The sequence below is a fragment of the Corvus hawaiiensis genome, chromosome 26 (genome assembly GCF_020740725.1).
Source record: "Corvus hawaiiensis isolate bCorHaw1 chromosome 26, bCorHaw1.pri.cur, whole genome shotgun sequence".
Lineage (NCBI taxonomy): Eukaryota > Metazoa > Chordata > Aves > Passeriformes > Corvidae > Corvus > Corvus hawaiiensis.
This window is the reverse complement of record NC_063238.1, coordinates 17,877,566-18,165,923: the sequence shown is the minus strand read 5'-3', so window position 1 is coordinate 18,165,923 and position 288,358 is coordinate 17,877,566. Positions and strand designations below refer to the sequence as shown.

General features: G+C 37.7%; 5 protein-coding genes across 14 annotated transcripts; 2 read left to right on the top strand and 3 right to left on the bottom strand.

The window, feature by feature from the left end:
- The first annotated feature begins 57,893 nt into the window (after positions 1 to 57,893).
- Positions 57,894 to 120,488, top strand: CNGB3 (cyclic nucleotide gated channel subunit beta 3). The gene is made up of 18 exons (XM_048287102.1): positions 57,894 to 58,055; positions 61,635 to 61,710; positions 72,372 to 72,483; positions 88,131 to 88,285; positions 89,727 to 89,918; positions 90,476 to 90,684; positions 92,470 to 92,520; positions 94,489 to 94,575; positions 96,256 to 96,320; positions 98,852 to 98,974; positions 106,113 to 106,254; positions 107,016 to 107,175; positions 107,536 to 107,633; positions 108,687 to 108,770; positions 110,314 to 110,432; positions 114,832 to 114,978; positions 117,506 to 117,686; positions 119,368 to 120,488. Exons 1-18 carry the CDS (start codon positions 57,948 to 57,950, stop codon positions 119,599 to 119,601), a joined length of 2,343 nt encoding a protein of 780 aa, XP_048143059.1. The 5' UTR covers positions 57,894 to 57,947; the 3' UTR covers positions 119,602 to 120,488.
- Positions 120,489 to 122,634: 2,146 nt separating this feature from the next.
- CPNE3 (copine 3) lies at positions 122,635 to 154,333 on the bottom strand. Of its 6 annotated transcripts, XM_048287103.1 has the most exons (18): positions 154,235 to 154,325; positions 153,961 to 154,053; positions 151,442 to 151,500; positions 143,490 to 143,629; positions 142,719 to 142,898; positions 141,520 to 141,594; positions 141,038 to 141,109; positions 140,159 to 140,242; positions 138,443 to 138,532; positions 135,046 to 135,144; positions 133,847 to 133,933; positions 133,206 to 133,265; positions 132,065 to 132,198; positions 131,572 to 131,626; positions 131,419 to 131,470; positions 130,639 to 130,772; positions 128,299 to 128,535; positions 122,635 to 126,358 (listed from the first exon to the last, which is right to left on the bottom strand). In XM_048287103.1, the coding sequence occupies exons 4-18, from the start codon at positions 143,619 to 143,621 to the stop codon at positions 126,248 to 126,250; spliced, it is 1,602 nt and encodes a 533-aa protein (XP_048143060.1). In that variant the 5' UTR covers positions 143,622 to 143,629; positions 151,442 to 151,500; positions 153,961 to 154,053; positions 154,235 to 154,325; the 3' UTR covers positions 122,635 to 126,247. The 6 variants fall into 6 exon arrangements, with proteins under 6 accessions (XP_048143060.1, XP_048143063.1, XP_048143064.1 ...); XM_048287106.1 differs by lacking the exon at positions 153,961 to 154,053 and having other exon boundaries at positions 154,235 to 154,333; XM_048287107.1 differs by lacking the exon at positions 151,442 to 151,500.
- Positions 154,334 to 154,503: 170 nt separating this feature from the next.
- RMDN1 (regulator of microtubule dynamics 1) lies at positions 154,504 to 168,208 on the top strand. 2 transcript variants are annotated; one of them, XM_048287112.1, is made up of 10 exons: positions 154,504 to 154,665; positions 155,304 to 155,415; positions 158,102 to 158,189; positions 159,139 to 159,298; positions 159,948 to 160,037; positions 160,687 to 160,742; positions 162,628 to 162,715; positions 164,067 to 164,097; positions 165,413 to 165,546; positions 168,040 to 168,208. In XM_048287112.1, exons 1-10 carry the CDS (start codon positions 154,546 to 154,548, stop codon positions 168,073 to 168,075), a joined length of 915 nt encoding a protein of 304 aa, XP_048143069.1. In that variant the 5' UTR covers positions 154,504 to 154,545; the 3' UTR covers positions 168,076 to 168,208. The 2 variants fall into 2 exon arrangements, with proteins under 2 accessions (XP_048143069.1, XP_048143067.1); XM_048287110.1 differs by lacking the exon at positions 168,040 to 168,208 and adding an exon at positions 167,605 to 167,792 and having other exon boundaries at positions 154,509 to 154,665.
- A 3,537-nt stretch (positions 168,209 to 171,745) lies between these two features.
- On the bottom strand, positions 171,746 to 231,113 carry WWP1 (WW domain containing E3 ubiquitin protein ligase 1). Of its 4 annotated transcripts, none has more exons than XM_048286152.1 (24): positions 230,964 to 231,113; positions 209,117 to 209,207; positions 205,319 to 205,457; positions 202,955 to 203,079; positions 200,057 to 200,194; positions 199,894 to 199,960; positions 197,666 to 197,847; positions 194,790 to 195,141; positions 192,618 to 192,713; positions 191,823 to 191,997; positions 188,477 to 188,531; positions 188,298 to 188,382; positions 188,070 to 188,198; positions 187,064 to 187,136; positions 186,900 to 186,971; positions 185,816 to 185,904; positions 183,011 to 183,170; positions 180,194 to 180,327; positions 179,960 to 180,100; positions 178,892 to 179,012; positions 177,093 to 177,197; positions 175,500 to 175,596; positions 175,121 to 175,193; positions 171,746 to 173,903 (listed from the first exon to the last, which is right to left on the bottom strand). In XM_048286152.1, exons 2-24 carry the CDS (start codon positions 209,184 to 209,186, stop codon positions 173,804 to 173,806), a joined length of 2,778 nt encoding a protein of 925 aa, XP_048142109.1. In that variant the 5' UTR covers positions 209,187 to 209,207; positions 230,964 to 231,113; the 3' UTR covers positions 171,746 to 173,803. The 4 variants fall into 4 exon arrangements, with proteins under 4 accessions (XP_048142109.1, XP_048142105.1, XP_048142107.1 ...); XM_048286148.1 differs by lacking the exon at positions 171,746 to 173,903 and adding an exon at positions 173,921 to 174,441; XM_048286150.1 differs by lacking the exon at positions 171,746 to 173,903 and adding an exon at positions 173,921 to 174,441 and having other exon boundaries at positions 199,894 to 199,957.
- A 21,020-nt stretch (positions 231,114 to 252,133) lies between these two features.
- On the bottom strand, positions 252,134 to 271,904 carry ATP6V0D2 (ATPase H+ transporting V0 subunit d2). Its single transcript, XM_048287151.1, has 8 exons — positions 271,582 to 271,904; positions 264,636 to 264,807; positions 262,668 to 262,846; positions 259,900 to 259,979; positions 257,970 to 258,047; positions 254,555 to 254,731; positions 253,097 to 253,174; positions 252,134 to 252,574 (listed from the first exon to the last, which is right to left on the bottom strand). The coding sequence occupies exons 1-8, from the start codon at positions 271,709 to 271,711 to the stop codon at positions 252,413 to 252,415; spliced, it is 1,056 nt and encodes a 351-aa protein (XP_048143108.1). The 5' UTR covers positions 271,712 to 271,904; the 3' UTR covers positions 252,134 to 252,412.
- Positions 271,905 to 288,358: the final 16,454 nt, after the last annotated feature.

Below are 288,358 nucleotides of genomic sequence, written 5' to 3'. Positions count from 1 at the left end.
TCTGCATATGCCAACACCTATTCTGAGACTGAAAGACAGAAGAATGTGTTCTGATGAGACAGGCAGAAGGGTGGGGAGAGATGCAAAATATTTAAAACAGAAGTTCTGAAAGCATAAAAGTCTAAATTGGCCCAGATGCTTAACTGCTTTGAGCATCCCTGGGCATACAGCTTGTGCCTAATGAAGCAGCATTAGTTTGGCCTTTGGATGTAAGCAACACATTCAGTCGCCCCTAACGCATCACTGAAAATAATTGGACCACGCTAAAGGATACCAGATGAATGCCAGAGATATATGTCATTCAACATATAAATGTCATAATTACTTCAGCTAGGAGAAGAAATGCCCAAAATAAAACCCTTATAAAGGATGGCAGCATAAAGCGCATTCTCATTTTGAATATAAATGAATTTAAAAATAAAACTGTTTATTTGCTTCTTAGATTTGCAGTGTTCCCTCTTTTTATCCATAATTTACTGTCATTCATTACTTAATTTACTTTAATTCTGGTAAATTGGTTTTATTTTCTAAGCCTTCTTAGCAAGTCAGTTAGACAGATGGAAAACTATCAGTATTAGAACTCATATTCTTCACTGTTCAGGGATTTTCATGTGTTTTCCAAACAAGAATGGATGGAATAATTGTCCTTCTTGTACAAGATGATGCTTGACCCAGAAGGGAGCAGTAGCCATTTGACAGCATTAAAAATAAAGTTTTGAGGGTAAATCTCCTCTCTTCTGTTGCTGGTGAACTGGATGCAAGTTTTGTCACAGACACAAAGTCTTAATGTGTTTATTTCACAGTAACCATGGAGCTTCAGCTCATAAAAATTCTGCTACCTCAGCACTCTTCATTGCAGTCAGGTCTCCTCCTCCTGCTTCTCCATCTAAGGACAGCAAGGAGCCTACTACAGTCTTGAAACAAGCAGGGGCAACAGCTTAGCAGGTGCAACAGCTTAGCAGAAGCACTAGCTGTTGATTATTCTAGGTGAAAACTTTTCACATATGATCCTCCCAGTCAGTGAGAGACCTGTGCAAGCATTTTACTTCACCATGGTTCATGGAAGGAGGATGAGAGACAATGTGCATAACTTGAAACAAGGAGGTTCAAATTGAAGGTAAGAAGCATCTTTTTCCCCCTGACATTGCTTGGAGTAGGAGGTTGGATAGACTAGAAAATTCTTGAGGTTCCTTCCAACCTGAATTATGGTTCTGCATATGCAGAAGAAATAGGAATATGGTTATTACTAGGACCTGCTTTGTTCATTTGAATGAATCGATACTACTGCTTCTCCATCTGAAACCAGTGAACACATCCCTTTTTGCTAAAGCTGATATTCTAGCACACTTGGATTTTTTTAAATTTTATATAAATCTTTAGTCTTTATGAAAATAAACATGCATGACCCAGACTAAAACATACATACCCCTTTCACAAACCTGAATTGCTACCATTTCTTCAATAGCCAGAAACGGATTTCAGGTTATTTGAAGGAATACTACATCAGGGAAATCAGACCATGATATATCCTTGATTTTAAAGAAAACTAATTAAATTAGAGTCAAGCATCATTTTAGGTATATATATTGTTTGATTCTCAAGCCAAGACATCTTTAAGGTGGAGTTTTTTTGGTTTGGTATGGTTTGGTTTGTTTTTCTCCCTAATGTAAAAGTTCTCTCTTTCCCACTTCTTTTTCAATGATTTGAACAAATATTGAGAAAAACTGGCTATGGAGAACCTGTCAATGTGCCATAATTATATAATGAATTCGGAAGAGGTAAAAGATAATTATTTTCTTGATTTCTTGATTGTTATAAAAAAATCCATGCTGTTATTTGTAAAAAAACAAGGAACAACATAAGAACGAATACAATTTTAAAACTGAAAAATCACCTAAATGGTTTGGTAGCATCATTACTTGTGTGTTACAAATAATTTGATAAGAAAGAGATCATTTTCTCAAAAGGAACTGTTGACTCAGATTCCTAGAAGTATTTCTTTTGGCACAAGTGTGTATCTTCAATCCTCTCTAACATCTAGAAGTCAGTTTGGCTAGGATACTAAATGCTTACTTTGAGCACATAGATTTTCAGCTTGTGTTAGAAAAGAATCTATCTAGTGTTTTATGCTGCAGTCCCTAGCACTGGACTGGGGTGTAAGAGGCCACAATGCCAGTATTGGGACCAGAGCCCTTTACCTCACACACATTGCTCAATGTGACAGCAATGGATGCATAGTGAGGGGAACAAGCAGGAAGAAGATCCAGGCTCTGACCACAGCCTGAGATGTCAGAACCTGCAGAAAAAAGCATCAACAGGTAGTAGGACTTCAGTCTGGGGGAAGTGCAGGGTAATGAGGTTTGAAATGTAAATTCATGTCTTTTCTTAGCCTAGAAGGCACTGGCTGTTTTGTTGCATAGTGACACACTTCCAAAGTGTGTCAGGGCATTCTTCAAGTAAGGCCAAATACGAGTGGAAATATCATGTGCAGAAGCAAGCTTCAGACTGGATCTGTCACACATAAATCAAATTTTAATATCCTGCTAAATCACCAGAACCGAACCCTAGACAGTGTCATCAGAAGGTTGCAAGGTAGGGTAGAACACTGCCTCCAAAGTAGTCGAAAGACTAGGCATGAAGAGACTAAGGAATAACAGTTGTTTTGGGACAAAATAATTTTAAAAGGATCCATTATTAAGCTGTTAAAAAAAAATCCAAGCAGACATTTTGCTGCTGTACAAATTTTAAAATCTTCACATGATGATTAGCTCATGAGTAAAAAAAACAAGTTGTGACAGCCATTGCCTGTTTAAATCTTCAAAAGGATCAAAGACCTCTTTGTCTTTTGCTTCATGCTCCTGGAATTGGTTTCAGACATTGTCAACACAAATGAAGTTGATGAATTTTTTGTTTCCAATCCAATCTAGTGATCAAAACATTTCTATTCTTGACAAAGACTTCTCAAGAAACAAGGCTAAACCACTTATATATTCTAGCAGAGGAAGACAGTCAGAGAGAAGTCCAAGCTCTCAGCAGAGTACTCTGAGGAGAGAGATGAATGAAAGCACATGCTTCCAATTACAAATGCAGAAACAAGTAAATGAAATCCTAGAAGTTTTATTAACTGGTGTTATTCTAATTCATTTTCTTTTGACAGATTGAACATATCATAGTTACAAACTGGTAGCTAATGGGAATCAGTGTCTTGACATGCAGTTTCTGTTATGGAACTGCAATAGGCAGGCCCCCGAGGTTCCCCCTTAAACTACAGGAGTGTAGGATGGGGGATTGTTATTCAGAGCAACCTATTCCCAGTTTTACCATCTGCTATCTCATGTTTAATATTTACATAAAGCTTAGAGAAAAAAAAGTAATTATGCATCCAGTAAGAAAACCATGCATAAACATTTCTCATAACATTATTTTACCAGTTTCTTCTCAGAAGTCAGTAACAGAAGAAAGAAGCCTGAATCCAGGAATATGCTAATTGAGGTGCACAGATATTAATCAAGAAACTTAAGAAGAGAGAAAGGAAAGGATTTGGTTTCCTGCAGTAGAAGATGATATCCTGGTACTAATACACAGGAAATTACAGGAAATAAACAAGAAAGAGAAATGCAGATAATATCATCTGGGACTGAAGAAGAAAAGACTTGCCCCAAACCTTAACATAAATGACTTGAGTAAATGTCTTCCAAAACAGAAGTCAGGCAACTGCAGTTCCAAGCGGTCCCAAAGATATACCAATCCCTAAATTATTTTTTTGGCCTGTTAGTCAGGTTTGAAGGCTGGCTTAGATACAGAAACTGCTAGGGAGGATCTTTATTGTTAAACACAGTTTAATAATTTATTTTATGGACTTTTTAAATAAATTTGAATAATTTTCCTACATCTAAATCTATTTCATTTTAAATCCTGTTACATGCAACATGACTGAATAAACAAGGCATTCCCTTCATATTGAGTAGATAATTTTGGAAAACATCCTGCATCACCTCCTTTGTTTCCCCTGAGTACCAAGCTGTAACAAGCTTTCTTATCTCCCCTGCACAATCAGGCTCTGTACAGATCCAACCATTTCAAGGGGTGAAGGATCAGCATGGAAAGCTATTTCTTGTAACAAAGCATGACAGGGAAGATGGAGATTTCCTAGATCTCCTTTTGCAGAAGTTCAACGTAGAAAGTGGTACCTCTGGGAAAAACTGAGGGAAGAAGTGGCTATTCACTTCCCATAAAAGCACCTAACATATAAATACTCAAAGAATAAGTGTTTAATCAATAAAATGCTGCAGATCTGCTGGCCTTTGCTACAGACAGCTGTGGGAGTGGGGCAGGAACCACACTACTGACACTGAGGAGCATTGAGATTTCCAGTTTTGTCAGCAAAACTACCTCAACTTCCTAAACTTCCAGGTGCAACCCAGACAATAAAATGCTTGTCTGGTCTTGTAATCTTTACACATCATTAATCCCTACTCACACAAGAGTCTTAACTCTGCTCTCTCTTGTTTCTGGACAAAGAATAGTTCTGGAAAATTAAATTATAGCAGAGAAGCTGAGATCATTGTTGGACCAATTAATGTGAGGTTTTCATAATTTCCATCAAAATGCCAATCATGTGTTGCTAATGACTGGAGCTTCATTCTCCTATTTCTATATTTTTCTTCCCCCTCTCCCACCCTAGTCTTTACTGTGTGCAATCTACAACCCCCCCAGCCCCCCAAAATTTCTTAATCATAATGCATCTCTTAATTGGACTTCAGCCTAAAAAATTATATTCTTCTGTGATATCTAGGAATACAGTTCTAAAATGTTTGTGATTAAGCCAAATACTTTACTCACAGTGTTGCAGGATGGATTCAGGGTCTGAACATTTCACTTGAAAGGGCTTACAGAGTCTCACTGTTACCATGGAACACCTCCCAGTCCACAACACAGAATCCTTCACTGGACATCTCCTAGGATATCAGGAGCAGAAGAGGTTTTACTTCTAAAGACTAAAGAAAATAGTTCCCCTTTTTGGGCACAGGCATAATAACAGTGTTTTTACATATAGACTTAGAAAAGTGTACCTTTTTTCATAGCATTTTCCAGGTAAAGGATGTAAATAACTAAACAAACTTTGACGAATATACTTGAATTTGTGCTTACACAACTAAAAAGAAAAAAAATTTTTTTCAGCAGGAAGATGACACTTTCATTTAGTCTTTTTATCTCAGCAATTCTTTATTGTCTTTGTTTTATTATGGAATAGGAAACACATATTTCTCATCTGATGACCTAAACTCACAAGAGATTTGAGTTTGAAACTCCTGATCAGGAGGAACTGAAGTTCAATCTTCTTCATCCTGACTGCATGCTTTATTCTTTGATCTCCTGTGTATGAGGGGTGGTCTCTCTAGTGACATACCTCAAAATCTTGTCCAATCGATGCATTTGGCAAACACTGAAAATACATAATAGACCTGGGTCACAAAAGACAGATATTTAAGCCTTAGGTATCTAAACTCTGGACCTTAACCAGAGATTAAATGAAACTGAAGTTTATTGAAAAATAAAGTATTTGTGTGCATTTTCAGTCTTTATTAAATCTTGGTGCACATTGCAATTTTAAGTATCATAATCTTAGTAAAAGAAATCCACCAGAATTTTTCAGTCTTAACATTTTGAATTCAGATTTAAGCTGCAGGAATCTCAGTTTATGGGAAGGATGGGATGTTGGTTGAGGAATGGCATAATTAAAATCTAATTAGTTCCACAAAGGAGGCTGCTATGGATGAACAAAAGAGACTCCTTGATGTCAGGGACAATAAAATACAGATTATTTCAGAAAGTTTAAGGTTTTTCTTTAGCTACTTTGAATTATAAGATATCCTGCATATGAAAGATAAACATTAATTTGTAGAAAACAGTTTCAGCAGAGGGTGAATAACAGTGCAATTATGGGGCCGCAGAAATCTAAATACTCTTTATCTATTGCTCTGGAAGGTATGCACTATAAAATTGTACAAGTTATGTTTAATAGAAGCCCAAAGCTATTTGTATCAGAAGGCAACTTAGTCTTTTCCAAAGCACACTATTATAAGTGAAATTAGTAGAAGAGTGGGAAAAAAATGATGGGCTTTTTTTGTGGGGGAGGCCGTTGTGGTCTAGGTGTGTGGTTTGGGGTTTTTGGACAGGAGTGTTGCGTGAAAGTCAGGATAATTAAATTGATCATATAAAAGGTGAAGTTTGTTGGACAGACTGTGATTCATTAGGAATGTTTTCCTTCTGTGTTTGTTTGTAAGTCTGACATTCACTGTCATCAGAATAGCCTCTAGCCAAAAATGTTCACTTTTTCATTTTCTGTAGTATCTCATGATGGAAGGCAGAGCTCCTGTGTGGGTAAAGATGGTAATGCTGGAGATATTACCCTATGAAGTAGAAATATATAGGAGGTATACACTGCCTAAAAAGAAGCTATAAATCTCATAAATGGATGCAAGAGGAGTAGAGGGGAAATCTGCAGAAAATAGAATTAGGTACTGTCTTTTCAGCTCATTCAGTTTCAGGCTTCCAATACCTTTTTCACTGTGTCAGCCACAAAAAAAAAGTATTATCCTGGGCATTTACTAACATTTCAGAAGATTAAACTGAAGAATGATCACAAATACCTTATCACTGAATACCAAAACACTTTGGTATGATCTAAAAGGATGTTCTAAAATATATTTGGATGTATTTCAAATATATTTTTTGAATATATTTGAAAAATTTACCAATAGCTCTGTGGCTCATGTAGCATTTGACAGAATAAGTATTCGATAGATACTTTTAATAATAGTTATTAAAGTTTTGAAAACAAGTGGACTTAAGCAAGTATGTTACTATGCTAATTATCTTAGTAAAAGAACTACCTCAGTAAAAGATAGGCTACTGTTTCAAGGTAAGATCACAAGGAAGACTATATTCGTAAGTTCATGAATAAATTTAGCAGATAATCAAGTTAAATTTTGTGTCTCATGCTGCAAGACAAGGGATCTTGCATGATCTTTTGCTTTTGCAGCGTTCAGTTTTCCATCTACTCTGCCTCAGGGACCACCTTTGTACCTTTGGATTAATCAAGCAAATGTAAATGCTTGCAAAAAAAAACAACCAAAGAAACAAAAAACCTCACAAAGCAAACAAAAAAACCCACTGCAAATCCAAATCCTCTTATGGTGTAAAGTTTGTTCCATTGATTCCACTGACTAATTATTAGAAGTTTCATCACTTGAAAAAAAAATCAATTAAGCCACTATAGATTGTGGAAGATTTAGAAAATATAAAATTTGAAACATAGCTAGGATATATTCTTAGAAAACCCACCTTCACCTTCTAGTTGACTTTAGTATCTACAGGCAGTAGCAGTAGTTTGTTAAAAATAATAATACTTCAATGAATGCATTTTCTCTGCAAGTTTTGGGCATGTCTATTAATGTGTTTTCAGAATTTCCCCACATGATCTGGACTTCTGACTGATAAATTAAGGGAAATAATAGCAACAAATTCATGACTTCTCAGGGTGGCAGCTGTTCTGAAAATATAAGCCACTTTTTTATTTTTTCAAAGCAAAGTCTGTACATAAACAAAGTTCTCCCAGGGTTAGATCATATTGGACTCAAATCTCACCAGGGCATACATTAGCACTAGAATGACATATGGAATACTATCAGCAACTTGAAATTTTCAGGGGGAGAAAAACTGTGGAAAAATATCCCTTGGATAATAGAAAAGAGAGATGACATTGTATTATAAGCAGAAACAAGCTGAACAGCTGTCCACCCCAGAGAACTAACTTTGAGGGACAGAGAAACCAGGACATGGTTTAAAGAAAATGTATTTCATGAGTCCAAAAATGGTGTATGTCAGCTACAGATAGATAGGAAATTCATCAGAAGCAAAATCACAGCAAAAGAAAACTCCTCAATACTGCAAAAAACCATCTAAGTTATGACTATATTTATTTATCATTAATTATTGTATTTCTTTCAAGTGTTTCAGGTTGTTTACAAGCATTTTATTACCTCCTGAGAAGAATATCTTTAAAATAGGAATACTGGGGGAGCTTAAAAAATATTTGTTTATCTGGCAAGACAAAAATTAAACCTTCTATGCAATTCTTTGTATGCCAGACAAAGACCTGTCCCATAATACAAAAGTTATTACAGATTTGATTGCTTTCTATGCTTTCAGGTCAGAGAATAAGCATGAACAAAATTACTCTTGCTGTGAGTAATAAAAGTTTTGTAAGAATTATAATTTTTATATCTATATATTTATTTTAAATTTATATTTATGTTTATATATATATGTGAGATTTTTATATAAAACTTTGGACAGATTACATGAATTTGGTATAATTCTTTCATGAGAAGACACTGGCAGCCAAGCAAGCAGTCCAGTTCCACATTGGGGTTTAAGATTATCAGCATGTGAAGTAAATGGTCTAAACAGCATTAACTTGTTCCTCTTTTACTGGACAGAGTTTTTGTGACAAACAGGTTCCAGAATGACTTTTTTTAAGGAGCTTCCAAGAGAAGCTGTTGCTTTTACAACAATGAACAACGCTGAAAGTGTGCAAGCAAGAAGCTGAGTTAGGGAAGATGTGATCCTATCCCTGTATATCCTACAGGGATGGCTGGAAGAGCCTGGTGGATAAGAAGATTCAGACTATTTTTTTTTAATGGCTTACAAAACACATTATGCTAAACAAGATGACATTTTCTGAGACACCTAAAAATGCTGGAAAGCTGTCCCACTTTTCCTGCACTTGGAACATGTTCTTTTTTCATATAGAACCTGTCAGAGCCTAGAGCTGGAACTAACTGAGAGATGGTTGATACATTTGAAATTAAATTCATGTTCCCTAACTTTGGAATATATAGCATTTTTGTACAGGCTAATTATATTCAACTTTTACAACTAGTTGAGAGAAACAGGTACTTACAAGCATGATTCACTGGACTCATCTAAGACATTTGTATTAACGATGCTTGATCTATTCATTAGAGGCCAATCTAGCCAATTAGTTCCACTAGGAATATCTCAGGTTGGTTGAGATGAATCCTGCATCACCATCAAAACCACTGTGTGCATCCCATATTGTCTATATCCAAGTAAAGATATTCAAGGAAGTAGCAAAAAATAGGTGATGAGCAATATCAACAACTTTCTGATGAGTAGATACTTCTGAGATTACTCTTCTTGTCAATTAATTGTTGTAGTAATTAGACTGCTGGCAGATTAAAGAAAGGCAGTAATCATATAGTTTGAAAAGTCCCAGGAGGAACAAGTGAACCAAGGAGAATAGCCAGCTTTTTTTTTTAGCCAGTCTGTCTTAACAAACCAAAGCAGATTAATTTTCCATGTCTACTCTACCCAGTAGGTTATGAGATGAGGAATATGTGTTTTCTATTTCTCATCTTTACTCAGCAACAAGAAATTGGGCAAGAAAGGCAAGAGATTTGCATGTCTGAGTCAAACATTCTGGTCAAAGTAAAGGGAAAGAAGTAATTGCACAGGAAGTGGAAACTAGGACAAGGTGAAACAGAAACTGAGCCAGGCAAGAGATGCAACGAATAGTAGAAAGGGCTTCTGCAGGTATGTTAACCAGAAAAGGAAGGTGAAAGAAGGTGTACCTCCACCTGATAAACAATGCTGGAAAACTGGTAACGATGGATGAGGAATGGGCTGAGCCACTCAAAAATTTTTGATTCAGTCTTCAACAGTAGCCTCTCCTCCCACAGCCCTCAAGTGAATGGACAGCAGGATGGGGGCTGGGGGAGCAGAGTGCTTCCTACCGTAAGTAAAGATCAGATTCATGACCGCCTGAGGAACCTGGATGTACCCAAGTCTATGGGACTTGATGAAATGCATCACGTAATCCTGAGGGAATTGGCTTGCATAGTTGCCAAGCCACTCTCCATGATACTTGAAAAGTCATGGCATTCCCAGTGAAGTCCCAGGTGACTGAAAAAGGGGAAACATTGTATCCATCTTTAAAAAGGGCAGAAAATAATATCTCAGGAACTATCAGCCTGTCTGCCTTATCTCTGTGCCTGGGAAGATGATGGAACAAATCCTCCTAGAAGCTATGCTAAGGCACATGGAGGACAGGGAGGTGATTTCAGACAGCCAGCACAGCTTCCCTAAGAGTGAGTCCTTCTATGACGGAGTGACTACATCAGTGGACAAGGGAAGGGTTACAGATGTCATTTATCTGGACTTCTGTAAGGACTTTGACATGGTCCCCACAACATCCGTCTCTGTAAACTGGAGACAGATGGATTTGATGAGGGGACTGTTAGGTGGATAAGGAAATGGTTGGACAGTTGCATCCAGAGGGTAGTGGTCAACAGCTCAAAGTCTAATGGACATCCATGGTGTCCCTCAGGTGTTCATACTGGGACCAGGGCTATTTATTATCTTCAAGTGCACCCTCATCAAATTTGCTGATGACACCAAGCTGAGTGATGCAGTTGAGACACCTGAAAGATGGGATGCCATCCAGAGGGACCTGGACAAGCTCAAGAAGTGGGCTCATGGGAATCTCATGAGTTTAACAAAACCAAGTACAAGGTGTGGCATCTGGGTCAGGGTAACTCTCATGTCATGATTTAGTATAGTTTGGGTTTTTTGTTAGAGGTCTCCATTAGCCACGGAAGTGATTCTCTTGCAAAGAGATGCTTGCAGCTTCCTCTATGACCTGACAGAACCTATCAACTGGCTTGTTTGAATACTGGCAACTTTTTAAGCCACTTAAGAAGCTTGACACGCCTCTGTGATCCACATTTAAGAATGAACAGAGCCCAGGAAAGCTCTCTTGCCTCCGGCTTTCGGACAGGTAGCGGGGGGTGGCCTTCAGGTGGCCCAGCGGGGCCAGACCGGGCCTTGTTCGGCCCGGCTGGGTCGGCCGTGGCGTGGCCCTGTTCCATCCGCGGCCCCCCCAGCCCTGCTCCGTGCAGGCAGCCCCCTGTGAGGCTGAAGATTCATCTGAAGCTGCCCCGCTGCCCAGCAAAGATCATGTGACCAACAGCGATAAGCAATCTCCAGCTGCAAGGCCCACGTGAGATTAACCCTTTTAGTGCTGTAAGTTTCTTCCAGAACAGATGAAGCCTGGAGACATCAATTCTCTTCCAAGTCAACGCCATAAAGACACCAAAGTCAGTGAAGAAGGAAGAGCTGAAACCCTGAGGGAGGAGAAAGAGGAGATGCTTTGAGCTTAGAAGTTGAAATTCTGTTGTAAAGCTATGGTGATGGACTATGATATATCAGAGTACCCGTTGTAATTTCATGACAGTATGGGGGGGTGGAGTGTTCGAACTGTAACTGTGAGCAGAAGTATCTGTGCTGAAATAAACAAATGACAGTAGCTGTAATTTGATGAGGACTCTTGCTCTCGGGGGAGGAGGAGGGCCTCTATTCCTAGAGATGAAGATGCTCCCAGAGATAGGTGAAGAGAAGCTTTGCTTCTGAACAGTTCAACCTTAAAATGGTACCCCATTGGCTAAAGATTGAACCTTCAAAAGCAGTTGTGGGGAAAGCTGTAAGTCGAGGGAAGGGACTTTCACATGCAAGCAGAGAACCAACCTGGTTGGCTGTCTCGCCGTGATACTGAAGCCATGAGAGAACTTCTTGCGGAGATGTCTCCATAGCATGAGCAAGAGAGACTCCTCTCCCTAAGTGAACTGAAAAAGATTATTATAGAAGTGGTAAACTGATTGAAAATCTCAAGGGTTGTCTTTTTACGTTGTCAGTGGGAGAAGGGAGAAAGGTGGGGAGAGGAAAGTGTTCTGAAGGTTTAGTCTGATATTTTTCCTTTCTTGTAAGTCTGTTAACAAACTTCTTTATATTCTTTTAAGTTTTGTGCCGGCTTTGCTTTCTCCTAATTCTTATCTCACGGAAGCAAAATAAGGGCTAATAGATATTTTGACCCAAACCACTACGCCTCAGTATGTTGATATGTTGGGGATGAACAGATCGAGAGCAGCCCTGTCAAGAAGGATTGGGGGTGTTGGTGGAGGAAAGGCTGGACATGACCCAGCCATGTGCACCCACAGCCCAGAAAGCCAAATGTATCCAGGGCTGCATCCAAAGCAGTGCGGGCAGCAGGGTGAGGGAGGGGATTCTGCCCCTCTTCTCTGCTTTGTTGGGACCCAACCTGCAGTGCTGCATCCAGCTCTGGGGTACCCAACACAGAAAGGACATCAACACGTTAGCAAATCCAGAGGGAGCCACCAAGTTGAACAGAGGGATGGAGCACCTCTCCTATGAGGAAAGACTGAGGCTGTTGGGCCTGGAGAAAAGAAGGCTTCAGGATGACCTCACTGAGGCCTTCCAGTACCTGAAGGAAAGCTACAGGAAAGATGTGGCAAGACTATTTCTACAAGAGTATGTAGTGACAGGACAAGGGAAACAGTTTTAAACTAAAAAAGAGTAGGTTTAGATTAGACATCAGGAAGCAATTCTTTACTGTGAAAGTGGCGAGGCACTGCGAGAGGTTGACCAGAGAAGTTGTGGATGCCCTATCCTTGGAGGTGTTCAAAGACAGTCTGGATGAGTGATTTGAGCAAGCTGGTTTAGTGGAATGTGTCCCTGCCTGCAGCAGGAGGTTGGAACTAGATGATCTCTAAGGTCACTTCTAACCCAAACCATTCTATGGTTGTATGATTTTTTTTCCCCGGCCTATTGACACACACCCCACCAAATTCGACAGAGCCTGGCAGTTATCTAAAAGAGCTAAAACTCTTAGTTACACAGCTAAAGTTCTAGATTCTGATCTGGGCATGATAGAAAACATAAGTTTCATCAAGTCTGCAAGTGGAAGTTTCTCACCCAACAACCCCTTTCTAGACTTGACACCACCAAGGCAGTGATCCCCCGGGTCAGACCTTTGTTTCTCATGGGTGCACTTGCTTAGTACCTTATAGCTTAAAGCTACTTCTCACCAGTGTCTTTCAGAATACAAAAATGAGATCTTAGAGGCAACATTGGGATAGAAGCTGTTTTATACCCCCTTGCTGAAGATAGGGGACTAACCTAAAAGAGAAATTTGAGATTTATATGGTCAGATAGAAGTAGGTCAGATAGCAGGAGCCTGATAGACTCTATACCTCTATAAAACTATCTTGGACTCCAGTTCATATTTGCTTTCTGCTCGTTAACTGAAAAATATAAACTCATCACATAATGTCTTGTAATCTGTATATTTCAATCAAATTCTTCAAAGTATAATCTTATTTCTTTATGAGAAGAAAAAGTATTATGAAACTACAGATTTTTTTATGAAGGTCTTTTAGATTATCTGCAGAAATTAACAGAGAAGTTCACTGCAAAACATAAATATGCACATTTTGAACATCCTGATGATATAAAACTCTCAAACTCCTATGTAGTTATAAGGAAATCAACCAATTACTTATCCTCTCTCCTATCTATAAACACTGAATTTTCTTCATTAAAAGCAAGCAAACATAATTGGAATGAAGATGTGTCAGGAGTTTTAAGCTAGAAATTAAGAAAAAGTTCTTCACGCAGAGGGTTTTTGGGCACTGGAGCAGGCTCCCCAGAGAAGTGGTCACAGCACCAAGCGTGACAAGAGTTCAAGAAGCATTTGGACAATGCTCTCAGGCACGTGGTGTGATTCTTGGGGATGGTGCTGTTCAGGGCCGGGAGTCGGACTTCCATGATCCCATGGATCCCTTCCAGCTCCAGATGTTCTATGATTCTATGATGTTTAATCTGTATCAACCTTCACTTTAATTGACTATGGACATAAAATGATTACTGCTTAAATACGTTACAATTTTGCTCATACAATTTTTTTAAAAGGGGTAATTTCTTAGGATTTCAAGTTCCAAGTTTTTATTGGAATAATTAGATCCAATTTGAAAGAGTTCCCTTCTCATAATGATACTCTGAGACAGCGACAAAAAATGAAAAGCAAAATTAGATCTTGACAAGATAGAAAACTTGACAAACAACTTTTCCTACAAAATGGAATTCACTTTTTAAAATTGGTTGCCACTCTGCTGTGCATGACAGTAGAGACCAAGAGGGCATTTATAAATTACGGAAAGCAGAGTGCCAGTAGACAGTGAATTTTTATAGAAGTGCTCAATTTGAAAGACAGATGAATTCATAATTAAGGATTCTTTTCCTGGGTTTATTCTTCAAAGATAGCTGTGGGATATAACACACAGGACTAGTTTTCAGTGGAGGGGTGAAGGTGTCTAAGCATCATTTTAAGAGCAAAATTGAAGTGTTTAATGGCAAAAGACTTTAAATGTTTTATGCTCCCTTAGAAGCTTTTCCAACATTATGCATTCAAACAAATGCATGGACATTTTTCTATCAGAAAAAGTACTGAAGCGTAAAGTCTCATTCAAGAGATTTCCGAAGGTGCTTTATTTAAAGTTTAATAGTTTAGCCCAAATAGAGAAGTTATTTAAAACACTGGGAAAAAAAAAAAGCTGAGTTACATTTCAGTCTTACTACTTTGTAACAGAATGAACAGTCAAATGCCTTCATGTAGAAGAAAGATATGTTAAAAAATACATTTCTTCGTGAAAAAGTTCTTTAATGAATATCATGTTTTTATGCATATGGTAGTCCTGTAGTTTAAGCATAATGACAAATACTTGGGGCACAAAATTTTATTTCACATCTCACAATTTTAGTTATTTCAACTTATAAATTATTCATTGTGAATATTTTACTGTTTTGCTAAGATGCTGGAATTTGCGAAGAATTTTTTTTCTTTATGAAACTTCCTATCACATACTCAATACCACCTTAAATAACTATATGTTTGTTTCCATTATTTTTCAAGGTATGCACAGACCTTGCCTCAGAATCTCCAAACTGATAATGAAACTACTCTCCATCACTGTTATGTTATTGTGGTTTTTAAGTCAGGGTACACAGTGATAATGTGGAAAAAAGAATTGAAACATATAGGGGTAAAAAGCTAGAGAATTTAAATTTTCTAGATATGTAGTGAATGGAAATAAGAAATAATATATTATTGCTTGCACTGCATTCTGTGAAATGTTATTATCCTCTCAGAAAATCCTAGAAATTTCCACTGGAGCTGAGACTATGTGAGTTACTCACATAAACCAGGGTCAGACTTCCATTAAAGGGTGACTTTATTCAGTATTACTGACCTGGTGAAGAGCTGTGGAGGTGACAATTTTAAACACACGCGCACGCGCGCGCACACACACATACGCTCTCTCTCTTTTTGTTTTTCTCAGCTTTATAATATCTCACTTATGAAATGCAATGAGTCTTGACAACAAAAAATAGATGTGTAAGAGGCTCACATCAAGCAAGGAAGCAGCACTAGTTTTGCAATTTAAGGTTAAAGGACAAGGCTAGATTCTCTACAATTCAGATCCTATATCTAATGGGATTTCATTTCAATATTTCCAGGACAGAAGTTGAAAAATAGTTTTGAAGCATCTCATTTCCTACAGAAGCACAACAAAAATGAAACAAAAATACCCTGAGTACCAAAGATCATTATTTGGCTGTCTCTAACCTTGTGCCTAGACAAATTTCCTTGAAAATTGGACTGGCACAAAGAGAATTCAAACACCCAACAGAGGGTATTTGGGATAAATTTTCTGCTTTTACCAACTAATATACTCCACTACTTTATATGAGATTCTCCTATTAAATTTCAGCTGTGACCAGCCAAAAAAAGAAATATAATGTGGGGCTTGTGCAATTACCTTGATTCAACACGTTTCTATGCTTGGACATTTTTGTGGTCTCAAAGAATTCCTGTTCACTTATTGGTTTCCATCAGCAAGAATGAAATAACAATGAGGGCATTGTTGTGGGGTTTTTTTTCTTTCAGGTATCAAAAATACATTACCACAAATAAATATCTTAAAAGCACCATTCACAATTGGCTTTCAGCATGAAAGAGTACAACACACAAAACATGTTGGAACATTAGTCTGGTTTCATACAGTGCTTTTCAAATGCTGTGATAAGAGGTCTTTTCAAAACCGAAGACTGAATGATCGAAGCATATTGACTTGAAGGCAAGATCTGCCTTTTTTGTTATTCCATGTGTCATTACAAGCTTTAAACATTAGAACAAGATTTATATAAATGATGCACTCTGCAAGAACTGCCTTTATTCTAAGAAAAATATCAGAAGCCAGACAATATATCTAGGCAAGAAGCAGTCTAATTTAAAACCTGTCAGAAATAAAGAGCCCTCCTGGTGAGATACTCTGTGACAAGGTCTTAGATATGAGATCACATCCAAATCACAACTTCTGTATAGAAGTAACAGCTTCAACTCAATTGCTTTTATAGCCCCTTATTTATACCAGAATTGAATTATATCTACTAAAGAGCAAACTTTATCACTGTCAGTGGCTGAAGAAGCAAGTGCTGCTGGGTTGTACAGAGACTTAACCAAGACAGTAACCAGGGCAATTCACTTATAAAGTATTCACCTGGCAAATGCAGCAGAATACTGTAATCAAATTCAATAGGATTACACCAACAATTAGGACTAGAGAGTTAGATTCTCTGCTATGCTATACGCTGCAGATTTGTACATCTATAGAATGTCTGCGTGGGGAATTTTAAACAAGATCTGAATGGTGGCATTTTATTTTGTGGTGTAAGGCATAAGAAGTGTATCACTTGTAGAAACTGTATTCTCTTTTTTACAGCCTTCTTGGATGATGAATCTGGTCTCCTGGTTGAATGTTTTGCATCACTGAGTCCAGTTCCCTGTTAACACAGGCACCTATCACTCTCTCACTGGTGTATGTAACACCATCTGCAAAGCATCTCGTCTCTTTGCTCCAGTGCTGTGATCAGAGACAGTTTTGGAACCTCTCTGCCATTGCAAATCCAAACTTGTTCATGGCCAGTCTACATCTTACATGAAGTAAGATAATATAAAAAAGCAAAGACCTTAATGATTACTATTATATTTAACAAATATTTATTATAAATGAAATTATTTTTTGAAATGAGTACACAAATTTCCAGGTTTCGTTCATTACATAACCCCCAAAGCATTTGAGATTCATTAATGGCTTTTATGAGTCCTTCTACTCTTTCATGTTGGTATCTTATCAAGTGGGTACCAGAGCCCAGAAGCTTCCTCTCCTATTCTGTTGCAGAACAGAAATATTTTTCCTTTGTCATGGAGAAAGGCAATCATTTCAATGATACACTAGAGAACACACGCTGAATCAGCAGCAAAGATAAAGTGAGCTCTCCAGTATTCCCAGCCACTCCTATTTGACTGTAAACTCTGGAAATCACCACCAGAGTACAAATTCCTCATAAACACTAACCTATGGGGATTACTAGGGTGCTGGAAAAGGACATCTTGTTCTTTCAAGATCTCCAGAAGTCTCTCACAAAATGAATTGTACATTTAATCATAAAACCTGTCCTTCCTCAGATTTCTCATCCATCCTCAGATTTCTCATCTCATTTTCTGCTGAACTCAGAAATGTTATGCAAATTATTTGTATAGGTGGCCAGTTTGGAACAGTTGCCTGAGACCTCAGAGGGGTCCTTACACAAACAATCCCTCAAAGTATAACTTCCTGTCCTTTAAAATAGAACAAAATCCAAAACCTCTTCACTTGTAAAGACAAAACAGAAGCCTTAATGACTTTATGTGCTTATTTCTTTTTGAGGAAGATAAAAGTTCTATATATTAAATGAAAGTGATTGAGATTCATGTCAACTTAATTCATACGCTTGGGCTGGTATGCATTCAAAGCCACTGACCTGTTTTAGGAGTTGAATTGGCCTGTAAATACACTTTTTTCTTTATTTTTATTTCCATCAGAAGGAGCTGATATGGTAATCTAAGACTTAGCCATTTAGCTTTTAAATGCCTCAGCTCTAAGATGTGGCTCATGGTTAAGATGCTGTCACTCAGTGGAAGCGCCTACAATGAAAGAATTCACTTATCCATTTACCTTCTTACCAGGTGCCCCTCTAAGGCTAAAAGTAACATTGCCTCAGTTGTTGCACATTTGAAGCCAGACTATCAAAAGGCTTGAATATCAGAGAATTGAAGGCTTGTGAAAACAAACACTAAATCCAGTATTAAACTAGATTGATTTCTTTCTTCAGTTGATGCTGTGCATACTCAGGTGGGTCTGCAGACTTCTCAGTTCTACTGCCCCAGGCAAGGTCTGAGGATTTTAGTTCAGATGTTTCTCCCAAGTTTCATCAATATTCAAGTGACAAAAATCCATCTTAATCTTGGGCCCGAAATTCAAGTATCTGGAGACCACAGAATTCTGTGCTAAATTTTGCAGCAATCCCACATTGTCATCACTGTCAATGTCAGACAATGCGGAAAACAAGACCCTACTGTCTTCAATATTGTGATTCCATCCTCAAACTTGATAGCATTGGTACTGTCATTTAGTAATTTTAAGACATAGAATAAGCCATAAACCAGGATCATGGCACTGAAAAGTGGAGTCAAGGGAGACCACAGATCTTAACTAAGATCTCCGTCTTTCCTGTTCTAGACAAGAATGTCCCTGTATTTTCCCCACATCAATTACTGAATTTATTCCAGCAGAGCAAAGGAAAACAGACTAGTTTAACCCCACTGTAATCAGAGACCTTCTTTTTACTTTCTTTTTACCAAATTTCTAAGTCAATCCAGATCTCAGCATCCAAATCCAAGAAATTCCATAGATGTTGAGAAGGATCAAGCAACATGCCTAGCCATGTAATAGTCCCAGTGCACTTTGAATTAATTATAAACCCAGCAGGAACTCGTAAAGGATTGCACAGAACAGCAACAACAATTATTCTTAACTGTAGGCCCAGCTGGCTCCCAATCTTAAACCAGCATGAGTTTTGCTAATAACCATGGCAATATCAGAAAAATAAACACCTTTGCTTAACACAATCATTATTTACTTGCATCCACCCCACTGATGTAATTTAACTTGGACTCTTCATTCTATCTGCTTCCCCTCATGTCTCCCAACCAGGGTATCCAGGACATATGACAATAAAGTATATGCTGAATAACTGCATTGTTCCCACACTGCAGAAGATCCACCAGCTAGAGCTGGGAGCACTGAATTGAAAAGAAACACAGGAAAGTCTGTACAGGTCTCTCTTATTTAATTAGTTTACCTCACAGACTTGTGTACAATGTGAGGAATATCATCAGTGATAGTCCCATCAGCACCGGGGACTATGATTTGTGTCAGGAAAGATGATCTCATACAAGGTATCTAGAATTTAATTTTTATTAAATTAATAAAAAACACAGTTTGCCACTCATAACAGTAAAGTTTTCAAGGAATGGGAGAAAAAAAGAATACCAAAATCTGAGTGCAACTGAGTCAGATATGAAATTTTCATTTCTCCAGACTGTTAATTCAAGAGAGGGTGTAGACTGGCAATTGCAAGAAATTAAATGGAAAGTAAGTTGTGACATTCTGTCAAATTTCACCTGCAAGTGCAGCACACTGATAAAAATAAACTCAGTTCAACCCTTCTGTTTCCACAAAGCAGAAAAATAGAAGATTGAGGTTATTTTCTCAGTGTAATAAAAATGAATCTGTTTAATAGATTCAAACTGAAAAACGTTTTGCAATTCTAACTAGTGTATTAATCTCACTTCCTATATTCAGGAATGTAGAGTAACATTTTCAAAAGTGTCCAAGACTTTTTATTGGCCAGGCTTTAAATCCTCTTTAAAAGTTTGGTTTTCGATCAAATGAAATGTGCAGAACAGCCGTTCCCAACCATCACTGGTCCTTAAGTAACAATTCTGTGAATGCAGCATTTTTGTAGCAGCCCTGCACTGTGTCCATCCAACTGTGTTCAATTTTAAGCTCTCAGTTGCCTCTAAATGCAAGCAATATCCGAGGATCATACACAGCATTTCCCCTCAATGTACAAACTGGATCTGAAACAACTTCAAGAGAAATAAATGAAGTTAGATATGTCAGTTTTACTAAAGGTATCTTAGACTATTAGAGCTTTGCTTTGTAGTATGTGTATTCATTGTTCAAACCCAGTCTTCCAAGGTGATACATGAAGATGGATTCTAATTCTTCCATGAAACTGCACCAATTTCTGTGAAGCTTTTTTTTTTTTGTTATATGAGTAACACAGACTTACAGCTCTTTGCACCTCGTTCTTTCTGAAGCAAAAACAGATAGGAAAGTACAATTTGTCTCTATATTTGTCTTTTATTGGTTCTAATATAACAACATTACTCTTAAGATTCATTGTACTACCTTTGTTTACATGCAAAAAAATATGTAATATAATGGAATTCTTTAAGATAAACACCAACATGCTTCTCTTCATACACTTCTTTAACTCACTCTTGATACTCCTTTGTGTTTTTTTCTTTAAAGTTTTGCAATGACATATTTCAATTTTTTTGTATAATTATTTGGCAGAATGCCATTGTAGTGACTTCTGCAATCTGTTCAAGATCTTTGGAAAGTATTATTAGTTCTGAAAAACAGGACTTTTTGTGACCCAGAGGAATGATATCTCTTGCTTGCTTAAAAGTAAAAAGATTTTTTTTGAGGAAAAAATTCTTTTATGTTGTTTCCCACTCAAAGGGGAAGCAGGACAAAGAGAAATGAAGTTTTTGAAGTTTCTGGCAGAAGGTATACAATTTGCAGCCATTCCTGGTGAGATGCTAGTACACAAATCAATTCTTCTCAGATAATTTTTTACTCTCCTTTCTCTGCCTGAGATTTCCTGGTGCAATCTTTCTGCTTTAAGTATAATGCTTTACTGGACAGAATATGGGTAGATGTCATTGCATGTATCTCACATGTATGCTCATATGCTTAGTAGAGGAAGAGGAATTGAGATGAGGGAGTGGATTAGTGCCTACTGCACCAGCTTTAAATTTCCAGTGTAGGCAACACCTTACCTGGCTTCAGCAATCACACCGTAGTGTGTAGGAGCTTTTGCACAGCAGTAAGATCCAGGCTGCTCTAAACTCTTGCAAGCTCTGAGAAGGTTTTGGGAAAACTAGGACTGAGACTGAGAAAACAAAACAATGAGCAACACCTGAGCTTTATGAGCAAGCAGCAAACCCCTGAATGCAGAAGACAAGTTATTAGAAGTAGACTATCCAGCTAAAATGCCTAGAAGGACTTTGGTTTTGTGTGTAAGAATAAAATCTATTTTCATGTACTTTTAAAAAAAAAAAAAAAATAAAATAAATAAATAAAAAACCCAAACAATGGATTAAAGTGGCTTATATCCAAAACCAGAGAGATCTGTCTTTCCTTTACAACACAATATCAGTGGTGCAGCTGACCCATATTCTTAAAGGATTATTAGATCAAATTTCAGATTTAAGTGACCTAAATCTCCATGGATGATGCAGACAGTCAGAACTGCACCACTGAACAAGGAACATATCCTGATGATGCTAAATTGATGTGAAATTAGTCTGGCAAATATTCACTGCTATTCCATTTCTTTCAGATAGTCCATTAAATGGCTTGTAAATAGCAACCCACCTATCTTCAGGAGGAAAATTGAGAATTCAAAAGTACATTAAAATACTCTAAAACAGAATTAAGATTGCCCATAAAATCTTGACAGTCTTCCCTGTGTATGGTGATAAGACCTCTTGATCCTCAGGACATCTGTCTCATTCATTCCTAAAAGGAGACTACTAATTGAGAGAGCAGATATACCATGTCTTGTTTTGCCATAACTGCAATTTTTTTCTAATAATTTTTAATTCGATAACTGTAAGGACTTAAAAAATCACAGTTGCCTGTCTCAAACACTGTTAAAACCACAGAAGAACTTTTCAGAATTGAGCAGCCGGGTGGCACTGGCTCCAGACAAGGGTTCTCTCTGAGGCAAATTGGGTGGAACAGCAACTGTTCATACTCATATCACTGGTATCACCCCAAGATATGGAACTGATGGCATCTGTGACCACCAAAGCCCCCCTCCCCACTGTCTCGGTTTTGAAAGACAGGTGTCTGCTAAGGAAGGCAGAGGCCCCCCTTGAAGTGGCAGATATAACCCCTTTTCCCTCCAAGTTATTATATTTTGAAATCAAGAGCCTTTAGGCGAAGATGTGGGAAATAGGAATAACAGTTCTTTACTATATATATATATGTATATAACCAGTCAAACAAAACAACAACAACTATGGCAGTAACAGCAAACACAAACCCAGTGCCAGCCTTCTCGGCTGTCAGGCCCTTTCCCCTCGGGTGCAGTTCCGCTCGCAGCCGGCAGGGGCGCTGGCGGCTCCCGGTGAGCAGGGCAGGTGCGATGGTTCCCCCGCGGCTGCAGGGGGCGCTCCGGAGCGAGCTCGGGGAGCACGCGGCACCGGTGCCCTGGGATCCCGGGAAGGGATGGAACAAAGGAGCTTCACAAACCCCTGGGCAGCTGATCCCGGGCTCTCAGGAACAGCAGGCTGAAACGGCAGGCTGGAACGGCAGGGACGGACGCAAATCCCGGGTGGCAGACGAGATGTATCCAGATGGGAGAACCCCACGGAGGCCCAGGCAGGCAGGGCGAGCAGGGCTACAGCGTAGCGAAAGCTCGAAGCAGCAGCGGGGCAGGGCAGCCACAGCTCGGTCTCCAGCAGGGCAGGGAAAGCGGCTTTTGGGGTCCCGGCGTTGTTTCCAGCAGGAAGAAAGAACGGCCAAAAAGAAAGAAGCAGCAGCTCCTTTCTCTGCAGCTTCTCTCTCCGGACGCTCAGAGCGAACTGACCCCACACCCAGGTGTAGACAAAAGAGTAGCCAGGCCCGCCCCACTCCCCTTTTTGTCTTTCTTAAGTACAGCTATTTGTCCCCTAGCAACATGCATATGGGAGAAAATTCCTTTAACAGGAAAAAAAACTAAGACTAAACTAAAACCCTAACACCCACACAAACTCACTCCTGCCCCAAATATGCCTCCATGGATTGCTGGAACCTGGACTATAAATTAAGCCACCAGATGGGAACAGGAGATAAAATAAAGGTGGTACTATTGTCCAAACATGTTGTGGTTTAACCCCAGCCAGCAGCCAAGCACCATGCAGCAGTTTGTGGGGAACTGCTTCCTGTGGGATGGACTCACACTGGAGAAGTTCATGGAGAACTATCTCCCGTGGAAGGGACCCCCCACTATAGCAGGGCAAGGACTCTTCCCCCTGAGTGTGATGAACTGACCATAAGCCCCATTCTCTGTGTCCCTGCGCTGCTGCTGGGGAGCAGGTAAAGTTGAGAAGGAAGGAGGGGTGAGGGAAAGGAGGGGTTTTTAAGATCTTAGTTTACGTATCATCCTGCTCTGATTTTGCAAGTAATAAACTGAATAAATGTCTGTAATTCCAGCCTGTTTTACCTGTGCTGGTATTTGGTGAGTAATCTCTCCCAGTCCTTATCTCAACTCATGAACTCTGTTACATTTTCTCTCCCCTTTCAGCTGCGGAGGGCAGTGAGAGAGTGGCTTTGCTGGATGCCAGGCACTCAGCCAGGGCCAACCCACTGCATGACTTTGGCATATGGTCTTGTTTGCACCTAAATTCAGGTAGAGCCATCTCTCAATAATCAGATCATAACACTAACCTTAAAACTCTTCTCTGAAGGGGATGATTAAATTCTTCTAGTCATCCCATGGTACTCTTCCCTCTAACTGGTGTCTGACAACTGATACTTTATTTCCTTAAACTTTCCCTGTCTGACAATGACCGAGCTAAATCTGCATTTTACAAATAGAGAAGCCAATGAGATATCCCAACCAAATCTCACCAATTCTGTACACTTGGTTTGAGGTCCTAAATACTTGACTCCTCTCCTAGGGGTTTCACTGACCACTTCCCCACACAGTGTGCAGGTCTCAGAGGGTGACAAGCGTCTGCTAACTACAATTCAAGGCCTTCAGTCAGGCCCCAGGAAAAAAAGTGTGAGAAATTTGGAGATCAAAATAAGACTTGCCTACTGTCAAAAGGAGCTCCGTGAACCAGGCAGAATCAGCAGTCACTTCTTCAAGGTGAATACATATCATTTGGAAGAAGGCTTGGCTTGCAATGCCATCCTATTCCATACTTTGCTTATAACTGAGCTGGGGAAGCCACAAACTGCAGTGTCCTTCACAGACACTACAAACCTGAATCACGATAAAATTGGTCACAACCCAACACTGCACACCGAGCAATCTTAATCCTAACCTATTCTGATTCATAACTGTCTAGAACTATAGTTTCCAAATTTAAGAGTTCAAGCGTGAATGAACAAAAAAAAAAAGAAAATGAACAGACAAATCTCACTGTGTGATACCACAATGCAGCCTTTTGGCACTGTTTTGGAGAGGCATAGGGCTTTCACAAAGTCCTGCATTAAAACACTGCTTGTTTCCAATCAGCCTAGTATATCATTCAGTATCTCTCAATGTACAGCAACCGCTTTTCTAAAATATATGTAGAGATGCTGTATATAAGTTTTTAATTTATATAGAATTGCCCAGTTGAGGAAATGTGAGCATTTTTAGTTGCTCTGAGCAGGCTTGGATTTAAGACTTTAAGGATTCATAGTCTAAAGAAACATGTCTCCCAAACTTTTATGGTCATTTCCGAGATCTATTTTGAGACAAGTCACAGAGAGAATCACTTGAAACTGTCTCACCACAGCCTCAAGTTACTCTCCTGGAATATCCCTCAAGTATTTTCTCCAAAGCTGGCCTCTAAGCCTCTGACCATTAGAATGCCTTTGAAGCGCCATTGCAGGAACTGTGGAGTCTCTTGCTGGTGTTACGCAGAAATCCATTAATTTGAAGAGCAGACCTTGAAAGCAACTCTGTAAAACTCCAGACAGCTGCTTTATTTTCTCCCAGTGCAGCTTTATCAGCCTTGTTTGTTGCTTATAGATTTTGCATGTTCTGTCCTGGTTTTAGGACTAGATGAAAGACCTTGGGACGATTAATGATTTCAGATGGTCCACAGAGATGCAGGCGTACTTTCTTTCACACAGTAGAGCAGTTGTCATTATAAACACTTCCCAGATCCCCTGCACAACACTGGATGACAGCTAAGTTGCACCCACACAGCCTTCTGCCTAAAGATGACAACACACAGTAGAGATGGTTAAATTTCTTTTCAGAATGTTCTTCATCAAGCTTTTAAGGTAAGATCTCCTGAAAGCAGTGGTAGAAAGCTACTATATAGGCATGCAAAAGAGCAGATATTTTGTCCAGAAGTCAAATTAATATGAGTCACTGAGCCAAGAGTAACTCTGTACCAATAAATGGAATTCATTTTCTTTATGTATTGGTACATGGTGCTGGTTCGGTACCATGCAGGATCATATATATCATATAGTTTATGGATGGCTACTGCAAAACAGTATTTCTGTCCTGTTCATCATGGCATCCATTGATAAAAAACATGTCCCACACCAGACTGACAATTATCTGAAGAAGTGGCAATAAAAAATGAATTGGTAAAATGTTATTTCTAATTCTTTTTGGGGAATCAAATCTGTCTCAAATCATGTTAATGTAAATTACTGTGGCAAATGTGACATCTCTGTCTGAGAGCATGTTAATGTAATTTACTATATTAAATATCACATCTCCGTCTGCTAAAGCAATCTGTTAAAATTCACTAAGATTATTATCTTCAAGAGGAAGAGGTTTTTAATTTTTCAGGTTGCTGTTTTTAAGTTCTTTCTGATGGAAATATCATCTACCATGTGATGCTGACTGACAGCATTTGATTAAATTAAAAATGGAGTATGTAAATTCCTTGCTCTTACCAGCTCAGTGTAAAACAGCATCTGGTGGAAAACTAAGGCCAGAATTTCAATAGCCCAAAACATTTAATTTCAGACAAGATTTCTTCAGAAGTGGTAGATAGACAACAGTACTACGAGAGTAACATGATAAATTTTATATTTGCCTAATTGCATCAACTTTTGACAAGTCTTTGCTTGCTATCAGAGACCAGAGAAACTCCAAAGCAAAATATTCTACCTCAATAAGCTATGCAAAAATAAAGTAAATTAATGAAACAATGTAATGGATATGACTATTTCATTATTAGGGTTATGCAGTGTTTAAAACATAAGAATAAATCTTGCAGGCACTACTGCTGTGGAAATCAGTAAAAAAAAGTCTGAAATATGTCGAGGAATCACATATCTTTCCTAAGAGCTACCCAGTCTGTGCTGATTATGCCTAATCTATAATAATATGGAAAGAATGATGTTTTTACTACTAACTGAAAAGATTTCAAAGCCGAATCTAGGAGGACATCATGTAACTACACAAAATATTATGAGAGTCTATTAGAGAATTGAATACTCTATTAGAGTATTCTAGAGACAAGAGAATACTTACTTAAACACTGAAATTTTTGTTGAAAACAAATTTCACTTCAGGTTTCTTTATTTTAGCAACTAACAGGTATCGCAGAAAACATCCAACGGTATGAATTAGAATAGCCCTTTTTGGAGAAAAATAGATAGGATGCAATAGCATTTCAATAGCTTTGATTAAAGTCCATTGCACTGATCAAAATAGCCAAGTATCCCACTTTTAGATGCTTTTCCACTGTTTGGCTCTGGATTTGGCCAGAATGGATAGGGAGCACAGAGGGGCTTGAAGACTGAAGTCAGAGACCACAGAGCTTTGCAGCTCTGGGGGTGAACAATAAAAATTCCAGGATCAGCAGGAAAAGAAACTAAGAGGTACCTACTAGAGGAATGGAAGGGTTGCTCAGATTCCCACTCCTCTTTCCCCTCAGAAGATGGCTTCCTTCCTGGTGGTGACAAAGCACTTCACAAAGTCAGCTTTCGAAGTGAGGCATCCAAAATACTTATACTCTAACTGTATCCGGCTGCTGGGCAGCTTCTTCACTTTGGGGTATTGACACCTGCTGGCCGACATAAAAATAGCAAACTGTTTTCTCAGGAACACAGTCCTAGTGCTGGGTGCATATGGTTTCATGTTCTCTCTCTGCCATATGTTAGAAACTTTCTGATTCAAACTGGGTGCAAGTAAAAATCATAATTTTAAAACTATCTTTAAAAAATATCTGGCTTGGATTTTGTTTTACTACAAATGCCAAGACACCCTGAACAATGGAAACATTACCAAGTCTCTCCAAATTCTCCAGTATGATATAAATAACAAAATTATTCCTTAGTTTCCAATTTTCACAGATTCCAATAAATACAGAGAACCATGTACTCCAGATTTTGCTGGAAGATAATCTAAAATGAAAGAAAAGAAAAAGGTCCATATATTGAGTTTTTAATTTCTGCTTTTCCTATGCTTATGAAAACCTTCACCTCTTCAATTGTTTTATATTTATTTAGCTTTAGAATCTAAATGAAAGACAGCATCCTTTTAAACATTTACACAAGTTAAATATTTCCAGTGAAAGACTGGAGAGATTCATGAGGAAAAAACTACCAAGGGTCAGTAATTGCACAGGAATTACATTTGGCTAGATCTAAAAAAGTTTAGCATCTGAAGTATCATCAGGGGAAATATTGATGTTATTTCTGCTTTCACTCTTCATACAAGTTTTCCTGGGAATCCTCTTCTGGTTAATCTCAGTGGTAGGATATTGCCATTTTGGCAATAAATTGCCTTTTGGCATGGTCCCATATGAACATTCTTAACTACTGAAAAATGTCTATTAAAGAATACATGATAAATGCTATGACCAGTGTTCTACATCTTGCAAGTTTGGGTTTAAGGACAGATTGATTTGTATTCCACTATAATCCCACTGAAATCTGAAGCTCATGAGAATTTTCTCCTTAACTCTACATCAAATAATCTACCAGTAAGTGTTATTCCTAATTTAAAAATAAAGCTTTACACTAGATATCCTACTATTGGTTAGTCACTCACTTCTGTTTTACAGACTGAATGTTAAATACTCAGAACAGTAACGCAAACACATCAAGGAACATTCTGTTCTCATCTTTAATGTACGTTAAATCCCTGTACAAACATCTTCATTTAAGAGATAGAAGAGTAAAATGGTTTTAATTAACTGTACAATAATCCTTAGAGCATTGACACTGACTTCATGATTTTCCTCAATTTTCTTCAACATTTCTAAATGTTTCTTTTTAACAAAAATAAAAAAAAAAAGGAAATCTAAGAAGTTTTACCTTTGTTTCTCGTGATTTTTATTTTGGATAAACTATTGCATTTAGAAAGTATAAAAATTAATTAGCCATGTTCCTGAGGAAGACTGTAAGATGGTTGTCATCATATTTTCACTGCAGGCAAGATGGAACTAGTCATTTTCACCATTTCAGCTCACTTTATCTCATCCAAACATTCTGAGCTACTGCAAACTGAAATGTCACGATGCATGACTGAAGGGACATTGCAGTGCAGTACATTTTTAATGCCAGCTTTTTTACATTTCAATTTATACAGAATTTTCTCCACCTTCTCTAGCATTAGCAGACCAGTTTCATACTCCCTTTCATGTAAAGAAAGAGGAGGGATTATAGCCATTGCTAGACAATGAGAGGCAGGAATTGAAACATTAATCAGAATGAGGTAAAAGAGGAGATGAAAGACAAAGAAAATTCCTTTGTAACCTTCATAAGTGATAATAAAATGTTTAAATAATCAAACAATGTAAATCCCAACTGTGAACAAATAGAAGTGTCATGTTTCTCATGGTTAAAAACTCATAGTCTGAAACAGGACAGGAAAAGTAAAAATCAATAGTACCTATGGAATATTAATAAGGTGAGGGAGAGAAGAATCCTAAGAAGGAAAGAGCAGAGTGGTCAGGAGTGGTGCACTGGCTATCAGTAACCTGAACAATCAAAAACACTGTATTTTGGCAGACTTTTGTAGATGGAAGAAACATCCTTTCAGTATTCCACAGGGATTGAATAAGTTTCTTCATCATCATCTAGAAGATCTGCCCATGAAATGCTCCTAAAAATAAAGGAATAATGAAATGCTCCTAAAAATAAAGGAATAAATAAAGCCCAGAAATGAACCGATTCCTTGCAATACAAAACACTGTTTAGTAGCTTAGCAAAAATACAAACATGAAGGTGTGGTTGACTTTGTAAAATAAGCACAAAAATGGTATGTGATAAAAATGACTGCAAACCACTCTGACTGGAAAGATAAGTTGTAACATATGAATGATTCTGATGTTCATGATGCTCTTCTCACTTGTCTTACTTTAATTTGCAAATCTTTTATTTACATGGTTCAGAATATAGCTCTGTTTCACCCTCATCAATGGTGTCAGCTTCCAGGTCTTGCTGAAACCAACCAGAATTGTCAGAATGGAGCTAAGGGGAAGTAAATGCATAATCATGACATCTGGGGAGTTAGCTGAATTTTCAGTCTGGTGTTAGAAACTCTCTGAACAGCCAAATGCTCTTGGTTATCTTTCCCTGCTTCTTAGCTGTACTGTTCTTGCAAAAAAATGGAAAGGAATGTCATTTGGTTGTATGTCATAGCTGGAACAATCCCAGATGACACTTGAATATTCATTGTTTAGAAGAAGAGAGTTCTGGTAACACTGTTGCTTTGCTAATATTTTTATCATCCCTGTTACCCCTACTGAGACAAAGAAACAAGGAGTGAGCAGAAATGAGTTTAATACACTTACCTAATTCAAACTCAACATACCACTTGAAACATGGTAGTTTTCCACCTCAGTTTGCAGCATGTATTTCCACAACACTCTTTCACAGTTGGAAAATAGTATTCCTTACATTATTCTTCATATTCCTAAGGATGAAAGAAAGCAGTCACATTGTTTGTAACTAAAAAATCCTCAACAAATTAAGTACTGAGTGAAAGTTTGCTGGTATGGAAGCAACTACGTGAAAAATGAAAACTACTAACATCATACCTTAGGAAAATTCTGAATACTTCAAGTTTTGCTAATATTTATGGTCCACACCTTTGATTTCCTATCTGCTGACAGATGTGCTCCCTCTTTCTGATGCAGGCTTGTTTGGGGTTGTCTTGGTTTGAAAGACAGGTGTCAGCCAAGGAAGGCAGGAGTCTCCCTTGGAATGGAAGAAAAAAAAAATTGCAACCCCCTTTCCTCCGAATTATTATAATTTTGAAATTAAGGGGTTTTCAGGCAAAGACATCAGGAATAACAGTTCTTTACTATTATATATGTGTATAACCAGTCAAACAAACAAAAACTACGGCAGTAACAGCAAACAATCACAAACCCAGTGCCAGCCTTCTCGGCTGTCGGGCCCTTTCCCCTCGGGTGCAGTTCCGCTCGCAGCCGGCAGGGGCGCTGGCGGCTCCCGGTGAGCAGGGCAGGTGCGATGGTTCCCCCGCGGCTGCAGGGGGCGCTCCGGAGCGAGCTCGGGGAGCACGCGGCACCGGTGCCCTGGGATCCCGGGAAGGGATGGGACAAAGGCTTCACAAACCCCTGGGCAGCTGATCCCGGTGTCCGGCCGGACCCTGGGGAACAGCAGGCTGGACTGGCAGGCTGGAATGGCAGGGACAAGCACAAATCCTGGGTGGCAGACGAGATGTATCAAAATTCTGGATCTGCGGTGGAAAGCCCTGGGAGGTCTCCGTGGGCAGGGTGTGCAGGGCTACAGAGTAGCGAAGGCTCAAAGCAACGGTGGGGTCTCTCTGATAGAAGGAAGGCAGCTGAAGAAGCAGTCTCTCTCTCTGTCCGAACACTGGGAACTGACTGCCCACAAACCCAAGTGAAAAAGAGTAGTCAGATGCACCCAACCCCTGTGATCTTTTGTTTTTCTTAAGCACCCAGTAATTTGTCCCCCTGGCAACATGTATGGGGAAAATTTCTTCAAGAGAAAAAGAAAGCAGGAAGATAACTAAAACCCCAACAGGGGTTCACAAACTAGGTATCCCAACCCTATAGAAATGTTAAGTTTCAACTGTTCCCATTAATTACATGGATGTAAGAGAAAAACGTGCTGCCAACATGATATCCTAGCCCAGAACTTTCTTCTAGAGAGCAGAACACCTGAGTTTTCCAGGTATCAGAGGCTTGTCACCAGACAAGTAAGGCTAGGGTACTCCCACTGCCCCCAAAAGAATGATGCAGTTACCAAACTCTGTTATCACAAGTATGTGGGGACTTTGATCAGTAGCTGCTTGGTTTAAAATGCAAAAAATGTCCTTAGGAGCAAAGACTGTGGAACGGCTGCAGCCCTTTCCCCATTATGCACCCTAACATTAATGCAAAGTCATGCTCCCTCATGCATGTCTTCTTATACTGCCCCTTGCATCTTGTGTTCCCAACTGCATAATGGTTCAGACTTACCAAAAGATGGGGACACCACCGCTCTGCCTACCCTGTCTGTACTGGTGCTCTTCTGTAACACAGTAGATGTGCCTAGAACACACAGTACCAAGGAGTGCACAGATGTTAAACTGACTGCTTTGCTGGGTTCCAGCCAATCTCTTACATGCCAAGAGTAATATCACTTTGGTTTGCACTAAGGAGCCAGGGGTGATCCAGACAGTCCTGCCCAAATACATTTCCTCAAACTCAGGTAAGGCAGAATTTCAGCAAGCTCCAACTGCGTGACACAAGCTGTTGGCCTATTTAGGCACCTGGCCTTGGCATGTGCTTGTGAGTCTCAGCATGTGCATCACAGTACTTAAATCTCTTTTTGTATCCAGAAATTCTGAAACATTAACCAATATCTACTTAGCTGTATCAGCAAGCTGATTTAAAAATATTAACTGTTTTGTCCCATAATAGACTCTGAAATATCTTGTTTCAGTGGTTCAGAATTTTACAACTTGGTTTTCCTTACCCTTGGATTATAATTTTCATATCTTCTCTAATGTTAATAATTTGAAGAGGTATAAGACTGCCAGAAAGGAGAAAAGAAATAATGTATTTACAAATGCAATCATAGGACAGGTTATAAAACAAGAAGGATCCTTTGTTTAATTTGTATTTTGTGTTTGATTGCTTATCTCTCTGCATGTGGGCTTTGCGTTTTACCTTCCTGAATTTCCAGGAGAATTTTGTTAATATACACACTGACCTTTTGCAAGCAATGTAGGGAGAAAGAGAGAAACATTTAATCAGTTCAATATAAATTTCAATCACTTCAAAGGTTTCATACGAGCCACAAAATATATATTAAAATGAAGGTTGCTAGTCTGTATTGGTGATGTGAGGTGCGATACAACAGCTATGTATAAGCCCAATTTCTAGAATGTGGGGTTATAAGCACTATTTCTCTTTTCCCTGATAAAGAGTACCACTTTAATGAAAAAGAAGCTTTTTCTACTAATTTGGAGTTTTTGCTTTTTGAAACATTTTGCATGTAGTAAGGGAGTGAAGAGGAAGCTGAAGTTTACTTCTGAGGTTTCGGAGGGTTAAGACAACTAATCTATTTTTCAAAACTGTATTAAGAGATTCCTGATGGCCTTTGCCTTGTGGCTCTTGGCTTTGAGAGGTTCATAGGAGGCAAAGTTCAGTATTCACAACGTGGCTGCATGTACCCCCAGCTATGAGCCACCTAAAAATTGCACAAAATATGTGTGTGAAGATTTGGGATCATTTCTTCTATTACAAGGAAGTTTTACTTAGAATGGAACTTTACCTTTTTTGTGTTCTGACCTCACACAAAACCTTATACTTCTGGTTATGACATTTTAGTGTTTTTGAACTCTGGTTAAATTAAGTAGTTTAACCAGTAAACTTGATCTTTCTTTGCAAATAAAATAGGGAAGAATTATGATTATGTAAGTGTCTTGGATAAGTATTTCATACTTTTACACAGCTGGATCTAAATTTATTCCTCCCTCTGAACTCCCTGGATAAACAACATTTGGCTTCCTAGCAACCACATTTGTCCTCAGTCAGCCAGAAAAATTATTGCAACTCAGTTTTAAAATAGTTTGATTTGAAATTATGAAAAATACCTGTGTTGCAGATGTACAATTTCTTATGCTGCAAAATTCTTGCACTATGCAGTAGAAACAGGCAGGAAGAGATGCTTTAGGTACCCTACTCTGTTAATTTCTCTCCTGGTCCTTACCTTCAGTGAGGGGAAGTTGCAAGCATACCCAGAAAAAAAAAGAAAGTAACATCCCTTGCCCTTTTTGCATAACAGAAACTTTAGGAGGGATACAGAGATGTGACAGCGAAATGAGCTCAGCAGAGGCCAGCCAGATGGACAGTGGGCTGAAGTTCATGGCATGCAGAGTGAAGCTGAGAGCCAGGTTTATTCAGTTTTCCAGAGAAGGCGAATGGTGACCTAGCTGGAGATGCTACCTAACAAGGCAGTGGGGGGATGGAGTCAGAAATTGGTGGCACACAACAATAAGGTGATGGGTGATATTAGGAAAGAGATCACAATGTAGGTGATCAGCCACAAGAACAGCTTACCCAGCTGATTAATATTCCTCCCTGAAGGTACTAAAAACTTGACTGGACAAGGTCATGAGCAAATGCCTTAGGCCATCCCTGATTTGAGCAGGGATTGGATGAAATAACCTAAAGAAGCCCCTTCATTATCCTATAATTCCAGCTTTTGAACGTGCTACTCCTTCTGAAGCAGCTATGTTTCAACTACATGGATGTGCTAGATGATGCCTACTGTACAGAGCAGGTCCTTCACCCTGAACATTAGAGTCAGTTTGGGGTTCTGCAAGTGACTTCAGCAGAAGCAGACTCTAGATTCTGTTCCAAATATTTGCATTTATTCATTGATGCAAGTTTACAACTTCTGATGCTCATAAAGAAATTCTTGAAGTTGTTTACTAATGGTTCTACTTGATTTAAGACATATGCAAGAGCAAAGTAATCCAAATTCAAGTGACTTCAAACTGCCATTAATCTCTCTCCATGATGAAATAGTTTGTTTCACCCCAAAACTCATTTAATAGCTTTGCTTTTCTGTCCTGCATTTGCCTCCATCCCTACACTTCATTTTTTCCATGGTTTTTCTCTGACACTTCAAAGAAGGAAAATAGAGCAGGCAGTATAAATCAGATTAAGTTTTGCCTTGGTGCGTGCATTTTTTTTAAAAAAGGACTAGTACAGAATTTCATAGTTTCCATGGCTGCTACTATCCTACTGAGTTCAATACCCCAAGTGAACTCTTACAGAAACTCCGAGAAATAGTCAAACACAGGAGCCTGTGTACTTCTAAGTCTGGGTTTATAACATTTGATACTGCAATACTTGGGTTATGTGTTGCCATAGTCTTAGGCAGATATGCCGCAAACCTCAATCAGATTTAAATTACTATTGGCAAGATGCACAGAATTTAGAATCTCAAGTTTTTATATCATTCTTTTACATCTTTTTGAAGTCCTTCACTCCACTGAGCTATAAAAAAGAGCAGATAATAATTTAGATTGTAATGACCCAAAAAGAGCTGAATTTCTCCCTACAAATATACACCATGGCAGAGAAGGAGAAGAAAAATATATGCATCATGACCAGCACAGAAGCATTCCCCAGGCACATTGTCTGACGATCAGAAACAGTATCAGTTTAGAGGGAGTCAGCTGTTGTTGCAGCACCTGTAAGTCAATGAAAATATGACCAATTGCTTTAGGAAGAGGAAAAAGTACTGTAGTTACACTGGTGGCATTGCACTCCTGTGTAAGGAGCATCCAATTTGTTTCAATAAATTTCCAAAGCAGTGGGTACATAGAGGTCATCCCTCTCCAGGGCAGGCTGCCACTCTGAGAGACTGAAGAAAATCTGTATTCTCCCTGTTTCTCAGTGTAAAATATGAACATATTAAGTCTGCTAGAATTTATAAAATCAAGCAATATTTCCTGCACATATTTGGACAGTGTAATTCAAAGTTGGCTTTTGTTTAAGCCTAGTATTATTTTCTATCTGAAGATGTTAGTAAATAAGGCATTTCTGCATGTGTTAATGACATTTTTAAGTGGCAGCTAATTTGTCTCTGGTTCATTGAATCATATTTGCTTGAAATTTACATTTCATAATTTCACATTAGTTCCCTAAAAATGATACTTTAAGAATATCTTTGTAAACATCTTCTCACTACTGCTAAACATCATAATTTCTAGGCATTTATATGCAAACATCACAGGTGTAACCATGAGTAGAGTTGTGACTAGGCAATTAGTGTACTGCGGTCAAGGACAAAGATGTAGTGGAAACAAGATGGGATGGAACTTTTTGACACCAGGTGAACCAGTGTGCCTTATGGGTGCACATCCAGAGGAACATCTAAGGTAGAAGACTGTGGTTGTCTATGCATCCATGTTTCCTGCAGCAAAACCTGCTAAATCTACTGCTTGCAGTAACTTACCTAGCCTAATTCCACCACAGACATTCTGGATATTTCTACACTGCTGTGGACAGATCCCAGCTTACTAGGTTTTCTGCAGCTGGACCACATGCTTCTGGGGTAGTGTCATGGTTTAGGATAGTTTGGGTTTTTAGTTAAAGAGGGCTCCATCAGCCACAGAAGTGATTCTTTGCAAAGAGGTGCTTACAGCTTCCTCTAGACACAATAGAACCAATCAACTGGCTAGTTTGAATTTGGCCACTTTTTTAAGCCACTTAAGAAGCTTGACACACTTCTGTGATCCACATTTAAGAACGAACAAACCCTGGGAATGCTCTCTTGCTTCCAGCTTTTGGACAGGTAACTGGGGGGGCCTGCAGGCGGCCCAGTGGGGCTGGGCTGGGCCCTGCTCGGCGCGGCCCGGCTGGGTCGGCCCCAGCGCAGCGTGGCTTGGCTGAGATCTCAGCTGGTTCTGCTCGCTGGACACCCAGCACAGCCCCCTCAGTGCAGGCCAGGCCAGCCAGGAGACAGCCACCCTGGAGCCGAGTGGCCCTGTTCCATCCGCAGCCCTGCTCTGTGCGGGCCGGCCCCTCGCAGCCCTGCTCCATGCAGGAGGCCCCGCGGCGCGGATCGGCCAGGCTGGCCCTCGCCCAGTGTGGCCGAAATTCATCTGAGGCTGCTGCCCGGCAAAGATGGTGTGACCAACAGCAATAAGCAAATTCCAGCTGCAAGGCCCGGGGGCGATTAACCCTTTTAGTGTTGTAAGTTTCCTCCAGAACAGATGAAGCCTGTTCGGAGACATCAATCCTCTCCCAAGTTGGAGGAAAAAGAAAGGTGAAGGCACGTGAAGAAAACACCATAAAGACACCAAAGTCAGTGAAGAAGGAAGAGCTGAAACCCTGAGGGAGGAGAAAGAGGAGATGCTTCAAACCTAGAAGCTGAAATTCTATTGTAAAGCTATGGTGATGGACTATGATACATCAGAGTACCCATTGTAATTTCATGAAAGCACGGGGGGTGGAGCGTTCAAACTGCAATTGTGAGCAAAAGCACCTGTGCTGAAACAAGCAAATGTTGAAGTAGCAGTGATTTGATGAGAAGCTTGAACAGAGAGAGATGAAAGTGATGAAGACCCTTGCTCCCAGGGAAGAAGAAGACCTCTGTTCCTAGAGATGAAGATGCTCCCAGAGATAGGTGAAGAGAACCTTTGCTTCTGAACAGTTCAACCTTAAAATAGTACCCCATTAGCTCAAGATTGAACCTTCAAAAGCAGTTGTGGGGAAAGCTGTAAGATGAGGGAAGGGACTTTCACATGCGAGCAGAGAACGAACCCGGGAGGCTGTCTCGCCGTGATACTGAAGCCATGAGAGAACTGTTTCTTGTGGAGATGTCTCCATAACATGAGCAAGAGAGACTCCTCTCCCTAAGTGAACTGAAAAAGATTATTATAGAGGCGGTGCACTGAAAATTTCAAGGGTTGTCTTTTTATGTTGTCAGTGGGAGAAGGGAGAAAGGTGGGGGGAAGAGAAGTGTTCTGAAGGTTTAGTCTGACTTTTTTTCCTTCTTTTAGGTCTGTTAAAAAACTTCTTTATATTCTTTTAAGTTTTGTGCCTGCTTTGCTTTCCCCTAATTCTTATCTCACAGAAGGAAATTAAGTAAGTAATGGACATTTTGAACCAAACAACTACAGGTAGGAACTAGATAATCATTTTAAGGATGAAAGTATTACATGTGTTTCTACTCACCCAAATCTATTCCTGCACTGTGAAGGGCTTAGGTAGAAGAGAGAACCTGACAGAAAATAGAATATAAAATACTTTTCTAGTGATAACTGAATTTTTAATGGTGACAAATTGGAAATACACAGAATTTTTCAGATGAGGAAGCAGAGCAATTACGTTATTCATACAACTCAAGGAATATTGAGAAATCCATCTGAAACCCTTAATGCTGAGGTACATGATTTAAATACAAGACTACTACTCTTCCCACATTAAAAAATGGTAATAACCATCTTTCAAACAGAGTTACTGGAGAGACCAAGGGAAAGCTGTCTCCAATCTTAGCAGGACTGAGTTTTTCCTGATCTTGCATTCTCTTTCACTAAAATAAGTGAGTTAACTTTTTATGTCTATCTGCCATCCTTTGGATCTCAGTATGCAGGGCTGCGCATCTCACCTTTAAATTCTCTGAACACTAGAAACTAGAAACTAATAACTGCCTTTTATAAGTGTAATTTTCAGAATGTGACCAAGGTATTTATTCTATTGACTGCACTCTTTGAAGTGCATATAGAGATATCCTGCAGAGACTAAAGCAACTCTATATACTTCCCATGGGTAAAACTGCTGTCATCTTTCTCATATCCACTCACTGGCCTGATTACCCTTAAAATGGAGCCAATTTTGCACTGGAACTATTCCACTATCTTCAAAGAAGGTTGCTTTAATTTAAATTTAATCTGAGAAGGAGTGTCAGGCTCCAAATATGATTTAATCCACAGAAAGTCATAAGAAAGTTAAAATGATTCTGTTTAAATCTTAAGCTATTTGATTCCATCTCTTTTAAAAGAAAAAAATCTTCTAGCACTGAAGAATCAAAGTCAAGAGATTTACCCATCATAATCATTTGAGTTACATAGGCAGTTTTCTCCACCCTATACTCCAATGTTTCTAAGTTCTTCCAGTTTTCTGCTTTTTTATTCTGCTTCAAGGGAAATGCAATTAGCACCGAACAAAATTTGTATTTTTCAGGCTTGAGGTCTCAAGCACAAAGCATTTTGAACACTCAGCAGAAATTCTCTAGAATTATAACAGTATTACAGAAGTTCATCAAGGCAGAACTAAAAAACAACTGGTGAGGATCATTCAAAATAAATTAATGAAACATGAACTATAGTACTGGGATGTACCTTATATTAGATGTATTCATTAGTCTTTCAGGGCTTCCTTCTCTCTTTCCAAAATGATGTGAATTTGTAAGTGGAATCAGTATGAATCTGACCATTGACGACACAGCACTTGCTCCAAAGCCCAAATTATTACAAAAAGATATTAGACACATGATGAAAGTCCTAAAAATATTTCTAAATAGAAAAATATCTATATTTTGGAGTGGGGGAAGAAAGGTGTGGCCATCGCTTGCCTCCCAAGCTATTTTCTAAGGAGAAATGGCAAACCTCAGTTATCACTGAGTGTGTGTAACACAGCACCTCTCCCAAGGAACAAAAAGATATATTTTCCTTTCATCCTCTAGATCCCAGATTTGTCCTGCCTCCTGCCCCACCACTTTGATGAAGCACAATCCACCATGTAGTGGGTCGATTCAGAGCTATGGACGTAACAACAACTATTCATAGATTTCTTGGCTGGCTGATTTCCCTTTGATCAGCTCACAGCCAACATCTTCCTGCAGCATCAGCAGTAACACAAATTCAGACCTCTCTCTAATATCCTGAGAGGGTTATACCTTTCAGTTTTTGCCAGATTTGTCTAAACAGGCCAACATAAAAAAATGACTGTGGTGAAGTAAAAACAGGCAACATGTCCATATAAGCCTGATATTATTAAAAAGTTAGGCTAAAAGCATTATCACTTTGTTATTGCAATCAATGCTGTTCTGTTACACTTTGTCTGGTTTGTATTGGGTAGCTGAAAAACTGCAAAATTACAGAAATTCTGAATGAGTATACCCTGTTAATCCCAACAAGACTGTTTATCATCCCCTTGAAGTACTTTTGTCTTCTGATTCTGGGAAAACTTTTCGTGGTGTTCTAACAGCTTAATGCAATGGTCCATGTAACTTAAAATTTAAATTAAAGCAGAACAATGGAAATGCTGTTTGCAGTATTATTTGTTTGACCTGAGATTGCCTTGGGGTTTATTGTAAGTTTGGTGGCTGCAGAGTTCTGAAAGAAGCTTTTAGCAATTAGCTAATTTACTGTCTTTGGACATATCCTGAAAGGTAGAGATACTCAATTCATTTTTATTTCTTAGCTCAGACTTGGACTCTTTTATGCTTACACTGGCAAATACAAAATCGTTTATAAGCAGAATAAATAACAACTTTCCAAGAAAGTAGTGAGGCTCAAAAATGAAGGGACTAGAGCAGTTAGAAATAAGAGATTGCATGTAGGACTATTATTAATTTCACAGTGAGCAATAACTTCAGAAAAACAACCATTACTGTTCAGTGTTACAAAATAGAACAGTACACATGAAGAATTTTTACACCTGTGGAGATAGGAGCACTGAAGAACAGCTACTCTTACATAAAGTATTATCCAGCTTATCCATGATCATGTCTGATGGTCAGCTGGCACATATTTCCCACAGAAATAGCTTCCATCATCTCTTAATCAATTCGGTTCTATGGTTGAAGCTAATTTTCTTAAAATTCCATATCATAACTCAAGGAGATTAACCCATCTGAAAGAAAATAATAAATTGATCCTGACACAGTCTCTTTGCCATTCAAGTCTCTCTCCTATTCTTTTTGTGATTAAAAAAATCTACCCTCGATTAAATAGTATTTCCTGTCAGATTCTGCATGTGCTTTTTCAGGAAAAGTTCTGTTTTGTTGAAGCAACACATTCTTGTGTAAAAAGCCTTTCCTGTGGAAAATTCCCCACTAACTCTAATCCAGTTCTTTTCCTCGAGGTCCCAACAAAATCTCTTCCTGCTGTGCTTTCACCATAATTTCAAACTGGCCATGCTGCTGTCCTAGAAGTCCTTAAATGGCTGCCCCAGAGGTATTTTGCCCATCTAAAAGCCAGACAAAGCTGAAGCTTTCACCCTCCCTGTATTAAAATGCCTGTTCCTGAAGGTGATGAGAGCAGCAGCTGCATGGCAGAAGTTTTAAAGCACTCAGAATTCTCAGATGTCTTTCGTGCCACCTTCTGCCCCACAGCACATGTACAACTGTGCAGAGCAGCACAGGGTCTCCCAGCAGCCGTCCCCTGCTCTCCCCAGCCCTGAGACTACAGAGCGGCACCAGTGGGGCTGATCAGACAAGGCACAGCTTGTTGCCATCTGTTCTCAGCTGCACTGCCTCTTCCAATCTAACTCAGCCATTCTATGGCACTGGGAGAAGTCACAGAGATGAAGAATTCCTCCTCACCCCTGCTAGCTAAGCAGGCATTCTTAGAGCAGAAGCTGCTGCAAGGCAATGCTCTTAAAAGACTTTTTTTTTTTTCAGAGCCTTTTTTCCCTCCTACAGTGTTTCATTGCTGCTTAATTCTGATTTTGTGCTATCGCAAGCTCCAACAAGTTTGTGCTGCCCATATAAACTAGGAAGTCTACAAGCCCCTAGAGGTGCGCCAAAGATGGAAGATGACTAGGCTTGTCTCTTCAAATTTGTGGCATAGTTATAAGGAAGAGTTCTACAAAATATTTGTTCAATTTAATATCTTTTCATTGTTTCTTATTGAAAAAAATAGCCAAAAAAGTCTACTGTGAAACTGAATTGAGACATACCACCGTCCAAGTTCAACCAAAAAGCAAAGAAATTCAGCATAACAATTTGCTTAGCTGGGAGATGTAAACCACTGTTAAATATACTATTCAATATATATGGTATATGCAATATAATGCCATGTGCAAGCTTATTTATCTGACAGTGGCCTTAATGATAAATAAATGGACTTGACAAGGACAGACTTAAAGATGTGGCGCTTCATTCAAGCCACTCTTCTGTCTCAGGACAATGGATAAGAATTCATCCATTCCTAAATGGGTTCTTCTAGCAAGAACTCCTATTAACCTCTTGTGAACTTTTTTTAAACTAAAGAGTATTGAAAAAGTTCTAAACCAGTAAATGGTGAAAATGTGAAATAAATGTTGCAGAAACACAAATCCACTGGGAGTTGTTCTTTGAAATTTTTCACTTTGCAAGGATTTGAAGGCAAGGACTTTGTTTCCTTCACGACAGGTATAATTTGAGTGATCGGTTGCATGGTTGAAAATCAAATTTAGTATTTTTGAAATATGCTTTAAGACCCTCATATATTTGAGCCGACTTCTGTTTATAGCTCAGTAACTGCTCCACTATCTTGCATTCAAAAATGCAGCAATTTTTTCCTTCTGCTTATTGTCATTTTCTCTAGAAAACTATGTATCTTGTTTAATGATTTTCTTCTCAAAATATCTTTCAAGTAATTTAAAACTTTTTCTTTTGAATAAACAAACCTATATGAAGAAATACTATGAAAATTCTTATCCCAAGGGACCGCAAGACTTATGTTCCTATCCAAATACAAATTCTCATCACGGACACAGAACAGTCCTTGATTCATAAATCCTGTGGGATTATTGCAAAGCATTAAAAATATATACACACAGTCATACTTCTAGTCAGTAAAAACACTGAGAGAAGAAATTATACAGAACAGAGAAAGGACATGACTCCTGAGTTTATGGCTTCACAGAATGAAACAGAATCCACAGAGAAATGAAGTGTTTTATTTGCTTAATTTGTTTTTATTCCCAGGAAGACATTTACTGAACAATTAAACAAACTCCAAAACAGCATGAGAGCCCATTCACCATGACTCTAAACCACAGCAGAAATGGAGGGATGGTCTTTAAATTTAAGATATATTCCAGGATTAAGATGCCACTGTAAGCAAGTGAGAAGATGAAGAAATTTATACCTCTTTTTCTCACCAGCAGATTTTGTGGCATCTGGATCCAGGATGACTCTGAGATCAAGTCTTGTTTACCTGTTTGTCCTAAAGTGCAGCCATGTATAATCATCATATTGTCTATAGAACTTCCTTTATAGAAAATTCTCCCTTCCCAATGTATAAATATCTTAGTATTTTTATCTTCAAAATTCTGTGGAAATTGCTCTCTCATCTTGGATTTTTTATACTGAACATCCAAATAGCCTCTTGGCTCTTCCAGTCTTTGCAGTCTCATTTTCAATAGCTTATTTAATTGCTACTTCTGTTCACCTTTTAATCATTCATACCATGTTCAACTCATGCATGGAACATAACATATTCTCTTCAACTAAGTTTCTGTTAAATTCAAGTGAGAACACTTCATTAATGTTTCCACATATACACGTATTTCTTGAATTTATAAAAATGCCCTGCCTCTTTGACTACCTTTTATTCTATTAACTCTTTTTAGCAGAGACCATGTTTAATTTGTCTATTCAGAAGCTGAATAAATATTTGTCCATCCTGTAAAATCACAATGTCCTTTATATATGTTGGATCATAAACTGAGCTCTGCATTTTCTGATCACAAAGATTTCAAGTATTTTTGCATTTTCTGGTATATATTCGGCACATTTTTGTTAGGAGGTGTGGGTCTGTTAAGAGATATGGTGACTTTTGAATAGCTGGTCAAATGAGAAGATAAGTGACTTAGCAAGCTTGAATATTATGGGGATGTTTTAACTCATGTCACAGACAATCATATTTTATGAACCTAAGGCAGGCAGCCAATTGAGAGCCACATAAGCAAAAGAGGCAGTCAGCTAAGATGGCATGGCACTGTCAGTTACCCTTCCTCCACTAAGCTGTCCTGACTTCTGCACCTGAAGAGGTAATAAGGATGTATGTCAGTTCCTAACAGGAGTAAGGAGAGAGAATCTCCCAGCAATAACCTCAATCCTTCCATGTGTCCACAATGCAAGACCAGCAAACTCAATCATCTAATGTGCTCTCACCCTAACTCACAGCCTTGCTGTGACAACATGGAATAGATCCACCTCCTTGAAGCACTAAAATCCAATTTTAACAACTTTTCTGATAGATCATAATCCAACATTTCCCCCTGCCATTTTTATTGCATATATCCGGTAACCATGCCTGGTATTCAGGGTGTAATAATTCTTTAGATTAATCTAACATCCAAAGTTAGAAGCCATTTTAGGATTTTTTTCTGTCTACGTTAGGAAAGGAAGACCCAGGGGACTACAGGCTGGTCAGTCTCACCTCCATGCCCAGCAAGTTTTTGGAGCAGACTGTGCTTGAAACTATGCTAAGGCACATGGGAAATAAGGATGTGACTGGAAACAGCCATCATGACTCCTCTACTGACAAATTTAGTGGCCTTCTATGATGGGGCTGTAAATTTTGGTGAATAAGGGAAAAGCAATAGATGTCATCCACCTGGACTTATGTAAAGAATTTGACACTCTCTCACATGATATCCTTTTCTCTAAACTGGAGAAATGTGAATTTACATTTGATGGATTGACCAGTTGGTGGATAAGGAACTGACTGGACAGTCACTTCCAAAGAGTTGTGGTCAACAGCTCAATGTCCAAGTAGAGATCAGTGATGAGTGGCTGTGTGAGTTGACAGAGGCGGGAAGCCAGAACAACCACAAAACCACAGATGAAATGTAAAGAGTACATTTATTTCCTTACCTCAGTAACCAGAGGATCCCTGAGCAACACCCAGGCAGAGACACACAAGAGGGAATGCAGGCACCACCCGGGTCAGTCCTTCCTAGCAAAAGGCAGGCCTGCTCTTTGCACCAGTTTATCTAGGGCCCGTGCACGTGTAATTTGCCAGCATGCTGTGACCTTCCCTGTGTTTTTTTATGATCTCTGAGCTTTGATCTTCTTTCTCCCAGAATAGGGAGCTCATGCATGTCCATGAGGGTGCCTCCAAGTGTCTCAAAATGCCAACATTATCTCTACACAGAAATTCTACTTCTCAAAAACCAGACAGAGGATAAACAGCAGTAGGCATAAAATATGGGATTTCCCACACCCTTATTCTCCATGCCTTGGCATTCCCAGCTGCAAGGCCATTTAAACAAATCTACCATCCTCCTCACCATTATTGCACTTTTAACCCTTTCCCAAGACTGGCATTCCTCAGGGGCTGGTGTTGGGACCTACAACATCTTTGTTGGGGACATAGTCAGTGGGATTGAATACACTGACACGATGCACAAGTGGGGGGCGAGTTTGAAAGAGCCTCGCGTCCATCCTGATCGTGTCCCTGTCAGAGCAGCTCCAGGGGGTGCCACGCAAACGCACTCGGACACACTCTGACACACTGTAGTTGGTGGATTCTCACAGCCACTCACACACACAGAGAGCCAGACAGCTTCTGCAGCGTCGCTGGGGACAAAGAGGCGGGAGGGAACTTTTGTATGGAGTTCTGAGGGGTTTATTAGGGTCCCCACTCGAAAGGATCCAGGGAGAAAGAACCCAGAATACTGAGGGATCCGGGGTTTTATCCAGATTGGCACTGGTGGTGGGCATAACATCGGGAACCTATCATTTGGGGGCCAGGGGGTGGAGAGGACGTGGGGTGACAGGGCAGTGACCAGTGGGGAAGGCGAGGGGCAGAACAAGGGAACTGAGAGCCAGTGGGGTATCAAGGAAAGGAGAACTATCTAGAACATGGACTTAAAAAGAGTAAAAGGGGGTGGTCTTAGACCTCTGAGCCTGCCCACCAGTGGACCTCAATGGTTTTGGGGTCCTGAGGCTCCCGGGCCAATCCTGTAGTGGACTCAACCACTGCAACAGTACACCCTCAGCAAGTTTGTCAAAAACACCAAGTTGAGTGGTGAGGTTAAGCCCCCGAAGGAAGGGATGCATCCAGAGGACCTTGACAGGCTTGAGATGTGGGTGTGTGAGAATCCAATGAAATTCAACAAGGCCAAATGCAAGGTCTTACACCTGGGTTGGGGCAATCCCAATCACAAACACAGACTGGCTGAGGAATGGATTGAGATCACACTTGGACAAAAGGACTGGGAGATGTTGGTTGAATACAAGCTTGACATGCCTTGGCATCACACGCTTGAGCCCAGAAAGCCAGCTCTACCCTGCACCAAAAGAAATGTTACCAGCAGGATGTGGACTTGCTGCAGGAAGTCCAGATGAGGCCACGAAGATGGTCAGAGGGATGGAATACTGGAACAAGTTGACCAGAGATGCTGTGGACACTGCATCCTTGGAAGTGCTTAAGACCAGGTTGGAGGGGACTTCAAGCAAGCTGCCCTAGTGGAAGATGTTCCTGTCCATGGCATGGGATTGGAACTATATGATCATTAAGTTTCCTTCCAACCCAGGCCATTCTGTGGTTCTATGATTAACAGTCTGTCTTTTCCCAAACGAAGGTACAGGAAAAACACAGACACCTCACCCCAACCACCCCCAAGTTATACTTTGAATTACCTTTGCAAAGATAGCAAAATATTGAAGAGCAACTGTGGTCTTCCATTTTACAGAAAGGAAAAAAGCATAAATAGATGGTGCAGGAGAACTCTACACTGCAGATTATGCTAAGAGTAGGACTTGGTGACTCAGTCCAGAAGACAGAAAAGATGTGCATCTTCCAAGGTGAGAAGGAAATAGAGAAGGACACTTTCATCCCTGAGTGCTACTGCAGTATTATGCCTTCTGTGCTATGACTTATTATGATTTATATGCATCACTGAACAAAATTTGTCCGTTAGAGAAGAAATCTCTGTATTTACATTCTTATGGCTTTGCTACAAGACCTCTAAGACATCATGTTAGACACTCATCTGCATTGTGCAACTCAAGAATTTATTTGTCTTGGTTCCCTTCATGATGCTGTGAGAAGAAAGGCATAAATGATCATCATCTCCCTTCAGGAGGCCTACTGCTCCCCCTTCAGATAGTTGGGATGAATCTCAGTCTCTGCACTGCTTTAAGACAAAGCAAAGACAAGAGAATAATAAACATGTTACATTTAGATGACCATATAAAGTTTTTTAATAGAGTGGTTATTGTCAAATAAAATTATTTTCCACTTTTTCTTTTTTAAATTCATTGGACAGATGTGTGACAGAGAGTAAATCAGCATAAATAGAGCAAATAAAATATAAAACAGGATTAAGAAATAATTAATAAAACAAAAACAGTTGGCAAGAAAGTGGCAGATTATTTGGAGCCTGATATTTATCAAAGGCTAAAGCATAGTAGGTGGCTGAAGTTATTGTATTTTTCTATTAAGGAAGAACAGTTTCTTGGCAGATTCTGTAGGCAGTAAGCACCTCAAAGCCATTTTTAGCTTTGCATGCAATTAGGCTGCTGAATCTAATGGGAATGCATAAACTCCCCTGTGTAGCTCATCCTCTAGGATGTATTTATCTCATGTTTTTGTGTTACATAGCAGTACAGAAAAACCTGCTTGCTCCTATTAAAAAAACTTAAGAAGCATCTATATTAAAAAGTTTGCATATTCTGTATGAGCTACTTATTTCACTTAGGAACAGCAAAAGGTAGTTTTCAGTCTATAAAGACATTACATTATCTTAAGAAACAGGCTGCTTCTCCCTTGAGTCCAGGATCATACTTCCACACAGAAAATATCTGGGGTTTTTTTTACCTTTTTGTCTATCAAAACACATACAGCTGAGAGTATATGAAAAAAAGTACATTCTTGTCCAGCTGACAGTGGTGCAATTATCTGACAATTTTCCCATCATTTGTGCTTGAGGGCACCACTAAAGCAGGAGCAGTGCTGAAAGTAGAGAGTGGTTATTTGTCAAAAATAGCAGGACAAATCAGCAATTTCACTACAGGCTACACAGCTTTTCAGAACAACCTTGAGATGAGAGAGTGGAAACCTAAAATTTTGCTAATGCCTAAGGTGAAGTTTGATTAATTTTCAGAAGACTACAATACATACCTATAAAATTTAATAAGGAAGTGATACCTTGATGACACAAGAGGTACCTTCTCATATATTATCTACTAGAATAAATTAATACATGAAGAGTTTTGAGTAGTATCCAGTAGGAGAGTAGAGACTGCAGCAGGAAGCTCTAAATCTATAGCATTTGGTTGTAAATTCACCAAACTTGGCCCTTAAGCATTACAACTACAAAAGGTATTTCTGTGTGCCTTATACTGTAATAACCATTCAGTAATTATTGACCTAAAAGAGGGGTAAGCAATGAAACCTCTTTTCAGATCTAATGCTTAGCTCTTGTCAGAGAGTAGAGCACTCTAAATTACTGACATGAAAAGAATGCACTCAATCTTTTGCCAGGGCTGTAGCATTACCTTCAAATCTGCTCAATGTGTGTATTGTTCAATAGCAGAACTTTTCAACTCGTGATCTACAAACAAATTCTGCTCAATTATCAGAAAAAACATATGTGTCCATAAGACCATTGTCATCCCTTGCTTGGTCTAAATAATGTTCCTGTCCAAAAACCTAGCTGAAGAGCTCTGACTGTGGTTTGCTTTGTGCATTAGTGGTGCAAGAAGCTCCACTTACTATTAGAATTTGCCACTGCTCATGCTAATAGAGCACAAACTGAGATCCCAAAAAAACACAACCATCAGCTTGTACAGGCTGCTTTCTCTCTGACAGATTTGACAGACCAAAAGTAAAAAGATTATAGAATATTAATAAAAAATAAATTAGAGTGAGGAAGCAGATGAAGGAGACCTGCTGTAACAGCTGTTGTGATCTCTAGGTAGAGCACAGCATTGGAGCTCTGACAGGAGGAGCAGGTCTAGTGGTCTCAGAACAAAGTGATCCTGGATCTCAGGGTTCTCTGGTAATGGCATAGTACGAACCAAGATGAAGTACCCAAGGAAGAGCATAATGTTTAATAAGAGCAAGCTGAAGAGGGAAATCAGAAGATTTAAGAGACATTTTGCAAAATGCAAGTGAGAAAGGAAGGAATTCCAGATCATTATGCAAGTAAAAATCAATAACTCTATGGTTGATAGCAAGACTCGTAGATTTTCTGGGTTGAAATTAGGTTGGGGGTGAAAAGGGGGTAAATTTTGCTAACCTAGTGAAGAAACATGTTTCTCACAATATGAAGGGGTTGAGGATGCAAAAGACATGGGTAACTGGAGGTATGAGTAGATGCCATCCTCCGTGCTCTTCTTACACATGCTCATAGAAGGAAGTAGAAGAATGGGATTATCCTGGAGTTCATAGTTTCCAGTCCCCCTCTGTCAGTCAGGTGACCTTAAAAATACGTGGTCTTTGCTAAAGACCAAACAGAGATGCATAAATAAACAGCAAAGATAGAACTTTTCCAGGATTTCATCTGAAGGAAAAGTGACTACTGCTCTGCTGCTTTATAAATCTGGAAAAACTATAATTTTTAAGAGAAATATAAATCTTCTCTCGCCCTGATAAAATTTACTGCTCTTCATAAACTGCTTAATCATGAACTTACAAGTGCTTTTGATTAATGGCTGGGGAGAGAAAAAAGGTCATATTTTATCTGAATAAGAAATGGCAGTTTTGTAGCAGCGAGAGCCATAACCAAGCTAGATCTATAACAGAAAGGAAATGGCTTCTTTCCAGCTTGTACAGCACTGATTGAGCTTTTAAATACTAAATAAATCTATTTTCCCAAACTGCAAGAACTTTCATTTTTCCAAGAACAAGCTTAAACCCGATATCAAATACATTATCCAAGTCTAATGCAGGAGGGGGAAAAGAAGTGCTCTATTTTAACCATTCCTTTAAGTTCTTCAGGTGTTCTTTAAGGGAGTTTTTCCCTCCTTAAATAGAAGTACTAGTGACTTAGGAAAGTGAAATTTTTAGTGCATTTTACCACCAAACATGCTATATCACCTTTAGAACCTCTTCATCTAGGTTTCTGGCCAGCACGCACTACTGCAGTCTAAGAATATTCAAGTATAACTCCTAACACTTAAGACATAGTTTTTCAAAGACTTATGGACACGGTGAGCTAAAATTACAACATTTTGGTTTTTTAATTTATAATTTCTGTGAAGGAATTCACCTTTTTAAAGTTATCCAAATTTGCATATCTCAGGAAACCAGAATCAAAAGCATGACAGATGATAGCAAGTAGAAAAGTCACTAGCTCAAATAACTGTCTTTCACAACTGTGGTATGCCTACAAGAACCATCCCAGTGGTATGTGGGGACATGGAAGACAGACTGATCTTTCAAATGGCTGAAAACTTGCTTCAGCACATTGAGTTAAAAAAAGTTAAACTACCCTTCTCCTTAAAGTATGTGACAGCTCCATAGAGGTAACCTTAAAAGTAATGAAAGGGTCTTTTGTGGAGAGGTTGGAATATTGAGGTTAAAGAGATAATCAACTAAAATGAAAAGAAATCAGGTAAGTTTAAAAATATTATTGTGGCTAGCAGGTTCCAATGGATGTTGTAGGATTTTCTTGTCTGTAGGACAGAAACGTCACAGTTTGATGAATTATTTTTCATGAGGAGAGAATGTCTGAGTAACTACTTATCAATTTAAAATTTGTAAATAAAGAACACATTTTCATTCACATTGCCCCCCAAAAATATTAGTAAAATGGGAATATGAATTCTTCATAGCATTACCTAAATGTAAGTGAACCCCTTCCTGAAAATATAAAGTGGAGAGTTCAACCAAGACAATAAAGGACTTTTTTTTGCCATGAAATACCCTTCTTTTTAAATCTATCTCACTGTTTAACAGGAGTGACTCTAGCAACCCTAGCCTCTACTGCTTCTCTTGGAGCTGATTACATTTTACCAGAAGTATAATCAATGCTCTACTTGAGAAAGAGAGGTCCAGGAGAAACTAGAAGTGGAGCCTGTCTTGCTTATAGAGTCATTACTCTTCTGCATTTTATTACTGAATCAAATGAGTTACTAAATCAAGTCCATCATTAACACCAGACCTTCATGAATTGCAGGCCAGTCAGGTCATGACTGCTGTACAGTCAAGGTCTATTCAAAGAATTTTCCATTTGATTTCCACTCCTAGAAGTTTTATATATTTTATCCAGTAAGTGGAATGAAATTATTTGTATAAAATTTCCCATCTTTACAAGAGAAGCTATCACTATGCTCTGCCCTTTCCAAATGATGGAGGTGCAGGGCTTAGCACTTGCTCTGGGTCTCCTTGTAATTTTGTGTTAATCTTTGAGTTATAATAGGTACAGCTATACTGATTCAACAGGAAATGTTGAGGATAGATCTTTTCATGTTTACTAAAGGTCAGCCTAGTACTGCAGAAGAGTGGGAACTGTGAATATGAATCCTTTTTTGTCAGAGGTCAGAACCAAAGACAGGTCCTGGATTTAAGCTTATGATAGAATTCACTAGATTATTGCATTAAAATATTCTCACTGCTCCCTTTCAAAAGAAGATGAAAAGAGAAAGCAGAAGCCAGTACAGCACTTGGAAGAGTTTAATTATGTTAGATACTATTTTTCTGAGCCAAGCTACTTACACAAAGAGTTAACGTTTGCCTAATGTGAATGTTTTCATAACGCATTATCTCATCAGAGGGAACTGCAGTGTTAAGTACCATTAATAATGAATTAAAAATAGTAAGAATTCCTACTCCTTCCACCAGAGGTTTCTCCATCCAAACAACTTATTTGTCAATCACGACAATTCTGAAAGTTGCAAAAAAGAGCTAGAATTGAAAAAAATAGATTGGTTTCAATCTGTGCATGGCAGGCAAAAGTCTCCTCAGACACTAATTACTTTTACAGAGAGAAAAGTACATGAAGTAAAAATGTAAAGGTTTGATGGACTGGCTGAAACTGGGGCAAGTCCCAGTTCAGTGCTTTATCAATTATATCAAGCTATCTCTATGTTTAAAGTGCTGGGTTTTTTCTCTGCTAAGGCACTGTTTCTGCAGTACTCAGTTCTCAATTTGTTGCCGTGTTGTTGACTAGATGAGGTAGTTTGTGTTGGTGGCATGCTTTAAATATTTATGTTAGCAGAAACATAAGGCTTAGCACCACTGCGGTGGGAATAGGATGCTCTGAGGGTACATAGAAAATATGATGGGTTCAGAGGAATACATTACACACTTCTCAGAGCTTTTCTTCTTTTGATAGCACAATGGATTTCAGCTTTCCAGAAGAGATGCAATTTATAACCAAATTTCTATTTCAATTTCCCTCACACAGAAGTGTTAACATATACAAGCATTAACATTGCTGGTATGAAAGATCCTAAATGTATAATCCTCTCTTCCTCCCCTCCCCACAGTGATCATTTTCTTGCAGGAGAGTACAGTGGCCACAGATGCTTTTCCTCCACACTTATTTCTGTTCTTCCCCACAGGTACCTGTCTTGCACCTCTGGGTCCTTTTTCATCTAAATTAAGCCATGTCATCATCTCCACAGTCCCTCTTCAAGAGAGTATGTCAAGCTCTTATAACTAAAGTAATTGAGAAGTAAAGTAGTCTTAAGAAAAAAATAGGGGGACTGAGTCACTTAAGTTATCACATCTGCTTCTGTTTCTTAAACTTCTCATTTTTATTAGAAAGGGAATCTTCAAAAGCCCACAAATATCGAACATGAAAATGCAATTCTATCCTGATCACCTTCAGATATTTTTTGGAGTAAGAAACTATTTCCTTCTCTCTTCATCCCCACCCCCACTTTACTCCTATAAGAGAATAGAATTGAGGAATGTTGAGATGACATTGGTCAGAAACCAGACACCAAGAATGAGATTATATATTGCAAATATTCTGAACAAAAGACACTTATTTCATCTGTTTGATTTGTTTGGTTGGTTGGTTGGCTGTGGGTTTTTTGCTTTTGAGTTGCAATTTTTTTTAAGAAAAAAGTCCTTTTTTTTATGGGGGCTCCTTTTCAACTCACATTAGATGGTTTTGAATTCCAAAATGAAGCATGTAGACTTAAAACTTATCAAAATTTGATATTCAGTTGTGGTTCAAGAATATCTGTTCTTCTCAATTACAATGAAATTTCCTTTTCCTGGTGCACTCATGTGTGAAAGACAAACTCACCTGATGTTTTCTTGCAATTTTATTTAAGGGACTGAAATTATTTTCTACCACTTTACCATCCTTGTTATCCATGGTATTCTGCATAAGAGAAGCAATGATTAGTGGCTAAATAAGTAAATGATAACCAGCTAGTCTGGTGTGAAATCACATAAATATAGTCGCTAGAAAATAACCCTTGCATTTTTCTTTTGAGTATAAAAATACATGTAAAGCAGCAATTCTGAAACCAACATCACAATATCAAATTTTTTAACAAGAGAAAGAAATCGAGATTAAAGTTCTTTTATAAGGCTAGAAAACAAAGCAGCAGAACTACATATATTTTGGGAGTCTTGACATTTTACTGAAATTTTTGACAGCTTACTATTTTAGTGTGTGCTTGCATGGTTCAGAGATCTTACTGCTCCTACTAGCATTTGAGGGAAAATAATTTTACCAAAGTGACTTAATTTTCAAACTCTTGATGTAAATACCCTTCAGGCAGAAAAAACTACTTGTCCAGTAGTTTTCAGTAAAAGTTTTTAAATTTGGTTCAAAGGCAGACCACGCAGCTTCACACTGAAATGCAGGCCCCAGTCCAGGAGTCAGGCCTTTCAAAGGAAAGGTATTTTCCTCCTGGGGCTTCCTACTGAAGAAATTCAGAAAAGGAGACATTGTCAACTTTCCTACTGTAAACAGGTGGAGTATGTGTTCACCAAAAACATTCAACAGTACAGAAGGATGTTTGAGCTCATCTCACATTGTCATTGTTAAATACACAAGGGCTTGTTAATTCTAAACCAATAACATCATGGCAGGGGCATGGTTTCAGCAGGAGTCAGTCTTCATTTCTGCCTTTGTTTGGGAAAACCACACCAGGCACTGTCTTCAGGAAGTATTTCTGTTTGTTTGGTGGTAAATACCCTTTTGTGAGTAAAACACTGTCTCTTTTGTACACTCTTTCATTAATATCGCTGTGGTTATTGCAATTTTTAAGCAAATTGTGATTCCATCTTCTAATCTCTCATAGTGTTTCCTCCACTAGTAGAAGGGGGGGGAAGGGGGGCAGTTTGAGTGGGTCTAATGTTCCCAATGGGTTTTAAACCAGCACAAGCATATTTTGAGAAGCTCTAGCACTTGAACTTCGTATTTTGAACTAGTTCAGTCTCCCTTGAAGTGCCTTACATTCAGAGGGTTTCTCCTGGGAAACATGAAGCAGACCACATACAGGCAATTTCCCATCTAAATGTTATGGCAGAGAATTTATTCCCTTTCACAGCAATCTATTCTTCTTCATGGAGACAAAAAATGGGCAAAGAAAGGGGACTATGATGTCAGCAGTATAAGGTTACTAAATGGCTGAATGTGGCATGAAAGCACTGGTTTTTATACTGTTTGTTTCTGACACAACAGTGACCCCTTACACATTCCAAACCAGTACTTCTTGCCCATGAAGGTACTTGAAAAAATCATAGCTTGCTGGTTTGAGACTATATGTTGCTCCTGGAGGGGCTGCAGGACACCTAATTCTTTCAGTGATATAGCTGAGAATCCTCCAAGTAGTTCTTGCAGTTACCATTCTGGAGAGTGTGTTCCTTTTTGGTCCTAGGTCCAGAGATTAATTTTGGATACTCATTTAAGTAAAAGAGGTACTTTTGAGCAGTACCTTAGCAGATAAAGCTTTCTCATGTGATGAGTCACATTTTAGGCAGTGGCAATGATGTTACTAAAGAAATTCTGCCCATAAGGATATGTAAGAAATAAATACCTATTAGTGGTGCCTTTTTTCTGCTCTGAGGGGAAAAAAAGATGCCAAAAAGACAGGAAAAAAAAAAATGAAAAAAAGCCAGACATGCTAAGGGAAATGTACTTTCTACTAATAGACAAGAACCTTTCTTCAGCTTTTATTATGCCTGCAGATGAATGTCATAACTAAACATAAGGAGGTTTGCATTTTTCTTCTGTCTTAAATCCCACTCCTTTGATTCATATGTCACTTTCAGCAAAAGAGGTCACTAGCAAAAAGCGGTATCAGCCATTATAATTTTGGCAGGCTGACAGTCAATTTGTCACCTCCTACAGCCCACACGTCATATTATAGCATGATTCTATGATCATATTCAAAGCTAGCCAGGATCTGGTGCAGACTCTAGAAAATGAGTCTTAAGGATATGGCTCCCAACTAAACTAAGCAATTTTATATAGAGGAATGTGAAAAGGAATAGGAAATAACAACATTCTGTCTTTTTCCAGCTTATTGCCAAAGAAGTGTTCCGGTCTCTTTTTTGTGGTAAGCTGAATAATTCCTATGATTGGATTTTACAAATAAAACTGAATTTGAAAGGTAAGTCTGCATTCCTTGAAGGCCAAAACAATCAGATTATTGTGTATTTTCAGATTCCTTCAGACTATAAGACCTATTACTGCCTCAAACTTAGGATGCAGAGGATTTGTGCCAGCATATAAACTGCAACGTATGAAAAGTCTTATGAATCAGTGCAAAATTAGATATAGTAAAATGGTGGAGGAATCATTCTTTAAGTAATCTTTGCAATTTCTAGAGATACCTCACTGAATGCTAAAGTTATAATGCGTACATCTGGCCATGACTGTAATAATAAGCCTAAGGAGATATATTTCCATTGAAAGCATGAATTAATTTTCTTCATTAAGGTAGAGTTAATTAGAAGATAGTATCACCTTCATTTAAAAAAGAAGACAATAAATAGATATGAAAAATCTGAGCTCCAAAACCATTTTTTTTCCAAGGAAAAAATAAAAAAAAGTCTTTTAACAAAAAACCTCAGCATTAAGGATGACAGATAAATTACTGTTATAATTTTCATTAATCCACAAAAATATTGAAAATTGTCAAATCTTACACTGTGAAGAGGCAAAAATTATGAAAAGTGCTAGATTCAGCTTTTGTCTGACTGCTATTACAGAGCTCTAAAGAAAGATGTACTACTCTTAGCTGTCAAGATCCTTGAATCTCAAATATAAACTGAAGAAAGATACCTATGAAAAACATCTGCATGCTATATTTTGCATCATGGGAATATCTGAACGGAAGTGAAACCCAGGCATTGATATTTTTAAAGCGTTACACATGACTTAATACAAAATAAAAATTCCAAGTGACGTCTATTGATCTGTGCATTCAAACAAATGGAGCAACTGACACTGCCTTTGGAGGAATGAAAAACAGTCCTTGGAATTCACTCTATGCCTATTAACTACAACGGGAGTTAAATCTGCACTCATGGTGCTTTCAAACATTTTATTACAAGTTCCAGTCAAAAAAAGACTAACAAAAACCAAACCACCTCCAAGAACAGTCCTGAAAAAGGGAATCTCTTCCTATTAACAACTCTCCTAATTATTCAGAAAAAGAAGTCATGCTTCCTTTTCTATATTCTTAAGTACTGCACTCTTTAAGATTAAAAATATCATCTTTTGAAGAAAAATCTTATCTAAAGATTGAAAAGCCAAAGCATATGTCACATTTTTTACTGGAAGACAAATATTTCCTTGAAGAAAAAAAAAGGATAGGAGGTAAATCAGTAATAAATATAGGATATACTCCACCTGTACCTAAAGAATGTATGAGGCAGGCTTGAAATCCCTGTACCCTCTGGGGTTTACCATAAATACAGCGCCTAGTAAGCCTTGGCCAAAGCCATTGTAGCTAAGAAGCTAACTGGACACAGGCTATCTTCTTTTCTGCTGCTCTCTTAATCTTACTTAACAGTGCATCATGGTATTCAATTCCCTGAAGTGCTTTTAGTGTGGTAAAAATACATAAATAGCCATTGCACATAGAAGAGAAATGAAATATTGAAGCAGATTAATCACTTTACCAGGGTCAGGATGTGAACTTGTACCTCTGTTGGTATCAAAATACAAGTTTTGTTGTGATCTGCTTATTGTTTACAAAATCAGGTCATATGAAGTGGTTTCAAACATTTTTTTTAATTAGTCACAGACTAAATAAATATCACATTCATTAACTGTGGATGTCCATAGTTATTAACATATTCCCAATGGTACTTCCTTTTAATGTCTGGTACATTCCTTTTGCATGCCTATTAATCATAAATTATATACCAACATAAACATTATATTTAAAAAACCATTAAAACAGGTTGCTTCACATTTTTGAAAAGATGAATGGGCATAATTTTGCAGAAATTCTTAAGAGAGATACATATTTTCCTTTAATAAATGTTATATATTTTCATTGCAAATGGGTTTTATGCAGAACTTTACAATTTTTAATAAACCAGGAATAAAACTACCTGTTCTAAAAAATTTTAGTAATTAAGAATTTCTTTTTAGGAGAAAACAGTTGCTCTCAAAAAGGTTCAGTCTTCAAGTATGGTTTGTAGTGGCTATTGTTTAAAGTTTCCTGAACTGGTCAATTTAATCCAATAAAATTTCACATAGTAAAAGCTAAGTTGTTTTCTAAGATTCTTCTGTTATGAGAAGATGTAAAAATTCACATCCAGAAGAAAAAAGCTACCTATTGTCCAGACTTGCATAAATATGTAAAAATACTTTAGATATTAATTCATAATTTACCCATTCAAACTCTAATTTTAAAAACAGTGAGAAAGATTAGCAAGAATTGTATTGCTTTTAAAGTAAATCAGGTCATAGAAGCTAATAAAAGGGGAGGTTCTAAGCTCTTGCTGTATCTACCAACTATGAAATAATCATGCATATGGGGAGGTTCCCAGTTACAAAACTGAAGGCTGGCCAACTATTACAAGGTTTGCTTCATAAGTGTCACTGGAGGAAAAAAACTTGCAAACGAATAAAAATTTTTGTTTCATTCTTACAGTTACTTCTATGGTAGAATATGGATTAGAAACCATCCTTCCCAGAAAATAAACCCCAAGGAGGGACATTTTTAAAACATCGATGTAATTGCTAAATATGTAATTTAAGGAATAGCTCAGAGGAGTAGGTTTCTGTATTTCTTGATGCCTTAATGATCAGCATAAATCAATTGTAAGCTGTTAGATCAAATTCAAAGCTCAAACTGAAGGCATAGACTGGTAGTACATAAAGTGAAATTAAGGATAAAAAGAGACAATTAAGTTGTAAAGATCCTTGCTAACAGAGGCTTACTTAACATGGCCTTAGAGATACTTGAAACTGAACTGACCTATAAACTAAACCATGCGTGATTTTACAGAGATTTATATAGGATGACCCAAAGCCTATAGAATCTCAATATCATGTCCCAGTTATAAACGATAAAAGCTTATATTTTACTAATTTATAGGATATTCGTTCACCTAACACTTATTCTCATCGAGACTGTAGCTAAGACAGCATAAAGTTGCCTGCAAATGCATTAGAAAATGAAAGATTAACTTTTTTCCATATTTTAAAATAAGAAGAATGAAATAAAACAAGGTATAATGTTGCAAAAACAAACCCCAAGAGAAGACTTTTATTGTCATTCACTCAAAAAATAAGTTCAGGACTACAAAAAATTAAATGTTTTGAGATCTCTTGTCTGTATTGTTGATTATTTATTATTTAAACATTTTCATTTCCTGGTTAAACTGCAAATATGCTAACAACTTAAAACCTTATCTCTAAATATAAATTAAATGTTTAATATCCAATACATAGAAGATTACACACTAGTTTATTCTAAACAGAAAAGAGTCACTCTCCTCTGACTTTTTGCATGGAAAGTGGAACTGTATATGGTGTAACAGTCATGACTAAAAAAATCTTAAAAATAATTTAGTCTACAACATAAAAAATAAAGGTACTAATGATGACAAAAAAATGCCACTGAAACAGACTCTGCAAGGAATTTTTTTCAGGCACTAATTAGACCTAAACCTGATTAAGGATCTAATTGGCTTGATTACTGATGGCAAGAAAACGTGTGCTATAAGCCTGTTCATGGTAAGAGTTACAGAGGCTTCAGGGGAGTTGAAGAGGCAAGATGTTTAGAAAACTAAAATCAGTATTTTCTAGACCAAAATTAGCACCTGAGATAGCAAATTGCAAGAATGAAGGTGCCCCTCCACCACCAAAGACATCAACAAGCCAGGTACAGCTTTTCTTGTCTATTATAGACTCGTTAATACTCTTTTTTTAGAAGGTATTCATGTAAGTAAATGCCAAAGGTTAGAATTTCAAATATACTTACTGAACATGGTATCAATCTTTATTTAGAAAAATGAAATAAATGTCTTTATTCTCCTCCACCCTACCATCTTTTCTTTATGAAGAAAATATAATTTTCTCCTTTTGAAAGCTGCTTTCCAAATAGGGCTCACCTGAAATAGTATAGGCTTATGAGAGGTCATGATCAACATTGCAAATGGAGAATTAGAGATACAGATATCGCTGTTTTTCATATGACGATATATTTTTCTGCATCTTGCTTCCTTCTGGCAGGAAATTTCAGTGTGTCCTTTCTGAATATTAGAATGTCATGCAGTTATATATCAGCCTGCTTCCTGATAACCATTGGAAAGATGAAGTAATTAAGTAGCTTTTGAAAGAAATATTTTTTTCAGCTTGGTTTTAATAATGTAAATCCTCTTTGAAAAAAAAAAAAAAGTTATATTAGTCTATATTTTTATTTAGTATTTCTTTGCTGTAAAGGTTAATTCATTCTTTTCAATTTAATTAATAATAATAGAAAATAATGGAGCAAAAAGATAAGTACTCCTTCTCTTCTTGCCTTTGAATTTTTATCTTTTCCCAATAATTTCCCCAGAAAACGTTTTTGTTTTTTCCAGCTTCACATAATCAAAACTTTACAAGGCAAAATGGCAAAAATTTATGGTTTCACTAAATAATTAGGGAAATGAAAAAGTTTCTTTAGTATCAGCATGAGCTATTAATCATTCATGCTTATTGAAACAATCAAAACTCCTCCATTATAAAGTTAGTTTTAAGAAAAGGATTTCTTTTAACACATTCACAACAGTTGAGCATATACAAAAATTCTGACATAACTTCTGGGAGCTTTGATTTACATGTACAAGAGTTCTATTAATTTTACAGCTTTAAGTAAAATTGATAGAAGCAAAATGTTTGTAAGACAGAATCACTTCCTAGAACTGATGTTTTCTAAAGCTCATAGGTTTGTACAGCCTCAGGAGGTGTGGTTTAATCCAGCCCAACTACAATTCAGATTTGATTTATCACTGTTATAAATAAGATGAACAGGTATATTCATACTCTCTTTTCGTCATCCACAAAAAATGGCAAAAATGGCTATGTTTAATAACCTTTATATACTGCAGATCTACAAGCATTGTTCACGCTTCTTTTACGGTTCAGTTTTCTTGTGTCAATAACTGCTTTAAAAGAAGAAAACTGCTGCATATCAGCAGTTCTCTGCAGGCTGACATCTCACTTGGCAAATATTAATTTTCTCCATTTCGTTTCTTTTCTTCTTTGCCTCTGTTTCATGAGTTCTTTTACTCAGAGTTCGAATTAAAATACAGGAGACAGGGATTTTATCTTCGGACTTAGATGTTTACTGTATCTTATCTATAATACAGCTGCACAGAGTGTGCCTCTAAGTTAACAATGTGGAAAACGGCCCTGAGTTCTAGCTTCCAAGGCCTTTTAAGGTCCAAATTACCCAATTATGGAATGCCAACTAATTTGTTTTTACTTATAATCCAATAACTAACTATTCATGATCCACACTGCGGGTTTTTTAAACCAATACCAAACCACCCAGATTTGTAAAGAGGAAGGAGAAAAGAAGAAGAACAAATCCACACCCAAAATCCCCCATATTGTTACTAAATCCCATACACCTAATTTTTCTACATCTCTACATACTCCACCCAGTGATATAACTTTTAATTACACAGCAACAACATCAGTGTTATTACACAATTTAGGAAGCCTTTCCCAAGGCCTCAGGTCAAATGCGGTGTGCTTCTGAGGATCACTGCCTGTCAGCACTGAAAGGCTGAAATTCTCAGAGCTCAGGGTTCCAACAAGCAAAGGGCTCTAGCTAAACAGATGTATTTAGATTTCACTGAAGACATGGATTACTCTTTTGGCGAGAATAATTTCATACATCAGTGCAACGCTCAGATCGTATCAACATCAGCCTCGACTCTTCAAAACACTGCTAAGATGGAGGCTGAATAGATCAGGGATTAAGACATTTCCTGCCTGCAAGGAGCTACCATCTAAAGAGTAAAGAAGAAAGTACATAATATCTGGTAACTGATTAATATACTAATTCATGCACTAATTTATGTATTTATGCTATTAGGAGGGAGCCTGAAACAAAGAAAACAATCTTTACAAGAAAACACCATGCAAGAACCTTGAGTATGCACAGACATTGATTGGAATTTTAATATACACATATATATATATAAAAATTATAATTTAGTTCTCTCTACCTATGTATATTAGAGCTTCAGTGCCTGGTTCTCTGAATAAAAACAGACAGGAAAACACAAATATTTTCATAGAAAAAAACAAACCCCAACTTATTCTCAGAAACACAAACAAGAGGGAAGTCACTGACTTAGGAAAGGAAAAAAAGTGCAGGAAGACCTAAAAGCTCCTAATATCAAATAATTTTTCCTTATGCTGATACAACCTAACACCTTTTCCTAATAATAAGCATGCTACACACCAGGAAAATTCATTCTGAGACAGCAAATACTCATGGGCTTGATTAACATGATGCTGGTACACAGTACTGCGAACACCTAGGACTCCCCATGCACACCTCACTCCTTCCTCCAAAGGCCACTCTGTTAAAGCTGACATGAACCAAGGTACAGGTACACAGGGACCTAAGTCAGTAAGTGTGGGAGGAAGTTAATTTTTTGCAGTGAAAGTTGATACTATCTCAGTGTTTTGTAGAGATAGAGATCTGTCATTGTGGTAAGGTAGCTCAAAATATACTGTAGATACGAAAATGCTGCTAGCAAGGATTTTCTTGCTATTTTCCAAGTCCGTGAGAGACTTTTCTCTCTCACAGAAGAGGTAGAAGAGTTATGTAAACAACTAAACCACCTGCAACCTTGAAAAGTCTTGTTTATGGTACAGTAGAAAAATATTTTGACAATGGATGTTTTAGGATTTTAGCCAATCACCCCAAGAGGTGGCTGATCCTTGTCCAATTAGACTATGAAGAAAAAAGTCTATAAAAGAGTTTGTAAAATAATTAAATAAATCAATCTTGCTGCACAATTCCTGCCTGCTGGATCTTCTCTCCTCCTCCTCCCTATGGCTGTGGGACACAGTGATATACCCTAGGACCTAGGCCTGCAGTAATAATATATCAGGTGTGTTAGCCCAACAGAAGGCTCAGGCAGAAGCATGACTAGCTCAGAGATGCACATTAGCTTGTGAGAGGCTGCACTGAACAAGTCAGCTCTGCAAACAGGCAGCAGCAGAACTCTAAGCTAAGCAACTGTGTTTGCACAGAGGATGTGAAGATATCAATTTTTGATTTCAGCATCCATCACAAGTCCTTTTGCAAATCCATCTGGAAACACACAGAACACCCAGGAACAATGGTCACTGTGTGGCAACTTAATCAAATTCCTACAAAAATGTGCAGACATCAAACCACCCTTATGTTTCGCAACAATTACCATCTACAGTTTCTAATCTTTTTTATTTTTTTAAGGATGAAAACAAAACAACAAATGAACCACAGAAAGAAGAGGCCAATAATAAAGCAGAGCCTGTACCAAAGCAGCAAGGTCAGTAATAAGCTATTTATGAGTTTTCAAAGATTATCTGGACACAATATATGTATACTGTATAGGATTTTAAATAAAACTGTTGTTCTTCCTGGTGCTCTGGCAGGAGCTCTTATTTTTCATTTGTGGAAGAAATAAGGATCTCTGAATTGTCATTGACCAATGTCATTGTCATCCAGACCAATGATTTGTTACAAGTGTAGGAGGAGTATCCAACAATAACAAAAGGAAAAAGCTTTCAAGCACACAGTCCCTTCATGAGCGTGCCCACTCTAATCAGCTAGTCTAGGAAACTCTATTTCCTTTTTCTGCAATTTGACTCCTTAGAAATCTTAAAATAAAGGTATTAAGTAGCTTAAGAAAAGAAATGCAAATTTTTAATGTTTCTTTTAGCGATATTTCTCACATGTACCAGAAAAGACAGACTTAAAACTATCTGACATTCAAATATTTCAGTGAACAGTCATTCGAAACTTTAAAAGAAACCCCAAACAAGCAAAAAATTGAAGAAAAAAAAAAAACCAAAAAACCAAACCAAATTCCATTAAAAATATTTGCCATCACCATTCAGACGTTACTGAGGACTGGTACATGGGAACATGGAACTCAGGACAGTAAAACAAGGTAATTATTTGCCTAAGCAGCTGGTTTCTGGAAACAGAGGCAGCTACGCATGGCTATCCTGCCCCCCTCTTCCCCCACCTCCAGTAGCCAAGCCTGTTTTGCCTATACCAGAGCCTAAATGACTGCTTACACCAGCTACCAAAATAAAGGCTCAGGATGGGTGAAGCAACAACTGCTGCTGGGCCATATCCCCTCCTCCCTCCCTCACAGTACGAGTGGTGCAGCCTTTTCCTTTTCCATCCTCCAGTATTGGAGAAAATCAGAGTCCAGTTTTCCTGCCACCTCATGCTTTTTTCTTTAGGAGAGCAGTTCTGTTGGGGTCCCTCCCCTGCCGTGTAGCCCTGGGAGAGGGGCCCTGAGGGCACAGACACGGGGTTCCCTGCCCCTGCTCAGCCTCGTTCCCATTGGTTGGTTTGTGTCCCCTGCGCGGGCAGAAGGACCCTTGGTCCCGTGACTGGAACAGTTCCTGGGCAGAGCTCCGGCCATGCGGCTGGAGAAATAAACATCTCTGAAACAGCTATCAAGAATCTGTCCATTATATATATTTCCTTTCCACGGGACTCCTGGTTTGATATATGCGTGTTGCAGGATCCCCACTGCAACAAATGGTGGGGAATGCGGGCAGAACGATCCCCGATCCCTAAGCGACTGATTTGTGTGAGTAAACCCTGGAAACTTTGGATTCCTCTTCTTAGTTTTGCTTTGCTATTCCATATCTGAACTATGGAGGAACCGTGGGAAGACTCTTGGCTCTCAGAGCCGCATATGGACATTTATCTTAAACTTAAAATGATTCTTGAACAACGATTTGTAAATTTTAGCTTGATTCAAGCTCAAAAAGAACTGAAACACTTCCTGGCATGGTTGTTTAAGAACTTTTTCTATGTTTCTTGGGATTTAATTCTTACCAAGGGCTTTTGGAAAACCGTTTGGACACAGTTAATACTGGAGTCAAAATATATGCCGATGGAAGAATATTTTCGTGAATATTATTTAGTTACCGAGACTGTTGAGCAATGTCAGCTGTGTCCTGGCGAAGGGAAGCGTGGCGCAGGGACCGTGCGGCCCAGGCCACGTGCACCGAGCGCTCTGAGAGCAGCAGCGAGGCAGTTCCCGCGCGCGGGCGGAGCCACGCGAGCCGCAGTGTCGGTGGCGGAGCGAGGCGCGGCGGGAGCAGCGGGACCCGGCGGTGCCTGCCCGGTCCTGTGCAGCGCGTGGTGGCGCGAGCCCCGGGAACGCCCGACCGAGAGGGGCGGCGCGCGGGCGGCGGCTGGCGGCGGTGGCGATGGAACGGAGCCGTGCCCAGCCGAGACGTGCGCTGGAGCAGGGCGCGGGGGAGTCATCGCTCGGGGGCCCGGCCGAGACGTGGGTGCAGCGCCCGGCAGCGGCAGCGAAGCTGCGACCAGAGGAGGCGACGCACGGAGAACTGAGCGGCGGGGCCCGGCCCGGCCCGCACAGCCCCGAACGCGACCCCGGGAAGAGCGCGCAGGCACCAGCAGCCCCGACAATTCCAACGCGGGAGCGACCGAAAGAGACAGCAAAGACGCAGCGAGACAGAAAACAGCAGCCACTCGGAAAAAGGAAAAGATCATAGCAACTAAGACCTTAGGGATAGTAAAATGGTATAATGTTAAGCAAAATTATGGTTTTATAACAAGGTATGACAACCAGCAAGACATATTTGTGCATAGAACTGCTATTAAAAAGAATAACCCTGAAAAATGGATCCCAAGCTTGGGAGATGGAGAAGTGGTGGAATTTAATATTGTACTAGGGAGAAAAGGGTTACAAGCATCGCAGGTCACTGGGCCTGATGGTGTTCCTGTAAAAGGCAGTATATATGCAAAAAATCGTAGTCATGTTAGACAGTATCTCCATTGTAAGCCCCCCCTACAGTTTCCCTTTCCTAATCCCACCTTTCCCTTTTACCCTATGTCCTATTACCCCCAGTGTATTCCCAATCCGTTTTTTCACCCATGGTTTCCCTCACAAAACCATGCTTTTGCCAATTGTTTCCCCAAAAATCCCTTTCCAATGCCGAGTGGGGGATGAAAAGGGGGAGGGAAGAAGTTAAACCCTCTCCTGCCTCAGTTTCCCCACAAAGCATGCTCAGAGAATTCTGTCTCCCTTCTGTCAGCCCTAAGATGTTCCAGAGAATCTGTTTGGACATTTAAAGACTCAGGAGGGTGGCTTGTTTTGTTTTGAAACTGTTCTTGTTATGTTTATCCAGTTGTTTTCATTCTCCTTTTATTAAAATAAAACGGGTGAGGTGTTGGGGTCCCTCCCCTGCCGTGTAGCCCTGGGAGAGGGGCCCTGAGGGCACAGACACGGGCTTCCCTGCCCCTGCTCAGCCTCGTTCCCATTGGTTGGTTTGTGTCCCCTGCGCGGGCAGAAGGACCCTTGGTCCCGTGACTGGAACAGTTCCTGGGCAGAGCTCCGGCCATGCGGCTGGAGAAATAAACATCTCTGAAACAGCTATCAAGAATCTGTCCATTATATATATTTCCTTTCCACGGGACTCCTGGTTTGATATATGCGTGTTGCAGGATCCCCACTGCAACACAGTTCATGTTCATTACACTGAAGCAGCAAAGACAGGAATCTCCAGCTTTCTGTGATAAAGAATAACTAAGAAGAGCAGAGTGACTGGAAAAAGATTAAAAGAAAACTTTCATAATCCTTAATTGTGTTTGCGTAATCATAGCAAGTGTCACAATTACTTTCCTCATATAATGAAACTTTAAACAAAGTCCATTTAATGCAATTATCTTGTTACATAGTGGCTGTAGCATGAAATCAAGGGAAAACAAAGTCTGACATGAATCAACTGTAGCAACAATGTAAAAAACCAAATTTGATGCTTGGCTTTTTAGAAACACTAAGTCACAGATGCTATCCCATCACAGAATGGAGTATCATTACAGAAATTCTTTTTGTTTCCATTAAAAGCTTAATCTAATTTTACAGATTAATATAACTCATTAAGATATATTTTGTGATATTAAACTACTTTTTTTTTCCTTCTAAAATATAAGATAAGTGGTGGTATAGCAGCAGCTACACCATTAATTACTTCAGGAAATTATAATAACACAGCTAGGCTCCATGTTTTTTGGTGGCATTTTAAATCCAGAGTTGTTTGGAAGGTACTTCAAGTCTCATTTTCGAACAGCTGCAAGACACTGAGGGTATTAATGAATTAGATAGACAATGGCTATACAAGCCAGAGAATTTACACAGGGATCACACGTCAGGAGAAGCTTATGAATTTCACCCACCCTGACTGTAAGTCCCTGTCACCTGAGCCAAACAAGAAACTTCTTTATCTCAGGACAGAAAAGGGAGGCTGGTCTAAAGCAGTTCACAAGAAGGTCTAGATAAAACTCCTGAAAAATTTTGTGCACTTTGTGTCAGACCTAAAATCATGCGGTTATCTTCTGGAAGAAGAAAATGAGAATTTGTGTGGGTAAGCAGAGGACGAGAGACTAGACAAAGCATTTTATGCTGTATGTACAAATTTGGAGAGAACTATTAAAAGCACAGCCAGCACTCAAACAACATTAGTTAAGGCAGATCAGCTAAACGGAGAATTTAAAATGTGTTAAAGTCTTCCCTAGGTGTCTCGTTACCTTCTCTGGTATAATCAAAATGAAATAGACCAGGAAAACCCTTAATCATAATATCAGTTTTCAGCTCCATAGTGCTGAATACAAATCAACAGACTGAGTAGAGCTTATCTTCACTCCCCTTCTTTTCATATGGCCAAAACCAGCCATTACCTTCTCCCTTCCTCCATGTACTTCACAAAGCAGCACAATGTTTCCAGCACACATGACAATCCAGCAGGAGGTACCATTGGAGCCTGTTTAATTAAAACTAGGCCACTTAGGTCAGTCAGCAACTCCTGGTACTTTTGACTTCTTTGTTGGCTACTCATTGCCCTATCTCCACTTCCACAGTTGCCCCCTCTCTCACTAGCTTGCTTTGTGATTAATTCTCCATATAATTAATTCACTCCGTAATTAATTCTCTGTGCAGTCAGTTTGTTCCATAATGGATTAATTTTTTTAATCTATTCCCTGCATTTTTTTGTGTATTTAACAAAGTGTGATTCACCTAATTACAGGTTCTCCATGATATTGAATCCAATTGCTATAATTTCTTTGCATATTTATCACCTCCCGTAACTGACTGGCTATACAACTACTTCCCTTGTTTTACCCACTGCTGTTCAATAGCTCTGTTGGTGGTTACACTCTTTAGGACACATCCAGCCTCCACTTGCTAGCTGGTGACTGCATTATCATTCTCTGTTTTACAATTTCTTTCATCCTCCTGACAGATAATTCCAGTCTGACTCTTTCCAACTACATTTTAGTACTTCTCCAAAGTCTGTCCTCATCTTTACATTTTTCCCTTACTAGAAACTAGTCTGTTTCCAATATTCTGGGTTTTGATCTTCCTACTTCTATTAAATTAACAAGTGTCTCAAAGATGTTTTCCAGAATCACAGTCACATTTATTCAGATTTTACTAAAGTGCATATTGACACTGCTTTGTTCTTGGCAGGACTTGAGTGAGAAAGCTGAAGTAAAACTACCATAGGTATTTCTACGCATGCTACAACTGCACCTCTAGGTCATAAGGTAGACAGAACCTCACTTCTGGGAGATTACCAAGTTAATGTTCAATGGTATTTAGTATCTTCAGAGCCTAGATGCTTTGGAAAGAATCTCAAGTAAGCAGTGCAGCACCGCAGAGGAAGGGCTGCTCAAAAGGAACTTCAATCCACTCCAGACTCCCTCTTCTGCTAAGTTACTTGAGGAACAGCCACTTTTCCACTAAGAAAAAAAGTAAAAGCAGAAGCTGTTGATAGCTCCCCCTAGGCAGTAGGCTTTCATATATTAGCCTACCTGTCACACCTTCCCTCTTTCACAGTAAGAGAGTTGGAACCCACACCTCTCACTTTCCTGTAGAGTTCCCCAGCTACCTGTGTAAAACCTAGACTAGAGTGGTGTGGGAGGAAGTTCTGCGGCCTTCCTAGCCTCTGGGCCATCATGCAGAAAAGAATGCAAAACCCTGTGGAATCCGAGAAGTTAGAATGCAACATGGAGCATGTAACTAACCTAAACATGGAGCATGGAATGAACCTAGAAGTTAATCAAAACATTAATCATGTAGGAAGAATGAAGGACTTTGATTTCAGTATGTATTTGTATTACAACATTGTTGAATCTTTTAAAAAGGGGAAAAAAAATCCTCCCAACAGGTATCTGGCCCTATTACAAATAAATAAGGCCCAGAGCCAAGATCCTCTCTTCTCAGAGGAGAGTCTCGATCACTAGCTGTTTTACAGAATATGGACGCTCTCTCTTCCTGGAAATAGAAATAAAGCAGATGTATTTATTGAGGGTAACAAAATCCTATGCTGTAAAATCTTGGCTTATTCTGGTTAATTAGGTACCAGCTAACTCTGCATGGACTACAACTGAGTTAAACCTTTGAGAAGGGTGATTTGAATTGAATGTGAAATTTTACAGTCCAAACCTCCCTTTGGCCTCTTATGAATTTGACTCTTAAGTTGCACTTAAGCAGCTTTACAAAACCTGTCCCTTAGCAACAGAAAATCTAGAGTTAAATAAGTGGTTTTTATTTCAAAAAATACAAATGCAGAATGTGATTTTATAAGCTGCAGCCCAATGAACTAAACCTGCCAATCCAAAGATACTTTGAAATAATCTTATTCCTTGTTGCCTTATCCTTTATGCTAGTCACTGGCACTCAGAAACAGGCAGCTGTTATTCCCATAAAATGTTTTCTTTAAAGATTACCAAGGACTTGAATACGTTTAATCAGCTTGCTTCCACTCCTGCTGATGTGAAATCTTTTAGTTCCTCTCAGATCTTCATTTTCCACATGAGTGACAGGTCTAAATGCTAGGAAAACAAACTCAACTTTTTCATACAACCTTTCTTTCCTTATGGAAAATAAATAATGCTTTTGTTAGCCACTGAAGTTGACAGTTGAATTAAGATGGACCTACTTACTGATTGGTTTATTTCACCCCTGCTGATTTCTGAACGTTTTTCCCCTGCACATAGCATTTGTTAAAAAAATGTTGCTTGTAAAGTCATAAAGATGTGCGTTCTGTAATGTCAGAGCTGATGTCTTTTCTCTCCTTCATCCATAGGTTTCCTGTGGTTTTTTTTTCCTCTTGAGATCTTCATGACCCTATAGCCATTTTTAGATATTTTGGATGGCTCAAGAACATCTCTGGGGGGCAAGGACAATCAGGCAAATGACTAACTCTGTCAGAAGTATCACAGAGAGTTTGTGGACTGGTTCTCTTATTCCCATTTCATTGCTCCAAATGCAAAGTCACTCTTTACTCCAGCTATTCAAGAGAACCTGCTCTCTATGTTACTTTGCAGGCAATACCACTTAAAAGCCAGTTTGAGATTTCTAACATATTTCAAAATGTTTAATACTTTGCAAAAAGAGGAAATGGCCCCAAAAAATCACTGATTTTAAGTGCTTAAAAGTATGTTTCTAAGGTATATATGTCCCTGCTAAAAAGAACAGATTACTCAAATATTAGTCACTGCCTCCTACTAGCAGACTCTACCCATGTCTTTATACAATGTTTCCTGTTTCAAACAATGCTATCTGCCTCAAGTGATTCCATGCACCATTAAAATTGCCACTGTTGTTTGTATATTACCTAAAATAGTTTTACCATGTGAGCATGTTGTAGTTTAACTCCAGCCAGCAACCAAGCCCCACACAGCCTCTCACTAACTCCCCAACCAGCAGAATCAGGGAGAGAATCAGAAGGGTAAAAGCTAGAAAACTTGTGGGTTGAGATATTTAATCAGTTTTTTAGGGAACGCAAAAGCCATGTACACAAGCAAAGCAGAACAAGGAATTAATTCACTTCCCACTGACAGCTGGTATTCAGCCATCTCCAGGAAAGCAGGGCTCCAATCATGTGCAACAGTTACTTGGGAAGATAAACACCATCACTCCAAACTTCCTTCCTAGTTCTTTCCCCCACTTTATACACTGAGCATGGTCAGTATAGAAAGTGTCATATGGCCTGGAATATCCCTTTGGTCAGTTAGGGTCAGCTGTTCCAGCTATCTTTCCCAGCTTTCCACGCATCCCGAGTCTTCCCACCAGTGTGGCAGTATGAACAGCAGAAAAGACCTTGGCTCTGTGCAAGCCCTGCTCAGCAATAACAAAAACATCTCTATATTAACAGCCCTGTGTTCAGCACAAATCCAAACACAGCCCTAACACCAGGCACTGTGAAGAAAATTAACTCTACCCCAGTTGAAACCATCACAGAGCACAAACATCAAGCTACACTAAGTTTTCAAACAACAATCAAATATATATATTCGATAGAAGAAAAATAAATTATTCCTTTATCTTTGTCTTTTTGTTTACCATGACTAATTCTCTTCTGTGTTCCTGCCAAGTAACAGGAAAACAGATAAAGATAGTTCAGGCCAATCAGATTTGCAGGATTTTTTTTCATTACTGGAGGAAAAAAAAAAAAAGAACATTAAATTTTCTTTAAATAAACATTGCCTACATTAATCCTGATAATAAACATCGGAACTGAGTTAACATTTACAACTGTATTACATACATAGCAACTCAATTAACTATATTTAGTACGACACTATCATTGTGAAATCATATAGTAGTTTTAAGCATCAATGTATTTTAAAATGACTACATTTTTATAAAAGTCACTTAAAAGTTACCAGTAGAAGAAAGAATTTGACCATATATTTAATTAATATGAAATAGACATTATGCTTGGGTGTTCTGATGGAAATACTGCTTCAACCAAAGAAAAAGAAGATAAAAGTGAGCCAATGTTTTGTGAATCATCCTATAAAACAATACATTGTGGATTCAAAATTAAACAAGATCATGTCAGTTGATGATAAAGTTGAACTAAAACATGCTTTTGAACAGACAGAAGAAGCAGCCCAGGAAACTTTGCTTTTATATAGGTAAATGCTAGCCATGACAAGTTCTACTTTCACATATACCCAACCAGTACAGACAGGAGAGGAAGCATAGATGTGATACTGGTCATACTGCTAGTACAAAGCAATGGAGCTGGCTGGGAATTCTGGGAAAGAGATTCTTTCCTTCCTGAAATATAACAAAGAAAAAGCACTTTTTCTCTTCTATACTCAGACTGCTGACATTTATTCATATCTTGATATCTAAAAACTGATATTTTATTGGCATTTTGCTTTGCTTTTTAGGGGTGTTGTCATTTTTTGGTGTGGGTTTTTTTATTTTTTGCAATAAGGCAAATATATTTGTGATGATAATAAAATTTTAAAACCAGTGACTAGTGACTGAAAGGTCTATGTTTTATTAGTCCCTAGCAAAAAGTCCCTTCAGATTGTCTGACTGCTGCACAGGCACACCTCCTGATGCTGAAAAACCAGTAGGGCTGGTGGTCTTCACAGTACAAAGTGCTTTTCTTCTGTCCCTGACCTGCTGCAGCTGCTTTCTCAGGCAGTCTCTTCCCTTGCTCTGAACAGCAGGTTGGCATCTTAGCACTTCGGTCTCTGTACTGACCTTTGGACGGAATAAGAAGAAGGAGCTGTCCTAGCCAGGCTGGAGAGGTGATAATTACCTTTTGCAAGTCCAGGGCTTTTGAGTTAAATCAATAACAGCAGAAATAGGACTGGGAAGTAGAAAAAATGATGAATTAGTGTAAAATTACCAACTTAATCTGCCCTTCTTTATGCTAATTTCTTACTATTAGTAGTTACATTAGTAATTATAGTAGAAAATAACATCTTAACACCCTTCTGCTGGAAGAATCATGTTAGTGGCCAAGGAATACGATTTATCTGAGTATATCCATGAGGTTTTAGAGTCTTTTGCTGACATGGTCTTTTGCCAGAAGAGAAGTTTGCAACACCTCTTTAGGCTAGCTCTATGACAGAGATTTTTGGATCCACCAACACTTTCATACCCTGGACTGAGAGCTTTAGTAGAATCAAAATGACTATTGCAAGAATGACAACTCTTGTGTTGTGTTTTTTGTGTTTTGTTGTCTCCCAGCAATGACAAATCTGCCTGTAACAACAGCTTCATCTCTGGGAAAAGGTCTTCTAGGACTAATGCCTTCAGTTTTATGATAGTGGAATTGGTCCTACATGAGCAGGCTGAAACTAAAAAGAAATTTGCCAGCTCTTCCAATGTTATCCTTAGCCCCACAACATTCTGCTTTTTGAAAACCCATTATGCAAAGTGTCAGACTGATGAGGGTTATCAAATTATTTTTCAACATGAAAGTTTAAAACAAAGACATGCTACTAATTATAAGAAATCATCACTTAAGGCCACTTAAATGGCAAGAGACTATACCATTTGTTTCAAACTCTACAGATTTCCTGCTTAGATTCCTTTGAAAAAGTTACTAGTAACAGAAATGAAGAAATAGACTAGACAAAGTACAACATACCCACATCATTAATGATATATTTCAATCATCATTTACTCAGCAATGAACAGGACTGTCATGGCAGCTGAAGCAACAACATCTTCAATGCAGTACAAACACTGAAGTATAAATAATTTTATTAGCGTTTCTATTCATAAGCAAATAAGCTACTCCTCATTTTTCTTCCTGTATTTCGCAAGGCACTTCTGGACAGATCTATCTATCTTCTACCACGCTGCATGACTTCTTGTCCCTTATAAATTCAGAAAAGCTCTGAATTGACCATTGTTGAGCTAGCTACTGATGAATCTAGTTAAAAACCACAAGTAAATTACATATTCTAAAAGGTGTAGTTATCATAAACATGTTGTGTACAGTTGGCACTGAAATAGATTTATGCAGGAAATTGTTCAAAGGTCAGGTCCCAGAAGCAGTGTCTTTTAGTGCATGTCCACTGAAGAAATAATGTCAGACAGAAGTATTATAGTAATTCTAAAAGTATTATAATAATTCTTTAAAAATTCATTTTCAAAAACTAAAACCTTTTTTCTAGGTACAGGATCAGCAAAAGCACCTGAGCCTTCAAAACCTGAAAATTCAGCTGAACTAGCTAAGACACCTCAACCGGAAGAGCATCAACTCAAAGATGGGAAAGAAGATGCTAAGTGAGTAAATTCAATTAAAAAATTTGAAATTTCTACCTGACATCCTGAATTAGCATTTCTGTGGGCCATATATCAGTTCTTTAAAAGTCCCTCCTGTAAGGATCTGAAGAGCTTTATTTCAATTTCAAGGTAGCATATATATGAGGCATTCATTTATTACATGCTTTTGTTGGTTTGTTGTGTACAGCATCCTAAATCGCAGGAACGAGGAAAAGGATTTGCTCAACTGCAGTTATATGCTAATTTTAACAGTGCTGCTGCTCAATTATTACTATTTCTTAGAGAAGAAGAAAGTCCCAGAATGCTGCCCTAGAATGTTTGTCACATCATTCTGGCTTGAAACTTTTTACCCTGCACTTTTTTTTTTAAGTTATAGCATTAAATCAGCATTAGTCTCTATTACCGCAGGCCTGGTTCCTACGGTATATCACCGTGTCCCGCAGCCATAGGGAGGAGGAGGAGGAGAAGATCCAGCAGGCAGGAATTGTGCAGCAAGATTGATTTATTTAATTATTTTACAAACTCTTTTATAGATTTTTTTTCTTCATAGTCTAATTGGACAAAGGACCAGCCACCCCTTGGGGGTGATTGGCCAAAATCCTAAAACATCCATTATCAAAATATTTTCTACTACACCATAAACAAGACTTTCCAAGGTTGCAGGTGGCTTGGTTGTTTACATTCCCTGCTACCTCTTCTGTGAGAGAGAAAAGTCTCTCACGGACTTAGAAAATAACAAGAAGATCCTCACTAACAGCATTTTTGTACCTACAAGTCTCCACAATCAGAAGATTAGTACTATCTCTTTCTCAAAAGAGACAAATAAATGAAACAGTAATATTCCTTCAGGGGAAAATCTAGGGTCATTCAACCTTTGTAAAAAGCTGAGGTGACTGCTTTGCTAAAATAGAAATATACATGAAGTCTAGAAAACAATAAACTTGGAATAGTCCACAGTCATTTGAGAAGCAGAGATTCATAGATTCATGGAATCACAGAATTCTTTGGGTTGAAAGGGACCTTTAAAGGTCATTGAGTCCAACCCCTCTGCAGTGAGCAGGGACAGCTATAAGTGGATCAGGGTGCTCAAAGCCCCATCCCAGCTGACCTTGAATGTTTCCGGGGGTGGGGCATCCACCACCTCTCTGCATAACAGGTGCCAGTGTTCCACCACTCGCATTGTAAAAAATTTCTTCCTTATATCTATCTACATCTGCCCTCTCTAAGTTTAAAACAGTTAAACTTTGTCATGTCACAACCCCTGCTAAAATGTTTGCCCCATCTTTCTTATAGGCCCCCCTTAAATACTAAAAGGCCACCAATAAGGTCTCCCTGGAGCCATCTCTTCTCCAGGCTGAAAAACCTCAACTGTCTCAGCCTTTCCTCATAGGAAAGGTGCCCCAGCCTTCTGATCATATTTTTGGCTCTCCTTTAGGCCTGCGACAACAGGTCTATGACAGGCTGAGGACTTCAGAGCTGAATACAGCGCTCCATGTAGAGCAGAGAGGGATAGAATCACCTCCCTCTCCCTGCTGGCGTTTCTTTTGATGCAGTCCAGGATACAGTTGGATTTCTTGGCTGCAAGTGCACATTGCTGAGTCATACCCAGCTTTCCATCCACCAGCACATCCAAGTCCTTCTCCCTAAGTCTGTTCTCTATCTCTTCATGTCCAGCCTGTATTAATACTGGGGGTTGCCCAGACCCAGGTGCAGGACCTCGTAGTTGACTTTGTTGAACTTCATGAGATTCCTGTATACCCAATTCTCAAATTTGTCCAGGTCCTCCCTTTGGATGGCAGCCTATCCTTCAGGCGTGTCAATCACACCACTCAACTTGGTGTCATCTGCAAACTTGTGGAGTGTGCACTTGTCACTGTCTCTGTCACTGTAGAAAATAAAGTTCTTCATAGAACAGCTCAGGTTGTTCCTCAGAAGGAATGAGGTCCAAATTCCTGCTGAAAATATTTAGAGGTTAGACCCAACTCCCAGGTTAGATCAAGGCACCCCAAACTTTTTTCAATATAATTGAGTCTATATAATCAAGAATGGAGTTTTCATGGTTTTTCTGGGCAATCTGGTCCACCCTTTGACCACCCTTACTACAAAAATTAAATAGAATTAAATTTTCCTTTGCTCTGAGTTGCTTCTTTTGCCTCTCATTCTCTTGCTGTGTGCCTCTGGTGCTCTTTCTAAATCAGAATGTGTAGTTAGCTTTCATTGCTCCAAGAACACACTGTGGATTCATGTTCAATTTGTTGTCCACCAGGACCCCCAGATCCTTTTATAAAAAGCTGTTATCTAGTCAGTCAGCTCCAAGTCTTTGCTCTCACATGGCCTATTGCCATGCATAATGAAGTTTCTGCCTTTTGAGATCACTTTGAGTAGAGAAAAACAGATACACTCAATACAGAACAGCGTAGAAACTCCTCCTGCTTGTCTTTGCCTTCTATTATTTTGATTATCCTAATAACACAAAGAAAAAGTCTTTCCCTGACATGGAGTTAATTTATAGAGATGATTATGTATTTCGTCCCCTTTACTAAGACAGACTTTGTGTCTGGAAATAATCAAGCAAAATGCTACTGCACATGCCTCTATAAAATAATAGATGCAATTAAAAATAACTCTGACTAGAAAAAATGGAAAAGTTATAAATAACTTAGTCACTTCAATGTGAAACAGTAGGTCAAAAATGAAAACCTAGATAAGAATCTCCCTTTTTTGTCATCATACAATATGTTACTCAATGCTTACAGTTCCACTGGTAAATCTTGTAACCATGGTTAACATAATTACTGTTGGCTTATGAAACAAAAGGGTATGTTGCTTATTAGTAGAAACAAAATCTGTCTGTTAAAAGGAAATTTAAAATATTTATGTTAAACATTGCTTCCTCAGAGGTGTTCTGACTCAGTGTCATGTGTGTATCCAGATATACCTAGTCAGTCTAATTTGAGCAACTGCTTCTAAAAATACAGTAAATATTTGGTAAATTTACAGTCAAAACAATTACCCACTAAATTATGCAGTAGAGGCTGGAAGGTACAGGGCTGGTGTACCTTTCATGCACTGGCATGAAACTAAACTAACCAGATCTGTTGTATGACTCTCAGAGCTGGAGGGAGAATGATTTTTAAAATGTGCCTTTGAGAGAATTTAATTCGTTGCTTCTTAAGGTGCATGGAAGTCTATTTAGACACCATTCCTGATCAAGGTTACTGCCTTATTGAGTCTATGTGCTCAAATTTGCTCACTAGAATATTTTTAGGGAAATCAACAGCCTTCATCATGCGAGAAAAGCTGAGAATTGGAGTCAAATAGATACATGTGATCTACAAAAGAAGCAGCAAATAAAACATGCTCAAATCACTGTCTAGCACTGAGGCCAACTAGAACAATACAAAAATGCCTCCTGAAGAGTTTGCTTGTTGCTAATTTCTAGGTATTTCCATACCTGGGAGTGATTTGGGAAAATGTTAGTTTTACTAGTCAAAGCCATATCAAGGACTGTTAGGACAGTCAGGATAGTCAACTAAGAGTCCCATTTTCCAGGAGTTTTCTCTGCCATTGTTTAATCCATATTTGTATACTGCTCAAACAGAGATTAGTAATGGGTAATGTTGTCTCTTGGGCAACACCAAACTGTGTGGTGCAGTTGACACACTGGAGGGAATGGATGCCATCCAGAGGGACCTTGACAGGCTTCAGAGGTGGGCCTGCACAAACCTCATTAAGTTCAAAAACACCAAGTGCAATGTTCTGCACATGGGTCACAGTAATCACCAGTATCCATAGAGCCTGCGTGATGAACAGACTGAGAGCAGACCTGCAGGAAAGGTCTTGGAGGAATATTGGTGAATGAAAAATTAGCTGTGGGATGGCAATGTGTGCTCAGAACTCAGAGACCCAACTGTTTCCTGGGCTGCATCAAAAACAGTGTGGCCAGCAGGTTGAGGGAGGTGATTTATCCTCCTCTACTCCACTCTGCTGAGACTCCACCAGAAGTGCTTCATCCAGCTCTGGAGTCCTCAGTACAAAAAAGACACTGACTTGGTCTAGAGAGAGCCATAAAAATAATCAGAAAGGTGGAGCACCTCTCCTATGAGGAAAGGCTAAGAGAATTGTGATTGTTCTTGCAATACTACAAGGGGTAATGATTTTAAAGGGGGCAGATTTAGACTAGATATGAGGATGAAATTTTTTGTGATGAGAGTGGTGAGACACTGGTTTGTCAGAGAAGTTGTGGATGTCCCATTTGTGGAAGTGTTCAAGGCCAGGTTGGACATGGCTCTGAGCAACTTGATCTAGTGGACAATGTCCCTGCCCAAAGCAGATGGGATGGACTAAAGGTCTTTAAAGGTCTCTTGGAAATTGAACAATTCTGTGATTCTATGATATTGTTATGGAAATCAAGATTGGCAAAATAAAGGTAGAATTTCCTTAACTGGAATTTTTGACTCTGCCCAAAAATATTTCAGGTTGCAGCAAGGGCCCACTGAGAGAAGAGGGGATGGGAGCCCAGGATAACCTTAGCACAAGCAGTGCCCTTAACCAGCAAGGTTCAGCCTCACAGGGTCTGAACATAGCAAGCAGAGCAAGATCCTAGCAAAAGGCAAAGTGATGGACCAAGTTTAGAGTCCATCCAGGGAGTCCAGTCAGGAGCAAAAAAGACAGGGTCAGAGACAAGGCGGGAGACAAGGCTACAAAACAGGTCCAAAGTCTATGTAGGAGGCAGGACCAGAGAGAACTGGAGGTAGACACACCTAGACATAACTCAGGCAGTGACCAAGGCCTGACCTGAAGTGGACAACAAAGACCCATGGGCAATAGAGTGTGGGTGGAAGTCCTGCTGGAAGTCCCAGGGCAATTAATTTATATAGACTATTTTCTTATACTAATTGTCTGTCAAGAGTCAAACTTTAACCAAAATTTATTTGATGTGCAAAAAGTCATCAGTATGCCTATTGACTCTGAATAATATACATAATGAAATAAAGTTTGTGGGTATATATTTTTTCACAAATCATATACATCCAGAGCACATAAACTTTCATGGAAATGTTAATAGAAAAGTTTTCACCTTATCTGCTGTTACTAGGACATTTAATTTTTTAAAATGCACCTGTGCAGGCTCAGACACATAGAATAAGGAAGAGGGGAAAAGGCAGTTTTCCTGTTTGGAACAGCACATTTTTTTAATTTTCTCTAAAAGAGCAAATATTTTTTTTGCTTGCTAAGTGAATGACAACACTGAAAAAGACTGCATTTGCTCCTAAAAATTCCCATAGACATTGTTTGTCTGCAAAAAAATTTAAAAACAAAAATAAATAAATAAATATAGAAATGGGGGGGAGGGGGGAAAAAAAGGTCTTTCCCTCCCTCATTTTCTAAAATACTGCAGTACACAGTGATGGATGTTAATAAAGAGTAGAGACACACAGCACTGGTCTCAGCCATCTGAACACTACGTCTGAAAGAAGAAACTCAGAAGAATGGATGATGTGCCAAGTGCTGAATTACAGCCTAGTGACTGAAAAATTTAATGTCTGCTTCCTAACGGCTTGGATAGAATTGCACACAAACTGGCTCTGTCTTCCAATATTTTTTTTTCTCTCCTCTATGTTTATTGATAATGTAACAGAAAAACAGGTAATTTTCATTAATAGCTATTTGCTGAGCAATAATAATCTCTGGAAGGGTGGGCTGAGACTACACTGTCTCCTCACAGCAAGAAATGAGGGAGCAGAAGAATGCTCAGCACCTCATTTGCACTCTAATAGAAGACAGGGGAGTCTTCTTAACAAGAAACTAGCACAAAGCTTCAAGGTACAAAACAAAAAAGTTGCAGCAAGTCCTGGAAAAAGTAGAGTATGGAAGAAGGTAAACAAAGCATCTGAGAGCAAAGATCACAGAAAATGGAGGGACGCAAAGAGCTTCTATGACCTCTCCTCTGTGTCTTAAAAGCCTTTAAGCCCTGTCGAATTTGTAAAAGCACTTCATCTTCCCAGATTACCAAAGAGATTACAATGTACTATTTATACTAAGGCAGTACACTGAAACCCCAGACAAAGATCATGAACCCCACTGCGCAAAATACTGCATAAAATAATAATCCATATTTGGAGGCTAAATATTCAAGACCACGTAAAGGAAGAAGAAATGCAGTAGGTAACTGGGACTTCCTATGCTTTTAGATTTTATCTCAAAATCTTACATATGCTCAGTTATGTTTAGAGAGGAACAAAAAATTGCATCTGATATGCCACCTTCAGAATCTAGCTATTACAAACAAAATATGTTAATATAAAATGCACTAAAGAAATTTGAATAAAATATTAAATTTATACAAAAAACCCCAGCATTCCCACCCAGAAAGTGTACTCATCTGATTCTGCTTTTTCAAACGCAGAAACACAACTTTCAACATTTTCCAAAAAAAGGGAGCTCCAGTACTGCAAACTTCCATATGAGCATGGGTGGTTCAGGCAAACTGAACTTCATGCTTGTGGTTTGCCTTTCTCATATCCACATCCTATTACTTAATAGACTCTACCAGTCCTTCTATAAAGAAGATTTTTTTTCCTCTTTAATTTGGCTAATAGCAAGAAAAGAAAACAAAACAAAGATTAAGAGGCAATTTGCTATGTGGTGCATAGCTAGGTTAATGAAGAGAACTCCTGCTGGTAGCATCTTCTTAGTGAGTAATGCACTTCATTTACCTCAGTAACCTCGACCAAGAAAATTACTGTGCTTATTACTGCTTGCCATCCACTAGTTACAACACATCAATTCACCAAGTAGATGCACCTTAGAGGAACCATGTCCTATCACAATAACAAAATCTCAGCACATTAGTGAGACAGACCCAGTATCAACCCTCTGCAGAGTGTCTAGAAATCCTTGATTACTGTAGGAACACTGGGGATGTAAGAAAATGACACTCATGGCAATAAACTCCAATCAAATTTAGATGAAGTAAAACAAGGCCAGTGCTGGGCCTTATGAAAAATCCCAGATTAAACACAATTACATTTTATGGAGAGGCTAATACATTTCCTTAGTTGTTTCCAGCTATCACTAGAGTACTTGAAATTGTAAACAGATAGAATGCACCCAGTATGTTTTTTAAGCCTGACTGAAAAGACATTAATGTGTTAAAAAATAAAAATACTTTTCTTAGCACTTATATTCCCTCTACTTAGCCTTTTTTTTCAGAACTTGTCACTTCTAGTTCTCAGACTTCAGTTTCTGAAATCACTACATTGAGAACCCGCAAATTAAATAGAAAGGTGGTGGTGTGCTGCCTGTACCAAAATGGATTAAACTTGCTGTAATCTTTGCTGAGATGTATTTTCCTAGAGCCTTTAAATTCTATCCGATCTGCAGGATGCAGTTACCCTTGCTATTTAATGTCACTCACTCTGCATGGCAATCAAGTCGGTAGCCTGAAATTAAAAAGTAGTGGATTCAGAAGTTTTTCATTGAAGATTAAATGAAGCAAGGAAAGGATAGGAATGTCATTATACAAACTGAAATGCTGCTTTTTTTCCCCTTGTGTTATTTCAAATCATGTGCTCATAATATTCACATATATTCATTGCTAACTGTATCAATGGAAGAAATTGGGTTTTTTGAATATGTAACAAAGTAAGAGTATAGTTTGTCATACTTTGCCACTGATTGATTTCTTTAATTAGAAGCAATTTCTGTGCATTTTGTGTAAAACCTCCATTTACCTAATATTTTCCAGACTAAGAAGAAATTTTTGTTAAGGAAGAAATTATAATTTATTCAAAATGTTTTCTCTGCTATTATATGTTGAGTAATTTTTGGGGGAAAAAAGCAAAGCAATGAGCATTGTGACAGGTACACTACTATATGTAATATAAAACATTTCTATTTAAATTGCATTTGTATTTAAATCACATTTGTACCAAACACTTGCAAATATATCAAGGCCTTTCTTGATAAATCTAAAAGACATATAAATCTAAGACATAATGCTTATTATCATTTAGTAAAAGTAAACTTATTATTACTCCATGACAAGTGTAAATATTCATGCCTATGTTTAACCTTGTCCAACATATTTTATTAAAACACCCTGTCTCCAGTTATTTACTCATTTTCCAAATCTTAGCAATTTAGGATGAAAACATCCCATGTTGTACAGCCCCAGAGAGGAACAGAGGAAACAGTGACAGGTGGAGATATGAGGATAAGAAGTCAAACACATCTGGCAGCCCAGTTTTGTTCAGTGCCCTGGGTAAATGATATTCAGGAGAAGAAATGTGATGGCCAGTGTCTGCAGGGAGCATGCCTACTTTGTTGCATTTGGAAAGGAATGTGTCAGGGTCTTGCAGAAGGGGAAATGATGGTCTTAAATAGCTGTAAATGGAAGTCATCTCCGAGGAATATGTTCTTTGTCTCCATGTTTCTTTGTGATCCTGGGAAAGGTACGTGTAGTGAGTTCCTACACAGGTTGCTGTATAACAGTTTACCCTAATGAAGGTAGATTTGTAACACCAAGACAATTTTATATAATTAGCCTAGGCAACAATGGCCATGGCATGAAGCTCAGTGTACAGTATAAGTCTGTCAGGGTTCCCTGTACTGGAGCAACTTTAGTTGCCACACAAGCTGAAACTATGCCATTACTTTTTCTCTTTCATTTCTAATTTTGCTAGTTTAAATATAGCTTCCTGAAGCTAATATCAGCAAAACAATTCTTATTTGGGAACACACACTGAAAATTATAGAATTAACTATAATTATTGGTAATTATTTGGTACAATTATTACCCTTGTACCAAATCTTTTTTTGTTTGAAAAAAAACCTGAAAAAAAAAAGTGAGAAAATTAAAATGTTCAAATGGCCAACAACTGAGATGAAAGAGAAGGGACAATACATTTTACCCCATGTTCAAAGTGCATAGGACAAATTGTACCAAAATAGATTTACATTGAGAAAAAAAAATTGTAAAATGAAGCACATAAATAAATTCTTTGGGAAGATTATGGAATAGCCATGGCTAGACATATTTAAGAAAAGGCTAGATAAGAATCTGTCAGGTGTACCTCATCCTGCTTTGAACTGTGGGGACAGGATGTCTCAAACTTCTCTACAGCCTTATGGTTGTATGATTATTTTAGGGAGTCTATGAAAACAGATGAGAAATGAAAGCATCTATTGGAAATTAATTTCTTAAAATTTGAAACTTTTTTCCAACCTTTTAAAGCATTCATAATGGGAAATTTTATGGCATTTTCATTTTAACTTATAATTCCCTGCATATTAAGAAAAACTGAAAGATAGAAAATAGGAAGAAGGGTTTGTGCTGTGCTCATGAATTCTGTACAGCACCAGATCCTACTCGGATTAAATTATTTTTTACATGGCCATAAATTATAGGCTCATAAGTTATGAGTTTGCGTTTAAATGTGTTTGAATGTAACAGACATTATGTGTACATTATAAGAAATATTTTTTAAATTCCTGGTAAGCGGCAGATGCCCCAGACAGATTTAATTACTAACAGATAAGAAAGCCCCAATGACACAACAGCACCAGATAAGGAAATAAATGAGGATTACTTGCTTAGACTATACCTTTATTCTAAAGCAATTAGTATTAGAAATTATGCTGTCCTTATTTTACACATTATAGTAAATAGCTAGTGCAATTAAAAAATTTTATATCACCAGTTACCTTAAGGAAAGGTGATTTTTTCATAGCTAATTGATACTTTCAACATTCATACTTCTTTCTTTCTATTACTTTTATAGTTCCTACTGCAGAATTTTTAATTAAAATAAGATCTTATTCACATTTTAATCTGGTACCTCAGTGAGAGTTCCATGTGTTCAGCATTGAGACAGACTTCCCCTTAGAGAGTACTGTAAAGAAGATTAGAGGATTCACAGATTGTTGTGATTGAATAACTAGGAGGATTGTCAAAGTAGTTGCTGTGAAAAAAAATTGAGCTAAAAAGCAGGAATCTCTGCAGCCTAGATTATTAGATTTCAGTCTGCATTGCATCAAGAAGTTTGTTCTGAGTTCAATATGAGTAGATAAGTCTGAGAGATAGTGCCTTCCTTGAAAACTGTTACTTCCATCTCTGTTTTGCTTTATGAATACAACGTGAGATCTGGGAAATGGATGATCTCTGCATTTTATTTCAAGAACACTTGCATAGGGCCCAAACAAGCCAGATTTCTGCACAAAGATTCTGAACTAAGGGAAAGTCATGAATTCCAATGGAAAGATTTATTTATATGTTGTCTGCATAAAGCTCATAAATGCTTATGGCCCATTCTTGCTTATATATACCTAAAACCAAAACCAACCCAAATATTATGATATCACTATGTTTAAATTAATGAAAAAGGTAATAAAATATATAGTAAGGGAAAGGAAAATCAGTTTAAAATAAAATTGTGTTATCAAGAACAATCCTAAAATAAAATGAAAATAAAAATGTGTTTTGTTCTGTTTTATTGCAAAGAAAAGTTAATATAATGCCAGTATTTCAAAAATGCAGCAAATAGACAATCTTCTGTATCAGTAAAGATGGGTTTTTATTAGACACTTTCCCTTGCCAAGGGTGGTTCAGACTAGATATCAGAAAAAAAATATCACTTAAAGAGTGGTCAGGCATTGGAATAAATTGCTCAGGCACGCATCTGAATGTGGCACTTGGTTTAGGAATAATTATGATGGTGCTGGGTTGACTGTTGGACTAGATGATCTTGAAGTTCTCTTCCAAATTTGATGATTCTGTGATTACAGGAAAAGATGATGGGTCAGAGGAAGACACTAGTTTGAAGACCGTTAAGGAAAATTAAAATTTAATTAAGAGCTTTTTGAAATTTCATGGAATCTAATGTGTGAACAGCTTGTTCCAAGACCTTAAGATAATGTATTTAACTTAGAAATTTACTTTCTTAACATTTGAGCTCTTAAGATTTTTGGAAGAAGTAGACTAAGTAGGTGGTAAATATACAGGTTAAGTCACTTACCCACTTCCCAAACCTTTAAATATTTCAAGTTTGTTTGCTGAAAAGGACTTCCTGTCATGATATATACATTCTTTTGCTTTGTTGGGAATCACAGCCTACAACAGTCTTCACAATCTTAGCTAATATAATCTTGAAGTCTGTCACACTTGTTTCAACCTCTCCTCCCTCATAGTAAAAGGCTGCCTAGAATTCTGGTCATTAAAGGCTTGAAAACTTTCTTCAGACATTTAACTCATGCGAATTCACTGCGCTTCTACTCACATCTATTCTTCTCACAATAATTTTTCTCAGATCAAATGCCTCTTTTCCCATCGTTCTCCATCAAAATTTGAACTGATAGACAATGATCTTATTATGTCTCAATCTGCTTTGTAGTGCTTTTCAAAGTCATGTTCCCAGTAGCCTTGGCCATTCTAAGAGACTTTCTAGAATCTCCTATGGGAATTCACCTTTTGAGTATAGCTGGTCAGAATAACTCTCTCATGGGCTTATATCCCAATACTGATCCTTACTTCCCTGGCAGTATGTCATATGCACCTACAGTTACATTCGCACCGGTGTTTTTCATAGCCAGATTATGTATGGCTCATAGGCATCTTCCCCTTGATTAAACACTTGGATATTTATCCTTTTGTCACCTGCAACTGATGATCCCAGCATTTACAGCATAAATTCTTACAAATTGATTTTAAGTATATATCTGCAGTATGGGGCATTAGATTTGCCCTCATTTCTATTACTAAATAATTCAATACTAAATAATTCAATACTAAAAAAAAGACTAAATAATTCAAATTTTCCTGCATAGGAATCATTCCTACTTTTTAATCTTCCAAATCCAATGTCTTATTAAACATCATTAGTACACTGCTACATTTTGTACCAAAATCATGAAAGAGAATATTAAAGCTCACTCCTAAAACACCATCAGCATCCTGTGCAGGTAAAGGAGAATAGTCTCTCTTCACAGGCAATTCAGAGCAGAAACCTACTTCAGTCATTCTGAACCTCTCCTCAGGGAAGACTTCTTTGGACAATAAAGACAGCATAATAAAAATAGTGAAAGTTAGCTTTTTGGAATACCTCTGTTGCTGTACCAAGCAAGTGACTAACATGTTGGGTTTCTTCTATTACTAGTTTTCCTAGTAATTTAGGATGAGTGATCTTAGGCTTGGATCTCAGGGCTTCTATGGCATTACTCACACTGGGAGTGTCAGCAAAAACTGAGGATGTGTTTTTGAATCAGTACATTTCATGATGCCTGGAATGACATTCTTCTGTCTCATCGAAATCTTTCTCATCTATACCATCATGTTTTGCGTATTATCATATCCTTCTGAAATTTGTTTATCTGAATTAGAGATTCCTCATAATTTATTCAGAAAAGACAAATTATTTTTTTCAGGACACAGATTGTAAATGCAATCCTAAATCACAGTGTCAGAGCTCAATAAAAGCATTCAAAGCTCTATTGCAAGATCAAGAACTCTATTTCCATGTAATTAGCAGAAAGTTATCTTAAGTGCTGCAAAAAAAGAGGGTTATAACTGAAATCAGCAAAAAGTGTTATGGATATTTTCCAGGCAGCATACATTTATGAAATACATTTTCTCAGGGGTCACCTGGTAGATAAAAGATGGAATCAAACTCAGGTATTTGGTGTTTATGGCCAGAAACAGGAAGGAATTAAACCCTAAATTGCAACTTAGAAAAGGGCAAACCTTCTGAAACAACTATTGTATTTTTTATCACTGTTTGTTTGTACTCTTAACACAGAAAACTTTCAAGCCACAGTACTTGACAGCTGTTGCATACATTAGTACACTCAACACAGTATTTCCATAGCCTATTTCAAGGTGACATTCTTTAAATATTCTATAGGTGTCTAAATCTTCTCTTGTGGCTTGGGGAGAATAAAGGCATTGCAATTTTATCACTAAACAAACAAGTTTAAATCTACAAGTTACAAAAATAAAATCTACAAATCAAAAATATCAGAAAACTGTATTACTATTACACTTCTCATGTTACATATATTGTTATCGTTAAACAAAATATGTTTGAGGTAGTAACGAGACTGTGTGCATAGCACATGAGTTGCAGTCCAGATTTTCATTTCCTAGGCCACATGAAATTACTACTTGTGCAGGGAATCAACATTTCCACTCTGTACAGGACTACATGGAGAGTAAGAAATATAGACCTAGGCCTGTTGTAACATACCACACAAAGATCAAAAAATAAATGGTTTAAAGAAAAAAAATCTTGAAGAATAACAGCTTAGAACCAAATCGTAGCATAGCACCACATCATGCAAGAGGAGTCAAGTTTAATTAAAAGTGATTTTGTGAAGTTTAAATGGGCTTCATTAGCCCAGGCAATTTAAAGTGCACCTCCACACAAAGTACATATAAAATAAACATCCTCAAATTAGCAGTGTTCAACATGCAGCCTCTTCCATCCGTATTAACCAAACAAAATTTAAAGTAAGCATTTCGTTACAAGAAAATAATGGAGTAGGAGGTAATGCAAGCCAAATGAGCAGTAGGCCAAGGAAAATCAATTTCTCATCAACTGTGGGGCAAATAACTTTAAACTAAGTCACACAGATTCTAATCAGTGCCAAGTGGAAACATGGCTCCTGTGTGCTACATTGCACCAAATTCATGGTAGAGGAGACTTTAACTTTTGTTGGAAAGTCTGTGAAATAAGAGGAAAATCTCAAGCAATTTGTAGCTTATTCCTAGAAAGAAGATAGAAGGGGCCTTTGGCATGACACTTATGGTAAGTGGTATCTAACTATAAGATAGCTAACCACCTGACCAAATACAGCAACAGCAAAGACTAAGAGTTACTTTAAATTCTTTGCAGAAACTAATTGTGAGATGTTAGCTCAAAACAAGAAAGTATGTCATTACATAGCAGATAGCCTGGGCAAAGGGGCAATGTGACACAAAAGGAACTGTGACGAGATTACAAAATGTATCAGAACTGTTTTGATTAATCTCCTGTCTGGGGAGTTTTAAGAATTAGACAGTATACAAGACTTAAATTAGAGGAATGACAAGTATGTAATTCCAAGCTTTTGCTTCTTCTACTGCTTCTAACAGCATATCTCCACTTTATCCAATGGTTTTATTGCTGAAGGATTTTCGCATGCTTAAGTTATACTTCCTTGGGCATTGTGATTTGTGTTGGGTCTCCAGAAAACTGCTTCTCAAAAAGCTACACACATCCCACACTGACACACTCTTTTTTTAGTTACAGCTCCTTCTGTTAGAAATTTCAAAATAGGTTTAGGTCTTGAGGAGACATGGTGTTTATTCAAAGATCATTTTGCAGTGGTTTTCATTTCTTCCCTACTGTCATACCACTTTCCCCTCTACTCACATTTGGGAAGATTTTCTCAAGAATCCAGACATTTCAAGCATATGTCACTCTTGGTCTGCTGCTGCTCTTGCTGTAGCCACATCCTCGTGGTACTTGGGACAGAGCTGAAAAACCGATAAGGAAGAAAGAACAATTCCCTGCTGTAGCCCCTATATCAGGCATAACTTTCAGGATTTCAGTACAGGGGTGGCAATTTTGACCAGTCCAGGAGGAGCCCTTGAGCTACCCTGAGGCTGTCACAGCTATTTCCAGCCATCTCTGACATCGGTGTGTCACATCGGCTGAGAAGTGTTGAGTCAAAGATATAGAAAATAATCCCATGTCCTGGTCTCTACATAGAGGAAGTCCAAATGTGTGCCCCAGCTGACAGCTGAGTGGCACTCAAAAACAACCCCAGTCTGCATAATCAGACAGTAGCAAGTAATCGAGGATGAAATTTCAGGTAAGAATAAGCACAGAAGAGCTGATCAAGAATCTCTTTCACCAAGATTTTCTATTTGACTGTCCAGCATGCATAAAACCTAATGAAAGCATTAGTTTCAGTGCAGAGTATGAGTTTTCAGGTGTTTGAAAATCAATAGTCCTCAGATTTGAAGAGAGGCTGTGCGTGCTGGAATATCAGCTTAGTGTTACTATGACCCTGAGCAAACTCTTAGCAGAAAAAAAGGAAACCTCAGCAAGAAGACCAGTGGTTTTTTTCCACTGAAAACAGATGCATTTTTTTTTACCTCATGTTAGCCATAACAAACCATAAAAAACATAGATGAAATCAATTTTCCCAACATTAGAAATTATAAAGTAAGCATAAGTCTCTCCTCCCTATCTGCATTTCCTGTCATCATTAGGACACTACCGTATAACAACGAGCACATTTTTATACACAGATGTGAAGAGAATGCCTTGTTACTTAGTGAATACATCAGGCAAGCTCTAGGCCTTACACAGCCACAGTAGAACTTGGTGGAAAGCAGTGGTGGGAAGCCATTAGTGCAGTAGGCTAAACAGGGTACCCTGACCTTCTCTGCTCGAAATAACACACAGACTGCTGCTGGCATGAGCAGAAGGTAAGAGGAGGTAACTTAGGTTTCCAATTAGCATGAATTAAGTGATATGAATATGCACTGTGCTCAGTAAAGATCCAATCTTAATGTGTGACTTCAGCTCAGAAATAGAATTACCACTGTTTCCTTCCATTCATTTCCAGTACGTTAACCTTTTCTTCTCTTTTGTTTTAATTAGCGTACAGAACCCAAAACATCCAGGTTTACAAACAAATGAGTTGGCTGATGCCCAACTTCAAGTGATTGTCAAAAGATTGCGTGAAAGGGCAGATGTCTATAAGGAAAAGCTGAATGACCCAGTGATATCTTCACCGGAAGGAAGTCCTACATCTTGTAAGTGACTCTATAAATAGTTGTGCATTTGTTCAGCCTAAAACTGAAAATAATTTTGTGGCAACAGAAAATACTGTGATAATTATTTTGTAAGTATAGAATGTTTATCCACGGGAAAGGATCACTTTGTGCCCACAGAAGTCAATTTATCCCTATTTCTCTACAGTAAGCCGGAGTCCTTAGGTACAATGTCCCTTTGAATGACATCACTGAAGAATTTGGGGAAAAACCAGAGGCAGTATCTAGAATCATCCGTGTCAAGAAGTTTTCTGTATTTTGAAATAACCTCCAGATATGTTTATTCATGGAGATGAATTGGAAACATATGAAGAAACATATATATCTTATGAGTGGATGTTAGTCACTTTGCTATGAGACCTGCTGCGTAAATAAAGTAAATAAAATTTTAGCTTTGACAGAAATCTGGACACACTGAGGACTTTAAGTCCATGCTTTAAATAGAGCAGACTCATCTGACATTAATTAATCATTGACTTTTGACAAAATATGAAACATAAAAGAAAAATCAGTGCTTTTCCTCTTCAGGGGAAAGTTTGACTTTCCCTTTCCACAAAGAATTGAATGTGGTGATTTTATGTTCTGGCACTTTCTAAAAGCCGTTCATCACTTATGTGTTTTTTTAAAAAGCTGTAAAAAATGGTGCCTCAAGAATAATAAACTATTCCAACTGATAAGCAAATTTCTTTTAAAAAATTATTTCTTTGCTCATCTACCACTTTTGTTCTCTTTGTAGAACTTATGACCTTTATTTCTTAACTTATTATAGATTCAGTTTGCCAGTTTACTGCTAAGACTGTGTATCCTAATCAGAGGTAAAGCCACCAGAATTAATAGGACACATGTGCAAACAACAGTATCCAGCTCAAAGGCAGAAGAACGGGGTTTGAAGGAGTGCTACAAGACTTTTATAAGTCTAGAAATGTACAAAACCATAGGCTTCCCACTAGTTTCACCTGCTGCATCTCACATATCAGGTATCAGGGGAGGGGAGAGGTCAGCCCATGGCACAGGTGTCTTTTCTTATCTCCATCCTCACTGCATTCATTCTTTGCAACAGTCATGTAAGGAGAAATGCTCAGTTGCATTAATGAATGCTGAATTATAAATTAGCAGTTTTCTTGTCAATCTTATAAAAGGCATAACTTACAGGCACTGTCCAGGGAAATTCAGCAATATAGAGATTGTACTGTGTAACATAAGTGCCCTGTTCATGATAGCAGATGCACATATTTATACCAGTGGTGATTTTATTCTTCAAGTGTTTTTCTGTGTATTTAATATAATGAATTATAACTTTAGTCACTGCCCAGGGTTTGTAGAAGATATTTCAACATAATGAAGCTTTTGCTCATATTAAAACAGGGTGTATTAATTGAGCCATTATTAAAATGTCAGTGTTTTTGGTAATCTATGTGTCTAGCACCAAAGAAGCCTCCAGCCCCACCAAAAGAAGAAAAAAAAGATGAAAAAAAAGAAGAAAAGAAAGAGGAGGCAGAAACAAAGCCAGAGGAGGATCATTACTGTGATATGCTGTGCTGTAAATTCAAGAAACCTCCACTGAAAAAATACATGGAGTATATGAAGCTACCAGATACAATTGACTCATACACAGGTAAATTAAAAGCTGTTTAATAGGCTGGGGTTAAGTCATATTGAAGTGGCCTGGTTTTGCACGGCACCTGTGAGCCACCATAAGATACACATTCCAGTTTGCAGCTCCCAGGGACACAGAGGTCCTGTCCTAAACAATATTTATTACAAACAGGGAGAAGTGACACCAGTTGTAAAGATGGTATGCACAAAGATGTTATGCAAACTGACCAGAATCACAACCCAAGTGTTCTGTTTCTTGACCTGGAATTTGTACCATTCATTAGAGACAAATAATTCTTTTGTCAAATATAATATACACGAGCAGCATGCAAAATGATCGTATAAGTTTCTTCAGATGCACTGAATTCTATTTGCTCTCATTTTTGCACAGTCCTTGTGTGACTCCTGTTTCCAAGCTGTATCACCTTAGCAGCATGTCCAGTTGCAAAAGGGAGAATGGTAGGTTGCTCTGGGTAGAAGCATTCCTAGAGACTGCAGCAGAATGAATGTGTCTAGAAGAATGACAATCAGCTCCAAGTTCATGCCTCCCTCTACATCCAGTGTTTTTCCTTTCAGATCGCCGTTATGTGGCATGGCTCATGCTTGTGACAATCGCCTATAACTGGAATTGCTGGTTTATTCCCCTGCGCTACGTGTTCCCATATCAAACTCCCAGTAACACAATATACTGGTTTGTCATTGATGTAATGTGTGACATTTGCTACCTGTGCGACTTAATAATTTTCCAGCCCCGAGTGCGGTTTATCAGAGGGGGAGATATAATAGTAAGTATTGGAAGTCGGACTTCCACGGGCAGCAGTTGTGTGTTAGAGTATAGAAATTCATCCAATCTGACACTTCTTTTTTATCACTACGTCAAATCGATGTAACTTTTTTGTTTATCAAAGGATACATATATTCTTCTTCACTGACCTTCCATTCTACGCTGATGTTCCATTATCCTGTGCAGAAGAAACATATCCATTACCTAAATCCTTAAAAATTGAAAAAAACAGATTTGAAAGTAACAGATGAGAGCAGCTGAAACAGGCATATAGCTCTAAACAGACTCCTCCCTGGAATCAGTGATTATATCATATGTATTCATGCATATATGCATCTGTTGGTATGCTTGTATGAAATTTCACCTTTCTATTTGCCTTGTGCCAGAATCATAGTTGAAGACAGGGCATTGTGAGATGGTGGTTTTATTTTTTTCCAAAATCAGAGAAAATCCCTGTAATTTTAGGATATTTTGAAAATAATTCATTTGAGATCATTTGTTTTGGGAAAATATGTATGTTCAATTTTGATTCTTGCTACTATTTTTGTGTTATCTTTTTATAGAAAAAATGCAAAATAAAATTTTAATCAGCTACCTGAAAGCTTGCCCTTACCCTACCAAAGGGTATCTAGAGCATTAACATTTCTTCAAAGTCTTCTCTGCTTTTGATTCTTTGACTTCTTACAGAAAAAAGGAACTTAATTCAGAAAAAAAAAAAGTTTTGATAACTTCAGCATGACATTACTGTGCCTAACAGACAGAAAATTCACAATTATATATCCTCAAATCTAATTTGGAACTAGCTTTAGTTCAGTGCTTTTACAAAAAATTTTATACATTGTACATACACAATATTACTGACACCTTTACAGACAAAACTGTGAAAATATCATTTCAATAGGTATTAAATGCAGAGCAGTGGAATGAGTTTTTCCACACCAAGACATTCAGTAACTGGATCTTGCCTAAATCCCACAAAACTCAGTTTTTATGAACAAAGTTAAAACTCTAACATACGAAGCTCAGCTTGTATTTCCCTTGAAACTGTCTCTACAATTCACAGATTTTAGTGCACAGAAATCATCTGCTGCCTGATCTCCTGCATTTAGTTCAGTGTTTAAACTGATAATAGTGAAAGTTGGCATGGAAATATGATTAAGATCTTAAATCTATTTTTGAAGTTTCCCTGATATAAATACAGAAAGTATAATAGATAAATTTCTTTATATACTTGTGATTACCCTTTCTTATTATATTAGCATCAGTTCCCGTGAAGAACAATTTAAAAATAAAAAGCTAATCATTGGTGTTGATTATTATAATGCTAGTAATGCTAGCATGTTAATGCTAGCATTCAAAGAGCTAATTTTGTACAGCATCATTAAAAACATTTTTTTCATTTTTCTTGGAATCACTGCAGATAAAAGCATTTTTTTGCTGTGAAATTGAAGGGGGTTGGCTTGAGCACGAAGTGGTACAGATGTCTCAGGAGGGAAGTTTTGAGGAAAAAATGTAATGTGCTTTTCTAGACCAACATCCAGATGGGAAAAAATCAGACAAACCCCAGCCCTCATTTTTTCAAGCAGTTATAATAAAATCTGATCTAATGTAAGCTAGACTAATAAAAGTACTACTTCTCAGAAATATCTACAGATGTTTCTCCATTCATACTTTTAGACCATCATTAACTTAACTGTCATCATCCCTACTATTGTTGAGTAGCAGAGGGTCATCCTTGACATTCTGTTCCTGACTATGACTTTTTCTCCTTTCATTGTCACTGTAGTCAGACAAAGTGGAAACGAAGAAATTCTACCACAGCACTGTGAAGTTTTGGGTAAGTAGACCCTGTGTTACTGATATCAATGTGAAGTTCTGGCTGTAGGATTTCACAGGATTTTTTTTCATTCACTGAAAATCACTGTTGGTTTAAGAATATCACCAGAAAGCATGGGCTCGTTGGCATATCAGTGCTCACCAGCTGAAGACTGCCATCTTCATAAACAGTGTTTAACTGGAAGACAGAATGTTTATAAATGCAATTCTAAATATTATTTTGGAATTATAATAAATTAATAAAATAGAATTTGATTAGTTTTTGTGAGGTCATCCCAGCGCACACTAAAGACAATAGCACCATTTGCCAGAGATTCATTAAACAAAATTAAAACTCTTGAAGAGACATGATAACTCTATTCTGTAGATTCTTATGAAGTACCTCATTGTACTTGTGCCTACATTGTACCTCACTGAACAGCTTATCACTCACAGGAGCAGTCAAAAATTCAAACTAAGAATTTTGATGCTCATGGCACTTTGTAAAAACAAAGATGCATTTGATCTAGGAAAATTTTTCATGCTGCTCCTAAATGTTGGGGGTTTTTTTGCCAACAGAAGGTAGGTAGTTTATTGAATTCCTGATGCACATACAGCTCTGTGACACTAAACACACATCTCAGTTATCGCCCCCTCCTCTTCTCTACTTTTGCACCTGCCTTGTTCACAGTTAAATTTTTCTCAGTGACTGTGGTATCATTACTTAACTACTTGAGATTAAGCTATCCAAAAGTGCAGGATATACAGTCAAATGAGTTTGACAGAGTCAAACTTAAAGCAAGACACCTAAGTGGATTTGTATGGTTTTATTTCAAGCTCACACTTGCTGTATGTTTAGGGCTCTTGATTTCTGGAGAAACTAATGAGATTTGAGTGTTCTCACCACACGCAAGGTATGGATATAATGTCGGAATTTGTCATAAGATTAAGTACTAATTAACAGTTACTGATATTAATGCACTTTCGACTAAATTTTGCCTCCTCTTAGACGTGTCTGAGAGAGGGAGAGAGAGAGACCATAAGAGGCTGTTTCTCCTCAATCAATTTTTTGGTTTGCTTTGCACACTCTTCAGGTATTAACTGTTTCTTACTTGCATGGAATAAAAGGTCAGTGCTGCAGGCTGGTTGCTGCCAACATGATTTACACCCCTCAGAGCAAAGGCATTTCTGATTACAGTGAGATGAAGCCCAGAGTTTGACATCCCTCTCTTCCTCCCAAGCAATAACAGCAACAAAGCAAGGTATCCCAGGATCTTTAGAAAGAAAAAGATAAATTTGCCACAGCTTTCCTTCTCTGTCTTTGGAAAGAACAAAGCATGAAGATAAGAAGAGTAATCACATAGCTGATGGACTGCAGGGAGATATTGAAAACCTTAGAGGTATGGGAAGAAGCAGCATCCAAATATGATGGAAGACAAAATCTATTTAGAAAACTCTCAAACCAGCCAACCAACCAAATAAAATGCCCAGCCTAATTTATCATCCTATGATGAATCTGTTGTTTGGAACACATGCCTTCTGCAGGTTGCAAGCAAGAAATCTAATTCATTATGCTCTCTCAAATTGCTTTAGGCAGCCTTCTTTTAAAAGCTGAAGACTTTTAAGAAGTGCTTATGTAGTGGCCTCCCCACCTGCACTCACCAGCCACATGCCAAACATTTTAGTCTGGTCAGAACTACAACTGAAAAAATGGGATGTATTAATAATCAAGTATATGAGATACTGTCAATAATCCACATGAAACAGATTAAAATCTCAGGCACAGGGGACTCAAAAGCAGGGCAGAGCCAAGCTGTTGGTGTTTTCAAAGAGATAATCTTGCCTGCCAATACTTAGGAAGCTACATGCTTAGCATGCTGACTCTTCAAATATTATTGCAGTCATGATTCAGTCTAAGCAGATTTTTGACAGCAAATAAATACATTATGAATACTATGAAGTTTAAATTGACCTCTCTACTCTTCAACAGCTTGATGTGCTATCAGTGTTTCCATTTGACATTTTATACTTCTTCTTTGGATTTAACCCAGCACTTCGAGTAAACAGGATGCTAAAGGTAAGATCTGTGTCAGTGATGGATGGCTAACCATGCATTGACGTTTTTGCAACACAACAGAAAGTTTTTTATAGTATTGTGGAATATGAAACTTAGAAATTGTAAAATATCTTCAGGCTAAGGCACAACATAACTAAAAAAAAAAATGCAACTCATAGTCTAGCCAAATTAAGCCCTTATTCTCTCATTTTTCTTCTGACTTTATTATTTCACAATTTCAAAAAGTATTTTTTGATTAAAGCTGTTTTTTTCACATTATTTAAATTAGATTAATCTCAAATTACCTGCTTAGTTTTCAAAGATTTTTTAAAAAATCACCGGTTAATGCCAATGTATTTTCCCCTTCTGCTGCTTATGTCAGGTGTTTAAAAGCAAAGGAGGTAATTTTAAGGACAACATAAACTATAGACAGAATATCTATCAAGCACAAACCTACTTTTGTTATCGAGTCCAAGGACACTTGGAGTTGTGTAATGAAAGGTCTGAGAAGGGATTAGAGCAGTACCTAGCAGGCCATGCTAAATGCATTTCTCTGCACACACAAACAACATGTTGAGAAATAAATGGTTTTCATTTAAAGTTGGGGGGAGACACAAGAACTCTGACAATAAAATGAGGGTGCTCCTCACTTTGGTATTCAATAAAACTTCAAAATTCCTTAAATCAGAACGAAAATTATATAAAAGAATGAAAAGTTAAATAGCACCTTGTATTAGGCAATCAGCTGTGTATTGAATAAAAACAAAGAAAAAAAATTCATGCAATCACTAAAGATCAACTGCAAATACTGAACAGGAAGAATTGGATACAGCTGCAGTTGATACCACAGAATATCCTCTAGTAGGTGGTTGTTGATACACATGATTGCTTGCTGGAGAATTACTGGAATTTCAGGAAGAGAAAAAATGCATGTAATTCTCTGTGATCGTGTTGCCCAAGCAATTATATCTGTTTGAATTATATATGTTTGAATTATATATGTTTGAGGAAGTAGGAGTTGTTCATCTGCAGTACTCTGAATAAAACAGCAAGGTTATTTCTGTAATCAGATTAAGGGGACATTCGACACCCAAAAAGACATTTAACTCAAATTTATCTTTGCTTTTCAGTTCACATTTTTGTTAAATGTTTGTCATGGTTTAGGAATAGTATTCTCCAGTTGAATTCTCCCACTAAAACCGTAGGCTATGCACCCTCCTCCCTCCAATTGGAGGCACAAAAGGCATAGAGCACCAGTTGAGATAAGAACAATTTACTGGAAACAGCAATGAGACAAGAAAATGAACACTAACAAGAACATTGCTAATGACAGAGGATATAAGAAAAGAAATTATTCACATGGAAAAACTCCCCAATAATAAACAATATCAGACAGCTCCCTCTGCCAGGTTTTCTCAACAGGAAGGAACACCTTTCTTCCCTGGAAGAGAGAGTCCCTTTATCCCACCCGCAGCAATGATCTGAGGTGATATAGAACAACATCGACTCCTAGCCACGTCCCTCCCAGCTACTGAAAAAATTAACCCTGTCCTGGCCAGAACTAGGACAATGTTTATAGAAAGTTTGATTACTGAAAAATCCATTTTCAAAATGTGTATGTGAATTAATGCCAGTAGTACTATAAAAGAGATGTTTACTGAAAAATATTGATTGGATTACTTTTGTTTGTTTTCCATGCAGCATAACACATTCTTTGAGTTTAATGATCGTTTGGAAGCTATTATGGAAAAAGCATACATCTACAGGTATGTGCTGATAAAACTCAAGTGGCACGCAAAGCTTGGCATAGAATGCATTTCATATGATTTCATGAGTTGTCAGTTAAGCACTGGGTGGAATATGATACATCTTTAACTGTTCAATTTAAAGGGTTTTTTAAAACATCTGTTTTATGGTAATCATTAATATAATATATATAAGGCTTCACTTACATATGAAATCTACCTCAGTTCAGCTGGCCTGGTTCAGGCAAAATATTCACCAAACTGAGGCTGCTGCCAAAATTTAACTGATCAGAAGTATCAGAAAGTAGTTTCTTTAGAGAAAGAGCTTAAGAATACTTTCTTCAGGTTGCTAATAGCAGTTCCAAATCCTCAGTAGCTGTTTATTTGTACTTAATAGGAGTTATGAACCTGAGCCTGTGTCAACATTTTTCTTCAAACATGTTCTCCCCATAAACCTGGCATATACAGAAACTTGATCCTTCACTGCACTGACTACAGTTGGAATGAGGATCAATTCAGCACAGTTCTCAAGTAGTGATTATAACCATAGTCTGCCGAACTGTCACCTTCTGCATTAACAGAAGGAATTTTGGATCCAACTCAAGGAGTCCATGGACACAGCTATGGCAAGTTTCATAGGCCCCTCAGCTGTCAGTGATGCTGATAAAACCCAATGAACCCATCTACTTTGTCATCATTATTGTCAACGTCATCAGGCCTAGTTTACCTTGTGTAATACCAACACCAACAGATTCTTTTCCCTGTCCCAGTTTTGGAGTATGTACTGTTCCTGTCTGTTGGTGCTGCAGAAATAAGTCAGCTACCCTGCAAAGCACTTCTGCCTTGTCAGAGAGCTTTTTAGTGTGATATGTGTTGAGAGCCACAGCTGTGTGTTGCTGCTTGTGTCTTTGCTTCCTGGTCAAAGACCCACTCAGATTTATAATATTAAATCACTTTCAGAATGTAAACTGCAGAATCTAAATATTACAAAGCGAATCTATTTTCTAATTCATAGTTCAGAAAACACTGACTCCCAGTTTTGCTCATTGACAAATGGAGAACAGAGGTAGTGAAGAAGAGCACAATCAGGAGCCAAAAGATCTAAAAAACCCCAGTCTTTTTTCGCAAATTACTGCATTATATTTTAATGTGTCAATCTTTCTTTGGTCTGAGATTGGTATAGTCACACTTTGAGCAATAAGGCACCAATTAACTAGATAATATCAAACTAAGCTTCTACACAGCAACTTGATATACCTGGGGGGATTCTCTTCTCAAACTAAGTAGTTTGAGTTTGTAGGACTAGAGCTAGCAAGAGTTACTTACATCTTATCTTCTCATTGTGATAGATTCAACATATGTCTGGAGAAATATAACATAGCAAAGGTTTCTGGAATCTTCACTCAGACCTCAGGAGTCTTTCATGGATTCAAACTTGAACAGAAGACCTAGCATGGGCAATAGTGCAACATTACTAGATCACAACAGCTATCTGCTGTTCTCTACAGCTTGCAATCCTAAACAGAACTGTCCTGGAAGCATGCCAACTTTTAAACAGAGAAATAATATTCATTTGTGAGCATAAAATAGAAGAAGTGTACACTTAAGTAGTGTACGGCATGGAGAGGCCAAGGACAGCATGCAAAGGCTGAAGAAGCAGCAAAGGAGTGCTTAATGAAGCAACCACAGAGATATTATCTCCCATTAACTTTGTTTATAGGCCTGACTTAGTTAGATCTTATTAAATTTTCATAAAACCACTTATTCAGTTATTCTGCACTGCATACTGCCTTGAGTTCTAGCTGTAGCAGATAAACGCATTACCTACCAGCCTGTGTTTAGACAAGTCCTGTACTTTTCCTACTTATTTATTCCCTGCTTGTATGAGTATCTCAATAGAGATCTAAATCCAGGAGATATTTCTTTTGATCCCCAGGCACTGAACAGAGGATATACAATGAGATCATTATTGTATTAAACAGAAAGCTGTTTGGTGCTTAAGTAGTTCATCATTGATATTGTTCAAAGAACTGGCCATAAGCAAAAGAGCTGGGATTAGGAATGATATAACTCCTGCTGTAGAGACTAAATCATACTATGTAGAGGATCTACTGCAGGCTTTCTACTACAGGTCTTGTAAAGCAGTTCATTTCTGACCTCAGACATTTCTTGGCTTTGGTTCACAAGTTTACAGCCTATCTTGGACAGAGTTTGGGAAACACATTATTTTTTACCATGTACCCTCATTAATATAGTTTCAAATTTCTGGAAATATTCATAGCCATTAAAAGAAGTGGACTATAAACTCCTCAGGGAACCATAATTTAAAAATTTCCCCATGTCAAATATTCTAGGAAAGATATTTATTTGACCTTGGACAGATGTGAGAGATGGGTAACTGCCAACCATTTTTTTCATTGAATCAATACAGGTGGGGAACTACTTAAGTGGATGCTTAACATTAACATTATTAATCCAAAGAAGTAATGGGGTCTATATTAAAAAAAAGGAAAAATATAAGTTGTTTTACAGGAATCTGTTGACTTTTATAGGGTCATTCGAACAACTGGATACTTGCTGTTTATCTTGCACATTAATGCATGCGTGTATTATTGGGCTTCAGACTATGAAGGAATTGGCAGCACTAGATGGGTATATGATGGCGAAGGAAACATGTAAGTCCTTTTCTCTTGCAAGAGATTTTTGTTGATTTTGCCCCTTCCTGCTTCCCCATCCTTCTCCCATGCCACTGCTTGCAGGGTATGCCCTTACTTTATAAGTGCTTGGATAGCAAACTTTTAGCACCATGACTGCTGATTAGGAGTTTTCAATACTAACACATATTTGGAGGGCAGGTGCAGTGAATAATCAGTTCACCACTTTCAGCTTTTATAGGTTTATGAGTCAGTGCTAAGTACTAACTTAATTAAACATTTAGAAAGCAACAAGGGTCATAAATTAAACTTACTGATTGCATATGCACCTGGGAACTGTTAGAAGGATTGTATAGCAATCCCTCAAAGGAAACACAGGGATAATTTGGGAGTTCTTTTGCTGCCACACAGCACTGTGTCGTTAAAGTGCAACATTTTAGTCCCTCTACACCACAGTGATTGGTCTGACAAAATTCCACCAGCTCTCTCTGATCTTTTGAGGAGATCATGCTTAAACATGTGGCAGAGTGTCTTCAGGGGAAACACTGGATATTGGCACAATTTTCCACAAGCTCCTTATGACAGCACTAGTTGGGTGCCAAGGAACATTTATGAAGGTGATAGAGGAAGTAAGAGAAAACAGCGCAGTCATAATATATTCTGTGCATAGTCTTATAAAGATATATCTAGCAGGTTCAGTTGTATGAACATTCATTTCTTTCAAAGGCTATAATATAGTTAAAGCCACAGAAGCTCAATTTGTTCTTTGATTACATTCCTTGCAAAACCACATATGGTATCCTACTGCTGTCATAAATCACCTAAACAACTTTTCACCTTTCTCTTGGAGATGTGCTCCTCTTGTTTGTAGTTTTGTCAGACTTACAAGTTTAGTGTCAAGTCACTGTCTTGAAAGACTAGAAAATAGCCTTTGAGAGCAAAACACACTTTGTGTAAAGCAGCACTGATTTTTAATAAGTAGGGTTGGCTCTTGAAAAAAATGACGTCTGAAGTTTTCAAACACCACTAAAATACTCAGCTTGAGTACTGCAGTCAGACCTGCAGGCAGGGTCATTGAGCTTAGTGGGACCACTTATGTAAGTGAAGTTATAGATGGGTATTTATCTGCAGGATCGAGGTTTGCAGAAATCTGACAAAATTCAGAAGCAATTTCCATTATATTTTTTGCCAATGTGATTCTTGGGAATACTTGCCTCATAATTAAAAAATAAGGTACATGAGAGTAAGAAACCTGAAAACTCTGAAAATAGAGAGTTTACTCAGTCTTCAAGCTTCTTCAGAACAGTCTAGAGAACAGGCAAGAAAGAATTACCTGTTTTTCACAGAGAAAAATATTTCACATTTTGCTCAGAGAAACAATCAGTAGAAATTATTTACTGGCTTTGCCACAGACAATGCAGTTGTGCCCTCACAATGGCCAGGTTTTCTAATATTTTGTGATACCTTTTCCATTAGGAGACAAAAAAAAATTCTCAAATGAAGTCACACTGCAATCACATGGAATTAGAGCAGATTTGTTCTAGAAACAATGATAATAAAATGAGAATTCAAGTTCTGCATTAAACTGAGATTCTGAAATAAAATGCATATTTGGGTATATAAATATCCAAATACAAGAAAAGCATTGACCTGTTGGAGCAAGTCCAGAGGAGGCCACTAAGTTAATCACAGGTCTGGAGCACCTCTCCTTTGAAGACAGGTTGGGAAAGTTGGGACTGTTCAGCCTAGAGAAGAGAAGGCACTGGGGAGACCTTGTAGCACCATCCAGTACCTAAAGGGGAGCCTACATGAAGGCTGCACAGGGAATTTTTACAAGGGCATGCAGAGATAGAACAAGGGGGAATGGCTTGAAACTGAAAGAGGACACATTTGAATTAGATATTAGGAAGAAGTTCCTACTATAAGGGTGGTAAGGCACTGAAATGTTGCCCAGAGAGGTTGTGGTCTCCCAATCCATGAAGGTGTTCAAGGCCAGGCTGGATGGGGCTCTGAGAAACCTGGTCTAGTGGAAGGTATCCCTCCCCATGGTAGGGAGGTTGGAACTGAATAATCTTTAAGGCCCTTTCCAACCCAAACCATTCAATGATTCAATGATATATCCATGTAAACCTCATTAAGCCATTAATCTACTTCATCTTGACAACTGGTTGGTGAATGTCTGACTTTATTCTTTTGCCTGTATCTAACTCATGCGGGAATATATAGTACCATGAACATGGAACCCCAAAGAATATTCCACAATGAGCTGCATTTCGTAAAGTATAGCTTTGTATCCCACTAACATCAAATGCTGACTGTATGGGATAGTCATTGCCTTAGAGAATTAGGCATGACATAAAATGTAATCATCAAATGTTTGAGGATTTTTTCACACAGAGAGGCATTGTGTGAGCATTAGTTATAACTGGAGATGCAATGTGAATTTAAACTTATCAGACAAGATACTTCTAGGTATATTCATTTATGTGGAAAGCAGATATAAGAACAATATGTCAGGAAAAGTGACTAGTACTGCAGCATACATTATGGCACAGCAGTGAACATATAATTTGCTTTCACAGAGCGTTCAGGGTTGACAGTATTTGAAGCAAAATATGCCAGTAGTCTCACAAAGAATGGGAACATATTCAGAAAGGTTAGGCAAACATAGCTACTTAGCTAACTTTAACAAAATGACAGCAAGCAGTTTGACAAGTAAATCAAAATTCTAGCCATCTCAGATTACACTGACCCACAGCAAATGATCTGGCACTGATTTAGTGGCATTAATGCTTTATGTAGAATCCCTGCTGTGTCCATAAAATATTGATAGTTATGGCCAAAACCAGTTCTTAAAAATGTCAACACTCCTAGGACTTTTTTTCCTTTTCCAGGCTAAAAATAATTAACAGACAACAGTTTCCATTATCAGTTGGATTACATACATGTTCCTGAGCAGGCACACTAGCTGATGAGCTAAATCTGTAAGTAACAGCTATATGCAACACTCAAACCACAAGCAAAATTATCAAAGTAGTGCTTCTGCAAATTTCTGCAAGCTCTATTCTTTTCCAGTTCCTGTCCAGGAAGTGTTAGTGTCAGTGCAAGATTTGAGTTCTTTTGCACAGCAGCCTTCAGTCAAATCCCTTGACTTGAGGCGTAAAAGGCAGTCAATTTTGCCTCCCTGCAACACACCCAAATTAGCCACACACAATGTTTCCAGCATTAAAAGTGCACTCGTGAGCTCGAGTGGGCAAGACCTCAGTCTCTCCTAATGCAGAAGCACAGCACCACTAAGGCAAAACCAGAGTGTAGAGTCTGTGCAAGGACAGTAGCAGCATATTGAAAAGGTCTCTTTAAATGGACAATTTCAACTATATGTGTTTATTTACAATCTAATTTAACTACCTAAGTAAAAGATCAGTCTCCCCAGTTCCTGAGGAAAATGGACAAATCCTTTTCAAGGGATTCAATGTAATGTCATTGTTCTGAATTGTCCCAAGGAAGTATATCTCTTTCATCCCCGTTCACAGAGAAACTGAAACTAGGGAGCTGAAATTCTCATGCAAACCCTCCAGGTCAGCAGTAAATTTAGGCAAAACAAATTGTTTCACTTTGCTCATGGTATACTTCTGCTGTTTGCAAGTCATCCACAAGCAGTCTGCAAAATTCTTTGGCAAATTTAAGACACCTATTTGCATCCCAATTATGTTTTTCTGTAGCTTGCTGCCTTCCTGTTCTGAGGACAGACTTAGTGGATGTCTGGAAGTCCCAGAAAATGGTCACTGTACGTGTCTAGAGCAATTCCTCTCCTTTTCTATGCATTGCCCAATGCACAGTGAGACTGACAAATCTTGAAATGTGTCTCCTGGGTATCAGCTGTGCATTGCTCTTGCAATAGGTCTGATGTGCCAGTGTTTGCTATGCAAAGACAGTTTTGTGCCTCCAGACAAGCTGTGAATGCACAGCCCAACTCACGTGTCGGACTTTCAGACCTGCTACCCACAGCAATACTTTTTTAGGTAAAAATGTTATAGTTTCCTCAGTGTGTCTGAGATCATCAGACCCGAAGGCACCTGATGAACACATCACTCTAGAAGAGGTATCAAGAAGGAATTCATTAGTTTATAAAGGCTGCTTCTTTACTCTGCTTAAACCCATCCTGGCTGTAGTCTGAGAGAAGTAAAAAATGAGAGCCCTGAAACAATGCCTACCTGGGCTGAAATGATTGTGTGAGTACCACCTTAAAAGCTGAGAGACACATGCACAAAGACTTGATACCTGCACTAAACAAAACCATGAAAGAAGTTTAGTGTATTCTGAAATGGACTTTTCTGAAAAAGATATTTCTATTGGCATAATATTACAAGGTATCTTATTTGTAGTGTTTCTGAATGTTTTCATACCTAGGTTTTCTTTTTAAGGGAAAATCTAGTAGTTTGACTGCATGAAGGATAAACATACTCTCTATGATGCACAGAGGGAAAATCCCTTTCTTGTCTCATGACTGTTGTTTACTTCAACAGTAATTTTATAGCAGGCTGGTAAGCTGTATAGTGAACAGTGATGGTTTCCAGACACATGCTGATAGGAAGCAGAGCTGCTAATACTGTTAAAATAGGAGTTTGTTTTTTCTGGCTTTCCTTAAACAAAATTTACAATCTCATTTCTCCCGTTCTTAGGGAAGAAAAAAGCTGCTCTGTACTTCAGCTGTGCAACTTCCATTTCAGATCAAAATAAAAATGCATAAATGGAGAAAGCCTGTGCCTAAGAGATAGAGAATATCATGTGCCTCTGCCAATAGAAAGTTTCTTTTGAAGTAAAATTACAGAAGAACACAGTGTATTAACTACATCTTAAGAAAGGGGTAGGCAGATATAAAAAAAAATCTCACATTTTGGACATACAAAACTGCAAAGAAGAGCGTGACCCCTAAATTCCTCTGAGGAGCTGCTTTCATTCTTTGTAGACATTCCCAGAATAAAGATTATATTGTCTATCATGGTGGGGTTCGCAAACTTGGCATGCAGAGCCATTGTGGGTGAGGGAATTGCTTAATTACTTTTGTTTCCTAAAGTAACTAGCACAGAACTAATGTTAATTTCTTTACTCTTATATTACCCAATTATACATGTTTCAAGCACCACAGCATTCTCAGTTATGGCAAATCAATATAATATTAATATGCTTTACATGATAATTCCCCTCAGTCAAGCTAGAAGCATGATTTTATGCCTAAATATGTAATTCTTCCAAAACGGACCTGAGTCTTTTTCTTATTATTTGTTTATACTACAGAAGTCTAAGAAAAAGCTGCTACTTATGCATACTTTGCTGGAAACATGCACACGTGATTTTTTTTAATCCCAAAATATTGAAAATATTGAAAATATTGTTGTGGCATAATCCAGCAGTTCATTTTGCATCCCTAACAAGGAAAATGATAAGATGAAAAATATGCAATGCATTTTTTATTTGAGGACTCTGAATGAAAATGGCCAGTTCTGACTGTGAACATCTAAAACTAGAAAACTATGGTAAAAGTGGTCATTGTTAATGCATTTTATTAATCTGCAACCAAGAAAAAAGTGACTTTGTAATGAAAAGCAGAATCAATTGCTAAGTAAAGCCTTACATTTTAGGTGAAAAACTTGAAAATGCTTTCAAGTGATTTAAGAAAAAACAAGCCTCATTGGAATTGGTTGTTATTGTGATTTTATTTTCTCGCACTTGCACAAAACCAACCCTGTATTATTACATGAATGTCCCAATATAGGAGTTCAAATCTTAAAAAGAGAGAAGTCTGAAAGTGGAGGCCATTAAATAAAATATACACCTAAGGTCTGCAAGCAGACCAGGTGGCCTCAGGTTCAGAGCAGGCATGTGAGACTTTCTATTTCAAAACAAACTTATCTCCAAAAGTATTTCTTCTCTGTCTTAGTGTTTGGGGAGGGTTGTTTGGTTTTTTTTAAATTATTATTTAAAACTCAATAAAATTCAACAAACATAAGGTATCATCATTGCTTCAGAAGCAGTAGTCACAGCTGATATAATAGAAAATCCCACTTTACAATTAAGGAAAATTAAGTTCCACTCCTAATCATCAGCAAAGCTGAAGTTTGATTGTACAGAAACTTAGGAAGTCACATTCTAATTAATAGCAGGCTTTAAAAAATATATCTAAAACAATTACTTGTTTGCTCAGAAAATAAGGAAATTATAGCATTCTCACAACAATAATTTGAACTAGTTATTCCCCACTGCAACGCTGCATTGTTGTGGTTCAATGTTCTAGAATGAAATTTAAACCAGGGGTTTAGAGATGCCAAGGCACTTTTTTAAAGCATTCTCTCCAGGTCATTTGTTGCTTTCATAAATTTGTGTTATCATACTAGTAGAAATACACGACTCGAAGGCAAAAGACTCTGTAGTAAAGAAGGCAAGAAAGAGTTTGTTAAGGTGACAGAAGGAGTTGTGGAGACTAGCAGCTAGGAGATGTTAATAGAGGAGTCAACCTTTCAGTGCTGAATTAGTGAGGTGGTTTAGAGAAGCTGGATTAACACACAGCTCATGGAAATACATAACTTGTTGGACATAACCCAGGAAGTAGAGCCATTGAAGGGTGCTCAGAAGCAGACTGGGAAGAAGACCAACATGGTTAAAGGACATGGAAGAAATGGACACAAGAAGAACAATATTGCATTTTTCATTCCCACCATAAGGCTTCGCACTGGTGTCATCAAGTGAAAGCCATGAAAGGGGCCTTCAGGTGTTTGAGCATCCAGTATGCTGCTACAGAGAGACTCTGGGCAGTCTCTAACACTTTTACACTGCTTCTGACCATCTTCAGCAGGAGCATTCTAGCACTGTAATGTCCATCTTGGCAATTTTGTACACAAGTCTTCTGTAATGCTACGTAGAGTTACTAGAGAACAGTAAATTAGAGCTGCATTTCCCATACATTCTTATTTTGCTCTGAGAACATTCAGCTCAACCTGACCTATGTAACTATCATTTATAAATTCATAACTCTTCATAAAACGGTGAAAGTCTTTTGGACTGAAAAGCATCACTGAAAGGCCCAACTCAGGTAGGCATATGCTTAACTTCAAACACATAAGTAGCTACAGTCTAAGAAAAATGCTGTTTGTATCCACAGGTACCTGAGGTGTTACTACTGGGCAGTTCGTAGTTTAATCACCATCGGTGGCCTTCCAGAACCACAAACACTGTTTGAAATAGTTTTTCAACTGCTGAATTATTTCATGGGCGTCTTTGTCTTCTCCAGTTTAATTGGTCAGGTACATAAAATAATCAATAATGTTATATTCAAATTACTGTAATGTAGTGATAATATATTCAATTTAATGGAGTTTATTTCTGGGATAAAGTTTAGTTTCCATCCTCTATTTTAATGTCAAACATACTCAGTCTTCTGATAAATACACATGTTTAATCAGTTCCCTGTTTTTAGCTCTTTTGTACATAATTTGATTTAAAGCCAATGAACATTAACTCACTCACTTTCTAAAAACTGAATTACATTTGAGTTGAAATGTTAAATGAAGTTCCTGCACTAAAAACTTAAGGGTCACCTTTTAGCTCTCAGAGCTTAGGACTGATCTCTTAACTATTTAAACAGTGGCACAATTTTAGTCCTAGTGGTGTCAGATGATGTTATTACAGAAATTCAGCCCAGTTTGCTTCAATTCTGACTTGCATTGCATGCCAAATGCAGAATAGCTTTACTATGGATTTTTAAGAAAAGTATTATCTATAATTTTCATCCATGTCTAGAAATATAAGACATAAGAATAAGCTAAAACCCAGAAATTACTCCTCTAAAATCATAACATTACACTTTCCAAGACAATCAGATTAAATCTGTAATGTTTCTGAAAAACCAGATGAAGTACAAAACATTCAAAACATGCAGCCAAATGCATAATTAATCAATGATTTTGCAAAAAGTATTATATTATTTTTATATGTTGCTGACAAGATTTTAAAATCAAGACTATTTTTTACGGAAATGTGTAGTGACAACAGTTGATGCTTGCAGATGAGAGACGTCATTGGAGCAGCAACAGCAGGGCAGAACTACTTTCGTTCCTGTGTGGACAACACTGTCTCCTATATGAACACTTATTCTATTCCCAAAATGGTGCAAAATCGTGTTCGAACTTGGTATGAATACACATGGGACTCTCAAGGAATGCTGGGTGAGGATTTCCAATTCCAGTTGCTTAGCATGTCTGAGTGAGGGAGATTGTATAGATACAGATATTGGGTGAAATTCACATTTCTCCTTTTCTGAGTTGCATGTGGGAAGTGAGAGGAGGGTGCTCAACTTACTTTGGAAAAGAACGGAACTACAAAGCAATACGATTCTTATTACTTCACAAATTCTATTCATTAATACAATGTTTTGGTAATAATTTTAGACAAGATATATTAAGCATCTTAGTAAAAGCATATTAGCTGCTTCCTCACTTGAACTCATAAATGTTAGAATAACTCCATTAAGTTATTTTTGCTCATTTTTGTGGACATTCCTTTGTCTTTTTTTTTCTTTTTTTCAGATGAATCAGAATTACTGGAGCAGATGCCAGTCAAAATGCACTTGGCCATCGCAATTGATGTGAACTTTGCCATTGTCAATAAAGTGGACCTATTCAAGGCAAGTAGTTTTAGAGGAGAATGCAGAAATATGTGGTATTCCGTACAGAAATCTTGTCTTGTGCATCTTGCAACACTTAAGTACGTTTGTTAGCATACAAGGCAAAATAAGTCTAAGAAATGTCTCAGTGAATGGAGACATCAGAACAAACCCAAGCGCCTGCATTTGGATTTCTTTTGAGTTAAGACAGTGATCTTTAAAGAAAGCAAATGAGACTAAGGCAAAATCCTGTTACAACAACATACTGTAGTTGATGGTATGGTCAGACTGTGAGTGAGTTCAGAGTATAACTAATCTCAAGAGTCAGACAGAGAATAAGCTAATTTTTTATGCAGTCCACCTTGCTGTAGCCATCCAGGTGTGCCTGAGAGATCACCCATGCTGTGTTCTGGCAGTGTAACATTGCTGTAGAGAAAGCTGCTTCAAAGTCAATTTTTGTGCAAAGGAGCTTTTTCTCTACTTATCATGGTAGTTTGGCAGAGCTACAATTTAAATGTGTACTTAAAATTGTATTTCTGGCACAAAAGCAAGGAGACCCTGAGTTTTTAGAAGTACACACAGCAAATTTTCTTGTTTCACATTTGCAAGAAATCACATGTTGTATCTGTATAAACATTACATGGCTGTACAGTTTTTCCATACTTGCTGAAGGAATGGAGTTCATAGATTCATATCAACATTTGACATGATCTGCTTTTTTCCCCCGGATCAGTTAAAAAAAAAAAAAAAAAAAAAAAAAATCCCATAAAATTCCCATAAAAGACACATAAAGCTCTGAACATAACACTAACTGAGCTTCCTCTGAAAATCTGGACATACAGAAACTCACTTTGTAAAAAAATGAAAATATGTTCAACCCATAGAGAACCTTATAAGTACTTGAAATAACAACTCTTTCAGTCTTTTCTCAGCTCTAATAGCTGATCTTTATGATCTTTTGAGTTTGCATTCCACTTATGGAATCCCTGGGTCATTCCTATATTGTTGGCTTTTGAGGCACTAATAGTCACTTTTAATACTGAATTAGCAGAGTGATCAACTCTATTTTAACAGGGCTGTGATACGCAGATGATACATGACATGCTGATAAGGTTGAAATCCATTGTGTATTTACCTGGTGACTTTGTCTGCAAAAAGGTGAGCATTCTTGTCTTGTTCAAATAAGAATTATACTATGTATTTTAGAAAAAGAGTTCAAATACCGGTCAACAATGTCCTTTAAATAAAATTAATCCTGACTGAATTAGAAAGCGTAAAATTAATTAAGCTACTCTGTGTAGTAACAACAAATGTGCTCTCAAATTTCAACCTAGAGCAAGACAATATGGATTTTATTACTTACATTACTAAACATGAAATTATAGTAATATGAGAAAGCATTTAATGTAAATAGGGCTTATCTAATGATACCTCATGAAATTTTAATATTTAAAATGGATCAAACTTACTGTTTCTATACTTCTATGCATACAAACCCAGCCTACAGATCTCAGTCTATGAGGCTTTGCCAGTGCTTCATTTGTGTACTCAGACACTCTTAAGTAGAATTATCTAAGAATGTAGAAAATATACTGCATCCCATAAAGCTCCTTCCAGCAGGATCTGCTCTACTTTCACTCATAGCTCAGAGCCATCTCCAGGTTTCCAGCTGAATGATGTCACACTGTCTCTTAGCAAAGACGCCTACCTTGTCTCAGCATTTTGGCTTAAACCTGGCCAGACAGGTAGTTCACAGGCAAATAGCTCAGCTTCTGACCAGTTGGCCCAAGTGCCTTTTCAGAAAGCATGTAAACATAAGGCAAAGTAAGATGCAATTAAGACTTGGGGGGATGAATAGTAATCCGTACTATCACTGTTCTGGCAAGTGACCCACAGGTCCCGCTACATCCAGAAGTGACCATCAGAACTCCTGAAGTTGTCTTTAGCAGTTCTGGTCCAACATGTTGACTAAGGTCCTGTTCCCTCCAAGAGTTAAGCATACAATCCTCCTCCAGAATGCTGGGTTAGTTCCACTGACTCCGCTGTGTAGAAGTCAAACATTTGTGAATACACTGAAGGATGAAGTGTGTCCCTTCAAAGACCAATCCCAGGATTACTGTTGGCTAAGAAGGGTGGAAGAGTAGTTTGGTGTGTTTGCTTATACAATGCACAGCATAAAAGGATCTTAGACTAGATGGGGCTCTGACACAGCAGAGAGAATAAAGGACAGCAACAGATTCAATGTCTTGGTACTGCAGTCTGATGCAAACGGTTCTTACCAAAGATGGATTATGAGAAATTGAAGTATCAACTTATTACAGCTTGATTCAGAGCTAAAAGGCCTCTCACTTGTATAAATCTACTGTGTGAACAACAACCATAGCAATCTTATTAATGCTGCAACATGTAGTAGGGAATGTTGGAGCCACATTCCGCTTGGATGCATTTTGGTCTCACCCTACTTCACCAAGGAGATGCTGCATGCAAGCTTGGAGGACCAAGTGAAGAGATAGGAAGTGCAAGTCCCTACATTTTCAGTCCTGGCTTTGTTGCTGCTGCTTTTTCACTTTTAAAACTAAATTGCTGCTTTGCCTCATAATAGCAGTACACCCTCTGTTCACAAGAGAATAGAGAGATATTTAAAGAAGAACAACAAAAAACACTGCTAAAACATGGGTTCTTTATGTGTTTGTATGCCCAGGGAGAGATTGGCAGAGAGATGTACATCATCAAACAGGGTGAAGTTCAAGTCCTTGGAGGCCCTGATGGTACCAAAGTCCTGGTTACACTAAGAGCAGGAGCTGTATTTGGGGAGATCAGGTAGGTCCATCACCATTTTTAATACTTTTTTTAGAACTTGTCAAATAATCAGTGGTTGTTTAACTTCTCTGTGGTAAGCATGACAGCTATCAACAAAGAGGACACTGAGGAAGGAGATGCAGGTAAGTGAAGGAAAATATAAGTGAAGCATCAGTGATTAACAGGGTAAGATCTGAGCCCAGTGTTTTGATCGACGTACACAGGGATATACAGACAAATTTCTTCTTTGGCATTTTAAAGATTTAACACATCTCCCTGTTATGCTGTCTGCAATACAGGAGGACCAAATGCATTTTATTGTGTTGTAATAAGAAGAGGTGCCCTTAAACAGCAGCTGGCAAAGATGAAAATTAATTTCCAACAAAATAGATACAAAAATCTAAAATAGCAACAAAAAATCGTTCATTTAGGAGCTGAAGTAGGGATTAAATTACTGAAAACCAGACATCCCAATTTGAAAAATTATTCCTTTAAGAGCATACAAAAAAAGAAAAAGCTGGATAGATCAGATTTTTTTGTCTGAATTTATCTGGATGAGAACTTTTTTCTGGTGGCTACAAATGGTTTTTATATTCTGCATGTACTTTCTATGCAAAATTCATTAACTCTTATGTGCTATGTTCCCCAATTAGCCAATTAAGTGCTAGTATTTAGGCACTGCACCCCCCTGCTGAGGTTGACCCAAGGAAAAGTAATAAAATAAATGTGCTGCTGGATCTAATAAACTGGATCCTTGGTTTATTCCAGTTAACTTCCTGTTATTGTTAATCCTCTGGCTGGTAGCTTTAATCTGGCTTTTGAAAAGCAGTAATCAGCTCTGTGCCAGGTTTACATTTGTCTTCTAGTTGTGTCTACCTTTGTAGTAGGGGGAACATTCCTGTTTATCCTATGATATGTGTACAGAACTTGTGGACCTCAAGTGGAAAACATCTGATAAATCTCACAGTTACGGAACTTGCTCATTAAGTGGGAAAGAAATTATATCAGCTCTTTGAGAGAAGGTTATTTGGAAGGTATTTATCCGTGTGACAATATAATACCTGAGTGAAGCATCCAAACAAAAGGCTGGACTGTAACTTATGCAGAAAGACTGAGAATGAACTCATCAATAAGGGCTGAATAATGAAAAGACAGAAGAAAAAGCTAAAGCAGCCCCCATATGTAACATATACATGTTTTTTCAATTATTTATTAGCCTGGTATTTGAAGTGAGAACTTTGTATTTTAAACTGAGAAATGTTAACTGCTGGTTTTAAAACAAGGAAGAGATTTTTACACTTTTGATCTAACACAGGTGAGCGCTTGTTTCCACGTGAGAACCATGCAATGACCTTTAAAGATTCATTTCCCAGTACGTCCTTCTTTACATATTTGCCAATATGGACAGCAAAGCCCTCAGCAATGCTATAATGCTACACTTCTAGTCTTGTTTTATTCATGACTGACCTACTGCAGCAGCAAACCCATTCAGACACAAGAAATTTGCATATAAAATGTCAGGCAGTGGATAAACTCGAGGAGAAAAACCACAGCAACTGGCAGACATGATGCACTAAGTGTATCAGTAGAGGTATGCTCTTCCTTGTGGCAAGGTGCTAGAAAATAATGAGCTTGTATTGCACCTTTTTTTATAAATTTTGTCAAGGTCTTCTGAATACAGAATACCACAAGAAAATGGAAAAAATATTCTTTAATGGATTACATACGACTTCTTTTAGGACATCCAAGTTTTCCTCTCACTCCATAACAGTTATAACCTGATGTCAGGCTGATTGCCTTCTGATTTCCATTTCAAGATTTGTTTAGAGAAATACGTCAGCCTCCTTCTGAGTGGTTTAGGTACATGATTTATAAGATGCTGCTATTTAATCTCACTCTGTTCAAAATGCATGTAAATGATGCTTAGAAGTCTCCGGGACAAAGGAATTAAAGAAAATAAAAACTGTTTATTTCCAAAAAATGCCCTGAATTATACTTTCAGCAAGAAAGCCAATGCAAGAGAAATGATCAAGCATGTCCCTTGCCAATTTCATCCTTGAAAATTATCACAGAAAGAGATTAAGTAATAGGAGTTCCAATTAACATTTTACCCCCACTGCAACTTTCCTGTATAGATAATATCAGTTTGGAGAAGCAAAATAATTTCAGAATCAGAAGCAAACAGATTGTTGCCTTAATGAGAGCCTGTCAGCACAGACAATTCTGAATAAGAGAAAATCAGTTATAACAACATTTCACTAGCCCAGAGAAAGTTACACTTGAAGCCAGATGTCCTCATTCAACCATTTACTGGTATTTCACCAGAGCTATTTCCTATCAGAAAATGTTACTTCTGGAAAAACTAAAACATTTCTCCATTTTATGTAAAATTTTGACAGGAAGATCTCTAAATATTTGATCTCAGCTTCAGCTTTCAGCTCTTTTGTAATTTTAAATTTTATATAAAAATCCAAACTACAGGGACTATTTAGTTTTGTGAACGATGACATTTTCCATTACTTTGGCCCAGGATTTCCCTCAAAGTGGCAGCTGCTGCTTTTCAGTGGGCTCTGCCCTTTGGAGTTTGACATCCTTCTCAGAAGCAAGACCCAGACTTATTTCCCTTTCCTGATTTACCAGTTCTCCTCACATGCCCATGGGTGCCCAGCTGAGGCATCATAACCCTGCATGTTCAGCTGATTACAAAAGTCATTCCCCAATTTCAGTTAACGCAGCTTCCTACAGAGATCTATAAAAACAATAGATAAGCTGAGCCATCACTCTGACAACTTTATAGCTTGAAATTTAATTTGCTAGCATAAGAATTCTAAGGTTATCAACTTGTACTAATATTGCATCATTTCAGGCTGACAACTGGAGTAAAAAATGTTAGGTAAAGAAAACAAATTTTTTGATTAATATAGATGTTACACTAACACTGCAAAGCAAATGTATCTGTTTTAAAAAATTTGGTCATATAACTCTTCACACACTAACCAAACCAGACTGAATGCTGAAGTACGTAAGTCCTCCGTCAAAGATAATTCTGTTTGAGCAAAGACTGCTTTACTTGTAAAATTCACCTCACATTACCACCATAATGAAAAACCTGATCTCTTTAGTCCTCATCTACCTTGATAAAATGAGCTTTCTGTTAGGAAAGACTAAAAATGATTGTTCAATGGCTTCTTGAGAAGTGATTCAGCAGAGCTCAAAAGGTGTTTGCAATTTTCTTTAGCAGCTTTTCCTACTGTGCAAAGAGTTTTATTCTGTCTGAGGAATTGTACAGAATTGTAAAAAGAAGACGATAAACTGCATTTTCAGCTTCAGTTCATGTATTGATTGCTGTCTTGAGTTGCAGAAAAACACTCTGTGAGCATGTAAAAATAGCCTTGCACACACAGTTGCAGAGGTTTCCTACTATCCTTTATCAATTAAATATAGTATCTATATGATTCAATAGTTGGAAATATGTTCTAAAAATATCTTTAATATTGAAACAAATATTTATATATCCTTGATTATTACTTCAGATAGGTATCAGTTCCTGTTTACTGGGGCCCAGAACATCTTTTATTAATAACTTTCAAATTCAGATAATACTAAATGTTCTCCAAAAATATTCATTCATTGGGAAATCTTTAAAGGACAAATTTTAGGGTAGATCTTGAATACAGTGATAGAGCAATTTTAGTACTAAGAGTAAAATGCAAATTCTCTTACTTATCAGCACAGCTGAGAAGTGAAGTCTCTTCAATTGCTTAGTGCAAGATGAACAATTTATTTTTATTTGTACATCTATTTTTTTTTTTTTTAGATATCCTCCCTCTGGCCAACTGCTGCTGGCTAAACAGATCTAATGCCTTACGTTCAAAACAAAATAGCCTTCTTTTTCTGGCAGACACATTTGTAACTGTCAGTCTGGAAGACCTTCCTAAGATGTATCATTTAACTTGCCAACATTCAAATGTGAGATGTGGTATGTGAGAAAACTGAAAACTAGAGCCCCACAGAAGTTTTTCACTCAGGAAAGAAAACCCTTGGGGGAGAATCATTCATTCTCTGTAAATAATGCTGCTCTGCTACTGATGCAAATAACTTTCAGCAGTAAAATTGAGGAAATGCCAAGTTCACATGAGGACTAAAACAAGTGCAGCCCGAGCTGTGGGTATCTCTTAGCAGAAATGTCCCTCCGTAGCAAAACTTTTCACAGTCCTTAGCATCTGCCTGACCAACAGTGACAATTTGCCTTCCTGAGACGGGATTTCTAATCCCATCCGCACAGGGCCTTTACAGAACACTGGATAGAATAGCCAGCTCCATAAGTGAGCTTTACAGTGACTTTAATGGAGAACCACCAGCAAAGAGATTCCTCACTAGGGCAAGTAACACTGACTGATGAGGTTTATTTTCATTCCAGCCTATTAGCTGCAGGTGGAGGAAATCGAAGGACTGCCAACGTGGTGGCTCATGGTTTTGCCAACCTTTTCATTCTGGACAAGAAAACACTCAATGAAATCTTGGTGAACTATCCTGACTCAGAAAAACTTCTCATGAAGAAAGCAAAGTATGTCCTAATAACAGTTTTTAAATCATATCATTTAGCAGTAGGATGGACAGTTTTGACTTCTAGATGATTTGCATTCGTTTCTTGGGAAAAGTAACAGTTGTAAACACATTTGGTGTTAGAGGTCAGATTTGCCTGGTAGTTTCTAGCAGAAAACGTGGTCTTGGAAAGAATCCCAAAGGCTGTGGAAATGTGGTAAGTAGAATGAAATCCTGAAGGTAGTTGCCTTCTGCATTGTATTTAAGGTAACAAAAAAAATAGGAGATAAGTATACATATCAGGACTCCTTACATTGTCAAGAAAGAAACTGCAGGACAGATGTCAGTTAAGGAATAGGTTTTCAAAGATGCAACAAAACACTGGCAATTAATTCTACAGAGATATGCTTCAATGCATCACAGACTTGAATGCATTTCCAAAACCTTAAGCAGCAGTTAGGAATGTATTTAAAGTAAGGCCTGACAAGATGGAACTATACAGATTAGATACCTGTGCATTTTGTTCAAAAGCATTCCAAAATGGGACTTCAAACCAAGAGTGCTTTCCACCTTCCTATGGCTGTAGCTTTCTAGGATCACCATTTTCACAGCTTTGAACAGGCAAAGTATTGTCAGATTTTGTCATAAAAATTATGACAAAACAAGTACCTTGCTACCTTGTAAAAGGTCCAAATACTTGAAACAGTTTTTCATTATTCGTATGCTTCAGCACTCCTGTTGTTCTCAGCTGTTGCCTGGAATGGCTATCAAAGGTTGGAAGGTTGGTCCCAGACTTGAAATTCCCCCCAGAGAAGACTAAACACAGCACGGGAGAGACGTTTTGTCTTTCAGAAGTGCTAGCAAATGGCTGCATTCATCATGTTGTAACAGCCCTGGTAGTCAAACAACAGTATCTTGAGAATCATGATGCCCCTGAGGAACAAGGAACCCAGACACAGAATGGGCTGACTGCTCAATTTTCAAAACCAGCATTAACAGGTAGAAAAGGGGAACAAATCCACTGACCAGTGATCCCAGCATGTATCATTCCTGACTTTTCTCCAGCTTTTATCTAAACAGTAGTATGACCATCATTCTTTGTTATTTCTGTCTCTGTCCCACACTGCCTCTTCTGCTTTCTTGTCCCTCCTAGGCGTATTCTGCCCATTCATTAAATTCTGTTTCCTCCTTGCCTTTCTCAACCAAGGAGCTTAATCATTCACTTTTTGTATCTGCACTCTCATTTGAGCTCAAAGACCTCTCTAGGTATCAGCCTAAAACGAGGACATCCTGTTTAAAGATATGGAGTACCTGCCCTGTGCATGAGGACATGGATTTTGCTCACCTGTCTAGGCATCCACAAATTCTGCCAAAACTAGGCACCAAGAGGAAATTTGTGCACTGTTTTCATCAAGACTGTGGTTATGTTTGGTTTTGGAATGAAGTAACCAGTTGTTCTGCCCTGGAAGGTTTACAATAGAGTTCTCTACGGTCGTCTGACACCCTTAAAGAGCTCCTTGAAATAAACTGAAAGCACTTATTCAAGCAAGAAATTCGTTCTATTATTACCTGGCCAAATTATTGGCCCTGTATTATTATGTAAAAACCCTGTATAGTTTTTACATAATAATGCAAGATGCTGAAGTGCTCTTTTAAAATTTATGACAACAAAATTAAAAAAAAAAAAGTAAAGCCTTCGCTTCTGAAATTCCCAAAGTACAAGATACTAGAGAAAATTACAGTACTGTGGGATTACTGTATTTCAGACTGCGAGTACAGTCCTTGCTCATAAAGACCCTTAAGTCAAGGCTTTTGCAAGGATAGAAAACTGGCCTTGAAAACTGTGCAGTAACCTAATAGAAACTGAAAGCATGGGAACCCTCTGCTTTTCACTGGTCCATCTATCTCAGATCTTCCATCTAATCTTTACCCTTGCTATTCATTCTCACTTCTTGTCATTATGGCTGCAAATCAGTACAGCTACAGAACTGTGTGAAAATGTAGTCTGCCACAAGATTGGCAGTAGTCTTTATATCGTCAGGGTGTCTTCTTCTACTGAAGAGGTCCAAAAATAAGCACCACTGTCTAACCTGACCTATGAGAGATGAGCCATGCTAGAAGTTAGTTTGGTAAAGTATTTCCTACACAGGTGTCAACTGGACTCCCAGTAGAGCGCTAAATGCTCTCTGAATTTGCATCCAGAAGGCCAGATAAGAGACTGCCACCTCAGGTATGGGGCACCCATCCCCCTCCACACCTCTTTTTTCCTTGTAAAACTCTTTCATCTGTTTTGTGACACCTGAATTTGAGCCAGACCTTGTTTATATTCCAGGATACAGGCAAGCAACTCCAAATTTGAACAGTTGCCTCCAACTTTACCAGAGCCTAGGGCAAAACCTTTAGTGTTTCCAATTTTGCTCTTGTCACTGGACCTGGGAAGCAAAAAAGCCCCACTGGATTATCATGCATAAATGTGACATTTCAGCTTTGAGGGAACTTTGCTCATTTTCACAGCACTGCTGTGTGTTCTTATTCCCTTCTGCCTCCAGGGTGCTGCTGAAGCAGAAGGGGAAACCTCCTCCAGGACCACCAGTGCAACAACCACGGGGCTTGGCCAGTCTCTTTGGGCAGAAACAGGAAACTCCAAAATTGTTTAAAGCAATGCTTGGAGGAAGAGGAAAAGAGGGCTTTGCTAAGCTGCTGCAGCTGAAGAGACAACAAGAAACTCAGGTAAAGACACAGAAAACAGAGTAGAATCTACTGAGAGTGTTTGGGCAAACAGAGTAGATGAAGATTTAGCCTTGCTGCAATCAACAGCAAAACCTCCCAGTAGCTGAGATATAATCACTTTTCCTAATCTCTGTAAACACTAATTCTAAAATTTGGCTCAATCTTTCTGAACCTGGACTTTATGCAGACCAGAGAAAACAAAAGCAAGGGAAAAAAAGCAAGCAAACAAAAAAACCTCTAAGAAAGTAAGGATAAATGGATTTTACAAAGTCCTCAAGGGCATCTGATCTTCTAATTTTATGTAAACAACAGTAAATACAGAAATACCCAAACACAGTAATCTGATCCAGCTGACTCGGGCACATGGTGAACTTTCCAATTCAGTGTCAGATCTCTGGTTGTTAAAAATCCTGAAGACAAAATATAAAGTGTACCCCACACAGCTAAAACTGATTAATATCTCATACTTCTGAGAAAGCTGCTGTTTTAACTGATGAAAAATAATTCCCACATTATACTCTGCTCTGAGAAACGTTAATGTTAATAAGAATCTGCTCACTTCTAAATATTTACCTAAAGGTGGCAGAATTCTTTTCTTTATAGCTGAAATAGCTGTGGTTATATTTAAGTTTAATAAAGAGCTTTGCACTTTGCTTCCACAAATGACTACAACACTATGATTGGAGCAGAAATACTGCTCAATTCAGAGTGTATTTGTGAACTTAATAGCAAACAGGTTTGGCCAAGCAATTGGGGCAGTCAAGTATGTCAAGATTTACATGACACTCTTTCTTTCTCCACTAGTGTAAGCGCATAAAGGAAGGCAAGACCTAAGGAAGGGTTCTGTGCCCCATCCCTCTATAGAGGGATGTGCTTCTTAGTAATATAGAGGTATGACAGCTGGGGAGGGGTCAGTAGCTCTGACCGAGGAAGAGGTGACCGGTCCGGAGAGATGGTCCCGTGGAGGATCGCCTTCCCTTCCCTCAGCTGCTGGCAGGAGGGCCCGTGCAGAAGCTGTCAGCTCTTTAGTGATTGTCAGCTCGTGATTCCAGCTCAGCTCTGCAGGGCAGCCTCCAGGCCAGACCAGGCAGAGAGAGGAGAGGCCCGTGTAGCTGTTCTGCACAAGGCAGCTTTATCGGTCCGTACTCCGGCGAAGGGGAGCCAGGGACGAACATCTCTCTGCCCTCGCAGGGGCAGGGGGTTAGCTTTATAGGGATACAGGGGGTGGGTGTCAGAGGATAAAGGCCAATGGGTTACAAAGGATCTGCATAGGGTCTCCCAGAGGATTCTGGGTCTGTCTTCTCGCCCTAACTGAAGAGTAGCTGCCTTCCCAGGGGGGTCCTGCTGGGAGGTTTAGGCACTCTCCTTATCTCAACAGATGTCCCTCCAGGGTGGGGCTGGGAATACCCCACATAGAGGGATGTGCTTCATCCCTCTATATTAGTAAGAAGCAGACACTATGAATATCCACAAGCATTTCCTAGGTTTTATACTGATATTCTGATTCTGAAATTGCATTTTTCATTTAGAAACCAATTTTCAGCATCTGAATAGAAATTTACATGTGTTGTATGCCATTAATACAGTTGCCATGCTGTGCCTTTCCATGGCATGTACAGAACAGAACTACTTCCTGAATTTCTTCTGCAGTATTGGAAAACATTAAACTTCTTGTTTCTAGGAAACTCAAACTGAAACAGAGACCAAGCCTAAAGAAGAGGAGAAGAAGCCTGTGGAGCCCCCAGTCTCCTCTGCACCCCCTGCTCAAAAGGAAAAGCCAAATGCAGATGCTAAACCTGCAGTTATACAGAGAGCAACCAGTAAGGAGTCTCTGATCATTAGTATGACACCATCCCCCAGAGCAGGAGAAGGAGAGATCCTTAAAGTTGAAATTAAAGAGAAAGAAAATAAATAGATGGTGCTTTGGGGTGTGGCCCCATCTATTGTCTTGCTACATCCAGAGGGCTGGCTGGACTTTGCTTTTGGGTACATAAAATAAAAGTAGAGACTACTCATGAGAAAAATCTACTCCAGCTCCTCTTCTTGCCCTCCTCTCCTGGCACAACTGCACAAATTATTTATATTCTTAACCTTGACATCGAAGAGAGAACTTTTGGTGTATTAGAAATTAAAACTCAGATTGTATTTCACAACCACTTGTTTCTTGGTTTAACCATGCTCTCCCTTTTCTCTTACTCTGTCTTGTTCCTACTACTCCTCTTCCCTCTCCTCATTATCCTTGCTTTCTTACTGTTGTTCCTGTTGCTCAGTTTGCTCTTTTGTATGTATTCTTTTCTGTTTTCTCCTTTACCTTCCCATAGTTATCCTTTTCCTTGCTACTGCCCTACTGTTGCTAAGGTTCCCTATGCTCCTCTCTATCGTCCTCTCTCCTCCCCTTATACTTCTAATCAGTGACCTGGGTTTGTGGCTAGCGTGGCTCAGAGCGGACAGCAGGTGGTGTGTTTTGGGATGTTTAACCTTGGGACAGAGAGCAACATAACAAAACCATTGTCAAAAAATAAATCACAAAATCCGCAAGAGGGAAGCAGATTGCAGAATTATTACCAGTCCTCTGAATGCATAAACATCTGCCCCAGCTGTCTTTGTTAAATTAACATGGGAAAGACTTAGGTAGCTGACCCTCCAGAGGTGACCTGTAACTTTGGGCTGCTGGTTTACTTGCTTGATCTCATTAAGGGTTTGGGCGTGCTCTCTGAAAAGTAAGCACTAGATACGGCTGTCTGAAAAATCTTGGTATCTAAACCAGTCACTTCAAAAATAAAAGCTATTTTATAAAAAGCAGGATTTACCCTTTCTGGCTCTGTGTTGCAAAGTTTCAACCAATGCTCACCTACATCATAGACTTTGACTAATGGTGCAAAGAGAAACCTGTGTCTTCTCTGTCTTAGCTACATCACACTTGTGAACTACAGTAAATCCTTTATGAGTGCCACAGCTGTGGGATACAGCCTCCCATCCAGGAGCTCCCACACTGCCAACCTTGTGCATCTACTCATCAGTCTCAGATGCAGTATTACACAAAAGCTTGAAGCTGTGTTTTAAGCTTAACTCCCAACTACTTTCTTTTCTTCCACGGGTTTGCATATCCTCTCTCTCCCAATCCCCTTTCTGACCCCACTGGATGAACAGTTTTGTTAATTAAAAACATTATGCAGAGGCCAAGCCAAGAAGTGGCAAGGGCAGGCTTCACAGCTCCTTGGCTGACCAGCCAACCAAAGAAGGCACCAGTCCAAAATTAAACACTCACTTTGCAGGCTATATATGACCTTGCAGGCTATGCATTCTGTAGCCCTGTGCTTTAAAGCCTTTCAACTTCTGTAATCACAGGCAAAGCTGGAAGTTTGCCCAAGGAAAAGCTGGATGACTGAATTCCGTATGTTGCATATTCCACAATCCTCTGACCTGACCAAAACCCTAATCTCTTATCAAAAGAAAGTTCTGCTGCATTAGCAGTGAGGTGAAGGTTCAACTGCTTTGTGGAGAGAACCATCTTTATTTGTATGCTACTTGTTATTTGATATGTAAGAAAAAAGGACATCACAATAGAGGGAGAAAATTTTAAATTGTTTCATAAAGAATTATTCATCTATTGCACATTCAGGACTTTCTCAATGAAATCTCAAGATCAGAAGTACTGCAGAACTGCTTCATGAATGAGGCCTCCTATGAATAATAATAACCGATTAATTAATTACAATATATAGTTTCACATCTTTTTTTTTTTTTGAGAGGGGGTTGTCAAAGCATTATGGAAGAAGGAAAATATTCCCTATATTTTAACATTTTTATATGAACAAGTAAAGCTCATTCTAATTGAAAAGAACTGATTCCCTTCTGCCTACACAAATGCTACCAGGTAATTTCGAACATTTTCCCTGTGGGCATATTTAAGTTCGTCAATCACACACTGACATAAATTACAAAGTAAAGGCTGAGACTGCAGCAGCAAGTGCTTCACTGCAGTGACAGAGCTTCCCAGGAATTGCTGCTTTGCTACAGCTCATAGCATCCCAGGATTGCAGAGAAGTCTGACAGTTCTGTCTGCAAGATTACTAAGTTATGCACAGCTCTTGAGTTCCTTAGACCCAAAACAAAATAGGGGAAGCATCAGTGCAGAAGAAAGTGGGCACACATAAAGAACATCCATCTGGTTTTCTCTGACATCCAACTTTTCTATTGTTGGGGTATTTTCCTCTTCCCACAATTCCTCCATTCTTAGGGTTGGCAGGCACAAGAAGGCTCCACGAATCAAAGTTGCAACTATTTGTAAGGTTTTCACCAGAAGGAACGGTGCAATGAAGGTCAAGATGTAAGATGTAATAAATTCTTTCAGGAACTAATTCTACCCTATAGATTCCTGACTGGTGAAGAAGCAGAATGAATTACTATGGTGCACTTAGAAGATGCAGTTCCCAGTATCAAAGTTGTCTCAGGTTCTGTGTGGCATCACATTCCACTGCAACACTGTCTCCTGTCTCTCTTAATGTCGCAGTTGAGTCCCTCAGACTTGACTACACTTGAATGTAAAGAAACTGAAGGAGGGAGTAGGATAATGTATTTGAAAACTACAAATAACCACATCTCTATGCCTCTCTAACTAAAATGTAGACTTTGTCTGGGAAAAAAGTATTGGAAAACCTGATAATAATTGTATGAAATAGTATGCATGAGAGAACTCTAATGTGGTACAGAGCATGAAACAGTCAGAGTTAAAATTGTCCAGCTTCAGAATATCTTCCTGCTCCAAGCCAGTATAAGATGCTTTATGAAGAATAAACTGAAGAGTCATAACCACTAAGTGGAAAGGCATTTTTCCTCTCCCTTTTGTATTTGTTATAAATTCGTGGCATACTCACCATAGGAATCACAAAAGCAGCATTTAGCATGACACACAACATGCTGAATACAAAAGCACCACAGAACAGCATACTGAAATGATCATTTTAATGCATAGGCATTGTAAATCAGTTAACATCATCAGAACTGAAATACATATAAAAGTACAAAATTCTGGTTACAGGTGAGCTCTCTGCTGTACACGTATATATTATGACCAATACATGGCAAAAAGCATTTGATGACCAAGACTGCCATACATCACTTTAATCACAAGGTGGTGCCAGTGACCTACAAGCACATTCACTTTACAAAACCTGGACAGTATTTTGCTTTGTCACCCTCAAGCTCTTAATGCATTTTTTACACGTAAAAATAAACAAAAGAAAAATGGCAAAACAACATAGTAACCCCCCTTCCCCTTAAATCACAATCTGCTGCATTTCTTCACTCAGAATATCACTTCAGCCTACCCTGGAAGTTTTCAACAGGCATTACCTGTACACCTCTAAGTCATACCAGTTCTTGCCACGGTCCTGTCTGAAACACTTAATTTACAAACAAAAGGGCACATTGAGAACTAGGTGTCTTTGCTATTATGCTATTTAACTCCTTAAGCTTAAGGAACATGGAAGCAATTCTCTAATAAGAGATGATGAAGTCTCTACTGTAGAAACTCAGAATTTATGTATAGAATACAGACAAAACAACAGGTTTTCTTTTATGTGCAGCAGATACTTAGTATAGTAATACATACTAACACATTTAAATGCACTTCCATGGCAACTTAAAACAGAATTGGTAACAACTCAGGTGCAGCATTATATTTTTGGCAGACAGCTCAGAGGAACTTCAGTAGAATCCTGTACTCCTATTAGTAGTACTCATCCACCTCAATTAATGTAGACAAAGCATTAAAACTGCATCCAGTCCTCTCTGTACATGGAGCAGGTAGCTGTGAAACAGCTTTCTCTTCCAAAATCATACACTCTCAATTTGCAGCAGTGTGATTTAGGTTTGTTATAGTAACTTCCTTATCTCAATATTTTGGGTTACATATCTGATATGACACTTCATTGCAATTTATACATAAAGTAGTAACAGATTTTCACTACTCTGATAAAAAGATGATTACAGATTTTTTTACATAAATACATGAATTACATTTAAAAAAAGAAAGAACTTGGCTTAATATGAATCAAACTCTCTTCCTTAGTATTCCACTACTTGATAGCATTTAGGATCTCCTTCCACCAAGGAAAATGGAGTACATGGATAATATATCCATTCATGATTGATTAATAAATGTCAATTGTCTACAAAGCATTTGATATGTCTTGTGTAAGATAATCTCAATACAAATATCTTTCATCCATCAACATTAATGTGAATTCAGACTTTTGACAGGATTACAAATGTTAAAAAGAAAAACCAAACCAAAACCACACTAAGCAGCTCCAGCAACTAAAAGTCAAATATACTATGACCTGGTGAAATCTTGCGTGTCCAAATGTGCTAAATTTAGCATTAGCCAATTCTGTTCTTACATACTACAGCCAGACCATCCACGAGATGTTGGATGTCTAACTCTAAACCACTTCAAACGTGAAACTGTAAAATTAATGTTCAAGATTGGCATTTCAGAAGTGATAAATGTGACCTTTCCATCCACTTATGTGACACACAGTGGCAGGATCAGAAGAGATCCTCAGCAAGCAGTATGCAACTGGGGGACACGAAACCTTCATCCGTCCACTAAGCAAAGACAACATGATTTATGCTTGGTATAAAAGGTGAAGGGAAAACTCAACCCAAGTAAATAAAACAGAAATTGTTTGCCCTAGAGAAATGCAGTATGATTACAGGATTAGGGCTTGAGAGACTTGACTTTCTTATGCCTTCCTAAAGGGAGAGAAAGAGGGTGTCAGAGACTGAAATATTATAGCTTATGACTTAAACATTTTCTTGAAGGACTTTTAAAACTGTATTAGAAAAGCTTCGGAGAAGACTACCACATCCTGAATGTGTGGGGGCTCTGAGAGGCCCTGGACCCCTTGCTGATGAAGATAAGTAACAACTCAGAGCTGGGGACATTCACAAAGCACAGGCTTAACACCTCAGGAGTGGGGATCATGGCCCCAGGGCTTTCAGCTGCCAGGCTCACACAAACTCTCCCACCAAAGGGTGGGAGAGAGGCTTTGGGTGTGTGGTGAAAAACCCTCTGGTCCAAGGCGGGTAACACCCACCCTCTGCTGTGCAGAGGAGCCCAGCTGAGGGGCCCCTTCACCCGGGAGAAGCTGCATCCACATGAAGGACAGAGGGGGTGTCATGGCCCCTCAAAGACCCCCAAAGGGGTCCCCAGACCCTGCACCAGAGATGATGCAACAAATCCTCAGTGTTGCAAGGGACAATGTCAAACTGGGCCCCTGCAAGGGAGGCACGTGGGCGTTCCCACCTGCCCAAAGTGTCTCTTAATCCATAGGATTCTATACTGTTCAGCGTGTGATGGCGTGGCCATGGCGACAGGGGACCCTCACCACCAAGAAGACCAGAGGGAGGGGAGCAATGAGACATCGTTGGGACCCTCAGACGGGTGATATGATTCCATCTAACCCCTGTCACCTCTCCCTGCCTCCCTCGCCCCTCACACACACTTCTTTCTCTATTTCTTTCTTTTTCTTTCTCTCTGCCTCTTTTACTATTAAATAGAATATATCCATTTTATGGCACCAACAAACCTCATTTGGCTTTAATCTCATTTTTGGGTATATTTTGAACCTTCAAAGTTCTTTCGAGTTTATACACAGAGACTTAATTTTCTTTAATCTTCTGGGTTTTAACTGGATCACAAAAGAGGGAATATTGGGTTTTTTGCAGGCACTTTTCACTAGTGGGCTCATGGAAAAGCAGCATGATTCAAAATATGACAAAAGTAAATACAGGTAGCACTTTGAAGATCTGCTTTTACCTCAAAATACGTAGTCGTAAATCAGACAAAACTTTTTAACTGAAAAGTGAATTCCTACTGCACAAAAAGCCCTTTAAAGATCAGTAGTCATGACTGTTTTGGCGGGAGGGGAGGAGAAACCCCAAAACAAAAACCCTACCAAAATAAAATCTGCAATTTCCATTTTCCAGTACACTGCACATTGGAACACATCTTACAGGGCTTACAGTAGTAGCCTCAAAGGCCAGTAGTATTCTTCTGAGGTGACAGCGGTTTACCTTGATTCACCCTAGTTATTTCCATACTACCTTAAGAGAAGGCATACTATAAAAGAATATATATTTTAATGACTTCTTTGGTTTATGTTCACACAACCCTGAATCCCAGGCATTGCCCAAAGGCACTGAAGTGGCAAACAAGAAGCAGGTGTGCAAGAGGGCCTTCACACTCTGTGGCACTTGTCCGAATATGAAACACCTGTGTCAAAATTTTGTTACGGTGACTTAATAGAAATTTTTTTCCACTCTTCAAAATGAAATGCATCCATACAAGCACTGTCTCTCAAATCAACATCAAATCTAAACACCATTACAATTTTGGCCCTTAAAAGGCAAACTTGGCAAAGTGATTTGTAGGCAAAAGCTAAGACATTACAATAAAGAGGCATGTGTACATGTATACAGAAGTATATCGAGAACCAAAGTCTGTAAATACAGCAAGTAAAGCAAGCACAAAGTCTCTCCTCTGCTCAGCCCAATCATTTTGCAGCAGGATTCTTAGGAGGTTGAAGTTTGTAGGTGCTGAAGTAGTTCACCACTTGCTGAGGGACTTCTGCCAGGACACACTGAGCCAGAGCTTCTTTGGGAGACTTATAAAAAAAGAACACAAAGCTTTAGTTTTCACCACTGCTAACAAAGATTCTAAGGCAAGTAATAAGCACCTCCTCTGGAAGGCCAACTTAAAGTCTGACATTTTACAGAGGACTTTACACAGTGCCCTTGTGTGACATGTCAGATGGAAGCTTCCCTGTCAGCTTTACCTTCTCCCCCTGTCACCACCAATCAGATGGCTGTCTTGTGCCACAGAAGTAACAGGAGCTGAGCGCTCAAAAGGCTGCCATGTCTAAAGACATCTTTTGTCATATGAAATGCACAGTGCAGGTATCAGACTTCAGCCATGTAAACATACTTCCACTGTCTGCTTAAGATGGCCCTTCAGGGACTTGTCTAAATCATCTGCAATCTTTTGCACCAAGTATCATCCACAATAACTGTATTTCTATGGAGCAGCTCCTCTGGAGATACTGTTTTTACTGTAAGACTAAGTATCCATAAGAAAAAAACATCTCTTTTTCTAGAAACTGAAAGCATTTGAATATATAATATTACACTGAATATTGACCCTAGTTAATCTACATCCAAGTGCATTACTTGATAAGCATATTGTGTATTGGTTTTGCTCTCGCTTTCTCATTTCAGTTTGCCTGAGTTACTCTGAGATTAAACAAAGAATGTGTATCAAAAGTAAAAATATAAAAGCAAAATAAAGAAGTCATAAGGAGTATTATTAACTCCTTGTCCTGGGTTGCAGTGTATTCTATTACCATCCCCATCAGCTGTTGAAATCAGGTGGGGCAGTGTTTCCTTGCCTCCTCCCCCCAGACTATCTTTCTGTTAATGGCCCATCATTGTCCTGCCCATGACTCAGAGATAACTCCCTCCAGACTATCTTCTGTTAATGAGCCTCATCAACACTTGGCCTCATGACTCGTTACCCCATTGTGAGATGCTCCACCCAGAGGGAGGAACCAAGCATCCCATCATGGATATAATCTGAGATTCTGAGCACCAGAGAGAACCCTTTCCACTGGATTTCCAAAGGACAGGAGCTACACAGCCTGCACTGGACCTTCTGAGGAAGAGCAGACCCTTTTTCTACAGGATCACCACTTCAGAGGACTGCAGCCACCATTCTACCAGACTGCTACCACCACCCTGCCTAACAGGGACTCAGGTTGTATCTTGACTCTGTCAGTTTGAACCAGTGTTTTCTTTTAGTTTTTTTCCTTTTCTTTAATTTCCCCATTAAATTGTTATTCTGACTTGATGCCTCCCACTGGTTTGTTTTCAAACTACTACGCAAGTTACTACTAAGACATGAAAATTAGAATATATTAGGATGGAAATAAAAATATTGATTTTATCTTACCCATCCTGAGGAAATTTTGGTGATTTTTATTTAAGTCAACTTTTTCCAACAATATGATGCTTAAAAGTTGACTTATATTAGCCTACACATACTTTATTGGGTTTTATAGAAATTAAAAAATATCAGTACTTCATTCTTTCACCACCTTTTTTTTTTTATATTGACTTTTATGAAAATGAAAACTACCACCACTACTATGGACACACAGAGCTTCTACTGATTATGACTTGGCCTTGAATTTTAATACTACACTAAATTGTGAAACTAAACCACACACACAAATGGGCACCCACAATAAAAGAAAAATTACCATAAGAACAAAACCATAGTAAGTTCTTCCTCACAAATGCAAAACACATCCATTTGTCTAATCAAGTCTGAGAGAGTTTTACAAAGGTCATACAGCTGCAGCAACTAGTCAGAAAGGCAGTGCTGGAACCAGAAACTGAGGGGTTTTTGGGTTTATTTAGCATTTGATAAAGACTTGTCTCAGAGTTCATACTGGGCACACCACAAAAGCTTAGGACTAGATGTAGGACATCCTAGCAAGCCCAGCATACCTCTAAAATATTTATTAAGCGTATCAGTAAGATTACTTACATTTTGGAACTTCCTGAATGGCACAAACTGGACAATGTCTCTGACAGCTGGTTCTCCTGACGAGGACCTAAGAACTCCATCGTCACCATCAAGAAACTCCATAGCACCAAAGTCTGCTCCTCCAACACCAACAATGATGATGGACATGGGCAGTTTTGAAGCATTAACTATGGCAGTTCGAGTTTGATCAAGGTCTGTTATCACACCATCCGTTATGATCAGAAGTATAAAGTATTGCTGTCAAATCAATAAACAGTGTTATGACAAAGAAATAGCACATTTAGGCATGTACACTTAGAAAAACCCACATACAGACTACGTAGTGTTGTCACTTTAGCATGTTCAATGTGCTCACTGAATTTTACAATCAAACATCTAATTTCCAGTCAGGCTTCATCTGTACAGTCTGAAGAAGCTCATAAGGACAACATAATTTTTTAAAAGAAGTCATCGTTACATAGTCACCATCCAAAAACCCAACGGAATGACCCTTCTTTCTCTCCAAAATCCCCAGACAAACCAACAGTTAACCTATTTTCCCATTATTTGTTCTGGGATAGAAGGCAGTTTATTGAGGTTTTGGAAAGATAACACCTTTGAAACTTGTATATGTTTCCTTTCTGGTCTATCAATACCATTCTGAAACACTTCCCTTTACTTCATTCATTGTATCCCAAAAAATCCTAAATCACACCTTTTAGTGTTGAAAAACACAGCCATTTTCAAATTCCTTTAATCACATTTTCTAGCTGCTTCATGAAATCAATTATCAATGTGTCTGAGATTACTTTGTAGTACATCAGTAATTTAATTAAGTACCACCTGAGTTGCTTCCACTATTCTGTTGGGGCTTCTAGAAGTTGGCATCTTAGCTTCTGTTCTGGATTGGAGCACCAAAAATGAGCTAGAAGTACAAAGTCTGAAGATTATCAAATGCTTTCTGAATTTCTAGTCTTCCCTCACTTGGTTCATTTCAGACAATTACTGAACAGCACAAATTCAAGTCCCAAAGATACTCTCAGTATTCTTAGAAGTTTCTCTTCAGTACTTTCCTTCCCAATGGCCTTTATCTGCCTCCAAATAATTGTTCTTCCCTTATCCTGTCTGTTTAGGTATCACTTTTTCTCCCTGCTTTCTGCTAGTCCATTCCCCAACTCCAGCAAGAACATCTATAAAGCAGTTATGACCACAGAAAGCTATAAGCAACAGCAGCAGGATGGCACATCACATTGGATTTATTTCTCTCTTCTCATACTTGCTCCATATTGGAAAAAAAACCACATCAGAATCAAAAGCGAATCCAAAATGACTATGATGTGTATTAAATGCCAAGGTAGCAAATTGTCCTCAATACATCCTTTCAGGCAGGAAAAATAAATCTCTTGCTAGGCACACTACATGCTCAGAAATAAAAGTTAAAAAAAACCCAAACAAACCAAACCAAAACTGACGAGAGGTTTGCTACTTTTATTAAGATATAAACACACATATATTATATATATATGCATATATATATATACACATATATATATGTATGACAGCTGCTAGACTAATGCAAGACTACCAAGGCAAAACCTTTCCAGCCTCATGGCATATAAAAATCCATAGCTTTTTTTCAAATTGGTTTCCACAGACAATTTTCCATGTAAAAATAGCTGATTATTGTCTGATTTTACATGACATCAAATACACCGGTATTTGCTGTCATCAATGATTTAGGATTTTCTGAACTTCCATGCATTATTATGTACATGACTGAATACTCAAGACTTGGTTTTCAGACTTTCTATTTTTAATATGGTCAACAACTCACGTATACAATTTTAATACGGAGAAAGGCACAGCCCATACAGCACCTAAACCTTTATAGCACAGCTAAGTATCTGTTTTGGTACCTAGATGTCAGGAGCTATACCATCTACTTCTTCACTATCTTAGTTAATCCTCTCTTGCAGCTCTCTGATGTGAAACAAAGTCCAGTTGATTTTTTTTCTCAGCTGAGGTTAAACCACTCTCTTAGATATAAAGGCTTAAATTAGACTTTAATATCTGTATAGTACTGCAAGAGCTTTGAACAGAAGATACCATAAAGGTATTCTGTATTTGTAAGATTCTATTTCAAATCTGAAGAGTTTATTTAGTCAATTGATGAGAGGACTGTTATGTACAATGGAAAAAAAAAATTAGTTTTTATCGTAAGGGTAACAAACACCTTTTCACAAGGTAAAGGGCCAACTGTCAAATGAACACACTTATAAATTTAAAAGAGAAAAGAAGTATTTAGAAACTAGAAGGAAAATAAAAAGGTAAGAAAAACACACAATACCATAAAGAACTTACAGATGCTGTTTGCTGTTGAGTAGCTGCAGCAGCAAATCTTGCCACGTGATTTATAATTGGAGAAAAATTTGTTGGTCCATATAACCTCACTTGAGGAAGACAGGCTCGATATGCATCAACAATGCCTTGGATCCCTAGAGAAGAGAAACAAATCTTTCTTTTTTTTCATATTCGAATTAGGATATTTTGAAGTACTTGATTTTTCTAAAGCTGTATAAATCATTACTTGAAGTGATGATGCCAAAACTTAAAACTAACCATGGTGGAAAAAAAATATATTCACGAGCAATGGAGGCTTTCAGCCTGACCAATGCTTAAGGCACATGCATAACATGACTGGCTTTGTGTGAACAGAAAGGCCAAATACTGTATGCTCAAGGGTGTGCAACTGAATTACAGCACTTCTCTTCACCTGGCAGCTTGTGGTGGTTGGTAGTGTGATCAGAGAGGCCACACTGAACAGGCATTAGCAGCACAACACTCAAACCAGACAACTCCACACCAGCAGCAAAGTAGAATAAAGTGGCTTGACAGCACAAGAGAACTGTTCCCAGCCCTGTGCCCTGATTGTTTAAACCACTTCTTTCACAAATCATTACAGAAGACAGATGCCATGCTATTTCTCATAAGTAAGAAATTGGTTATCAAATTGTTTCCTGCTACAGGACTGAAACTAATTATTTAATTAGAACAACATGCTTCGTTCACTTTTCAAGTGTCTTTATGCCTCCACCTTAGGCATTTTACTCTCTAAGTCTGATGTTACTTTCTCAGACTTACCATTACAGAATGGGTTTGATGGGTTAAAATTTATTGGGAACTCATGAGACACCTGTGAAGACACAGAAGACATAGTCAGGACTGTATATACAATCTCCTCCTGAAGTAAGTGCTTTCAGCTGTCCTAGGTAGTGCATTTACACGTTCCATTACCTGAAAGGAAGGAGGAATTTGTGCACCAAATCCAAAAGCTGGAAACATCTTATCTCTAAAAAAGCAATTTTAAAGAAAACAAAGTCAGTGGCTTCCATTAAAAGTTGCCCTAGTTCCATAAGTTTAGTTATCAGTGCTGCTTTTCATTATTAAAAATGCAATTTAAGAGGCACAATTAAATGGAACTTCCCCACTGCAAATGTTTCTAGGACCAAAACTAGTCTTTAACACCAAACTGGCAAGAATGCAAGCATTTAGTTAATGAATGCTGCTCTTTTCATCACATATGAAAAGTCCTGCTTGTCTGAAGTAAACACAAGCTTATACTTGCAATTTTATGATGGTACAGTGATTATTATTTTTTAGTTCTATAGCTTAGCTCAGAAATTTCATTCCAGTACATCTGCAGGCATCTTCAACACTGGTTTAAAAAACTACCACAAATGTCTATACATACCTAAAAAAAAGATCCAAATAAAAATCTAACACTTACGTATCGTAATCCTGAATGACCATCCCGACAGACCAAATGGCTGTTAAGTATTCATTAACTCCATTAGGGCTGAGGTAATGCAGAGAGTCTGGAGAGCGAGGGTCTCCATTGGAGCCTGTAAAATCTATCCCCACCTGTCAAATGCAGTATTTATATCTGATTGGTCTTAAAGGTTAAATTATGCTTCTTATCTCTGGCAAAGCCAAAGTGAAAATCATGAAAGAGTAGTAGAAAAGGACATCTACAAATCTAACAGGCACAGTACTTGGATGCAGGTTTCTTGGAATATTAACATTCTTAAAACAATGCCACTACAAAACCCTCAAAAGCTCTGAATCTCTCCAGAAGGGCTGAAATTACTTTCATCTGAATCACAGAATGGTTTGGCTTGGAAGAGGCCTTAAAGATCACCTAGTTCCAAACCCCCTGCCATGGGCAGGGACAGTTTTTACAAGACCAGGTTGCCCAAAGCCCCATCCAACTTGGCCTTGAACACTTCCAGAGATGGGGCATCTATAGCTTCTCTGGGCATCCTGTCAGGTTTTCACTGTGTTTACTTTCAGTTACTATTCACAGCAGCTCTTCAAAAGCTGGTAAATGAATTTCATTCTCTATCTTGCCACACACACCTTTCTTCTAAGAAGTTCAACTAGTCAGGCTCCGCAGAAGCCTAGAGAGTTCTTTCTCTGACTTCAACAGGTCTTTGCTTTTGTGATGAAGCATATTACTAAGATGAAGATATCTTACTGTTATTTGTGTTGCACTTGGTTCACAAATTACATAACTTAAGAGTCCTCATCCATATGATGACCTCTGCATGTTGCTTTCAAAGAACTGTAAATTTCTCCTTGGTCTCCATCCACACAACTTAGCTAGTTCCTAATGAACATAACCAGAGGTTCAGAACTTTTTGCCTAGGTGACTAGGCAAAAACTATTTTTTTTTTTTAAACAGACTATTTTTTTTTTAAACAGACTAGAAGCACTCTGGCAAAATACCTTCCTGCTCCATTCTGCAGAACAAAAATGAAGTCAACAACAACAAAAAATACAATAATCAAATAAAGCAGACAGCCAATCAATTCTATACTTCAATTTGTTCCAAAACTCAAAAGGTACTTCATACAAATGATTTAACTTACTGTGAAATTCAGCTGACACCCACCCATGATGTAATCAAGGAATGTGCATTCTACAATGATCTAAAAATAGGAAGATAGAAATTTTGTTTTATTCGATGGGAAAAAAACCCAGCTAGTATTATTGTAGCAACTTCTGAGGTTCCAGATTTGTTAACTTTACCAATGAAAAGCACTAGTTTTGCCCTACAGCTATCCCACCCATCCACTGCAATGAGGATATTTGCAACATGTGCCACCATACACTCAGTGCATCAGAATCGGGCCTTTAACAAAACTCCAGACAGACACCAAAGCAGCTCCCACAGGACTTTCATTTTATAAAATAACACATTATGACAGAGTTACACAATTTTACTTTGACATAAAACGGTGAGTTGGGAAATGCAGTGGTTCAGGAATGACTTGACAAACTGGTAAGCAACCTTTCTGTTCAAGAGAAAGTGAAGGCATGGGAGGACAGATATGTGATCCAGCTCTCAATTTGTCTCCTTACATGAATCAGAGTCCCTTAAATACTTACTGCGTCTGGAACTTACAGACATTTTAAAGTTTCTTACAGTTTGAAGATGGAAGATATACGAAATGAGAGTTGTTATGCCTTAACACTTAAAAACAGAATCATACCAGAATATATTACTGACCTCACAATGCTTAACGCTCACAATGCCAGAGTTTTTATAGCTCTTTTTCTTCTGTCTTTTCTTTTCATTGATGCACTCAAATTCAACCTGCATGAATGCAAACAAATCCAACAAAAATGCTATAATATCATTTATGCAACAAGTTTAATATTTCAAAACTGATACTTTGGGCTTATATTAAAAATGCAGTTCATTTCATAATCCTGCAAAATTAAACCCCGTCTGCCCAATATCAGCAAGAAAAAAACACATTCCCAAGACAGAAATCCTCTCTTGCCCAAAAGGTTACAAATACATTTGTTTTGGCAACTGTATTTGAAACAAACAAATAAATTCTCTACCATTCTCCCTCTGAGGATTTTGCTAACAACTTTCTTTTTGGTAAAGACATGGCAATTCAAAAAAAGCATCAGTGTTTCCAGCAGCTGTGGCTGGAATTATTATTATTTTTATTATTTAGTAAAAATACAACACACAAAGTATTAGAAAAGTACAAGCCTGCACTTGTATACAGACCCCAGTACTTTTAATGCAGAAATAGTTCTGCAGGTTTTACAGAAATAAAAGAAAATATGGCAAAACATTTTGATAGCACACATATCCATAAAAAAAATACTTTTGTTACATTTGCTATGCCAACTTTTGTCTCCTACAGGTAAACCATGCCTATTAAAAGGTTTGGAAATTGTTATAGTTCATAAGATCAGGAAGGGTAATATCACTTTAGAGAAAAGCCACCTTAAGTAACACACCTTAAGTAACATTTGTGCATTGGCAAAAATACCGAATTTTCTCATACTCACTAAAGTACATATAATAGTTAATAAGTGCCACATTTTAAAATAAAGGATTAAGTAATACTTGAAAAAAATATTACAAGTTTTGGTCTTTTAACTATGGTTAAAGTCATGCTGAATTCTGTCTTTTGACAATCTAATTTTTTTTTATTTGCTTATTTTTATGATTAGTGAAATTTTTTTGCGCTGATGCTTGGGCATTTAGACACATAATAAAAATTGTAACCAAGACATTAATCCTAGGAAAATAGATGTACAATGTAAATGCTGATTCAGCCTCAACTACAGTAGCATTAAGGTGGAGCCTAATATAACTTAGGTCAGGTGACCTAAGTTTTGATCCCATATGAGTAAAACAGCTTATTAAGAACACACAGGCAGCTTAGACTATGTAACACTTACAGGTGATGACCGAGATGCTTCCTTCAGTTTTGACATTGTGGTTTGAAAACTTCCTATGAGATCGTGAGACCCATCGCTATCGTAGTCATAGCACTCAACCTAAAATGCAGCATTACTTAGTGTTAGTAACAGAAACGGCCCCAAAAAACAATAAACACTGCAATGGCAAACCTGAACATCCCAAACATTCCTGTTTATATTACAGAGTTTTTCTCACATTAAGTCTTAGAACTGCACAGGGTTGCACTTAAACAGATTAAGATTGGGTAGAAGCCAATACACTCAGTTTCGAATCTAATCTTCCACTCAAGTGAAGGAGAGATGAGAATACTAAGTAGTGCCAGGTCTTAAATGAGCAAGTAACATCAGTTATATTGAACTATGTTTTGAGAGTGATGGGGTGTTGGGAAGAGTACGAAAACAATGTAGGGTTTTTTACATGCATCGTGAATCTGAGCATCCAGCTAAAAATTTAGTAAATCAGTTATGTAAGCAATCACAAGAGTTTTAGCAACATTTTTATATTACTTCATTAATCCCCAAAATTACATAGAATTTATAAGCGTATGAAGGTTCAGCCCTAAAGCCAGAAAAAATATTTGAATTTCTGGTTTTTAAGATTAGCAAATTTAAACAGTGGATCTGTTAAATTATGATCCACACTTCATGGACCTGAATGTCAACTAAAATTTTTTTTCCTATAGTGAGAGTTTAATGGCTAGCTTTATTATTGAATCAACGCACCCTTTTAACAGCCCAATCCACCAAAGAAGGCAGGAGTGAAAAACACTTATTTTTTTTCTGTTTGAAAATGTGACCCAGCTGCCTTTCTATATAAAAAGCTAGTTATTTATCTATAAAAGCTTATATTAATTCCATCCACTTCTGATATTTTATTTCAGTTCAGCAATACAGACATGCTAGCTAACTTAATCAAATCACAGAAAAATACACTAAAATAATTTATTAATTATGATGATAAATAGCAACAATAATAAATCAAGAGTCAAGTAGGTATCCCACATTACTTGGAATCAAAATGCAAACTTCCAAGAAAAATTTTCAGAATATGTATGGCTTAAACTGAACAGCTATTTGCATGTCCATCTTTCAAGTCTGAAAATATTGTACCTTATATTCAAGAACCAATTTAGCTGATTACTTGAGCATTTCAGTTAGAAATAAAAAAGTAAAACAAACAACTTCAACATACACTTGAACTTCTGAACGAAATTAGGTTTCTGAAAACAAACAGCAATGTTGAAGTACAAAACATGATGTGTAGATTGGGAGTTCTACTGCACAAAACATGCCTTTATCTTGCAGTTTGCACTACTACACATTTTGAATTCACTAATAAAAAAATGCATGCACATGCACTGAACAGCACCTTACATCATGCAAGCAGCCGAAGAACCAACAGGCTAATTAATGTTCATGGCAGATGCTATGTAAATTCTTCTGAATGCCATAAATTATGCAAATCAAATACTCAGCCAAGTGCTTCAGTAGCTGAAATTTTAAAACTGAAGATATTTCCAGACCCAATAGTTCTGATACCTGTTAGCACAGTTAGTAGATGTATTTCCTCTTTATTTCAAAGACATCAAAATTTGTCTTGCTTGACATGTTTGACCCATTTAAGCCAATTTTTAATATTTATTCCAGATGAGAGAGAAGCATTTCCTTTTTTTCCTTATATGCCCTCCTGGACAGGCAATAGCAGTAGGGAACAATGTGATTTAACCTATTTTTCCCAGCAGAACTAGGCATGCCTGCTCCAGATGAAAGGCTCACATTTTCAACACAGAAAAACTTCACTGACTGCAAACACACTCACATGGAACATAACCATGAATCCAGAAGATAAAGGATCAACTTGGTTTGTGCATTGCTGGGCATACACAAACTAAGTCATTAAAGAGGTGAAAAGCCACTCATAGAAAAATCACTGGTTTTACTTACTATGAGAAACAGCCCATTACACATGCAACTGTGTGCATATAAAAGTGTTAAAGGCATTGTTTAATCCTTCAATAACATTACATAATACAATTCTGTCTACATCTTAATGTTTGAAGTGATAGGTCCTGCATTTCTAAGTTAAGGCATAATCTGCCTGTCTGCAAGTCCATAACTGTTCCAAATAAAGTCTATTTCCTCTGGATATAAACCTACACTTCTGAAGTAAGATTCCAAAGAACAGACTTTATTAAAATGATGATAGATCTGAGAATAACTCCTCATAGATACATTTAGACCAATGGTCTATAGCTTCAGTATGGCTGTTTACTGAAAATGATAAATTTATTTATAGTATATGGAGATATAAGAGCTGTCACAGCTGGTTTGGGCAAAAGGGAAGCAGAAAAGAATAAGATTGAAAAAACAGAAGCAGTAAGGGAAGAAGGTTCTGGGCTTGTAAAGTTGCTCATTAGTCTCCTCTATAAATATGTATTTAAATACATCCAGGTGTTTGTAATCCCCAGATCCCTGTGGCTGTTAAGCATTTTCCAGGACTGCCTCAAGTCATATGACTAATACCCATCACATGCAAATCATGCTCTAAGTTTTCCTTCCCAGAGGAAGAATATCAAATATAGTGGTTTCTTGCATTTGGGTTTTTGGGTTTCTTTTTCAAATGCTAAAGTATCAGGTTTCTAACATGATCATAATAGCTTATAAATGGCATTTTGATTGGCTGTTTAGCTTCAATTCCACCCCTAAAGGGAATTCCTGAAGAGAAACATTCAGAAGTTAAACGCAATTTATTCAAGTAAAATTTGGAAAATAAAAAACATTAAAGCCCTGGTAGAACTACCACTTCACAGACTTGGTAAACTTTCTGACAGAAAATTCAGTTTTATACAAAGAGAACTGGTATTCACAAGTTGTATCTGACCCACATCTGTTAGCTAGTACATTAAGTGTAATTTATTTTATCAGGCAGTATATTAAAAATTTCATCAATGTTAGCTGTTGCACCAGTAACAAAGTAATACAAGATCCATTACATAGAACAAAGCATATTCTAGCCTTTAACGTGCATCTTTCACTATACAGTATCTTTAACACCACCAGTATTGGCTGATGCCATGCTAGAACTGTACAATCAAAATAAGAAACTCCACTGGACATTTCAAAGATACTTGTGTTCACCTGGTTTCCCAGACTTTCAAAGACCAACTTCTACCACACAATGCAGCACAAATGTACAGTGTTTTCCCTTTTTCCCCTAAAACATGCATGGGTATCTGTGCCTTTCAATTAAGAAACCTACTACTTTCAATTAAATTTGAAACCAAAAAAATGCAGTACCTAGAATAACACTTCATCCCCTTATTACATATTTTAGTTTTTAATGCATTAATTTATACACACATTTAATATACATTACCTTGACTGACTTATCCATGTCACTGTAACACAGAGAATTGAGAGAGATTTTAAAAGGCCTCCAGGCAGGATTCAGGTTATTTTTAATAACCTGTTGAAAAAAACAAAAAAAAAAGGCAGAACACCATTGTTCACAAGGGTGGAAAGCAGTCATCATAATGGATCATACCTTCATGCCATGATTTTTGTATGCAAAACAAAAGTTGACTAATGCTGCTGTCAATGCACTCCAAATCTTAATATATATGGGATAGAAACAAACTACTCTCAACATGCAATACCATTGCTCAAAGAGATGGTCTCTTTCAGCTCCATATTTTGCTAGACTTCACTGTCACGTACTATATCCTCCAGCTAGTGCACTGCAAAAAATTAAATTTATCATTACATAAATAAGATACTGGTTGCTTTCTTTTAATAACCACACATATATACATACACACACATATTAAGGCATGAGTTACCAAGAACGTATGGAAAAATAATACATTGGAATTTCTAAATACATCAGTGCTCTGGAGATTACAATTCACTCCCACTTATTATTTATTCTGAAATGTCATTTATGGAAATATGCCCTCAAGAAATTCACAGTGTAGTAAAGTAAAAACAGTGCATTAGGATAAAAGGTCTCACAAGCTGAACACTAAGTTTTATTTACAAATAATACTGAAGGATCTTCAAAATTTGTCAACTGTTAAGTATCCATAAATATACCTGATAAACCAAATAATAATCTTACAAAAATACAAGAAACTACACATAACATGCACTACTTAATTAATAACACCTAACAATAGTAATACTTCCAGCACTGTAGGAGTGTTGAGAAAGAAATCTCTCTTGAAAATGAAATCAATAAAAACAGTAGTTAGTAACAAAAAGACTTTTTTTAAACCTGTAACATAAAGAACTAATCCACTAGACATTTCTAGGCTGAAACAACAAATTCTGGATTTATTACTGAAGTTAATGACTGAAATCATCATAGAAAAAATACACCTTAAGCAGAAGAACCACCTCATGAGGGAAGCTATTTTTGTAAGTCTGACAAAAAGGATTTATAGTTCTTCAATATCCATACTTCAAAAAATAGAGTCACCACTTTCAATGGGCACAGCACCTCAGCTGTGACTGGGCCCTGAGCTGCCACTACAGTGAGACATTTTGAAACTACTCTTAGCCTGGTACTTGCTGTCACAAGGCCCCTACACCTCCTCCTGGGCGAAAGGCTGCTGCTGCTCAAGCACGTATTCCCTCACTCTGCATTCTCCTTGGCTTGCCCTTGCTATGCAGGCATCCAGCACCATTACTTTCACTAGTAAAGGGTACAGCCAGGTGACACATTCCTGAGAACAGCAGAGTCAGGAATGCCCAAGTCCTACCCTAGCAGGGGGTAGAACTGAGACAAATGTCCCTGTGTGAGTACGCAATTCTTTCTCAAAACATTTGTTTTCTCCTAGATTGCTGGAAGTTAAAAAAAAAACCAAAAAGTGTTTTCCTTCCAAACAGAATGCCATAAATCAAAATCAGTGTAAGGAGAATAAGGTAGATTTCCTAGAAAAATCAGTGGAAGAGATGCTGCAACTTCTAACTAGTCTGCATGTCAGCTCCCAGGCCAGTAAATTCTTTTGGTAAGGCACTGTATCTCTCATGCTGTGACACACTGGAAATTAAATAACCTTAACCAATTTGTTGTTAACTGAAAATATCCTACCTCTGTTCTGTGAACCATCACCCAGTTTCCATCTCCAGTCTGTTTGTGGAACTCCAGATAAGGATCTGACTTTCCAAAAAAATCCTGTATTTAAATAACATGCAATTATCTCAGAACAGCCTGTAGCTTGCATACCATTAAATTCTAGTTAACACACACACTTAGAGTAACAAAAAGTAAATTCAGGGAATAAAAGCTTTAGATGATGAAATGCAAGTCTGATTATACCACCATCTGTGAAAGAGAAAAAGAATGTGGGGAATGTCCTTGAATTTAGGATAAAAATGTCCACATATCAAATACCTGACAGTTCAAGCAAGAAAATACTTATACCAATAAGTACTATAATGGATAGACAGGAAACTAAGGATTTAATCCAGTTCAAAAAAAGGATCATTAAATCAAAGGGTAAAAATAAAAACATTTTTTTATTATTTTTCTAAATTTGTTTTTAAAAGTCTGTCTATAGCCAGCCCTATATTTAAAATAACAAATTTATAAACACCAAGTACAGTCTTTGCCATTTATTTCAAAGAGGTAATGGGCAGCCATTTATACAGCCATTCCAACCAATGGATATACCAAAACTCCCTTATATTTATGAATAAATGTAAAGATTTACAGTAAAATGGGAGCATGTTGCTCACAGACTACCCCTGAAATGCATTTATCTTACTTAGAAATACATTACAATTCATTTCAAAACAGTCCATGAAGTTACTCTGTAGCAATCTTAATTCAATTTCTTTTCTAGTGTAAGTAAAACCTTAATGGATTTTACTTTTTAAGCAAAAATGAGAATGAATACTCAAATGTTTCCTGCTTTGACAAGACTCTGATTTTACTACTTTATCAAAGAAACAGCAATCATTTAAATACCTTATTGTCCAGTTTCCTTGCTTCTAATTCCAATACAACAACCCTGTTATCTTTTACTTCTTCTGCTGTAATCTAAGTAGGCAAACAAAATACTTAGTTTTATTCAAGAATTACACAGTTATCTCATATTCACAGCATTCCTATGACAGGTCCACTAAAAAACCCCCATGTTTTCTTGTAAATGAAGCATTAAAAAATGGGGGGGGGTGAGGGGAGAGAGGGACAATTTGATTTGACATTGGGATTGCATTCCATCTATTTACCATAAATGATGGCACTGACAAAGATATGCCCCAAACAGTAGCCCACTGGATGCCCTAATGATGTATGCAATGGGACTTACAATACAGAAGGTGGATGCTTTACAGTGCTTTTTACGGCACTATAGAATAGACTCACTGCATTCAAGCCACTAACTAAAATTAAAACCCAGAAACAATTAAGGATGAACTCTGAAGATATTTATTTCTTAACTGTCTTACCGTAATGCTTCCTCTCCCAGCAGGTTTGCCATTTTTAAGTACTAATGGTTTTGTTAGAGTCCTGGTAGAAACGATCTGCCAAGACAAAATTTGAGTATCAAGCATCACTAACACAAATTAATAGATTTTCAAAGGAATTAAACAAGTTAGTGAGGTATTTAATTTTAGGAATTTTTCCTTTATTGTAAAGATGACAGCATTACATTTCCTTCCCATAATCTTCTACAAATAAATAGGTAATACTTGATACACTTCAAAATTTTGAAAATACATATGCAGATGAACACATGCAGAGCTTCAGGAGTAATAAGAAATAAAATATCTTCTAGTAACATAATACACATACATGGACAAAGGTAATACCTTGGGTTCCAACTACAAATTGTTAAGTTTCCCATACATACCTTTGAAATGCCTGCAAGGCATATTTCATAAATGCATTCAGCAAACAGATTTATAAACACAATGTCTGCCACTCAAAAAAAACATCAGCCTTCCCCTGCACAGTATCCAGCTGATTTTATTTTACCCTATTCAGGAAATGCTTCCTCAGAAGTGTGTCCATTCTATAGGTCCTTCTTTACTTTAAAAACGAATGATTAATTTTTAATTGACACTGAACTTCAGTTCACAATGCCCCTAACATTATAATGCACTTAAAATAAAAATACTTAGGATACAGGGCAGGAAAAATCCCAAATGACTTTGAAGGGTCTATTCAAAAGAACAAGTTAAAAAGAAGCTGCACAATTATGATAGCATCAATAGCAGAATATGACTGGGAAATAGAAGTAAACCTACAGCTGGAAGAACTAGGATCACTGCTTGCATTGAGTGGAAAGCAGATTATAAGGATAATATGGCCCTTGTGAATGCTCATATTTTGTTCAACACTGATTCTCTTTTTTGGGAGCATAAAAATAGGAAATTGAGTATTAGAATAAATAAACAGCAATTACTACAACTTTGTGCTCATTGACAATCCACAATCCAACCTAGGGCACATTTCAGGGCATCATCTCAAGACCTTCTGCAAATAAAATGTATATACACTGAACTGAGGCTTGAAAAAACAAATGAAGGGAATCCTATTCAACTTAAGACTACTCCAACTACACAAGAACATAGTGATAAATTTAAGGTAGAAGTGGCTTGATTTTCAGTAACTTAATTCTAAGGGAAATCATCTGCATACTTACCTGTCCCAGTGTACATTCTAATTCTCCTAAGAAGTCATCATCATTCAGATTGTAGGTTTTGTTATCAATGTCATATATTCCAAACTTAAGTTTCTGAACAAGCTCAAAATAATAATCAATTAAGAATTTCTTGGAAAACTTTGGGTTCAAGGAATTCTTAACTCTTTCTGTGCGATCAACCTGAAATTAGAAAGATACCATTTTATCCAATATTTCAGAAACTAAACTTGCAAGCAAATCAAATACTGTATTATTAAATACATTCAAAAGTTCTTAAAGTACAAAGGAGTATCTTTCTACAAACCTTTCATCAAAGATAAATTACATTACAAAGTATTATATATACACATTATATTGCAAAACCCACAGCTCTAAGTTAGGGATACCTGACCTATTTTTCATCACTCTCTCTAAGGTGGGACCTATTTCTGCACAGGGAAGACCAACATAAAATCCTATATTGTCAAAACCAGGATGAGACCCTAGTTTTGGAGTACTGTATTTATAAAAGCACATTTAAGCACTTAGAAGTGTTGGTCCACACATGGCTGGGGAACAGTGCTAAAAATTAGACAGTTGTTTCTATTTAATGGCAAATGATTATTAATGTGTTGCCCATGTAACTGTTAGAGACATAATCTAACAAAAAGTATTCAGAAGTGCTGGTATAAAATTAAAATATTTTAATGAAATCATATGCTGTAGTGTTTTAAAATGTCCAACAATTCAGAACGTGTTTTTCACAGATTTGTGAGAAGCATCAGGCTGTACCTCATACCACTGCTGACCACTTGTGTTCTGGAGAAGCACACACAGAGGGTCTGACTTGGAACCAACATCTTTATCCAAGAGATTGGTGCAGGCAATAGTCAGCTCCACCTTTGTCACACACTGTGCCGCCATCTGTCACACTAGAAAGCAGCAAGAGAAATCATCATTAAAATGGACTAAAAAGCAAACAATAGGATTGTCACAATGCATTAACTCTCTAACTGGACACTAGAAGTGTGAGCTTGTCAGAAGTGATGATTTGAGGTTTAAAATGCAAATTTTACACTTTATGATGTACCAACATTACAGCATTATTACTGTCACACTCTTTATACCATACAGGTATAAAAATTAATTTCAAAATCTGCACTTAAAAAACAAGATCAGGTTTCTTAAAATGCTTGTGGAACCAAATGAAAAATGGGATATACCTCAAACAATTATATTATTGCTAACAATAAAACTTCACAAGCTCTAAATGAAATCCAAAAGTGCACGTGAATGCCAGTATCTTATATTGTAGATATTATTAATAATTCCATGACTTAGGAAAAATCTTATTATATACTCCTCTACCAAAATTTTGTAACAAAATGCTGAAACCATAAGCAGGGCAGAATTAGAAAAGGAGTTTAAGCAGGTAACAGGTGATCTTGCCGTAGTAAATCTACAAAAACAACTACAAATTTTAACAATAAGGATAAACACTTTGAAGTCAAGTCAGGGGAACTGTTCTTTCTGAAGATTCATTTAAAATAAAGGAATAACTGAACACATTCTTACATTTTTCTCTTTAAGTACCTCAATCATTCTCCACTGGAACTAAGACCAGCAGATATTACAAACCCACAGAAACAACTCGACTATCAGTTATGAATCCCACACTGGTATAACATGCATTTGCACGCCCAAGAAGGTCTGAGCAGCAGATTTTATATATATATTTTTATATATATATATATATATATATATATATATATATATATATATATATAAAAAAAAAGAAAACCTCCATAATTATACACCAAGGATAGAGTTGATCATTTCCAACAACTCTTGGGGAAGTAAACCTCTACAGTACAATTGTCCTTGACTTAAGAGACTAAAACTTCCAAATCCTTCCACAAGCAGCCTACCCTGGAAGCTCCCATGCCTCTTTAGTTTCAGGTTTGCCTTCTCTCCAGTAAATTCACAGTCTAGACCAGGTATCCATCTGGATTAATTTATCTTAAAAGAGCATGAGACATCAAACAGACCAAGGCAGAAGGAAAGGTATCTCCTTCTATCTAGTCAGCTCACTTGCAACATATGCATGCAATGTATTTGAATATAAAGCTATACTTAACCCAACTCAGCTTTCTTCCTTTTACTATATTCTTAAGACTTTTCATGAAAATGAACGATTTTTTAGAGGCAAAAAGGGAAAGGAACATGGAAAAGACAGAGAACAAACAGAAAGTAGGAGAAAGAAAACATTGTGGAGTCTAAGGGAATATTCCTGAGGCTTCTTGTACACCTCTTAAAAGCACTCTGCCCCTTTTTTCCTGGTTCTCTTTTTATACTAGTATTTTCCATTCCCTATTGCTTTCCTGGCTGCCAGACTGAGCTCATTTACAGTCAGTGCCTTTCCCATGGAATCCAGAGCAGACCAGTACATGACTCCTTAATGACAGTTTCCAGACAAACAACTTGATGCTGACAAAATGATGCTTTAACTCCCACTGATGCTGCAACAGCAAATAGAAAGGGTTTTCATGAAACTCAACAGAATTTAAACTTGAACTGAGAAGCATTTTCAAACCAGTCAAAATTTTCTTGCTTTGAGTTCCGTAAAACTCCTCCTTACTAAGAGTCCTTGAAAACACTCATAGCCACATTTCTTTTGTTAAGGTAGTATTTCCAAAATCCCTGGTAGACGGATAGCATCCAGTCAACCTAAAAAATATGGTCAGCTTTTTCCCCTTTTTGTCTGTGTGTGTACTCACACCTATTGTACATCTCAAGTACTTTCTCACATGAACACATCAATTCTGTTACTTCCTCCCCTCGTCCATGTCACCAACTTTCCTACTATGCATCTAATGTGGGAAAAGAGCAGATTAAGTGTATTGGTTTTGCACGGCCTGGTTTTTGGTAGCAGCGGGGGGGGGGGGTGTGGGGGGGACACAGAGGTGGCTTCTGTGAGAAGTTGCTGGAAACTTCCAGCAGAACCAATCTCTGATGGCTGAACATGGACATGCTGCTGGCCCAATTAGAGAAACTGGTAGCGCCTCTGTGATGACACATTTAAGAAGGAAATCAAAACAGCGGCTGTGCAGTTTTTTCCAGGGGTGGCAATGCCCCGCGGCCGCCGCCATCTCAGCGCAGCCTGTGGCAAGCCTTGCCTGCCTGGCGCCCTTAGCCCGTCGCGCCGTGGGCACAAGGGCAGAGGCAGCGGTGGCAGCTTCTCCTTCCCGGCACCTCGCATGAAGAGAGGTGGTAAACAGTGCCAGTGTCACGGCAGCCGGTGCTGCCCACACAGTGGCGGCGGGGCCGTGTGACCAACAGTGGAAAGATGGCAAGCAACTCCTGACACGGAACCTAGACGAAATCAACTTCTCGGTGCTGTGGGATACTGCAAAAATCTTTGATTTAGTGGAACTTGTTGGCAATGGTACCTACATGCAGCAGTTTTTCTTCTAGATAGAGAAGAAGAGGAAATGAGGAGATGTAAGAGAGAATAACATGGCGGCACCAAGGTCAGTGGAGAAGGTGGGGGAGGAAGTGCTCCAAGCGTCAGAGCCAAAATTCCTCTGCAAGCCGTGGTGAGTACCATGGTGAAACAAACTGTCCCCCAGTAATTCATAAAGTCCATGGAGGATGCAGAGATCCACTAGCAGTGCGTGGGAAAAGTGCTCACACTGGAGCGGGTGGATGCCAGAAGAAGCTGTGATCCAGTGGAAGACCCGAATAGACAGAGAAGAGAAAGAGAAAGAAAGAAAGAAAGAGAGCCCTTGCTTCAAACTAGAGCAGCCTATCCTTAAAAGGCTACACCCCGTGGACGAGTGACCCACACCATAGAAATTTTGGGAAGACTGTTTTGCCCGTGGGAAGGACTCATGGCGTAACAGAAGAAAGACGCCTACTCCTCTCCCTGAAGGAACTGAAAAAGATCTTCAGTAGCAAACTGACCAAAACCCTCCACGCCCTATCTCCCTGTGCTGTTGGTGGGAAAGAGGGAGGGGCTGGGGGGGGGGGGGGGGAAAGGTTATTTTAAAGGCTTATTTTACTTCTCATTATCTTCCTCTGACTCTATGAATAATAAATTTACTTTATACCTTTACATTTGAACCTGTTTTGCCCTTAGAGTGTTTTCTCCCAGTCCTCATCTCAACTCACGAGCCCTTTGGTAATTTTTTTTTTTTTCTGAGCGAACAGCCTTCGTGGGTGCCTGGCATTTGACCAGTGTCAAATCATGACATTAATCAAAAGAGGTGCTGTGCAAAAAGCATCCTTTAGCATAGAGAAGGGAAGAATAAAAAGGCTGATACTCTTCCCTGAAATGCAAATACTCATTTGAGATGCAACAACTGTTCCATATTAGATAAAAGACAACTTGTAACAAGAACATGCATTTATTTAAGTGGAGGATACCCAAAATCCAGACAAAGAGCAAACCTTCACAAATCACAAGATGGTCCTTTAATATTTACCATTTCCAGTTTTGAAAAATCCAAGATGAAAAATAATGCAAGGCATCTTCCTCAGAAGTTTTGAGACTATTAGGAATCTATATTTGTTTAATAGGTTAAGGATGTCTGTAACAGTAATGCATTTCAAGAAAAAATGTTGCTATTTTGCTTAAAAAAATGTTTCTCCATAAGACTGATATCTTTTATCACAAAAAGTTATGAACAACCTGATTTTCAGTAACATTATAAATGTTCAAAGTTAGTAAAACACTTATTAGAAAGAAAAAGTTGTCTCATTAATCCAAAGAAATATTTAAGGTAGTGAAACTTTGTAAATAAAGAAGAGATACTTCTCTTACAACACTGCATACCATACAGAATTTACAGAGGGCGTACATGCTTCACCTGTGTCAAGTCAGGCTCCAGAAGTCTTTCAAACAGCACTATCTGCTGGAGCTCTGCTCATGCTGCACAAATCCTCATCATGCCAAATGCATGAAAGCAAGAATTACTCCAGCGTCACTCAATTCTCCTCACTTCTAAAAGCCCGTGTTAGCTGAAAAGTTCCAAAGGTTTGAGAGGTGGATAGTAGGGTTTCTAAAGATGATAAACATCTTCAAGGATCAGTCACTGCCAGGTAAGCAAGCAACCTCTTCTTGAGGACTTGATGCAATACAGAGTCTGGCAAATTGCCATCTCTCCAGGATGGCAAAAACAAATCATGGCTGCACTAGTGCATTACCTGTTGAAATACCATTCTGCAACACATCTAGTAGGCAAACCAAATGTAAAATATTCTAGATAGATGACCGGATTACTTGAACATTTGGAATTCTGGAATAACTTTAGATGGACAGATTATATTGTTTGGGCTGTGGTAGGATGAGCCTCGACTGCCAGTAAGTTACGACACATAAGAGATTTAGTTATTTAATTAGTTAGTGTTATTAAAGTAGCTGTGCTCCACATTGGTCAAATTTAATTAAAACCCTTGTTTTTCTCAAGCTATGAACTGTTTGCCCTCCATGTAGCATACACCATAAAGGGAGGCAAAGCACACCAGAATGTGTGCAGGTGACAGCTCGGTTGTCTTTTTTCTTGAAATAGCTTTTATGATTGCAGGGGCATATCAGGCTCAAAAAAAAAAAAATCTGGACAGGAAAAGACTGAAAATTACTGTATATAATGTGCATCTGAACTGCAGTGATGTACAGTCACAAGAGATCCTCTGCCATGTCTAGGCTGCTCAAGAGCATGATTAGGTCAACTAAGAATATGACAAGTCTTTCTGCTTGAGCTGTAAGTATCAAAGCAAAAATCTAAGTCAAGGACTAGTCCTGCTTTCCAGTTTTATAGATCAGAATGTTCTTTGAACTCCAGTGATGATTCTAGTGAAGATAAGTGGTACACATCGAACAACTGAGTCATTGTCTGTTTTTCAACAGAAACTGCAAACATGGCATTCTACCTGGAAAGGGACAGATCTATTATCAGAATGATCTAAAAGCGCAGTGGGGAACTGCTAGACTGTAGCAATCCTCTCCATGCTGCAATGTCAGTTGGCTTGCCCAGATAACCTTGCAGAGCTGTATTACAATGATATATTCTCATTTACAGGTGCATCCAGTCTGACAAGCAGAAGTACCTAATTAGAAGACAAAAAGACTAATAAAGTGGGTTTGGCATCACTGTCTTTAGTCACAAGTCTCAAACCTGTTCTGATAGAAATTATTTACTGTCATAGAACATTTCCTAGCTCCTGTGAACTCCTAACGGTAATAGACCAAAAATCCATAATTTTTATATATCTCAGGGCCCAAATGAACACAGGAAGGCCATGAGAAACTTGCAAATAAAATCTACTCTTGATCAGCTAATCTTCTTGCTACACTTAAGCATTTTATGTCAACTGTGTGCCAGACTGAAAAAGCCAGAAAATGCCATGTCTGCTGCAAGAAGCTGACAATGAAATTATGACAAATGGATGCTTCTTCTCACTGATAGGGCTGGTAGCAACACAATTGCTAGGGATCTTGGGCTACATGCATATAAATATATATTTTTTAAAATCTCATGGTAACCCTTCAGTTCTTGAGGAAACAGACCACCTCACAGGAAAAAGACATTTTATACAAGGTTACAAAAGCTAAGACTGTTCCACAACCTAATTTCATCGCTGCATTTTAAAAAACAAACAAACAAACAAACCAGCTTCTCTAAAAATTCTACCTCTAAATCTGAATTCTGGCTCCTCTTTTCAGTTTGTTTACAGGCAACACAGCTGGAAAAATTGTCCAGCTGATGTGCTGACAAGGTAAGTACCAGAAGCAGCTTGAGTTGTTCTGTATTTGAAGAATCACACAAAACCTTGAGAGTAAGCTTTATCTTCTAATAGTACGGATACAGCTATCACTTCTTCAGTGACAGCTGTACCTACCTTGGAGGTTAGGAAGGCTCTGCAGAGGGGTCAGGCTGGATCAATGGGCCAAGGCCAGTCGTATGAGGTTCACTAAGGCCAAGTACCGCGTCCTGCACTTGGGTCACAATAACCACATGCCGCACTACAGGCTTGGGAAAGACTGGCTGAAAATCTGCCCAGCAGAAAAGGACTTGGAAGTGCTGGTCAACAGTGGCTGAATGTGAGCCAGCGTGTGTGTCCAGGTGGCCAGGAAGCCCAAATGTACCCAGGCTTGTAGCAAGACAAGAGTGGCCAGCAGGACAAGGGCAGTGATCGTCCCACTGTACTTGGCACCAGTGAGGCCACACGTTGAATCCTGTGTCCACTTCTGGCCCCTCAGTTCAGGAAGGACATTGAGGTGCTGGAGTATGTCCAGAGAAGGGCAGCAGAGCTGGTGAAGAGTCTAAAGAATAAGTCATATGACAAATGGCTGAGGAAGCTGGGGGTGTTTAGCCTGGAGAAAAGGAGGATCAGGGACAACCTTATTGCTCTGTACCCTGAAAGGAGGGTATAGCCAGATGGGGGTTGGCCTCCTCCCAAAGCAACAAGTTACAGGAAAAGAGGACATAACCTCAGGCTGTGCCAAAGGAGGTTCAGGTTGGACATCAGGCAGAATTTCTTCATGGAAAGTATTGATAAGCATTGGAATGGAGTGCCCAGTGAGGTGGTGGAGTTGCCACCCCCAGAGATGTTCAAGAAACAACTCATTGTGGCACTTAGTGCTATGGTCTAGTTCACAAGACGGTGATAGGTTAAAGGTTGGACTTGATGATCTTGGAGGTCTTTTCCAACCTAAATGACTCCATGATTCTCATATTCACTATTTTGTATGCAGGAAGGAATAAGAGCATTCTGAATTAAACAAGTAAGATTATGCTGATAAAACCCTAATGACCATACCACTCATTTTACTGAGGGTTATGCCAATCAAAAATAAAAGCTAATATTTAAGAAATCTGAGGTATATGTGTACATGAGAACAGAAGCATAGATTTCTGCATGGGAAATGAATCATCTACTTACACAAGCTTTATGATACTCTATTGAATTGGTAGGACACTGGTATAACAAGTCAGGCTTGTTTCCGTGTATAGAAATCCATCACTAAGTTACGTTGACAAAGAACATGTTCGGAATTCTACTTAAAAAAAAACCAGAACCAACTGCAAAGAAAATATTAATTTGACTTCTAGGACACCTGCTCACAAAATTACTTCAAAACAGTTATTTCTAAACATCCTTCTGCTGATTTTTTTTTTTTAATCCTGTATACATGTGTTTGCCCTTTAAGCACATCTTTAATCCTTGGTTCTTCCCAGCACCTTCCTCACACAAAAGTATTTTAGGTGATGTTTCAATTCAAGTGAGCTAAACTATAAAAGGTAATACTGTGCCTTCAACAAGAAAATTAAGAAGTACAGATCTCCTGAGTTCAAAATTCAATTATTTTAAGCACAGAGCAGCAAACCAGAGGAACATGTGTTTCTTGCATGTATGTTAATAGGCTTTATCAGAGTATCTTTATACCAATTATTTCATGGAAAACAACCTATTAACTATGCAATCTGAATAGTATCTTAAATTGTGTATTCTTCATTGCAATTTCTCTGTGTAGAGTCACTGACTGACTGACTACATAATTAACATTACCCACAAGAAAGAAAAACTTCTTTCTCACTAAAATTTGCAGTACTTTACTGCAGAAACAAGATGCAGGTGAACACATGCTTTAGACTAATCCTTTTTACAGTTCGTTTCAAGGGATGTTGTGACACTTCACCATTACAACTACTAGTTCCTAAAAATGAGTTAGAGTAACTTACCACAGAGCTCTGCCTCTGGGCCTCTCAGCCAAAGGCCAAACCTTCAACCAACAGTAGCACTAAAACGTGAAATGAAAGAAAATTAAAACCAAGAATTGTTATTACCATAGCTCAATCAAAGCAAGAGGTTTGAAGGCATATGGTTTGAGGAACTACAGTTCCTCTTAAAATAAATAACCGGTCCAACAGTTTTATGTATCCATGACAGCAGCACTGTAAAGATTACTCAAGAGATACTCAGAGCTTTTGTTAGACAATAATATATACTAAATATTATAAAAGTCCAGCAAGAAAAGTCCTTTAAGATTTTATAAGAACAGAGACCCGATTACTGGATTTGTCCTATTCATTAAATTCTTTTTTTTCAATAAGGTAACAGTGGATTAGAGTAAGCAGATCAAAATCAGTGGCTCCCAATGTTATTTATGCTCTAGCAAACCTGTGCATCCTTACACAGCTAAAGGATGCCTAAGAAAAGTCCATGAAATCAGTGTCCCGCAATGGTCCAGCACATCTCAGTATAAGCAATAACAACACCTTGAAACCAACAATCACAAAACTGCCCTTCACTATAGCCCAGAGGTATTTCAAACCTTTCTATATGCAAACCAAGAGCTCTCCAGTCAGCAGCCCTTCACTTCTGTATCACAACAGCTACTTGAACTCAGCGTTCCCTGCGCCTTGGAGGTATCATTCATGCTCTGCATATCCACAGGCAGTGGCTCTGAACACAAGCACACAGCAGTCATGCTAATTCCTGAAACCATCAGATAATTGCACATATGCTAATCACCTGCCACGAGGAATTTATAACAACCCTTCTGGATAGGGGAAGTACCAGAAGCAAACTGCCGAAACTAGAACTAATTCAGCTTCCTCCTAACTGTGCCTTTGATAAAGCACTGAGTGAACATGCACTTGATCCATCTACGAGATGGAATGGATCTACAGGATAGGCTTCCTTCAACCACAGAACAAAGTATGAAGCAAGTGATCCAAATCACTAAAGACTATTCCTTAAACAGAAGCTTGGATCCAGCAACCAAGCCCCAAAATTCCTCTATTCATAAATCCTTCAAACACTTAATAATGCCCTTTCAAAATGTCTGAGCAACAGCATCTCACCTAAAACAATATTAAAGATAAACCAAAGAAATCAAACAGAATCACAGAGTCGATGGAAAAGACCTTTAAGGTTATAAAAAAACACACTGCAATTCTACTTCCTGTCTACTTGCTTGCACAAGCCACACCACACCTTCAAATGTCATGCTAGGAGGGGCCAGTATTAATCTTTACCTAACTGATCTAAGAACAGAAGTAATTTTCTTGGGTTTAATAGGAGCTAATATCTACAAATACTACGTTGATCATACGTTACTTATGTTGGAAGAGCATTCTGACTTTCACAGGAAATAAAGAGGAAGGAATAGAAGGTAGCTTACTCCTTAACTTTGTCCCTGAAGGTATTTCCTTTAGGAAACCATGTAATGACAGCATTTGTTCCTAAATCAAATTAAGGTAAAAAAAAAATTAAACTCCATCCCAGATATGTGTAGAGTTGAGATTTCAGTTGTATTACTTCTAACACTATGGCTTCCCTTTAGCATTCAATTCTGGAGAAACATTCAGCATAAAAGAAGGCTGTACAAACACTGTGGTACCCATTCTGCTACTTTGGAATTCTGGCAGATGACATTTAACAACACCTTAGTTATTCAGCCTACCAGAAATAGATTTATGCTTTTGATAGCTGAACTGAAATTAGTCTAACAGTCACCTATAATGAACCAGTATAGATTAATTGTAAGATATTTAGCACAAACATACTTGTTGCAAAACTGCATTCTTCCTAACACCAGAACAGATAAACAAAAAGATCTCTGTTTCCTACTCCTTGAACATCTTTCCTGCCTCTTTTTCTTCTAATGCTTGTTGGTGTTCTGCACGCACTTTGAAACATCTTACCTCTGTGATTATACACATATGAAGTTAAAATTTAAAGCTCCAACTGAAAATAAGACTAGCTGGGATTAAGCTTGACTATATTTACTTTTACTAAACAAACTTCCTGCACCACCACAGAAGTATCTTTAACTCGAACCTTCAGGGACATAACCCCCCAGGAAAATAAATGTAAGTGTTGGAGGCAGGACAATACACATTACTTTGAGGATACTTAATGTACTTTGAAAACAGGAGTATGTAAACGAAAGTGAAGAGGTTTCACATTTTAAAACTTTTCCCTAGTGGAAGAGTAAGTTATGACAACATGAACTTTATCTAAGGTTTGTCTTGCATATATTATGCAACTACAGTGAAGAATGAAAACAACCACCCACTCAACCAGCAGCTCAGAAAGAACAGCATGTGGCTTTCAGGAACGATGCTGACTCTCGACAGCCTCCTCTGTCGGAGGTGAGAGTGCTTTTCAGAGCGGCGTTTACACCGCCACACAGATCGGCACTGCGGACTCAAACCTTCAGGCCTACAGCTCTAACTCCACCGAGTTCCACTACCTGCGGGACGGCGGATGGGGCAGCGATTCCTCGATCCCCGCAGCAGCAGCCGGCAGCGCGCTCCGTGTCCCGGCGCAGGAAGTGGGGCCGCACCTGCGGGGACGTTTCACACGAGGAACGGCTGGGACAGCAGCCGCCCGCAGCCCTGCCCTGCAGCCCCAGCCCCGCACGGCTCCCGCTGGACGAGGCGGAGGAGCCGAGAGCGCAGCCCCCGCGGGACACGGCGCACGGCCGCAGGAGCGGCCCCTGCTGCGCGGCCAGACCCCACCCTCACCTGCAGCGCGGAGCCTGCGGAGCCTCCGGACCCCCGACCCGCGGCGGCCACACCCGCGCGGCCGGACACGCTCCGCCCCGGGGCGCAGGCGCAGAGCCCCCGTGTGTCTCCCCCCTCCCCGCCCCGGTAGGTTAGGCGGTCACTCGGGCCCGGCGTGGCTCGGGGCCCGGCTGCGTAATGTCCGGCTCTCGGTACGGCGGGCTGCCCGGCCGAGCGGATGGCCCTTGCCCTTGTGTGCCCCCGAGCCCGGGCAGGGCCGCGGGGCGGAGCGGCTGCTCCGGAGGCGGGGGGCGGTGCTGGCGGCGGTGGCGATGGCGGTGTTCGTGGCGGCGCTGGCGCGGCTCTTCCGCCGTGGCTCCGCCGGCCTGGGGACGGCGCTCCGGCGAGAGGCGATGGGCGGCCCCTGCGGCCGGGGCCGGCTGGGGACCGAGGTAGTTGCGGTGCCGCTCGGTGCGGGGCAGCGCGGCCGGTTCGGGACTTGTTGGAATGCGCTGCCCAGGGAGGTTGGGGAATCACCGACCTTGGAGGTGTTGAAGGGAAGACTGGACGTGGCATTTAGTGCCATGCTCTGTTTGACGTTGTGAGGTTCGGTTGTAGGTTGAACGGGGTAATCTCAGAGACCTTTTCCAACCTAGTTCGCTCTGATTCCCACGGGGTGTGGCCGCCGCTCGCCCCCGCGGGGCCGCTCCGCCGGCATGAGGGAGGCGGGTGGAGGCTCCGGCATCGCGGGGCGTAGCGAAGGACTGCTTTGGTTGTGCGAAAACAGCCCTGGGCTCGCTTGAGCAATACGGGTTTGATTTTTGCTTCTAAACTTGTGTTTGCTCCGTATTTACGGTTTATATTCAGTCTAGTGCTGTGTTCGTGTTTTCGGGTGTAATCGTGCGCTTCTGTTGAATGTTCTTCAAATGTACTCGCTTGAAGTGGCGTTTTGTCTTACGGGGGTTTTTTAATATTTTAAAGTCTTCTCTTTGCTCAAAATCTGAAATATAACCAGTGATACAGACAAGAAAAACCTTTTTTATCTCGGAGTGATAATGTTCATTAATACTTGTCTTATGATCCTACACAGGTGCTTAGAAAAGGCCTTCAGAGGGGGGTTGTCCTTTCAACAGGGTCCTTTTTGGTTTATGAAGCTCATAAGCTGATTTCTGGCTTCGCTGAGGTTCATGCGAGCTTCAAAGGTAATATTTTCAAATTTTGAAATATGTTGGTTATTCTGATGTGAGACTTACAACTTTTAGTGCCAGAATTATAGCGGGAAATGGTGTAATGCTTTTGATTTTTTCCATTAAGACTGCATGCAGTATCATTTCATGACGAGATGCTTTTGAATTGGGTATGAGTAGTCTGGTAGCACTTCAACAAGTGATTATTTCAGGTGTCATGGAAAGCACATCTAGTCACTCATCCTGTCAGGGATAGAACACATGCACAAGGTGGATGATAACTGATTTGCTGTCCAATCTTTAAGTAACTCTTATTGAAAAGATATGGGTCTGTTAGGAATGCAGACCAAAACTTAATCTATTTCTAGAAGTTTTAACTATTTCATGTTTTCAGTATGAACACTGTGATTCCTGTGTAATCTAGTTGAGCAACACCAAGATAGCGCTTCATACAAAACTGAGAAATGTCTTCTATTTCTCTAACAGTAAAAAGGGGGAAGCAAAGCCTTGCTTCACTTACCGGAGAACAATTGAACAAATGGTAAAATGTCTTTTCACATCCTTTCAATAAGGATAGTCTCACTGCAGGAAGGACAGTAACAATATCTTAAAAGGGAATGTTGTTGCAGACTTAGAACTTGTCTGTCTATATAAGGATTTTCAGAGTCAGCCTGACTGAATGGAGAATGAGCATAAACTGGATGTGCGCTCACTGCATAGTTGAGGTAGTAGCCAGGTCAGGTAACCTGTTTCTCTGTGTCTCAAAAAGAGGAACATCTTAGATGTTTATGCAGATAGAAATAAAAATTCAGACAATAAATTTTTGAATGGATAAGGAGCTGTTTCATGTGCTACAGCAGAAGGAGCATCAGTGAGTAGATTTGAAATAGCTACTCAGTACACAAATAAGAAATAATAATAATGATGAATAAAGAATTCATCATTTGTCATGAGGAATATAAATAACACCACTTAGTTGCCTTTGGTCTTTTCAGTGCTCCCACATGAATCTGACATTTACATTGCCAAGAAAAGCAATGCTAATGGGCCTTCTATACAAGATGCAATAAGTATGGTGAAAATAAGGGTAAAATAGAAATACCTGAAAAATACTCTAAAGTAATAAAAGCATAATTTGCATAAAACAGCTTATGGGAGATGCATTCAGAAGTTTTGAGTTCTGATCATTTAGTCATTAGATACATTAGCCGTGTTCAGGTCAGCAAGCAAACATAATAGTTCAGTGAAGATTATACTGAAGATGTACCACAAAGCTCATTTTGGACACTAAAATCCAGAGTCCACATAGATTGTTATCTTATCTTTGAAAGGGTTGAAAGAAGACATTTAGAGACAGCAAGGTTAAAAATTACCCAGAATGCACTGATTTATATTCTAGGATCTTTTTGAAATGAAGAGGAGGCTTTTGTGTTCAGTAGCCTTCAATGTTTTGCTTCTTTTGTAAAGAAAATGTGCTGCCTTTAAATGTGGCTACCATATTTAGTAGGTAACTTGAAAAAGGAAACCTTATAAACATGATTAATTTTTTTGAAAGGGGTTAGAGCTTACGTTTGACTTCTAAGTTTGATCATGGACCCAGGCATAATACCAAAGAGACAATAAGCATAGGTAGAAGGTCCGTAAAAAATTAGACAAGGTTTTTGACATAAAAGGTAATTTTTTAATGCTTTAATGTTGGAAGAAGAGTAAACTCGAAGTTTGTTCTTCTCCTGTACAGTTACATACATCAACAAAATTACCTATCTGCTTCCCTTTGGGTATTTTTCCATCTAATTCCATCTTTTCTCATGCTATAATCTTCTATAGTGTGGTGTTTGATAATTCTCTTTCCTATATGCTGTTCCAAGTACTATATTAATTTATGTATTATTATATTCATCCAGTTGTGGAAATTATATTCCCCCACCACTGTTGTGTTTCAGAGTATTTTCTAGAATAAGAAAGTCTCGTAAAAATAATGCTACTTAGTTCATAAATTGATACTCTAGAAAGCCAGTTGTGATTTTCAAAATTATTTTTGCTTTTAGTATCTTGAACACATGGGAGTTTCAGTAGGTAAATTGCATTTTTTGGACTTGTATTTGGGAAAATCCTAAGGACTTCAGTGTGAAAACCTTTAAGCAATGTTTTGTTTTGGCTTGTGAGTAAATAATGGGACCCACTCAAACTGCAGTAATATTCTGGCAAAACTGTGGCACCATATTGAGAATGAAGAATATTTTTAAAAGTTGGGTTTTTTTCATTGCTATTGTAAGATTTAAATTCTCTACATATACTAATGAAGGGGTTTTGTTGCTCTCAACTCTACTTTACTTGCCCTCCTGGTCCATTTTCCATACTTTATTTTTCTTCTCTGCCGTTTTCACATAAGTTAAAAAGTAACTTATTTGTAGTAGTCTGATGCACTGAGAAAGACACCCTGGACTGTTAAATCTGTTCAGCATCCAAAGCTGTGTTGCTGAAAGCTGTTGTAGTTTCACTAGAGAGGCACTGATTGTCATCCTCGTTGTGCATTGTACGTCTTGCTTACTCAGTCCTGCTGTAAGTTGTTTGCAATGGTGGCCTAAAAATGAGCTACATCATTTCAGCTAGGTTGTCCTGATCTAAAATGTTTTGGTGGTAATGTCCTAATTAACTATAATTTGTTCTTCTGTCTCCACAATTTTAATTCCTTCCTAAGTGGAAGATGTGATAGAACAAGCAGACTACCTGTATGGGAGTGGAGAAACTGAGAAGCTGTATCGGTTGCTGGTTCAGCATAAAAATAGGTACTTCACTGCCTTGTGACACTACTGTGGCTTCTTTTCTGTGCTCTTCTGTATCAGTTTTTCAACTAATAGTCTCACTGTGGAATGCTGGAGAACCTATTTTTCACCCTTATGGAGTAGGAAAGAAGGACTTGTGATCTTTTTCCTCCTAATGGAAAAATGAATGAAGGAAGAGCTGGTAGTTGTAGAAAGTGAGGGTTAACCCTCAAGTTTTTCAGTCCTGCTTGTTTGTTTTGTTACTCTAAAAATCCCTTAAAATATACTGCAAAAATCCTGAAAGACTTTAAAGTCTCTATTAAATTAGTAAGCCAAAACTAAAATGGTAGTTACCTAAAGTATAATGAAGTGTAAGCAGTGTTACATAACAATATGTTACCAAAATAAAACTTAAGATCCTTTAGCTTTGACTATAACCTGCCATACACCATTTGATATGGTGATATAAATAAATACATAAATACACAGATTTATGTGCTGGTGGTATGGCTCATCTGGTTTTTTTCAGTGTTTTTCTAGGAAGGATTTAATAATTTAAGTACAATTAGAGGAAAAAAAGATGCATAATGTTTTAAGTATTCCAAGTAGACATCAATACAAATCAGCAGAGTGCATCTAGCTAAGAACAGAGTAGCCCTCCTTTTCCTTCTGGTGTTTTGAGTGGTACCATTGGGGTTTCTAAATCTGTGGGGTTTTTTTGAGAAAACAAAGATCTTTCCTGAAGATGTGTTTGCTTTGCAGACCAGAATGGCAGAGCAAAGGTATTGTCAGACAGTCTGTAATGGTGGGCTTTCGTTTGCTGTTTGGTACCTTGGGGTTGTACATAGCATAGCATGACAGATGATTCACTGTTGTCTTACCACCCACTTGAGATATACTTTGAAAGACTCCTTTAAGACCTTTGCTTTGTTTCCAATTGCTTTAAAACATCAATGTTTCTGTTCCTAATTAGTGATGATGCAGAGTTGTTATGGCGGCTGGCACGGTCGTCACGGGATCTGGCTCAGCTTGGTAGTACTTCTGCAGAGGAGAAGAGACAACTGACATATGACTCCCTTGAGTATGCAAAAAAGGCACTTGAAATAAATGAATCAAATTTTGCAGCACACAAGGTGAGCCGTGCAAAATAACTGAAATCTTGTTTGTTGATTTCTGCTTATAGAAAACAGAACAAATGTCATTGTGCTGTTTTAGCAAACTTCAGCATAATTTATCTTTTCAGTTGAGAATGAGTGAGACTTCTAGTTCTTCCTAATGTTTTTGGAAGATCTGAGTTCAGACTTTTCCAGGGGAACTTCCTCTAGGGAAACAGAAACTGATGCAGTGTGTGCAGGACCATGGAAAGAGGTGACTGATCAGGGTGATTACAGCTGATGTAATTAGCTCCTCCTGCCCTGATGTAGGCTTAAAAATGTTGTACATCTCACATTCAGCATGCTGTTCCTGGGCTTTGTAGAGTTTCACTGGAAATATTTCAGGCCTTGGCTTCATTCTGCCCTTTTTTTTTTTTTTGTGCTGCTTTACTCACAGGCAAAGAGGTAGCAAAATGTTGCCTTGGCATCTTGGATCAGAAGAGGATGTTTATTCCTTTACACATGAAAACCAGCAGCTTGCTCTGATATTGATTCAATTGTTCACAATAAACACCTACTGCTTGTTGTCATCTGTGGTGGTGGCAGCTGTTCTGGTTGCAAGCTTTTTAAAATGTACTATTAATATAGTGCTCTGTTAAATGTTTTGGTTTTGTTTTTTGAATTACAGTGGTATGGAATTTGCCTCAGTGATGTTGGAGACTACGAAGGAATCAAGACTAAAATTGGAAATGCTATTGTCATCAAAGAGCATTTCCAGGTAATGCAGCTTTTTGCATATGACAAGATTAATGTGTCCAATATGTAGATTGTGTGACAGCTGCTAACTGAGTTTTGGTGAAAAACCAAAAGTGTACTTCTGTTCAGACTTCCTAGTTCACTTTGTTCTTTGGGTTACTGTGACATATGCTCCAGAAATGCCCCAGAAACAAGGAGTACAAACTCTCTCCTGCAGTAAACTACGTTGCTTTAGAAGGGAGTCTTGAAATAGCTGAAGTGCTTTAGACACCTCTTAGGACTAGATCAAATGTAACTGATATTGAGAAATGGCTGTGTGGCTGTCCTTTTAACTGTGGATTATGTAACAGTAAAGGACAAATACTGGAGAAGATCATGGACTACTAATTTTATATCACCAGAGATTATATCGAAGTCTGAACATGCCAAGTCTCAAATGCAACTTTCAGTAACCTACTAAAGAGAAGTGCTTAGACATCTGTCAGTGTCATCAGATTTTTGGAGCTGAGCTGCTTTAGTTGTGCACTGAATAAATAGTGTATTGCCTTGAAATTCTACACACTATCAGTCTGGTTTAATTAACAGTAGGATAACAAGTTTTAAATATATTTTAATCCATGTATTAGAACAACTTCTTCACATGTTGTGTTGCTTTTTTCTCCCCTCACCAGAGAGCCATTGAACTGAATCCAAAAGATGCTACAACAATTCATCTTATAGGGATTTGGTAAGATGTATTTTCAAACTAAAGTTAGCACATGGCAAAGAAAAATGCAACAGTTTAAGATACCTTGCATGAATTGCAGAACTACTTGGAATAATTTAGAATGTGCTTGTAATTGATACAAGCATGAAAACATATTGAACAGATATAAGACATCATGCCTTGAAACAGTCTAGCTGTTAATTCTTATGCAGTTCAAAAAGATGAAAAATAATTGTTCATTTAATTTATTTGTATGGAACTATTAAAAATTCATTTTGCAGTCGTTAAGTTAGCTACATAGAATCCAAAGTGGGCATCAGTGATAGTGAGTAGTGCTCATTTGTTCTGGAGTACGTGAATCGAGTCAAAGCTCAACACTGAATTTACCTTGAATTTCAGTGACAGCTGCAACTTATTACAATCTGTGATAAACTATCAAAAGTGAGATGTATTCCGAAAATATTTCTGTTATTATCTGTCATGATACAGTATTTTAAAAGTTATGTTAAATAAAGGGAGCTTATATATTATGTATTAAACAAAAATCGTTGAAATTTAATTTACTTCTCAGTGAAAATAGTACTAAGAATTACTGTTACATAGCAGGCAAATGGACTGGAAATAGAACTTTCCATACTAACCAGGGTATTCTGTGTAAGTGGTGTGATGGAAAGCAATATAGTTTATGTGTTAGTGAGAGGCTCCAGACAGCACTTTTGGTTATTTGCTTGAAAAAGACCAAAGGTGTTACATTGTTTTACAGGAGATTTCTATTGTAAGATTGAGAGGTTGAAAAGAAAGAAAGGCAATGTATTTTCACCTTAAAAATATATTAAAAACCACAGTCAATTTCTCTGTCATTTTTTTTGACTCCTGAGTATCGGAGAAAATGACAATCTACTGCTCCAGAGGTTTTTACTAGTTTAGAAACTTTTTTTTTGGCATCCACCATTCATTCCCACATGATCTAAGAATTGCTATAGTCCAGATTTCGAAGCATATGCTCCCAACTGACTAAGCCTCAGGGTCCATTTTGAGATAGGAAGCTTGTTCTGAAAAGTACTTAAGACATTGTTCCTAAAGAAAATTAGAAAAGATGATCAGAAATGTGCAATTAATACTGCTTTTGGCTCTAAAATATTCCCATGTTGTATATTTAAATGTACTCATTGCTGAATTCCAGAGCCATCTTGATCTAAAACTGGCATTTAGTATCAGCCAGTTCTTGAGATTTTTCTCCTTTCTCTTTTCTCATCATGGGAGGCTACTAAAGTGAATAGCATTGTTTAATGTTTACACCCAGGATGTTCTGTGCACTTGAAATGCTTCAATAAAGCTGTTTAATCCTTCCAGCACCAATAAGATAGGTGACTGACTGATTGATTACCTGTGTTATTTAGTAGATAGAAAAACAGCATAGCATGGCTTAGCCTAGAACACAGTGGTTTGATTCTTGAATTTATTTTCGTTCTTATAGATCAGAGTCTCAGGAATGTACTGCAGATCTACTTTGTATTAATAATTGAGAAAAGCAAAGTAGTGTTGAGGTAAGGCAATGACATTACTCAGTTGTGCTGTTTTTGCAAATACATTAGAACAAAACACACATAAATCATTCAAGCTCAAAATCTGTCTCATGCTTAGTAATTGTCCCAGTTTTAGCTAATGTAGTTAGTTCCCAGTAAAACACACACCAAAACTTCTTTAGTAGCAGCTTCAGACATCTTGTTACTTTCTTGTACAGATGTGAGAACGTGCTTATAGAACTTGCAGTGTGTCTGCAGTTTTGACTCTTGGAATCAACAATTATGACATCCAGTTTTTATGTCCAACAACAATTATGAGACTGTTGCTTGAAAACAAGAGAAATGTGAATTTTAGATACAAACATGTCTTTTTGCTTCAGGTGTTACTCCTTTGCTGAGATGCCATGGTACCAAAGAAAAATAGCTGCGACGCTGTTTGCCACACCACCAACCTCCACATTTCAAGAGGTACGGTATGAAAATGTTTCGCAGATTATTATTCCCCCCAGAAAGCTAATGATAGACTTTTTACTTATTTTCCTGACAAAGCTGGCCTCTGCTTATGGAATAAGCATAGAGTTGTGAGTTTACAACTGTCAGTAATAAAATGAGAATATAACAGGACAGTAAAGGATATCTAAAAACAGAAAAATCTTCCATTTTCTTCAGCTTTATTATGATGATGATTTCTATTATTTATAAATTGCTACAAAGAAAAAAAAAACCCAACCAAAGAAACAATTAGCACACACAGAATAGTGAAAATTATTTCATGTAGTTTGTGCAATAGAAAATAATAAGCTATAAGCTGTATGTAACTTAGTTTGTATTTACTGTCATGCTCTGTTCCAGATAACTGTCTGTACTAGTCCAGTGCTGATGATTTATACAGTGGTGTTATGCCATGTACTTATTTGCTAGCTCTAATATAATTTGTCTCCTTATATTAAATGCAAAAAGCAACAGCTTGCTTTGTTACTTAAGATGAACAAATACCCTTTCATTCTCTGGCCACATACGGTGTGGAGTTTTTTCAGTTGAAAGTAGTTTTCTTCATCTTTTCTATGAAGATTTCTGCTGTTGTACACCCTAAAACATGCTATCCAGATGTTTATCTTTTAAAATAGTGTGTCTAAACCAGTGTTTGTCTAAACCAGTGTGGATCTTATTTAAACACCCGTACATATATAGAAACTTGACAATACAATCAGTAATAGAAAAGTTTGCTGCAGCTGTTTTAATCTTTGTTTGTTTAGAGCAACCAATAACTGTTTTGTTCTCTTAAAGTGCGGGGGCAGGAGTCACTAGAAAGTAATTGTAGAAGACTGCTTGCTGTTACACAGAAGGCAATTTAAGAGCTGATTGAAAAAGAAAGAAAACTTTTTAATGGAATGTCAAGCTTGTAAGTTTTGCTGAAAAAACACTCTCAGAAGAATACAGAGTGTCAGCCAGGATTTCAAATACTACCAGAATCATGCCAGTCCCAGCATTCAGTTCTGTAGCACTTAAAAGTCGCTGAAGAAGTAAACTTGTACTGCTAAGACTTCTGCAGTTTCAGTACAAAATCTGTTTTGTAGATATGTCCGCACTTTCAAGTTCTGTGAGAGCTTTTTCCCTCCAACTAATACCATTAGGAAAAGGTAGGGATGGACTGAAATTTCATATATGCTGGATGGGAAACTAGTTGAAAATGTGTGGATATCATAGATCCACACATTTTCATAGGAACTCCTTCTTCAGGTATGTGCATAAGGCTGTAATTTGACTATTGTGTTGAGTTTATTCTCCACTTTAATGAGCACAACTTTGTCTTTTACAGGCTCTTCGTTACTTCCACATGGCAGAAGAAGGTAATACTTGTGACTTGTTTTGACTGAAAAATATCTGTTAGGATTGACGACTTTTCAGTAAAACTCTAGCTGTCAATATCACCTTAATTACTGTAGCCACCAAACCCAAAACAGTAGCATATGATCAGCTGATAAACGTGGTGGGCCAGTCAGCACACTGCGCTGTTACATTGGAACATTTTATCAGAGATACTTAAAAATATGTTACACACTTTAAATATGTTACACACCTAGTATACACCACTTACAGTGTAACATGAAGGTTTTTTTCAGAGTAAGTATTAAAGTGAAATTTGTACCTTCCTGAGAATAAAGTACTCTTCCCCAAGGAATTCAACTGGAGTGCAGGGGGGCAGAAGAAATTAAAAAAGGGAATTCTGTGTTACTTTTTCAGAATTTTCTTAGAGTTCAAAAGTTCTCTGTTTTCTAAATAGAAAATAGAAAAAGCAGAATTTTTATTATTTCAGAAGGTATTATGATCAAGAGTGCCAACCTGACAGTTAAACTGTCCACGTGATATAAAATAAAAAATGAACATGTTATTTCTCCAGGAGTGAAGCCATAAGCAAAACTGACTAGCTGAAAGATAAAGGAAGACAAGGGAAGACAGTGTTCTATGAAAGATTTGTACATAGTTAAATCAGTGAAGTTCAAAGGAAAAGCTCACAGTGTGTCTTCCCCTGGGTGTCAAGTAATGCAGCTGTGAACTGGAACAGTGAACTTCATCTCAAAATTTGCCTCCAAAACACCTCCATATGTTTTGAAACCTTACCTTAAATCCAGCAGCAGGGAGAGCCTTTGCTATAAGTATGAACAGTAGACAAGACTACTCTTTAATAATGAATGATGCTTTATAAAAGCAAGCTTTAAATCTTTCCTTAAAAAATGTTTTGTGTAGATACAAATAGTTTTGTTTTCTTCTGTGCAGCAAAAACTAAGCTGGTATCTGCATGTGCTAGGAAATGTGCCCTATTTTCCCTTGCCTTTACCTGCTAAGCTGGTTGCATTGCGTGTTGTATGGGCTAGGTCCAGAGAATCCAAAACCTGCAAAGCAAAGCTGTTATGCCTTAAGCTCACTGCTTTGCTCTTTGTGAGGAATCTAGTGTTATTTATTACATTAATTAACAAGCTGCTAGTTAGTATAATTGCTTATGAGACCAAAATCTAGCAAGTGAAAGTTTTACATTGGCTTCCTTCTGATCCAAAGCCAAACTACTCTGTTTTCTGAAACAAGTACCAAAGTATAGTATATAGTATCAAAGCATAGTATGCTGCTAATTCTCATCTAAAGATTTTCATACCTGTCTCTATGCAGCTGATCCAAATTTCTACAGCAAAAATTTGCTCTTTTTGGGGAAAACATACTTGAAGTTAAACAATAAGAAGATGGCTCTTCTGTGGTTAAGCAAAGCAAAGGAGTATCCTGCACAGACAGAGGAGGACAAACAGGTAGGAAGTTAAGAATTGTAATAGTACAATCATATATTGTACCCAACATGTATGACATCATGGCAGTGGAATGTTTTATAAAATTAACTCAGAGGAAATTATAGTTTAGCACCTATAATTCAGAATCACATCAACACCAAAAAATTCTAGTATGTTACCAGCCACCTCTGAAAACAGTGGTTGGAAATAATTTTGTTTTAGTCATAGTAGAAAACTGTTATCCTTTCTTCTTCATGGTAGTTTCATATTGCTAACAACAATCCAGCCTTAGCTGTGTTGCTGAAGTTCAGGCAGGCACCTGCACTGGCCAGTTTCTATGTGAACACAGATTGACCTTTCATATGCCTGAAATGGGTAAGGTAGGAATCACAGTTTGGAATAGCTAACAATCATGTGAACACAGGGAAGAAAAAACCACAGATGTACCAAACCTCAACATTGCAGTCCTTCCTAGGCCCCTAGGGAGAGATTCAGACAATCTGAATAAATTAAGGAAATGTGTCTTGGACAGCAAATCTAGCAAATGCTAGATGACATGAGTCACTTAATTACCCTTTGAAACTGCACAGAAGGATTCTGGTTTGGAGGGTAGGCATCTGCTTCCTACATAAACATTTCTAAGTACTTCCAGGAGAGGTAATCCATTAGGTTTGTTCATACCTGGTAATGCATTCAGTATAAACCAAAGCAGGTGAAGTTACCTTTCATAAACAATCCTGTTAACATCAGGAGTAACAAAGCCTCATTTCCAATTCATTTTTCTTATGGTTGATAGACTTCTATTTCATTTAGCAGTAAGCTGCAGTTGAGATGCACATTCTGAATGTCCATACAACACTCTGAATGTCCTAATCGTAAGAAATACTTTTGGTAGGATTTTGCATTTCACACCTCAGAAAAAACACTGCTGAGGTAGTGTTTCAGAATCCCTCTGTAGATGCTCTAGTCAGCCTCAAACTGTTTCTTCCAAAAGTGAGTTCCTTTAGTAACATCTTTCAGTGGAAATATGAGTGTTACATTCCTCCAGTGCCTTGCAAAATGTTTAGCAATTTAATAGCCTAAAGGAGTAGTGGTCTCAGGTGTGTGTGAAATTGGTCAGTTCTTCTGACAGTTACTAGTAGCTGGAGGCACACTTGAAACCAGTGATCCCAAAAACTTGTCTTTCTTTAGGAACCATACAAAAAGTACAGTGAGAAGTGAATTCTGTGCAGTAGCCAAGTTGTTAAACCGCTGATCTGCTTCAGCTACTTGTGGCCTCCCAGTACATCTATTTCCTAGTATCTTAGAGGGGTGCAGAGCTGCTGAACTGAGAAAGGTGGTATTCTGCCCGTTCTCTGGGTGAATGTGTACAATGCAAAATTCATTGGGAATTAGACTTGATAGTCCACTATGAAGGAAACTGGCCTGTGCAAAGACATTTGAATTCTTGTCTCAGCATAACTAGGTTTTCTGAACATTTACCGCAGATACTCAGAGGTATCTGGCCTACACTGTGTGCATGGCTTGCTATGTCAATACCAGAAGTTTGTTGGGCTGGAGGTTTTTATGTGGTTTGAGGAGGCAGGAGAGGGTGTTGAGAATTTTTTGCTGTTTTGTATGGTTTGTTGTTGAGGGGTGTTTAATATGAATGTTAGAGATCATATTAAAATTTTGTTAGGTTTTAACCAGAAACCTTAGGCAAACAGAGCCTCAGAAATGGTCTTGCACTTCTTAGTTGCTATCCAGAGTGTTGAAAATCCTAGGTTGGTTGGGTATGGTCAGAGGTGGGACAGCTTCCTGCATGCTGCTATTGGACTGTAGCAAATCAAGAGCTAGTATCTGTATTCAACAGAAATAAACTTCATTTATATAGTAAATGAATTACACTGAAGGCACTTAAGTGTTTTATTCCTATTCATGTTTCAAGTATTGAGCATTTTGAACTACAGAAGAAAAATGACTACTCCTAGGAGTGTTCTGAATTTACACAACTGCAGTGAAACATTTGGGTGCTTGTGAGGGAAGTTTTGCTAGAAGAGCCTGTAACTGGCACTGTTATGTTACATTTATTTCTTTCAGGTACAGAAAGAAGCTTTGGAGCTGCTTAATTCTATATAAGAAGAAACAAGATAATGGGAATTCAGTGCTTCAGGTTTGAGCAGCATAGGAAAAGCCCCAAATACTACTTTGGTTTATTGAAGCTGTTAATCAAAGTATAGCCCAGACCTTCTATCTCCCTCTAATTTCTATTAAACTCTGAACTGGAAGATCTGTTTCATTATGTGATCCTGTTTGTTGATTTACACGGGAAGGAAGGGGGCTTCATTCACAAGCAGGGTCTATAGTTAGACAGAAAAGGCTGGGAGAGTGATTGCATGGATTTTTAATTAAGTTTTTTACACTTCTAAACTACAAGTTATTTATGAGGAATAACAAGAAACATGACTAGCATGAGTTTAAAGAAAGGAGGGACAAGGTCATGACATAATTATAATCCTGAAATTTTTTCTGCAGTGTTTTCCTGTGAGGTTCAATGGCCTTCAAGAGTAATAGATGCTCCTACAGATTTATCATTAAGGCTGCACATATTAATTTCAATACTCTTAAATGTTGGGGTCTCCTCCCCTGCCATGTGGCCCTGGGAGATGGGCCCTGGGGGGGAGACACGGGGTCTCCCTGCCCCTGGTCAGTCTCATTTCCCATTGGTTGTTTTGTGTTCCCCTGTGTGGCCAAGGACCCTCGGGTCCCGTGACTGCGGAGTTCCTGAGCTGAGCCCCGGCCATGCGGCTGGAGAAATAAACATCTCTGAAACATCTACCACGAATCTGTCCATATATACTTCGTTTCCACGGGACTCCTGGTTTGAAATATACTTGTTGCAGTAATCCCCACTGCAACAAACTGGTGGAGGAATGCGGGCAGGACACCGATCCCTGAGGAAGATTCGTGAGTAAAATAATCACTCTAGACCTCTCTCTTCTCATCTTGGTTTGGATATTCTCTCTGGACTATGGAAGAATCGTGGGAAATGGGGCTCTCTGAGCCACAGAAAAAAATGTATCTAGAAGTAAAAGGAATCCTTGAACAACAAAACAAAAAAGTAATGCAACCGGGAGATCTAGAACATTTCTTCATCTGGCTTTTCAAAAGGTTCTCCGATATTTCTCGAGACTTACTTTTTGATATCGAACCTCCTGTATCTTGTGAGGGGTGTTTCTGGGACGAGATATGGGATAAAGTATGGGATCAAAGAGAAGCTTTCCGTGCATACCTTATAATCAGTGAAGCTCTTGAGGAGCATTTGTATGGTCCCATTACCCCTAAAGCAGAAGATCATACTTATCCCATGGCCAAGAACGCGTGGCCGCCATCCCGGGAGCACATGACTGCAGCCGTGCCGGCGGAGGTGCCTGCGCTGGATGCGCCCGGCCCCCTCGGGAGCACGCGCCTTATCACGGACCCCATCCCTGTCTCGGGGTCCCCGGCCACGCGGCCGCGAGTGAGGGAGCGATGCCGCAGGCGCCGCGGTGCCGTGGGCCACGAGCAGCCAGGAACCGGGCATTGGCATGGCAGGCTGCTCTGAGCGACTGGCTCGGAGAGCCCTGCGGAGGGAGAAGCCGCGCAGCACAGCGCCGAGCCGGAACGGGGCCGCAACCAAAGCAGCGTGGAGTTGGCGGAGCGGAACCGCTCACAGAGCACGGGGCCGGCGGTGATGGCAACGCGGGGCCGCGCAGAGCCCAGACACGCGCCGGAGCAGCGCCGCTCGGAGGGCGAGGAGCAGCCACAACGCGGGGGCCCGGCCGAGACGTCGGAGTTGGCGAGGCGGCGGCCACGCGGGACCAGCAGTCACGACAAACACGCAAGCACGTGATAGGAGAAGTTATAGCCACGAAAGTTACAGGAACTGTGAAATGGTACAATGTAAAAAACAACTATGGATTTATAACACGAGATGATACAGGGGGAGATCTATTCATCCATAGAACTGCCATTAAAAGGAATAACCCTAAAAATTATCTGCAAAGTGTAGGAGATGGGGAAGTTGTACAGTTTGATATAGTGCAAGGAAAGAAGGGTTTACAAGCAGCGAATGTTACTGGGCCTGGGGGTATTCCAGTCAAAGGCAGCCGTTATGCACAAAATTATAAACAATATCCATCCCAGCAATTTCCCTACTCACAGCCTACTTTTCCCTTTTACCCTGTACCTAATATGAACCCCTTCCTAAGTTTACCCCATCCCCAGTTTATTCCTAATCCGTTTTTCACCCCATGGCTTCCCTATACAATTCCCTTTCCCTACAATTCCTCTCCGATGCCGAGGGGGGGGATGAAAAGAGGGAGGGAAGAAATTAAACCCTCTCCTGCCTCAGTTTCCCCACAAAGCATGCCCAGAGAGTCCTGTCTCCCTTCTGTCAGCCCTAAAATGTTCCACAGAATCTGTTTGGACACTTAAAGACTCAGGAGGGTGGCTTGTTTTGTCTTGAAACTGTTCTTGTTATCCAGTCATTTTCATTCTCCTTTTATTAAAATAAAACGGGTGAGATGTTGGGGTCTCCTCCCCTGCCGTGTAGCCCTGGGAGATGGGCCCTGGGCGGGAGACACGGGGTCTCCCTGCCCCTGGTCAGTCTCATTTCCCATTGGTTGGTTTGGGTTCCCCGGTGTGGCCAAGGTCCCTCAGGTCCCGTGACTGCGGAGTTCCTGAGCTGAGCCCCGGCCATGCGGCTGGAGAAATAAACATCTCTGAAACATCTACCACGAATCTGTCCATATATACTTCGTTTCCACGGGGCTCCTGGTTTGAAACATGCTTGTTGCAGTAATCCCCACTGTAACACTTAAATGCTAAGTGTTTGACTTGGCAGAAAGTGTTGTGGTTTAAAATAAAAAACGAAGGAAAAAAACCAGTAGGGAACATCTAAGAAAATCCCTTTATGGGTGATAGCAGCATGTGCAGTGAGAAGCTTTCTTATGATTTAGTGGCTGTAAATGTTTTCTGGGCACACACCGTTTACCTTAGACTGTGACCACAGGATGAATACACACTCCCAGTACATCAGAAAGGAACTACTGTGTGGAAGCGTATGGACTTCTGTTTGTAGACATAAAACTTTCTTCTTGGTCTTTCTACTATGTTGGCAGGAATTTTCACCAGAAACACGAAGTAACCTAAGTTAGGTGTCCAGCCAAACAATATATTCCAATTACCCAAGAGAAGAAGAGGACCAGATAATGAAGAAATGGTAGGCAATCAATTACATGTGGTATTGTCAGTACAACAGTCTAGAAAAAAATTGATTAGAAATACCTAATGGTTGCTTTACTAGGAAAGGGTATTGCAATCTATAGGAGGAAGATGAAGAAGAGCATAAATTGCTTAGACTAACAAACCAAGCCTGAGCTAAGTCAGTAGTAAAAAATCATGGTTGAGAGAGAATCTGGGGCTTGAATTAAAGCCTGATGTCACAAAAGTACAGTTAAAACAGGGTTTTCTCAACTACCATAAAGTTATTATTTTTCTATTAGTAAAGCTTCAGAATGAAGTCCTCTATGTCACAGTGTCTCAGGATGGATGATACAGTTTTTGAGAATTTTCTGCATTCATGTTCTACAGAAACATCTGCCATACAGAGAGTTTCTTCTGTTAGCTTTGTGACAGAGGCACCTTTACTTAGGTGCCTTGTGCAGCAGCAGAAAAAGGAAGAATATCCACATACTGAGTAACAGCTGTGGAGTGTGTAGTGAAAAGCATCTGAGTTGCAGGAAGAAAGGAACCAACAAAACCCATGAACTACACACCAGCTCCTTCAAGTAGTATTACCTCACTGGTTCCCTGGTCAGACCTCCAGCCATTGCTGCCTTCCCTCTTCTTGCTGTTTTACTCACTCCCCCCAAATATAGGTGAAATATGCAGAATTCAAATGGGAAAAGAAAAAATTACAACAGTCATACTGAAATTCCCAGAAAATTCAATTACAGTACATACATGCACACAGGTATATTAATTTTGCTTTTTTTTCCTCTGTAGCCAGGAGGTTTCAGTTAGTCCAATTCACAGACTTAGTCTGTGACCAATTCATAGTCAAATTCATGTTAGTCATACACATGTACAGAAAGCTACTGGGTTTTGTTTTTTCTTGCTTACTAATCCTTATCCCCAGGAAAAACTAGTGCAGTTATGAGACAGCTAAAGTTACCAAAACAATGAAACAACTACATTCTTGTGATGTGCTGTCTTTTTTATTTTGTTCAGTTACTCACAGATTCACAAAATTCAGCAGTTGGTAGTGGGTCACCAAGTCATTCATTAGTGCAAATTCATTAACTGTGACATTTAGCCCTCCTTGTCTTTTAGGCAAGTGACACACACTCCTGGTGCCTGGCCTTTGACCTTCTTGGTTTGTTTTCTTAAACTTCCTCCATTCTAATCAGCAAAAGTGATAATTTAAGTGGATTTGCACTTCAAACGAATTCAGTGCTTTATAAAAATGGTTTTGCAGAAGATATTTGGTGATGTATGAAAAACCCTCAAAGTGGTGGAAATTTTTGAAGCTCTTACAGAAGAGTTCATGTAAGACAGCAGTCTGTTGGGCCCGCTGCACCACTGCTGTGACCAGAGCTCTGTACAGGTACAGCTCCAGTGTAAGCTGTGCATATTGAATACAAAGCCTCGAGACAATCCCGTATGTAGAAAAATAAATTTCTGGCAGAATTCAGCTGCTGTATTGGAAAGATACATGAACAGATATAGCTATTTTTTCCACATGTACACTTTTAACAGTGCAATATGATATGTTAACACAAGTGTGTTGAATTGTACTCTAAAATCATTTTAATGTGTGTACAAAATTCTGTGTAATTTAAATGTAATGGAATTTACAGATAATATTTAAAGCATATTACAAATGGTGATTTAAAACATTTTTACTCTAAAATAAGGAAGCACAGTTTGCTAAAAGTAGCATTTAATATAATTCACATGAATAAGGTGTTAAATTTTAGTACTTTTTTAAACACATCTTTGCAGTTCAGCAAATACATGCCAATAAAATGCCAATAAAACTTAATTTTAAAATGCTTTTATATTATTGTGCACTTAGGACAAACCTGACCTACATAGAAGGATGACAGGTTTTAGATGTACTTCATTCAAGTACATCTAAATTGCTGTTATGAACTTTAGAGAAATGAGAGTATTTAATACTAAATATTTTTATCTGTGCAAAGCTTAAGTAACTTTCATTTTATTTGAGTTTACTAGATCCAGTATCTGAAACTGAACATGAACACAGAAAGCAGCAAAATTCACATTAACTTTTGTATACCCTTATAGCTCAGTTTACATTAATATACCTCTACAACGTTATAAAAAGGACATGATGGATTGAAAAGGGAAACCAAATAAAACAAAACAAAACAAAACGCCTGCAAGACACCAGACCAAGAAGATAAAGGGTAGTATTTTCTCTTTTATTATTTTTTCTTTGAAGATTACCTAACATCCTCGTGGTAATAACCCAAGGTACTATGTAAACAAATTTCAATGCTGCTCAAATTAATTAAAATACTCTGTTCAGCTCCTGCAGTAAGTCAGAACAGTGGCACCAATTCCTTTCAACATTAAATCACATTCATCTCATTGTACATGACTCTTGTGCAAGTAGTAAAGGCTTTATTCATGACCTTGGCTACATCAGTAAGGAGGGATATATCAGCTATTTATGTATTTAAAAAAATTAAACTGACAGAAAACAGATTCTGTCATCTCAAATACCAGCAGCATCTTTCTACATATTTAGGATACGTTTGGCCTAAGCCTTTAACACCTTTTAGAACAGCCATGCAGTAAAACAAACTTGGAGATGTTTCTTAAGAGAACACTGAGCAGTTTAAACATTTTTCTGAATGATAAAGCCAAGATAAAGCAAATCCAGGCCCTTTCAAATGGCTGCAACTTTTCATACACTTAAAGCTCTATAAAACTAGAGCTCATTAGTATATATATTTATATTTTTTTATATATATATTTTAAATAAGTCTCTTGTCTGCTTTCAAAATTTATGGAGGGGTTTTTCTGGTCTTTTGAAAGGGCAATAAATAAAAGTAGAAAAGGCTGAACTGTTTTGCATATATTTGTGGAAGAACGGAGAACAATTAAACTTTTAGAGTTCCAGAAAGATCACTGTACAGAACAAAAAGCTTATATACAATTAAGTGTGCAATTTTAGTTGGCTGGGCCTTTTATTATGCAAGAGATCCTTTCTGACTAGAAGCCACTTCTACTCTTGTCCAAATCCCTCAGTTTCTTCAATGGCAAAGAGCAACTTCTCTTTTAGTTGTTCATAGCTTTTATATGGTGGCAAATCCAAACGATTAAAACTGAGCAAAAAGAAAACAGAATTTTGTTAAGTTTATCTAAATCCCATGTAAAACTCTACAGAACTCCACTGTTATAGTAGAAGTTATAAATGTTCTCATCTAACAATTAGAAAAAAAGAAATAAAAATCAGCACTATCTCACTGCCTTGACATTTCTACAAGAAGTAAAAACAAATTTTCAGAGGAATATTTTAAGAAACAAAAGACTGTTACCAGATAAAAAACCAGAATCATTAAAGACTGAAGACAGCCCAAGATACAGGGAACTATAATACTTAGAAAAAATATCATATAAAAACATGATACTTACAATAATAATTACTATTTCTTATAATAGTAATACTTAGAAAAGGAAATTTTCAGCATGAAGTTTAATATAGTCCCAGTTTGATGCATCTCCAAATTTCAACAACAGCATGAAAATCAACTTTTCTCCTTCCTACACATGCTTGGATATAGGTGGGTGTTTTTTCCTCCAAACTTTGCCCTTAAAGGCTTCTGCCAAAACATTTCATTCCACGTCTTCCCCAAAATTATCCTAGACAAGACATGTGTAACTCTTGCAAACATCACTTAAACAAAAATCCAGTGGAGAAAATGTAAAATGGAGGATAACCTTTAAGTAGTTTAAAAGCATGATGAATATTATTGTCACATGGTGCCAAAGGAAAGTGTGTCCATCTTGCACAGTTATATAAAAAACTGATCTGTGTACCTGTTGCACCAGTTCAGTATGCACAGGAATGCCAAGCCAATAATGGCCCATCTGAAGCTGGTGGGAAATAATATCAGCATTCTTGGCTAAGCATCCTTGTTTTGAGCGTTTGCTGTGATTTCTTCTCATGACTATACATTTTATCTTTTATAAGGTTACTGCATAATAACTGTATCTAATAACTGTATGTACCTACTACTAACATGACTTGTTCAGTTATTTAATATTCTCTAAAATAATTAGGAAAACACCCCTGAGTTCTACGCACGGATGTTCTCATACTTTTGATAGATCTGGCACTGACAAACTGTTCAGCACAGCAGCAAAATTTAAGAAGAGGGCAACTAGAAAAGTTTTCAGTACTGTCATAACAGGGCAATCAAACAAAGCTGAAGATGGAGATAGAGAATTGATTCAAATTAGATTTCATTTAATTTGGCCAATGCAAGCCTGGAAGAGATAAACCACTAAAAGTACAGAAAGTTTACATGTAACAACTCACCAAGTGTGACTTCTTGGTAACCAGGTTTCCTTGCCAACTTTTTCAATGCAGAATTTCTGAGGACCATTACTTCCTAGAAAAGAAGATTTTGAAAAGGGTAATCTGTTCCCTTTAAGTAGCATACATGATATATACGTCACGTAAGACACAACTCAGACACAGCAGACAGAATTCATCAGTTATATGAACATGCTTCTCACAGAAACAAGCTAATTTCCAAATAGTTTATAAACATATTCATGGGATTTATGATATCAAAAGCCCTTCTAGATACAAGGTGATGAACATGAATTTCCTCTTACCTGTACGCTTGCAGCACGGTTCATTTGCAAATGACACAGTGACAATATAAGAACTGTTTTGGTCACCTTTTACTTACCCATAAGTTCAGCAAATCCACCCAGAGGTAATCTGCAAGTGCCAGTGACAAACTGCAGAAGTCGCATGCGAACCTCGTTGTCTGTTTCTTTTACAAACTAGGCACAGAAATTCAAATTACTTAATAAAAAGTTTTAACACAGCTGGACAAAAACAAAAACCCCATGAGGTGGTTGGAAAAGTCTAATTCCATTTAAAAATACACCACCTTGGTACCAGCTTGCATTTCTTGACTTTAGCAAAATTGGGTGGAGGGAGAACAGTGATTTCAGATTATATGCACTGTCATCCATTACAGTGTGAAGGCACAGCAAATAAGAAGAATCCTTACTATTTTATTCTACACTAAAATATAAATCATGCCAATGCTTTTTATAAAGACTACTGCCATTGTTATTAAACACAGCACTAGTCTAGCCACAGACTCAGGGTATTTCAAGACTAAATAAATATTCCTTGTATGTGGAAGTCTCAGTGAGAGAAAACCCATCCATAACAGCTGCATCACTTTGTCAGGAAATTCACTGGGAAAGGAAGAGGAAGAAAAGAGAGCAGAGATGGAGAACATCTCAGTAAGACAGGGGGCATTAATATACCTAGAATTTTGACTCAGAAAAACTTGCATATAAATCTTGATACTTAAACTTCTTTAGATTCTTTCAGTACCAAGCATCTTAAAAAGATATATCATCAGATCTTACAATATAAATAGGAAATAATTGATTTGCATCACTTTCCCAGAGAAACTTAGTCAAAAGCATCTCTAAAATGGTGATTTTTCATAAGATAGGAAGACCCTAGGTCTGACTTCTCTTCAGGAAAATTCATAGAAGCTGTGAGCCTGAATATATTTGAGGATTTTTCCTTAGCCAACTTCATTAAAATGTGAGTGAAGATTATTCAGTGCTAGACCAGAGCAGTTAATATGACAATAATCAAAAGTACTATGTGCCATTTTTAGATCACAGAATCATAGAATGGTTTGGGTTGAAAGGGACTTTAAAGATCATCTGGTTTCAGCCCTCTGCCATGGCAGGAATACTTTCCACTAGACCAGGTTGCTCAGAGCTCCATGCAGCCTGGCCTGGAACACCTCCAGGGATGGGGCATCCACAACTTCTCTGGACAATCTGTTCCAGTGCTTCACCACCCTCACAGCAAACAGTGCCTCACACCCTCACCCTCTTTCTGAACCCATTTCTCCTTGTCCTGTCACTACATGCTCTTGTAAAACGTCCCTCTCTATCTTGTAGGCTCCCTTCAGGTACTGGAAATTGAAGATGTACAGGTGTACTACATACATAAACATTAAGAAGGCAAATGACTGCTCAGAATAAAAAAAAACCTCATTGAACAATATACAGAAGAAAATATTCGTTAGCCAGCATCCAAATGTAATGTGTGTATCTATCTGCCATTTCTCACCCTAAAGTATGCTCCCTAAAGACCAGTAATCCTCCTTTCCTTCTCTGAAAAGAAAAAGGAAAGGAAGCTGTAAGAACCTTCATTTGGATGGCCCTCCACTCCACATGTCATTTGTGCTCCAGAACAAAACAAAACCTAAAGAAGTCAGAACTGTAACTGATTAACATACCTGCCAGAACCATATGATCTGCTTGCTATTCCTTGTGTAATGACGATAAACAGTGTTCCTCTGCCAGTCTGCTAAATCAACTTCTTGCATACCACAGAGCATAACCTAGAAAAGAAAACAATTTCTTCACATTAAACACATAAATTAAGAGTATTTTCTATTTTGTATGAGATATAGTAAAAAAAAATGAAAGTTTTTGCTCCAAAAAAAGGACTGGTAATTTCTTCATTTTACTACACAATTACATTTTTCTTTTTCCAAAGTTTACAGAGCTACTCCAAAATTGTGTACGTATTTAAGTGGTCTGAAAGACTGAATACCAGAAACTTGGTATCTTCCAACTAATAGCTCAATAATAAAAGATACTACCTTTCCCATAAGAGAAATTTTTATATTAAGAAGGAGATTACCCTCTCCATTAAACTTTTGCCTCATATTCCAAAATGATAATGATTATATTGCTGCTGCTACTACTAATAAAAATAAAACATACTGCAAAGTGTAAGTCTGAGAAGTATTCATTACAAGAGGCAAAGAAAGCCTAAAGTTCTAAAGGCAAAGCCTTCTACAAAACTGAAAACTGAAAAAGATCGAGCAAAGCCTTTTCTTAGAAAAAACCCTCCCATTTTACTTAAGAAGGTTTCAGAAAGCTGCTCATATACAGGGAACCTTGGCAAGTCACACAGAAATAAATGAGCACAGCACTACAGAGCCTGTTGTCCCTACTCCAAGTCACAACCCCAAGATTGAACACAGGGCAGGCTGATTGTTAAGTAAACATGGACCATGCAAGCAATCCCTGTTACCAGCCTTTGGGTTACATACTGAGGATCTGCAAAGTTCAATTTCAAACCTTGTTGGTTGCTCCAGCTTTCTGTCTTTAAACGTAAGAACCCTAGAACCTTAGACTGTCAATGTGATACCAAGCAATCGCTATACACTACACTCAACTTCTTTGTCATCTGTTACATGTCTACCCATCTACCAGAGAAGGAAAAGTCTGTGACTCAGAGATCCATAAGTGATCTGATACACTTTCACAGATAACTTTCAAAAAAACATTTTAATGCTGAACTGTGGGGTATGCCCAGCCTGGAGGGATTGCATAGCCTCCCAGCAAGATCCCCTTGGAAAAGGCGGCATTTCTCAGTGAGGGTGAGAGAAAACAGAACCATGATCCTCTGGGAGACCCTATGTAGATCCTTTGTAACCCACTGGCTTTTACCCTCTCACACCCACCCTTGCATCCCTATAAGAACTACCCCTATTCCCCCTTAGAGATCAGAGAGCTCATCCCTGGCCTCCCCTTCGCGGGGAGCGGGTCAAATAAAGCTGCCCCATGCAGAACCGCCAAAAGAGCCTCTCGTCTCTCTCCTCCTGGTCCAGCCTGGGGTTTGCCTTGCAGGACAAGAGCTGAAATCACTCTCACTGAAATCCCTAAAGAGCTGACAGCCTGCTGAGACAGGCACCCCTCTGCGGAGGCAGCCCGGTGGCTGAGGGATCCCCGCAGACCTCTGGGGGACTGTCCCTTGCAGGACGCTCTCTCTGGTCGGTCACGGCTTCCTGGATCTGAGCCACAGACCCCATCCCAGCCGCAATGCTGAACATCACAAAACGCTGATTCAAAATACTGATTCAATTTTATCATGATTTAATCCCACTGCTCCTAATAAATTCTCCATGTTCTAGAAGCTATCAAATGGAGGATGCACAGACGAGATTCAAGCTGACATATCCATTTAATCTCTCCATATGTATAATCCTTGCAAAAGGTAAAAATGTTGAATAGAAAACCTCACCTCCAGTTCCTTTTCATCAAAATAATGTAGCCATTGTAGAGGAACTACTTCATTAAAACCATCAAGAAAAGCTTTGGTTTGTTCTCTAACTCCCCGAGAAAATCGCCACTCTGCCATTAGCCTGGGGTAGAACAAAACCAAACGTGAATTAAACATCAATTGTGCATTCAACATGAAGAAGTTCAAACACATAGAATTGTGTGTGTGTTCCCATCAGGTAAGAATCCCTCAAGTTTTACTTCTTACACTGTTCAATTCTATTAACTATGAGGAACCTACTATACTCTATTATCCCAAATCTTCAAACTCAGGTAATAGTAAAGTAGCAAGATGTAACTTAGATTACCATTCCAGTTAAAAATAAATATTATTACTAACTTTAATTTATCTATATACTATAGAATATATATATACTATATATATATATGTATCTATATACTATATTTCTCTCAGAAACTGAAGACCACTAATTTAAGTGGAAACTTTATTTGTAGCACTGGATATACACTGCATCACAGAAAAGGGTCTGTGTACATCTGCTTTTGAGATCACCAAATAGACAGATCAGAAATAGAGGTTCAGAAAAAGAAGGGCAGTGATAAAATTAGGAAATAAGTAGAAAACAGCAGCAGAAAGAGTTTAAAAACAACAGTTGAAGTCACAGCATGTTACACAGCATTCTGAATTTCCATTTCCACATTTAGAGCCAAGTTCTGAACAATTTTAGAATCTTCTGTTAAACAGATATCTTCTCTCTACCTGGATTTGTTACCTGAAGTTACTGAAAATAGGCTTGCTTATTTCAGTTTCACCTGTTCTCTCACTGTACATGTACAAGAGCACGACAGGTCATCTCCTCACATGGTCTCCTTCTGTACCAAGTGATGGTGTATCAAGATAGCAACATGTACCAAGATACCATTTCAGTAACAGCCACAAGAATTACATAGTATCATGGGAAGAAAAAAAAAAAAAACAAAACCAAACCAACAAAAACCACTGTGCCAAAAAAGACTAGAGCAACAGGAGAAACATGGAACACTTTTTTCAGCATTTACACCTTCCTACCCAATATATTCTTCTTTGTTCTCCTCAGTTACCAAGATATTTGAACCTCCTGATTTCAGTTCATGTGAGGTTACTTTTCCTAAGAGCTCCATATCCACACAGAAGTACATTTCCAAGTTACACTCCTCAATGTTATTATCCCTGGATGGCAAGAAAAAAATATTGTAATGAATTCTATATAAACAAAAAATCCATAAAATATCAAAGACACACACAAAAAAATTAACTACAAACCTTATCCAAATTAGGGAATTGTAGAATTCAGTATCAATAGATTCTAAGTCCTTAATAGTAAGCTTTTTGCTCAGCATTCGTTTGTAGAAAGGCAGAGAAAAACCAGTGTCAATAAATTTCCCATGAAACAATGCCTGTTGAACAGAAAAATATGTTCAGTTTTTATTGAACTACTGACTTATTGAAGTGTTTCTGGACTCAAAGTCTTTTTTTTTTTCCTTTCTCCTTCAAATAATAAAAAGCACCCAATAGCAGTACCAGCTTTTTAAAACTGTATTTATAAAGAACAAAACATTAAATTAAATGGGAAGCAAAAAAAAAGACAAAACTTATCCAAGCATATGTTATTACGATTTAGAAATTCTTTGATTAAAAAAAAAAACTTCTCATAAAAGGACTTCATCCTTTCTTCACCTTCATTATGTGAATAGGCATAATTGTGTTATTTTATCCTACTTGATCATAATATTTGATCCTACTTGATCATAATATTTGATCCTACTTGAGTACTACTGCCATTTTTTACTACATACATACATCCAACAACATCATCCATTACAGAATGCTACTGCAGCTTGTAAGAAAGAGCTTTGGGAATCACATTTTTTATAGGTGAGTAACAGAACTGAGGAATTGAGTTCTCCACGAAACTGAAAAAAAAAACCAAACCCAAAACATGGTCACACTTGTCTCACCACACTGATTTCTAGAATTAGAAACCTGCTTTCTAGTACTGAAGCATAGCATTACACACACACAGACACACACACAGAGTGTTAACCTCTACACTGAGTCAGTGCATCTGAGAGCTCACAGAGCACAACCATAACCCTGAAACCCTTTTTTCCCCTCAGCTTTATCAAGTACACTTTCTTCACTAAAATAGCTCTTTAAAGAAATCATCCTAAACATAGGCCATGTGTGGCATTCATTGCTTCTCTTTCATCACATCTGAAATTCTGTGAGCAGAACAGCCAATTAACAGCCCATTTCCTCTAGGCTCCATCTTTTTTCCCCACCTAATTTCCCCCTTTTAGGCTTAGCATGCATTTTCTTCTGCTTAAGGAGAGCCTAAAGAGGTTCTCTTAGAGGCCTTTATTTATTTGTTTGTTTATACATTTATTTACTTTTAAGCTAGTCTACTCTTCTCATGGGAAGGTGACCTGATAGAAATTCAATGTCAAGTGCAGCATTTGGGCATGTGATTTTCTGCTTTTGCAAGATTAAGTTCTTAAAATCACCTTATTTAATATGTATGGTAATCTTAGAGCAAAATATAAAAGCTGCCTCAGCCAACTTCATTTAACAGGTTTTTATTACGAAGTAAGATGCACATTCTTTATGTTTAATCCTGTTTCAGTTGAAAACATTTGTGGTTACTTCAGTACTTAAAACTAAAAAACCCACTACTATTTTAGAACTGTGAGAAGAACAGAAACTGCAACTGCATTTCCCAGTTACATTATTACCTGAGCTATCTTAAGCCACTAGAGGATATCCCAGGAAGCACTGCAGAAAATACCATCCAGTATAAACCATGAATACACTCAAACCTTGCACATCAGGCACTGTTACACAGGTCTCTTTCACCCCACTTGGAGAATTTAAAATAGAAACACATATATACTTCAGGAAATAAAAGTCTGTCTTTTAATTACATTAATTACTTTAATTAAGCTTTTTACTTTGATCTGTACTGTTATGAAATAGCTTTCCTAAAGTTAACATTTCTTACACACAAGATCAAAAAACACCAACTAAAAGAAACAATGGCTCTAGCATGTAACTGGCTTTATCATGCCTTCCTTCTAAGTGGCATTGTAACTTGCTGAGGACTCTAAAATAAAGAAAAAACTTGGCAGCCTACTGAAAGTGTTAACACAATGAGATAAATTTTCATGACGGCATAAAAACTGTGAATTCAGCCATAAAACACTTGAAATCAGAGATGTTATCATCATAACTGAATAATTTCTCAAGAAGAATCTATAAGAAAAGCAGAACTAAGAAACCACCCAAACCTAATTTATTTTAAGTCTGAAAGTATTTTTTCATTTATGTTACACTTGGCTTGTATTTATTCTAATTTCATACACAAAGCCTGAACAACATAAGGCAATAGTCTCTTCAATATGAACTCTTTTTGGTTTCACTGTTCACCATGTTCAGGGGTGTTGCTGAGGACTACCTGTAGACATGATGATTATGTGGAAAGATGACAGTATCACTACATGGAAGGAAAGAAATGTGACAGAACAGGAGTCACTACAGAAGACCAACTCAGCGATACCAGAAGAAATGATACAACATGCCTGATCAGCTTGTAGTTAAAGAGAAATCTGATGGCAGAGAATCAGCTCCCTGACAGCTTTTGGTCTCTGCAGTATCTGACTTTGGTATCCAAGCATGTACATTTAAATTAAGGCTCAGTGTACTCTGCAAAACATTCTAACTCATTTTTTCAAATACACTAAGGTATACCAAGTCCAACTGAGGAGCTGTTTTCACAAAATATGTCACATTTTTCAGAGCATCAGTATTCAGACACTCAATCAAACAGCAATTTGCATGAAGTACACACATCCAATTGATGAAAATAAAATATTATATCGAATGTCATATTAACTTTCATTACTCTCCCAGGAAACATGAGTGTGGAAGAGACTTAACTCTCAGGGAATTGGCTCAATAAACTTATATGCCTTAATCTTCCATTTCTATGAGATTAATATAACCTTTAATAACTGTACAAACAAATACTGTTCAGGAGTAAATGTATAGCTACAGCAAATATAAAACCTTAAAAATCTAACCTACCATGGCAATAAAGCGCCCAATGAAACAGAAATATGAAAGATGGTCAGGATTGATTGTTGATGCTGGATTTATCTGCAGGCAATAGTTGCTCTTGCCAGCATATTCAAATAGGCAGTACATAGGGTTCAGTACTTCATGGGAAAGCAAGAAAAACCATTCTCTAAGGAAAAAAAACATGTATACACATAAAAAAACATCAAATACAGATGTTTATCACCATTCCCCTTAGGTAACTAGCAAAATGGTCAAAATATATGCAAACTTTGAAAAATAATATAAACAGTGTTGTATTAGAATCACAGAATAATATATCGCATTATACACTTCTTAAATATAGAAAATTAATTATCAAACCAAATAATGTTAGAAAGTCATAGTTTCCAAAGTTTAGAAATTATAGTTAAGATTTTCACCTTGAATGCACCCTCACAGCACAGGTTTTAGCTGCCTCTCAGTAACATTTTTTTCTTACGCAGTCCTTGCCTCAACTAGTACACAGCATTTACCCTCCTCATGCCTACTTTACTGTCTACAACTCACATCTTTACTCAAAAAAAATCACAGATTATTCCATGCTTATTATAAACAACTTAGATAAAACAAAACAAAGAAATTGAAACCTTAGCACACCTTATTTGCTTTTCCAGTCTGACAGAAAAACACACACTGAGTTACTGTAGTTTAACAAATTACCATGTATTGGTTAAGCCTACACGACATGACAGTGTAAAAGTATCTTTTTGCTGAGGTTAAATGAATACATGTTTTTCACCACTTCAATTGTTTTCAACTCAAGTGATCTGAAATAATACCAGAATCTGGTATTTCAGTGTTCAGATAGGTGATTTTTATAATATTCGTTGCTTTACAGTATTTGCAGAGACCTCAGAGCAGTCATACACACTCAGGAGCTCCTGTATCAGGCACTAAATGTTTGGTACTAAATAACCAGGCTTAGTGACATAAAAAAGCTAAAAGTCTGTCCCATAATAACTTCAGGGACTGAATTCCATTCTTACTGCCTTTCAGCTGTCACATTTAAGAGGCATCTTTTCTATCCCTCTGTATTTACTCAAGATCATGGAATAGAAATGAGGTTTGCTAGTATGTTTCTCCTACCAGTGCTGCAAAACTCAAGTCATGGATCATGATTCACAATGATACACTTCCAACCCAAAGGCCAAGTAGGAAGAGTAAACAGAGAAAGGCAGCCAGGATCCAATAACCCTAACAGAGTTCCACGTATCTTCCAGTAAGCACAAGAATGTTGTACAGCATTCTAGGCAAGTTTCATAGTGACACAATTACATTAACTACATAGAAGCATCAAATTTAATAGGCATTTAAATTAAAACAAAGTCAGATAACACGGGAGGAATTAACTAAATCAGTCATTAACAAGAAGTTGTGGGAGCAATGCATTTTTCACATCAGCAGCTAAAACTTGCCACAGGACATAATGTCAGATTGGTCCTGCTACATGCAAGGTAAAATTCTGAAGGGAACACTGAATTTAGTCTGCTGAGAGACAACTGATCTATATTTGTATTAATGCAGTATTTCATTAGTCAGTACATGAACATTTATTTAGTGTCACTTAACAATTCTCAGCTCAAGTTACAGTGAGATCTGGCTGGTTCTCAGGGTCACATACAAAATCTTGGGCAAGACTTAAGTAACTATGAAACTATGAAATTACACTACTTATGTATTATTTATTTATTTATTTATTCTACTACTTTCTATGATTAACACACTGCAGTTAAATTATTTTAATATCTTTTCTATGGAATACTCCCATTTCTATGGAAAAGGTTATGTGAACTGTCCTGGTTCCCATCTTACGCCTACAGCCCTCACAATAGGGACACCAAACAAACAAAATCCATGCAAAGCAAAAATTGAATTCCTCCCTGCAATCACTCCCCAAAAGCCTATGTGATACTGTAATCAGAAGCAAAACACCACATACCCAAAGAAGCTCAACCTTCAGAGGCAAGCTTCCTTACTTATAAATAGTACACGTTTTCACTGAATTTCATTTTAACACAGGAAGTTACATAAAACCAGAACAGAACCAAAACAGAACATTTTTACATTAAAAAAAAACCCGAAACAAAACCAAAACACCATGACAAGAAAAATTCTATCACCTATAACCTCTTCCAGTTCCCTGGATCTACAGCAGTACTGAAATTTTTATCCTAGCAGTAACATTTCATTCAAGTAACAGGCAGCAGTAGTCAGTGGTTGTATTATCTGTGGTCAAGAAATGAAATTTTGTCTGTGTTTTTCTTGTTATCAGGTTTTTCCCCTCCGACTTCCAGTTCAGATTCTAGAAAAACTCATACTCCAGCTGTTTCACATTCCAGTGGAGCTGACATGATCTGTTTGCTGTTCCTTCATGCCTGCACTACTCTCCTTTGGTTTTTTTTCCTTTCTGTTCTTATCAGCCCCAATCTGCTGTTTGCTTGCCATTTTTCCAAATAAGCAGAACACTTTATTTTCCCATAGTCCCCACTTCTAGGAAAACTGAGCTTTCTGATAGAAAGGTTCTGAAATAACTCAGTCTAGAGCAATTAATTTCATTCTAATTTAAACATCACTCTTTGTCAAAGAACTGAACAACTGAGACCATAGTTTTACCAAGGTGAAGTTACAACCTGTAAAAATAGCCAGTGCTGCCAGTTCCACCTCCTTAATACATTTAGGTACCTAAGAAGGTACCTAGGGTCAGACTGCAAGAGAAATCAAGGCTAGAGTGCTATTAAAAAAATAAAAACTATTTAAGCAAATTTCTTTTACCTTGCCAAGCCACCATAATCCAATCCTTCTTCTCCTCTAAATATAACGTATAATCTTCTCCTCAAATCATAGGGTTTTAATGCCATAATCTATTAAAAAAATAAATTAATAAGTTATAAATTATGCATTGTCACTACATCACTCATTCAAATTTAATTTAATGCTGATACAGAAATGATATATATGTCAAATGTTGCACAAATTTGAAAAGCAAGTAGACCATCTCATGGAACATGCAATCAATGAACTACACACAAAAATACCAACTTGGATTTAAAATCCTTGAGCAGCAGACTGCTAGCAAGTGGAAGGAACACCTGGAAAGTATTGCTGTATGGGTACCCTGTTCTTACAGTCTTCCTAAGGCAGGCATTATTAAAGGAAAACAGGCAAAAAGGCACTTCATCTGATATATATGATTTTTGGGTTTAGGGAAATCACTTAAAGAAATAATTTAATCCAGAATAAATTCAATATACTTTCATTTATAATATACTTTTTACTTATAGAGAATCCCTGCCAAGAGGTCTTGATGTGGTGACAGCAGCAAGAATTTTCATCATACACTGGCTGCAGATTCTAAGAGCTCAAGGACTGTAAGCTTCAATTACACAGATTTAATCTTTGAAGGATGAAGCAGGACGCCAGTTTTAACTGGAGAAAACAACATATTGTAATGTATCTAAACACACACAGGAATCAGAAAAGCAAATCCAATGTGGCTGTTGCCACAGTAGGTTAAGCTATGGAACTCTACCACAGGAGGCTGTAGATGCAAAAAGTTCACCATAGGAACACAGACAAGCTCACAGAAGAGAAATCCCTTGAGGATTATTAAAATACTCAGAAACTACTTGAAGCTCAAGAAGTATTTCAATTGTAAACAGCTGGAAAATGAAAGAGCATATGATAAAAGTATTATATACAATACTTCTGTTCTTACAGTCTTCCCTAAGAAACCCCACTAGGTAATACCAGGGGAAGACTACTGTGCCTGAAGGACCCTTAGTCTGAACTGGCTTTGGCCATTTTTGTTCTTCTGCTTTGACTTCATAAACAAACACAATCATTTTTGCAGGCTTACTTGCTGGAAGGAATCCTCAAACAAAGTCTGTCTGGATACATTGATTTTCACATGACTTGGCAGTGCATTGGACTGTAATCATAAGGCAATAACATTAAAAGGCAGCACATACATACGTAAAAACTCAAATCATTTCAGTAAGTAAATAATTACTAAATCAGTACCTGACACAAGTAACGGAAATGAGCAAGTTTCCACCTAAAGCTACGCTCATAAGCAATCTGTGGCCCTTTATTTCTGTAAGGAAACATATTTGAGATACATTAAGCATGCAGACATCAAATAATACTTTCAATGCTAAACAACAGCATGAAGATTTCAAAAATACACAAAAATTGTTATTGTAAGATAGGATCAAATGCAGCTGGTGGCTTGGAACGCCAGTCTTCCTTTCCACCATCCCTCACCCTTTTTTTTTTTTGCAAGTCAATTTACCAAACTTGATAGAAAGATGAAAGATGAAGAGGATATCAAATCCCTATGAAACCTGTAAAAAGTACAAGTCACATAAAGGAGAGACATTTAATTTATCATCTTCACTGAGAGAAAGACTGCTAAGTTAGGCTTTATAAATTTAGCTTCTTCTGGAACTATGCAGGACTTCCTAGTGCAACATTCTACACGCTCATTGAATGAAAAGCCATCACCACGTTGTCAGAAGTAAACCCTACCCCATATAAAAGACATTAAGAAAGCTACTATAGGTTGGGTCAATACTTCTAAACAAAATATTCAAAAGAAGATTTGCATGTAAACTTTTTCAGAAGTATTTAGTAGTACTTTGTTTAGACATTACTGTTGCTAGAGTGTGTATCATTATAAGCAATACTCAGAATGATCATTTTCTGTTTCTTAAAAAATATAACTATTAGTTACATAATGTAACTATTAGTTACATTAGTTCATTATTCAGGTTTACCTCACTTCCCCTCTCTATTAATAAAATTATTACAATCTTGGTATTTCAATCAGAGCAGTACAGCAAAATGTGACATAGATAAAGTAACAATTAAAATTTAAAAATATATTAAATTTGTATTACAAAAACTTGTTTATAACTTAGGGTGCAATTCCAGCTAAAACTGTAGATCATTTTACAGTATGAGAGAAGTTCACTATTAAACTATAACAAGGTAAAACATTCAAAAATATATTTAATTTCTCACTTACACAGAAGATTTCCCAGTACGAGGATCATTGAAGGTGGTGGTTCTTGTATTATGATCAACAAAGTATCTGACACCTTCTCTGGTATATCTGATTTCCCAGCCCTCTGGGAGAGGGTCCTCATTTTGTAAACTGCAAAAGAAATTGCAGGCAGTGCTTTTTCTCCCATATCATGATATAAAATAATTAAGCAAGACCTTTTGTATCTGCACAGTCATTATACACACCTACCCTTGAGTTCGAGGGTCTTCCCACTGTGTTGTCTTTGTGTTATGATTTACAAAATACACCCTATCATTTGAATCCACTCTCCTTTCTACGGGAAAAAAAGAAAAAAATCCACTATACAACAACTGCATTCCAAATTTCTGTAACAGCCACCTCCTGAAATCCACAGCTAATTAACTTACCCCAGCCTGGTGGTAAAGGCCCAAGTGGATCATTTTCTGCTGACAACATCGAAGCCTATTTAAAAACAAGAGGACTTCCAGTTAGGCCAAATATTATTCATACTTTTTTCTCAGTGTGTTTTAAGATTACCACTAGTCCTGAAGACTATTCATTCTGCAAGAAAAAACCCCATCATGCCATTTTTAATCTGGTTTTGCAAAGAAACTTAGATTATATGATAATAAAATATGCTTTGCACACTTGTTTCTAACCCAATATACCCTCCCTCTCCTTTCCTACAGCAAACTTGAGTAGTGGTACAAAGTGTTCATACAAGTTTTGAGGAAGCATGTATCAGCAGATAAGCACCAAGTTCTTGTTTATCATAATAAACATTTCCACGCACAGTGACTACTGCCAGCACAGGGGGTTTTACTTCCTCAATACATGATAACTTCCCTGGATGTTTGGCTATTTTCAAATTCTGTAATTTTTTTTTTTTTTAATGCAGCTGCATTCATATGTGGATGGGCAAAATTATACCAACATACAGTAATGCTAAAAGGGAAAAAAAAGGGATTATGTTATTATGTAAATGCAAGCTAAGCTCATAATATACTGTAACCTTGCAGAAGTCCCCAAGTAGCTCCCAAAAATACAAAGCATGGAGAAAAATAAAAACAAAAGGCAGAAATCCCACAGACTATAGGATCCATGCTCTAATTTATAATTAAAAGCATCCACCCCTAAAATTTGTGGACACTAACTTTTAGTGTGTGTGGGTGCAGAATGGAATTTTTGATATAGGGGAACCAAGCTGTGTCCAAGCTATGTTTTCCAAAGAGTGTCTTAGGAACTAATACTGCTTTAAATGGCATTTGCAATACAAAAATGTCAAATGAACTTAGGAGTTTACAGCAGCAAATTCAGGCAAAAACAAACCTATGATATTTTTTATCTGAAGGAGAAATAGATCAAGGACCAGAAGGAAATGCACTAGTTACACTCAAAATTGAGCTGTGTAGTTGTTCCAGCCACCAGCTACTACACGAGAACAGAGAATTATAGTTATTTCAGCAGCAAATGCAGTAAGTCTTTTCTACTTTAGGAGACTACACAATCACAGTGACCCTCTAACCAAAGACTTCCCTGTGGTGAGTGTAAAAAAAGAATAGTGCACAAAAGCAAAATGCTGTCTGCCGGAGAACTGAATGGTGGCACAATTCAGATACTTCCAACCTTCTTAATGGGTCCGAGGATTTGTGTGTGGCTGCTGGCCACACAGAGCTGTATATTTAACAGAACACACTGAAAGACCAGGCAGATTCATTTCCAAAATGACTATGATAAATTAATCCAGGTAAAATTAATTAAAACAACTATACCCCATCTACTTTTCTTTCTTTACATAGATAAGCTTTGACCACAAAAGATAATTGAAACTTTCTCTAACCGAAAGTATTCATCTACTTTTTCCCAAAAAATAAAATACAATCTCACTCAAACTGCTATATAGGCAGAGTCCTGGTACATCACCAGAGCATGAAAAGGTAGCTATAGTTTGACCTTAACTATTCTAGAAGAAAAGTATACAAAAGCACACTGAAGTGAAAACAAAACACTCTTTCTTCAATATAATTTCAATTTTTCCCCCTCAATAAACTGTGAATTCTACCTGTGCAACAGATATAATACTTAGAATTCTAAAGAGATGCAAACAGTCAAGTTTTCTTTTCCTTCAAGTATATTCTGTCTCACTAACAAATCCTCATTTAATGATTCTAAGGTCAGATGAGACATTTTAAGAAATGGGTCTGTGGTTTTCAGTAAGGGTTATCATTTAATGAAGGAAGTAACATAATTTTAAAAATACATTGTTCCTTGAAGAATAAATCTAGCTCAAAAGAAAGTCTTGGCATCAGAAAAGAGAGTTTTCTCAGATGTTTTATGCAACTGATCAAAGAAGTACACAAGTACACAAAGTCAGTCAACAAAAGGTTTTGGCTCAACATGCTTCAGCTGTGATTCTTGGATTTGCATTAGAAGTTACCAGTGTGTATAAGTACCTGAAGGAGGGTGCAAAAAGGATGGAGCCAGGCTGTTTTCACTAGTTCACAGAGGCAAAACCAGAGGCAATGGGCACACACTGAAACACAGGGGGGCTCCCTCTAAACATTGGGAAACACTTTTTACTAGGAGGGTGACCAAGCACTGGCACAGGTTTCCCAGAGGAATTGTGGAGTCTCCATCCTTGATCTACAAGACATCAGTCCTGGATGGCTGGCTGTAGGTGGCCTTGCCTGAGGAGGGACATCGGACCAAATAACCTTCAGAGGTCCCTTCCAGCCTTGGCCATTCTACTTTTCTCTAACTGCATAAAACAAATTGAATTTGATGTACAGCTCTGGGAGTTCAAAAATTAGTGGTGATGCATGTTTCTTCTATTGCTAGTGACAAGATACAATGTCTAATTCAATAATGAGAGGTTGAGAACTTTTAAGTAATGCTGCAGCATCCTTTACTTCAGAGGGGTGTGTGAATAAAGTCCATCAAATTCAAATTAGGTCTGCACATGCAGAGTCCTATTCCAATGGAGCTGTTTGAGACTTGTACTTCAATGGTTTCTTCTTTACAACACTCCAGTTTTGCTATAGATGTTACAAAGTCTCTGGGATCAGATAATTTTAAGAAGCCAAGCACAATTCTTAAAGAGTTTAGAGTGACACTGTTTAGAGTGACAGTGACACACAGGCACCATTGATGCACAGGCAACATCGTTGTTAACACTGAAGAAACAACTATCCTATTTAACCAGTCACAGATGTGAAAATCTGACTCAAGAAATACCCTCTTTGAAGCTACTCAAATTTTCTTCAGGCAGAGGTAAGCAACTATCTGAGAGAAACGGAAAACCACGTAGGAAATTCCAGAGCTGAACCAGATGTATAACCTTCCAAGTAAGCTCAAAGTAAAAGAATTGCCACTTACATTAGTGAAGGACTCCTAATCAGTTAAACAGTTTTGAAGACTATTTAAAGTTCAAAATGTCCCCTAACAGTGTTTACATTCCTTTTCATTTTAAGGGACTGCTTTAGTTTTACCCCTTCCCACTGGCATTAAAAGTCTTACAAAAATGCAGTACACAAAGCTCCAGTTGGGGAACAAACTCAGAAACTCAGAAGGGAGTACCTTCTGCCTCCAAGGATGATTTTTAACTTTTTTCAGAATAATCAGAATCCAAATTCCTGATGCAAAACATCTTCTAACATATATGATTGAATAGTTGTAAAATCACTTTTTCTAAAGTTAAAAAACAAAAAGTATACCTATACCTCTGTACTGATTTCTAAATTTTGTACACTTTACCGAATAGAGGTATCGTTGGTTGAATTGTTGCATAGCTCCCTGCAGTTGATTCCGTTGAGATTGCCATTGCTCAAAGTTCCTCACTGACTCCATTGTTGGTCGCTGCCACGTTGTTGTTCTGGTGTTGTGGTCCACATAGTAAACTCTCCCACGATCATCAACTCTTCTTTCCCAGCTTTCAAAAAACACAAATGTTAACAGCTAATTCTTTCAGTAGTACTACTAACCAATTTTCTCTTTATGCTAAATTCCTAGGTGGTACTTGAATGAACTACTGGAGTCACAGGCATGATTTTAATTTCTGAAGGACACAAAAGCACCCCAACTTAATTGGTAGAAGAACAACCACAATGAGCAAACACAGACTTCTAGCAATTGCCTGCTCAGCTCTCTGTCACCTCATTTTTAATTTTGTAAACTCCTGTAACTGCAAGTAATGTTGGCAGATTTCACAGAGAACACTTTGCTGGGAAATCTGAGGCTTAGAACCAGTGCACTACACTCAGTGGTGCCATCTAAATAAAGGCAATCAAATATGCATTATTTCATGCTTAAGTTTTAAAGGAAGAACAAAATACCTTAGTAGCTGTACTTGAACAAGTGATCAAAACTAGTGACATCTCCAGTATCAACATTCCCAGAAAAATAGCTGCAATTAATATAATTAAATGAAGGCTAGAATTTCTTAATATATGATATAGAATACAGTTTTGATGAGCTGCTGTTTGTTTCCAGCAACAAACAAACAAAAATATAGTACATTTATCATATTTAATTCAAAAAAGTCTACATTACCCAGGAGGTAAGGGCTGTGGTCTTTCCCATGTTGTAGTTCGTGTGTTGTGATCAACATAATAGGTTCTACCATGAGGATCCTTTCTTTGCTCCCACCTTCAAGACAAAGAGACTTGCACATAAGTCAAGGTGAAAATACTTCTTAGGGACTTCCCACTAAGACAAAAAGTACCTTGGCATTGCATGAAAATACCGTGGTCCAAAACCCATTCTAGGACAGGAAAGAAAATTCACACCAGAATACAGATCAGTTACTTTCTATTGAACTCATACCACCAAAAAGACTTCTTTAAAGGACTTGGCACATAATGAGCATACATCAATAGTCACAAGCATTTTCCTATTATATTTAAGCTGAGAACAAAGTCAATTAATTATGTGCTCAATGCTTGGACACTAAAACAACCTCACTCTGAAAGTGCTTAGAGATGCATTCTTTGGATTTCCAAGTTCATGCCTCTCAAAAAATGAGAGTGTTTACATTTTGAAGCTCTGTTCCCTGTATCCAACAAACAGTACCTTTCAGAGTGAACCTTAAGTGTGTGCTATCAGATGGCTTTCCTGTGTTTCTATTTCCTATCCTGGTAAATGCTGTATCTGATATCCTGGGGATTACTTCTTTTTGCAAAACAACCTTACATTGAAAATGGAGCTAGGACCAAACATTATCAACAGCTGAAGTTTCATGATGCTGAGAACTACTATAATGCAATAAAAGTACTTATAAATGGAGGGGAAACCAGGATAAACATTAGGTGAAAAGCTGAAGTGCTTGTCTGCAGTTGATACATATTTGTTTTTCGTACATAAATACTTAATTAGCTCCTAAAAATGTAGACAGAACACCTGGCCTGCTACTCATAGGATTGGATGTGCATTTCCTCACTATTGCAGAGCATTGTATAAAACTACAAAAGTTTTTCTGCAATTCAAGAGGTTATATGTTATGATTTCAATAAGAGAAGAAAGGAGCAGCAGCATTTTACAGAGTTCCTAGGTCTCAACATAATGGAGACTCAATTGGCAGGGGAGAGATAAGAGGGGGGAAGGGAGAGGAAGGAGGGGGGGTGGGGAACCACCAAATAGAAACCCCGCAGAAACATGATCAGGGAATGATGAAGAAATGCAGTTGGCCATAGTGTGCACTATGCCTGGAACTCATGACCCTGTCTTCAGTGGGAAAGCATGTAATTAATTTAAAAAAGAATGTGTGAAAGAATTCCCACCTATAAGGACAGAGCAACTGAAAATTAAATACTAAGTAACTCTTCCACAATTTATATAAAATACTTCTATCTTTTTAAATGTTTGTTTTCATGTTTATCTAACGGCAGAAACTCAACTGACGTGTCACTAATAACTTACTGAACCTTCTTCACAGGGGGCAGGTATAAGACAAGCTCTCTGAAAGATCAGCTACAATGACAAAAGGTATATACACTTTGGGTTAAGAAACAGTTTCTGTGACCAGAAAATGCTAAAATAGTTAATATTTACAATATTATGGAAATGTCAGCATTTCTAATTTGAACTGAAGGTATCTTTTCACTCCAACATGAAAGCATGTATAAAAAATGTTAAGATCTATCTTATGTACATTTGAGCACGTACTGTATTTTCCTTTAATGTCTAAGCAGATTTTTAATTTTGTATTTAAGACTACTAAAGCAGTTTCTAACAATCTAGTAAAATTAAAATATTCTAGCTATTCTTAGCATTTACATACGTACACATCAAATCTTATTTTTAACTATAACATTACTAAATTCATTCTTACGCAGCAAGCACATCCAAGCATTTATAATACTAATAATTTTCACTTCTCTGTGCTTTGGTCCTTACTACCTTCTCATAGCTTAAGAAACAAAGAAGTTACAAATTACAGCCCAAGTAAGTTTGAAAATATCAAATGGAAAGTCTTCACATCCATAATGCCCAAAAGTTTGTCTGTTAAGATCACAATACCATCTCAGCAAATCAGTTATCAGTTGTTACTTTCTGGGACAAGAGTAGCCAGTTATAGCAGCAGTACAAATCCCATTTTAGATCAAACAAGCCCATCTCAGTCAGTTGACCTGCATTTGACAATCCCTGTATAGAATTAAGTTTCTGCTTCTTTATATGCACATTTAGATGACACAAAATGATAGCATCAAAAGCAAAACAACATACCCTGGTGGCAAAGGTTCTGTACTGGCACTACCAGGCTGCTGTCTTACAGGTTCTGCAGATGCACTTGGCGTGGAGGAGGATTCCCTTGGCTTTGCTGCATCTGCTGCTATACTGTTTCGAGCATTAGGCTGAGCACAGTCTGTTGCAGCTGCAGGTTCTAGTCCAGCAGACACACCAGGTAATGCAGAAGCGTGGCTTTCAGAACAACTAGTTGCTTCTGTTGCTGACTGAGGTTCTGCTGTATCATTAGTGCAATCTGCTGAAGACACAGGAGCTTCGACTGAACCCATCGGAGCCTCAGAGACAGAAGAATTACCAGCTTCAGGTGCAGGGGCAGATGACTCGCCATTAACTGAGAAATGGAAAAAAAAGAGATTACTCTGTGAGACTCGGAAAGCTAAGAGGCATTTCTTACAGGTAATTTCTTTCCTTTTTCAGAGCTGAGGTACAGAACCCTACAATTAACTCTACACCTGTGTGTGACTTGGAAAAAAGATCCCCCGCTAAAGGAGGGATTAAAATATAAAAACTATTATTGGCTAACACAACTTACATAGATCAAGGAATGAAGAAAATTACTTCAGAATCACAAAGTAAATCAATTCTATCTTTTAAAGAAAATATAAATGTCATCAAACTCAAGCAAGCACAGTCTCGTAAAAAGTTTAAAGCAGGCATGGATTTAGCAGGCAAAGGGTGCTAAGAAGGCTTTATTAGTCCCAAGCCCACTTGGCCAACAATACACCAATCGTCTGCTGTGCTAAACAGAACAGTATCTCAGCAGGACAAGATCTTGTCTTAGGCAAGACAAGACATCAGGTACAGCAGTCTGGAAGACACCCATTAAAAGTCAAGGCCCTATAAAAAGTAGTGCAACATCACTCAGCACTTTCATTTTCTGCACCACTAATCAACATCATACAGTGACAATTCTATTTATACTTAGCAGCTTGTACCTGTTTTAGAGTTGGAACAATTTTCTACAGGACTAAAGATACACAACATAGGCTTTTCTTACCTTACAGCATATTATCACTTTATCATGCTAAGGGCTGAAACCAATACAATTTTATACTCTTAACTCTTAACCTTAGTCATACACATTTGCAAAATTTAACCCTACACTAGTGCCTATAAAATGTTGCTTCATTATTTTAAAGGGGTCACTTGTTTAATTCTGTCATCAGGAATGAATTTAAATTAGCAAGTCAGTTTCTTTAAGGAATTATCACTGTACCATATGAATTTTCTTGATATGCATAATGATAAGCATGACTTTACAGGCAACAGATTTTTAAGTTTTGTAAAGGCACTACTGTTTCAACACAACTTTTCCAGGGTAACACATCACTGCTTCCAGATGGCACAAAAGAAGTTAACTACATTAAGACATATCAAGATTTTATATTGTTTCAGCATGACATGAAAACTACCAACAATTTGATCAAGTTCCTCAAATTTCTCCTTAAAGCAGCAACAACTTAACTTACACAGGAAAAAAGCCAACTGAAATTTCAACTTCCATTAAAAAAATTCAACTTATTCACATGAAAGACTGAATAAGATTACATAATAAAGTTAGAAGCAAAATATTGAACAAATCATCTGCTCTATTAATAAGTTCATCTCCAAAGAGACCTATAAAACATTACAACAGATGATTACTTCACCTGTTATGCCTAAAACAGCAATTATGGCAACATCACATAAAATTACAATCCTACTAAGCACAACAGTGGGAAAGAAAAAGTGTAATCAAAAAAGGCCGGAGACCTGTTTTATGCCTTGCCGTAAAAACATCTTCACCAACTGGTAGAGTACTTGACTACTGCTATATCAATGCCTCAGTGCAAGCTCAGTGATGATTTCATCAATATTACCATTTGAACAAATCAATTATTTTTCAATTCCTCTATCATAACACAGATTTCAAATGGATCTCTCTGCTGTTGAAGAAAAAGGGAGCAATGTCTTAATAATATATATGCCCTCTAGCCTTGAGCTGAAAAGAGAGGGGAATCAAATTAAAGTTCTCCAAATAGAGAAAAGATTCAGAGGCAGCCTAATTTAATTATTACCTTTTAAAGTTCATAATTGTTTCTGTTATCTTCCAACCATACCAACATTTTCCACTCTATTACAGAGAGTTTGACAATCTCTGTTCTACTATTTAGTAACAACTTGCCTATTTCTATTTACAGTTGTCTTTTCTCTCTGCCATCACTGTAATCTCTCTCAAACAGCTGAGAAAAGACAAAGTGCTTAGAAAGCACAGACATTATTAGATGCCAGAGGAACAAAAATCAAAAACCACTTTCTTCTCACTAGTTTCACTGCACAAAAAGTGAACTGTAGTCAGAATCAATATTTTTGTGTTTAAGAGGAAAATGAAATTCAGTATCTGCCACTACCTGTTTTTAAATAGAATTTTTGAAAAAATTGAAGGCATGGAGAGTCTGCAACACATCTCGACTCAGAGCACAGCAGTTCCCTGTCTAAATCAGATTTATGTAATGTCAGGAAAAACTTAACCACAGTTACTCAAATTAATTGTGAAAGAAATCCGATTTTTCCTCCAGACAATCAGGAATACAGTTTCATCATCTGGGACAGAAAAATCAAAGATTTTGGACACTTTAATCTTTCTTCATCAGAGAAAAGAACTGATGATAAAGTGTGAAACTCAGTATATTTAAGAATGGGTCTACTGCAGAAAAATTTACTAGGACACACAAGATTATAAATTCAAGCCTAGAAACATCCTTTCAGTATTTCTGAAATCCAACAAAGACTGTATAGAAAAAGTAGCTCAACTTCAGATACAATTAGATAAAAAAGGCTTATGGAACACGTTCCCATAACTCTCCCATTCTTACCAGTGCTGTTGACAGGCTGAGCTTCAAGTGGTTTTGGTACTGGGGTATTTTTGGGTCTGGCTGCAACATGATTAGGAGATGGTGAGCTGTCTCCATTCACAGCTTCTACACAGAATGTATTCTGTATCACAGAGTTGGAAGGTACTTGATTGTCTATCCCATTAGAAATGTCACAAGGAGATCTTGGTAAAAATAAAAGATGATTTTCGGTTACTACAAGCAACATGTTAAACAGTTATGCAACTAAACTAAATCCTACACTAAACCATGCTATAGAAACAAATAAAGAAATGGTGGTAAATTAACAACTGTTTATAGCATGGTGTTTGCAGCCTAGATAATTGTCTTGGTCTCGCACTTGACTGTTAAGAAAAAGGCAAGAATCGGTTTTGAGGATTTCAGATACTTAAAACAGGTAAGAGTTTCTATTTTCACTTCCTCTTTACTTTTAATGACATATTAGAATTGAATTGAACAGACTGATACACCTGCCGCATCTTCCGAAACGGCCTTAGGGACCCTGCCAAAGTGCAGCTATGAGCAGGAAAGCTTTTTCTCTCATTAAGCAAGAGGAAGAACTGGTTTTGTTAGTCACATCATTAAAAATACTCGTAACATAAGAGAGCAACAAAATTCTCTCTCAGTAAAAGGAAAATAAGATGAGCTTCTCTATGCACTGGCAGGATGGGACATTGTGAGGACAAATACACAGAGGCAGCTCTGTGTTTACAAGGCCACACAGAAATAAATGCAGTTTAAGGGCTTGTGAATGGAAAGTTTTGTTCAGTTACAGTGGTACACTGGTTTTTTACTTAAATCTCTTTCAGAATGCTTAAAGCCATCTACCAGAGACACATATTTTGATAATTACACTCAATGCCAACTCCTTATCTTCTCAAGGAGTAGAGGCTAAACAGTGAAGTTAAACAGATGACAAAAATGTGAGGTTAGAAGTCCAACTTTGTGGAGTAAGAAAGGAAGAAGCAGCATTTCCATCCTACCTTATCCAACTCCAAAGGAGCGGTATAAACAGAGAATTAAGGTATTATCCCTTTTCAACTCTGGACTACAAACTCAATTTGCCTCCAAAAGACATGCAGAGAAGCTACCTTAAAACTGTTCTTCATCTCTTAATTTTAAAACTGTAAATCATAATTGCTGGATAGTTGTGTGGAAAACTGCAGTAAATTAAAATATCAATATCAAGAGCAGGATCCCAGTAAGAGACATTATCTACAGCAACAACAGCTGAATGAAAACTAATTATTGTTACTACTGTTTCAAAATGATATGCAGATGTGTTTCAAACCACTTTTAGCAGTCCCAAACCTTTCTAAGGAAAAAAAAGCAGAAGCAACTTTTTATTCTCACTCCCTCATCTGGAGCACCCATCAGGGAAGAGAGACAAACACCCATATATTCAAAAAAAGAATCAAGTCAAGCATACAAGGACAAATGTGTCCCTGTCACTCAAATGCCTAGCAACTGGATTTTTTTTCACTCCAGTGAGTGTCAATAACTTAAACAGAAATGGGTTCACACAAGGTAACTGAGCAGACCAATAACATTAAATTGATCTGAATTGACCCGTTTGTCTTACTAGTGATGAGGGGGTAAAAAATCTATTCCTACTTCTCTCCCAGCCAGTCCTTGAGCAGGCATAATGGTTGAGAACCCAAGAACGAAGCTCTACATTGGTCCCAATGTCTTTTTCTTGCCACTTCAGGAGGAAACAGGCCTTGGCCTCAGTGTTACAAATACTACTTGTGAAACTCAATACAAGTCTCTTAAGTTCCTTATCACGACCTTAAGAAGGCTGAGGAGGAAGTAATTCAGGCTTTCTTTTCCTTTTCCTTCTGTTCAGGTGCTGCATTGCGAAAAGCTAGTAGACATTAACAGAAATGGTTCTTAAGCAGAAAAAGGAAATAAATGGAATGAGTAAGTAAAAATACACTGAGCCACTGCTCCTCTAATTTCTGCTGCAGCACTTAATAGATTTCCAATCAGCTGAACTAAATTATGTAATTGTCAAACAAATAATGTTTCTAAAACCTGTGGCAACATAATTTAGACCTCAGAAACTGAAATCTCTCACCTTCAAAACCATTAAAATAAATTTTAAAAAAAACAGAAAAAAACCACACCAAAACACAAACAACCCAAACATTTCAACTGATAAATTTTCTAATATACCTCATATGGCATAAAACACAAAAATGAATTCCAACCTGGATGAACTTCTTGCTGAAGCATCTCTGCTTTCATGTACAGCCCCGCCATTTTGCTGAACTTCTACTGAACAGTAAGAAACAAATTCAACAGAAATATTCTATTATATCTGTTTGAAATCTTAATCCAAATGTTATCATTGACTTAATTATTTTAACTTACTGGTTGCTGATGAACTGAGATTTGTAAGAGATTCTTGTTCAACAACCAAACCATCTAGCACAACTGTCAGTTCACCTGTTTGCACCATGCCACTCTTGTTTTCCAAAGAGAGTTTCAACTGTTCTTTTACCTTCTCCACTAAAAATGGAGTTGGGGTGGGTAGGGGAAGAGAAGGAAAGAAGGGGTAAAGGAGAGATTAAATTCTAAATAATATTAAAAGAGACCTTCAGCACACAAATGTGATATATGCATTTAGTTCTACAAAACTGAACATGCGAGATACTCAAATCAATGCAGAAATCACTATGGAGCTGTGTATATTTACACGTGCTGTGGGTAAATGCACACTTTGTTTTAAAAATGAACTGTCTGTTTACATAGTATACTCTATAGGTATGCTAAAGAATCCATGCGGATTCAGTACTTTGTTGTTAATGATTTCCCAGGTCTGTCATTTCCCTTAAGCCCTTTGGAAATTACACACTACTTACATAACATGTGATGGCTTAAAAGTCAAACAACTTCTGAACCACACATCCAAATATCATCAGTCACTAGGAACCTCATTTTACAACCAAGGCTTATATTCATTTCCGACAGCACCTTCCAAAACTAATTCTAAAAGACCACGGAAAAAAATATCTCTTTGAGGAAGAAGTAAATGCAAAGACTGCATAGAGTCACTCCTCCCTCAATTTTAAAACTATTTTTAGTAAACCCTTACTAGCATTTTCATAGATTGCAGCTCCAAGGATTAAACAGTAAGAGAGGATGCCTCAGGTAACCAAAAGTTAAATCAGAAACTATTTTCACTGAAAGAAAATTTGAGATAACTGATGGTGCAGTAAAAGTATTCAATCTGACTGACAAGCAGTACACGCATTTGTAGAGAGACATACATAATCCAGAGGTAAAATATGCTGGGGATGCTACATAATTCTCTCTAAATCAACTACTACCAGTACAACAGTTAAAGCTACATATCATAAATCCAAACACAGTCAGCTAAGAGTTCACATTCATCTGGTTAAAATGCTTAAGACCTTTTAGTGTTTGTGTTCTCAGATTAAAAGATTAGTTTTTTAAGATATGTCATCATATTTCCCTCCATATGATAGCATCCCAAGTTTAAATTTAAACTGGGCACTTCTATGCATTAAACTAGCATTTCCATTTTTTCTTCATTCTTAACATGCATCATAAGTGAAAAATAAACACGAAAACAGGGGAGGCTACCATAATCTATTGCCAGATACACCCAAGCTATTACTCGAAAGAGCAGGTTTGACAGCGTAGCTGGGCAGCAGTTCCCAGCAGAAACACGCTGCTGTACTACAATGCATTTTAAAGGACTTTAAATCTCTGGAGCAAGCACAAAGCTCCTAAATCTACAGGATTACTGATTTAGCAATCTGCATTTTGCAAAAGAGTACTACCTCAAAGAAGAGAAAAGAAGAAACTAGCCTACCACAGAATTGTTTAATTAGCACATTCATAATTTTTGTAAAGGGTGGTTGGTTTAACTTCTGCTATTTTAACAGGTTATCTTCCTAAACCAGATCAACTGTTGGCTGTAGTTCAACTGAGCTGGCAAGAAAACAAAAAATTGTGGGCAGCAATTTAATACTGGTGGTGTTTCGCAGAAAAAGTAAACTCATTAATTCTAAAGTTTCTGCATTTAGAGGACTTCCCATTCCATATTCATCAGCAAAGAGCCTTTCAAGTGCTGCATTTTACAATAGGTATCAATAACTAAATGCATGAAGGATACCAATCAGATTATTCTACCACTGAATTCTTAGATAATCCAGTAAGTGTCAAACTACTGATTTGCCCAAATAAGAAACATTGCACATAAATTATTTTTGGTGCAATGTACAGCAAACTCAGTCAACCATTCCCTGAAAGAATTTGTCAAGTTGTTAGGTCCTACCTCCCCTGGATCTAATAAAATATTAACTATTTTGTTAGAAATAGCTAAAATAATAATTACTTTTTGGGGGCTAACATTATTATAACACAGTTTCTTCTGATACAATTTTCTTATTTAAGAAGAAAATTTTCTGCTTAACTATGAAATTTACTGCTGAATTATTATAACACTGGTGAAGAAGCCCCACTTAATTTTGGATTCTGTTCCACTTCTCTGTAAGACTCAGAAAAATTTAGCTTTTTTTTTTTTTTTTTTGGCTCTCCTTTCCCCACCACACCCATCTAAACAGACACCTCAGGTTTGTGTATGTAACTTGTGAGAGAGGTTAAGATTGGTTTAGCTGGAATTCTATTGCCACTCTGGAATGGAATTTAAAGTGTGGATTCACCATCTTGTTGTACTAAAGAAAAACAATTTGTAAAGCAAATTAGATATATCCTATTAAAAATATTTAATACTAGAAGTTACTTAGAACAAACAATCTCTAATGTACTAAAAGGAAGATCACAATTGTTTCATTAATCAGTGTTTTTTATTGCTCTCTGGGCAGCTAAATTATGAGGGACAAATATCCAGCCTTTCTATTAGTGACTCCAGAGAAGGAAAACATGAAAAATTACATGGCTTTTCTGAAAGTTTAACTTTTTTTTTTTTGGTTACCAAATCTAAAACAGATCTTCTACCAAATTAGTTACCAGCTTGCTACAAAACATTGTATTTAATCACTTCTGCTTTTACTTAATTTTCAGCAACTCATACTCTACTGTTTGTTTCAAATGTATTATATCCCATTGTTACATTTAAATTGTTCTCAATAGCACAGACATCTCTAGAAGAGAAAAGTAAAGACATTAACTAAAAGCCAGTTGTAATTACATGCATAGTTAGTAGCTGGTTGCCAGTTTGATACACAGATTAGTAATAATAATTCTACTTTATTCAAAATATCTTTCATGACAACTTACATTTTCTATTGTGTACTTCCAAAGCTTGTTTCAAGTCTACAGTGGCTCTTCCTAATAACGCATCTGCTTTTAAAGTGTGATGGCTCCACACTCTAAATTCCAGCGTAGTCTGTGGAGTCACATTCCTGCATATAAAATACATTTTAAAAAAATATATATATAGATTTTAAAGAATTTGTTCTTGTTATTAGGAGTATTTGAACTTCATTCACCTTCTTGTATTTCTTGATACTATTTCTTGAAGTGAAATTCTGTATTGCAAGAGGAAATTTTTAACTAAGAGCTGTGAACACTATGATATTTACACTTAGGATCAAACTTAAAGTGAATTACTATGATAGCATAAGGAATTTGAGAACTATCAGAATAACCCACACTAAGCTCAAATCTCAGTTATATAAAACATATCTTTATTTATGAAAGGCATATTTCCCCTATTCCTCCAGAGTTCTACCTAAAAGCTTACATTACTAAATATGGAGAAAAAGGTGGGAAGTATGCTTGCCTGTCGCTAAAAAAGAAAAATACTAAATATTTTTTAAAAAGGAAAAAGCAATGAAGCATCTATTTGCAAGCAGGAAGAACCCACTTAAGAGGTGTCAGCTTGCCATGAAAGTGTCGATAAACATTTTTTTGTGAATCCACAAATATATATATAACCATAAGGCATACTCTCAGAAAACAGAGGGGAAAAATCCAATGATGAAGCTAAAGTAAAAATTGGAAGCAAGCAGAAAGGTAAAGGACCCACTTGCAGTAATATTATGACAAGCTTTGGCATTGACCTCTCCCTTGCTAAAGCTATGCTAGGTCCTGGAGAATAAGTTTTGTAGTACAGGGTCTAGTACTGCAAGGGTGCTCTTGACTGTGAAAAATGGGAGTAGAAGTACTTCATTGCAAAAAGTCAAAGACTACATATCCATCGGTATTGACCTAATATATATAGAAAGTTATGTCAGCAATGATGAAAATAATAATAAAAACAACCCCCCCCTCCCAACAACAGGACTAGAGCTCTACAGTCACTTGAACATGTTGGACAAGGTGGACCATTTTTGCTGAAACACAAGCAAATATATTTTTGTATTTTGAATAGGCTGCCTTTTAAGGGAGGTCTTAGTAGAAGAGCAACAAAGTAAAGGAAAAAATCCCCAATACCTACACACACAAAATATATTGCTGCCCCATGGAAGTGAGGGGAATTTGGTAAGCCAGAGAGTTCACCTAATGTCAAATACCATTCCAATAGCCAGAGGAAGAGGGGACCAGAATATCTTAAACATATTTATAAGGGTAAGACCCTAAGTTAGCAATACTCATTACAAAATGAGTCTGCCTTTACTATGCATTGCAAATTGTCCCATTTCTATCAGATCATCAAATCCTGCCAAATCAAACCCACCTCCTCAACAGAAACTCGAGTCTCTGTGAATATACCGATAGCTCTGTACTTGTTCTAGTTCTTGATCCTGGAAATCATCCTCAGGTCCAAGACTATGTTATTCTCTTCTGCAACATTGCAAAGGGCTAATAAGTTCACTAAACCTGAAATACCAAGAAATGAGGCACAGGAATACTCTACTTGCTTCAGACCAGGTCTGGAGTAAGTAAGTGCTCCCAAGCAGAGTTTCCCAAAGATGTACCACTCCCCACTCTCCAGCACTGTTAGTTACTGGAATCTAGCATGGTTCCTGCTACTACCAAACCCAGCTATTGCACACAGACACATCAGATGCCGTGAAATGTACTGGCCCAGGCTCAATGCCACTTGATAGGAGCTATGCTGTTTCCAGACCCAAGTCTAAACCAATACAATCTTGCTTGTGAATAAAGCATTCTAACCAAGTGTTCTTGCCAGTTCTTCATGAAGTCCTATTCAGGTATATCTACACCCCTAGCACAGTTAAGCCAAACTAAACTACAAGAAGATTAAAATGGTCAAATATCAGGGTAAGTTGCAGGGTCACTTTGCAGTTTTTGTGTGCACATCCCTTCACTGGGAAATTCAAAGGAAGAAGTGACCTTCCTCATAACTATTACTTATCCAGCTGAGACTTTTTAAAGTTGAGAATTACATGGTTACAATTAGTAACTTTCTAGGAAGGTGCGCTAAAAACAGTGCTAACAAATACCAAGACTATACCATGTACAGCCACGGTATGCAAGTAATACACTCAGCAGGAAAAAAATATTCTCAAAATATTGTAAGGATTCAGAAAAAAATCATTTGAGATAAATACCAACTTATGTCTGCATTTAGACATCAACAGCCAGAGCAAACTATGTAGGCAGCCAAGCTTACTAAATATTTGCCTGCCATGTCTGTCTAATAAATAGTATCAAACAACCAAAAAATCTACTTACACTGTCAGCTGCTCATCCCATTTGGGATTTGAAGAACTACTTGATTTTGCTGTTTTCTTAATTTCTCCATCTGCAGTTAATTCCGTGTAGAAAGTTGTTCCAAACCAATTCTTTTTCCGTTTCAGTTTGGCACTAGAAACTAATAAAATACATTGCTTTATCTATAACAGCACACTGTTGCTGAAAAACAGAAAACGTACTGCCTACACACTGTATGAAATAGATTGCATGGCAATGTTTTTCCTTCTCTACTTCTGCTGAACAGAAAGAAGTCAATGCAAAAATGGTAGCTTTTATTTTCAAAAGCTACTTTGTCAGATAGTTGAAACCAAGCATCACATACTCTTCCCCACATACTGGCAGGACTGGTTTTAGAGACAGCACAATTATTTTAGGGATAAGCACTGGAAATAACGCAGGTTATCTTCTCATTGTTCTTCCTATTCTTCCCTAATTGAAAAATGCCCTAAGTATGATACATCTTATGATGCATCTGAGAGATTATCAAGCCTTATTTTTTTAGTTATATATTGTTATGAAAGTCGATGCAGTTCACACCTATTTCAAAATGTCCCTGTATAGCAAAGCCTATATACAGAGCTTCATTTCTTTCCCTGTATTACTGTATGGTTGAATTGTGGTTTTACACATCCATTTGTCAAAATTAAGAAACCTGATCTTAGATCTCCCCTATTTAAACAGCTTTGCAGATGAACTCAAAGGTTTCAGGTAAATATTCAAAAATTAAGAAACACCACATGACCAAAGAAGCTATTTTTCACCTCCAAATCACTGGTGAGTTCCTCTGTGCTCCTGAACGTAAGTCTGTTCACCCTCTTCCATGCCCAGCTGAGGAAATCCAACAGCAGCCTAACTGCCAAGATTTTAAATTCTATTTCAGGCAGATGGTGTCTTGAAAAGACCACAGGAATGGACTCTCAGCTATACTTACCTGCTGGCTATGCCTTCTCTCTTGCTTCAGTGTGATCTTGCTCCCTCCACTTGCAAACTAAAACAAGGCTGAGTGTTTTCAGCCATTTGGAAATAATTCTTCCCTGTTCCTTTCCATAAAGTACCTTTATGGTACTTGCTAACTCAATGTTTAAGTTTGCTAAACTGAAAGGGAGAGATGTTTCTGGATTTCAGTATTCTGAGACATATACATCAGTTATTTAAAAGTTAGTGGGATGCAAGCATCCAAGATTCTAAAGGTAGTAGCCATGGACTTTTACTTAGATTCAAACAAAAGGTGCAAAATTAACTCCCTCATACTTGGAAAGCCTAGTCTTAGTAATGCTTCATGGGTCATAAAAGGGTACTACAGCCCAGAAAATGATGAAAGCTTGAATGCAGAAAACTAAAACTGTAATTCCACGAGTCACATTTTTTCATCTGAAATCATGATACATTTTTAAGCTTTGACAACCTCTACTTCTTCCACATTTTTCCTCCACAATTTGCTTTCCAAAGGAAAATACAAGATCTATTAAAACACAGGTATTAGTAATGATATTCAAGCTTCCTTTTAATCTCCCCTCTTGTATCTCATTATGTTTTAAGTTAGTAAATTTTGAGTGCCCAAACATAAAAGGAGACCATTGTCATCTTTTGGTTAGGACATCTTCTAAAAAAAACTATGAGTAAGTAATAATACCAGCAACCCTTCCAAAACAAGATCTCACCAAAAATATTTGAACAAATACTGATGGCAAAGCACGCCTGCAACATGCTGCATCTGTCCAAACTCAAACAAGTCACCACTCCGTATGAATTCCTTGTCTGCAAAATGAGTCTATGAGACTTGCTGCCTTTATAAAAGTGCTTTTTAAGTGTAGTTCTTGAAATATAAGTCTAGCTTCTACAGCAGCATAAACAAAACTGTGCATAAATATGAAGTGTAGGTCAAGCAATACTACAGTCCCACACTCCTCTGTGTCCCACTACTTTCCCTGTACTGGCACTGGCATTCCTGTGATTTTGCAATAAAAACTGGTTAGAGAAATAAACCTTCAGAAAACTAATCCTAAACTTTGTAAAGACCTCTTCCCATTTGAGCCCTGACCCAGATTTCTTGGAGTCAAAAGAAGTCCCAGTACCAGAATACAAGACTATTTACATAAGGAGCAGCTTAGCACAGGATACAAAATTACCACTTCTGTATACACAGATCTGAAGTTAAGGGTAATTTGTGCACGTCAGTTTACAATTGTATATTTACATTCAGTCTAAAGGTGGCTCCATCTCTGCTGTCAGCTGTTGCCAGATTTGATGATTCATCACATTATTGAGTAATGTGCTCCTTACATAAGATTTATCAGTTTTAAGGTTCATCTCTTATTTAATTTCATAACATATCCATTTGGGGCACTCTTCAAAATTATATTTTTTTCTCAGATAACCTGGCCATCTTTGGATCATCCAACAAGACGCATCTTTCTTTGGATGCAGCCTTTATTAAGACATGGTGTCTTACTCATGTTTTTTCCAAATTTTTTTCAGGATAGCCTTAATATATTCTTGGCCATGCATTCATTTTTACTTCAGTGTTCCCAGATTTCTCAAAATCCCTGGAAAGTTCAAGTGAGTTATCAATGGTAAAATAATACTTGTACACATAAGTATTTACGATAGATGTATTTATGCACTGTATTTTGTATACATACGTATGTATAAATACATATACTATGCGCTGGTAACATTTTCACTTTTAACTGCTGTAACACTGTCACAATTAGCTATCAAACTTGTTTACCTAGATGCATTTTGCTTATCTTCAGACTACAAGGAAGTCTCAGTTCTGCTCTGCCATCCCACAGAGAGACTAGCTAAGACTGACATCAATTGTCACATCTTTGACCAGTTCTTGTCCATCAGTAGCAAAATGCATAACCTACTTGGCCTGTTCAACATCTACTGAAAAAGCATCCCCAGCACAATCAGAAATTTCCAGGCCTGTTTGTAGCCTACTGTGTTTCCCTTCCATGGATACCAGGATGGCTGAATTCTGCCTCGAACTATGAGAACTAGCAGAGCAAAAGGAAAAAAAAGTAGTCACAAGAGACAACATAGTAAATTTCAACTCGATAGAAGGAAAAACTATCACAGTGACGTGGTTTATCACAAGGAAAGCTGGTAGTCTACAGCCTTTGAGATACTGAAAATTCAACTGGACAATACCATGAGCAACCTGATCCAACTTCAAAGGTAGCCTTGCCTTCATCAGAAGAGTGAACAGGGAACCACCAAAGGTCCCTTCCAACCGAAATTATTCTGTATGTCTGTTTAATCCAACCTGTGGCCCTAAGAATATTATACTCAACAAGTATTTACCTGATATGTAGTGGAAAACTTAATCTTTTGAAGGGCTAGCAAATTTTGTGATCCCCTCCAGTTCTCCACCTTCACTACAACATTGTACTAATTTTCTGCTTGGGGTTCACTACAACCACCAATCTTTTTCCTAGAATTTCACTAATATGTGTTCCCTCTTCAGAACACATGTCATAACCATTTGTTCCCTAGCAAATTTTCTTTCAATTGTCTGTACTGTTGCACAGAAGATCTTTTTTTTTTTTTATTTTGAAGATATATTAAACCCTGTCATGCAACTCACCGTATAATCTCTAATTAGCTTCAAATCATCTACATGCATTATAGTCACATTATTAACTGTAACATTCATACCAGTAATTAAAATATTAACTACACTAGTTAAGTTTTACACTCACTTCCAGGATTGCTTTTGTACAAAACACATGTTTTCCTGTAAAAATCACTATGGTACAAATCACCACTTGCCTGTTACTTGCATCTGTAATCTTCCATTACGGTTGTTACTTGTATCAGATCTTGGTGAGGCTGTGGCCATGTCAGAGGTTTAGGCTTCAGCCTAAAAAAAGCAAACAGGTAGCTTATTAAAAAGTACTTATCTCTGCATGTTAGCAACAGCTATTAAATAAAATGTTCAACTAATCAAGAAGTTACCATATATTATTTAGGTGAGGCAGAACATATTATTTCATAACAGCAGTTATAAAAAGCAATCACTTTGGAAATTTGTCCCATCTTACGCCTCTAAGGATGCCAAGACACTTCAGTTACATACATATTTATGTAGTTTAGAACAACTGTGTAAGGCAAGAATAGAAACTCAGCTGTGATGTATCAATAATTCTCTCTCTAGAAGACATACTCATGGTCTCATTTCAGATAAGCTGAGCACCAACAACTTCAAATGAACAAAACATGTGAAGTATTTACATGCTTGAAAATCATGCTGCCACCAGAACAATACACTCAAGCAGTACCAAAAGCGAATTCAGACAAACATTTGCATTCTATCCCTGAATTTGCCACCAGCTTTCTGCCCCACTGTTGTCCACCCACAAATCACTTCCCTCATCTATTGAGGCCATACGCACTTTACAAGGACCACCCCACCTTACCACTCAGCAACTAAAACTGTGTGCGTCAGATCCCAGCTAGGGCATCCCAGCACTTAGACTTGCAGACAGCATCACTCCTGTCCTCCTGAATTACTACACTGGAAACACATCTAGAAGTAAAATATTCTATCAGACAACTACTTTTCATGAGGAAAGAATATATACCTGAATATATATATTCCCTCACCTCGATGAACTTCCACATGTTTCTGTGAACACAACTGGTTTCAATAACAATATGGGAAAAGCTGTCACCAAACGTTTTTGATCATGCACCTCTACAAGTAAAAAAATTTTGAGTGCATATCCCCAATATGTGTGTATTTATTTATAAATTATATATATGTACCACCGTACTAATACATTCTGTATATATTACAACATATAAAACCAGAAATTAAAAAGGATAAGATGAAGATGGAATAAACAGTATTTTTAAAGAATTTTTAATGATAAAAAGCTCTTTTGCTCTTACTAATTTTTTTTTGGTTTTTGTGAGAGTCATGTGACTGAATATGCTGCAGCATTTTTTAATATGTTGGCTTAACACTTTGTAATACAGTGATTTGAAGGTCTAGTTTTAAATTCAGTTTATTGGCTGTCATAGATGGAAAACACCATTTACAAAGACATGTATATCCAAAATCAAAGTGCATCACTGGCTACACTTTCTAAATCATGACACTCATTTTGCCTCTCCATCCACTAGTTACACAAAGTTTTTTCTTGAAATTTGGCCAGTAAATTTCCATCTTCCCTGATATCAATCACTTGTTATTAAAAGGTAATGGATGGTGTTGCATCTTCATACTTTTAACAAATTTTCAGATTCTGAAACTCTTAATTGGGAGGACTTTTAAGCAGATGGGAAAATTCTGCTTCCAAGTCTAATTGTACAAATATGGGAGGTTTTACAGATGACACACATCTTTTCTGGTAACAAAAATCACACAACGAATCATTTCAAAACATCCATTTTCAAAATGGCCCCTCCCTAGCATCAGTTTATTAAAAAGCAGTAGGATTCTTGCTTGGTAAAGTACCATCTTCACCTTCAAGGGAAGGTGTCTTACGTGTCTTAACTTTTTTGAAAATAACTGATAGTCAGCATACTGCTGTTATCACCAAACAGGTCAGGAAATTCCTAACACTTGTCTTTTTGTGAGATAGAACATGTAATTAATGTTCAAGTTTTACAACTCTTCTAAGCACTTTGCTGTGATAACTAGCAAACCTCTGCACAGTACAAAAGATCTTCCTGGTCACACCCGGTGTCATTACAGATTATTTTAAATACTATTTAAAGGTTTTGTTTTCATACAATGAACCACAATGATGACATCCTGCAGCACTTTGTGCACTTACGGCTCCAACTTCCTTGTTGCTTGCCTATGGACCAGGCAGTGAATGAATTCTGCATGTGGTGCTCACCTTGTAACCTCAGCCCAGAACCTTTTTTACTTTGGTCAATCAGCCACTCCATCTGTGGTTACTTTTGTACAGTTTTTTCCATTTAAAAAAACTGCTGTTATTAAAGAAGATACTGCTTAGAATTTATGGTTAAGAATGTCTCTGGTCTGATACATCTTTCCCTAGTGAATTTCATTATGGACACAGATCTAGCAATTACTGTAAGTCGAGCCACACCACAAACACCTATACTTTCATCCAACTGTCTGTACAGCAAGCCACTGTGTAATTTTGTCTAATATTTGTCTCTTCAGAACTTTGGCAATGTTTTCCAGACATCTTCCAACAATATCTGCTGACAAAAGAATGTTTTAGTCTGTCACAAATTGGTTTTATTTCAGACATTTTTACTACTGCAGGAAGATGAAGTGCTTCCTCAACAGCATCTGTGTCTTCTGCTGAGAAATCTCAAAAGAGGCTTCTAATGATTTATCACTAAGTTCAGTGAAATCATGTAAAGTCTTGGATTAAGTATAGCATGACTTTAACATTGCAGAAGAAAACTGTAGATGTTTGCCTTCATGTTCAGGGTGCTTAGTTTTTAAATGCCTTGCTAACTGTGATGGCTTCATACTATCATTAGCTGATACCTCAAGAAACAATGTTCATCATTTCCAATAGTGGATGTATATCCGTATTTGAAATACCCTTCTTGATAAAGCAAATTGTTTTGGCTGACTTCTTGTCAGATCTAATTGCCAATGGTTTTATCTCATAATACATCCAACCAAGAGCTCATGCTAGGAGTAGAAGGAGCATCAGCTCCGCCATGTTCTTATTATCCACATTATTAATATTATCTTCAATCCATGGTCTCTTTGCAGGAATTTTTTTAAGCCACTTCCCCATTTTGTGAGGGTTTGTTTAGTAAAAACTAAATATTATAATCCACAAATCCTCCTAACTGGGCACAAGTAAACTGCATCCATTACAATACACTGGAAGTGAATGAACAAATGAAGGTGACCCCATCATACAGCGGATCCGTCTTCAGGACACCTCACGAACCAAATGTGACACAGGACCATCCCACAAACAGACCTACAGAGGATGCCAGTGTCAATATATATACTAAATAAAGCTTAATTCCTGTCTTATTTTTCAGGTAAAATGTAAGTCCTGGATTTTCTTCCTACATTTCACTGGATGGTCTTCTACACCTAAGTTTGGAAGCCACTGATATGGAAAATGTCATAAAAGCAACACATTCAAACAGCTCTGAGGCAAATAAATTCAAATTCTTCACAAGAAACCAAGATCTGCAATCTAGTTCTACGCACCCACTAAAAAACTAGTTTAGGCATACTTTTTTAATTGACAAATTATGATTGTTTCTTTCCTCTAACTGTTTAACCTGCATAGATCTAAAACACTAGGGGCATCTTGGTTTTTATTTGGTCAGTTGGATGGGTTTTGTACTTTTTTTAACTTTACATCAAGGATGCACAAAGCAAAATAAATACAAAAAATAAATAAATAAATAAATAGTGTCAGAGTCCTCAGGTAGACAGTTCAATGTGTAACCTCCTCAGACTTCAGGTGTTGATTTATCTGCAAGCAATACCACCTACCCAAACCTGAGTTTCTGGCTCTGCTAGCTACTAAGCTGCTAACTGCATTTGGCAAACATGTTTGCCAATCTTCTGATAACAGGGAAGCGAGAATTCACTACACTTAGCTTTGCATCTTTCCTCTTGAAGGAAAAAATGACCATGATGCCTGGGAGAAATTGCAGTGTGAGGGAGATCTCAACAGCTGATGGAGATGAAACAAAGTTAGCTTGGGGCTGGCTGAGGGGCTGTATGTAACTACATGACTGCAACTCACAACAACAGTCCCCCGATATTCTGTTCTGCCCCTGTTGAATTAATATCCTTCTGTAATAAGAATCTATTTTATATTTTTGGCAATATGGTACACTTAGGCCCATTCACACAGCAATGATTACAGTTCCACGTTTTCAGTATGTTGTAAATGAAATACTGACATTCATGTCAAATACTATTTAGGAAAACAAAGTAAAATATATGGAAGTTCAAAAAACAAAATTTAAACCATTACAAATAAACATAGGTCTTTATCAATGATACATAAAGTTTTGTGTCATAGTTTATATTGAAAAGGGCTTTACTGAACAGATCAAATTAGTTGAACTGACTGATTCTGTTTTCATCGTGTTCCAAAGATTCTAACGCTGCAGCCCACCCATTCTTGCTTAACTGATTAGAAATCAAGAACTGTATTACAAATTAAGGAGAAAGGAAACATTAAATTTATTTAAGGCTTCAGTCATCAGTTATTTTCATCACTAACTATCCAAACTCAGCCACTGACATTTTTAAATTAGCAGGTTATTGCCTAATCAGCTCAGATGTAGGTTGGCTCTTCTGGGAGACAGCCTGCTGACATGACGATGTTTGTCATTTTCATTCAAGATCCAAAAAGCTACTCTAATGTTAATATTTAAAAAAAACCCCAGAATTTCAACTAAACATGTTGTCTGATCTGAAGGAATGCATGGGATGGCAATTAGACCAAGAGAAATGAAAATATTCATTAGGAGGACTGAGTAGTTTTCACATCCAGAGTAATGACAAAAGCAAAATACCTGTACTTTCTTGATCTAATTTGCAAAAAAGTCTCCATGAGAAACAGATGGTGAAGAAACCCTGAAAGATGAGGATTTTTTTAACTCAACAATTTTAAAAGTTATATTTCAAATAATGCAAGCCCTTACCACTAATGGACAAGGGAACACTAGGGGCACTAATTACTGCTTTCCTGCATCATGGACAAGCTTTTTTTTCCTCATCCCAAAATCCCTTGGTTTTGTTTCTCAAAATAAACACCCAGTTTGGCTCCTGAATATATTGATTAAGGGTTAAAATCTTTGAGGTTGTCTTTACATAATCTTAAAAAGAGGATTACATACATCAATGTAAGAGTCACAATTCTTGCAGTTATAATCTTCCTGAAAATCAGGGGATTAATTCTGACAGGGTTACAGTCACCACACATTCCCAAATACGAACTTGCTACACCTCTTTATTCAAGCTCTAGGTTAAACTTCATTGGTCTAGAGTATGTGAAGCTTTACTTTCAGAACTGTTCCATCAACACATACAAATACCACCCCCAGCCTCAAAATTCCTGGACAACAAAAATTCCCAGAGAGACTCTGGAGAGCCCCATGAAGACCATCGTGATCACAACATTTTTGTCTAAACCATCCTCATCCTACATAACTGTCACATCAACTGGAAGAGTACAATCTCGTTATTAACTCCTACAGCTGATATTTCAATACTACTTCAGTTGTATATATTATTTTGGGTAACTACACATTGATTAGGACAAAATAAGATTCAAGAAAAACCATGGAATGGACAACATAGTAGTGTATTAAAAAAATTAAAGGTTCATTTTCTAATTCATGTGAATAAACAGTTCCATGGAATTCAGTCTTGTTAACTATATTTATAAAATTTACACTTCTGTGAACAATGTTCTCTAAATCTCAAAATGCTATTAAAACATCAGAAATAAAAGGGAACTACAACAGTGAATACTTCATTTATTTATTTTTCAGTAATTAGTAGAACAATTACATGTTCATAGAATTTAAGCAGGTACATTTTAAATTGCATTACTCATCTGGTAATGAGTGCACCTGGTGCAGGTATTTCTTGTGAAGCTGAAACTTAAAAAGTATCACTGGAGCAGCAAACACATGTTTATAAATTTCCTGATGCTGTGAACCAGTAATTGAGGAGGTATTTCATGAAGAACCAAGGCACTCAAAAGCAAAAGAGTACACCCACCAAGAGAGAAAACCATTTCCTAACTCGTATGATACCACATGACTCAAGTTAGGAATAAAACAAACAAAAAAAAGTACCAGAATAGTATGGTCTAATTACCCATGATATCATTTCATAACATATGGAAAATCCCATCAAACAAAACAGTTAATTTTTTTCTCGTTTTTTTTTCTTGTACTTTAGGTCATTAATGTAAAAAGGCCAATTAATACTAAAGGTTGGAAAGGTGAAGAGTGATTTCAGAAGGCTGTAGGGGTCAGAATCCCTGTACTGTAGCTGTTCTGATATTCTGAGTGTGAGGTATGGGAAGGAAAGATTCTCGGGAAACTCTGCCCATGGTGGAGTATGCAGTACAGGGTGACAAAGCAACCCTGTGAGAGCATCTTTCAGGAAAAGACAGTTGTTCCACTATGTTGGGGAGCATAGGAAATCATCCACACTTCTAGTCCTGCCTCCAGGCCATCTTCTTCCACCAAAGAAACAAGGCTGGGGTGGGGGGAAGGGAGTTATGACACTGATGAAAATCAGCAAGTATAGGGTTGGAAGCAAGATTTTAATGTAAAAATAAGAAAAAAAAAGAAAAAGGAAAAAATGGCTTTTCTTATGTCAGATCCAAGTAAGTTTCTTAATCGATTTCCTTCTATTAAAACTTTCAAAATCCAGAATTTTTATTCAACACAATTCTGATTGGAAAGTCCATTTCACTATTTATCAACAATAAAAATGGTGATGATTTTGTCACAGCTAATTGAACATATGTCTAATTAACTGGGGCTTTTTGGAAAAACCCAAAACCGTATTCCTTCCAGAGAGAACCAGTAACTCTATTTTAAAAAATGAATGGTTTCTCCCTTTGCCATTGGGAAACTTTCAGCTCAATAATTCAAAATGCACAAACAGAAACCAGGTCTGAAACAGAACTGGAGAAATATCTGTAGACTCAGAAATGCATTGGCCCTTCTTAAAATGAGCAGCATAGTAGAGTCATTTTTACAATTCCTCTTGCCCACTGCAAAAAACCAAAAACTAACAAAAACTAACAAAAAAAAAATCTAAGACTTGGCATTCCCTAAATGGATAGCTTTAATCATCAAAAGCTAAATTACAGTAATATTTACACATAGGGAAACAGAGAACTTAAAGGTTTATTTCTTTGAGTGCTACAAACCCTACTACAAACCACTTGCCACTTTAAAAAGCAATGGAAAGACCTACCAGTAAGACATGACTTCCACAAACACCAGCACAGCCTTCTAAGAACCACTGAACTTTTTGCTTCATGTTGAAGACAAAACTAATTTGTCCTTCACAGAAATTTCATCTCTCCTCCTCCATTTCAGATGTCCTCTTCCTCTTTAAGATTTACTATTACAGGCCAAGTCGGAATGGCCAGAGTTTCATTCTCTTTTCTGAACAAATATATGGTAACCAGGAATATACAGTGAAGCCCAATACAAATTTTGGTTTAGGTGCAATGGACTAGGGATACAGAAAAGACATCATGTAAGCCAAGGTACTAGCTTTAATTAACCGGCAATTAATTGGTGTATAGGGCAAGGGCGGGGGAAGAGAAAACAACCCTACTCCTGTGAATATTAGCTTCCAGTAAAAAGCTATATTCATGGACATCTTACATACTCAATGAAAATATTTTCTGGTTTGATTATTTTCAACAGAATGACAGAATTTAAACTACTCATAAAGCTGGCAAAATGGTACCTTGACATGCTTCAGCCACTTAGAAAAACTCTGTCACATATGCACTCTGTTACAGTCACTCTTAAGGAACCAAATTGTTTGAACATAAGAACAAACTTTAAGAAAAGGAAAATATTGTCTAGCTATACTATTGTTTTAATTATTTCACATTACACATCTTTCAAGCTGGCAAGGACTTTAAAAAGGGTTATATATAGCTATAAATGAACATATTGTAACAGTTAAGCTGGCAATAAGTTCCACTCAAAATTACTAAAAGTTGCAAAAACATTGAAGAGATTTTTTTTTTTTTAATGTCAAATAAAAGCATTGACATTCTTTAGTTAATTGAAATTAAGTAAATTAATTCAACAAGAACTATGGAGTAATGAAGCACTATTAAGCAGTAGGTGGGGTTTTTTGTCTCTCTTACACATATACTGAAAGAAATGGTTCAGTGGCAAAGCCCAGTAAGTAGGGCTTCAATGTGTGACTCCTGCTAGACACATGCAAAAAAACCAAAGTCCAAGTTATACACACAGCTCTAACCTTTGATTTCTAATCTGGATGCCTTACACTGAAAGTCTTGAATTCTTTCAATTTAATTTAATAGGTCTGTTTATATGACACTGAAATGTGGGATTTTTTTTCACAGATTAAACCAAGTTCCATGTCTTCTGGTATTCTGGCTTTTGCCTCAAGCAGCCAATTCCCAAATACATTTTTTTATCTGTATGAATTCAAATACTTCTTGGCTTTTAAACCCCTTATTTTTTGTTGTTTTCACCTTTACTACATTTAAATTTCAGTCCTACGAATATTTTTCTCTTTGTATTTTATACCTATGTATTTTAAAACTTTTCTGGGAGATATTTTAATTATTCAACACACAACTACACATGAAAGCCATATGTTGCAAAATAAAAAAATATTTAAGAATGGAACAAAGTAGCATACATGCTTACCATCAGGTTATGTCTTAAAATTATGCATAAAACTAAAGAACCTGAAACATTACAAATCCTAACTTCTGGGATAGTATGCTCAACGAAGGAAAGACTATTAACTTTTAGAATTCCCGTGAAAACAATTTAAGTCCTATGCTCAAATTGAAGTCAAAAGATGGAACAAAATGTATTCAGAATCCTAAACCATACAATAAGTTTACTAATTAGCCAGTAAATTTATAAGATGCAGTGAGTAGTACTGAACAGTTTCCTCACCTAGGAAGTACCATTTGTAAAAGTATTATAAATAGTAGCTTAAGTCATTGTTTAATAGCTTAGAAAATATTAGAAATGGAAATCAGTTTTTCACTGATCATTTAAAATAATGCTAAGAGCACTGATTTTACTTCTCATCACACAATGGAAACACATGACGACAGTACTTCTAGGACAGGACTGTAGTAAAGACCATCATTTGTTGAGCAACAAATTATTTTCTGTGGTACTACTGTTAAACTTGAGTCAGACAAATACTGATAGACTGAAATGTAGGTCTCTACCTTAAAAAAAAATCTAGGATAGTTTATAAAAATCCAAAGTTAACAACTTGAAACTATTTAACAGAATAGTTAGCTACTTATCAAGACCGTAAGATTCCTTCAAATCCCTTTAGAACTTACTTCTTACTAATAGTTTCTCCAATTCCTTAGGTATTGATGAGTTTAAAATATGTCTGTTAAAAAAAATAACTATTCCATCAGGCACATAAATATTACCTATGCAAACAGATCTGGAAAACCTGAAATGACAGTAATATGTACTGTTCAAAACATTTGTAACTGTAGGGCATATTCTATGCTAATAGTGAATATTGGAAACTTTTTTTTTTAAGTCAAAGCAGAGATGCTCCAGTGCCTTAATCATCTTGATGGCCCTTAATTAAACTCTCTCCAGCACATCCATGTCTCCCTTGTACTGAGGAGCCCAGTACTGGGCACAGCACTCCAGGTGTGACCTCATCACCAGTGCTGAGCAAAAGGGAAGGATCAACTCCCTCAACCTGATGGAGATTCTTTGTCTAATGCAGCCCAGGAACCAGTCACCATCTTTGCCCCCATGGCATATTGCTGCATCATTTTCAACATCATGTCCACCAGGACCCCCAGATCATTTTCTGTCAGCAGAATGTTTTTCTTCTCCTTTTAAAACTCAAAAGTACTACAAAAATCATCTTCAACTGACAATATCCCTCACTCCTTTATCTAAGAACAACTTACAAGTATTCCCCAAAAGAATGAGAATTACTTGAGGCTGAGAAGACTGAAAAAGGACCCAAATTTGTTAATTAGTACTCCAACAAAACAAAGGAGAAGAAAGCTATGAGAATATCCTCGTATCTTCTGCTTTCATCAACATATTTTTGGGAGTGAATTTTCAGACCAGCCTAAACAGTCAGGGATATAGGAGCATTTAATTGCTCATCTTTTTGCCAAGCCCACAGTACATACTGGTGGGTATAGATACAGTAGTGGCTTCCTCAGGATCTGCTTTCACACAAGTAGAATTTCAGCTTCAGCACTCTCCTCCTCCAAGGTTTATGAGCCCTTGCCAATAAGACAAGGCATTTGTTCTCCCTGACAGTAAACCAACAGCTTCTCCAGAGATACTTCAATGTCCCTGATACATCGTAAATATTTTGTTACTAAGTTCCAAGTTGCCAACCCTACAGCAGACCAACAGAGACCTGAACTGGAAAGCAAACTGTAACTCTTCCTAAAACACAGGACATCCTAAAATGGAAGAGACCCGCAAGGATCATCTCATCCAACTCCTGACTCCACCTAGTGCAACATAAACAATGTATCTAAGAGCACTGTCTGAACACTTTCTGAACACGATGGATTGGTCAAGTTCCCAGGCTATGATATCACTGGTGTTTGTAAGACTTGGTGGAATGAGTCCCATGGCTGGAGCACTGGGATGGAAAGCCACAGGCTGTTCAGGAGCAATAGGCAGAGCAGGTAAGGTGAAGGAATTGCACTGTATGTGAGGAAGGGTTTGACTGTACAGCCCTTACAGTTAGTGATGATGTGATTGAGAGCCCCTGAGAGAGGATGAGGGGGAGGGGAAAAAAAGGAGTTGTTGCAGTGGGTGTCTACTCCTGATACTCCAGCCAGGATATAATCATTGATGAATTACTCTATAAGCAATTTAGGGGAAATCCCTGAATTTGTAGCCCTTGTTCTTATGAAAGATTTCAATTAATATCAACCAGGAGCACCATACCACTGTGACGAGAAAGTCTTGGAAATTCTTGAAGTCTGCAGGATAACTTCTTGTCACACGTACTCAGTGAGCCAACTAGAAAAGATGCCCTCCCCAACTTGCTATTTGTGATAAAGGACTCGTGGGGGATGTGATGGTAGGTTGCTGTCTTGGCTGGTGTGATCATGAAATGATCCTGTTTAATTTTACATCTTTCTAGGATAAGGCCACCAACCTTGTGGATCAAGGGAAGGTGGCAGATATAGTTCTGAATTTTAGCAAGGCTTTTGATACTATTCCTCACAACATCCTTCTGGACAAGTTGTCCAACTGTGGGATAAGCAGGCTCATGGTATGCTCAGTGAAGTACTGTCTGAAGGGCAGAGCTCAAAGGGTTGTACCAAATGAGACTACATCTGACTGGTGACCTGTCCCAGTGGTGCTCCTCAAGGCTCAGTTCCAGGGCCCATCCTGTTCAATATTTTTACCACTGATCTGGATACTGGAGTTGAATGCTCCAGTAGCAAGTCTGCTGATTGGAAACTGGGAAGGGAGTCAGTGATCACCTTTCCAGGGTATTCAGTGACAGGACATGTAGGAATGGTTCAACATTGAGTCAGGGGAAGTTCAGACCTGACATTAGAAAGTACTTCTTCACTGAGAAGGGGGTCAAACACTGTATCAGGTTTCTTAGAGAGGTGGTCTATGCCCCAGGCCTGTCAGTGTTTAAGAGACATTCAGACAATACCCTTAACAACATAGTTTACCTTGCTGTCAGCCCTGAACTGCTCAGGCAGGTGGACTAGATCATCATTGTAGGTCCCTGACAATTGAAATGTTGTACTCTCTTTTATTCTTGAAGACTGACAGCTTGGGGCCATGACCACTTCCCTGGGGAGCTTGTTACAGTGCTTGACCCAACTTTTGAGATCCTTTCCAACATACACCATTCCATGATTCAGTGGAGAACTTCTTCTTATTAACCAACCTGGACTTTCTCAAAATAGTTTTAAGCAATTCCCTATCACTGGACACCAGAAGATGAGCACCTCCTTATCTGGTCCCCATCATATGGAAGTTGTAGACAGCAATGACGTCACCTCTCCATTTCATCTTCTCTAAGCTGAACAAATGTAGTATCCTGAGCTGCTCCTCCTAAGTCATGTTTTCTACTCCTCCTTTGGACAAATTCTAACATTCACACCGGGTCTGATATAAATACTACTGTATTTAATTTTCTTAAGCCAAGCTATATGCATTTTCCACCCCTCCACCTCAGAAACCAAATCATCTACTCCTGTTGATATGGAGAGCAAGCTATACACAAAAAATATTTTCTGCATTTTTTCAAGCACATTCACTGACTCTTGTTACAAATGCTGCAGAATTGATCTGTGCATTATCCATAACATATTACCAGCCTCATATTAGGGTATAAGAAAAAACATAGTACCATTACAGAAGTTTACAAAAAACTCTATTTCCAAGTGTTATGCAAGAGGCCCAGACAAATGACTATGATTCCACTGCACACATCTGCCTGTTCTGTTCTGCCTTATACTTGGACCTTTTTAGCCTTGTTTTCCCAAGCAAAAATCACATGCATGACTCATACTGTCCACCTGCCTCTTCCCCCTCTTCCTTTCATCTCCATCCCTCTAAGTGAATCTGTTCACCACCAGATTCAGTTAAAATAAACTGAGAAGTAATATCCCCTAAAACACTAAGTTCCCATCAGTTCCACAAAGTTCAGTAGCATAGAAGAGGAAAGGACACAATTTCATGTGCTTGCTAAGCAAAGGGCTGCAGTATGAGCTCAAGCTTGCTACACTGCCTGACTCAAAAGCTACACCAACACCACAGAAAGCTCTGAATCAGCCTGAGCTGCAGCAGTGCATAGTGCCTTTTCTACTACAAGTAAGAAAGGTCTAGAACAGCACATGAAGCAATGAATTGTAAGAAAAGTCCGTATGGAGCCTAGTCCCACTGCTGCAGAGCAACTTACAGCAAAATATTTACAGTACACGTTGCTTGCGAATCTTAATCACAGTAATCACAATAATGCTTCTACATTCACAGTCCTACCACAATGTCAAATAATGAAAAATATCACAATGCCTCCTCTGTGTATTACAGATAAAAACACACACACAGTGAAACAAACAGAGTAAACAACTTCCAGGTTTCTTGAACGGAACAACGGTAGTTAAAGGCCAACACACACATCAAGAAATCAGGGAAGAATATTTTCTCCTTAATGCTAATATTTAGCTGAATAGTTCTCATATCTGCTAGAACATGTAATATGCTAGCCACACAAGTCTTTCTGGGTTGTCCTCTGTTATGGATAACCCTAACACTTATTGTTCATCAGACTTGCATCAAGAGCAATGTAAAGCAATATATTAAGATAGATTGTTAGAATACGGGCAGATTTTAGTGTACCTACACTGCAAACAGGAAACTTCACCCTAGTTACATACAGGCACCTCCATATTAAACTATATAGGTAATCAATTTTAACAACACGGAAAATGGAGAAGCGTGAGCTTCCAAACAGGCAGAGAGCCTGAGCACATACCAGGAGTGCCCAGATAGCATATAAAATCCACTTGCAGGCATTCATGCCTGTCAGCACCACCTTATTAGTTACAATAGCTTTGACTGGTGTAAACACATCTCTACTGCAGCCACAGCAAAATTAGCAAACGAGCAACAACTTTAAAGATGTTAACCAAGAGTGCTGCTGTTACTGTTACATCCCCCCCACTTTGTTTTTAAGGGATATCAAAAAAGGTGACTAAAGAATACCAGTAATGGGAAATACATTAACACTGCCCCACAAAATAGTTTGCCAGCCTCCCCATTGTTTTGGTAAGTCATAAAAACGATTCAAAGAGGGGAAGAGAAGCCTGCTCAGTGTTATGAGAAAGAGGCAGAAAGGGTTTTGCACAATTTTTGTCAGTAAGACATTTGATGTGATCCACCTCTCACCAGCAACTTTATCTCAAAAAATAGCTCAAAGAGGTATAAGTAGAATTCACTGCATGTTCTCACTCTCTTTTCTCTGAATATTTGATTTTTTAAAAGTGCTATGCAAGGCTCTTTCCAGCTGTCAATCTCAGCAGTGTTAAAACACGTCTGTCCTACTTCCAGTCACAGACTGCACTAATCTTACCTACTGCTACCTGGGAGCATTCAGCCCATTCATTGTCACTTACTTTTTCAAAAACAGCCCTTCAGTCTCTACAGTGCTAGAGAATTCAACCTGATCCTAACTTAGGCTCCAAGGTGATGAATAATTCTCACTTCTTAAAACAAAGAGTTTCCTGTTTCTGCTAATTATTTTCCAATCAAATTTTAATCTGAGTTAATCTGATTCCAAAATTTAACTACAAAAAAAATCACAAGTCGAGAACATGAAAACTAATAAAACATGAGTCTTACCCGAAGGGCCCAAAGCTTGACTTCTCAAGGGCCACAATAATACATTGCATATTAAGTTTAACACAGCATTATAAAAGCAACAGTGAAAGAAAACACACTCTCACAAATGCCAGTATCCTTTTTAGTGAAAATCTAAAGACTAAGTTATAAAACTTAAAATGATTAACAGTTTATTCTTGAGAGCAACACTGCCTTGAAATCAGGTGGCTACGTAAAGCTCACAAAAAAGACCATCCAGCTTCCCACTGAAGGATGTGAAAGTTATTCCCTAATTCAGGCTGATTTTCAAGGGACTTGCAAGGGTAGATATTAGAGGAAAGACAAGCAAGAGAAAAGCGTCTCCAGCATCCTTTACCCACACAACATACACCTGCATGATATGGTCAACACACAGGCCTTCAGCCTGAAGAATATTAAAAACCCTTAGTCATTCTCAAATTCTTCTTCCATATGAATCTCTCCTCCGCTTGCTGTCCTTTTTTGTACCTTCTCCAGTTATACTGTCCAGCTTTTAAGACAGGGCAGAACATGGAAAAGTTGAAAAAATACACAAAGCATTCACTCAAGCTAGGAATGCTGTGTGCACACAAACAGTGGCATGATGACATTGTCTGTTTTATTCTTTAGTCTATTCCTACATCAACCTTTGAAACCACCAGTTTTTAAGCTGTGTAGCGTCAATAAACATCTGGGAAAATGTTCTTAGTTCCCCTCTGTTATCAGGGAGGGATTGAAACACTAAATGTCCAACTATGCAGGAAAATAAACCCAAAGTGAATGTCTCTGCTAATACAGATTTATTTAATCAATTTTGATTTCTTACAGCCTTTAAAGCTTTGCAACTGAAGCAAGCAGCATAACAGATTTATACAAAAGAGACAAGAACAGCAACCAACTCTGAAAGGAAGCTGTCCCTGACAGTTCTAGTCAAAAAAACCACACAACCAAAACATAAACAAACTATCACCAAGAAAGGCTACAGTGGGCAGTCCAGACTAACTTGCCCTTAGAAAGCATTTTAAAATGCATTTAGTTTATGCACTAAAATACAGTGCATAAGATCTGTATGATCTTTTTTATTAAAATCCCTATTTCTTAGCAATGGATTTTGTCCTTGTCTGTATGACAATTTATTCCTTATTTTGAATCACACATCAGTCAATCTCTACTGAATTGTGTAAGAATTACTTCTTCATATACTACCCTCCTCAACTTTTCAAAGTGTGCTCTAACATCTCCTTGTTTAGTTGTATGACACAGGCTTAAAAGCATAGGCTGGAATTAATATTTATTAGATTTAATATTTAAGGTTCTGTGGGCCTCTGCTAGAGGCCTCTCTTCACTTTTTTTTTTAATGCTAAAAAGTAACAACATTTTTCATTTTATTAGCACAGAAGCTGCACTACTCTGATAGTTTTCTCCTCAATCAGTTATTTTTTCCTGATGAAAGACTGAATACAAACAAGAAAGAAACCCAACAGTCCATTTCTAAAAGAGCCAAAGCTAGGAGATTCCCAAAACCATTTACCATAGAATAGCAACAAATATGCTTATGTAAGTAATATAAAAATAGCATGTAAGCTCATATATGTTATATTCTGAATACATTCCAACACTGAGTTTTTTACTCCATTCCTGATGGGACATTTTCATACAACAATTCTTAACTATGTTTGGTACTTGTTAACAAATACTTCATTACACCTCATTTTGAGGAATAGTTGCAGCTGCTCTTTCCAACACACATTAGGTCTCCAACGTTAACACAAAAAATGTACCTATCACCAAATACTACACTAGCCACTGTTATTTCCATCTGAAGGTTCAACTTTCATTACTCAATAAATAATTCTACTACCTAAATATTTTGCCAGTTCATTAGCAGGAGACAGTTTATCATGTTATGAACTAAGATTCCAACTAGTTTTCTTTCCCATAGCTATTCCCTTGACAATGCAGTTTAACTCGCCATCCCATGAAAACATTTTGTCAGCAATCTATTACAAGACATTCAGCCAGGGATTTATTTTATTTTGGAATGACACACAGCTATCAGTCTTCCACCACATTTTCAACACTGACTGAATTTTTCCTGTCCTTGTAACTGGCATCTTGAAGTCACAATACATCTTTTTTTTCTTTTTTTTTTTTTAAGCCCAAAATCTTTTCAGCTACTAAGTAAGAAGAGTGATCATTTTTTAAAAAGATAACACTGTACGAAGATAGCTGGAAGTGGAAAATAAATTGTGCCAAGAATGGAGGAAAAAAAGGAACTGAAATTTAAGAAGAAGCAGCTTCCACACTTCTAACCTGAGGGGAAAAGGGAAGTTTGCCAATCCTATTACTCTTCATCTTCTATTGAGCTTTCCTCTTACATTTTATTTTGCTTTTTAATTGTTATGTTTACAAATATAATTTTATGTCATCATAGATGCTAGGAAATGCAAGAGAGTATAGTGTATGTAATTTAGTACACTAGTTAGTAAAAACAAGGCTAGCTTTCAAGACTAAGGTATCTGTTCAGCAGTTTTAGTTCATCCTTACAAACAAACAACAAAAAAAATCTTTCCGAATTTCTCAAGAACTAACAGAGCACTGTGTTTCAAAACTGGATGTGTTATTTTTTCAGTTCTGATGCCAAAGCATATTGTGCAATTTTACAGATCATCAACTTTATCTTTCCTGTTTACTTTACCCCATTCTAAAACTACAAATCATTTGATTTGATTTATACTGAGAAATTGCTGGCTACCTTGAAATGCACATACAGTCCAAAGTTCTCTCATATTTTCCACCCACCTATAGGAGGAACAGATAAAATGGTTTTAGTTGCCGCCTTTTTTAAAGGATTCTTCTGCTAATCTCCGGCTCCATTTAGAGCTTACAGTAAAAGATCTGGGTTAAAAACCCAGTAATGAGAAATGTGTGCAGAGTATCCTGTTTACTGCTGTCTATGTTCAGAAGCACAGATGAGAGCTCTCCTCTGCCCACTTCAGGCTGCAAGGTGAAGATACTTAAATGCATAAACCAGAATTATTTTGCTGCTTATCTTTAGAATCTGACTTCCTCTCCTCATCAGTTTTTAAATTGCTTTCTTCTATCTCCAAAACAATTTCCTGCAAAATAAGTCTAAAATCCTAATGGAATAAAAGTAGATGGGAGCAATTCTGTGCTGTTTGAACTACTTGAGTGGTCAGTTACTAACAGGTATTTGCATTGTCAATGTCATTTACACATAAGACAAATCAAGAGATTGTCCTACTGTGTAACAGATAATTTTATTTGAAAAAAAAAGTCTTCATGTTTTGAACTGGTTACATTTAAGTATACTCAGATGCTAGCCATTTAAACCAGAACATAAGCATATCTAACATATTCCAACGAGAAGAAAAACGGTGATTAATAAAAAGCCAGGAACGTAGTCTGCTTTGTTAGATGCTTCACTCCAATTTTATTGATGACTTTATTTTAGTCAAAAGCCTTTATAAAGTAACACAACCAGCTCAGTAAATCTCAGTTGGTTCTTCAAAATCACTAGAATTTATAAGTTAAATCCAAAGCTATATTCTCTTTTAACAGGATTTTAAAAGTGATTTTTTTTTTTACAGTACTGAATCATCAAACTGTACATTAGATTAACAGTTTACACAATCCTCAACACTGACTGAGGGGAGAGGAATTAAAATATAATTGTTTCTTTGCCATACGTAGGCTGCTATAGCAGTACAGTCATGTAAACCTGCAATGATTAATTGCTTCTTATTATATGTGCAATAATTAGAAAGACCTATATGTAAGAGAAACCTAAAGGTTTTCCTGACACTTTCCCTGCAATGCTAAGAAATTTAAAAAAAAAAAAAAAAAAAAACAAAAAACCAACAAAAAACTAGCACATTCTCCTGTAAATAATTCTGACATCTATAACCACTCTGACAGCTGATTGCTTCCCTGGAATCTCCAGTGTTTCTCTGTAAAGCAACACTACACTTGCAAAACAGAGCTAAACTTAAATACGCTTCTGGTTAAACTAGCAGGTCCTCAAACACAGCAAACACATGCCCCAAGCAGCAGTAATTAGAGCTTTTCACTTACAAAGAGCAATTAAAAACAAAAACTCTCTCTTACTCTCTCTTAAAAGTACCATAGCAAATTTTAGCAAAAACTATGCCATGTCAGTGTTCTACAGGGGAGGGGGGAGGGCAGGGAAAGAGGGTGCACCACTCTAAGACTTGTTCTTTTTTACATGCCTTTGGAATGCCTCTTCTGGACATTCCCAACACCTGCTGATAAGGAGATTTCTCTTTCCAGCCATATTATTTTTCAAGAAAACAGAGGTGAGATCTCCAATATTTCCAATGGCCACTTTATGTAACCACAGGAGAATGCCAGGATACTACAGTAAATCTGAACAAACACCTACACAAAAAGGGGCCTACTGTTGCAATGGCAACAAACTTTGAAAGAAGGGCCTGAATGTAACCAGCTCCTACTGTCTGCACTGGGACACCTAAGAATATAGAAGAGTGTCACTATGCATTGCATAACACAGAATTCAAAGGAAGAGTTCAGCAGTTCTGATTTACAAGTTTCACAAGGACAGCAAATATAACAGGGTTTTTGCCTAATACGACACTACCATAGAAACTGGGGAATCCAGCCCCAGTTTACATACTTTCATGCAGGCACACTGGAGCAGCTTTTCTGATTTTGACTCACTATGCAACTGATTTTCTGGCAGAGAAAACAAAAAAATCAGGAAAGTTTTTCTTTTTTTTTTTTTAAATTCAGGTGAATGTTACACTGTGCAGAAGCAGGCAAGTGCAGTACTAAGGTCACTTAAAAGATAAAACACTTTTGTCAGTAGCTTCACTCCTTCTTTTCAGTCTTTACAAAGAGTCTTAATAACACAGCTAAAAGTAACTTACAAGAATCACTTAAAGACAGCTTGCAGCAAGCACTTATTTTTGTTTATCACTCCATCCATTACCTCACCTAGCCTTTACACTTCATTATCTCAATTTCAAAATGAACTTGGGGTTTTTTGCGGGGGGGATTTAGGTTGTACGGGTTTTTTAAGCTAACAATGAGCGTTTGCTTTAAGTGCATAAAGAGTAGCCATTTCCAATTAATAGACATGGCTTAGGTCATGATGTTTTGACTATGGCACCTTAGTTTTCAAGTCTAACGTTTTAATGGTATAGGAAGCACGAAGAAACTGAATGCGATACCAACTCCCTGTGGTAAATCCTTACTCCTGATTCTTCCTGTCCAAAACCCAGCAGGAATCTTGGTCCCCACATACATTCTTTCATGAGAAACAACAGGGAAGTGGGTAGAAATTCCAACTTATCAAAATTTCCAACTTCATACTAAAAGATAAAAAGGAAAATGAAAAGCAGTAAAACTAGCAAATATTTCTCCTTCTTCCAAGGCTTCCACAGACTCAGGAAAAGGGGTTGGCTCTGAACTCCATCAGTATTCCTGTGATTTAAGAAGCGCTTGTAGGCAAGTGATTATTTCAACTTTATTGAAAGTCCTTTAATAAAAACATGCTGACTAACTTACAGTGGTTTTTTCACTGATGTTTAGCAAAAAATGTAAACTATTTTACAAACAAAAATAATCCGTATTCTTTTGGTAACTAAGTGTCCCATACCAAGAGAATAAATCAGTCCCAAAGCTCTCAAGCTTCCAAGTATAATTGTGTATTTAAGAGTATTATTCTACAGTATCATTGGGGAAAGTCTACAGCTAGTACTAAGTTGCTCAAGCTAGAAGTACTTACAGGACTAGCCCTTTAAAATACAGTTCACAATACACACTGAAGAGGTGACAAAGGGATTCTAAACCCACAAGTTTACAAGCAGCATCAACCAAAAGTATTTCTAGGTGCCCCACTTGAAAGCATCTTTGTCATGACTCCAAGTAAACTGTGCTTTTGTGGCTGCAAAATTTTTCTCAAAAGGATGGAAAACCTTCAGATTTTTTCTCTATGCAGATTTCTTTAATCTTCATCAGTATTAAAATCGACCAGAAATAGTAATTCAGTTTATACCTTGACCAACACGGCCTCAGATAAGGCAGCATGGAAAATTTTTAAAAAATAAACAACCACTCCAAGTTAGTAAAGCATTATCACAGCCAACAACAGTCCCTTTGTTTCTATACTGCAAAGAGATTGAACCAGAATACCAATTTTAAGAGAAGACTCTTATTACTACGAAGACTGTACTGTCTTTCATGCGTATGACCCAGCTACCTGCAGTCAGTGATTGCAACCCCTAGTAAGTCAGTATTACTTAACTTGCATAACCTGAGGTTTTTTCACTGCACAACATCCTGATGACTTTTTATGTGACACAGCTGCCCTGTGAAAATGCAACTGAAATATGAACACCTCTTATTACAGTTTCACCCAAACATCGAAGAGCTCCTATTAAAATGATTAGATGGTGTTAAGTCCTTTTCTCTCTTTGATGTACAGTTTAAACATTTATAGATCTGGAAGCAGAGCTAGATCATCCTAGTTAAACTGGGATGAGAATTGGTATCGTTCCAAAAATAAGACAACGACAAATAAAATCAAGTAAATAAACACACTGAGTTGTAACATTTTACAACAACATAAACAAAAATAAACGACACAAACAGGTCTTTTGAGGTCTTCAGTTCAAGAAGTGTTTCAGTGTTTGGCTCAGCCAAACACCCATCGCAGGGACCCCGAGATACGAGCAGACACCTACAACCTGAGCGGTGACCGGAACCACCCCGCCGTGCCCCCTGCCCGTGAGCCCAGGCAGCGTGAGGGGCGACAGTAGCGCACCGGAGAGGGGACACGGCTCCTCACCTCCTCCCTCCCCGCCTTCACCAAAGGAAGGTGAACTTAAACGTAACAATATCCTTCTCCTCTGTTTTCACCCCGCACATAAGCAAGCCAGGGCCGGCCGTGGAGCTGCCTCACTGACTCCTGGTCACTAAAGCCTCTCGCAATCCACTCAGCGTTGACACAGGTCGCGACTCAGCCCTCAGTCACCCTCGCAAAGGCCGTAGACAGGAATAAACAAGGTTATTCGCCTGACACCGGACACCGGCGACGCTCCCCCCCCTCTCCCCCCGCCCCATAGCGACACAGGCTCACCACAGCCCCGACCCTCCCGACCCTCGCCAGGCGCGGGCCCAGAGGCCCTCAGCCCTGTCCAGACGCGAGCCAGAGTGGGAGACGGCAGGGAAATACAGCAATTCTCCGAGCACCATGTGGGGCACCGGGAGGGGAGAAGCAACAGCAGCCGCCCCCCACCAGGAGAGCCCAAGGGGTGCGACGAGTCGAAGTGCCGGAAAGACCGAGACCTCACTACAGCTCCCTTCGCCATTTTAGCCCCCACGCCCATTCCCCTCCTCCCCGCCCCTCGGTGACAGGGGCAGACTGCACCCATCCACCGCCCACCCCCCTGGCTGCCCACGGCCAAGCGAGGAGCGAGGACGGCAGCCGTGTTTCTGCCGGGCCAGACCGCAAACCGAAGCGGCTGCGGCACAGTCTGTTTTGTGCCCTTACCGTGGCTCGCAGCCTCACAACTGCTGCCGCCTCCTTCTCCTTCCTCCCACCTTTCTCTTCTTCTTCGCTTCCTCGCCGCCGCGGCGGCTCCTCACCCCTCCGCGCCGCGCTCCGCCGCCGCCGCCGCGCAGAATGATGCCATCTCACAGCGGCATCAGCGGCTCCCGCACAACAGCCCTCCTCCCGCCGCCGCCCCTCCCGGTACTGCTCCCGCTGCTGCCGCCGGGCGCCCCCGACGGCCGAGCCAGCCTCGTGCGCGCCCCGGGCACGGGCAGCAGGAACTTGTGGAGCTGGAGCCGGAGCCGCTGGAGCCGCCGCCGCCGGGGCGGGAGGGCCCAGTCGGGACCGAGCAGTGCGCAGCGGCGGTGGGAGGGAAGAGGCGAGCCTGAGCCGAGGCTCTTCAAAGGGGACAGGGCTTATTCCTAGCGCCTGCCCCGGGCTGAACCAAGTCGGGCGCCGCGGCGGGGAGAAGGGCCGAGAGCACGCAATCGACCTCGGGGAAGGCGGGGTCGGGCTGCAGACCCGGAGCGCCGTCCGCGGGACAGAGCCTGCTGGGGCAGGACAAGGAGGGCTCCTGCGAGTCACTGTCCCCCAACAAGGCTCCTCCGCGGCGTCGAGAGCCAGCACACCCCGGTGCGGTGAGAGCGATAAAGGCGGGGGGTGTCTCCTCCACCCGCCTCCTGCCCTCCCTCCCTGGCCGCGCAGGCAGGGCGGGCTCCTGCGCCTTGCCGGCAGCCTCCGTCGCCGCCGTGATAGAAGCCCCTGCCCGCGATCCCCTCGACTGCTCCCCGTCCTCCGCCGCCGGACCTCTTCTCCCTCTCTGAGTAACGCAGCCTTTGCCGTTCTCGGGCGGACGGATGTAGGCGGGGGAGAGGCAGCTCCGCGCAGAGCTGCCCCGCTGCCCCCCTGCAGGGGCGAGACACCGCCCGCCCCGGCGGGACCTCCGGGGGCACCTCCGACAGCCCCGGCATGGGCACGGGGTCAGCTTTCCCCTGGCAGGAACCATAGGCCTTCCCTGCGGATTTACAAGCCCAAAAGTAGTTATATGCACAAATATGTGAGGCTGACGTTGTGCTTTACATTGAAGACTAATGAAGCTTTGTCTTCGTACCGTACAGCATAACCCTGTGGAGGCAGTGATAGCATGAGCTTTCGGGCACAAACAAGGCCTTTGAGTGGTTGTCCCAGAAAGTCCAGCATTACTGTTAATTGAAAGGAACAAAAGCTTACAGTGTGAGACCCTGAAGCAACGTCTGGTATTTCATTATTCTTAAAAAACAACATGGGGGCCAGCAATCAGATTTGGGCATGTAAATTCCTTCAGGAAATAAAAGGAATGCTCTCAAAAGTAATACTTTCCAACCTATTCATTCTTCCTAGAAAATCTGTAGGAAAACAAACTTTCCAAACAGTGTTTGGAAAGGAAACTGTATTTACAGTTCAGCTTTAAAAGTATCTTAGAGTATTCTAGAAGAAAAAATACTGGTGTTCTCCTGACTGGTAATACTAGTACAAGTGACTGAAAACTGTGATGGGTTGAGCTTTTGCACACAGCATATGTAACAGAATATGTGAGTTCTACACTCACATAATCTGGCGTGGGCAGTAAAACTAGCTGTTTGCAGTAAGCAACCTAATTAATCCATCTGATTTACAGAATTCAGCATATACTATTTTCTCTGCAACAACTAAAGCTAACATTTAAAGAAAACCAGAGTCCCTCTTTAGTTCTGAGATTGTCCAAAATTAGGTATTTGCTTACTACAAGGAACTACTTTTACAATATTTTGGTAGCACTTCCAGCACTTTGGTAGCTGGTACTAAGCTCCATCTCACTTTCCTGGCTGTTTGTTTTTCTGGTGTAAAGCAATTTAATTGAAATGGATGTAGCATTATATCCCCTGCTGCAAAGGGTGGGTGAAGATGTAAATGGCAATATTCTATCTCTGGTTTTTGCATAAGATACTAATTTCTCTTCTGTAAAGCTTTGCTTGTTACTTATATCAGTAATCTGATACTTCATTGAAAGTATGAGCATTATTTCTTAGTATACGTGTAAAATTTCTAAGTACTTTGTTCTTGCCTTATGAAGTATGAAAAGTGTGTAGTTACTTAAAACAGTACTTTGTACATGAATTATGGGCTTCTCTGGCTTGCTTCTTCCCTGTTTCTAAACAAATTTTGCCATACATTTGTCTCACTCTGGGGAACAGTAACATTCCAAGTATTCTTCTGTCTTAAAAGACATTTGATACACTAATGAATGCAAAATGTCACAAGTTTGTTAAAGCCACAAGTTTGGTTTTAAATGTCTTATAAAACCTCAAGATTTTTTAATATTTCTGACCACTTTTAGAGCAGTAGGTAATGGAAACATAGAATTATATGGTTTAGAATTATTATTATATTATATTGGTTTAGAATGGTTTAGATTGAAAAGGACCTTCAAGTTCATCCACTTCCCAACTCTCCCTGCCATGAGGGACACCTTCCACTAGACCAGGTTTTACCCAGAGCCCCATCCAACCTGGTCTCGAGCACTTCAAGGGATGGGGCATCCAGAGCTTCTCTGGACAACCCATTCCAATGTCTCACCACCCTCACAGTAAAGAATTTCTTTCTAATATCTAATCTAAACCGTCCTTCAGCTTAAAGCCATTCCCTATTGTCCTATGTCTACATCTACATGTTAAAAAGTCCCTCTCTGTTTTTTTCATAGGCCCTTTTAGGTACTGGAAGGTGCTATAAGGTCTCCCAAGAGCCTTCTGTTCTCCAGGCTGAACAATGCCAACGCTCTCAGCCTGTCTGCATAGAAGAGCCCCGTCACTCTCCAGTCCCCTGGTGGTATTAAATACTTAACAATTAAAAGCCATACATTGAAAACTTGCTGAAAACATTTAAGTTATGCTTAGAAGTTACTGAGAAAGTGCAAATACAGTTCTGTTCATTTTGCAGATAAACACCTTTGTTTGTTTTCTTCTGTTTTTTTGGCCAGAAAAGATTACAGACTCTTATCATACAGTGCTGAAGGCTAGCAGGAATTCCTGCAGGGCTGGTGTCCTTGTTGCCTAAGAGCTTTGCTCTTTATAGGGTGAAATAAAGAGTGTTTATTAACCCCTTAGTTATCCCTTTAGAAAGCGAACCTCAGGTAAGGTCTGATAAGCCACTAAACTTACCAAAACAAATCAACCAAAGTTGGAATTTTGCAAAAGGGTCTGCATGAAGATTTTTTTTTTTTTACTGCGTATAAGAGTACTTTCTATACACAACATTCCTGAGATAGTAATTTATGATACTAGTGGAAGGTTTTAACAGCATCTCCTTTTGTGTGCTTCTGACATTTTTTTTCCTTTTTTCTTTACAAAGTAAGGAGAGTTTTGGCAAACTTGGGTTCAGAATAGATATCTATAAAACAGACTCCCCCAGAATATACTGGGTTTATCCTCAGATTTTAATAGATCTTTTCTGGCATGCTCAAACAATGTACATTTGATAAGCATGGATTTTAGAATAGGCTATTGCAATATCTAGGTTTTAATGGAGTAGAGTGTATCCACTGGCTGGAATTGTATCTTACCTTTTCAGTAAATGTTTCTCTGTTGTAACTGCACACACAGGAGTGGCAGTGAGCTCTGCTAGCCTTTAATTGAAAAGTCTGAGTGACGGTACTTTTGTTTAATTTATAATTCTACAGAACTCTTGTAGACCTCAATAGGAAGTAAACCAGTACAATTGCAAATTAATGGCTTTTGTAGCCCATAAAATTACTGTACAATACCATCTATTTGCATTTCTGTTTGTCTTTATTTCTCTAACATCTTACAAAAGCCTTATGTTAAACTAAAAACCTCAAGGTTTATGCTACAGAATAGTTTACGAATTTCTGTACAAAAGTGGAAGTGAAGTGTAATAATTCAACTTCCTTAACAGTAATGCATTAGTAAAAGATGAGGCTGAAACCAAGTCTTTCTGCCATTAATAGACTCCAATGCAAGCTGATTTTGCCTGAGCAAAGGTATGCAAAACTAATCTGTGTGGTTTCTGTTTGAAAAGAGCAAAGTTTTATAGCACAAGTCTTAAATGCAAGTGGTTAGGTTGATTGTTTATTCAGCCCTAATATTTCAAATGTGAAAAAAAATAATAATAATAATGATAAAACAGTATCTAATGAGAGTAGAGGGAAATTTTTTTTTTACATGGAGATTTATTATTACAAAACTCATGCAGAGTAAGAAAAATTTTGAACAAGTTTCTTTGGACCATATTCAAAAAAGCATTTAGGCACCTGAATTGTAGATTAGATAAAACTTAAATTTTGCCTCAAGAGCACAAGCCACAAAACCCTGTAGAAGTAGTCACCCAAGTCTGCAAGTGGATGTACTCAGTGTCCATAGGCATTGGCAACAGGCACCTGATGTCTTCATTGCAGTAAAAGAATTACTGCTTGGCTTATGCCTGGTTTGTTTGGGGTCCAGGTGTTGGGTAATATGTCACCTAAGATCCATGGAAGGGTGAATCAGGGAAGCATGACTGAAGGTGTATCCAGTACAGAAAAGATCTGAAATCAATACAAAGTACAGAAGTTACAGCAAGGACAGAAACAGGGAGAAACGTGGTAGCAGTGATCACCAGGCATTACAGTGTCATGATTGGAGAACTCAGGACCTAAAAAACCTGTTTTCTGTGCCTTCCTAAACTCAAACCAATCTCTCTTTTCAAGACAGACTGTGGCCAATTAGTGCTGTCTGATTATCCTTCCTGTGCCTGTGCTCTATAGAGCTTTACAGAGGCACACTCAAGTGCAGCAGAGTAATGCCGGACAACTCAGCAGCTAGGGAACATAAGCTAGAACAGCTGGGAAGTTTTAGTTTCTGGTCCTGCTTCCCAACAGTGTTCAGACATTTTAATCAATGGCTTTTCAATGCACAACATTGGCTCCTGTTCCAGGACAATAAACACTCCCTGTAACAACTGAATGTCTTCACTTTTGGCATTCGGTCAGAGTCTTCTCATATTTCTCTCTCAGATTCCACAGTTGTTATGTTCTGAAAGCAGAATGAGTATAGTTATGTATATATTTGACTTCTATACATGCTTGTTTGTAAAATTATACCTTAAACATATATTGTCCTTACAAAATATCTTATTTATGTGGTAAGTAACGGATAAATGTTTGTCCCTATGTTGTTATGTGGGGTTTTTGAGGTTACACTTAGAGTACAGCCCTACTTTAGTCACTTTTTACTGTGTATAATTAAAAGTCTCTAGTTTCACAATGGTTAGGGAACTTGGATACTGTACCATCCAGTTATTTACTCCTATTTGTTTATTTCCTTCCATCTGTCAGAAGTATGCATATGTTGCTTCTCATTTAAGGTGTGAGATATGGATTCTACTATTATGTGTGCAATATTTGGCACAATCATGTTCCAGTTTTTGCATATGTAGTAGTGTAAATAATACATGACAGTAATCACCTTGGGTACAATTAATTTAACTTGATTCCTCACAAAAATTTGGTGTCTGATTGCATTACAATGAGTGGGTTTTTAAAGCAGTATGGTGGAGAAATTGAAATATGAAAAATTGCAAAGACTTGACTTCAGTTCGTATAAATCAATAAAATTGCCTGCCTCTGGATGTTGACAATATTAGTTTCTTTGTCTACAAATTTGGGATTATGAGGAGATTCTTCTTCCTACACCTTTTTCCAAGACCAAAAATTGTTGATTCAAAAGTTTTAAATTTGTAAGGAATGAATGAATTACGGAGGGGTTAAAACTTATTGATTTTCATCTACAGATGTATTTTTTTATGTACAAACATCTTCCAAAATGGTTCTGTCTTTCATGAATACACTTATTTCAATACCTTGACATTGTCAACTTTTCAGATCTGTTAATCATCATTTAGACATTAGTGAATCAGCAATTTATTGCTTTTTTCTTGTAAGTCTAGAGGTTTGTGTGCCAAATCCAAGAAAACTATGAAAACAACTTGTCAAAGTGCTGTTGTTTCTGTGCTATCTCTTAGCAGCATGGAGTGTTAGAGTTATTTTGTGGAGGGAAAAAATGTACAAACCAGTACATCTCATCTCCTATTGTAATGAGATTGTGTTGTAATTTCCTTTAAGTGTGGTTCTCCAAGGCCTTCTCTAAAATCAGAAACCTCAGATTTTATGTCAACATATAATGTATTTAAAAGACAGCTAAAATATAATTATCTTTTAATCAAGTACTGTTTTCCCACGAACAATAGCATGGAATATATTAATGTAAATTCACTTCTGTCTTGAAATTGTAGCAGATAAATGTTGAGCCACTGTTGGAAGTCTCTTGTTGAGTACTGGGTTACTTTTTTGAAGCATGCCTGCCCTCCTTGCTTGGAAGCAGGGCTGAGGTTGAGCACAAATACTGAGTAAGCTGAGTGTGGCTTAGGTGACTGAGATGAGTATAGAGACAGGTAAAGGAGAATAAGGGGCTCCAGTTCCAGCAGAAGTGGTAAATCACAGAAGAGTGTGGGAGCATAGCAGCTCACTTTGGGGTGGAGAAAGAAATAGAATAGGGTTGTTTAGAAGGCATGAGGTGTGGGAGGACATTTAAATAAGGGAAGGGAAATAGTTTGGTTTATTCTGTTCATATTCTAGTGACAATATTTTGTACTTTTTCTCACCAATAAAAGGGCAATGAGTTTTGGAAAAAAAAATCAAAGTATGGCAAGTTATTTTATCCTCACTTCCCATGGAAGGAAGACTCATTTTTACCAAGTCTGTGCAACTACTCTTAAATCTCCATAATAACTTTTTTGAGTTCACAGGCCAACTTCAAACATGTCTAGCAAATCTGATAAATTCTTTTTCCTTGAGAAAATAGATGGCAGAGTATAGTAGAAAGCTTCTGTAAATGTTCCCTGGAAGGGCTGCAGACAAAGGAAAAGCTACATAATTAAATTGCACACTATTAACCACTGGAGAATGGGGAGCAGGGAAAGAGTAAACAATAAACCAGCCAGCCCTTATAAATGCCTACCATAGGAGAAGGCTTCAGTTGGAGTTTGCATTCTTAGGCACCAAAGTCAATCAACCATGAAAAACAAATCTTTAAGAGACCAAGCTTCATTAGTTCCAGTGCTCACTGAGTGATGTGATTTAATTGCAGCACTACCTAAAGCAATGCTATGCAGCCCATAGTCTGTGGGTAATTGATGGTCAATAAAAATCAAAAGAGAGCTCAAAAAGCAAGTCAAAACCAGACATTCCTGCACAGCCACATTCTCCCATACATATAAGCAGATTGGAAGAGGAGAATAAAAATTAGGCTAAATTTTTTACTTTTATTTTTATTTGTCTCTAAAAGAAGGTCATTGTGAATACTTTGGCACAGTAAGCACAGTATGGCTTTTGAATTTGTTTTGCTTCCAGAGGTTAAGTGCTCCTTCAGTTGAAAAGGTTGAGAAATGTAGTGGTCTAGAGACCATGGTCAGAGAATCAGGTTTTGGTTGTTGTAAGAAACCCTATATCCTTTTTCCTTTATTTCCCTGTTTAGCTTGCATAACTGAAAATGATCAGGTGAATGTAATTTGTGTTTGTCCTTTGTCAAAGCATGGCCTAAGTGAACTAGAGTCAGCCATCAGTTTGGCTGCAAATTGTTTTTGTCTTTTGTTGAACCTTCTCTGAGCATTAATCAGAAAAACTAAGAAATTGAAATGTTAAAATTTGTATTTTCTGAGACTTAACCATATATTTCTCTTAACATTACAGTGGTTCATACAGTGTTCATGCTTGTTTAAGAGCTGAGAGCTCTTCCTTCCTTTAATACAGATTATGTGCTTATTGCATTTCTGTGCAGAACTCTTGCCATGACTTTCTTTTATTCCAAGGAAAAACAAAGATCTTGAATCTCAGCTTTCTCCTGACCTGCATCTCTGATCTTTCTTGGGTTCTTACCTGCAGGCCTTTTTTTTTCTCAAGCGCTAGTACTTCGTTTGTCTCTGAAAATCCCCTCTTCTTTTCCTCAAGTCCTAGAACTGTTTTTGTCTCTGAAAATCCTCCCTTCTTTTTCTCAACTGGACATATGAATTAGACCACAGAATTGTATGTATACTAGTAATAAAATAGACATAAATCCATGCATGTGTTTTAATCACTTGAGAAAGTCCTTTTTTTGCCAAGTATTTATGGTACAGTACTGTTGGTTTCTTTATGAATAATCCCAATGTTTAATGTAGTTAAATGCATTTCAATTTTAAGACAATGCACCTCCTTGGTAGAACATGGGAATCTTGGTAAACTGTTCCTTCCATGACTGTTTAAACTGGTAATAGGAATAAACTAGGAAATGTTTAACTTTGCTGATTTTGATTTTCTTGCTCTTATCTGTCTAATGCAGCTACGACACATTGTCCCCAGATCGTTATTAAAATTTCACTAGCAATTTGTGCATGTTGTGTATTTTAAAATGAGATATAAAATGTATACTTATGTAAATGTAATTTGCTATTTAAAATCTTTTAGGCAGAGATTGGAGTAGTACTATTTTTAAATTGCTGTTTTTAAAACTTCATTTTTCTTATGACAGGAATGTTTTAACCAATTAAATATTAATACAGAACATCTCAATGTTTACTGTAGAAATCAGTGTACTGCTGCTCTTTAAAAGCCTTTAAAAATGCACTGCACTTTTTCTTCTACATCCTGCACATTCACCTTAACACGTAAAATTTTTAGCACAAATCTGATGGAATGACAAAAGACATGTTTGAAACAGAGCTGCTTTTGTGCTCTCTTTTGTCTTCTGCCTTCAATTAGATGACATCTGTTGCTTTGGTGGGCCAGTTTGTGACATGGTCACTAAAACATTGACAATATCACAAGTAATGCAACTAAGTCTGTATTTCCTGCTCAGCTGTTTGAGGCATAGCAGAGGGAAATGAGCTTCATGAGTAAAAACCCATGAATTTTAGTTTAGAAAACATAGGGTTTTCCACAGATATCTCTCTGTCTGATGTAAGACCTTGAAGAAGAGGCTTAGTTCTGAATTTCCAACTGCAGAGATTCTTACAGGCAAAGGTATGTGGAAGATGAATGTGGAAGATATGATCAGATAGATCAGTTGTGTTTTTAAAGGGGGAGTCCTATCTTGCACATCTCTGTGTGTGAACTGTAGGAATCTCCTTTGGCTTTCTACCAAGTACTGAGTGAATTACAGAACTGACGTGAGATACTGTGCACAAATCATCTCCTTTATGAATATGGCCTCAGGGATGGTTCCTATTTTCGGAAAATAGTACTACCAATCAGTTTTCTTACTTTCAGTGGATTGTAAGTGAGAGAAAAATGAAAGCAAGGTTGAAAGGAGAAAGGTGATGGAAGATGGATTTTTTGGAATAACAGAAATCAGAATATTAATGTATTATAAATTCTTATCATTATAACCATTAACATTATCATTGTTATTCCTGTTGACGACTCTAGCTGTTCCTGAGTGAGAAGCAATATGTAACATACAACAATGAAATATACACCAGGATAGTTCTTTTTCAGGTGTGTTATTTTTCCTCTCTAGAATTTAAAGAAAATACTGCTTTGGTATTCATGAAGGAATGATTAACTTGATGGAGTAGTATTTACATGGAATTTGTTAAATTTAAAAACAGTTTTGCCTACAAAAAACAAAATATTGTTACCCCAAAAAGGTGACTCATTTTCATCCCTGTTTCAAAAAAAATTACTAGGAAAAAAGGTATATTGACTGATGTAGTTCTTTTCACATGGCTGATTACTCTATGGAAGTCAGTGCAACAATAAAAAATTATTTTTCAGCAATATCCAGTAAAGTTTTTGGATACTTACTTTAGGTAAAATAAAATTTTATTTGAAAGTGCTAAAACATTTTAACTTGCTCTGAATATCTAAAATAATATAAAAATGTCAGTTAGCAAGTTCCCTAATGATAAAGATTTTATTATGAATTTAATTAAAAACTACATTTGGGAGGAGAGAGTTAACTTGCCTTTCTCAAATATGAGTATTTTATTTTCTCCCCTCTTTCCCAAGATGTAGCACATTAACTTTGTTAGGGAGCATGCTAGTCTTGCCATATTGAGCAAAGTCACAGACCAATTTTGTTGATTTTTCTTGTTATACAAGTTTATTTTCTTATTTATTTTATGAAAGAAAATGCAAAGAAAGTTAGTTAACAAAAGTTAATAAAAGTGCATTTCAATGAAATGGGAGGGATAAAATATTAATGTAGTAACAAAGTGAGAACTCATATGATTTTGAATATGTAATTTTTTAATGGTAAGTCATCTTGAATCTGAGTGATTTTATACACTCCTGAAGGTTTGAGATCAGTCATTATTTGAAAGATAAATGGTAAAAAAAGCAGAAGAAAGTGTATATATTTCTGCATAAATAAGATCCCTTCTGAGGCAGAGATAATTCAGAGTTATTCTGAAATTGTTCACTCATACCAAACAACTGTTTGGACTTTCTGCAAAGATATGGAAATCTATCCTTGTTCCATTACATTATCCTCTGGGCAGCAATTCGGTTGGATTTCTTTCCTAAAATGTTATGCATAAGAGTGATCCACATATTTAGCCTTTGCTGTTTCCAAGGTATTGCTTTTATTTTTCAGCAGCTGTGCCTGCTGCACTGACACTGGCCAAACAGCAAGCACAAGACTTGGACAACAGCTAAGATGCTGTAATTGCATTTTCAGTCAACCTGAATTACATTCTAATGAGGATGAGAAGGCATTTTCTTTCAAAAAGCAAAGCTTGAACATACAGGTCTAGTGTAAATTATATATATAAATATATATGCATATATATATATGTGGATTCTGAAGTTTCACTTTCATTTTTAATATACTGAAATACTTGCAAACAAATAATTGATAACAAAACTGTATTGCAGCCAATGTGGTTTTTTGTTTGTTTGGTTTTTTTTTAATTGCAACAAGCATAACTGGCAAAGCTGGACAGGCTTCAATCAGAAGACTCAAGTCAAATGATCTTTGTGAAGGAGCTTAATTTTTTAATAATTATAAAGTGGAGTTGATTCTTTGTCTCATGATGGTCAGTTATTTAAATCTCTTCTGGCCTTTTTTGATTTTGGTATTTTGATTATGGAAGGGCTGTTTTCCTGTACTGGTGGCCTGAAATGTCTGCTTGAGTTTAAAACATTGTTTCTCTGTGTGGTTTAATGCAAAATCTGCCATATAAAATTCTAAAATTGCTGTTGCTGTTTTTCTCTCATAATTAAAAACAAATCAAAGCAAAATGAAACAAACCACCAACTTCTGAAAATTACTGTTAGGAGTCTGTAGTACAAGTGTAAAGTGGATCAGGCATAGTCACTGTGTAGGGAGTTTTTCCACTGAGTCAGTGGAAAAACTTTTCCTCAGTCAGTGAGGAAAAGAACTGACTAAGACCTGGCCAGTAAACTGGCTGGTTGTAGTTTCTCTGATGTACGTAATCCACTTGATGGCATGAAATGTTGACAATTCTATGAAGACTTCTATAAGCAATTATCAAGATGTGCAGCAATAGTGTCTTGGGTTCTTTTTTAATTATGCTTCTGACACAAAATTAGTTTATTCCTTTCTTTTTTCATTCTATGCTTTTGCCAGAGTGCTTTTTCTCACTAATGTAGTTCCCTCTGACAAGGTAGTACGATTCCTGAGCTTCTAGCTTTCAAAAGCCAGCAAGGCTTTCAAAAGCCAGAGCGATTAATTAAGTTTAACTACTTCAAGTATTATACCTTCCTTGAATTGCATACTTTTCTAAGTTTACTTTTACCCAGTGGTCTCTTTGAGACAGAAAGGGCACAAATTACAATAAATTGAATTTTTCATTGCTTTTCCACTTACAGCTTGGAAGCAAGTCATTAATTAATATTTCACGTGGCTTGCAGCCTGAGAGAAAGTGGGGACACATTATTGTATTAGTGTGGCAAAAAGCAACCCCAACTGTAGTTGTTCTTATTGATAATGATAACTCATGTCTTTGTGTAGGCCATGAATATCTGAATATCTTATTCAGAGGAGGAGGTAAACAGTCTTTTCTATTGCTTTGAGAGGACAAAAAAGTGTTTTCAGTTTTTGTTTCACAACTTAAGTTTCATCTTGACAAAAGATTTTATTTGCCATAGAACAAGGTATTTTCCAGCTTAGCAGTAACTTTGTTGATGTCTTGCCTTGTTTCTGAGATACAATCCCTTCACTGTTGAGTATTTTCTTATCTTAAGAATAGAAGACCATGCCTGACTGTGCAGGGCAAGAGTGCAACTGTATCATGCACCATGAATGTAAATAGATGTACATGACCATTTCAAACTGTCAAAACTTGGATTGATCCTATTAACCAGGATGGATCCTATTAACAGGGAACTGACAGATTATTTTTTTTAAAGTTTGGTAGAAGTTATGTTAGGATTCATAAACTCCTGTGTTAGAGATAGAGAATCATTGGTCTGAGTGTGAGCATCGTTTTTCTTAGCCAAGGACAAACTGCACCCAAACACATTTGGACAAAATATGACTCAGTCTTCACTACTCCTTATCTTGCAAAAATCATCCTATTGCTGATAGTATTACCCTTGTATATGGTAGCAGATTCCTCCTGAAAAACAGCTTTTTTTCACTCAAATTCAGACATAATTTAATTTACTTCAGACAGTAATTTTCTTCAAGCAATATTTCTATAAAGTTAGACTTTATAACTTTAGAACTGGTGTCACAGTATAATTAGATTAGGTAATTTTAATTTTTCAGGTTTATGGCAGATTTTGGTATTGGTCTATATATTTCTGAATTTCTAATTCTGTAGAGACAGATTGTCTAACTGTTTTTCTTTCAGTGGAATTAGATCATTGTCCCCATTCTGGATGCTGTGGGACTTTGCCAGAATATGTCAGTTTTTGTTTTTTCTGTGACTTCAAATACTGTCTGAGTAATGATCTGACCTTGTTTATCAGCATCCTTGAGTAGGTGCTAGAACTCTTTTGGGAGAATTAAATTTCCAAAAGGTTTTATTTATTTTTTCTTCTGCTTATTTGTGTACATTGTAAGTGCACAAACTGGAATGTTTTGAGAGAGTTTTTAATAATCATCGTTCTCATTAATGTGCCTGGTGCTGTGCCCAAAACTAATCTTAATTGGTGCACTTCAGAAGATGTGTACTAATTGGAAAGAGTCCAGAGCAAACAAACAGATTGTATCAGACATCTAGAAAATGTCATCTACAAGGAGAGACTGAGCTTGTTTAGGTAGTTGAGCACAACGAAAGAGAAAACAGAGTCTGTTCAGGGTAGTTATCTTTGATGATAATTTGACCTACTCTTAGTGGGTGGGGGGGAGGGAGGGAGGTTGGACTATGCATTATTGGTAAGACTTGTTGGGAAATAAGTCTTTTAAAAAGAACCTTATGATGGAAATGCTGAGATAAGGCTTGATAAATGCATGCTCAGTTCTTGTCTCTTCCCAAGTGGCCTTGGGAAATCTCTCTGTTCTTTGATCTGCCAGCACTAATGTGTTAATATTTTTCCACTCTGTTTTGTTTATAGGGCTTAAACCAATTAGGACTTTGGCACTGAAAATATAACTCTGTCATGCTTGGAGCATTTGAATTTAAAATTATTCCAAACAAGCCTCATTCAGCCTCTGACTCTTCAAAATATCCCAACTCACCTGTCATTGAAAATTTTCCAATTGGCTTGCAGGATTTCTGCTTGTCTTTTGCCTAGTATTGTCTCAGTGCGAACAACTTAGTCACTAAGTTGCTTAAACTCGCTTAGAAGCAGGAACTGGTGCAATGTCAAGTTGTTTCCTGTCATGCAGAGTCACTGTGTACATTTGCAAAAAGCCTAGAGACCTAAACTCCGTTGGTTTCAGGGCTCACTTTCATCTGGCTTCCAATGTCTCAGGTTTGCAACTTCATGCCTTTAAGTTATGCTGGTTAGGACCTTTCATTGAGCTTGGGTTGTTCATCAGACAGCCAAAACTATTCCAGCTCTTTTGCTGTTGGCTATAGATAAGTAAGTGGTTCTGGCAGCACAGACCAATCCCAAGATCTCCCTGCTGAGGGATTTAATTGATAAGTTAATGTAGCTGTTGGCACGTACACCTAGGAGCAGCCTCCTGCTCCAGAACTGGATAGCCCACTTATGTTCCTGAGAAGTATAGCTGTGCTCTGAGCTTAGCTTTTGCTGTTGATCAGAGATATATGTCTCTTCGTTCAGTTGAGTGCAGGACACGTTTTGATTTGCTTAAGCTGTCCAGACAGCACCTATTAATGTGTTGGCACCCTGTGAAGTGGCCATGTACCTGACAGTCTTTGGCTCTTCGTGTGCTCTGATAGTGGGTGAAGGGACTCTTATCTTGATTATGGCCTATAGGCATTGTGATAGAAATTAAAACATACCCACATACTTACTTATCTCAGCTATTTTGTAGGTGAAATAGAAGAGTAGAATATATTTGAAAGCATCTACACTCCAATTGCTATCACTTCCTTTGAATACAAGTGAGTGTTGTTTGGTAAATAAGTTTAGTCTGCAGCATTTCAGAGGCTCATTGTTCCTGAGAAACTGGATTATAGCTTTTATTCCCTACAAACTCAAAGCTAAGTAGAAGAGAAAATGTTGCAAATAGTTACATGCTTTTGTTAAGTCCTTCTGAAAGAAGGCAGAGATCTGTGTCGACTTTGTCCTCTATCATTCTGCTCAAATGGTACATTCCCCATATTATCAATCTCAACATTTGAACAAAAGCAGCAGCCGGCTAAAACTAATCTAACCATGATTAAGGTAATGCTGATTAAGATTGTACGTGCATCAATCCTCTACCTCTGTGGTTCCCATCATTTCCAGAGTGTACAGCCATAGTTACAACTAATTGTAGTAAACTCTTCATCGTTAGGGGTTTTGCTTAAAAATACTTTGGGATATTAAACCAGATCTGTGTATTTCACATTGAAAATGAGGCAGCTGCATTGTTCTGAGCTGCCATTAAAAAAGCAGTCTGTTATTTTTCATAAAATGGCAATTCAGTGTCTGTACTGCCACAGAAACATAGATCGCCAGGTGATGTGTGCTGTGTAAGTCTCCTGCAGGAGCAAATGACGTCTGATTCCATTCATTGGGCGATAAATTTAAGAACAAAATGGAATTTCTCATAGCAGTGATTTGCTTTTGGAGTCGAAAGCCCTGGGGAATTCTAAAGGGACTTCTGAGATTAATCTTGTATGCAGTCCTTAAGAAGGTAGCAGACCTATAAGTATTCCACACCTAAAAATGCTTATGCCATCCATAAAGTAGTTCCAGTGAATATGAAATAAATCAACTTGCATCCTAAGCAATACTTATATGAAAGAACTTTCTAGTTTCTTGATTTCCTGTTCATTATCTGTTTTCCCGCTAGGTCTCAAATCTACAAGAGAGTTCAGGGTTGTAGAGTTCAGAATATGTGAACTCACTGTAGAGTTTTTTAATAAATGGCTACGATCTGGTTTAGTAACGTTTTTTTTGTTAGTTCCAAGAAATATGGCTCTGCCCACTTCAAAAATAAGACTGGACATCTAGATGGAATGTTTGTTCAAGGTCTGGCCCACACTTCTTGAAGCCTTGTGCAATGAAACACTTGATTTGCAAGACACTTAGATAAAATAGCATGAAGGGCACATGGGATTAGAATGAGTAGGACTGGTTGGAAAGGCTGGCATTATGATTTGTGAGTTAATACTTTTGGCAAGGGTTTGTTTTCATGCAAGACTTGGCTTGTGCTTTGGTAAGGGTAAAATCCTGAGAGATGAAATTACAAACGATATCATTTGTCATGATTCAATAGCAAGGACTGATCTAAAAACCATAAAAGAAAAAAGTTGCATGGCTATGATGGCATTCAGAGTGGCAGCCTTGCTGCTATGGTGGAGGTTGTAAACTGTTACTGCTGGCTTTAAGAGAAAAATATTAAAGCTCACACCTTTAAATGATAGACTCTTTGCTTTGGAATGACAGAAATAAGACTTTGATATGGAAGTCGTGACATTATTTTAGGCAGTCACTTTTAGTAGCACTTTAAAAGCAGTGATTTCCCTGGTTCAGTGGCTTTCCCTGTTTGCTTTCTGCATGTCTGAGGAAAACGACGAGTGTACATGCAGCTGGATCCCATATACTAAATGTTTAATTCGTCAGGTGGTCAAACCTCTGGATCTGAACTGAAGTGCACCCATTCAGAAGCTCTCTATTGTAGACCATGGACACCAGAGAGGGAAGTGGTGATAATAATGGTGGCAAAATTTTCAGCTATTGTCTCCTGCCAATGAGAAGTCATCAACATGAGTTCATCTAAGGGTTCTAAGAAAATGCCATCTTTTTCAGTCAGCTGCTCTGTGTGCTGTGACCTGTGCTGGGCACAGTGACCATGCTGGTTACTACCTGGCACAATATTTGTCTGAGCATCCTGGCTGCTGCAGGACACTGGGCAGCACACTGCCACGCTGAGCAGTTTGAAGGACACATTAAGGTTTTTCACATAAACCTTGTGAATACAGCTCACACACAGTCATTTACTCACCCAGAGGCTCTAACCCTTCTCCCACTGAAGTCAGTTGAAGCATTGTCATTTATTCCCATAGGAGCAGATTAGTGGATGATTACCTATAGTAGCTTTTGCTGTATGTAGTTATATGCTTTTGTTAAGTCCTTTGCTATTTTTTTGAGATATAGAACAATTGTATATATATTTTTATATGTTTTACAACGTATTATTTAGAGCAATTTGAAACTTGTTTGTGGTTTTCGTACATCCATGAAAGTCCGAATATTTGCTATTAATTAACTTCATCTGTTTTATTTTAGCTTCTTTGTCTTCTGCACATTCCTAACAGTGTTAGTACTCCCTCTTCATGTAACAGATAATAGGTAAAATGCTCTGGTATTGGTTTTTTAACAGTTATGTTGGTTTGTTGGTTCCATCCTGTCTTTTGGTAAAAAAAAAAAAAAAAATATATATATATATATATATACACTTCGTGAAGCCATTTCTGTCAAAGGTCTGGTTGAGAGGGAAGATTTTAAAAAGCATGATTTCAGCCTTTTGAATTTTTTAAATTTCCCTATTAAGGGCAGAGAATATGTGACTTCCTTGTTTTTGTTTCTTGGTTTCTCCAGATAAGGGACAGCTTTTGTCCTCAAACTCTACCATTCTCAAGCTTGTTCAATGTAGTATGAAGAAAACGGTTTAAATCAGTTTAGTTGAAAATGCAAAAAGAATTTCCTTTGCTTTATTTGACTTCAATGAATTTATTAAAACTCTTTCAAATTATTTAATTTTTCTTTACATTTTCACTGGTAAAAAAAGCTGTTGTGAAGGAACAACTATGAAATTGTTCTAGATTGATTTACTCAATGGTTGCTCTCTCAATTTCCAGCAGGTTTGTGAGTCAGTAGAAAATTCTGTAGTTGACACATACGTGTCTGTGTATGTGTGTGGGTACATGCATGGTTATATAGCAAAGCAGAAGATTCAGAAAGCAAAGAGACACAAAGGAAAAGGAGTATATACATTTTCAATATAATATTAGTTACATAAGAATGCGTACTTTTTCTGGATTGGAAAAAAAAATAAGGCCATTATCTTATTAAAGACCTTGCAAGTGCTACCTGTTCCTTTTCAGTTGGTCTGATTTGCTGTTACATGTAACAAGTATGAAGTTAGAACAAGTAATTAACTTCCATAGAATACATTTTTCTTAAAAAATGCTTAAAAGAATTGTGGAATATGGATTCTAAATAGCCAAATATTTCTCACAGTGTGTCATCAATATAAAAATTTTTCCTTTGAGAGCTTTGTCTTATTTTTGAATCCCATTTTTTATTCTTTCTTTGTCATTTGGGAGACATTCCAATATATTGAATGATTTTCTGTTTGTTTGAGAAGACGTTTTGTGTCATGTAAACTGTTTTAACTGCCTGGTAGATATTTATTGCCATTTATCACTTCTTTTTTTCAGTGATTTATTTTACATTATTTCTCCCAATTCCTCAGTAAATCAATCGAGTTGTCTAGCACATCAATGGATTTTGTCTTATTTCTTGTTTAAACTATTATGGTAATATTCATCCTAACAGCTTTATAAATTTGATGCAAATCCAAACACTGGCCAGCTATCTCTACATTCATATACTTTGGATCTGCTGTTTTGCTGTTGAGTTGTTGAAAAGTTATATGTGCTCTAACTTAGGGATACTTATTAACACCAGAAAGCAACATATTGTCATGCATGAAAGAAAGTAAAGTTGTACAATATTAGCTTCTCTAACGTTCATAAATGGGTAGCGTAAGCCAAGTGTGACACTAGATTGGTTTTCGTGTTTTCTGAAAGTCATGCTGGAATTGACCAAACCAGAATGAGAGAGTTTAGTATTGTCAAGCTGACTGTGAGTCCAGAGAGAGTTTTATGATCATATGCTGATATAATTCTTTCTATAAATCTTCGGTTCCTAACAAACACACCTAATGCAGTAATTCATGCAGAAAGGAGGGATTGGGCATGGGAAGTGCTTCGAACACTGCAGCCCAGTCCATCCAAAATTGTGTGCTGCCCAGCAGTTTTTAGCAGATGGCAAGCACATCAAGCCTGAGTTACAGCTCAGGCAAAGATGGGAAAGAAAGATTCACAGCTCTCAAAGCTCACCAGAAACTCTTTCCTGGTCCTGCTCTCCATCTCTCATTAAAGATGCAGCCCAAGGGACGTAGTCAACATAATCATACTGAACAAATTTCTCTGGATAGGCTTAGCCATTAAAGAGTGTGAACACAAGTTCCTATTGTTTGAGAGGTAAAAGGAAGAAGATGAAAAGTGGTTGCTTCCTGTTCCCCTATGTTATAGGTTGACATTACCATTAAGAAGTTAATGATGACCTTGGTAGTGATTCTGTGATCTGAACTTCCACTATAAGATCTTGTTAGAGATGATACATGGCCTTTATATATATTTATATAATTTATATAATTTTTATATATATATGTGTTCTGATGGGTCCCTTCCAACTCAGTAAATTCTATGATTCTATTTTATATACAGATTTATAGATCTATAGATTTATATTTATATTTACAGCAGCATGAAGACTATTTTACTAACAAGGGAGTAATGTAAATTATAATATTTCTAGAAAAAGATAGGTTTTGAGGACTTAAAAGTTTAAAGTCCTAGCTTGCTTGTCCTTGAATTGAATATAATTGAGATCTATAACATCCCGTCCTCATTTAGCAAATATCTAGACATTTGTTTTGAAAAAAGCATCAATCAAAACTGATGCTGTCCTTTCCATAGTCTAAAGACCAGTTATGCTGACAACACAGTCATGAAAGCTTCAGTTCCTGCTCACTTCTTTCTGAGCTAACAGTATCCAGACTGCAGCAACAGCAGCTGCGTATCTTCTCTGGCACAGAATGATTTAGGGTGGAGAGCAGATTCTTTCCCCTCCAAATCACTTCAGAAAATTCTTGGCAGAAAGTCAGCTCATTTGTTTTGTTCGAGTAGGGAGGCCTGATTTATCTGTACAGAAAAAGTATTCATGCACTGTGCTGAATTGTATTAATTAAGTTTCTGTGTCCCAGACCAGTTGACTTTGTTATTCTTCTGCTCCCAACATTTTTTAATGCAATTATACAATTTCATGTAATTTTAATGCAAATAAAGAAAAATCTACAAATCTACAAATTTAGGGCAATGTTTTCTATTGCTTTCTCCATTGCAGTTTGTGAAATAGTTTGTGATACAATTTGTGATATAGGAAAGCATTGATCACAGGTTAGACTGAAAAATACAGGTTAAGAAATCCAAGTTAATAAAAGTTTCAAGGAGGAAACTACACATGCCAAAATGAAGCTGCAATCCACAAATCTTCAGTTTCTATTTTTTGTTTCTTTTTATTTTATTCTGAATTGCTGGGTCTGCTAAAGATACATCTATATCTTATATATGAGTTGTATTCTTTGCTTATACACTTATAAATTTTTAGTCAATTTTTCTAAATTCCTCCCAAATTATTTCTAAACTAAATTGTGAAAGTATTTTTAAAGTAATAATATAAGGTTGTCTGGTTTTCACAATAAAGCAAAATACTAAAATCTTCTCAATTCTGCATTAAATGAGTATAGCATGTTCTGGGATATGGCCCTTGGGTGTTATTTGCAGTTCAAGAAGTGTGGTTTTATAAAAAAACCACAAAGTTTCTTACTTTTTATGTATGAATGCATGTGCACATTTCCATATTATAGAGAGAGCTGTATTATATCTCTGTTTTTAAAACCATGATGCCTGAATATTTTCCACAATTCTGAGGTGTTGACATCAGATATATTTTATTTTTTTGTCTACTCAGCAGGAAATGGATTGTATTTCTGTATCATATTTACTGGAGGAACACTCAGCTAAACAGTGAGATTTGCTGTTGTGCAGCCTGAGACTGAGAAGTCATGCAGAAAATAAAGGTATGGCCAGTTTGAACAATAAAAGGGCAAATTCTTGGAATAGAGTAGGAAGGCAAAATGTTGATAAGGCTTTCAAAATCCTTCCTTTTTCTTCAGCAGAATTAATCTTGTCCTGCTACAATCTGGCTTCAACTGTTCCCTCTATTTTTAGTTACTGATCCTAGCCAGGTCCTCAAATAGCTCAGAGCTGGTGTTGTTTGTGTCTGATGTATAACTGATACAGACTTGGTTGGCATTTTCATTCATGTTTCATAATCATCCCTAGTATGTACATAAAGACAATTCTTTGGTGTGCTGGGAGGGGGCATTTGTATTGCTGTGGGCTAGATCAGGCCCCCATTGTTTGACACCTCATTCGACCATAGAGGAAGAAAAAACATTTTAGTGACGCTGAAGTTACTTATTTACATTTAGTTGCAGAGAGGAGTCACAGTTAAGTTCAGGAAGCTCCCCCTTCAGATTTGTTAAGGGAAATCTCAGAATTTCCCTTTTATTTGTGTATTAAGTCCTTCATACAATCTGTATGCCGTGAGAAAGACCCTGTGAGATAGAAGTAGTGGTTTAATTGGCCCTTTGAAAAAAACATTAATTAAAAAAAAAGCCATTAAAGAGCTTTTCAAATGTCATTGATACAAATCGTGCTTCCACAAAAGAGAAAAAAAATATATGTAAGACCTTGCAGGAGGTTTTTATTGATCAATTAAATTAAAATAGGCACAGTGGGGAACAAATCTACCAACAAAACTGGGAGTAAATACATTAGTGTTTCCTTATGAAGTACCCGTATCTCTAATTGCATTACTTTTTTTCCTATACTGATGTATGTAAGGAGGCTCATTAATACAACTAAAAATATCTGATAAGAGTTAATTTTTGAAATAAGATTTTTCTTCTTTTCTATGAAATGATATGCATCTTTTCAAGCATTATAGATTCTCAGATTTAGAAAATTGGAATGTAGTTGTTAATTTTGGTTCTGTGTCTCTGAGAAATGCATTCAGCAATCCATACAATATTCCTGCATTCTTGTTCCTTTAACTTCACATAGGCATAAAATACTCCAAAGTGAAACTGGTTGTTGAATGCAAGCACATTCAGCTTTACCTGTAGAAAAGATGAAACGAATGTTATGATAAAATATCAAGGAAGGCGAATGGGATTTTTATATGGGAGCTTTTATGATCAAGATTTCTTGGAGCTTTGCAACCATGACTATATTTAGCAGTCTCTTGAGTATCAATGTAATTGAAATGTCGTCTGTGGATTAATTTTGGTAATAGACTACAGCAATATTGCAGGAAATAAAGGACAGTGGTGAAATACCTTCTCTAGTAGACTACTCAAAAGAAATTTCATTAAGTGCTGTTCATGAGATGGCTTTTGGATAGGCTATCAGGATTGACAGTTCTATAAAGAGTCATCAGAAGACTGTTATAGGATTAATTTTACTTTAAAAGGTAAATCCTTCTATTTTGATTCAGCCAAATGTTGACAGCCATAGAAAATCCATGTTCTTGAATACAAAGCAGTACAGTAGAACCAAAAGCCTGGTACCTCATTCTTGTTTTAATTATTATTCCATGGGAGTAACATTCATTTTTATATTTTAAGGTTAGAAGCTTTTACCTCATGTTCAAAAAATGCATCTTCCAGTGTCTTTTCTCCAGTGCCACTCCCTACACCTTCAAACACAGCCTTGTATTCCTAAAAGCATAGACAACCACTCCATGTAAATAAGGTGCATTTGCATTCTGTGCAGCACAGACACGTTACATTACTTTGTAAATGAATCTACGTTAAGTAATCTGTCTGTATAGAAGATCTCATGTATAGATTACAATTCTACATAAATCAAAAGTTAAAAGCATACAGTCAGCAAAAGAAAGAAAAATCACATTTATTCTTGTATTTCTTATCATCATTTCCAACAATTTAAAGTAATTTACTGAAGGCACTAAAAGACACTTATTGTAGAATGACACGTGACCTTTCACTCCTTTGGACAGAGAGCACTGAACTTCTTGTACAAATAGTATCCATCAGAGCCAGAGCTCTAAATGGAGCCAAAACACTGAACTCTGATCCTCACATGGCTGCTCCTTTTATTTCCAGTAGTCAGCTGGATTTGCTTTACCTGCATTAATATTGTACTCAAAACCCTTATTCTGATTTTTCATGCTGGAATATCCTGTGCGGATATATTTGACTTGATTTCTTAGGTGTTACGTTTCTGTGTAATTTCCTTCTCTGTGTGTTTGGTTTGTTTTTCCCTTAAAGCAGGAGTGTAGTATAGGTCTACTGCAATGGTTCCCAAATTCATCTAAATAACCCACCATCTCATGAATAGTCTTTCTCCATACCCCATTGACATGGTAACTCATGATTAAAATGTTCTGTTTACGTACAGCTCCAGCTTTGTGAGGGTTTTTTGTGGTGAAAGCAATAGACCAGACAACATTTTGTTTTGTGTGCCTACTTAGAGATAACTTAAATATTACAGATAGACAGAGTACAACAGTTAATTCATAGATCAAGTGTTGCAGATTAACTAATCTTTAATAACAGCACTGTTTGCATCAATCTTAACATTTTCATCTACTTCTTTGAATCAATTAGTGATTTAGAGAAAACTTTTCAGAAGGGAATTTTTTGGTATACTGGCAATAAATCAGGTTTGCACTAATCTGTGACATGAATTGTTTGGTCAGCTCAGTTAAAAATGATGTAAGGCTATGCTCCAAAATCTTGGAGGCAGCAGCAATGAAGTGAAACTCAGTTTGGGGAGGGTTAATGGAGTAGGAAGATTTTTATTTACTAGGATGTGATTTGGTCTTACTTTAGCATCCTCATAAGAGGAACTTTGTACTGTACTAGTGTAATAATGTCTTATCTTAATCTTATGTCTTCATATCAAAGGTCTTTGATCCCATACACATTTTTATGGGAACTTTAGTACCTCTGATGATTTTTTCCTCTCTCAAAAATTCTTTAACTTACTTGTTTACTCTTCAAAATTTTGGTGATGTCAGGAGATGTTAAATATTTGTATTTTGGTTTTTTGTTTTAATAAATTAGTTTACGTACTGCATAGTATTCTGCAACACACTTCACTTGCTCGTAGTCATCTGCATTGGCCAACAGGTGTAAGCCTTCTGGATAAAGTTTTCCACAGGTTGGATACAGCTTCTCTCGGTCATCTTTACTCAGTTCAGTGCCAAATGAATTAATGGTGATGATAAAGGCTCGTCTGTCTGCCTCAAACTTAGCATACAAAACAAAGAGGTGTTATTAGACATCTCATTCTAAATTAGGGTGGGCATATTTTGGGGTTTTTTAGTAAGTCAAACTATGGAAATTTAATTAAAAAAAAAAAAAGCCGACTTGAGAGCACTGGAAACATACCTTGTTTTGAAATTGTAAATTCTTCTTTGCAACTATGCCTTAAATTTTAACTAGAAAATCAAGCAAGGTTTCGCAACCACAGCTTTTATTCTGTGATTTTTGTACTAAAAATATCATTTCTGCTGCTTCCTCATTTCCCCACTTAGTTACCCAGATGCTGACAACAAAAAAATCCTCACACCCTCACGTGTAAGATTATGAAATAATAATCTTATAAATAATGATAATGAAGGAAAGGAACAAGAATCAATAGTACTGCTCTGGGGTAGCTCAAAGTGCTGTTGATAGTAAAGGTTGAATGAAAATCCTAAACAAAATAATTTCTCAATGCACATCTTTAAAATGATATTTCAATAAGGAGGAGGGGGCTGTTTACTTTCCAAGTTAGTTTTAAGTGTTTCAAATAACAGTTACTTTTTAATACATAGAATCAAAGGCTATATTTCTTTTGTCAGGTTTAGATGCCTGTAATATCTAAAGTATTTTCACTGCAGCAGCAGACTGAAAGGCAATCCAATGTCTAGATCTCAGATTCTTATTTTGTGCAAGGCAAAATTTCACTTACCATTCTTACAGTATGAATTAAAAATGCAATAGTAAATAAAAGTAATCTTTTCTTCTGTCTTGAGATCTAAATTGATTATGGTTTTAATTCTTTCCTTTATTACTTTCTTTCATGTTTTAGAACAGCAGAGGCCTTGCTATTTGCAGGGATTATGCAGGAGAAATCTTCCAAGTGAAGTATATACAGTATATGCACATTTTAGGCAGCTTACAAAATTTCTTGTGCTGTGAATATTTGAGCTATTTTAAGCAGAGAGGTACTCTTTTCAGTTGAATAATAAGGCTGCATTTGCAACACAAATCTGCCACTTTAGCCATTAAACACATATTCACATCTACGCCTGTGTACTGGAACACACAATAACAGGAACCCACCACCCGCTGGCACCGACTTCGAAGTAAGGAAAAGGAGTAAACAATAAAGAAGTAATGAGAAGAAAATAAGTGTGCTTGAAAAGATTTCTAGCTAATGAGTAACAGGGCCAAATTTCACTTCCCTTATTAATAAAAATAGGCATATTAGACCTACTGAAACCACTTTAGAAGGACAAATGCTTTCTTTTTTTAACTTCTTAAAGTCATGTAGAATCTAGCTGTTAGATGTGTCATATTTTGTTGGTAAAAAACATGTTAGAGGCAACAGCAACTAATGGTAGCAGATGGGGGTTCTGCTTCTGGTGTCTTCCAGTCTGAGAGAATTTGCAGGATCGTTCCCATCCAGGCAGACCTCTCAATTCATCAAATTACTGGTACATGAGGTTCTCTGTAGAGAGTAAGGCCATGAGGCAGTTACTTGGTGACTTACTCCATCTCATTGCTGCAGGCAGAGGTCAAGTCAGAGGATGACCATTTCCTAAGTGCATAAGTTTCCATGTGGGAGACTGCTAGTTCAGAATTTAGCATGGGGCCATGGTAACAGACACAGCTCTATCTGCAGTGCAGTGCAGTCCTGCAGTTTCTTGCCAGATTCAGGGCTAAACATGCAGCAGGTGTTGTCCATGGAGGAAGAGAGATCGTCAGTATTCTTAATATGGAAGTTTGGCACCATGTGAAGTGGTCAAGGAGTTGGGGAGCTAAATACCTCAGCCTCATTCTGATAGGGTCAGGTTGGTAGTCTTACATATAAGATTACAAAATAAATAGCGAGTATTCTTTTGAATAATTAAACTTTGGGGGTTTTTTTTAAATCCAACCGTTAGCAGTCTGCTCTATGTGTCTCTTCAGATTAACAAAATGCTATAGAAAAAAATATTCTATAGAAAAGTTTATCCTCCTGGCTGATTGACATTAGATAGGGATTTTAAAGAATTTTATGATAGGCTAAATTTTTACCACTGATATAAACGGAGTTTTAAAACATGCTTAAACTAATGTTAGTAAGTAATCTGCTCTCAGCATGAATTTCTATTTAAAAATGAACTTTCTGAAAAGTCTGAATCAACTGTGGAAAATGCCTTTATGTCTGCCAACCAATCTTTTGATTTTTATTTTTAAGAAAAGTCAAAATACTTAATTTCTATTCAATTTAACTTGATTAGAAGTATTTTTTTTAGATCATAAATTGAAACATTGTGACCTGCTTAATTAAAATAGGAAATTGTAATCCTTTTTAGGACGCTATTTTGTAAAATGTAATTCAGATCCATTCTTCCTTCAGGGATAAGCTCCCAGGGTTATTATCTCTCTTCTAAATGCAAACTTTCAGTGTGGTGTCATCAAACCTCAGTGAATTTTTTTTGGTTTCCAGGGAGTAAAATTGCTTATCCAGAAAAAAGACTCCTGGAAGCAAATGGGTGGTCTGGCTCTCAACCTCTGCAAAGAATTGTGATAGATCATGTGAGGAAAAAAAAAAGGGGGGGACCTGAATGCTGAGAATTCAAGTTTAGAAATTTCTGCATCTTTTATTAGAATAACAGAGACAAAAATATCATGTATGTTTTGGGAGGAGGAGATTAGGAACTTTGTATGTCAAGGAAAAAATAAATATTAAACTTTTCTGAGTCGAGACAAAAATATAATGCAGAATGTTGGACTGTTTTTATATGACACTAATTCCAAAGGTCACTCAACCCTAACCTCAACCACTAATTTTAATAGGAGAGTAAACAAACATAATATTGCCATGAAGCTTGAAGATTATTGATTAGTAAATAGGCAGTAATGCCAGGCTTTAGCTGTCCCAAAATCAATGATCAACATTTTTGGGTTTTCTACATAATGGCGAGAAATGCTAAAGGGCAACAGTTTGAGATTAGCAAACTATTTACTCTGTTCTGCTCTCTGTTACAGAAAAATATTAACTGAGACTGGCTCCTCCCTAGTAATGGTCTAGCTGCTTCTCTAGTCAAAAGGCAAAAGTCATCCTTGAATACACTATTCATTACATCTTAGAAAAACAGGTATTTTTAGAGGAGAAGCAAACATTTGACAGATTGCTTTGCAAATGGAGAGAGATTCAACAGGAAAAGCAAAGTGAGATAATTATGACAACATTGTGGAGTTCTTTAATGTATAAAGACTGAATGTTTCTTACCTCAAGAATAGGTCTCATTATTTCTGCTGTAGTACCACCTTGTTTTTCACAAAACTTATAAAATGCCTCAAGGTAAGACTACATGAAAGAAGAGAAATATTTTAAATGCTGCTTAAGACCTGGACTAGGATTGCACAAAGCCATGAACCTCATTTTTAAATACTTCCATTAACTTTGATAATTCCACCTATGAATTTAAATTTAGGTATGTGCTTAATTACTTAGTTCAAATGGAAGTTGAAATATTCAACTGCAAATGTCTGGTTACTACAATTTGAGTTCAAATATTTTCAAAAATTGTAATAGGACAAATATTATGTTTTACTTGTGCTCTAAAGAAGGAACCTTTTGAGCTCCACTGAGCTTCCACTGCATAATAAGCAGATGGCTGGAGGAAACTCTTCATTTATAGTGTGTGGAGGAGGGGATTTGGGCATATGCCACGGCTGTTGGGCCAGCAGTATGAGGATACACAAACTAATCCCTGCTGCTCTACCTAAACCCTGGATTAGGACAGAACAGCAGACAAAGCTTCTGTAATACTGGTCTGCAGAGCCCTCTGGTCTGTTAAGGATTCTGGCATCTGCACCCATTTGAAAATACCTGTGCAGGAAGAACACTAAATATCTCAGAGATGCTGTTCCCCCTGACTCTCCATCCCCCAAAATAGTGTTTTAGGGAATATTTATGTTAAAATGCATTTGCTACAACTTCACACAGTCTTGTTAGGAGCTGTCACTAATTACACAATTAAGTGAATTTTAAGTAGACATCTCAAGGGGGATCTACTGCATAGAATTATGCATTAGGTTCTGTACAGTGCTATCTGATAATGGAGCAGAAACAATTGATCATATTGACAGCTGAAGCAAAGGAGAAATTTTATATTAATAATTTAATAGTGTTTGCAGAATGGTCCCCCTAATAGATGAGCAAAAAGGAAAAAAAAATAGATTTAAGAAGTGTTAATATATGATCATCCACACAGGATATAAGAATCAAATATGTATGTTACCAAATTGGAAGAAGTATCTACTATAGTGGTACTGTAAAAGAATTATAATACATGAAGAAATTAAAATACTTGGGTATAATTGATGTTGTATTGAATGAAAGAATTAGTAAAAGTTTTAAAAATTAAAAATTGGCATGGGAATTTATAAATATAATTTATAAGACAAACAGAGGAGTTTTTTCTTTCCCCCTAGTGCAATCAGATCACTGTAAAAATACTTCCTGCAGTCTGGGGTGTCCACTGTGAAAGAAAGATAATAAAGATTTTGGGGATAATGTGCCAGGAGGAGCTGTTAATGGATTGGAGTATGTATAGCCTTTAAAGAGACCATCATAAGAGTAGAGATCTGTTTGCTAATATTTGTAAAGAAGATGCAAGGCACATGTTAGATGCATATCCTTGCAGCATTGTGCTGTAACAATGCTAAAATTATTTAGAAATGAAGAAAATTATACAAAATCCTTAAGTAAAAATTATGTTAGCTAGACTCAGAACGATTAGACCCTTTCAAATCACATCTTCCTTATATACATAAAGATAAATGTTAGCCAAAAGCCTGTCTAGACTCACTTAGGACCTAAGAGTTCTGTGGCATTTGGTGGATAACTGAGTTATTCATAAACAAATCTGGATCTGGATATTAGCCTGACATCTAGAGCATTTTCATGAATGAGATATTAAATAAGAATTTGGATGCAGACCTAAAATTTGAAAACTCCCCAAAGAGTGGAGTAGAAATGAAAGCAGCTGGGTTTCATTCCTGGACTTGAAATCAACCAGATGACCTCAGACAGCTTGCTTTACCTCACCATACTTCTGTTTCCCCATCCATAAAACAGGGTTAATGATACTGACCTGCTTTGCTGAGACACTTTGATAAACCCCAAATATTATCATTATGTTGCAAAAACTTGCCTTATACAGTTTGTTGCGCATTATTTCAATGTTCATTTCATCCAGGTCATTTTCAGACAGGCAGTCTTGAAAGAAAGCAGCTGAAAGTAGAGTTTATAATATAGCAGTATAAATCTGCATGCTGGTAATATGCATCTCCTGTTTATTGCTCACCAGTGTGTGAACAAGGATCCGAGGGTTCTGTTGTACAAGAGAGGGTGATATAACAGAGAGGAAGAAAAATCCACTTGATTTCCCTTATCCTCCTATCCCCTCCTTTTTAATGAGACTCTGCAGTGGGGGGAATCAATCAGTGCTGTAGCCAGAGTCCATATCTCCAGAGAAAATCAGATAGGAATGCTAATGAAAGCCCTAATCTTCTCTGAAGTGTATCGTTTGGTTATTATGGCGATTTTCTAGTGAGTGAAAAATAATTTTTGTCTGAAATCATGCAGGTATTCTGCAATTGTTAAGGAGAACCCTCTTTCCTATTTTCCTTTTTCTTCTTTGCATATATATTGTGGGAAAGGCAACAGGTTGCAGCTGATAAAGGGCACATGCTTTGACCTTGGCCATCTGTGCTTACGGGTCCTCTGCAGAGCTGACTAAAGAGCAAGCTTTTGAGCAGGGAGGCAGTGGATGAGTTTCACTTGTGCAGCTGGACCATTTAAAAATATGATATTCATAATAACGTGTGCCTCTCGCTGTTCCTGAGCTATCCCAGTGGGGCAGAGCAGTACTATATGACAGAATGTTGTCTCAAGCAGTGGCAATGGAAGACAGTATTTACAGAGAGGATGTGAGTCTGGCCATGTTTTGTGGTCTCATCCCTTCCTACTCTTCCAGCATCCAGATTTTAAATGAAGACTATCACAAAGTGTAGCTCTGAGAGTTCCCTTCAATTTCTCCTTATAGATCTATTGCCCATAAATTTGTCCCATGACTTTAAAAAACTGATACAGCTCTCTTCTTTTACAAAATAGTTTAGCAAAAAAAATTCCAGAAATTTACTACCAGCTATGTGAAAACAGTGGTTTAGTTTACCTTTTAAAATTAGTTTTCTGCTGGGATTTGGTCTTCTGAAGGATTTAGTAGGTTCATAACTCACTGTGAACAAACCACTGCCCTCAGGACTCTGTAAACCGTGTCCATATCTCTCATTGGCTTTGTCCACTCTGAACTGCATTCTGGACTTTTTAGCCTGTCTACACATGGCAGCACTGTTCATTTTAGCTGTCCTGCTCTGTCCCTTCTCTGATTTCACTGTACAGTTGTGCTAGTGCCCAGGCACTGGTGGGAGTGTGCTGCTCTGTGAGGGAAAGCCAGGAGTGTGCCATGCTGAACACAGCCAGCTCCAGCTGGGACCCACCACAGGGCACAGCCAAGCCCCTCAGTGGAGCAGATGTATCTGAAGAGGGCCTACCTGAAAACCAGATTGGGACTTTTTACCGGGGCATGTAATGATCGGACAAGGGATAATGGCTTTAAACTGAGAGAGGATAAGTTTAGATTAGATATTAGGAAGAAATTCTTTACCGTGAAAATGCTAAGACACTAGAACAGGTTGCCCAGGGAAGCTCTGGATGCCCCATCCCTGGAATTGTCCAAGGCCCTGTTGGATGGGGCTCTGAGCAACCTGGTCTAGTGGAAGGTGTCCTTGCCCATGGCAGGAGGGTTGGAACTAGATGATCTTTCAGCTCACTTTTTACCCAAACTATTCTATGATTTTATGGCTCTAAACTCCCCTGCTCCTTGTGACACACAATCCCTCTCCAGAGGGATGCAGTGTTACCTGTGGGGATAACAGGGGGCAGAGAAGAGGAGCCTGGCATGAAGGAGCGGCAAAGGCTGGAGGAAAGGTATTTTCCCCAAGTGTCTAAATGTTTCATTATTTTCTGCTTGTTTCCTTATATCTGGATCAGTAATTAATTATGTCATACATTAATCAGTAATAAATCAAGTTAATTTCCCCCCAAATTTAGTCTGGTTTGCCTGCAACAGTACTTTGTGGGTGATCTCAACCCACAATCTCTTTTTTCTACCTTTTTTCTCACCCTCATTGTGCTGAGAGTAAGGAGTGAGCAAGTGGCTGGGTGAGAAATTTTTTCTGTCTGGGGCCAACCTACCACACCTCCTAGAGAAGCAGAACCCAAAACCTCTCACAGTACTAAAGATGAGAGCACTTAATGGTTTAATATACATTCAAATCCATCCAGTTCCATCTTATTCTCAGTGCCCTTCACAGCCTATTAGGTTTTGTTTGTGTTGGCTGCTGCACCACATTGAGCAGAGTTTAATCTTAATTTCATAATGTGACATTCCCAAACTTTACCCTGTTTTACTTTTAGATTTAGTTCTTCAAAATAGGACTTTTATTTATATTTGAACCATGCCCAAATTTCAAGAGGGAATCTAGGTTCTACCATGACATCTAGTATGTATTAGTAGCTTTCTGCTTGATCCTTAGTGAAGACATATTTTTTAATAAAGATGTAGGTGTTGAAATAAAAATCTAGATGCTTTAAATCAGTGACTACTTTGGATATAAAAGATATACATTATAGTTCTTGAGTAGCATGTTTTCTCTGTGTCTAGCACCCAAGGTGGATATAGAAGCTGTTAATATATGTTAATAGAATGTGTCCTGAGCACCATTTTGGAAGTGCTTGATCCACAGTTCAAGTTTTGTGTTACCAAAATACAGCATATCCAGTGGGAAACATGCTGCTCTTAGTCATACAGCATTAGTAGTTTTGAGAAGAAGATAAGAAATAATTTAGTGTTTTTACCTAATGGTGTGTCAACCAAAATTGCATTGAAGAGCTCAGTGGGATTTGAGGCAATGCTGACTGCTTCCATTTGCTCAAAGCTTCCCAATGGATGGCACTTGGGAACAAGTTCAGCTATGGGTCGTTCATGTAATGTGCCAGTTATTAAAAGAATTACATTGTCAATCATATAGCTGTATCTGTATTGGAAAGAAAAAGTAAAAATAAATTATTTTTATAATCAACTTTCAGTTGAAAAAATACAACCCCCAAATTTTTGAAAATTAACCATAATACCAAAGTATTATCAGAATGTATGTTCATTCTATATCAATAATTCATTAAATATCAACAGAAGCTTTTAAATAGCAAGTAGATAACACAGAATTAGTTTTAAACCATATGACGGATTCTGAAAATGGACACTTTTAAAGAAGGTGGTGCTGACATATGACTATAATAAGCATAACAGCTGAGAGATGTAGATTCACTATAATAAGTGACAATGAGTGGTATCCAAAGCTGAGCTAGCAACTTTTCTAGTTTGGGATTTTCTTATTTCATATATACCATCTGGACAGAGAAGTACATGGGAATCTCGGCACTAAAACTGCAGAGTTCATGCAGATGGTCCAACCTCGGGGTTTTCTTCTCACTCAGCTTTAAACAACCTCCCATGAGGGAACTAAGAACAGGCTCTTATAGATTTCTTTATTACTAAAAGTTTTGCTTCATACTAGTTCACTGTCAAAGAGGCTGATAAGAGTTTTACCAGTGACTTGGAAATGGGAACACTATTCCCTTGAATGCCAGTCTTCAGCTTGCATTTTTGACTAAGAACAAGCTAGAAACATACAGGAATTAATATGTTCTCACCCAACATTTGTGAAGAGGGGTGGAGGATCTGGTGGAATGTAGTTCAATGATTTGTGTGAAATATGTTTCATTAGTGTATCCATTATTTAGAAAAACAACAGTGTGCAAAGGTTGTGCATACATATGTGTACATTCACGTCAATGAGTGTGAGAAAAGAGCTGCCATAACTTTCATGTTTTCATTTTTATTTCCTGAAACAAAATGTAAACATTGTATGAATACAGGTCCTATTAATATATTAACCTAAATAAAAGTGGTCAGCTACATATGACCAGAAAAAAAAATATATACTTTCTTTTTTACTGTTATAAAAATACTCCTTGAAAGTTAGTTGAACAGTTAATTGTTCTTGTTAAAATATATTAAAAGGATAAGATCAAGGGGAGTAAATAGTTAGATAAAATATCCTGCTGGTATTTTGCTAATCCATGTTGTTATACTGCTATAAAGCAAATTCCTGATCTTGAAGTTGTTTAAACCATTGATTTGCAAGTTTCATCTATTTGTGATGGTATTGAGATCAGAGCTTTCTCTTCATCTGGCATCAAACAGCAGCTGAACTTTCAAAGAAAGCTACTTGGATCTAAATATCTTGCAATATGCCACAGAAAGTTCTCCTAGTTTTTATTTATTTGGTTCAAATAATATAAAAAGTATGGTAGGTGTAGGATGTGTTGTCTTTCCCCCTTTAAAAAAAGGTCTACAACCTGCCACATGCCTAGGAATTAAATCACTTCTGTGTACATCATGAAACTGTTAATCTTGCATGAGTCACACTCCCCCCCCCAAAATGTCAGTTTTTCAAGTTCTCTGACTTAAATAGTGTTTAAAGATTTTAACCATTTTTCTCAATCTCTACCACTTCTTCTGTCACTGTTCACATAAAAGAATCTGCTTCTGCTCTTTAAAATAATTAGTGGCAAAGACAACAGGTCTTCATATACACATACAGTTTCAGAACTTATATTAGCAAATAAAGTATGCAAATGTAGCAGTATCAAAGTAATTTTTCTGGTTTTAAAACTTAATAGAATTTCCAATATGTTGCATTGGCATTATTTTAACTGCTTTTTTTACCTCTGTGTGGTAAGCTATGTAGTAATATTACTTACGTGACAAAATTCAGAAAAGTGGCAAGTGGTTCAAAAGCATGGTTTCTAAAGTAATGAAATTCTGTGAGTAGTTTTGCTTTCAGTTTATCATCAATGGTGGAAATAGTGAGAGGGCCAGTTTCATTAGCCAAGAAGTTGCCATAGTCTGTAGTCTGTAGATGTAACTTCAGATCTGGAATTAAATTCAGGAAAGATCATGAGAATAGACTGTCATATTGTCTGCAAACCGAATTTTAAAAAAAGTTAATTTCTAATATATTTTTCTATTAAGCAACTGATCATACTCTGTTGAAAAGTTTTTGCGTAGATCTAATATAGTATAAATGCAAAATTTATGCAAATTTGTACTGCCTTCTACCAGTAAGATTTACTGCATGCTGTAGGAAAGAACAAATAATTTATGCCATTTTCAGAGTGTTACTTACTACTGTCTCTAGTGCCTTCCCCATCAGGTTTGTTCAATGTTTCAATTTCACTGATTTGCACCATTATAACATATCAGTTGTTTTGTCTGCTGCACTCCCATGGACTCTTTTCATCAATAGGAATCATCCTTTAACTTTTTTAAGACCTTATATATTTCTATGAAATATTTAAATCTCAGGTAGGATTATAATCTTCTGTTATCAGGCTGTCTGAAGAGAGCACATATTGCCTGGCACACATTCTGGACTCCAAATGGATTCTGTAGTGGAGCACTTGAAAGGGTAGAGTTACATTCTCCTAACATTTCTGGTTTGGCTTTCTCTGATTTATGGCTGCTACTAGCAAATCCTTAGAAGCTGTTCCAGTAACTTGGGTCATTGTGACATTTTCTGTTTGAGCTCTCAACCCTGGTGACTGGGGAAAATGAGTTGTTTAGACCACAAAGTTAAATGAAACTTTCATGGTATCAAAGAATTCGTATGATAAATTTTCTCATTTTTTAGCATGAGACAAAAGCAAGCATTTGAGTCAGTTCAAACTGCTGTTCAAAGCAGTTTAACGTTTTCTTTTAGAAAAGCTCATGCTGCAATGCATAATTATGTTCAAATGCTGTATTAAAACTGTTGTAAATTATAGATTGGGATACTCTTATATCATTTGGGCATTCATAATAATTAGATTTCTATATGAAATATGAAGTGAGGGTTAGGGAAAAGAACAGCAATGCTCCCACTGACGGAAATAAGGGTGTACCTGTAAGGAAGTAAATTTGCAGTCAGCAAGGTAAGAATTTTCAGTACAGTTGCTACTTTTGCCTATTTCTCAATGTGTATCCTTACTTAATATGCAATAAGGTTGCCTACACTGGGAATTAAAGCAAAATAACTAGTATACTGTGAATTCGGACTCCTACGTTTAGCACTGTAGCTTACTGAGATAAGCTTCATAATCTTCTATGCAAGTTGGCTGCCACTCAAGGTTGCTCATGGTCCTGTCCAAACTGGTCATGAATATTTCTAATCTCTCTGGGCAACCTCTTACAGTGTTTCACCACTCTTCTTTTAAAAGATTTCTTTCTTGTATTTAGTCTGAATCTATTCTCTTGTAGTTTAAAACCATTACTATTTGTCCTATCGCTACAGGCCCTATTAAAAAGTTTGTCTCTATCTTTCTTGTAAGCCCCCCTCAGGTACAGAAAGTTGGCAATAAAGTCTTCCCAGAGCTTTCTCCAGGCTCAACAGTCCCAACTCTCTCATCTTTTCTTCATAGGAGAGATGCTCCAGCCTTCTGATCATCTTTGTGGCCCTACTCTGGACTTGCTCCAACAGGTCCATGTCCTTCCTGAGCTGGGGACCCCAGAGCTGGACACAGTACTCCAGGTGGGGTCTCATGAGGGCAGAGTAGAGGGGGAAAACCATTTCCCTCCCTTGCTTTAGATACAGCCCAGGATATGGTTGGTTTTCTGGGCTGTGAGCACACATTGTCAACTCATGTCTGACTTTTTACCCAAGAGTAGTAGATATCCAAGTCATTTTCCACAGGTCTGCTCTCAATTCCTTCATGCCCCAACCTGTATTGATACCAGAGATTTCCCAACCCAGGTGCAAGACCTTACACTTGGCCTTGTTAAACCTCATGAGATTCCCGTGGGCTCACTTCTCCAGCTTTGCAGGGTCCCTCTAAATGACATCCCATCCTTCAGTTGTGTCAACTGCACCACTCAGCTTGGTGTCACCTGCAAACTTGTTGATGGTGTACTTGATCCCACTGCCTGTGTCGCTGATGAACATATTAAACAGTACTGGTCCCAATAAAGACCCTCGTCACTGAGCTCTGTCTGGACTTTGAAGCATTGCCCACTACTCTGGATGCAACCACTCAGCCAGTTCCTTATCCACCAAATATAGTCTGTTCATCACATCCATATCAAATCACATAACACACTTAGAAAAAGTCATAGTTTCAGTACATACTTCCATATAGGAAGTAGAGAAAGAGAATACAAATACAAAAAAAAGAAACACAATAGAAGAAAGAGGGAAAGGTAAGCAAGATTAAGACATAAATAAACGCAGAATTATACCCAGAAATTAGTCTAATTATGTAAAACCAAGTTTTTAAAACATCACTAATATTTTAATTTCACACCTACATTTCCTGTGAAAACTGTTCATTCTTACTTTTCTCCTTTTTGTTGCAAAGAGTGTAAAAATACTTGGCATATGGTGAGATTAGATAATACTACTTTATTAGATGCAGAGCTGAATTCCAACTTCCCTCAATTCCTTTTCAGATGAACCCCAGAGATATACCTTTAGTCACATTCTGTAAATGCCTTTCAAACACAGTAGTCTTCAGGGGTTAACTACCTAAAGCAGACTGTAGCACCCAAATATCAGCCCAATTATTCACCATTCTGAAGTGTTCTTAACATCATGATAAGATGAACAGAAATAAAAACCTGCTGATCTAGAGTAGTTTCAGAAGACTTTGTTATTCTTCCTCAGTTCTCCGATTGATTGAGTGGCATCATAAACCATGCCTTAATATAAGGCATGAAAAATATTATCTGTAAGACATTAAATATCCTTACCCATCTCCCAAAAGCTAAGGAAGAAATGTTAAACCCAGGAATGTTGGGTTTATAACCCTGTCAGTTACACAGCCTGCTTTATAGATGTATTTCTTTAACTGAATTAATAAATGTCAGCATGCATACTGTATGTATAAAAAATATCCAACCCTACCTCATGGTCTTGGCCAAAATAATCATCCGCAAGATCCAATACCATATAATATCAATCAGGAATGTCATAATCAGAGTTCACACCAAGACAGAGTTCAGTGCAGCTCAGAGACTGATCTGGTGGTCCTAAATTACAGTCCTTTCATTGCTGCTGGTATAAATATAGCCTGGGAACTATTGCAGTCAGACCCTTGCACTAGTGACGTGACTTGGTGACTCAGCAGGAGTAGATGGCTGAGCATCACAGGTGCCTCAGACATTCCTGTTCGCCAAAACTTTTTATTGATTGTAGCTGCCCCTTTTTTCAGGGTCTCTTGGAGACCTACACAAGACTCTGGACTTTGTCCTAAAGATCCCTAGGAAAGAAAATCCTGTATTTCAGCTGTCATCCATCCATTTTATTTGTCATCTGTCTGCATTGTGTATTTCCTCATAAAATTACATGCAGGAAAACAACTTACAGGAAAAGTATTACCTTAAATAATGAGTTTACTCACAATTGAACGACAAAGAAACACAATTAACTAAAGTATGACTAAAATGAATTAATGCACAGAGGGAGAGTAAGATGAATGCAGTTAAAATGGAAATGATCCTTATCAGAAAGAAGGAAAGAGTATTGTGAGAATTTGAACAAAATGTTAACCTGTTTTTTGGCATCAAGTTCATGGTAACTTATCTGACTCCTGACTTTGATAGCCAAATAACCAACTAGCCACAGTTTTCACTCAGTTAACATTGTTATTTCAGCCACTGTGTGCTGGCAGGCCCTGGCTCTGGCAAGCTAAGTAAACTTATTTCAGTGATTTTGTTGGGAGCAGAGTTGTGATGCTTGTCCTTCTGTGACCTAGCCTCCTTTCTACAGAGCAGAAGTCTTTCTATCACACAAAAAGCAAGAGAACAACAAAGCACTGCATTTAAACACCTCCACACCCCCACACCCCCACATTCTACTTCAAAAACTGTCAGCAAGGTTGCTCTGGGAACATCATTCCCTTGAAACAGATGATGCTATAGGGCCAAACTAGAAAAATGCAGCCCATGAGGTAGCTGCATGGGAATCACAGTAGTTCAACCAAGCCCAAAAGGATTTCTAAATGAAGCTGAAAACTTCTTCTCCAGTCTGTATGGCCCTGAATTGAGAGGACACAGCAGTATCATTAGTCTGTTAGAAGTCTTCTTTCTTCTTTCCGTCTTGCTTTTACGCTTGCTCTGTGATTATCAAGCAGATGTAAAGCACTAATCTACAGCTCTTCTTGTGGTTCTTCAGTGCTGACATTATGGTTTCCTCTCTAGAGATACCAAAACCACTTTGAAATTAAAAGATCTTTTTTGTTTCTATTTATGGGTTACTTTGAGCGGTTTTGATTTTTGTTTTCTACTTGTTTGTTTTAGCATATTTATAGTGTTTTTAACTTAGGCCATTTTTTGTGGTGTGGTGCTAAGCCACAGAATGCAGAATAGGGTAAATTTATTACCTTTTAATGTGAAGACATGATGGCACTACTGAACAAACATCATAGTACTACAGCACAAATACACTTGCTGAATATTTCAAATTGAAACAAAAGACAATGTATGAAATTTACTTTAGAGGTAGGGGTCTGTGGGTTTGGTGCACTGTACACTCATGGCGCAGGTTCAGTATTACAGCGTCCTACATGTGCAGAGAGATAAGTGTGTTAACATCATGTAGAAACCCAATATGTCTCATATTTTCACTATAAAGAATACATTTGGTAGGTAAATGGTGGGAATCTGTTAGCTGTCTATAAAAAGTAGAAAAATGTTACAATGGTGGAAGAGATGTAGCTGAATAGCAAAAAAGGGGAAGTGATAGTGGGTAGTAGAGATGTGCTTGTAGGGGGGATGATGAAGGCTGCTGCTTCTATTGATGAAATAATTTGCATTCCAAAATTGAATGAACACCAGAAAAAAAAAGTTTCAAAAATAAAACTAATTGTTCTTCCTATTGTAAATTTTAATTTGAAGTGGTTTTTATCTCTCTATTATTATCATCTGCTGCATGCTCTTAAAAATATTGAAGGTTTATATATCTCAGAAATATTTGAAAACTACTTCATGGTGTTAAATAACTTTCTTGTAGCATGACTTATAATTTAGAGTTTTTTCACTATTCTAAACTTAACATGAGCAAGTATTTTTTGTGAAGGGTGCAAATAATCCTTTTGGCTTGTATGTTTTTAACTCTGTATACTTTCTTCTTATTCAGAGTAACTGGGATTTTTTTTCCTTCATGGAGCTTTGGATGACATCATTTTTTGAGCTCATCTGCAGGGAGAAGTGAAGTGACAACAAAGTTTAATTATTCTACCATTCTGTCCTTTGTGTCTTTTATAGGTATTTGAAGCTGTTACCTTTTTCTGAAGTCTGTATACTAATGCAGCAGGACTTTTTCACTTCACAATTAAATACAACATCAAGAGTTTCTGTAGACTCTTTAAGTTACATAGATCACAACTGCTGGAACAAATAGGATAAAGAAACTGTAGATTTTGTCCAGCTGACATAAGGGTTAGATTTCAGTTCTCAGAGTGATTGTATACATATGTTCTGTGTGTCTAAACTGCCACTGTATTAAATGGAGAGCTGATACAGCTCTCCAGGTTATCAGCAGAAGTAGACACATGCAATTGGTCAGTAGAACAGCGTCTAGATTTCATTGACTGCATTGATAATCTCTTCTTTGACTGTAAGAGGAACTTTATGCTGTGGACTAGTAAATATCTACCTGCATTTCTTTAAATGTAGTTGTTTTAATCTGAGAGTTGAATGGCAAGCAATCTTCCCAGACTTATGTTATTATTTATATTAATAGTTTAGACAGCCTCAAAACTGTTGGATATGAGAAGGATCATTCTTCACTTTTTCTTACCCCAAACCAATTACTGCATGCACAAATCAACCAAAGCTTAAAATAGAGTGAGCTTATTCATTCTCCTTCTTCCTTTTCCAAATTGATTTAATAGACTGCACATTATAGTAATTGAGTGTACAATCATAGCTTTCATTTTGCAGTCAGGGAAATGATCTTTATGCTCCTTTAAAAAGGTGATTACTTTCTGTTGCATTTTTTTCCTGCCAAGTGTCTAAAGGTACGTCATATGATTCTTTGGTACAAGTCTGTCTTCATCAGGCTGTGACCAGTCTTGGCCACAGAAAGCTGTTTTGGAAACTACTGTGTGCTCTCTTTATTACTGTGGCAAAGTCACCTTGAAAAGAGCTTTTCTTTTTTTTTTCTACTTCCCTAAGTTTTATCTTTGTGGAGTCTAGTTTTCTGTTCCTGGTAAGATGAATATCCACTATTGCCCTAAAACTCATGAAGTAACCAATTGCTAAAATTATGTATTTTATAGAGAAACTCAGAGCCAAATGGTAAGCTTTTAATAAGATTTTGGAAACTTTTTGTACAGCTGAAATGGTATGAAACTTCCACACCTGAACTGTTCTATAGCATTGTTAAAATCTGGGAGAAGGTTGCCAGTCTCCGTAAGAACTCTGTGGATGAGATTTCTAAACCTTATGAGTAAACCAAAAGTCCCATCCTCTCTATTGCTTTGCAAATCACAGCCTGCACGCAAATCACAGTCTATGGAAAACTATTAACTTAAATATGAGCAAGATTCTTCAAAGGACATGTAGGTTATCTCTGGGTTTAAGATAAGCTCTCAATACTTCAGTCTTTTACCTTTCCTTCTTCAAATGCCTAAGCAACAATGTTTCTTCCTAAATAAAATAAACCAGCAGACTTACCTTCTAGTGTCTCACACTGTGCTAGATTGACATAGTCCGCACTTGTCAAGATCCCAGCTTTGAACCCTCGGACCAGACCCTCCAAGTAGCCATGGTCCACATTGAAGTAAAACTCTGAGTATCCTGGCATGGAGAAAAAGATATTTGATCACTCTTCTGGGTTCTTGATGGCACTGAATATCTGCCACCAACTTTTTTTCTCCTCTTTGGAAGGAGTGACAAATAGTCACGGAATTCCTGCCAGCCTATGATTGTGTTTTACCAACTGGTTTCTTCCTGTTTCTTGCTCCTACTGTAGTTCCAGTACAGTTGATGCTTACACAACAGCCAGCCAGTAAATCCAACTCCCTCCTGTCAAAGCCAGAAAATGAACCTATTATTGTTGAAAGAGAAGCCAAAAAGGAAGTACAGAATTTAACCCCTGCTTGCAAGGATGCTCTGCACTGCTTGGAGAATGAGAGAACACATTAACAGCTTGATAAAACTTTCACATTTCTTAACTGTATTATAAACAGGAAGTTATCTGAGAATGCCTATAGAGAAACTATTTCTGCAGTAAAACAGTGGGTTGTGGCAGAACATAGCCTATTCAAGGAGCTTAGGTGGTTTGGTAGTGTCTCTGTATTACCTTCTTTTTTTTAATGTTTTTGCTTGCTGGAAATGTTTTGCTGCTCATCTCTATCACTAAATATGTATAGGAATTATAAGAGCTTTCTAATAATTACTGTGAACATTAGACAATGTGCAAAGGTGAAAGGTTTTTGAATGGTTTGACTTTCATTGTCCTTGAAAGCCAGTATTCAAAACTTGCCTCCACACCATAGTCTGTCCCAGTGTGCCACTCCTACCTAGACACACACACTCGTTTTTGAGAGCTTTGAACATGTTTGGTGTATTGTGTTGGCTGAAGACATGCACCATGCCTTCTCTACTGACCCTTGTGATGAAATGTGGCTGCAGCAAGAGTTGTGAGTTGGCAGCCAGTGGGACATGGCTGTGACTATGAGACCTTCTCCCCTGTCCTGGGAGGGGAGAAACTGATGAGACCTTGGTACTCACCAGATGATTCCTGTCTATACCACGCTGCTCCTGGCATGGCAAGGCTTTGAATGCCACACAATGAGACACAGGATGCCAGCATGTTTGCTGCCAAAACAGCCACCCCCTACCTCTTCTGGGGAGGTCACTAGCTGGCTGGTTTCTTGGCTGACTGGCCAGGAGCCTTCAATGGGCAAGAAGTGGCCACAAGCCACTGGGCAGCTTTGCTGAGCCAGGGGATTGATACAACTGCGCCTTGAGGGTCAAATTAAAGTTGTCTCAGGCTAGATATTACCCCACCTGTAACCCACAGTGGGGGAAATAATGACAGCATTGAGACATTTTGAAAAATCATATGCTCAGATATGCAAACTCTATTTAGTTGGGAGTTCAATGGGGCCAAGAGTATTGAAGTTTGCTACTTGTACACTGGATTTACAGTTAAGTCAATCAGTTCTTAACACTGCAGAGTAAACCCAGCTAAAGAAGAATGAGACAAACTAGGCCTATTAGACAATAGAAACAAAACATTTCCCTCCCCCACACAAACAATTTGGTTTTGTCTCCCAAGTCTCCATGCCAGCAGTACTCAGAACCTCCCAAGGCAAGAAGGTTTCAGTAGAATTTTGTTGATGATGTTTCAAAAGTCAGAGAGATTTCTCCGGATACATGACCGCCATCAGTGCTTCCTTACTGACACGTGAAGATAACTACATTTTATCTTAAACCTGCCTTTTTGTTGTTGTCATCATCTTTGTTCCAGTGTGTTTTGCTCAAAAGCCTCTGTTTTTCACCTTTTCAAAGAAAAAAAAATGGGGGAGAGGCAATAATAATTGCTGTGTACACTAAGAGCAGCGTGTAGGTTTAACCTACAGATCTCCAAAGTGAGTGTTGCATAAACAAGTAATGTCTCACAGCAGCTGAGTTCAGGCCGCCCCCAGCTGCAATCGCAGCAGAATATGGCACATGTCCAGCTGGGGGCAGTCCAAGGTTGTGCTGCCGATGAGCTTCCAAAGCTTCAGACAGCAGAGCCAGTGCAGAAGTGGCTTTGCAATAGATCCTAAATTTAGTAAGGCAATGTGAACACTGCCTGGCAGGTGTAAATACCACCACTGGTGATCCTCCAGTGGGAAAGTATTATCCACAAAGCCATAAATATTGATGAGACCATCACTTGAAGTATAATCACTCAGCAAAGATGTTTAATTAAATCAGTGTAGTTTTGAATGGTTTCATGAAACTGGAAAATCAGGATAAAGTCTTGAGTGATTTTATCTACTAAGGGATAAAGTGTCAGATAATTTGATCCAGATTGATAGGCTGCATTTGGCAGCATCAGAAAATTCTCTGATCTCTGATTTTTGTTGAAAGAAAAGTTGTGGAAAAGAGACAGCTTTAGCAACAATTTAAACATGATGCATATAGTTAGCTAATGCACTAAAATTTTATGTAAAAATATATATATTCAATATCTACTGTTGCAATCTATCAATAAAATGCTATTTGTTATGAGTGTCTAGTACTGTATGGTTTCTTTCACACTTGTAGTGGGCACAGTTTTATTAAATATTATTTGTTTACATATTAATGAACTTATTTGTATAGAGCTGTGAATTTGCTTTAACAAATTACCGTGTGAGAAAATACGATACTCTCACCTGTTAAGTTTGTGGAGTGAAAAGGTTGAGATATTTTTAAAAGGATCTTTTAGCAGTGAGCTAAACAAACATTGATAGTGTGGGTGGGAGGAGGAGTTATTTCAGGTTAAGCAGCGTTAACAACACAAAACTCTTCAGATCTAAGCACAGAATTTAACCTTTGATGCGGCAAGTTTTCAAGACTGAACCAAAACGCATAATCACTTAACCACAAGAGGTCACCATAACACTGCTCTAAGCCACCTTACTCCAGTTTTTTCACCTCCACTGAGAGAAACTTGGAAAGAAACATGAAAAAAAAGGTGTCATTTTTTGAATTTGTTTTCAGCTAATCTAAAATTAACGATAAATCCGAAATATAGTGATTATTCACTCAGAAGTGACAAACAAAATCCTTCCATGTTACCAATGTTTTGGCTATATCCACAGATTTTTCTCAGAACTTCCTCTATTTTTTTTCTTTTTTTAACACAGTTGACAGCTCTTAGCCACGAGGTTAATACTGAAGAACAAATGACAAAGAATCAGCAGAAGAGTGAGTAAATGGTGTTATATCATTGGAATGTTGGCTAAATCACATGAATTCAAGGTTACTCTTTTTTTCATTAGAAGTATGTAAAAGTGCTATTTTTTTCATCTTAGAATCTCATTTAGAAGTCTATATCAGCCTTAGGCAGTCAGATCTCTGGTTAAATTTTGCTTTATCTTATGCAGAAACAAAATTCACTCAAGTCTTGCCTATGCAGTTGTTTACAAGACAATTAGCATTATGAGTGACAGATTCACTCTTACCAGTGTACAATGCTGCTTCAATGTATAGGTGAAACAGATTTCTTCACTGGTGTGTATATTGACTCTTTTTGTTTGGCTGTGGGAGATTTTTTAACCTAATTTCCTATCCTGTCAGTGTTCCTCCCTTCCTTGTAAATCAGAAGTGGTTTTAAAAACATAACCTGTTTTTTCCAGATGTTGCACTCCACTCCCCCCCCCCCAAAAAAAAAAAAAGTATAATTCTTTCAGATTGGTTAAGTAAAAAGTATAAGATGTGCACTAATCAGATTAAAACTATTTTAATTTTCAAACACCAATTAATAGTAAATAAACAGATTTAGTTACTTTTGGAATGCAGTGTTTCTAGTGGGGGTTTTTTGTTGCATATCTTTGTGCTGGTACTGAAAGGCAATTACAGCAAAACTCTGTAACCTTTGTAAATTCTGTAATGTTCTGGTGTAAATTTCTGAATGGGTGTGACCCATTCCTAAAAATCTTTCCAAAATGTGATCTGTTGAAATACCTTATTTTCTGAAATAATAATAACAGGACAATTCTGACTGCAATACGTTAACCTGAGATTCAGCCTTTCTGAGGTGCTGAGTACCTGCAACTTTTGTAAAATGAATATCACAAACAACTGGATACTGACTGCATGGACCCTAGCACTCCATGGAGCTACAAGTATGCTGGCATGGGTAGCAGAAGTGTAGCTCAACCACAGAGAACACAATTACATTTATCCCAGTTTCTGAACTTTCTTCAACTGCTCTCAGCCATGAAGAAACAGTCCAAATGCAGTTATATCTGTGACTGCTTAAAAGTTAAAATGTATTAAATAAATAAAATATCTTGTATTTTCATAAAATATGTGAATATTGAGAATGATAGACTATACCTGTATAGACACAATTCAGCTACTATGCTTTGTAGCTATTTTTAAATAATGAAAATTATGCATTCCCAAGCAGATCATCTTGATAGCTGAGCCCTCTTGTGCCAAAAAAGTGCTGTACCCAGTTGACACACCCAGTGTTAACCTGCACCCTGGCCAATTTACTCTGTCTTTGCTGAGAGAATTCACAGCAAATATGCACCCCTAACTTTCCTATCACCTGATTAACTTTTGATTGAATTTACATAAAATACATCTTTTACAACTGCTCCTTGTTAGAAGTGTTATTTTGATATTGGATTCACAAATATCACTCACTGATGTTATGAAATATCAAAGAACTTCCTTTTCCCCCCTCCCTTGCTTTCAAAAGATAATCTAGCAGCTTTTTAGGTCAGAAAGCCTTTTGGTTTTTTTGGTCTTTATTCAAGGAATTACACGCCAGTGTAATAAAAAGGTCTTTATCAGAGACTTAGAGTGGTAAGTCTGTGGAGAGAAGCCAGGAGAAAATCATTTTCGGTAGATGTAAACCTAGAGAAAAGCAGATTTGAGCAAACTAACACAGCTCTGGAATGCTTTCAGAAGTGAAGCTGGAAATTTACAAAGTTTATATGCTCCCTTACAAAATTGGGAAACTTTGGTCTGAATAATTTGTAGTTTTGGACACAGATATTCACATGAAGTCAGCAACCTCCAGCTCAGACTCATCTTCTGGCTAATTCTACTGAGGATGGCAAGATTTAGATCCTGTTTACCTTAAGTCTTTCTCTGCACAGTGTCAGTACCTTTTTTCAGTTATCTTAATTTTCCATCTTCTTCTTGAGAAGATTTCATGCAGAATTCTTCATGGATCAGTTTATTATTCATTAACTGTCACAAAATTCACAATTAGTAGGTAACATCTTTAGATTTCAGGGATCCTGAAGGTTTTATCCTTGACACAACCTGGAAACAAGATAAGGATGATAAAACTTTGAGATAAAAAGTACAGACAAGTCAACATGAAGTGCAAGTGGTCCATTAATTCTCCACATTTACAGCTCTCTGAGGACCACAGCTTGAATTGTTTCCTCATCATTTTACTGACTTTGAACACAGATGCAAATTTTGACAGCTTTTTTCTCTGATAGATCAATTGGCAATTAATATATATCTTTTTCCCCACCAACCTTATGTACTTCATAAAACAGCCAGAAGATATACACGACATCAAAATGCAGCATTCTGTTAACATAACACTAACATGATTATAGATTCTATCTCCTATATCCCATTCCTGGTAATCTTCAATACAGTTTCATTTTCCACTTCTAACTTCTATCTCAAAAGGTTATGAATAAAGTCTTAAAACTGGAATGTACTGCAAAATCAGAACTCCATTTCAACAGGGAGATACATAGAATTTAAATCGAGGATTAATATATTTTATTTGGCCCCATGAATTGGATAGGTTCAAAAAATAAGTCGGTCAGCTTCAAACTTAAGCCTGATGTGTTACAGATTTTTCACTAGGTGGAGCAATAGTATCTTTGTTGACGTGCTATTCCTACTGTGAACTCCTATGCCCGGAACTTGGAGTATGCAAGGATATTCTGAACTAAATCTATATATATATTGTAAATGGGGCATTTAATTTGGGAATATATTTTTCTTCAATTTGAATGGTGTTTTTTTAATTTCTGACAAGCGTTTTTCTACTCTGATACATCTTAAGAATTATTAAAATGTATAATTATTAATTTTACTTCTTTTTTTTTAGCCTCAGATTCATGAACGTTTTATAGCTGATGGAAAAAGTAATACAGAAAACAATCCAGATAACAATTTGGTACTTCTGGTAGTTGATGTTTGTTTGTTTAATGCATGCAGTAAGAAAGAAAACCAAATTCTGGCTCATAAGTTACATAAATATTTAGCTAATTAAATTTCTCCAAAATGTCATTTTACATGAATGCACGTTTTTGCAACTGATTCTTTATATTTTATGTTAAAGTCTCTTTTCAAGGTATACAGCTTTCAAATATAATGATACATTAAGAAATAAATTAAGAAGTCTTTCAATCACATTCTAGCTTCTTAAGATTATTAATTTAAGAAATGTTAGTGGTAAGGTTTAGAATTTTTCAAGACATGACATTTTTGTTAGTGACCCTTGTCTTGATATCTACATGAGTAATGATTCTTTATCAAAAGATGAATTAATCTTTTCTATAGGATCATGTTTTCAGAAGAAAGATTATAGTATTTTACAAAAAAACTTCAAGGTGATAGCTTTTAAATTTTTATTCAATTATATCTATTTTATATTTTGATCCATACATTTTAGTTCATGGCTTGATTTACTCCTGCTTTGTTATACCAGTTCTTTGGCTTCAGGCCAAGAATGTAATACCTGAACATGTGTTATTCTGGTGGTTTATGAAATGGTTGTTAGAAATGGCCACAATTAATTTATGAAATTAAAACAATATATCAGATGTTGATTCACACTGAGGAAGAAATAAAGTCTGATAACACATTCATTTATGTTATTTCCTCCACATATAACAGCATCAAAATAGTGCTTAATTATATAAAAGGATTAGAAAATAAATAACCATCAGATGCAGTAAAGACAGCTTATGACTGCTGCTGGCAAGGCTGATAAAATAAAACCTAATTTTAGAAAGAAAATACACAGAAATTATTTTCTTTTACATTTTAAGAAATGCCTTTCTAACTTTTTAAGCTCTTTTGTTGATATATTGCTCTCTCTATGACACCCTGGGACCTCATTCATAAATTAACCTCAGTCGTTAGTAAAATGGCAGAGTTGGTTTTAAACATTAATTGTGAATTTTGAGATTTGGATATAGTATTCTTTGAGCCCCTTTTAAATTTCTGGTTAAACAAACCCACACACCAGCACTGCATCACCATGGGTGATTGAGCTGCCAGAGCACACCATCATAAGGACTTAAACACAAGAAGAAGTGATATTCAGGATAATATTCAGGAATTCAAGTACTTAAAGTATTCAGGTATTCAAGTACTATTCAGTTAGATAAAATTGTTCATATCACATTTTTCCACAAACCCAAATGAATACCTGAATTGTGGGAAAGGTTATTTCAGAGCAGTGTTTTCATTTTTATCTTTTCTGCTAAAGAATAATATATTTTGGTCAAAAAATAGAAAAAAAATTAATTGTAGTAGTAATGTAAGTGCACTAAATATCCTGACACGTCCTCCTTTACTGCAAAATAGATGCTAATGGCAGGGTTTGATCATCCATATGTAGGAGGAACCATGGGACAGATGGGTTAGACAGTACAACAATTTTTTACCCCGTTACTTGGGCAGTAGGATCTGATTTAACATGAACAAGTACAAACTTGGATTTCTGTGCCTCTAATGCTAGGAATATCAAATGCCAAACATCATATGCCATGTCCAGAAGTTTTGCATCTCTGACTCTCCTAATCTCAGACCTGTTGGCCTGAAACAAGTTTCAGACAATGCATAAGAAAACCTGGTAACTTTTCACAGCCTTATAGACAGGGTGAATGACAGCAAACAGATCAGAGTTTTGTCTGACTTCAAGTAGAGAAACCTGGAAACGTAAAAGTATTGTTGCTTTCTTAAAATCATAATCTTATTTAATTGAATAAATTAGCTGATGTTGGTGCAACAGTAGTCTGTAATAAATATGTATGAAAGTAAAGGATCTGTTCCTCACTATGAATAACTAGCACATTTCTGCCTCATATAAAAGCTGATTCCCCAACCCCAGACTTTAAACTTTATAACAAAATATGATGATTTTATACAAGAACTCATAAAAGACAGACAAAGATCTTGTTTGAAAATAACACTGTGAAATGCCTGGTTAATTCTCTAATATCCATGTGCTATATATATTATCTTGACCAAATTACATTTACAGTTCTTTGCCTTTGATTTTATGAACAAAACCAAAATACATCGAAGGTTTAAGTACTGTATGGTACTGTACACACAGTATTTTCACTAGAGTCAGTACATGTGTGAACAGATGATTAGATATGGAAAGAATTCCAAATACAGAGAAAATAATTTACCAGAAAAAAAGATAGGTTGACCTTCTCACAGCAAAAATTGCTTGAGCTTATACTTCTCTACAACTTCTGCAACTGCAGTTTCAGATAATTCTGCTGATTCCAAATGAGTCATATAAAGTGCATAAATATGAAACAAGTGTAACCAAAAGGTGCTGTTGAATTTAAAACTAAATTCATAGAAAATATGAAATTATTCGTCAGAATTTGCTAAGTGGTATATTAGTTTGGTCCATGAATTTTGTTACAAGATTTTTGATTTAAGGAATTTAGTTTGACTATTCCCCAGGTAATTTTGAAGTAATATTCACAACATAATACTTCTCAATGACTCAAAAATAGTCAAGATTACAAAACAAGCTACAATGCCAGAAATTACAATAATTAGTTTTTGAATTAACTGTCATTACTGCTTTGTTTTGTAAAAAATGTTGATGTTTTCTTTCTCTTCTTCTGCAAAGTATATAAATCTTCTTAAGTACATATTTCTTCAGTACTTTTCTTCCCAGTTCAAGTTCTATGTCAGACTTCTGTTGGCCAACTTCCTTCTAAATCATAATACTATGATTAATTCCTGCAAAGATTCTGTAGAGCTGTCTTCCTGTTCCTGCAATGGTTATATCACAACTGAGCAAGTTTATATTGTTTACATTTTTAAAGATTCTTAAATAAGATGGAATTTGTCCCACTTTGTCCAGCTTGTGTATTGTCTGCCCACAGCTGCCAAAGACATTAGTCCTCCTCATTTTTAAGCAGGTTTCCATGAACATAACTATACAGATTGACTTCCCTGCCAGGACATTGATTTCTTAACTCAGATTCAGTTTGAAATAACTAACATTAGTAATATCTCAGAAGGCAGGTTGACAAAACATCCATAACTATAAAAATATTTCTTTGTGATTGCACTAAAATTCTGGGTAGATTTTGCTGCACAACTTAGGTTTTTAGCTTGGATTCATCTGCTGGCAGACTCTTGAAAAACTAAGTTTTCTCCTACAAGTTTTTATGGGCCACAGCTCTCATGAAATGCACTACTGAATTGTGCAGGGCAGCATGATATTAGATAGATAAAACAACATCTTTTCATAAAGAGAGTTTTAGCATAACTATATTTTAAATAAGTTATTTCATAATTTCATAATTTTGCCTTGAAATTAAAACAAAGAACTTATTTGCATTAAAGATACAAAAAAAGTATTTTGAGGAATCCCTCTGAAATCAGTGGGTTAGTGCATTGTATGTTACCTGTCAATTATTTGAACCTGATTAGTTACACATTAAAATAGTGAATTTGTTGAACATATTTTTTTTTTTATTTATTAAACAATATAAAATTGAGCTGTAGAATGGTAAGTTGAGTATTTAAAACTGAAAATTGAAAGGGTCTTATAAGAATTTTCGGGACAGGAACACATTCCTTTATGATGTGTTCTTCAGAAAAAGAAAATACGGACTAAGCAGCTATTTCAGATGCCCTAATGAAGTGCAGAGAACCAAAAATTTGGGGTAGATGAACTGGATAATCCATTAAATACTTTAAAATTCTGATCTATATATAAACTAAATTTTCCAAAATGATTATTAATTTTCCATTTCACAAAATGAGTTTATCTGTAGGTATTGAGAGACATAAATGCTAAATATCTTTGAAACTCGGATGCATGGAGGACGCTTCCCAGGCTAAAGGAGTCTCATGTCACTGACTCTCAAATGACATTGGTGAATCTGGTGTCCTGATTTCCACATTTGTCTGGAAAATGTACCTCAGGGTGACTCAGATGTAATGACCCTAAGTTAGTGGCCTTTTTCTGGAAGTTCTTGTATATGGTTTTATGGTTACATCTGCCTTACCCACCAAATCAAAATACAAATTACTGAGTAAAACACAGAAAAACTGTATTAAGTTGTCAGCATTTCATATCACTGAAGTTAGTGCTAGTAGTCTTGCCAGAAGTGCCACTAAGGCTAAACATCAAAAAATGAGATGAGAAGAAATGTTAATTGTCATATGAATGCTGTGTGTTTGAGAATCAGCTGAATCATTTCCTGAAAAGAGAATTCCTGTTACAACAGCAGCACAGTCATTGTACAGAAGTCAAGCACAGCCACCATGAACTAACACCTGTATGTAAACACACACAAAAATAACACACTTACAATACTTCTGTAGAGGGAATCTGTGCAAGCCCTGCAGGAGTAGCTCAGAAGTAAGAATGATTAATTTCTAGAGTCCTTGTTCTGTTCTTATTCTTCTAGCTCTGGAGTTACTGTCACATTCTCCCCCTTTCTGTTAAGCGGTAGAAAAATGTTGCACTCAGTTAGCAAAAATACCAGCAATTTTCCCATGTAAAATCTTTAGCTGTTATTATAAAAGAAGTTTTGGGGTTTTTTTCTTTTTAAGATTTTGGTTTTTATGGGAAAGTTAATTTTCCAAAGGGGATAAGTACAGTTTAGCTGGGCAGAATTGTGTAGAATTAAAGAAAAGATAAATCTAAACTCAGGTATACCCAACCTTGAGTGTCATCTGCAAATCAGCATATCTACTTGTTTGCCTTTTAGCATACTGATTATCAGGTCAACATTTTCTTTGGGCAGAGTATGGTTTATGTATATGCTTTTTCAGTAGCTAAAATTGGGGTAAAATGGCCTTCTTTTTAAATGAAATGTATTCAGATCTTAAAACTGCTGATTTTGTGCTGTGCTCTGATTACCACAGGAATATGTGAAAAATTGAGAGTTCTCTTTTATGCCCTTTTGTTATATAGGAGTGCTTTTAGAGTCCAATTTGTCCAATTAATGCTGGGTTTCCACAGTTGTGGTGTTTTAGTTTTTGTTTGAGGGTTTTTTTGGTGGCTTTTTTTTTGTGTGTGGGGGGGGTAGTTGGTTTTATTGGGTTTTGTTTGGTTTTAAGTAGCACAAAATAAAGCACTCATATCTTCTAGAATTACAGCTTTTAAAGGATGGCCTACATATTTACATATCCAGACAGGGAAAGAGAGCAAGTTTAGTTGATATCTGACTTCAAAGAGTTAAAGAAGTGGCTTTAGTGAATGAAACTCTGACTCTGGTTGTGCCATTTGTTTCCTTGTTGATTCTCCCCTTTTCTGATGTTCTGTATGTTTGACTTTTATGCTGATCAGTTTCTTAGACCAAAATTACGTTTAATTACTAGGGCAGAGACCTGAGGCTTAATTCCACCATGTAAACTTCATCCAGTTGCACCATGGGTAAATCATGCTGAATTAACAGAAAACATTCCAAAACATTCTAGCTTGAGCAGTGTCAGAAAAAATATTTGAAATAAATGCAAAGTACAAAATGGACTAATTTATAATATTTCACTTTTTCATAACTCTATGGAATATTTACAAGGTACTCAGAAATTTTAAGACAGAGTATCAAATAAATCTATGCCTTCCTAATATTCTTTGCACACAACATTCCTTCCTCTAAGATGCAAAGAATCACCTTTGATTAAATCATTATATTTATAATGTTAATTTATAGTTATAAAATTATTTGAAATTTGCTTTCCATTTTTAGTTTAGTTAAGTCCTATTTGATAAAGTACCTCCATTTTACTCTGGAAAACACACCACCACATACCTGCATCCTCACAAAACTGCCTTCTGTAATGGTACAGCAGAGCAGAAGGAAACCTGGAAAGATCATCTGGAACCTTTCCTGTCTGTTGTACACTTGAGACTTCTTGTGATTTGTGACTTCTGACTTAAACTTGTCTGCTTTATTCCTAAAAATTTTATAAGCAGTTTGCTGTTGTGTTTCATGGTTCATAGTGGAACTGTCCATAGAAACTTTGTCTTAATATATAATATGAATTCTGCTCTTGCAATTTGAATTTATTGCTTCTCTATCTTATTTGGTACAGAAATGCAGAATAAATATAACTATTAGTAAGATTTAATTATTTATATTTTATTGTAATTTTTTTTTAATTTCTTATCATTCCTTTTGCTCTTCTTTGGTTTCTTTCCAGTTGCTTCATATTTCATATTTTCATATTTCCCTTGCAGTGCAACAGAACTTAGGTAAATGTTTTGCCTGTTCAGATCCCTCTGCAGAGCCTCCCCCAGCCTCCAGCAGATCAACATTCCCATCCAACTAAATGTCAACTGCAAACTGGCTGAGGGGACACTGGATCTCCTCATCCCCTCATCCAGATCATCGATAAAGATCTTAAACAGGACTGGCCCCAGCACCGAGCCCAGGGGAGCACCACTTGTGACGGGGCACCAACTGGATTTAAATCAATTCACCATAACTCCTTGGGCTCATGACATCTGCATGGATAAGCTGAGCCCAGCAATATGAGGTCAACACAGCTAAGTGCTGGGTCCAGCCCTTGGGTCACAACAAGTCCATGCAGCATCACAAGCTGGGGAAAAAGTGACTGAAAAGCTGTGTGATGGGAAAGGACCTGGGGGTGCTTTCCACAGCCAGCTGGACATGAGCCAGGGTATGCCCAGGTGGCCAAGAAGGCCAATGGCATCCTGGGCAGTATCAGCAATAGTGTGGCCAGCAGTGTCAGGGCAGTGACTGTCCCTATGTACTCGGCACTGGTGAGTCCAAACCTCAAATCCTGTGTTCAGTTTTTGGCCTCTCACTACAGAAATGATATTGAGGTGCTGGAGTGGGTCCAGAGAAAGGCACCAAAGCTGGTGAAAGGTCTGGAGCTCAAGTCTGATGAGGAGTGGCTGAGGAAGCTGAGGGTGTTTAGCCTGGGGAAAAGAAGGCTTGAAGGGATCTTATCACTCTTTACAACCACCTGAAAGGAGGTTGTAGCAAGGTGGGGTCAGTCTCTTCTCCCAAACAAGTGACAGGAGAGGAAATGGTCTGAAGCTGCACCATGGAAGGTTTAGATTGAATATTAGGAAAAATTTCTTCACCAAAGGATTGTGAAACACCAGAACAGGCTGCCTAGGGAAGTGATGGAGCCACTGTCCCTGGAAGTATTTAAAAGACTTGTAGGCATTTAGGGACATGGTTCTGAATTTTATAAATTATAACTTTCTGATGAGACAGTATTTATGGTGCTTTTATACAGTCTTGTTGTCTTAAGACATTTATTGTCCTAAGTCTTTGGAGAATATTCAGGTTGCAAAAATTGAACTTTGCCCAGTTACAATATTCATAAGATACATTAATATTATCTCTGCTTCTCCATTCCAGAGCTGTGCTACGGTTCATGTGGGCTTAAGCTTAGTTACCAAGTACCTCCAGCAGAGCACAAGCAGTGAGGGCTCCAGCTGCACCGAAACTCCATGTCATCAAAACTGCTTTGCTTTTAATACTTTATCTAAATATTTGTTCATCCTCCTTGCATTGTGTTGTGCATATGCTCTAATGTCAGGTTTCAAGACAAGTAAGAAGACATCCAACAGCAGGACATGACCCCACAATTGACTCTGCAAAATTTTTACTTGATTTGGACATTAGGAACTTTTTAGTTTATTCAATTGTAATCAGAGGTGAAAAGCACATAGATATCTCTACTAGCATTTATGTGACGGTGCATTCACGGTGTGATTATTCTTTTCAGTAATGACTATATTATCATTTACACTAAATTATACCTATTTAAAGTAAATTTCAATGAGCATCTTAAGTCTTCTTTTCTGCCTTCTAAATATTGATTGTTTTTTGGGATATCTATTTTCTGTCATTTAGACATGAGAATGACAAAAGTTTTAGTTTGCTGTATCAGTGAAATAAATCCTGGTTTAGGCTGCTTACATCATAAATCAAAAGAAGAAATTATTTTTTATTAAAATTGATAATAAATCAAAATTAAATCAAAATCTATATGCCTTGCTTCAGATTACAAGTTACAGACTAACAGTCTGATGCTGTTCTCTGTGGACAGGAGGCATTACAAATGTATTCCATATTCAGATCCTGGCACTGCTGTAGGACTAGGGAGAACATAGATCTCATTCAGTTACAATGTTCCTGGAGAGATAAAAATAATTCTCTGAAATGTTATCTTTCCCAGATTCTTGAATTCATTCCCAGAACCTGTATAGACTGTATTTCAGATTAATTCAAATGTATTTCAAATTAGCTTCTTTCCTTAACTATCTCCATGTAATTATGGTCTTAATCATTGTCCACACTCAATCATGTATTACAGTGTAAGTTCATTAAAAATAAATAGCTTTATTGCTTTAATTTATTGTAGTTACCAAACATGTTGATTCAAGACATAGATGCTTAGGTATAACCCTTTTGATCCAAAGTAAAGCTTTTCTAGTGAAGAATCTCTTTCCATATTCTTCTTATGGAAATCCTGTGGCTTGTTGTGACTTGTCTTCAGTACTGTCTTTCCAGGTTAACTTGGCACATAAACTTGGCTTCATTAAGTCAAGCAAAAGAAAATTTTATTATTTCTTGCTGTCAAACTTAAGGTTTAATGACAGAGATGGGAAAATATTAGGGTATTTTGCCCATACGTTTATACTTAGCCCTTAAATGGCAACTTTTGTTTTCAAAACTAGTAAATTAGGTATTTATTTCTCACAGTGCTATAGTAAAGTGAGTAACTGTTAGCAACCTTTTTTTACAACGAGATAGAATACTTTGTAGGAAGCTAAAAGAGCTTGATGAGGTCACTTGGGAATAATTATCATGTTTGCTGTATATGTAATTCTTCCCACCTGTAACCAATTACCTATTTAACCACCATCACTCAAGATATGCATTAGCAGCATGAGAAATTTCCATTAAACAGTAAATTTTGAAAACATCTGAAAAACATGAGGGTTGCAGTATTCTAATGTTTCTGGCTCTAACTGACTGTTTCAGGCAGATGCGTCTGGGTTAATAATGCTTTCTACTGAAATTTCACCTCTTTGCTTTATAGCAGCTGTAGGGAAACCAAAACCAGACTCTTCTGAGAGGTGCACAACAAAAAATAAGAGACAATGCTACAAATTACAAGAGAAATTTTGTCTAGCTATAAGGAGGGAAAAAAATAAAAGCCAAAAATTTAAAAGTGTAACAAAAATCACTGCAAATGGGACCTTGACTGCAGCTGCCCAGCTCTGGCTATGTTAGTACAGTAGGATCTGGAAAACAAAGAAGTACAGATGAACCTTCTTATGTAACTGCTGCTTAGCATCACACTTTCTGTAACATTTGGTGGCAGGAGACCAGAGGGTGGAGAGTCCCTGGGGACAATTAGTAATTAGTCTTAACTAAGCAGAAAGTCAAAAAGATTTGCCTGGGGCTATGTGATTAGCAAGGCCATTGACAGCTTACATTTGCAATCTAAGTTAGAAAGCAATAAATAATTAAGACAGTGGTCCCTAGTGGGTGGGTAGAGGGAAATAGCTTGAAAGGATGTCCCAACATGGCAAAGGCAGAGCCTGCAGTGGAACAGTTACGGCCAAGCTACCAGCCAGGACCCCGACACTGAGTGGGCAGTGATTGCCTGTTCCCCCTCATTCATGATGCAGGTCTGTGCTGGCCAGCCCAGAGGAATTGGGACCTGATTTGTGAGTGTGTGATGAATGTGTGTGGCACAACAGATGTCCTGGAACAGAAACCATTGGTCACATGCTCCATCCATCCTGTTAATAGTAACTTCAGAAATATATGTTTTTGTGTTTATCCCACCAAATTGCCGTGGAACACTATCCTTGGAGATCTTAAAAACTCAACATCTTCATCTAATGTTAGAATTGGTTCTGCTTTAAGCAAGGTTTCAGAATAGATTGTCTCCAGGACTGTCTTCAAACCTAAAGAATTCTGTGACATCATGATTACAACTTACTGCTAAAACTTCAAGAAACAATCATAGGGTCTTATTTATTAAATTACTTGGTTTTATTTGTTATACAATTTACAAATGTCAAAATCCTATGATATACAAGTAAATGATGACTATGTATTGTCACATTCTGACTGTCATATCCTATGATGTACATGGCTAAAAGTATTTAAAAAATTGCTAGTTTCTCTAAGTGTTGAAATGTGATTCAGTGAGGAAGATAATGAAATACTAAAATTCCTATAATTTATATTAAATCATTCTAACCTTCAACAGAATATTTTTTGAACAGCCTTGGTTTCAGGCTAGTAGATAAATAAAAATAAAAAAAATGCCAGTAAATGGCCAAATTCCTCTCCCAGACTAGTATGTCAATTAGTGCAATTAAAAGCAGGATCAGAGAGCAGTGTTTGGAGAGTGCTTTTCAAGAGAATGGAGTACTGTTATTATTTTCCCATAATATATTTGCCTTTCATAAAGTCTACAGATCTGCTGCCTTAAATGAATAAGGTTACTTATACAGCAACCTCTCTTAAGTCTCTTCTTC

Coding starts and splice junctions, on each gene's coding strand:
- RMDN1 (XM_048287110.1), top strand. CDS start 154,546: ATGGCGGTGTTCGTGGCGGCGCTGGCGCGGCTCTTCCGCCGTGGCTCC. Junction 155,416..158,101: donor GGTTCATGCGAGCTTCAAAG/GTAATATTTTCA, acceptor TTCCTTCCTAAG/TGGAAGATGTGATAGAACAA. Junction 160,743..162,627: donor ATTCATCTTATAGGGATTTG/GTAAGATGTATT, acceptor TTTTTGCTTCAG/GTGTTACTCCTTTGCTGAGA.
- WWP1 (XM_048286148.1), bottom strand. CDS start 209,186: ATGGCCACAGCCTCACCAAGATCTGATACAAGTAACAACCGTAATGGA. Junction 199,961..200,056: donor TCTCAGTTCATCAGCAACCA/GTAAGTTAAAAT, acceptor CTTACTGTTCAG/TAGAAGTTCAGCAAAATGGC. Junction 183,171..185,815: donor GATTATGGTGGCTTGGCAAG/GTAAAAGAAATT, acceptor TTTTTTCCTTAG/AGAATGGTTTTTCTTGCTTT.
- CPNE3 (XM_048287106.1), bottom strand. CDS start 143,621: ATGGCGGCACAGTGTGTGACAAAGGTGGAGCTGACTATTGCCTGCACC. Junction 141,595..142,718: donor TAGAATGTACACTGGGACAG/GTAAGTATGCAG, acceptor TTGTCTTGGCAG/ATCGTTTCTACCAGGACTCT. Junction 133,934..135,045: donor AAGCATCTCGGTCATCACCT/GTAAGTGTTACA, acceptor GCATTCATGCAG/GTTGAATTTGAGTGCATCAA.
- ATP6V0D2 (XM_048287151.1), bottom strand. CDS start 271,711: ATGCCAGGATACTCAGAGTTTTACTTCAATGTGGACCATGGCTACTTG. Junction 264,808..271,581: donor ACAGTGTGAGACACTAGAAG/GTAAGTCTGCTG, acceptor ATTTAATTCCAG/ATCTGAAGTTACATCTACAG. Junction 259,980..262,667: donor TTTGGTTGACACACCATTAG/GTAAAAACACTA, acceptor CTCTACTTTCAG/CTGCTTTCTTTCAAGACTGC.
- CNGB3 (XM_048287102.1), top strand. CDS start 57,948: ATGTTTAGAAAACTAAAATCAGTATTTTCTAGACCAAAATTAGCACCT. Junction 89,919..90,475: donor TACAATTGACTCATACACAG/GTAAATTAAAAG, acceptor TTTTCCTTTCAG/ATCGCCGTTATGTGGCATGG. Junction 92,521..94,488: donor ACAGCACTGTGAAGTTTTGG/GTAAGTAGACCC, acceptor ACTCTTCAACAG/CTTGATGTGCTATCAGTGTT.